This window comes from Ictidomys tridecemlineatus, chromosome 9, assembly GCF_052094955.1.
Source record: "Ictidomys tridecemlineatus isolate mIctTri1 chromosome 9, mIctTri1.hap1, whole genome shotgun sequence".
In the NCBI taxonomy this organism is placed as follows: Eukaryota; Metazoa; Chordata; class Mammalia; order Rodentia; family Sciuridae; genus Ictidomys; species Ictidomys tridecemlineatus.
In genome coordinates this window covers 46,826,808-47,115,165 of record NC_135485.1, presented here as the reverse complement: position 1 = coordinate 47,115,165, position 288,358 = coordinate 46,826,808, and positions in this window count along the sequence as shown.

The window sequence follows — 288,358 nt, the reverse complement described above, 5'->3', positions numbered from 1 at the left end:
TGCTAAGTGACATCTAAGCCAATTTCAAAACACCAAAGACCAAATGTTCTTAACAGATGCTAAAACACAAGAAGAGATGGAGGGAAGAACAGAAGTTCTTTGGATAGATGAAGCAGAATGAAGGCAAGGGATATGGGATGAGATTAGGACAGACAATAGAATGAATTGGACATAACTTTCCTATGTTTATATGTGAATACAATACCAGTGAAATGTCACATCATGTATAACCACAATAATGGGATCCTAATTAGAATAAGTTTTACTCCACGTATGCATAATGTTTCAAATTACCCTCTACTGTCATGTATAGCTAAAAAGAAGAACTTAAAAAAAATCTCATCCAAGCTTCCTTTATAAGTTCTAAAACAATAAGAATTTAAAAAAACAGTGTAAAGAAGTAAAGAAGTTTGATCAAAACATTTATGAACTCTGACCTTCCAGTTAAGAAATCTCATGAGCAAGATTATGGTTTTATTAAGAATCATGGAAGTGATTATTATTCCTAATTTTCTGGTTGTTACCTCTATGAATATGATTCTTTCCTATGTACTTTCAAATTATCTTTATTTTGTTGTGATAGAATTCTGTTCATCTTTCTTTACTATAGCTGCATGTTCTTTTTTAAATAGCTATTATTAATTTTTATTTTTTATTTTTTATTCATTTAAAAAATGACAGCAGAATGCATTACATTTCTTATTACACATATATACCACAATTTTCATATCTCTGTATGCTGCACTTTTTAAAAATCCATTTTTATTTTCAGTTTACTTTCAGTTGAGAAAATCAGCAATATTCTTGGATAGTCATGTCACAGGGTTGAACTGTATTCCCCGAGAAGCACCATTATGCTTCTCTCAGTGTCTATATAACAGCTTGAACTATCTTTCATTCAAAGGAGGTAATAACCCTCTTTGAAATATGGATGATTAAATGCTTTATTCATCCTCCAAGGAAGTTTAGTAGGAATATCACTTTAACTTCTTAAACATTGCTAAAAAAATATTGTGCCTCCAAAATTAAATATAAATTTTTAAAAATCTTTGATCTATGATGTGCTACATGGCATCTGTTATGTAAGCAGCTATCCACTGATTGTTTATGGGTCACTGAAAATATGTTCTGCCTACCACCAAGAAGGAAATACAGAGTTTGGGGAGTTATAGGATTTAGTTACCAGGAGGTAACCATTTCCCCTGTAATAGCCTTTCCTAAGTTAAGGTACTGAAACACAATCATGTTTCACACAATGTACCTTTAGATTTTTCCTTGTTTTCCACCATTCTAGGGCTTCCTGGTTTTTCTAAATTATTTCCTTTGTACACAAAATACTTAGATAAGCATTTGCACTATTCAGTCCAAAATAAAATGAGATAACAGACTGCAGCATACTACAGAATAATTTTTGAAGGCTATAGCTATGACTTCTTTATACTCCATGGGCAGTGTTTTTTTCTATACAGTTAGCAGAAACTTCTGGGAAATATTTTAGATTTGCTATTGCCTGATAGTCTCTAAACCTTACTTTAATTGATAACACACAACCTTCTTCTGTCAAATTGTTGACCTTTTATGATATAGAAGACTTCATCTTCTCATGTTACTTATGCAACAATTTCAGTTCTGCCACATTGATGCGAATTCCTGATGAAATAACACCTGGTAGGACTCACTATAAGCTGACTATTCTTCAACTCATCTGTATCAAATTAATGTTTTAAAAACAATATTTGACTATTTCATTTTGATTTTCTGTGTAAACTTGTCTAACTTCAAACAAAGGAAAAAAATACCACACTGGATATATTATTACTGAATTACAATGGATTTAAAACTTCATGGTCTCACAGACAATAAAACACACAATGGCACTGTTAATAACTCTTACTAGAACTTGTCAACTCTCTATATAGAGGGTAAGCATATATCAGAACAAATATGTTTTTAGAGATGTGCATATTTTTTGAAAAATAAAAACAAATAATATTTTTATTATTTTTTAAAATTTATTCTAATTTGTTTTATATGATAGCAGAATGTATTACAATTCACATTACACATATATAGCATGATTTTTCATATCTCTGGTTGTACACAAAGTAGAGTTACACCATTCATGTTTTAATACATGTAATTAGGGTAATGAAGTCCATCTCTTTCCGCCATCTTTCCTACCCAGTGCCCCAAGTTCCCTTCACACCCCTTTGCCCTATGTAGAGTCCATCTAATCCTCCCATGCTCCTCCTCAACCTCATTATGAATTAGCATCCTTATATCAGAGAAAACATTCAGCATTTGATTTTTTGGGATTGGGTAATTTTACTTAGCATTATATTCTCCAATGCCATCCATTTACCTGCAAATGCCATGATTTTATTCTCTTTTAATGCTAAATAGTATTCCATTGTGTATATATACCACATTTTTTTTATCCATTACTCTACTGAAGGGCATCTAGTTTGGTTCCACAGTTTAGTTATTGTGAATTGGGTTTCTATAAACATTGATGTGGCTGTGTCCCTGTAGTACGCTGTTTTTAAGTCCCTGCAGTATGCTGTTTTTAAGTGATGATTGATTCCATTCCCAGTTTTCCAAGGAATCTCCATACTGCTTTCCTTATTGACTGCACCATTTTGCAGTCCCACCAGCAATCTATGAGTGTGCCTTTCCCCCCACATGCTTACAAACACTTACTGTTGTTATTTTAATACTGATTATAGCCTTACTTCCTAAAAACTGAAATTCATATTTTAGAACTACTTCATGCTATGACCCTTACAAATGGAATAGTTATGATTAAAATAAGTGCATGTGCTAAGCAACACACTTTTAAAGCTAGAGGACATGCTTCTGTGCTAAACAGGTCACAGTGGCCAAAATCATTGTTTCATAAAGGATCCAAATTGATTTGCCACATAGCTTTAATTGGCATCTAATAAAAATCTTGAAAAATGGAATGAGTTTACTAGTGGTATTCAGAATATTCTGAAAACTAGGGTATTTAATATACCAGGATCACCAGAATATGATTCCTTCTGAAGATATCAAGTCACCTGAAACAGGATTTGGCAAAATGTTACATGCCATTGCAGAGCAGATTACTTGAAAATTAGCCTAAAGCATCACTGATGGGAAAATATGAAAAAAAATGTTTGAGGATGTTTCTAGTGCATTTCCTACAGGTGAAAATCATCAAAATACCGCAAACTATTACAGAATATGAAGTAGATTATGACACATTACTGTGTAAAATATATATTAATTTTTATTTTCTGTATACTTTAAAAAGCTGTATCCCTTATGAGGATCCATGATGTCCACATTATCTGAAACCTTTATGACTCACTGATCTTATCATCTACAACTTGCTCTTTTCTCTCCCTGAGCATTGTTTCCCGAGATAATCTACAAGATCTATATCTTCAGGACCTTCATATTTCTAAATAAAATCATTTAATAAATGAGACTTTCCTAAACCACACTCATAAAATATATACCTACCTCCAATAAAAACAATTCTACATAAATGCACAAATTTCCTTGAATATCTTTCAGTGTAAGCTTAATGTGAATTAATATTAAACATATTAGAAAAAGTGTTTGATAAGTTATTTTATACCAGGAGTATCATCAAAATAAGAAATATCTATCTACCTATTTATTTATTACAATTCCTAGAGTATTTCCACAAAAGGTCATGAAATTTGTATTTCTCAATTAGTGAATAAAAATAAGCAAACTTAAAGAGTGTTTTTTACCCAAGTATCTAGTGGAAAACATTTTTCAAATATTTTACAGAATACCTTATCTTCTTTTGGTAATTTTACTGCAAAAATTACAATCTTTAACAAAAAGTACTAGTACAGAACTAAATTTCTTAACTAATGACATTCACTTGTTAAAAATATACTTTTTTTAAAAAAAATTGTGCTTACATTTGTTGTTTTCCACAACAAATGTAAGCACAACTGTTGCTATAGTTTTACCTTTGTTAAAGAAAACCTTTACAATTTGTAGAGTTTAAATTAATCAGCATTCTCAAATCAGTATACTTCTATATTTAAAATATTTTTAAAAATAAGAAATGGACTAGAAAAAGAGGTTAAAAAAACATACTGAGTGGCATTCATTATTTAAATGACCCTTAAAACTACTCTAACAACAGAGAAAATCTAGAAAGATTAATAATTTGTCTTGTTCAGGATCCATTTATCCAATAGCCAACAAATTACTTTAATTGAGCTTTTTAAGGAAAAGAAGTCCATTATAAAAATGAAAATGGTATGTAAATGTCAAGTTCTCTGTTTCACACAGATATTTCTTAATCTCTTACTGTGACAACTTCCTACATTGTTGAATTGTTTTCAGAAAGAGAAGGAAGAAAAACTTCCCCCAAATACTTCATGATAATTAGAAGGTGTTTTTAATTAAACAGAATAGAAACTTAACTTTACTATTCCCCTATACTATTTTTTACATTCTTTTTGTTTCTTTGTTTCTGCCTTTGTAACAACAGTTTAGGGTCATTCCCTCATAGCATACTTACTAATAAGTTAAATTTCATACCTCTTGAATGCTAATTATTTTAATCAATTCTTTAAGGTTTCTTATTTGAAAAGATAACCTCTTCTGTAACATGTAATGTGTTATTTATTTCCTTACATAAGCTAATGTGAAAAATGATTTACTATGATTCATGTTTTTGGCTACTCAGAAACTAATATTTTGTTAATTATTAAGCCAATGTTATTTTAAGGTAACATATTTCCACTTTGATTACTTGTTTTTTATTTTCTTAAGTGTTTTGTAAATTTTGCCACTGTATATTCAATGCCTGTGCCTATAATATGGTAGGTATTCTGTGAATCCTTGTTGAATTTATTTACTTTGCAGTAGAATTATTTGCAGATTTTAATGTGATTTGTGGATGAAATTCCATGGATGAGCCATATTGCATACCATTAGAATTGGTATCCACATAGGACTTTTGCTTTGAACAAAGGATGAATGAAATGTTCTGGTTAATTGAAAGTAGTGTGTATCCTTTGAATGAAAAGAGGAGTGAAAAGAAATTATAGATTGCTTGAAATATCTGAGCCTTTGAACAATAAATTCTGTTAAGCATCTATTTATATTACCAATGATTTAACTCCTCTGCTCCATATCTCCTGTAACCTTTAGTAGAACGTCAGTTTAATTTTGTTATTTTGTGACTGTGTGTGTGTGTGTGTGTGTGTGTGTGTGTGTGTGTGTGTGTGTTTCTGGGAATACTTCACTAAATCTTGCTTAGAAATGAATACAGACTAAGAACATTTTATTCTCAATGGGAAAATCACATCTTCATTGTATTTATTACTAGTATAATACCAAGCTGGGTTGTTGATAAGATTTAACATAATTTAAAAATAGAATGAGTTTAAATAATACAGAATTGTCATAAACCAATAATCACATGGAGCTCCAAATTAAGGAAAAACAAGTATCATCTGTCAAAAGAGAATGTAAGCACTTGCAGTTGTTGCTTTTTAAATTTATTAGTAGTTTTATATTTGTTTCATTAGCACAACTTTAGGTTTAAGGACAAATAAATGGAAAGTCCAGTCACCCTATACCCTTTTCTAATGGTAAGAAATGACCCAAATTTCAGCTATAATTACACTAAAACCTCATTCTTCTTTCAGTCTCACTGATTGTACCTCCTTATGTCATATCTTCACTAAGAATTACCCCTCAAAATAGTTTTTGGCCATGTCTCTTCCCCACTAAAATCTTCAAATCAGATTGCTTTACACTGTTTGCATATTCTTACAGTGTGCTTCAGATTTACAATTGCAATAAGTTTTAATTTCCTGAGAATAAAGGTGGAATTTACCTATTTAGACATTTCTATCTATCTGAAATCTAGATAACAGCAATCTGCTTATATAACCATTGACTTCCTATATATGTGTAAGTATTTTCTAGCAGTTAAGAATTTGAATTCTGTGGTTCAATAAATTGGGTTTGAATCTGTATTTATTGATAATATTTGTTCAGGCAAGATTTTACTTTTTTAATCTTCCATTGGTGTATGATTTTTTATCTATAAAATGTAAGTAATAATATAGAAACTATGATTTTGTTAATATTTCAAAAACACATGGGCACATGCCTAGGGTATTTACTTCTGGGATGACTCTATATACAGTTCATATTTTTTGACATAGTTTTAATAGCTTATTCTTAGAATAATAACTCCAAAAACAGGTTTTGAATCATTGAATTGTAATTAAGAATATGATGAATCTGATTAAGGATGCATTAAAACACTCATAATCATAGTTATTTTCCTCCTTGAGGGTAAATTAACAGGGAAAATGAGTGAGCTTGAAAAATTGTATTATCTTGAAAATTATATGGCTATTTTCAAGTGGGATCATTTTACTCATTAGTTTTCTTCATGTTTTATTTTTTATCTTGTTCATTTTAAGGTTTGTATTGCTCTGTAGAATATTTGGATATATATTCAAGAGTCGTCACCTTATGTGGTTCATATGCCACAAATATTCTAATGTCTGAAACTAAACGTTAAACTTCAAATACTTTTGTGAGGATATTTCTAGAAGAATCTTAACATACACTTCTTTAAATACCTTACCTGTACAATATCCTAAAACAATGTTAACGGTACTGTCTTAGATTTAAACTGTAAAGTTTTCAATAATTTTGAACCTGTTTCTCTTACATTCCCTATCACTCACCTTCCCACTATTTGGCATTTTTGAAGTAGTTGTTAATATCATTATTCTTGGCTGGGGTTGTAGCTCAGTAGTGGAGTGCTCACCTGGCACTGGGTTTGATCCTCAGCACCACATAAAAATAAATAAATAAAATAAAAGTATTGTGTCCATCTACAACAACAAAAAAAAGTTTTAAAATATCATTCTTCTATTTCCAAAGAAACCTTTGCTTTTGGGCTTCAATGATTGCATTTGTTGGGTATGCAGTTCCCCAGTGAGTTTAATTCTCTTCATAAATTAAAGAAATTTAAGCAATTTTCATAGGCCTGAAAGCAAGATTAACAGCAACATAGCAGAATCACACAATTCTTAAATCATTCTGTTTTCTCTATGACGCACATGTTAGGTTAAAAATCTGAAATCAGTAAAGCACCCCACAAAAGTGATGGGTTAAGAAGCCAATTATATCAAACAGCTATTAAGAGTATGGTAGCAATGTTTTTGGTCAACAACTTTTCCAAAGTCATATGACAAGTTTGAATAGAAACATCATCCTTGGATAGGAAAATCTTTACTTTGGGGAGTTAATTGTCATGATCAAAATGAAGAATAAACTTCATTCTGATCGCAAACTCAAGCTTACCATATTTACAAATAGATCAATAGATGTGAATTATTTTTCCTATTCATCTTCTCCAGTAATTTTCTTTCTTTCACACATGATAAAAAAAGAAGCTTCAATTCTTTTTAAGGAAACAAATGAATTATAGATACTTTCATAATTACACAGATTTGAATACTGTAAACAACATCAAATTAATGTCTTGATCTAAGAATGTGCTCTCTCTTCTAAGAACACTGATAGTTTATTGAATAAGACTAATTATACCAACAAATTATTTTAAGCCCATAACTAATTTAACTTGCAATGGCTATATAAAAAACTAACATGTTCTTTGTATATAAAAAGATAGAAATTTCATGGAAATATATTTTTAAATATTCTAATATATTTTAGATATTTCCTTAGCCATGCCTTAGGTAGAGAGGACTTTATTATTAATGTGTATGCTTCTGCCTCCAGGGGAATAAGGTGATAGTCCCTAATTCATTTAGCAATATTTTGAAAGTATTCATTATGCAGCAGTAACTATCATGCATTTGTTACTGGGAGAAGAAAATGACAATATTTTCAAGGAGTACCGGTAACTTACCCTCCAGTAATTTGTCAAAATTAACATTTGGGTGATTCTTGCTAATTTATGGCTCCAGGTGCTTCTTTCCAGATGAGCTGATCCCTGATGAGACTCTCTACTACTTGCCTCTCTGGAGTTTAAGATTGTTTTCCCTGAAACGTCTGTTCTCAGAGTAACATGAGAGTTAATTTTCAGTTTGTTGAGCTTTTTCTTACAAGCATGAAAGTAACAATTTTCAACTTTTAACAAGACAGAGTTAAAAATTGAATTCTAGAAATATGTGTGTGTGTCTATGTACAGTTTTCATTCCTTTTGAAATATTTTCTCTCATATTCACTACCACTCACCTAGTTGGCATTTATTAACTTGTTAAATATTTTCTTTAATTTTTAAAGAAATCTTTGCTTTTGTGCCAAATTGATTGTATTTGTTGGTTGTTCAGTTTCCAAGGGAGATTGTTTTTCAATTGTCTAAACAATATCCTATTATCGTCATAATTTTTTTTGTACACGGAATTGTGAGGCACCTGATCACTGAACCACATGCCCAGCCATATTTTGTATTTTATTTAGAGACAGGCTCTTGCTGAGTTGCTTAGCACCTCCCTGTAACTGAGGCTGTCTTTGAACTCACCATCCTCCTGTCTCAGCCTTCCAAGCCATTGGGATTATAGGCATGTGCCACCATGCCCGTCCAGAATCTTCATAATTTTTCTAAAGAAGAATCTTCATATTTGGTAATACAAGTTCTTCAGTTTAGTCTCTTCTCATAATGATCATTTTGGCCACTTTGGTCACTTATATTACCAAATAAATATTGTAACTTTCATATCAGTGATGAAATTTTAGTGCAAATTGTTTTGATAATTTAGAGTAAGTTAGCTGTCACTAAAACTAAATTCAAGAGGCCTTTCCATGATCACACAGTGAATCAGAATGATGGGGAATTTGATGTAATTGTTAATTTTTTGCATATGGTTCAATAGCTGCACCCCATTTGTTATAGAATGACACAGCGAATCATACTATAAATCTAATTTGGAAATTTCAGCTGAACTACTGATAGCAAGGAAAACACTTGCCATAGGGATATTAAGACTTAAGTTTACCACAACAAATTAGAGACCTATTTCCTAAGTTTCTGTTTCTAGGAGTTCTAGAAAGAGCCATTTCTCCCACTAATTTTTATTCAAAGAAACAGCACTTTTCAAATGATATAGAATCAGATATGTATGTATATATAAAATTAGATGTAGCTCAATTTTTAGAATTGGAGAAAAATTGCCTTGGCCTGTTGTAGGTATGTTCATTAGCTACTGGGCATAAAGTCTCTGTTGACTGTCAGGATCAACAGTTAGGAAAAAAATCTGATTAGAAGTCACAAAAAGAAGAACAAAATGGAACACATGAGGAAAAAAATATGAAATCTTCTGCTCTTACTATGTCCAATTTCCAATAAAGTCCCCTGGAGGAGAAGGGGACAAGGTTCAGACTCCTAGCAGCACATAGACATGATCCTGTTATAAAACAGGATAAGTCAGCAGTTGAGTGACATAGTGCCTGGCCATAGATCTTGATACCTTAATCAGTATTCAGAGAAAAATAACCACAGCCTTACTTTTCTATCCTGAATCCCCCACAAATTAATCTGTTCCTAGCCATAAACCAGACACATAACGTCTATTCAGGGTAATGTAGCTCCCACTTCACTATATTGAAACAACACAACACACAAGCATTTTTTTTTTCAAAATTAATTCTCAGGTATTTGATGTCATTTGGAGGCTAGAGAAATTTTTATGTATTGTCTACTCTTTGGTTGCTGGTATATTGAAACACAAATAATTTTTATAATGACTTTTTTACACAAACCTTGCTGTATTCTCTTAACACATGGACCTAACTGTGCAGTCTTTGGATTTTCTGTGCATCTAATTACATCATCTAAAATTCTGTTTTGATCTTCTCACTTTTTTGAAAATATCTGTGTACTGTTAAATAGCAGTGTTGACAGAGGGCATCCTTATGTTGATACCAATATTTCAATAATTCTTCATTATGTGTCATGTTTGTGGTATGGATTGTTTTCATCAGGTTAAGAAAAATTCCTTCAATTCTCAAAAGTTTGAAAGATAAATGAGAGTTGCATTTGTTTATTTGTTCATATAGCTTTATGATACTCTTGAATGATCATAACACATCTCTCTTTTATTAATGTAGTGAATTGCATTAATTGAATTTCAAATATCATACTAAGCTTGAGGTTCTATAGTAAATGTCTCCTGATTATAATGTATTATCCTTTTATATAATCTCTGAATTATATTTGATAATACATTTATTATCTGCAATACATGTAGTACATTCGTTATATTGACAAACAGTAATTCTCATATCAAATTTTGCTTTCTTAATCAGTTGTTCTTTCTTTCATTCTTCTTTTTTTTTTTAAAGCAGGGATTGAACCCAGAGACACTTAACCACTGAGCCACATGCCCCCGCCCATTTTTGTATTTTATTTAGAGTCAGGGTCTCACTGAGTTGCAGTCAGGGTCTTGCTAAATTTCTGAGGCTGGCTTTCAACTTGAAATCCTTCTGACTCAGCCACCTGAACTGCTGGGATTAAAGATATTTACCATTGCAACCAGCTAGTTTTTATTTTCAACAGCATTCAAGTCTTTTAAAACAAAGTAAGGTTAAATTTCATAATATTTTTTCTTGACTACATAAATATTGCAAGTCAATGCCAATTTATTCTCATGTTTTCTAAATGCTTTTTTTGGTATATAAATAGATACTTGTACTTAACATACATTTCCTTGTTGTTATATAAATGGATACTTGTACTTAACATACTTTTCCTTGTTGTAATTTAACTAAGTTGAATTGTATGTGCATGATTAGCACTGGTGATTGAACCAGTACTTACACTGAGACAAGCACTTCACCACTGAGCTACATCTCTACCCTGATAAATTGGATTTTCATATAAAAATTTAAATTTGTTGATAAAATACTTGTTATATCCTCACTATTTTAAATTATTATTGGGATCTGTAGTTATGATCACCCTGTCACAAAAAAACTGCTTAATTTGTTTCTTTACATTTTTTGTTTTTACTTCTCTTAGGGTAATTTTGTGATTTATATTAACATATGTTTTCTTTGTTTGTTTCCAAAGAATCAAGGTTTAGTTTTGTCAATTTATTTTATCATTTTTTTAAAATAATATTAATTCCTGTTCTTTCTTATTTCTCTTTCTTTTTACATAGTTGAGCTAAATACTTAACAAAAAGCATAGATGGTCATTGTTTCCTTTTGAAATATATACCTTTATGGTGTTTACTTTTCCTGCAATCATTGATGTAGATATATCATAGATATATCCAATAAGATTTTATATTTATATTTCCCCTCATACTTCAGTTCAAATTGTATTCAGGTTTCTCATTGTTATTTTCTACTTGAATAATTGTAATTCTAATTTTAATCGTCCTTTAAAATTTGAGAATCTGTGTGATTTTTATGTATATTTTGATATCATAGCTGAATTCCATCTTAGTGTAGAACTAAATTTTTCAACATTATCTTAGTTAAGCCCTGATTTGCAGTACATTATAATATCAGTCTTGTTAAATTCTGTACTTAATGTATGTTTACTCATTAATGCATATACTGTTCATTATCTATCAGGTAATACTGGATAATAATACATCATTATCAATAACTATTTGCTAGTTTTTCCTTCAACTGTGTATTCTTATTTATCTCATTTTTATTTCTTTTGTATCAATCAAATGTATTTTATTTTTCATTTTTTTCTCAGCACAATTATCTAATCACAATTAATTCTTTTTCCCATCTTGTCTGTAACTATCTTAAATTTCAATAGACTTTTTTTTATATTTACATTATAATATTTTTTAGTATTTTGAATAATTTCCTAGGTTTTACTTTAATCTTAGAATGCATGTCTTCAAATATTCAAATCATAACATTTTTGTTCAATGAAAATTTTGAATTCATACATTACATAGGAATTGAGAACAAAAGGGAAATTACTTCTGGAAAAAATAATGTTTTTCTTACAGAAATAAATATTCAAGATTAGAAACGGACATGTTGTCCTTGAATATAAGTTGTCTGAAATAAGTCAAAAGTTTATTCATATCTCTTTGCACTACTAACATTGGGAAGTAAGAGGACATTTTATTTGTAAATTATGAGGGGACATATTTCAGCAGGGAGAGGGTAGGATACTGAAATGTGGAGGTGATGTTGATAATTGTCCTAGTAAGAAAAACTAAGACTGATTTTACTGAAACAAAGTAACAATATCTTTGCTGAATTGTGAGGAGGAAATATTGGAGATTTGTATATTAATATCTATTGAGAAAAATATTTACATCAACTTGGGTAGGAAAAGCACTGTACAAATGAAGGAACCATTCAGTGTTGTGTGGAGGATTTAAGGAGGCCTGGGATCTTGATAACAAAGTACCCATAGAGTTATAATATGGCTCCCTAAGGTAAGAATGGGAAGGCAACTGTAATAGAATATGTAAAGTGAAGCTGTAGTAAAGGAATAATAAGAAAAATTTTAACAACCCGACAGGGTCAAGCTAGGAAAATAAATAAGTTTCTCTTTTCTATAATCCTCCAATTTCTTTCTTCCTGCTGTTGGTACAGAGCAGCTAAAAGAGAGGAAGTAATGTAACCTTCTGATTCAGTCTGTTGATGCCCTCAGTAGCATGCATAATGAATGCTTCTGAATAGTAATGAAATAAAAAAACAATCTAGTCCAATTTTGAATCTCACACTTACCTTTAAAATTGTGCCATAGTTGCTGAACCTCTAAAATCCAATGTTAAATCTGAATAATCTATGACTTACACTTAATATGGTAGGTACAACAGGAAGAGATGATTAGTTTTCTGAGATGTACTAAGTTTCTCCTTATGTGGTAAAGGGGATGGTGTTAGGCTTTTGATGTCTCTTTCATGTTTAATTCCAGAAAATAAAAGGACAATTAAGCAAAGTGGTTAACCACGGCAATGAACCAAAATAGACTGATTTGAGATAATAATGATGTACCACATTTTAGCTCATGTACTGGAAGGTCTTCATTAGTTCCTTACTCTTTATGAAACTTTTGTTTCCAAATTGAAGATATCTTGACAAGTAATTCTTTAACTGACATGAAGAGATAGCAAGATACAATTTTGAGATAGTATGACATAGAATATTCACATGAATGGGTCTAAATGGGTTTCAGAGAATGCCACTATATAAAATCAATGTAACAGGCAGTAATCTTCCAAATGAAACTATTTGCAAAACACTGACAAAGATAGGAAGAAAGGGAGTAAATATATGTTAATATATGTTAGGTTAAAAAATATATTCATTCTGTACTCTTTTCCTATGTATAGAGCAATATATCCAATGTGTAAGGACCTAGCACCGTGGTGTCAGGGTCTCGTTCATTATTAACAGATCTTCCTTTCATAACTTTTCACTTAGATAAGAATGTTACCTCTTTCTGGTACTATACTTCCTCATAGATAATGCAGTGAGGAAATGAGGATACTTAAAATTTATGAATCTTTACCATAGCAGTCCCTTTGTAAATTGATGGTTAATGGTTATAGAACATATGTTCTCCAAGGTTGTTGGCAGTGTGAAATGATGACTGCTTTTACTTGTCACTGGCAACTTTGAAAATACTTGACAATTACAGGTTAAAAAGGGAATCATGAGAGAGGGGGCTGTGGCGCATGCCTGAAATCCCAGTGGCTTGTGAGGTTGAGGCCGGAGAATCATGAGTTCAAAGCCAGCCTCAAATGGCGAGGTGCTAAGCAACTCAGTAAGACCCTGTCTCTAAATAAAATACAAAATTGGGCTGGCTGTGTTGTTCAGTGGTTGAGTGTCCCTGAGTTCAATCTCCAGTACCAAAAAAAAAAAAAAAAAAAGAAAGAAAGAAAGTTGGGGGCAGGGGGGAGACAGATCATAATCTTCTCACCTAGCAAGGCACAGTGGCTTGGGAGATTGAGGCAGGAAGATCTCAAGTTCAAAGCCAGCTTCAGCAACTTAGTGAGCTTCTAAGCAACTTAATGAGACCCTATCTTAAAAAAATGTATGCAGCAAAATGTGTGTAATTTTTCTACAAGTAAAACTTACTTCCTTGGTTATCTTATAAGCAATTTACAAGCTTAAGGAATAACAGGAATACAAGGGCATCTTGAGAAAACAGCACATGATTTAAAAGACTCTCAGTATGTTTGTTTTGTATTCATTTTATATTTATCTTGTATGTCTTTCTGATGGTTCAGAATTTAGAAAATACTGTACTATCACCCTATAGAATCTATAAGGACCTATTATTTTCTGTACAGGTATTATTAGAGATAATAACCTTATGTATGAAATGAATTATGGAGAGTATCTGAGCTCATAGGAAAGAAAATATGTCAATAGTAAGCTTTGTAACTCGATTCTCTGTTAAAAACTTACATGAATATACTTGCTTTTTATTCTGTTATATGAAGTCAGGCAACTCAAAGTAACATAGGCACAGCTGAAGAATTGGGCTCAAAGCTAAGCTGGTAGATTTAGTATCAAAAATCTTGCCAAAAAAAATGAAAATCTTTCTCAGAACCAATGGGGCTTTTCTGTATGAGGAACTCGACTTTGCTACAAGCACTTATTGCTTATGGAACCATGGCTAATTCTCTGTCAAATATTAAATATTTACCTTCACCTTACCTTTATTTCAGGTTCATCATTTGCATTTTTGATACTGGTGTGTGGTGATGATGCTGTTTGAACATTTGCATGGTTTTGCTTTTAAATGATTTTGTTCTTGATAAACTCTGCCAGACTAAAGATGGAAATTGCAACATAAGAAATTCAGATTTATTATTACAAATATAGAAAAAATATCAAATTACAAAGTGGTTGTCAAAAAACTGTCCTACTGAGTTCTGTGGCAGTAGCTTCCATCCTGCTTTTACTAGAAATGTAGTCATTTTCATATAATAGGTGCTGTCTTTGTTGCATCTCATATCCAATTCAAAACTTTGTTCAAACTGTTGTTATTAACTTGCAAACATAGTACTTTTCCCTGTAATCTTCTCAATCTTTACAATGAGGATCTGGTCCTCCAAAATTATGAAGAATGCATAATCGAGTTCTTCTAAAATCTTTAGAATGTACAGCTTATAGTAAGATCAGAGAGTACTGCTTCCTATTTATCTTTAAGGTACTGTGTTTTCAAAGAAGAACAGATAATAAAAACAAACAAGAACATACTCTTGGTCTGTGTCTTTATTCCCTTCAGCATGATAAACATCTGTTGAATAAAATTTGACATTTCAGAAGAGACTTAAACAAAACCTAGAACTGTTTAAAATGACAAAATATTTAGCATAGAAAGAATTGTTTGTGCTATCTATGGCAAATAATAGTTTTACTGTTTTCAAGACCACTTTATCAATATAAAAATGAAAAGTAATAAAGTGGTCTCAAGAACAGGAAAACTATTATTAGCCATTTCAGATTCCAAACATTGTTTAATTTCTATTTAACGAGGAGTTGCATAAAACATGGTTGATATATGTAAATAAGAAACAGATGAATTCTACTTGTCTTATTTTATTTGAAATAGCAATTTTTTATAATTTAAAATGTTAGATATCAGTTATTAAGTTTACAGAGTTGTATCAAAGAGATAATGCATCTGCAAATCTGTAAACTTTAAAACATTAAAATGAACACTTGGGCTATCATTTTTGAACATTAAACTAAATAATCTAGTGCAAGCAAACTAGATCTAATTAGGAAAACATCCATGCCAGCTTTAGAGGAAAGAAATCACCTTCTACTTGCATTTTATTTTCATATTTCTAATTATTTTACAAAGTAAATAGTATGTTTGGTTTGAGTTTTATAACTAGTTCTTAAGCAAATGTTATCTAATATTAATTATACTGGCCCACATCAGCCTGCACAAGACCCAGACTAATAGTAGGCCTTGGTCCACCACTCCACCAGCAGGACAGCCACCCACCAGAGCCCATCTCTGGCATAGGACCGCCCCACCTGACCAGCAGACTACTGAGGGAGATCAGGCCCAAAGATGATCTTCCCTCAGTCACTTGCACAGGACCCTCTCCGGGGTAGGTCCAAGTTGCTCACCCCCACCTGGAAGCCCAAGCTTAACCCACTTCCATCTTGGGGCACTGCAGTCATCGCCATAGTCCTCCCCCACAGTAGCCCCTTTTTTTTTTTACCACAGACAGGACCTAGAAGCAGCTGCATCTCAGAGCAGGCATCCCAAAGAAAGTGTGAGGCCCACCCTTTCAGCCCCATCTCTGTGACACATTGCTTCCATCTTGGGGCACCTCCACTATCATCTCAAGTTACCTCGGCTATTGCCACCACCATCTTTAGTGGCAGTAGCATACATTGAAGGACACCAGCAGGGTCTGTAAGCCCAACATCAAATTAAGGTACAGACAATCTGCACAGTTAGTACCAGAGTATAAGGGAAGAAACTATAATATCTCAGATCCACACAGTAAGAAAGAAAGACACATAGACAACATGAATAAACAAGGGAGGAAAGTGCCCCAAACAGACCAGGATACTATAATAACAACCCATGGACAGTGAAGTTGATGAAATGTCAGAGAAGGAGTTCAGAAGGTTTATAATTAAAATGATCTGTGAATTAAAGCAAATATAGGCAAAAATTGATCACTTAAACAATGAGATAAGAGAGCAAATACAGATAGCAAAAGATTACTTCAAGAAAGAGAGACTCTAGGGGAAAAAAAACAGTCAGAAATTCTTGAAAAGAAGAATACAATAGACCAAATGAAAAAATAGAAAGCATAACCAACATCACATAATGAAGACAAAGTATACAATCTGGAAAATAAAGTTGCTCACAAAGTTAAGATAATAAGAAATCATGAACAGAACATCCAAGAATTATGGGACAGCATCAAAAGACCAAATTTAAGAGTTATTGGGATAGAGAAAGGCACAGAGTTTCAAACAAAAGAAGTGCACAATCTCTTCAATGAGATAATATTCATAAAATTTCCCAAGCATGAGAAACAAAATGGAAAACAAAATATAAAAGGCTTACAGAAAACCAAATGTATAAAATTATAACAGATCTACACCAAGACATATCATAATGAAAATGCCTAGCATGCAGAATAAGGATAGAATCTTAAAAGCCCCAAGAGAGAAAAATCATATCACATATAGGGGGAGACCAATTCATATCTTAGCATATTTTTCAACACAGACCCTCAAAGCCAGGAGATTGTGAAACAACATTTACCAAGGTCCAAAAGAAAATGGATGCCAGCCAAGAATCTTATATCCAGTAAATCTTATATCCAGAGGAGTGGGAGGGGAAAAAAGGAGTACTGGTGTTAGAAATGATGGTAGAATGAGATGGATATTATTATCCAAAGTACATGTATGAAGACATGAATTGGTGTGAATATACTTTGTATACAACCAGACACATTAAAAATGTGTAATATGAGTTGTAATGCATTACAACACATATATGTGTAATATGAGTTGTAGTGCATTGTGCTGTCATATATAAATAAAATAATAAATTGAAAATATTAATCATACTGATCAAAAGAGACAGTTAAATTTACAAAGCAAAACAAAAATTAAGTTTATTCTTTTAGGTTGTAAAACACAAAATGTAACTTTATTTCCTAGTGGTCTTAATGTAAAGAACAAAACAGTCACTTTGCAAATGAAGTTCCATGAATCAAATGGAGCCTTAGATATTCTTAAATTGGTGTCAATGCTGAGAAACATCTTGTATTAAATATCATATCATCTTTGAATGTCCCAATAGAAGTGCCTATCAGGCAACTAATTATCTGCAATGCATATTTAAATACCCAGAGTTTGATGAGGTCTTTATATTTCAACTTAAATATTACATTAGAAATTCATGAACACACAACTGGTATTTCTGTGGGGCTTAGGTAGCAGAGAAAAATATCCAACAATGATTTCAAATGTGGAAGAACCACACATAACTCTGTACTTTGAGGTCATTTTTACCATTTGAACAAAAATTATATGTATATTGAAATGAAAAGCATTGCCAATGAGCAGGAAAGGGATTTCGGAAACAGAGTGTAGGATGTAGAGAGAGAGAGGCCAAACACTGAAGCTTAACCAAATGGTTATCAATATAAAAAGAAACACATTTGTTGCTCCTAAATTGCTTACACACACACACACACACACACACACACACAAAGAAAAACTTATGGATAATAAAGACTTTCATAAAATCTAGGAAATGCACCCAAGTCATTTAATAAGCATTATCAATTTGAAGTGCTTGATTTTCATGACACTGGGCTCAACTGGCTCCCATAAGTAAAGATATATGAAAACCTATTTATTTTCAACAGTTGTTGTTTTTTTAAAATGCAGTCCTGAAAGACAAATTATGCCTCTCCTTCGAACTGCTTAAAAACTTTCTTGTACCTGAGAAAATTGCATTCACATAAAATATCATCATATTAAAAATATTATAAAGAGCCTAGTCAAGCAATTCTCAGTCTTCAATATAATTTTGTATTTCAGAATAATAAAAATAGCAAGAATAATACAAAATTTCAAGGTGTCTAATATTTTAAAATTTTGGAAATCATTATAGACTATGAAAAATGCTAATTTCAAACCTCAGTGTTATTTTGAAAATATTCAAGATTATTTAATTCAAAGAATATCTGACAATCTGTTAACAATTTGCCTCTTAATAGGTACATCTTTACAGTTTGTATCATTAACTACATCATGTTATCTTTCATAACAAAATATTCTAAATCAATAAATAAACATTATCTAAGGACATCTTGAGATTCCAATGGAGTATAATCATATTGATTATTCAAAAATATCAATTGGCTATTGTAAAATAAAATGACACTTATTTGTTACAACATGTCTAATATAGTGCAACCCAATTGAAAATAATTTATCATGATAAAAACTAGGTTTAAGCTGAATTTTGTACAGGTAGATGATATTTTAATATAATTAATAAGATGCATAATAAATTTTCTAAAGAAAGATTATGATTTCAACAAAATTATGAAAATATATCTTATAATCATATTAAAATTATTTCATACACATAATACATACACACACATCTTGACAAATAAAATATGTATTGAAAGGTAAAATATGCTAATTATTCTCTGCTATAGATACTCATAAGCATTCTGTTTTTTTAAGCTGAGAAATTTAAACATACAGAAATGTTGCAGAAACCTCACAACAAACTATTTTTGAGAGAACCTTATTGATATGATGTTAATTTATTTCTAAATACTATGGTGGTGTTAGCTACAAATTCCCATATTATAATAGTATAACCATAAAAATCAGAAAATTAACAATTTTATTCTAATACCATCATTTCTCAATACCCATTCAGCTGTTAACAATTAATACTGTCCTTTATAGCAAAATGATCTAATCCTGTATTACTCATGCTCTTGGTACTTATGTACTTAGTCTCCTTCAGTCTGGAGTATTTCTCAGTTTTTCCTTAATTTCTAAGTCTTTTATAATTCAAATATTATAGGCTAGTTAGTTTGGTACTTTGTCTCTCCTTTTGGGTGCATACAATATTTGCATTACTTTTATATTTAGGTTATATATTGCTGGCAAGAATATCACAGAAAAATTTTCTTCTTTTTTAACTCCATTCCATACGTAGTAACCAAGATAGATTTGTTCTACCACTCGTGATATTAGCTTTGGTGACTTAAATATGTTACTATTTGTATATTTGAAGTGTTTTTTATTTTTTATTTTTTCATTAGTAATATTTTGTGGGTCCATGCTTTAAATGTATAGACTTATTATTCATCATCCAAATATCAAATACTATCATTAACAACTGTTGATGTTCCTTGCTTGAATTAATCATGACAGTTACAAAATGATAACTTTTCTTTTTTCTTTTTGTTTTTTACTTACAAAATTATCAACTGGCAACATTCCATAAAATAGAACTCCTTCCGCTTCTCACTTATTCATGTATTTGTTCAGTTTGCTTATATCAGTAGGGACACATGAACTGGTATTTCACTGAAGAGGTTATTATCTGAGATTCAATATGGCAGATTAGAAATGCAACATTCCCAGGTGCTCTATTGTTCAGGATTCAAGCAGTTGAGATACCACTTCTCAATAAGGTACATGAAAGAGGGAATTACTAAAATTTAATATCAGATAGTCTGTGACTCTTAGAAACTTGGAAATTCAAGTGCATTGATCAAAAGACAAGGAAGGATACATTGAAGTCAAGCCAGTTGCTACAGTGGCAGCTTCAATGGTTCACCACAGAGGAGAAGAGTAACACAGAGAGAAACACAAAGGACACATTTGGCCTGCAAAAATCGAGGCTCTCCTGAGCTTGGGATTCTTTCTCTATGATGCAAACTCACAATATGAACAGGTAAACAACTGATGCTCATCTGTCAGCCTTTGGAAATTGGAGCATGGAAGACCAGGAGTAACTTAGTCCTGGTATTACTTTTACCATGAGTACTAAGCCATCTTTATCTTTGACTTGAGTTTTTGTATTTTTCTCTCGGTATGTGTATGTGAATGTGAAGCAAGGTGATTTAAATTTTAAGTAAGGTAAAAGCCTCAGACAGATCCTTTACAGCTTTGAATTAACTATCTTTGAGTTTACTACCATCTGTTATAAGAAGTATAATTTACTAAAATATGGCATCATATTTGAAAGAAGTATTTCTAAAAGTTGCAGGTTAAAGAAAAGATTTTTATAATTGCAATAGTAACTTAGTTGGGGTCACAGAAAGGTACAGGCAATATTTTTTTTTCTAAGTTTAGCCTGGGATTAATCCATGATATTGAACTGAACTACAGTCACTATTAAACAGATAAAATTGAGGTACTTTTCCTTAATCCATAACACATTTCAGCCCCTAATCAGTACCCCATATTTGCTTCTTTATTGCAATATAAATTAGGATAAGATAGATTATGTTAAAAAAAAATAAAACTACAAATTCTTCACATACAAAACAAATAAACAACAACAACAACAACCACAACAACAAAAATGCTAACCCAATAGCTTTTGCACTTATGATGATGATTCAGAACCACCAGGATTTTCCAGCCCGTTTTTCCACAAAACTGTTGTTTTTCTTAGTCTTCTGTATTCATCTAGCTGTGAGAAGAAGTGCTAGAATAACTTCATTGCACAGCTTCAAAATTCCTACCTGGGTCAAAGGAAATCTAATAAATACGCTACATGGTTAATCATCATAACCAAACATGTCTACATTATAAATAAATCTACTTTTTGGTGGAAATGTAACTACTTCAGTCACACATTAGTATGTGTTTGTCCTCTGGATACCAACTTTAAGCAACCAATCTCTTACCATAGCTAAGACTTTATATTAAAATTATCCCCATCACTTTGTTTTTCCTACTCATTCAAATCCATTCTTTTGTTTTCTAGAAGAGTGGTATTTTTAATATTCCAAATTAAACACATTATTTAACCTATAAATCAGGGACATCTATCACCTACACCATAAGTCTCCTTTTCCAAACATAGATTATTAGGGCTCATGATTAACTAACTCCTGTCTATGTTCTCAATGTCCACTTTGGAAACACAATTTAGTGATGTGAACTTTTACTTTCTCACACATTCATTTTTCCCACTGAATTATCCTTATAAAACCCAAGTTAGAAATTATAACATACATAAACTTCATTTATTTTCAGTGATTGGTTTATGCAAGGTAATTAGATGCATTATACAAAAACTATTTTTAGGTATATTGAACTCTTAAATTTTTAGCACCTAAATTGTATGTTTATAAAAATGCTAATAAGATATAACATAAAAATTGCTATATTTATTACATTGTGTTATCTGAAATGTCCACATAGCAATAATGGAAACTTGAAACAATAGTACCTCTTGTTATAGGAGACATGAAGAATGATTTTTAAACAATTTGAGGTAATTCTTTTGTTACTATAGAAACCTGTAGAGGATATTATCACATATCAGTCTTTTACTCTCTTCACCATTGATCTTCAATAGTATGCATGTAGAACATGATCATTAACTCCTCATTTTCTCCTGTGTTAGCAGAAGACCTAACTCAGTGTACAGTTTTTTTAAACTCTTCAAAATTTTATGTTTCCAGTAAAATACAATTATTGGAAATTCATTTAGGAAAAATAAATTAATTTTCTACCTTTATTAAAGATAAAAATTTAAAATACTAATAAAACAATTTCATAAAGCATTATATTTCATTGATGTGATGGTGGGAAAATAATAACTATAAAAACCACTTGCCATTCCTATGAGTTGCTGAAGCTTATCGTATTTCTTCTCTGTGATTCTAATTTATGAAATTATAGTTTGCATTCGTGTGCAAACCATTTTAATTTTTTTTAATTTTCTAAGAGATTCACAAAAGAGACCTAGATGTAAATAGAGAATTGCCTTTTTGCATTGTCTTTTAAAATCTCCTTACTTCTCACCCTTTCAAAATTATGCATAGTTTATTTTTAAACAACCTCTAGATTTCCATATTTTTATCAAATTTTATTTCCTAAATTCTTGTAATTTAAAAAAAATTTAAAATTATTTTGTTGTTTTTCACTTCTGTGAAATTTTGGAAGAAACTTTATATTCTGACTTTAATAGTCTTGCCAATTAAAACAATTTTTAATTTTCTGAAACCTTTTGAAATAAATTAACACCTCAATGTCTTTAGTACATATAATCATGGTTTTTTAAAAGATGGATAATTGATATTGTGATTTAAATATATTAGTAGTATGTATGTATAGTTTTTAAATTTCCCTCTGATATTTTGACTTCAAAATTGAATTATAGGTAGAGAGAAGTGATGGGAGGGTAGAGGTGGGAAGGGGGCAACAGAAGGACAGCAGAATAAAATAGACATTATTATTGCTGTGGGTATATACGTGACTGCATGACCAATGTGATTCTGCAACCTGTACACTCAGAAAAATGAGAAATTATATCCCATCTGATTCAAATGTATGATATGTCACGATCATTGTACTGTCATGTGTAACTAATTAAAACAAATAAAAATTGAATTACAACTTAATTGATAAGCTGGTAAATAAGAAAATCTTAATTAACTACAATTATAGTGTTGGTGGAATTGTATATACTATGTACATATTTAGTTCACAATGTTCTTTTGTTGATTTAAGGAAATATTAATTTGGTGATAATAAAAAGAAAAAAACCAAGTATGCATACACACATTCATTCATCCATCAAATAAGTTCTGACTGCCTACAATGTAAGACACATTAGTAGAAATAAAGCTCACACTTGGCAATTAAATAAGGTATTCCTCTTTTATGTTGTGAGAAGCTAAAGGAGACATTAAGCAAGAGTGTTTGCATAAAGAACAAATAATGTCAACAAATATCATACAGGTCTAATGGTCTGGACTAATGAGAAAAATCGATTCTTTTGGTGTCTTCCAGAATTGTAGGAGCTTCAGTCACTGTGGGATTCCAGTTTGTCAATCACAGGATACCAGCCCAGTGTTTCTTGGCCACAGTAAAGCTGGGCTCAGGGCCCCACCAACTGCATCAATAGCTAGAGCAGATATGGGCTTATGAATCATGCTATAACATTACCAGACAAAGATAAGATACTTACTCATTCAATGTGCAGTTATCAATACATGTATATGACTATCAAGTAATATAATAAAAATATTATGGCAATAAAAGAAAAAAAAATTTGCCAGGGAAGGAGATACAGTAACTGCCAAATAATATAAAATAGTTTAAGAAATATCAGTAGACTTCATTAAATTACTGTTCAGAACTTTGTATGAGAAATTTTACAGAGTAATTGAAATAGCAAAAATATCAGACAGAAATACTGGAGATGAAGATAGAGCACTAATCTCTAGGATAAATAAATAACTCAAAAAACTTAACACAAAAAAAACAAACAACTAAATCAGTAAATGGGCCAAGGAACTGAACAGACACTTCTCAGAAGATAATATACAATCAACAAATAAATGAAAAATTGTTCAACAACTTGAGCAAACAGAGAATTGTCAATCAAATCTACTCTAGGATTTAATCTCACTCCAGTCAGAATGGCAGCTATTAATACAAAAAATAAGTGTTGATGAGGATATGGAGAAAAAGGCATATTCATACATTGCTGACGGGACTGCAAAATGGTGCAGCCAATAAGGAAAGAGTATGGAGACTCTTTGGAATACTGAGAATGAAACCATCATTTGACTCAGATATCCCACTGTTTCATTTATACCCAAAGGACTTAAAAACAGCATGCTGCAGGGACACAGCCACATCAATGTTTAAAGCAGCACAATTCACAATAGCTAAACTGTGGAACCAACATAGATGCCCTTCAATAGATGAATGGATTAAAAAAATGGGACATTTACTCAGCAATGTAATAGTACTCAGCAATAAAAGAGAATAGAAACATGGCATTTGCAGATAAATGGATGGAGTTAGAGAAGATAATGCTAAGTGAAGTAAGCCAACCCATCAAACCAAATGCTGAATGTTTTCTCTGATATAATGATGCTGATTCATAATGGGGATGGAGTAGGAAGCATACGAGGAATAGACAAACTTTAGACATGGCTAAGGGGAAGAAAAGAAGGAAGGGGGCATGGGGCTAGAAAAGATTGTGGAATGAGATGGACATCATTACCCTAGGTATATGTATGAAGAAATGAATGGTGTAATTATGCTTTGTGTACATCCAGAGAAATGAAAATATGCACTCCATATGGGTAAAATGAATAGAAATTCATTCTCTGGTCTAATTCCTAGGTCCTTGACCAATTAGAGTTAAGTTTTATGCATTGTGAGAGATACAGGAGTAATTTCATTTTGCTGCATATTGATTTCCAGTTTTTCCAGCACCATGTGTTGAAGAGGCTGTCTTTTTTTTTCTAATGTATGTTTTTTGGGTTCTTTGCCTAATATGTATTTATGTGAGTTTGCCTCTGTGTCTTTTCTACTATACCATTGGTCTACAAGTCTATTTTGTGCCAATACCATGCTGTTTTTGTTACTATTGCTCAGTAGTACAGTTTAAGGTCTGGTATCGTGATGCCACCTGCTTCACTCTTCTTGCTAAGAATTGGTTTGGCTATTGTGGGTCACTTATTTTTCCAGATGAATTTCATGAGGTATTTTTCTATGGCTATGTGGAATGCTGTTGGGATTTTTTTGGAGTTGCATTAAATCTGTATAGTGCTTTTGGTAGTATGGTCATTTTGACAATATTAATTCTGCCTATGCAAGAGCAATTTAGATCTTTCCATCTTCTAAGGTCTTCTTTAATTTTTTTCTTTAGCATTCTGTAGTTTTTGATGTAGAGGTCTTTTACCTCTTTCATTATGTTGATTCCCAAGTATTTTATTTGATTTTATTTTGAGGGTATTATGAATGTGTAGTTTTCCCAGTTTCTCTTTCAGAGGATTTGTCACTGATATACAAAAATGTATTTGATTTGGGGGTGTTGATTTTATGTCATGCTAATTTGCAGAATTCATTATTGTTTCTAGAAGTTTCTAGTGGAATTTTTCAGGTTCTCTAAGTATAGAATCACTTCATAAGCAAATAGTGATAGTTTTTCTATCCACATCCCTTAATTTCTTTCATCATTCTAATTGCTCTGGTTAGAGTTTCAAGGACTATGTTGAATAGAGGTGGATAAAGAGGGCATCCCTGTCTTGTTCCAGTTTTTAGAGCGAATGCTTTTAATTTTTCTCCATTTACAATGAAGTTGGCCTTGGTCTTAGCCTAGGTAGCTTTTACAATGTTGAGATATATTTTCTATCATCCCTAGTTTTTCTAGTGTTTTTCACATGAATGGGTGCTGTATTTTGATGGATGATTTTTCTGCATCCATTGAGATAATTATATGATACATATCTTTAAGTCTATTGATGTGATGAAGTACATTCATAGCTTTCTATGTTGAACCCATTTGATCATTGTGCACCATCTTTTTATTATGATTTTGTATTTGATTTGCCAGAATTTTACTGAAAATTTTTGCATCTATGTTCATTAGAGATATTTGTCTAAAGTTTTCTTTCCTTGATATATCTTTGTCTGTTTTGGGAATCAGGGTGATATTGGTCTCATAATATGAGTTTGGAAGTGTTTCCTCTTTTTTATTACATGGAATAATTTGAGCAATATTGGTATTAGTTCTTCTGTGAATGTCTTGTGGAACTCAGCTGTGAATCCATCTGGTCCTGGGCTTTCCTTGACTAGTAGGCTTTTGATGGCATCTTCTCTTTCATTGTTTTGAATTTATCTGTTTAACTTGTGTATATCATCCTGATTCAGTTTGGGTAAATCATATGACTCCAGAAATTTGTTGATGTCTTCAATATTTCTATTTTATTGAAGTACAAAATATCAATTTTTTTCTAATTATATATTTCTGTGGTGTCTGTTGTGATATTTCCTTTTTCTTCATGGATTTTAGTAATTTGAGTTATCTCAATCCTTATCTTCATTAGCATAGCTAAGCGTTTATCAATTTCATTTATTTTTTCAAAGAACCAACTTTTTGTTTTGTCATTTTTTTCAATTATTTATTTTGTTTCAATTTCATTGATGTTAGCTCTGATTTTAATTATCTTCCATCTTCTACAGCCTTTGGGTTTGTTTTGTTCTTCTTTGTTGAGAGCCGTAACCGAGTTGGGATGGCGCCTGGCGTTTTGCCTGAGGAACTGGTTGAGAGGTGGTGCCAGCGAGCCATTAGGATGGTGATGGTTGAGTTCTTGCAGAGTTCCCGTTGAGTTCTGATTGAGTCCTCACAGAGTTCCTGGAGAGTTTGCATGGGTGGTGTTTGCATAGGTTGGGAAATAAAGTTTGTTCCTGCTTGAATCCTGCTGTATACTCACAAATCACTTCAGGTGCAGTTAGAGCATGGAAAACTTTACAGGGGCATGGAGATTTACAAGGTCAATTATCTAACATAATACAAGGAGCTAATGAACCTTATGCTGAATTTGTAGATAGGCTTATACAAACAGCAACCAGAATCTTTGGGGATGTAGAACAATTGATGCCATTAATAAAACAACTAGCCTACGAACAGGCAAATAGATGGTGCAGGGGGGCCATTAGACCATGGAAACATGGAGATTTAAACACATATATTAAATTATGCAGAGACATTAATGAACAAGGGCAAGTCTTGGCAGCTACAGTACAACAGACTTTAGGTGCCAGGCCAAAAACATGGTACAATTGTGAACAAACAGGACATTTTAAAAGGAGTTGCCCCATAGGAGGAAGGTTTAACAAAACTAGGTATCAAAGGGGTAGAATGCTGGGTATTTGCCCATGATGCCATAGAGGGAGAGATTGGGGTAATGAATGCTGTTCTCAAACCACTATAGAGGGTACTCCGTTATCAAAAAACGGACAAGGACCAGGTGTACCCACGATATCGTGGAGTAAAAACATTGGGCTCCATTGCCAAAAAACAGACAGGGGGGTCCCATGCTCTGGGGCCCATGACAATAAATACAGGGCACTGCAGGAACCGAGCAACACCATCAGGTTAGTGCCCAGACACATTATCAATTAGATCTCTCATCAGACAAACAAGAGGGAGTGCAGGGTTGGACATCTGCGCTTCTGCCAGAGCAGTACTAACTCCAGGGATGGGAGTTCAAATCATTCCCACAGGGGTAAAAGGTACCGTTTCCCCAAGAAACAGTAGGCTTATTATTAGGATGCAGTTCTTCTATTCTAAAAGGACTTATGATAAGTCCTGGGGTAATTGATCCTGATTATGAAGGTGAAATAAAAATTATAGCTAGTTCTCCAAGGGGTATATCAGTAATTTCACCAGGAGATAGAATAGCATAATTATTAATAATACCAAGCATGCATGATAAATTTTCCAGTCGTACTATAGAAAGAGGTTCCAGGGGATTAGGCTCCACAGGTGTAGATTGGACTATGCTGTCTTTAAATTTAGATTCTCACCCAATGCTAATACTAAATATTCAAGGACATGAATTCAATAGGCTACTGTATACAGGTGCAGACCTTAGTATTATCTCTGGTCAAGAATGGCCAAAACATTGGCCATTACAACAAGCCACTCAAACGCTTGGAGGACTAGGAGTGGCAACTAATCCCCATAGAAGTGCAATGGTCTTAGATTGGAAGGATCCTGAAGGATGTGAAGGAACTATACAGCCATATGTATTGGATCATCTTCCTATAAATTTATGGGGATGAGATGTCCTAAATCAATTAGGACTAACATTAACAAATAACATCAATTCAAATGCACCCACTATTATGGCTAGACAAGGTTTTAGGAAAGGAAAAGGATTAGAAGAAAAAGGACAAAGTATAGTGGCACCAATACAAATAGATCAAGAAATAGATAGACATGGATTGGGTTTTCAGGAGGGGTCACTGAGACAATAAAAATTATTTGGAAATCAGAAAGACCAGTATGGGTTCCTCAGTGGCCCCTGATTAAAGAAAAGATACAAGCAGCCCATAACCTGGTCAAACAAAAATTAGTGGAGGGACATATACAACCTTCTGTATCTCCCTATAATACTCCCATTTTTGTCATCAAAAAGAAATCTGGTAAATGGAGACTATTGCAAGATTTAAGAGCTATTAATAATGAAATGGTTATTATGGGACCTGCCTAATCGAGGATTCCTCAATTGTCTGCTTTGCCAAAAACCTGGTATGTTTTAGTTATAGATATTAAAGATTGTTTTTTTTTTCAATTCCAATTCATCCTGTGGATAGTTCACGTTTTGCATTTACAATCCCTGTGCTGAATCATAAAGGTCCCGATCAGAGATATGAATGGAAAGTACTCCCTCAAGGGATGGCTAACAGCCCAACTATGTGTCAAATTTATGTTAACAAAGCAATCCAGCCACTTAGAAATCAAAATCCTGAACTACAAATATTTCACTATATGGATGATGTATTATTAGCACACAAAGTTAAAAACACATTGCTAGGCTTTTATGCCACACTTACAAATTTATTAAAAAATTATAATCTAGAGAGAGCAATATATAAAGTACAATTAAATTTTTCAATTAATTATTTAGGAGTTCTATTATCTGCAACCATGGTCTGTCCACCAAAAATTCAAATATGAGTAGATCAATTCGAATCACTTAATGACTTTCAAGTTATTAGATAATAATATTGGATAAGGCTTTATCTAGGTATACCAACAGGAGAGTTGGAACCTTTATTTGATATCCTAAAAGGTCCATCAGATCCAAATTCATCCCACATTGTTGAGAGCCACAAGTCAAGATGGTGCCTGGCACTTTGCCAAGAGGAGTGGTTTGTAAAGTAACGCCAGCGAGCCATTAAGATGATAGAGATTACTTAATGACTGACTGCTGTGTGTAGATTATGTCAATTAAGTTAAGCTCTGTGTAATTATTAAGATGATGAGGATTCCTTAATGACCAATTGATATATCTGGATGTTAATTGAAACAAGCTGTGTATAATTAGTTAAGTGTATATATACCTCTACCGTCCGACAATAAAGGGGCTCCCACTCCTGCTGTATCAACCTTTACAAGTTGCTCGTCACCCCCTGGTTATTTTGCTGCAGCCAGACTGCAGCACTGCATATTAATGCCTGAAGCAAGGAAGACATTAAAAATCATAGAAACATATATGGAAAATATGCATTTGGATAGAATTGATATTAGTTTGCCTTTATTATTTATTGTACTACCAACAAAAAATATTCCTACAGGAGTATTTTAGCAAGAAGGTCCATTATTATGGATACATTTATCTTATTCTCCTAACACTATTCTTACTAAGTATCTTGAAGCTGTAGGACAATTAATACTCAAAGGAATAAAAACAGCAAAGGGAGTGTTTGGAATTTCTCCCAATAAAATTATTACTCCATATACAATGGATCAAATTGATGAGCTAGCTAATCAGTTAAATACTTGGGCAATAATCATGTGCAAATCTAATGTTTCATTTGATAACCACTTACCATCTAATCCTTTGTTGTCTTTTTGGTCTTCGCATCCTGTAGTTTTTCCAAAAATGACAAGAAAAACACCTATCGTGAATGCTCCAAATATATTTACTGATGGGTCAAATAATGGTACAGCAGCAATAGTTACCCCTGATCAAACTTTTACATTTTTAGTACCCAAACAATCAGCTCAAAAGGTAGACCTTAATGCAGTATTACAAGCTTTTGTGATGTTTAAATATTCTGTATTTAATTTATTTTCCGATAGTCAGTATACAGTTAATGCTATAACATCCCTTGAAGATGCTGGTAGGATTTCTCCTACCTCTACTGTTTTCTCTTTGTTTTCCACTATACAAAGTCTAATCTGGGACAAAAAAGATCCATTCTTTATAGGACATATCAGGGCACATACAGGATTGCCTGGAGCCCTTAATTTGGGCAATGATTTATCAGATAAAACTACACATGACATACATATTTTCTTTACACTAGAAGAAGCTACAAATTTTCATAAAAGGTTCCATGTCAATTCTAACACTTTACAAAAGCATTTAAAAATAACTAAGGAACAAGCTAGACAAATAATAAAACAATGTCAAAACTGTGTGACCTTTTTACCACAAGTTAATCTTGGAGTCAATCCTAGAGGACTGATACCTAACCATATTTGGCAGATGGATGTCACACACTTGCCAGAATTTGGAAAGTTAAAATATTTGCATGTTACAGTTGATACTTCTTCCGGATTTTTGATGGGCTCCCTTCACGCCAGAGAAAAAACTAGAGATATTATAGCTCATAGCTTACAAAATTTTGCCACTGTGGGCATTCCAAAACAGTTAAAAACAGATAATGACCCTGGCTATACTTCTACCTGTTTTAAACAATTTTGTTCATCATTTGGCATTACTCATATAATAGGAATCCCATACAATCCACAGGGACAAGGCATAGTTGAAAGAGCTCATCAAACTATTAAAATGTACTTATTAAAGCAAAAAGTGGGAATTGGGAAGGGGTGTAGATCCCCCAAAGAAAAACTTGTAATAACCCTTTTTACTCTAAACTTTTTAAATTTGGATTCATCAGGGCTTAGTGCTGCGGAAAGTCACTCTTGTCCAAAAAATGTACATAAGCCCAAGGTACTTTGGAAAGATATTATAACAGGACAATGGAAAGGTTCTGACCCAGTGATTGTCTGGAGTTGGGGGTCTGTTTGTATGTTTTCATAGGGAGAACAGCAGCCAATTTGGATTCCATAGAGACTAACTAAAGCGATTTCTACAGACCAAAAAGAAGATGATTTGGCTCAAATCTATAACAGCTGATATCCAGAACTCCAGTTTGGCTATCCTTACATATACAACAGTGGTTCTCCCACACCTGGAGGCTAATGAATAATGAACACCATTAAGGCCTATTTCAAATATAAGAAACCTTGGGGCTTGCTTGTGGGAAAACCTTCAGACCCATATGCAAGTTACAGAAAGAAGGATTCTATATCAAAAGAAGAGTCAAACCCAGGTGGTAACCAGGATGCTTTTTTCAGTATCTATTTTATTATTGCCCTTTCCCACATCATGAAGTTCTATTTTGTTTTTTGAGCTCATACAGTCCTAGGTTAATGTTTTTCTGATCAGTTCTATTTTTTGACTGTGGAGTTTTTGAGCATTGCAATGGGGATTTCACCTGTGAAAAGCTACAAGGCCTTTACTATTATTTTACATGTTGTATGTATTGTGTTATGTGTGCACACTTGTGTTATGTGTTGTATGTCTGTATGTGCATATGTCCATATATCATATATGAGGAGTGCTCATGAAAAAATGGATCCAAATATTTTTTTATTCACGTGATTTAAATGGTTTAATTTTAATTAGGTAAACAGCTGTTGAGGATTGTTTTAAAAGGTGGTTAACAGATCTGTTTGTTTACTTTCACCTTTTTTTTCATTATATCTAAGTCTATTCAGGATACTAAATTATTTAGAAAATTTCTTTATTATTCAGTGCCTGCTGGAATGTTACATACTTTTTTTTTTAGCCATCACTGCCAGAATTCCTATCTTCATCCCAGTGCCGGTTAAATCAAAGATACAACCAAACTTCAGCTTCTGTGATAGCTATCACAACAAACTGTATAAACTGATGCATCAATGAATAATGCAACTCAACAAGTGATATTCAATCAAGGAGTTGATTTACTTTGGGAGGAAATGAACATATTAATAGATTCCTCTGCTTTGAACTGCTTGCAGAACTTGCCTGGACTATGTATCACTTGTGCATTGTGAACTATCTGTTGGTACAGTGAATTGTGGTAGTACCTGGGTGTCTTTGCTGATGATGTCATCAGTGGTACAATTTTTCCAAAAGGGGCCCTCAATTGGCTTGGTGTCCTGGCATTTTGTATCCTCCCCTTTCTGCTTGTAGCAGGTTGTTTATGGTGTTTGTGTAAAAACCACTTTCCACAAGTGTGGCTAAATGCTGTGCCAGTTGTCAATGACAGGTAAGATCCAATTGCAATGGTACCAACCTAAGACAGGAGGCTGACGCCTTGAGGTCAGCTCATCTGATGACGGGTAAAAACCATATGTAGTATTGGACAACCTAAGACAGGCAGGGTCCCTAAGCCACATGCTTGTTGTTTAATTAAAGAGAAAGGGGGAGATGTTGAGAGCCACAGCCGAGTCTGGCGTTTTGCCAGGGGGAGTGGTTGAGAGGTGGCGCCAGCGAGCCAGGGAGCCATTAGGAAGGTGATGGTTGAGTTCTCGCGGAGTTCCCGTTGAGTTCTGGTTGAGCTCTTGCGGAGTTCCTAGAGAGTTCACGTGTGTTCGCGAAGTTCCTGTTGAGTTCCAGTGGAGCTCTCGCGGAGTTCCTGGAGAGTTTGCGTGGGTGGCATTCACATGGTTTCAGAAATAAAGTTCATTCCTGCTTGAATCTACAAGTGGCTCTTGACCTCCTGGTTATTTGTGCCCAGCCAGACTGCGGCACTTCTTTTTCTATGACTTTGTGATGTAATGTTAGATCATCTATTTGTTGAGTTTTTCTTCTTTTAAGGAATGATCTCCATGCAATGAACTTTGTATTTTAGTACTTCCTTTAGCATGTCCCAGAGATTTTGATAAGTTGTATCTGTGTTCTCATTACCTCTAAGAATTTCTTTAATCTCTTCTTTGATGTCTTCTGCAATCCATTTTCATTCAATAACATACTATTTAGTCTCCAAGTGTTGAAGTAGCTTCCATTCTTTATTTTATGATTGATTTCTAATTTCATTTCATTATGATTTGATAGAATGCAGTGTAGTATCTCTACTTTTTTGTATTTGCTAAGAGTTGTTTTTTTTTTAAAGAGAGAGTGAGAGAGGAGAGAGAGAGAGAGAGAGAGAGAGAGAGAGAGAGAGAGAGAGAGAGAGAGAATTTTTAATATTTATTTTTTAGTTCTCGGAGGACACAACATCTTTGTTGGTATGTGGTGCTGAGGATCGAACCCAGGCCGCACGCATGCCAGGCGAGCACGCTTGAGCCACATCCCCAGCCCCTAAGAGTTGTTTTGTGGCATAATATATGTTTTACTTTAAAGAAGGATCTATGTGCTACTGCAAAGAAAGTGTATTTACTCATTCATGGATGAAATATTTATATATGTCTGTTAAGGCTAAATTATTCATTGTATTGTTGAGTTTTATAATTTATTTGTTTAGCTTTTGGTTGGAAAAAGTGGTAAAAGATGTTTCTTAAAGTCACTCAGTATTATTTTGTTGTGGTCTATTTGACTCTTGAAGTTGAGAAGAATTTGATGAATGTAGATGCTTCATTGTTTGGGGTATATATATTATAATTACATGTACTGTTGAAGTATGACTTTCCTAAGCAGTATAAAATATCCCTTTTCCTCTCTTTTTGTTAACTTTGGCTTAAAGTCTACTTTTTTGATATGAGGATGGAAATATCTGCTTGTTTATGCAGTCCATGTGAATGGTATGTTTTTTTCCCAACCTTTCACCTTCAGTCTGTAGATGTATTTTTTTGTGAGAAAGGTCTCTTGAAGGAAGCATATTGTTGTTGTTTTTGTTTTTTTAACCAACCTACAAGTCTATATCTTTTGATTGATGAATTTAGGTCATTTGCATTCAGAGTTATTATTGAGACTAATTTGTATTCCCAGTTATTTTTGTTTATTTTTGGTTTTTAACTTGGTTTCTTCTTTGATTGGTTTTTCCTTTAGTTTAATACTTCTTTTTGATGATCTTCATTGTTGTTTTTCATTTTCTCTTATGGAATATTTTGCCAAGGATGTTTTGTAGTACAGGCTTTCTAGTTTTAAATTCTTTTAACTTTTGTTCATTATACACGGTTTTAATTTCATCATCAAACCTAAAGCCTAATATTGCTGAATATACAATTCTTGGTTGGCATCTATTTTCTTTCAGATCTTGGTATATGTAATTCCATGCTTTTCTAGCTTGAGGGTATGGGTTAAGAATCTGCAGTTATCCCTTACTGGTTTCTTCTAGTGTAATCTGATTCCTTTCTCTTGTGGCTTTTAAAATTATTGCCTTATTCTGTATACTATGCCTTGACATAAATCTGTTGTGATTTTATACATTTCTTGTCCTCTAAGCCTCTTGTATTTGATTTTCCAACTCATTCTTTATTTTTGGAAAAATTTCTGATATTATTTTATTGGATTGTTCATTCCTTTGGTTTATAACTCTATGTCTTTCTTTATCCAAATAATTCTTAAATTTGGCCTTCTCATGTTTTCCATAATTCTTGGACGTTCTGCTCATGGTTTCTTACCATCTTCACTGTGTCATTAACTTTATTTTCAAGATTATATATTTTATCTTCTTTGTATGAGGTTCTGTCTTCAAAGCGAGCTTAATCTGTTGGTAATGCTTTATATTAAGTTTTTAATTTGGTTTATTTTTTTCTTCATTTGAAGGATTTCTGTTTGTTTTTTTCAGAATCTCTATCTCCTTATTAAAGTAATCTTTTGCTTCCTGTAATTTCTTATGTAGCTCTTTATCAAAATGATCTTTTGCTGCCTGTATTTTCTCTCTTATATCATCCTTTAATTCACAGAACATTTTAAGTATGCACACCCTGAACTCATTCTCTGACATTTCTTCTGCTGTGCTGGCCATGGATTCTAATAATGTAGTATTTTGATTTGTTTGGGGAACTTTCTACCCTTGTTTTTTCATGTTGTTTGTTTGTCTTTTCTTTCAGCACTGAAGATTTGAGGTGTTACAGTTTTTACTCTATAGACTTATAGTGTTCCTGCAGGATTCTAATACCTCTCCTTTAAGGGGGAGGTCAATATTAACAAATCCCAATTCAAAAAATATATAGCCTTAAACCAAATAGTTACTATTAAGATGTTTACAATTTTTTCACAATATACATAAATGGTAAATTCAAGTATTATTTACAATATAAACAGTAGGTTTGCAAAAGGGTCTATAGTTTCTCATGGTGGGCAAAGAGACAACTGCTGGTGGAATGTAGGATAAGCTGTTAATGAGATAGGAGATAAGGATATAGAGTTATTAGATTGTAGGAAGCTTGAAAGAGACATCAAAAGAAGTTGGCTTATAATAGGAAAAAGAGAGAAAGTGATTTTCAGGAGAGAAGTAAATGGAAACACAATAGAGTACAAATAACAAACATAAAAATTAGGAAAAATAAAAAATGTAAAAATAGAAGATAAAAGAATATAGAACACAACTGTAATATACTTTAAAGACATCCCAGTACTCAGTAGCCTAATGCATGAGAAGTACTTGGTTTCCCAAACATTGGTGATTTAAAGGCAGAAAAAGAGAAGAATAAAATAAAACAGAGGAAAAAAAAACTTGAAGGGAAATTAAAGGATTGTTTCTGTGGAGTTCAGTATCTTCCCTGCTTATTTTCTCCTCCAGTAGGTGGGTTTGTCTGTTGTTTGCTGATACCTCCACCTTCAGAGTGGTGAATGTTAGAAGGGTGCAAGGGTTGGTCTTAGATGCAGAACTCCTGGAAGTGGGGTATAGCACTTGACAGTCCCCATTGGAAGACTACACCCCCAATGATCCTCTTTGGGGTTCACTCACATGATGTGGGAACCTGGTCTTATCTCCTTATATTTCTTATAGACATCACAATTCCTGATCTCTAATTTAGTCTTTAAACTGTTCCTCCTCCCTCCCCCAATTTCTACTAGCAGTAGACACAGGGATTTATAGGAGAAAAGAGGTCATCACCAATTTTATTCCAGGATAGGAAATTCTCTTGAAATGAGTAAAAATCTGAACTCTTTTGGAGCATAATTGTGAGTTGCAAGGAAGGATTTGGAAGGATAAGTTTTTTTCCAGTACATAGGGAAGAATGTTTATAATTTAACTATCATGATTACATAGACAACATGCAAAAACTCCTGAAAGAGTCAATTTGAAAACTTTACAAACATTATTAAGACTTAATTTAGTTTATAAGACTTCTTGGAATTCTATGGGAGTATTAGTTTTCTCTTGAGCTTCAGAATCTCCAGTTTTGAATAACTTAATTGTAATATTTTTATTCTGATTATAATAAGAATGTAAGAAATCGAACATGGAATAAACACTTTACACTAAAATAAACTCATGTTCTCTACATACATAACTTACTTTTTTTCTTTTTTATGTATATGGTGTGAATACCTAACTTACTTTTAATAAAATAAATTAGTTAATCTCTCCTATAGGTAAAGAACACTTGCTTCTATGGTTCAAAGGCAACATTTTGGAATCAGAGAGAGACACACAATTGAAACTGCTGCCATCTTCATTTTGACATGCCATTTTTTAACTGTAGTAAATAAATTTCTTTGTTTATAAATAGTTCAGTCTGAATTATTTTCCTATAGCTGCAAAAACGGATGCTGGATGCCAAGATTTATAATTTCTAAATGCCTCCAAATATTTCCTATGATAATGTCCCATGGTTCATTCAGCCAAGATTTATAATTTCTAAATGCCTCCAAATATTTCCTATGATAATGTCCCATGGTTCATTCATTAAAATATATGTTTATTCATTACAACATTCTTATTATAATACAAAAAAATAAAACATTTGTTTGTTACAGTTGTTCCAAAATTAGGTAGATTCTCCCCTGAAGTCATATCATTCTATTAACAATATTACCCAGTGATACCTAGTACCTAATTCAGGAGGTTAATTTCACTGAAGTAAATATAAATGAACTCTATTGCTCTTTAAAAGTCTGAAACTGACTTATTCTCAAAACAAATAGAGGGAGCTGTTGGTATTCAAACAGGGAACCTCTGTATTGAGTATAATAAGATTTAATCATTCATACAGACTTTAAAATATCTTCATGTAGCTAGTAGTGTGACATATAACACCTCATTGACTAAGGTCAATGAGGAAAATGCTCTTTTTTCCATTGCAAGCAGAAATTGCAATTTTCTTAGCAATGAACTCTTTACTAAGTTATTTCTGAAAAATTTTCTAAAGCAATTCAAAAGAAAACCTATTCTTAGAATATCAATCTTTTAAGTTAGAAACATTTGCAAGTATATTATCTTTATAATTATATGAAAGCCTTATTTTTGTTTGCATTTGTCCCTTACATCAGAGGATTTTGTTTCCTCTATAGAGGCATATGAATATTTATGATTTTTTGTGTGTATATTTGGGAAGGTGGTAGAATTAATGGATCATAGAAACTTTTTTTACAATGTAAGTAAAGTTTATAATGTAAACTCCCATCATATATCCTTAAATTCTATACTTGATTACAAATAATAAGAAAATATCTTTTTTTTTTCTGGTACCTGGGATGCAATCCAGGAATATTTTACCAATGATCTACACCCCCAGCTCTTTTTGTTTGTTTTATTTTGCTGAGGGCCTTGATAAGTTGTTGAGGCTGGCTTCAAATTTGTGATCTCTGTGCTTCAAACCTCCGGAGTTGCTGAGATTACAGGCATGTATCACTACAGCCAGCTAAATAATGCCTTTTTATGGACACTAATATATGAAGATTTATTTCTGGCTCTACTATCATGAAACCTACTACCATATCATGAAAGAACTCTTTCTCCAGAGGAACAACTTTTGTATTCTCTACAGGAGGTGTAATGAACCTTTTGAAGACTGGTAATATACATGTTGAGTCTCCCCAAATTCTTTTATATTTGGTTGGATAATGACATGTATGCATGGGTAGAAGGATGGATGCATAAATAAATGAATGAAAGCCATGGTGTACTGAAGCTTGCTTGTATAAACTCACAAGAGACTACCATTGAATATTCAGAGGGGGAATAAGAATAGGAAAGAGAGTAGAATGAATTGGACATAATGTTCCTAATGTTCATATATGAATACACCACCAGTGAAACTCCACATCATGTACAATCACAAGAATGAGATCCTAATTAGAATAAATTATACTCCATGTATCTATAATATGTCAAAACATACTGTCATGCATATCTGAAAAGAACAAATTTTTAAAAATCACAAATTCTTACATGTAAAATATATAATTAAAATTATATTAAAACAAAGATACTCAAAACTTAATTATTCATAATTATTTTACTAAATATTATTATTATCCATGTTGTTGAGATGATATCCCTCTTATATCTTTATATAATCCTGTATTTCTTCCTATTTAATGTCATCTCATTGTTAGCTCAAAATAATAACAATGAGAGTACTCCATGGAAAGCAAAAATATTGCCAGTTTTTTACTGACATTTTTGTTGATTATTGGATAATATCAAATGCAACTTTTCTTGAATAAACAGATGAACAGTAAGACCTTTGTTCATGTGCAATTATAGCTTTATGCTGATAATTTTTTATTAGAATCATAAGCATATTTTGTGCAAAATGCAACATTTCAAATTAGATAATTTTTATGATTTCAAGACTTTTACAAACAAAACTCCTTAGACTGAATAACTTCCTCAAAAATATAATCCTAGTTGTCAAATGTATATGTGAAAAGTATTTGATTCTTTTGTGTTAAATTCATAAGGATAATGTTTGCTAACATTTAACATATCATGATGAATCAATATTCAAAAACCTGTTTCTCAATTTGAAAGAGATTCTGGATACCTTCTTGTCATTTTGAAAACACTGAACAAATTATAATTTGGTTAACTCCTATGTGTTGGGAAAACATTACCTAATTAGAAAAAAATCAATGTGATCTTCTATATACAGAAAGTATTAAAAATGAATAAATTTGAGCTGCCTTAACAGAAATCAGGAAGTTAAAAAATTTAAAAAAAAACTTTGCTCACATGGAAAATGAAATTTAAGCTGAATTAAGAAGAAATAATTCCAGTATATATTGATTTTGTGTTACAGTTTCAACAATTATAATACCTAAGTATTACCACTACTTTGCTAAAGACAAAACAAACAATCAAAAGAAAACTTGAACATTTTTATTTTACTTAGAACAAAATTGAATCAATGATATTTGTACAATTTTCAGTCCAAAAAGCATAAAAATTATTTTTGTTGATCATTCTTCTGAGGTGAAAATTAATAAAGATAAGCTATTTAAATAATAATTTAAAATGGTGATATTTTTAGCTCAACAGTTAAAACAATTCAAACTTCATTACCAAATCAAGTTTAGATATGAGAATGTATGTTCCATTACATTTCTTTCCTTCAAAGAGGTCTGTTAAAGACTTTACCAACCAATATTCCAATCATAATTATAAAGAGAATGAGAAGGATTAACAGTGAGAGGAATAGTAACTATTGTAATTAAAATCTTGATTTCACTAGAGAGGATAAGTTTTATAATAAAACAACTCAAAAACACTTCCAGTGACTGAAGTAATAAGTTCAAGTTTGCCTTAAATAAGGTTGATAATTAATATAGTTAAGAGTTAAGAAAATACCTGTTTTTTTCTTTAAACCATAACTAACATACTTTTCTACATATCATGTAGCAAACTTACCACATAAGAATCAGTACTGAAAATGCAGAATTTCATAACAAATGAGTTTTAACATGTTTTCTCATGGGGCTTTGTTGTTGTTTGGTTGGATTTGTATTTTTATTTATTCACTTTTGTTTGCTCTGTTTTTTGTAGGGAACTTTAAAAAAAAGTTTATATGGACAAAGTTTTCCTAACACATGCACATGAGTACGTGAACACACACATACACACACACCATAATTTCATTGAAAAAAATATAAGTCAAAGAAAAGCATTTTTACATAATTCCCAAAGTTCTATGTTTACCTTCACTAATCAGAATGCTTTCTTCATTCTTGATAACAACATCTTGGCTTGTATATAAGCAACTGTAAGATGCAGAATACCTAATTTTCTGTTGCAAAAATTTATATAATCTGATTTATGACATCATTATTTTTTGTGTATTTGTTTCTATTAGACTTTGTATTCTACCTTTCTTGCTACCTGCATCTATAATTCTTTATTTTACTTTTGATTATTGTGTGATTTTCATGTTAATATTTCATGGTGATCCATCTGATTGCTGATAGATGGTAGGGCTGCATATATTATTTAAAGATTCTGACCACTTTTTAAATGTTTGATGTGAATATGTGCAAGTATTTTCTAAGCAAAAGTAAAATTTTAGTATCAGAATTATGCACTTTTTCATATTCCTAAAAGAATGGCTATAAGTTTTTTAAATTTTTTTAATCACTTCCACCTATCAATATGAGAGTTCCTTTCCTGAGAATACTCTCCAACATGTGAGGTCAGATTTCAATTGCAATGGCACCTTGTTGCTATTTAGCTTATGTTTACTTGAAATAGATTCCAAAATTGATAAACTAAATTGAAAAATTAGTACTTCAGATTATAATACAGATGAATCACTTAATCAATGAGGATATGGTCAGAAGAGAAGACACTTGGATCTATTTTAAAATGAGATTTATCAGACTTTACTAGAGATAATAAAACTATTGAGAAGTCAAGGGGAATTCAAATCATGAAAAAGTCAAAAATTGTTGATTCAAAGGTGATCACCAGTGAATCTTAACAATATTATTAAATACTGTCACCACAGATATTTTTAGTAACATTTTGTTAGCTTTTGTAAACATCAGCAATTAAATTGTGCATTGCTATCAATTTTTGCTGTATGATCTAGCAATGATATTGATTTCACAAAACTCTTCTCCACTGAAGTCTGCAACTTCCTATCCAGAAAAAGGTTTATCCTTCCCTTCTTTTTCCAATCATGTTGAGAACTTCTTGTAGTACTTTCTAATGCAAACCACATGGTGAACTGGATTCTGAGGAAGTTTCCAGCTCAGCTGTATTGCACATAACTTCATAGTGGTGATACTATGCAACTCTGGTCAACACAGTGTCCCTACAAACCCTGTAAACTTACTTTTGAACCTCCCAGTAGTGCTGGGGATATGGCTCAGTGGTAGCACACTTGCCTAGCATACAGGACAACCTGAGTTTGATTTCCAGAACTGAAAAAACAAAACAATAAAAACTCTCTGAGAGAAAACCATGCAAAACACATAATACGTCCATTGAATTCAGTGTGACTATTTTACATAAGAAAAACATACTTATGATTTCTCTTAAAAGAGGACATAAATCCCAAAAGTTACTGTGTATGCTTCTGAATAATAATCAATGTTATAGCTTGGTTCCTACCGAATTTTGATATAAGGTAAATATAGAATTATACGTTTAACATGGTCAGAAAAACAAAAAACTGAAATTTAAATATGTATATTTCATATGTATACATGAAAGTGGAAAAATGTAATTTTTGTAACTTTTTTTACTGTTATTGGTCTTTTAGCTATGTGCTATCTACTGAATATATATCTACTGTGTTGCCCCCAAATTTGTGTTTTGAAACACTACCTCAATGTAGTGGTATTAAGAAATAGGGCCTTGGCAGGTGATTAGGTCATAGGTCAGAACCCTCAAAAATGGGATTAATGCCCTGAGGAAAAGATCCTGAAAAACTACTTCACACCTATGCCACATGATAATGCAGGGATATGATGACCATAAGCAGGAAGAAGAGTCTCACTATGTGCCAGCACCTTCATCTAGGACTTCTCAGCTTCAAAACTCTGAGAAACTTTAGTTTTTATAAGCTGTTTCCTCTGTAGTATGTACAGCACCATGTATGGTATTATTCTGTTAAAATAACTGAAATGGACTAAGTTAATGATTTATGGCTTCCTCCCTCTACTCTCCAGTTTACATTCTCCTTTTTTAATTGAGCACTCAACCTTCTGTGTTATTTCATAAAACAATACACACAGATAAAAATATACAATGTCAATAATTTCAAGGAGCTTGGAAAAACATGTTCATTAGGTTCTTTTATATCTCAATCTATTATTATTTTCATTTTCAAAATGCATTATATTCAGGAGAGTTCTAATAATTCAACCACTATATTTAGACTTCATGTCAACTGATTGCTAGTATAAAGATGGTTGGCCACATAAAAGTTAAAATTTTTACATCATTGAATCCAGTGTTTATATAATAGGTTTAAATACATAAATAAATTCTTTTAAAAAATAGAATATCAACCTAAGAACATTAAAATATTACTGTAGGATAAAACACAACATAAGCACACACAAAGCAGTCCAAAATCAAGGTTCTGTCATTGTTATTGTTAACGGAAGTCCAGTTTTCTGGCTTATAGATATCCTGATCAATAAATATGAAAATTAAGTTTTAAATGTGACTCTCACTAACATTATTCATACATATTCTTATGGCTTGATTCTTGTTAATAATAATAAGAGATTAAATCTTACTCAGACAAACTCTGCTATATAATGTTTATAATTACAAAAACTCTTTAATATTAGAGACATAAAAATGGAAGTTTGTTATCAAAAATAATAACACTGGATTATTTATATTTTAAATAGATCAATTAAATTTAAAAATTGTAAATGTTTTCAAGTGTACATTCCTTTAATCTTGTACTTATTTCATTTTCTGCCCTTCCACAATATGTCACTCTCTTTCTATATTCGTGGATCTCTGAATACTTTTCTTATTGGCTATACTGATGAATATTATTATCAATGATCTTCCTAGAATGAATATACCAACAATAATGAGTAACCAAATCTATGGTATATAAATACTTTTTGAGTTAACTCTCATTCTAACTAAATATTATACAGTATTTGATTGTGATTATCATGTTTCATTTAATAGTCTTTATTTTGAAAACTTCTTTCACCAATACTGGTATTGTAACACTTCCTTTCTGTTTTGAATTTCTCATTACTTTTGACCTCTCACAGATATTGCATTTCAGGAGTAAATTTTCAGTACAGTAAATATCTGGGTGATTTTGTTTATTTATCGATTGCAGTTGGATTGTTTTTGTTACTCTTACAAAAGTCCTATAAACCTACTTCAATTCTGAACCTGCATATTTTACTTCATTCCTTTTATCTTAAGCTGTATTAATCTTTTATTCTCATGCTAATGAATTTTCTCTACTGTGCTTTTAGTATGTTTTTTTCCATCATGGTTTAGACAATCTAAGGTTAGTTTACTGATTCATAATTGCATTTGGAAAAACCATGTTAAAGCTTTTTCCCAATAATATATTAGAAACTACTTTAACTTTGAGTTCTAGAATATTATTATATTTTTCTTTATTCTGTTTTTCTCATTCCTTCTTGGTTGAAAATAAAGCTCACGTAAAATTGCCTTCTTTTCTGTGATCTGGATACAATATCTACTTTTGCTTGGAATTTTTGCTCCAAATTTTAGCCCACACTCAGTTTCTCATTTTAGAGGTTCCCCTAGATCAAGATATTTTGATTTTCACTTTCTTGAAAAAGATATATCCCTGTGCTAATTAAAATTTCAGATTAATTAAATATTTTCTCTCATCTCACTAGTAATAAACAAGTATTTATTAAATTTCAGGATTTGTCTAGTTTTCATTAAAATTAAGGTTAGTAATCATGTTTAATTCTATGGAGGAATTAACTAACATAAAAAGTGATATGTTACAGGAATGTGTCTTTTCAGAGTTTAAGTGTCTGTGAGGCTATTGTTTTTACATCTGACATAAACGCTGAATACCATAGTGCATTATGCATTGAAGGTGGCAGAGAGCAAGAACAGCCTGCAACCCAGAACTATAAGTTGTACTTATATGATAGAGTCAAATTTATTTAAGTATTTATCACCTCTGACCTTGGTGGCATGGTATCCTGAAGAAGCTAAGGTAGTGTGTCCTAGCACTACATACACAAAGCTGGTCCAGAATCCTGAGAAAATGAATGAGTATTTGGTGGATGGCAGAGTAACAGAGGCATAGCTGCTGCCTCATACGCCTGGGGAGAACTCAGATTATTGATAATATGTATAAGTTACTGAATGGCTACAGCTTCTCTTCTACTCTCCAGCTCCCACACAAGAATCTTCCTATGGTATACCCCATTCAGAAACATAAAAGAAAGAGAATTCTGGTGGTTAGTCAGTTGGGTTTTTTTTTTTTTGTCACTGTGACCAAAATATTTGACAAGAACAACATAGAGGAGGAAAAGTTTATTTTGAGCTCACATATATGTGCCTGATATGACCAAGAACAGTAATAATGAAAAGATCTAAATAAGAGATATTATTTTCCATGTGACATAACAAAACCTTATGGGGCACAACCCCGCCAGGAGAATAAATGCTAAGACTGCCTATGTAGCTACTGAAATATGATGAAAATCATTTTAATTGGTAGCAAGTAAGAGGGAGAAAATATTATTTCTTTGAAATACAGACTTAAACAATGTGGCGAAAGTGAAGAGAAGGTAAAACTCATTCTCATATAGTCTCAGAGAATAACCCTATTTGAAGGAAAAGAGACTCTTTTTAGACCAAAGACTTTGGATGATCATAAATTAAACATAATTTTAAACTCCAAGATAGTAATAATATTATATATGTATTATCTTATATTTTATTATTACATAATAAATATGAGTGTTGTATATATTTATTTTATGCAATTTCACTTGCTTTTGAGTTTAAAATAATGATTCTATCTTAATAATTTTCTCAAACCTTCAGTTATAATATAAATACTTGAAAATAGTCAACAGGCAATGTAAAGAACACTTGATTATCCCTTATTAGATTCACCAATATTGGCATTTTGCCAGGTTTGCATCTCTCTCCCTCTTTCTTTCTCTTTTGTACATATGTATATTCATTCATTATGAAGAAAGACTTGAAAATTACTTACAATGACCAATGAAACTTCACTATTAAATGCAATATCATGAAATTTGTCAAGAGTAATGCTATCATTTTTAAAGCACAATATCATAATATTAAGAAGATCAGTGATTAATAATCTTCTATTTTCTGTAATGCAAATTAACATTTCTCTCTTTGTGAAAATATCTTTTGGAAAATTTAATCAGATTTACAAATTTTCTCAATTTGTTGGATAGTTTGGGTGCCTCTAAATCAGAAACAATAAACAAAAACTGTTTTGTGTTTCTTTAACATAGATTTTTAAAAGGTAACCTAAATAATTAATTTCATTATTTTCTCATATTTTCATTTACTTTGTTGTAATATCAACTGTATAAAAGTGTCAGAAAATGGGCTTGGCATGTGGCTCAAGCAGTAGCGCACTCGCCTGGCATGTGTGTGGCCCAGGTTTGATCCTCAGCACCACATACAAAGATGTTGTGTCTGCCGAAAACTAAAAAATAAATATTAAAATTCTCTCTCTCTCTCTCTCTCTCTCAAAAAAAGTGTCAGAAAATGATTCGATTCAGACTAATCCTAGTCAGTTATGAATATTTCCTATTAGAAAACATAGTGATGGCAAATATTAATTTTAAGGAAAATAAAAGAGTTGATAAAGATGGTAACTGTCAACCTTCCCAGTACATAGATATATTTTTTTCTTATGATTAATTAAATAAAACACTTTTATTATCTTTACTTTATCACTCTATATTCAATGATTTTAGTATAAATTGATATCCTTACAAGAATTATTTATTGTATTAGGCATTGCAAAATGGTGATTTTCTAATTACATTATTTTTCTCATTAATAGATAGTGTTATTCTATAAACAATAATCTTTATTATTTCCCCTTCTCTTTTTGTATTCCTTTTAAGGAATTTTAGAAAAATAATTATTTGATAATGAATTTTGATCACTGTTTTTTTTCTTATATTCTAAATTTAGCCATTGAGAGCCCTTTATTAGTTAATCTATTCTTTTCAAATGAGGCTAGCAGTCTCAAGATCCTTCTAAAAATGCTATGTCCCATCTTGTATTTTCTCAATACCACAACTTGCAGAAAAATATATCTAAGAAGCCTTGAGTCTTGCTAGTGCACACAGGGAATGGTAAAATTAATCTAAACTCTGATCACTAGATGAGCAATTTGTATCTGTCATGAGATTGCCTGAAGGCTCTTCCAGTGAATTAATACAATCCCATGAAACTTTTATAAATTTGTTGTTACTATTTGTTTCATATTTGGTGTTACACAATTTTTCTTGGCCCTTTTTATTCTGTAATTTTGTCTCTTATAGTAAGAATCATATTTCTTATAATATCAATATGTTGCTCATAATGCTTTTTCTTATAAATTTTACAAAACAGCTTAAATTGCATTATCAATATTACTAGCAACATAAAATATATTATCATTTGGTATTTCTTTTATCATTTTGACATATTGTACATTCATTTTGTGGTTTTTGTGTTTAATTTCATGCCTGCTATCTTTTCCTATTTGCTTTAATTATACTGGTTTTAATGCAATAACGCTTATTTGAAATATAAAATATTGAAAAACATATGATCTGTGTATTTGCTCCAATCCATATATTCTTGAGCCTACTTTCTTTAGGAATCTATTTCCATTATTACTTCTACTCTTTTTTTCAATTCAGGTTTGCAAATATAAGTGTGTATTAGTATATGAGATTGTTTTCCACACCTATATATTAAAAATAAACCATTCTTATTTTTTCTTTCTTATTAATATGATACAAAAATTTAGGCATCAAATTAGACTTTACATTGATCATAGATTATTACCAAGTCCCAATGTGCATGTGATTCAAAGGTACAAGCAAGAATTTAACCAAGCATTCTTCCTTCCAATGTCTATTCTCCCCTGCATTGGGGCATATTCTGATTCCCATTTAGCAAGCAAAGATTAAGCACTGGACATAGAATGTTGCTATGGAAGAAGCATTTCAGCTGTGAAACAATTTTTATATTCTATTCATTACATAGCCATCTAGCCATGCATCATTAATTCATGTATTTCAGGTCTATTTTCTATAAACAAAATAAATAGGTAACATATTGCCTTCGAAAATTAATTCACAGATAAATATTCTCCATTATCCTTCTGCTATTAAGTGTCATTAGCATGCTTACCAGAAGGTTTAGTTGTTAGAACATTTGCAAGTAGAGGAGATAAGCTACTTTATTGTTTCTTCAGCTAACCTGTGAATGAAGATGACAAATTACAAGTGTGTGGCTTACTATATTTAACCTATTATACCAAAAAATATCAAGCATAATATAAATATATGTTTTAAAACTTGTTTGTTCTTTTAACAGTGCAATCTGTAAATCACTGTATGTCATTTTATACAATTATTAGTATTTCTTCATTCTTTTTTTGTTGTGTAATTTTAATTCCATAGATTAATAAGCTAATATCATATTGATATAATTGTGTTTGTTTTTTTCACTAATGAAAATGTGTGTGTAATTGCATTTAATTTACATACGTGTGTATATATGTAATATATAGATAGTGGACTGCAATATATTTAATTTGAAGTGGGATGGATGAATTAAAAAAAGCAAATGTGATACAAGTAAATATGATATATATGCATATACACAGAGACAAAAAATACAATATATAAGTTAATGATAATTTAATTTACAATTTTTTACTTTATAATGTGTGAAATAAATACATATTAAGTAGAAACACTACTCCAAATCTTGACTTTTGATCTTTTCCTGAGTGAGTGATATGTGGTACAATATTCTTCTGCGGTGTTGGGCAGCTCCCTGTCAGTCAAAGAGTACTGAAGATAAACAAACAGTACTGAATAGTATACTGTGTTGCTAAATTATAATGTTTGGTAGGTAAGGTGTGTTAAATAAACTTTGATTCACAATATTTTCAATTTATAATAGTTTTATCAGGACATAACCCCATAGTAAGTAATTAATACATAAATTGGTATATTAATATAAATGCATATATATGCAAAAATTATATAAACATAAGCAAAGTTTCCATTAATATGTGTATCATTTTGTTTTCCTATTTAAAATGTATGCATAATCTTGTTTTCCCAAGTTTGTCAAATATCTGTTGTCTATTTTCTAAATATTTTAAGATTTCTGACTTAAATATGGTTAATGTTAATATTTTATATGACTTATTCATATTCGATTATGTATATTACTTAGCTTGACTTCAGCATTTTTTGGAAAGAATCTACATATTGTAAAGCATCTAAACTTTGATATTCTAAGATTCTGAACATCAAACTAAATAAAGATTGATAATTTAAAAGTTTGTTCACCTCCATTCTGTGCCAATAGTTATAAATGCTTTTCACATGAAAGGATTACAATCCTTCATTAGTAATATAGGCCCAGAATGGCAATGATCTTTCATATGTGAATAATTCTAACCACCTGAATAATCAATGTAATATTGCTTCCAAGGACATATTCAACTTCATTCTAAATCATGAATAAAATACAAAGAGGAAACACTTTTACTGAATTTAACTTATGTAAATACTAAAGCATGGTAGGTCAAGATGTAAAATGTCATGTCAATGTAATATCTGTGATTTAATCTTTTGCACAAAATAAAATGCCACTGAGTTTCCACCTAACATTTATTTTAATAGAAATTTACTTGGTACATTCAGATCATTGATGTGTTTAATATATTTTAAATATTTTTCATAAGTGATTTTTTATGATGATGAAGTGCCTAAAAACATCTTTTACTTAGGCAAATGATATAGTATTAAAATCATTTATTCATGTATAACTTAATTTATTCTCCATTCAGATAAAATTTGAAGTGGCGTCTGTTGTGTATCTGTGTGAGAGGTACAAGTAAAAATTCTTAGGTGCAGAACTCTTACTATGTAATCAATAGACTTTTTTGATATTTTATAAATATGATATATTTTTAATGTTAAATACAGGTAAGAAAATGCATATTTACAAGTTCAAACATGTGTTTTAAGAAATAATATCTAATGTTTGTAAAATTTAGTATATCAAAATTCTTATACTCCTTTCTGCTATATTTGTTTCTTCATCTGGGTGAAAACTTTAGAATATGTCACCAAGCACTGTATGTGTGTATATATATATATATATATTTGGTACTGGGAATTGAAATCAGAGACTTGTGTATGCTATACAAGCACTGTATGAGTGAGTTATATGCCCAAACCTACTATTTGGCTTTGACAATAAAATTAAGTAAAATGACAAGATTGACATAATTTTTTCCCCAAGAGAATATACTGAATAATTACAGATTAAAGTGACTAAATAAATGGTATATATTTGTTCTGTTAATAATTAAGAAAAAATATTCAATGGAAAATGTTTAATATTATTTATAAAATGTAAATACCACTTCTTAATTTCATAAGCATCATTTATTTTTGTCTGTTTTTTTTTTTTTGGTGATGTATAGACAAGCACTGCCAGCCCTGTTTCTCTTGTTTGAGCCCCATTAAATTCATTTTATTTGATTAGGCTTATAGTAAGATATTTGAAAACCAATCATGCATAGTCAATAACATATATTCTATAAATATCACATTCAAAGAGCTGGAAAATATATGGGGAAGAAACTTCAAAATTTATATTGAAAGCTGAAGTCTATCACTCATACACACACACACACACACACACACACACACAACTAGATTCTGAAATCAGAAATAAATAGGGTGCAGGAAAGAGAGAAAATCTGCTTTGAATCAAAGAATAAAAGTCTTCACTCTTTCTCCCCCTCTCTCCAATGAAAAAGAGAAAAAGCAAAGTAAATCAGATCTAATTAAACATCAAGTTTAAACAAACATCTTTACACTGCATCCACTCCTGTCATTTAAAAATAAAGCACTTGTTTTTCCCTACAGTGTTAAGTTGGTAAAATATTCACCGTGCCAACAAAGATTTAATTTAGACATGGGTTACTGGAAGAAAGGACTAGTGCTTTCTCCATCTTGCCTTTTAACTTTTAGTCAAGTCAGCCTTATCAAATGTGAGCTAAATCTTCACACTGTAAATGTCTAAGGATGAGATCAGAATAATGATCAAGGCAGCAAAAAAGCATGTACTCTGAAATATTGTTGAGAAAAACTGATATGACACAAGGAAGGAAAGAGAACTCAGCAGTGTAACTGTTTGCACTACCAAATGGTTTGAGAACTGTAAGACATTCACCCAAGTCTGTGTAAAATTAATAGAGTTATTTCTACAAATCTTTGGAGGAACTTGGCTTTTCATAATCATATAAATAAATGTCAATAAGTTAAGTATTTGGTAGGTTAGAGAAACTATCTTAATTTTCCCTTGTTTTATTTTTTAATAACCTGAAGTTAAATTATTAATATAATCTCTTCCTATCTTAGATAGTATAAAAACTTACATGAATGTTTGTATCTATGTACGCACGCACACACTCACACACACATCTACATAAACACTGCTGAATTTTATGTATTTCATATTACTATTCCACAAATTGTGAATTGTTTAGTAAAAATATGAGTACAATTTTCAACATAGAATCTTTATATTGAGATATATTATGAGCCAGGCACAATGGTATTCACTTATAATTGCACCAACTCCAAAGGCTGAGGCAGGAGGATTTCAAATCTGAGGCCCTAAACAACTGAGGGAGATTCTGTCTCAAAATAAATAATTAAATAAATAAATAAATAAATAAACACACACACACACACACACACACACACACACACCAGGAATGTGGCTCAGTGCAAAAAAAAAAAACCTCTGGGTTCAATCCCCAGTGTCCAAAACAAACAAACAAAAAGAATGTACTACGAGTGAGTGCATGTGTGTTTTAAATGTAGATAAGACAGAGATGGTTCCCTGGCCTATAAAAGTTATAAAGAAAAAATAACCACTGATACTTTGTCTTTATAGGTTAATTATAGAGGGTCATACCAGATACATTGTCAATGTATTTGAGTGTGTATGACATCATAATTATATATGTATATAACAACAAATTTGATATTGTATATAATATCAAATATATACAACTTCAAAATTCCTAGTCTTTATTTCATTCTCCTTCATGCTTATAAATATATCTCTACTCCCATAGCCATCAACAATCTGCTAACTTCCACTAATAAACAGAATATCAAACTCTAAGCAAAAATAAAGGAAAAAAGAGCAACTGATTTACTTAAATAAGAAACTATTGATTAAATATTTTGTTTATAATATTTTTCAGTCTTCTATTCCCCATAAAATGTATTGTTATTAATTGAATAGATCATTGGATTTAAAGTCAAGGGTATTGAGCCAGGTGCTGTGGTACATGCCTATAATTCCAGGGACTTAAGAGGCTGAAGCAAAGGAAGTTTGCAAGTTCAAGGCCAGCCTCAACAACTTAGGGAGGCTCTAAGTAACTTAGCAAGACCCTGTGTCAAAATTAAAACCATAAAGAGCAAGTGATGTAACTCAGTGGTAAAATTACCCTGGATTCAATCTCCAGTACCTAAAAAAAAAAAAAAAAATCCTGATTCTATACATTCTATTCTCATAGTTTCAAATCACATTATTTCACAATAAGTTTTGGCTTGGCACATGTATCCATTCATATGCCTTAAAATAAATATATTAATGACTACCATTTTAATTCAGTTTTTTATAAACATTCACATTTTTAAAAATAAATGCATTTTTATTACAAGTGCAATATTATCAAAGTTGAAAGAAATGTTAATGAACAAAACATAGAGCTTCACAAATAAAAATAGTTTTATTAATCAAACTTAAATTTAAAGATTTTATCTTGCAAAAATATTTTTAGCTTGTTATTCAAGGCTCAGGATGAAATTTAATAAAATACATTTACTTTTTATCAAAATTTCTAATAAAATGCAAAACAACAGATACAGAGTCCAATAATTTTAATAGAAGTCAGTTATTTTTGAAATTATTCATTACTGTGTAACAAATACATACACCCACACTTTCTGTCATGTCATTTATACTATAAATGGAGTGTTTTTCTCTGACTACACTTGCCTTGGATTTGAACAATGATCAATTAATACAGTATAATGTATAACAAATAACCTTAAGTTATTTGTCATAGATATTAGATAGATATCTATATAGGATATATAATAAAATAAGTAAATTCTTTCTGTTGGCAAATCATTCAGTAGCCACAGAGATGACTCAAGGCAGACAATGATAGATGTGCACAATATATGGTAACTATGGTGAGGTGTTCTCAGTTTAAAACTGCATCCAACAGTTGTCACAGCCCTGGCTAAAGTAAAAAAAGATGGACTCAGAGAATGTACAATACATAAGAGGTGTCTGAGACAGTCCTTGCGCACAGAAATGTTTGTAATTTGCACTACATGAAATAAGCAATAAAGCCTACATTATGTGCTCTTATAAGAAAAACTCAACATAGAAAGGCAAATTTCCAGTTACATTCACTTAGTACAGCACTATGTCCCAAAGCATCAACTAATAATTTATCTTCTCCCTTCTTCTCTGTTTTAGATTCCCTTTCTTTTTGGCTAGATGACTGGCATTTTTTGTTGTTGTTGTTGTTGTTGTTTGTTTGTTATGTTTTGTTGCTGTTGTTTGTTTCTGTTTTTATTTTCTGTTATTTGTTTTGTCTTAAAACATTTGAAACATTATTAATTTTCCTTTTACAAGGGTAGGTTTACTAAAATCAGTTCATGATTACCACTGGACATGGAAGCAAAAAGGGACATTTTCATTTCAATCTCTTGTCTTTCACTTACTTGTTCTCCTTTCCATTTTGTAACAGCAAACCAATCTCCTCTTCATTATGAAGTTCAGTGCCCATATTAATATAGAAGTCATTTATTGGTCTTTGATCCACTACCATGAGAAGATCCAACAAATCAGAGTAAGCCATTGCTTCAGTTCATGTCAAATATTTATTATATCCCTTCATACAAGCACCACTGCTTGCTCCTGCCTTGAGATTCAGGGCTTCCTGTTCACAATCTAAGATAAGGGAATGGGAAGCACACACTCAACAAATTAGTTGCTGGGAGTGCTGGCAAAAGATACAATATTACTGGTTTCTAGACTTACATGTTCTAGTTATTTGTCACCATATATCAGCAATTGCTTCACTGCATTTGCTACATCTTGGAAGACAGAGCCTCAATTCCCCATTAGCTTGTTCCTCAGCAAGCACTTTATCTGAGAATTTATTGGACAAATTCTGTTATTTTATTAGACTCTCTACTTCTGATATTTCCTCAGTTTTCAGACCATTATTAATACACATATATTTTTCTCGTGTGTGTGTGGGGGGAGGGGGTATGTATTGTGTTTGGTAGTATAGGTCAAATCCATAGTTTCACACATGGTAGACAATCTCTCCGGTACTGAAATATATCACATCATTTTAATGCATCTCTTTTTGTAAAATGGATTCCTGGTTTTGTGTCAATGAAGGACCTCCTTCCTATCAATAAAGCAGGAGTATATTCTTATAACTTGACAGTATAGTCTTAGCCCATAGCAGTAGCTAAGTTTTAGCCATCCAGAGGCTGCCAGTTGATGAGAACATATCTATATTAGGCAAATGCCACCTCACATCACATCCAAATAAGATAAATGCCATGCTGTAACCAATGAAGCTTTTTCTGTGTTACTTTCTTTTGTTTATAAATCACAGCCTGTTCACATTAATGATTGAAGTTATCTGAACTTATTCTGGTTCTGAGATTTGTCTGATTCTAGAATCACAAATAAAGACAATTGAGTTATTCAAGTACTTTTGTTGTATTTTTTCAGTATAATATCACAAAATATAGATACAGTTTTTTCTGTTGCCTTTCTGAATAATCAATATACAGATGCTTCCTGATCTAACAACACTGTCACCTCCCAGAAAACCAAAGGTAAGTTAATATGCCATAATTTGAAATTCATGTAAGACACATAAGCTAGGAGACATTATAGTTTAGCTGTACAGTATGCTGTAGAGTATTGTTTATCTTTATGATCACATAACTAACTGAGAACTGGGCTTCACTGCACGGCACAGCATAGCAAGAGTATCATATTTCATATCAGTATTCTGGGAAGAGATCAGAATTCAAAATTTAAGCATAGTTTCTATTGAATGTGCATGATTTTTGCACCATCAATAAGAAAAAATAAATTAAAAAGTCATTGTAAATCAGAGGCTGTATTTTGCCAATTGAGAAATAATTTTGAACTTATTTTTTTTGGACATTTTATACCTCAAGAATATCATTAAGAGATAGAATACAGAAGTATTTCATCATTAATATCACCCCTGCCATCAAAATATTTAAAAAAGTTGTATTCCTAAATATTAAATTAAATTTTTCTCACTCATATTCTATGATGCATTGTGTTGTTAAAATTATAGTAAAAACCATTGTGTGGAACTTAAATTGTAAATAAACACACATGAATGTTAAAATGTCATATTTCTATTTCAAATCAAAATTTTCTCATTAATTTTAAATCATCAGTTTTACCAAAATAATTAATTATATTTAATTATACCATTGATATCTAAATGAAGACCATACATAAAATCCTTTTCTATGTTGTACTAAGAATATTAGTGTACTAAGAAGATTTCATATAAAGTACTTGTACAATAGCAATGCAGTTAGAAAGGGAGAGATTTGAAATGAAAAGTTTCAACAGTCTGTCTTCACTGTATCTGTACAGACAGAAAAGAAATAAAAATCACTATAATTTGTGACTTATATGATATTATAAACAAAAATTTTTTAGATATTACTAGCTAATGAGGAACACTTCTATTTTCTCTCAGACTTAATTTAAAAAAATATTGTTTTAAGATTCCAAATTGTTCTTTTTTTGAATTTAAATGATGGGTAAGTCTTCTTACATCACTGTCATGGTTTAAATGTTTGCCTTTTTTAAAACTTGTGCTAAAATTTAATTGCTATTATAATAATATTTGGAGGTTGGATCTTTAAGAAGTTATTAGGCCACAATATTGTCTTATTAAGTACTATTACCTATCTGCAAATATAATCGGGATTTTTGGTTTTCAAAAAACCAAAACCAAATTTTTTTCTTAATTATTTTGGAGAGGGCAGCCTACAGTCCACAGTAACTGGATGTAGTATTTTTCAAGAAATGGGAAAATTAATGTTTCAGCATATATTAACAATTAACAACTTCTGCATTCTCAAAGACATCACAAAAGATTCCATTTGGCAATATTAGCTATTCACTATTATGACAACTCATAGGAAGGTTTGGAAAATTCTTGCATTCTTCCAAAAGTACATAGCACTTCCTTAAGTGTTAAGAGTATGATTAGGGTAAAACTTAGCATGATCAATAGATAACAGTAGTTTTTCCATGAGGTAATGTTTAGGGTATTTCTTAGATGATGATGATGATGATGATGATGATGATGATGATGATGATTATATTAAACACATTCATAAAATTAACAAAAATATAACGTACAGTATTGCAGAAAAAATGTGCAGATGAATCATGTAGAAATATTTCAGTGCCCATTTGTCCTGACTTGTAGATCTCTTCCTTCTTGCTGTATCCTCACAGGTGGGAGGAAGCAAGCTCCAGTGTATATTTCTGTTCTTATAAGAATGATAATTCCATCATTGCAAGTCTATGCTCATGATCTCATTTAATAAAACCTAACTGCATCCCAGAGCCCCTCCTAATGTTCTCATTGAGACTATGACTGTTACATTGGGACACCATTTTGAGTTACAATATTTGAAGTTGGTACAAACACATTTGTTTCATCATAGGTAGTTTCTGCACAGGAAAGAAAAACTCAAATTACAAATACTGTCTGAAAGAACACACCCAAGGGAGCCAAACATTAAAACATAAGCAAGAGAAATATTTTTTAAGTTTAAGGAGAAATTTCAAGGTATTGGAAGCCAAATATTAGACATTTGCATCAACATATTTGGTCTAAAAAGCATTTTAAAATCAATGAATGATTATGTTATTTTAAATATTTTTTTCCTTATAGAAACAATCTGGCTATGACATATCATTCTAATGCATGTATTTCTTTAAAGGTAATAAACATGTTTTCTCCAGGTATGTTCTTACACTCCTAGCTAGAGACAAGTTAACAGAACTTTTAAAAATTGCAGTTAATTACCATGGTGTGTTAATGAATTATGTGTGTGTACATGTGTGTAATGTGAATAAGTATTTCTATTCCAAAATAAAATTCATTATACTTCAATTTTTGAAATAGGTCAATTGGTGCTTTGCCATAATCACTGTCATGGCACTTTTTATAATCATATATAAAATAATTAATGAGACTTTGAACAAATGCCAATCAACAAAAACTATTTTAAAAAGAATAGTGCTGTGTACAACCTTTGAAAACCCAATGGCTTATCAAGTGTACACAAATCATTCCTACATTCTCTATTAAATAATTAATATACAAGTAGAAGGACGTGAACTTAAAAAATCACTAAAAATTAAGGGAGAATAGAAAAACATATTTTACTTGCAATTAGGAGATCTGAAAATCTGTGTCAGTGAGGTAGCATTTCTACTAGGACATCTTAAAGTTTCATGTAAAGTTTTTCGATGAATAAAAGGGACAGCAAAAGGTAGTGCTGATGCTGTGGTTGCACATGCCTGTAATCCCAAAGGCTCTGGAGGCTGAGGCAGGAGGATTTGAAGTTCAAAGCCAGCCCCAGAAACTTAGCAAGACCCTAAGCAACTCAATGAGACCCTGTCTCTAAATAAAAATAGAAAAGAAGGTTGGAATTTGGCTCAGTAAAGCACCCTGGGTTCAATCCCTGGTACCAAAAAAATGATAGTGCTGGCAAGGAGAGACCATAAGTTCAGTAACTTTATACAGCATTAGGAATACTTCAGACATATATTATCTGTGATAAAACTGAATAATGGTAATATATTTTATTGCAAGAATAATATTATTTTAAAGAATAGTGTAAGTAAAAAGGATTTTTTTTCTGTAGGTAAACGAAGCTGTCCTATATGTATATGTGTGCACTCACTAGAAAGTGTAGTATATATCTGTGTGTGTGTGAGAGAGAGGATATGTTCAGAACATATATACCTATGAGTACTTCCAATTATTAGTAAATAAACATAATAGTGTCTTTTAGTTTTACTTATTGAGTTTCTGTAGGAAGAAATGAACAATCCCAGTCTATCTGCATGTTTACGGGATGAATTAATTTTTTTTTAGTGCAAAAACATGACTGAATGCACACTCCATGATTTTATTTCATTTTATTATAAAATGTATTTCATAATAAGTGAAATATAAGGATAGAATTATTTTTTTAAAAAAACACGGGGTACTGTATTTCATAATAAGTGAAATATAAGGATAGAATTATTTTTTAAAAAAAACACGGGGTACTATCCCTATAAGTATATTCTTAAAGGCAACTTGTTTTAATTTTTTCATTTTTGGTTCTACAAATACTTTAATCTTGTTATGTAATATACATTTTTCCCCACTTGTTGATTTATCTACTTTCCATAAAATCTATTCATTCCCATTATAGATGAGAGTTTAGCAAACTCCCATAGCTCAAACTAGTCTTTTCTTTCTTATCATATTTACTGGTTGCAGTATTAATTTTAAAATTTTTCTTTTAGACTCATCAGTGCTTTTAAAGTGTTTATAAAGCTATTTTAAATTAATTTTATTTAATATTTAAGTGACCCTTAAGAGGAGAATATTGCCTTTTTCCCCTTTTTATTGTTGCTCCTTCCCTCTTCTCTCACCTATAAAATTTGAATGTACAATTACTCACAGGTTTTAAAAGTCTTAATTATAATTTTTATGCTTTATGTACAATTTGATTAAAAATTTTGGAAAGCAGTAACATTTATTACATTATTTCTCTCTTAGTTCATTAAAGAGGTAAAATAAAATTGACAGTTTACTTATGTCAAATATCAGTTGTGTTTCTGTATTAAATACTACCTGTTTAGAGTGCATGGTGAAAAATAAAATCAATATATAATATTTTAATTAAAACTTACCATAGTTAGTCAATAATATTTAGATAAATATTTATTTTTCAGCTATTCAGTAGTATTGTATTCAGAGTTTTACTAAATTCAAAAAATTATTAGTAAGATTGAACTTAAAAAAAAATCCCATACAGGGCTGGTGTTGTAGCTCAAGGGTAGAGCACTTGCCTGGCAAGTGTGAGGCAATGGGTTCAATCCTAGTACCACATAAAAAAAATGAAGGCATTGAGTCCATATACAACTAAAATTTTTTTTTAAATCCCACACAATTTTTATAATGCACAAATCATCTACCCAAGTAGTTGTATTTGACCAATAACTTTCTGAATCTTGTAGGTTTTTAATATTGATGGGATAGGGACAATGGTTATATTTCTGATTATTATTTCAGTCTCATTTTTATTCTATATTTTATTTCATTTCTAGGAATATTTGATAGAATATACTTTTGTAGGAACTTTTATGCTTTATTTGGCCTTTAAGTATTAGAAGTGTGCAAATAGTATGTAATTTTCTCTTAAAATTATTCATCTCTTCTTTTTTTGTATCTATGATCATTTCTTTCTTTCAAATTTGTACATCCTCTGTTTGATCTTGGATCTTGTGAGCCAAGAATGCAAATTATTAGCTTCTTTAACTTTATTAATTATTTTTATTGATTTTTTTTCATTGTTATTTATTGAAAATTTTATAAAATCTTACTTTCTATCTCATTTGGATTTATTTGATTATTACATTTATTACCATTTAAGAATTGAAAGGTTAAAATATTTTCTAAATTTCAGATTTTATGATATATACAGTTTGATAGATATTTTCTAATTTTGGAAAGATGTAATAGAGAGATTTTTCTTTATTCCTACCAATCAATGCAACTAAAATCCCTGAACATTATCTAACACACACACACACACACACACACACACACACACACACACACAAATACACACACAAAAAAATAATGCTCTGAAAACTGAAGAGAAGGTTAATGAACTTAACTTTAGGACCCAAGGATTAATACAAAGTTGACTATCTTGATTTTTTATTTGAATAGTCCATCTAGGAGATGGAGAAGGCAGCAAACCAGAATCGAAAAAAGGCACTAATTTTTTAAAAATCACCAAAAAAAATTGTTTTCTTATTTTTGACTTGTATCTTACCATGGGTCTACTTTGGGTCATTTCCTTCCACCAAAAATCCTTTTACTGTTTTAATATTTATTTTTTAGTTGTAGTTGGATACAATACCTTTATTTTATTTATTTATTTTTATGTGCTCCTGAGGATGGAACCTTGCACATGCTAGGTGAGTGAGTGCTTTACTGCTGAGCCACAACACCAGTCCCCTTTGTTTTACTTTTATATTCCCTATACATGCCTCATGCTTTCTAAATTCACACATTATTATTTATTTCTATATTATATTGCAATAATTTACTGAAAGGAGACTTTTAACTTCAATAAATTCTGCCTTGTGTTTCCATAGCAACCTATTCAAAACATCAATGTCATCTTGTCTTACAGCTTCACTAAAGGTGTCAATATATTCCAATTGCAGATGAGATAAAGTTCATGTTCCTCAATTTAGCATTCAAAGTACTCTGTAATATGAAATAAACCATTCTTAAAGTCTAACCTTCTAAACTCAACTCATATTTTATTGTTTAACCAAATAATAAAAGTCATTATCACTGAAATACCACCTGCATTCTCTTGCCATTTTGTATTAACTTTTGATAATGTTTAGATCATTTGAAATATCTTGCCCTTCAATAATACATGTTTAAAGTCTTTCTAGATTTAAATACATCTACCTTGATTTCTATCTCTTTATAAAGGCTTTTTGAAATTCCCAAATCTCTAACCTAAATTTCACTGGAGATTAATTAAACCCTCTAACCATAATCCAACTGATGACTAGATTTCTTAACATAAGGACATAATGCATTCAAAGCCAAATGAATTTTGTTCTCTTTCTATGGCAGAACCTATAATAATAGTTCACCAAAACATTTCCCCTTCTTTCTGGTTATTCAGTTAAATTACATTTTCTAGGCTGTCTTTGCTAGTAGATGGGACCACTTGACTAAATTACAAACAATGGAAAGTAATGAGAAAAATAAGCCACTTTCTTGTAAGGTCCATGTTATTTATTTATTTACTTATTTTTTCTTTATTTTATGGCACTGAAGATTTAACTCAGAGGTACTTCTGCACTGAACTATATCCCTAGCGATTTTCTTTTTTTTCTTTCTTTCTTTCTTTCTTTTTTTTTTTTTTTTTGGAGACAGGATGAATTCCAAAGCTGATCTTGAATTTCCAATCTTTCTGCCTCAGCCTCCTGTCATCTGAGATTGCAGGAATGTGCTGCCACACCACTACAAGATCCATTTTTTTAAAAGACAATTTGAGTTTATAATGTGATTCTCCATGGATTATTTATCTCTGCTCTGTTTAATCTAGAAAAGGGCAGGTTTGGAGAACCAGTGAGCCTCATTCAAGACATAATTTTAGTTTTTTAATCAGTATATGAAACTATGTCTTTTAGTTAACATGATGCTTATTGGCCAATGATAAGAAAATAATATATATTAGGGTTTCACATTAGTTGTTAGCCCAAAATATAAACAAAAGCACCTTATTTCTCTTTATATTAATTTCAGCTACCCAAATCTAAGCCAAAATTATATCTAGTAGATCTTCCTGCTTCTACACTTGTAATTTAAATCTTCTTGTTTGCAGCAAGACATTTCTTTCAAAGTACAAATTTGATAATATCATAGTTCTAATTAGTATTACCCAATGTCTTCCCATTTCACTAAAGATGAAATCCAGCTTCCTAATCTGGCTTATAGGAACATTAATTTAAAAATAAGTCTTCAGGCAAAGGAGTTTGGGAAATGAAGTTTCTGTGTAAACCTTCCAATAATCCAGAATTTAACCCTTTCAGTTGGAGGAAAATAAATAAATATATATATATGATGCAAGTTAATTCCAACATATGTGCATAAAGATATACACACACGACCATAAATATTATGAACTATAGTGCAATAAAAGCAATTTCAGCTTCTTTAAATCTATCATACATTGTATAATAGATTACCAATAAATGTACAAGTAATGAAATTGAACAAATAAATGAAATGTATTACTCATATTTATTTTATGAAAAAATTAATATTGATTGCCTGTATCTATTGAACCTTTGTATTTAATTATATGTACCTGAGGTATTTGTTTACCTTCTCATACATGTATTTCTTGCACACATTAGATTGTAAACTCTCAGAGAGAAGTGATGGGAGGGGAGGGGAGGGGAAGGGGTGAATGGAAGGACAGCAGAATAAAATAGACATTATTATTGCCGTGTGTATATACATAACTGCATGACCAATGTGATTCTGCAACCTGTACACTCAGAAAAATGAGAAATTATATCCCATCTGATTCAAATGTATGATATGTCAAGATCATTGTCATGTGTAACTAATTAAAACAAATAAAAAAATTGTAAAAAAAATAGATTGTAAACTCTCAGTGATGAGTTTCTCTATTAAGATTTGTAATTGGTTATATAAAAATTCAGATGACTAATTTCAAAATAAGCTGAAATTTTTTAACATACATATGATGATGATGTGTAATAAGCCAGAACAGATGGACACCAGTAAGTTAACTCGACAGGATATGATTCATTGTTGAGTATTTAAGTTATCAAAAAATGTGCTTTCATGCTGCTGTCATTGATATTTAATATGTGTCACTAAAAATAGGCAAGCAGAGTGAAGATAAGTTGATATGACAACATTATAAAAAGAATAGAAAATTTGGTGCTGACGGAAATTAATTTGTTGCATCTCAGTTTCAGATCAAATATTATCTTTACTGAAAATGGTGCTATAAATCTTTAAAGTGATACTAACACAGGACCGATATTTTACATAATTTTTCCTCTCCAGAATCAACACCCTTAATTTGTTTTACATTGTTTTTCTTTCTAGTATAATTTGAAAGTTATTCAATCTTTAATCCACACTTATTTGATTCAGGGAACACTAATTTAGCTATGTATTAAGCACTATAAAAAGGAATTATTGTTTATTTATATTATAATATTACCCTAATTTCAAAATCAAGCAATATTTTTATCAACACAATTTTTATGAAGAAATGGAATTACTATACCAGAGGAGCTGTGCACAGTAAGGGTGCAATACAGTCTAGAAGATTACATAAGATCACATACAAATGTGAGGAGAAGTATGTTCACAAAGGTCTCTGGAGGAAGTGGTTCTTGAAGAGTCATAAAAAATTGGGGGTAAATATTTCTTGTATGGAGAGTTGTGACACTGTAGTCATTTATTATTTTATGTAGATGTAGGACACAGTTAAATGATGCTTTACTAAGAGAAAAATATAGTTATCAGTGGGGTTAAATAAGGTCATATGAAAATTTTCTAGGGAAAAGATGAAAAGCATTTACTCTTTCCTAGGACCAGTAGACAAATAGAGAAAGCAATAATAAAATCCTTAGTTGAAATGATATTACTGCTCCCTTTAGAGTGATGAATAAGATAGAAAACATCGCTGAATATTCTGTGTAAGTTAAAGGTATAGAAGTTTGTGTAGTTAAGCCATTTCTCTTCATGAATCAGTTTATCTGTTGAGTACTTAATACTCCTGTTTGAATTACCATGGAATTGAACAATAAAGGATATGATTTCTGAGACAAAGGAGAGAGCAAAGCTGCTGAAAAATCACAGAAAAAAGCACAACTTAGGAAAAGCTAGTCAAAACCTCATTTCAGATTATACAGAGAGTGACTCATTTAAAAGCCATTTGCTTTTAAAGCTAAATTAAAGTCATATAATGTCCTCCTCACACTTTTCTACTATATTTATTTCTGTAATAAACCCTCTCAATATCAAATCCATATCATCCAAAGCATTTCTTATAGTCCACTCTTAACCTAGGTGACTGATTCTTCTCCATGTGTATTGTCTTAGCCATGAAGGGGAGTCCAGAAATATTAGGGTGTTAATATTCCTTGACATAGCATACCTTGTCCTCAATCAGACCCCAAATGCCCCAAACTTCACATTTATAGATATTCATAAGTTCAATAGATATTATGTTTTCCAAATCTTTTATATTTCCAAGTAGTTGATCAGTTTCTCCCATTAATTTTATATGTAGTGCTTCACATATAATATATATTTGTGTGTATTATATTCTCTCTGCAAGTTATATATACATACAAGTATATACTCTATTTGTGTTATATACTACATTATATAGGCAATAATTGTTTGTACACATTAGTGCATGTACTTACAAATATTTGCAGTAGAATTCCACAAAATTAAATCTGCCATCATGAAATTACTATTTCATCTTTAAGACCTCTTTATTACTTAATATATTCCCCCCTTCTACTTTGCCTTTTTCTCCAGATCAAGTGATATATGGATATTACTCTAATAAATTCATTTTTGTTGTAAAGGATATACAAGAGGTTTTACTTCCTCATCTGTCTTTTCAGGATATTATCTACTTTCTGGTTCAAACTAGACAGGATTATTGAAAGATGAAAAAATGTGGACTTACTTCAAGAACTACATTGAATAGAAATGGGTAGAGTGGGCATCCTTAACTTGTTTGTGATTTCACAGAAACTGATTTCAGATTTCTATCATTCAGTCTGATGTTGGCTTTAGATTTTTCATATATAGTCTTTATAATGTTGAGGCAAGTTCATTCTATCCATAATTTTTTCAGTATTTTAACATGAATGCATTTTGAAATCTGTCAAAGACATTTGCTGCACTTATTGACATGGTCATATGATTCTTGTCCTTGATTATAACTATTTGGGGTACTTCAATTGGAAAGGTGGAAAGATTAATTTTATTACTCATAGATCTCAAGGGCCCAATGGGAATAAGAAAACTACCAGGAACACACATTGTCAAATAGTGGTGTGTGGAAAAATAGAAAGTGAGAGGCACCTACAAGTAGAATTCTTGTGTTACACAGGTGTTTCCCATGACAAGGTGAAACTCATAATTTGAAGGGAATATGAGGGTGAGTGAAGTAACTCAGGCAATTTACCTTACTACCAGGTTTCAAAAGAAATCAAGGTGTTAACCAAATTAGGTTATGGAGCCCACATTTAGAACACAAAAATGATTGAAGACTGCCTTAAAATATATAGGCAAAAGCTATAATCAAGGGACAGGACAACAAACACATATGCCAAGGCAACATTAATATAAATGAAAGTTTTGTCAGTATGTTTAGCAACAACCCTGCCCTATACTCACTAGATTTCATTTGCAATCCTACAAACAAGCAAACATGTCTCAACACATGAACAAGAGTGCCCTGCATATACCGAAACAAAGTCATCAGTACTTTAGAAATTGTGTTCTAAATTGAATGTTTAGAGAATTGTATTATCATTGCTAAAATAATAATAATAATAATAATAATAATAAATAATAATAGCAATAACAACAACAAAAGGTCCCACTTGAAATAGTAAATAGTAAAAATACTAATTTGAGTTTAATCATGATTAAAACAGTTGTTGGTATATAGAATTGGGAATTTACAGAGTAATACTAAACATGAAGCATTGACTTATGGGTAGAACTTGGTCAACATGGATATCATATGCTACAAATTAATGGGTTTTTTATTGTAACATAATGATTAAATTGTCTTCTTAATCTTTTGAAGACTGGACAATAGGTGCTATAAATTTAAGTAAAAAAATAATTTAGAGCTTAGTCTGTCATATATGTGTGTGTATATACATATGTTTGCCATGTTTCGTTTGAAAATAATTGTGACTATGATTCTATTGAAACATTTGTACTGTGCATTGGGAACAGATAATCTCTCTTATATATTATGTGATACTTCAAAATTAGGAGCCATATCTTGCCTGATGCAGAGGATTTGGTATCCTCCTAATACCCTAGAATGTGGGCTACACACTGTTTGTAGATGAGACACTGAGAATGAGAGAAGAATAGGAAAAAGGTGCATATGCAGTTTTGAGTGACCAAAGGCAATTGGATAGACAAGGCTATTTGAACCACAGTATCAATATTAATTTTGCTTTACCCTTCCTAAATAAAATTAAATTTCTCAGAATCTTTGAAAATTAGAAAGATAATAAAATCAAAAGAGAATGGATTCTTAACACTGTGGATCCCTTCCAGATGCAGTGATGCATATTTATAATCCTAGGAGTTTGGGGGGCTTATTCAGGAAGATCCCAAGGTCAAAGCCAGCCTCAGCAAATTAGTGAAGTCCTAAGCAAGTTGAAACTTATGAAGACCCTTTCTCAAATTTAAAATAAAAGTGTGGTGGGTGGGAACTTGGCTCCATAGTTAAGCAACCCTGGGTTTGATTCCTGCTACCCAGACCACCCCCCCCCAAAAAAAAAACAAAACTGTGAAGCCCTATACCAGCCTGGAGAACTCACCTTGAAGTTTAAATAACAAAAAATATAAATCATTATCTTCTTAAATTATTGTTATCTTGACCTTTTGTTGTTATTATGCCCATATTCTAATATAATCCTAATTAAGTAACATGCTATGTGATTACAAAAAGTTTTAAAAATAATAAACTCAGATGCATTAAACTACGTGTACTTTTAGAGAAAAAAGAAAACATCAGAATAAAGAAAATCCAGAGATTTTTTTAATCAATACAATAAAGTACATACTCTTGATATCTTTGTGAAAGAAATTAGATTCTAAAATTTCTGCTTCTACTTCAAAGCCAGGATTTCAAATTTTAACTGAAATTTACCTTCTCACTCTGACAAATTTGAGGGATAAAGTAACTTCAAGAAACATGGAAAATAAAGTTGTAAAGTTAAAAAGCAAAAAACCTGGTCAATAAAAGCATTTTTAATATCCATGCTGCAAAAATACTCTTTTATTTTCAAGAAAAGTAACATTCTTCTTTGTATTCAGCTCAAAATTTTTTTCCATGATGCTTATACAGATGATCTTATATACATTGACAATATTTTAATATAGCATTCTAATAAGCTAATTACTTTAATAAGATATGCTCTTATATAACTAGTCCTACATATAGACTCATTTAATCAATCTAATTAAAACTAAGTGACAATAATTCTATGGAAGTTAAGATGCGTGACCCATGTTGGCATGTTTTCTTTTGTGTTCTTTTTGTAGTATGTCAAAGTTCTAATATATTAAATTTAGTTCTAGTAACATGTTATTCAAAAAAAAATCAAGTGCCCATAAAGAATAAGTGAAGAAACAAACCCAGAAATAATTATCAATATCACTTGTTATAATGGATTGAACCCAGGGGCACTTAACCAGTGAGCCATATTTCCAGGCATTTTCTTTCTTTCTTTTTTTTTTTTTTTAAGAGAGGTGCTGAGGATCGAACCCAGCGCCCCACGCATGCCAGGCGAGTGTGCTATCGCTTGAGCCAAATCCCCAGCCCCAGGCATTTTTTAAAATATTTTATTTAGAGACAGGACCTCTCTGAGTTGCTCAGGGACTCTCTAAGTTTCAGAAGCTGGCTTTGAACTTGTGATCCTCCCACCACAGCCTCTTGAGTCACAGAGATCATAGGTGTGTGCCACCATGCCCAGCTTTTATTTAGCTTTAATTTCCTAGCAACTTCAAACTCATAATTCAGATGGTGTGGAGCTACAATAATTAAAATTTGTCTCTCTTTTAAAATATTAGAAAATGTATGTATGTATGTGTGTATAATATACACAAATATATATGTGTGTGTATATATATATATACGCATACCATTTGCATATATGTATATATGTGTCTATATATAAAATATTAAGAAGGGGAGAGTATTGTAATTAAAATTAAATATGTTAAAAATAAGGAATGACCCAATGAGCGGATACTTGTTGACTCATCTTGATGCTGTTAGAATATATGTAGCTTCTTTTAGTTGACTTTGAAGCATTGGCTTCTCTTATCAATCACCTTTTTACTTTTTAGAAATCCTTATATTTAAATATTTCCTTAGTTTTTTTTTTTAATTTACTGTCTCAGTAATAATATATAGGCTGAATTATAATAAAACAACTTCTATTAATGTTATTTAAAGGAAAAATCTAGTTTGTAAAATGAATTTTTCATAGTGCCTTTCTCAAACCACTGAATTAGAAAATCTACCTGCATAAGCCCTCATTATGGCAAGGACTGTCTTGTTCTCTGTGGTAGCTTAACAGCTAACATAGTGTATGACATTTAAACTAGCTCATATCTTAGAGGTAGTGAAATAAAAATTCACAAGTAAAAAATATTAGGGAAAAAATGATAAAGATCAAGTTTCCATGTTGAATTTACTCTTCATATTCCTACTTGAATGTTTAGAGAAGGGCTGTTTTGTTAGGCTAAAGGTAAATAGGCCACTTCTGCTTTACATTAACCTTTATCAGGTAACTTATTCCAAACTGCTATAGAGATTTGTACCTGTAAGAACATCAAATATTGAAAAGGAAAAATAGTCCATGTTAGAGATGGACTATTAAAAACTATTGAAAAGAAATCATGAAAAATTATACATTTGGGTGTTTTTCTTCTGCAATCTTATTTATATTTGTTAGTTTGTGCTGATTAAGTAACATTATCAATTCTTGCTTCAGGTACTTTGTTTTTTAACATAGAAAGATAGCTGCCTTGACAGTTGTGCCCCAAATCATAAAGACTCTACTTAAAAAAGAGAAACAGACCAGACGTTTATATGACAAAATGACCAACATGCCCTTAGATGTCCTAAAAAAACAATGGAAAAGTAAGCATATTTTTTTCTTTTTCTTTTTTTTTTTTTTTTTTTTTTGATCATGTGGCTCAACTTCCCTCTATAGCAGTTGGCCTTTTAGCTAAATGTTAGTAGATCTCTCCTGTCCTGTTCCTAGTCAGAGGAGTTTTCAGTATGCAGCGGAGACAATGATGAGCTGAGTTTGCTTATGGGATACTCTGTGATAGATAAAGCATCAGCCTTGAAAAACAGCAGATGGCACAAGCAGGCGTTGTGCCAGATCATTATTACAACCTGCTAGGCCTAGGGGAACCGTCCTGTGCATCTCAAAACAGGAACTAAATGGATCTATGCTTTTCTCTATTACTCTCTTTATTATTCGGTATGGTTTCTAATATGACCATAACAGGACATGATGTGTGTGTGTGTGTGGGGGTATGTTTTCAGTTTTCAATGGGTTGAGCAGCAACAACAGTAAAAGAAATAAAGAAATAGTTTGGCCATTTATAAAGAACAATAAATGATTTTTTTGCCTATGAATTTTAAATTTCTTGTCTTTGATAAAGTATATTCCTATTCAGACTACCCTTGTATTTTTAACCATCAGCTACGGGGTTAACTTAAGAAGTAGAAAGTCATGATATTTATTATTTTCAGATTTTTTTCACATATGAACACTGATAATCATCAGCAGCTCTAAGGAAGCACAGCTGGTCTGTAATAGAACTCAGTGTGAGCAACAGAATCTCTATTCAAAGAGCAGCACAGGTTGCTGCTGACAATCTGTAAATAGGTGTAAAGGTAATGAGGAAGACAGCATTTCCACTTATGCTTTTATTGGATTCTAGCCTTAGGGCTATATCTTCCCATGAATTCTGCAGCACAAAGGTGAGATAAACAGCTGCATTAAGGTGTTGTGAATTTAACGAGGTACCATAGCTTTCCCCCAATTTTCAAAGAAGTAAAGAGACATTTGTCAGAGATTACAAGAGAGGATTGGCTGCAAGATATTTTCTTTACACCATTCACTTATTTGGATTCTGATATTATCTATCAATCAAATTGTTGTGGCAAATTATTATAGGATTCACCAGTTATGTCATGCTTCCTTGTATCCATATCCTTCTATCTCCTCTACCATATTGAGTCAGGGCTTGGCCAATGGAACAGAAGCACAGAGAATGCAAGCAGAGATTTGAATAACTTTCTCATATTGAAGTTTTCTCTTCTGCAATTTGTAACATTGTAACCATCAATATGTGAAAAGAAGCCCAAGCAGTATGCTGGTGGAGGACAGCCCACATACTGAGAGCCTCAGTCAGGTTGGCTGTGTCAGACAAACTATCACAAACCAGCCAAATTGAGACAACCGACCAGCTAATTGGACAGTGTAAGTAAGTCCAGCCAGATTGTCACTGTTCAGGTGAGCTAGATGCTCACAAAATGATAAAGGTGATTGCTTCTGATCACTGAATTTTGGAGTGGAAGACATGTACTTTAGAAAACTGATTTATTTCTGAAGAAACAGAATGTACATTAAGCATTTTGATTTCAGTATAAATTAAATCAAAAATCAATCACCTTTTTGAAGTTGTCTAGCATACACTCTTCATACACATGACCTATAGTAACAGTGTGACTCACCAGATATGACAAGGAACCTGAAATCATATATTTCTAACACACATCTGGTGAATATGGCTACACTTCAACATACTGCTATGATTTGATATGGCTTGTCCTCCCAAGTTTCATGTATTAGAAGTTTGGTCACCAAAGAAACACTAGTGAAAAGTGGTGGGAACTTTAAGGGGCAGGGCTAGTGTTAGGAAATTAGGTTGTAATGACTCTTGCAAAGAGATTAATGCAGACCTTCAGGAATGTTTTAGATCCATGAGAGTAGTATTATAAAAGAGCAGGCACTTCTCCTTCCCTCTCCTGCTTCCTGTCTCATAATGTGACCTCCAATGTCTAATGCCTTCCACTATGCTGTGACACAGTCATGGATTCTTCAAATGATGCTGGTACCATGCTGTTTGAACTTTCTAGCTATCAAAATCTTGAGAACCTGTTTTGAATCAGAACCTGTTTTGTTTATACTTTACATAGTGTCAGGTTTTTTCATAGCAATACAAACTGACTAAGATAGGAAATTTGTACTGAGTGGAAAATTTTGACAATGCTTAAACATGTAGAGGTGATTTTGGAATTTGGTAATGGATAGAGATTAAAAAGTTTGGAAGAATAGGCTAGGGAAAATGTAGTACTGTAGATGGAAGATCGTGAGTGACTCAGTGAGGGTGCAGAAGACAAGGGGACTAGGAAGGAGCTGCAACTTTTTAGAGATTATTTAAATGGCTGTGAGTAGAATGTGGATAGTAAAAGCCACGCAGAGGAGATTTTTAGATGGAAATGAGGTATAGTCTATTGAAAATGGGGGTTGGGGGACCATCCTTGTTAAACCACCACACACACACACACAAAAAAAAAAAAAAAAAACCATGGCAGGATTGTGCCTACACATCCCTACCTTCCTGCTTCAGCACTTTTGAAATAAAAAAGAGATTCTGGAAAATATTGAAAAATAGTTCTTTGAGTCCTTGAAAGTATTAACACATGTAGATTGTTTTATTTTTATTCTACTATGAATAAATAATACCTATTTTATTTATAAAAATTGTTTAAAAATTTAGTGAGGTTTAATGAAACTAATATAAATATTGCTGAAACATGACAAAAATGGAAAACTTAATTGCCATTTTTTAAATTAGGCATTAAGATGAAAATTATAAATTATTTGCTTAAATATGTTATACTTTAAAATCATCAGAAGTAACATTAATATTAATTAATCAGCTTAATTTTATATATATGTATATGTATGTATACATATATATAGAGAGAGATAATTTTTGAATCTGTATCTACAAAATAAAATAAAGTATTAATATACTGATTGATTTTTTGCCAAACTAAAACCTTCATTTAAAGTTCCTCAAATGTATTACAGTATGAAACAATACTTATATACATTTAAATTACAAAATAGAAACTTGAGAGTGAGTTAAAATATAACATCAATAAAGATTAACATACAAATAATAAAGCTTATAAGAAGTGTCTTCACTAAGCTGAGGCAATATTGGTGAGTTGGAAGTTCAAGTTGAAAATTTTTTCTTTTTGCAAAAGAAAAAAGTAGAACTCAAATTCAAATCATTATTTTTGATCAGACTTTAAATTTAATTATCCTTTTATTCTTTCTCAATTCAGTTAATAAATCTGGAGTAATATGGCTAAGTAATATAAAACAATTGTAGTAAATACATACTGGATTGATATTGTGAATATCAATATCAAATTGTTTAATATTGTTAAGAGTTCTTAAAATTATAATGTGTATTTTGAGTTTGATCATAAGACACATACATTTTTCAGATTACTTAAAAATAAGTATTTCTTATTTCTGAATATACAGTATTCTCCCTCACTCTTTACCTCTCTCCCTTTCATTCTTTAAAAGCATCTTTAGAAATCAGAGATCCTCTTAAAGCAAGATAGAATGATTCAATTACTTACTGAAATACTTACTGGCTATCCTGTTGTTTTTATTGAAAAAAATGTCATTTATCAAATGAAATTTTGATGTTGTTTTCTTTGTTTTAAAATCAATAACTTATATAGACAATAATAATTTCCTCTTTACATAGAAAAATAATATTGCCAAAATGAAAGCCAAATAATAATGAAATGACAACAAAAAGCTTAGTAAATCTTTATGTGATTTTTTTTTTTGAGAGGGTGATGAGACCTTGGTGGGCAGTTCTCACTTTGTCACTGAGCCAAATTCCCAATTCCTCATATGAATATTTGATGTGAATATTTGTACAGGAGAAATAATATAACTATAGATGTTCAAATCATAATTCAATAATTGCTTAGAAGTAGTGCAAAGAATATGTTTGAGATCTACTTAAAACATCTACCTATGAAATATATCACAATTATTTTTGTTACATTTATTAGGAAATTGGACATACAAAATGTATGATAATGACTCACACAACAAAATTAACACTGATATAATAAATAATCAGTTAAGCAAACATATTTCTCTGCTTGATTTAGACCAAAATCTTCTAATTTTCTAAGACAAGAGATATGAAGTTCTTGGCTACATACCCTATGTATTTGAAGAATGATATAATTTCAACTGTTCCCTGAAAAACTTATGGATTCATAATTCTAAATATTTATAATTATGTATTGATGATCATTAAATATTTATACATTTAGATGGTAAATTAGAACGATAAAGTTGTGTAAAGAACAATTGTTCAAATTTATTTCCAGGAGTTTTAAATGGAAATGGTAAATTTATCTACTCCACCTCAGATAAAATACAATAAAAGCAAACTAATATTAAACATTTGACAAACAACTCAAAATGTTAAGAAAATGCTATATGAAAAGTGTACTGATTAACATTCTGAGAAGGAGTATATGCAATCTCCTGCTGAATAGGTGCCTGGTCATTAATGAGCAGCCATAAAATATGACCTAGTATTTTTGAGAAATGGAATTCTTATTCTTTTATCATTGAATAAAACATAACATCCCTCTAAAAAAGCAATAATTTCAGGAAAAAAATCATGAGGTACTTAAAATACTAGGTAAATAAACAATGACACATTTCATTTTCATTTTGTAGTTTTAATATGGCATTTTAGAAAAATCAATTCATTTAAAAAATGTTGTTTGAATATTTCAGCCAACTGATGAAATGAAAGCAGATGAAAAATACAAAAGAGATCTGCATAAAGTTCAACATTATCCTAAATAATTTTCTCCACCTACATTTTGCCTGAGATAAAGGTTAAAATGATAATGAAAAATGTTTTCCACTGAAATAAAATATACCAAAGGCAGAATTGTTATCATTCCTTATTCCCATTTTGTGCTTCATGTATTACTGTACAATTTCAGTATCTTTTTTCTAAGATCACCTGGAGGTTTGTTTTTAGAAGTATTTTTCAAGAAATATCAGTTTTACATATTCTTTATTTTGCAGCAATATCTATAAAGAATATAGATTATGATATTTATTTGATATCTTGGAATCTTACTGATGTAAAACAAAAGCTTTAGGTTCTTATAATAAAATTATGTTTCCTTTTATTCTACACAAAAGTGAAGAATAAAATGATTTTATTCTTCACCTTTGTGTAAGAATTTTAAAAATTCATTGAACCGAAAAATAATAGAAGAATGACCAGATCAGATGAAAAATTATTACATTGATAAATAACGATGCCAGTTGTTAGGATAAGGGTTTGATGTGGAAGTTCCTCAGTGCAAAGCAATTATTCACAAACATGACTCAAAATTAAAATAAGATGTAAAACTTAATCAAATTAGCAATTTGAAACAAATTAAAATGCATAATGTTGGTAAATAGACTTTGTATTGGGGACTCACACTCTGCAATAAAAAAAGAAATCCAGTTACCATTTTGAAATTCAAATTTGCAAAATACATTTAAAAATGATTTAATCCAGACATCACTCTTAGGAAAAAAAATTGAATATAGAATTATGAAAAAACAACATTCAAACAACAAAATAAAATGTGACTGTAGTAAAATGTACATATCATTCATGTAAATATCTATCATCCATCTATCTTTCTAATATTAAAAATAATGCCAGAAGGAGCTTCTCTCTGGATGGGGATAGTTTGAATGATGGGTAATTTTTTCATTGAGTTATCATGTATAGGACTATCAGTACAGTTTTATTTGTGAATGTGCAATCATATATGTGTGTGTATATGTGTTTATATACATATTATATCAAAGTATATGTTATATAATGTCTCATCAGTACTATTTTCTCATTGTTTTTGAAGTAGCATATTAGTCTATAAAATAGATATACTAAAGAATATTAATGCAACCCAGAATTACTTATAAGTCCTTTAGGCAGTTTTCAAAGATTTAACTATTACTAACAATGTTCTAATTACTTGCTTGCCTATGCCTAGTTATTCCAGAATAATATTTATATAGGAAAGTTTTCTTTTTCAGACATTATGTATGTTTTACATTTCAAGAAATAATGCCATTTTACAACCTTTTTGATTTTTTCAATTTTTTATATGTTCATGTAATCATTTGTTAATTATGCTGCTAATATTTTCTCACTCTTTGGAAATAGTCATTTACTTTTCATGGTATTATGCTACTATTGAAATTTAGAAAAAATATAGTAGAAATAAGTAGTGGGTTTTAAAAACTGTGGCCTGCTTCTGAAGGCCCCTATGAGAAATAGAAAAATATGAAAAGTATATTTTAGAGCCAGTGATGCCTATGGGAAAGAAGAGTTAATAAGAGAATATAAAACTTACAAGACAGGAAAATTTATAAGGTACTGTCATAGCAATAGAGAGTCTACAAGCAAGCAACAAAATAATTCATATAAACTGACCTAAATGACAAATGAGCTATAATAATCTAACTACATGCACGTTATAAATAAATAATGACTTTGAAAATACATGGATTTCAGAGTCCTTTTATGGGAAGGCAAATCAAAAATTACTCTGGGCCTTTGTCTAGTATGAAGGTGTAATGTATGGGGTAGCTGAAACATCCCTAGAAAAAATTGATTCTTACTCAAAGTGCTGCACTAATAATTTTTTAAAGGTAAGTCCCCCTATCTTTCTGAAGAATGAAGCCATAGCAGATTTTTCAAGTTAAAAATATGAATTATATATAGTTAGAAGAAATATGTTTTTCATGGTTAGTTCCTGTTTTTTTAAAAATATCCTAAAAACATCAACTGTTGATGAAAGTTTCTTGAGAAATGCCCCTCAGAAATAACTTCTTGTGTCTTACAATAGATCTATTCATATATGCAGGAATCTCTGTACTACCCTAAACCTTCACCCTCTAAAAAATTATAGTGAACAAATAATATTTTAGAATAAAATAGAATAGCTGGTAGACTTCTTAGTTGGAAACTTCATGGAGGTTTTTTTTTTTTTTATTAAGCCTCAATTTTCTTCTCTTTAATTTAGACATAGCAACTACAATTTCATGACTTTTTCTGTAATTAAATTAGATGTTAGCTATGTAATAAATAGTTTCTGAGTATGAGGAATTGCACAAGATACTGAAGCTAAAAGTAAAAATAAAATATGGGCTATGTCCCCAAAACTCCAGTGGGTGCTCAAACCCATTGAATCCTATGCATATGAATCCTATACATATGTACAAATTGATTGGTAGTGTATACATGGTGAATGATATGCTGGGCAAAGGGATAATTTCAGTATAGGAAAGACAAAGTGAGAAAATGCAAGAAGTCATCACACTACTCAGAATGGCACACAATTCAAAATGTATGAACTATTTATTTCTGCAATTTTTCATTTAATATTTTTGGACTATGATTTCTGTAGGTAACTGATACCAAAAAAATAAAAATAAAAATAAAACAAGATAGGAGGGACTGCTGTAATTTATATTGAATGAACGGATGAATGAATGAAGTACATTAGACCTAATTTCAAGAGACTCACAGTTAATGCTCATACCACAGCACTACCATATCATATGGGCATCTCATTTTAAGTTGCTTTTATTCCTCCTCATTAATTATATCACAAGGAAGTAATGGAAGGGCAGTAATTTTGTTTTCCTTCATGTTTTCTCTTTTTCAACTCAATGCTAATTAGTCCTCTTAAGAATTCTAAGGATTTTAAAAATCCTCTCCTAGTTAATTGTGAATTTGTTTCCTTTTCTTCCAATTTCCTCTTCAGTAAGAAAGAAATGAATGAACTTAAGCATAACTAATAACATTGTGCATTAGGATGAAAAAAATAAGAAAGCAATTTTAAGTAGGTAATAAACATAAATGTAGAAATAATTCATTTTGAATTCAGGTGATTGACCCTAAGATATTTCTTTTATGTTATATATAAATTTGATTGAATTACCAAATTTTATAAAACGATTGATAGTCCAATCTAATTATATAGATTCTATATATCTGAATTTTAAACATATTAATTTTGCTTTCACTCTATAAAGATTAACAGGAATAAAACATCTGATAGATGAAAACACTTCAATCCATACAAAATCAGACTTCCAAATGTTAGATGTTACTCTGTGGCAGGTTTTAAAATATTCACACCACAAAATGAAAACATGATGTGCTAAAATATTTGTGTGTGACTGAATTCTAATTTATCTAAAATAAGATACAGTTTTCCTTAAACACAAAGTAACAAGATTCTTCATATAAACTGATTTTCTCTTTACAAAGATAGGAAAAAAGATACGAAAAAGGTGTTAGAAACACCTGAAAATAAGGTAAACAAGAATACTAGAAAAACTCTGAACAATTCCCAAAGAATAAAGTGATTCTTCTTAGTACGGGGGATTGAATTCAGGGGCACTTGATCTCTGAGCCACATCTCTAGCCCTATTTGGGGTTTTATTTAGAGACAGGGTCTCATTGAATTGCTTAGCACCTCCCATTCGCTGAGACTGGACATTGAACTCATGAACCTCCTGCCTCAGGCTCCCAAACCGCTGGGATTACAGGCATGCACCACTATGCCCACTAGAGATTCTTGAAAGAGAAAAAGATCCATATAGTTTACTTGGTTAAAATTTTTTTTTTCAGATAACATGACTACAAGGATAATAGTTATTTTTTGCATAGATGTTAAGTAATGTATGATTTCATAAGTATTAGGGGACACAAATGTAAATGACAAATATAACTTTAAGTGACAGTAAGTCATAACCTCTCTTGGGGTATTAAATAATGTAAGAGGCAAATTGTGCATTTCTAAGTGAAATGTCTAATGAGAATTTTAATAAAAATCAATGGTAATTGTTCAATGCTTGTTAAAATAAATGTAACAATTGAGCTCAAAAAATAAAACATAAAATATTGAAGAAATAGCTTATCAGCACAAAGAAAATGTATTACATATTCCATAACATATGTGTGTGCGAGTATACATGTGTGTCTATCTCTTTTTCTTCTTAGAAGTAACCTCAGAATAATCGAGGATACATTCAGGAATGAAGAAATGTAAGGTAAAATATTATATAGAATCTTAAAGTGTCTATTATGAAATTTAGATCACTTATTTTGGCAGTGAATAAAATATTATATTCACCATCATACATCTTTTTTTAACCTAACATAAATATCATGTAACATTACTGTGATCATTACACAATAAGGAAGACCATGTATTTTATTTTATAAAGTAGTGATATAATTTATGATTCATTAAGCCCATACAACATCCAATTTTTTTACTGATTTTTTCATATTTGATACCAATTTCCTCATATATTCTGTTTGTGTGTGTATAAATGTATTTATGTGTTTAGAAGAGCATATCTGGAAAACTATTCATATTTGATTTAGATAAAGAACCCCTTACATTTATACCATAAAGTCATAATATAAAATATAATATAAACTTGTAAGATAGAGAGAGATTTAGGGATAAAAGTGAGACACTACTAACTTCATTCTTGCATGACTGGCATAAAAGTGCCCTATTCTAGATACACAACACAAATAGTGACTGGAGTCAATAAATGACACACATGACATAGACTTATCTATCACCAAAACATTTTACATTAACTTGACAACAGGACTTGATTCTGAAGGAAAACTGCAAATAAAAACAAATGAAAAATGTTTTACAGTAAAAGATATGATTAACTTTCATTATGATACCCACTCACATGGCTACATTAGATAAGAAGCACAGTCTATATTAATTACTAAAACTCTAATATTGTCAAACATAATCTGTATTCCTATAATTAAATAGCCAAATTTAAGAATTTTTAAAGAACAGTTCTAAAATAAGCTCAATAACCTATACTTTAACATAATTCCTTGAAGAAGGAAACAAATGTTGGGGATTATACATGAGATTACCATTCTTGGCTGGGACAAAATATTCAGTCTCTCCAATCATCCAGCAAGTGGGGTACATGGTGATGAGATGTGATCTCTAAAGGGCTTAGACAGTCCCTCTGTTGTGGTCCTTCTGGTTGAAGCCCTTAGGTCTTTTCTCTTAGGCTGACTATCTCTAAATTCAGAAACTTTCCTTAGCAGACATTCTATATTAATATCTGCTCTAAATTCCTGAAGATTCCATTCCAGCTTTGGTCATCCTTATAGAAATCAAGCATTGGCTTATCAGGGGCTGCTTGCAGGGGTTCTGTCTGGTTCAGTTTTACACACTTGCAGCTTCCATGAGTGGGCCCTTGCTGATTTCTATGATGTCCTCCAGGAATCTTTCCTATTGTCTCTGTGAAAAGCACTTAGCTTCTCTTCAGTAGTGGTGATCTCTTCAACAACCATAGCTTCCTTGGTCCCGATTTTGTAGATACTTTCCTGGCAAAACTTCAAGTTTTTAAAATTCATCTCTGAAAAAAAATAAATAAAATAAAATTCATCTCTTATTTCTATACCTGGTTAACATAGTACACTTGGCTAAAAGCTGCCAATAATATTGATGCTACCACCTGAGTGCTGTACTGCATTGAAATTTCCTCTGTTAAATTAAATAATTCATTACCTTTAAATGCAGCCTCACAAACCATTTCAGGACATGGACAGAATATAGACAAAGCCCTCATCAGAATGTACCAAGAAGGGCCTATAATCCAATTTCCAACAAAGTTTTCATTATCCACTGAAACCTCATGAACAGTCTTTACTGTACACATTCTTATTTACATTCTGGTCTTCTGAGCTCTCACCAGAATCAGCCAGTAGGCTCTATTTACAACATTCTAACACTTCTTTATTTAGCATCTCAAAACTTTTCAACCCCCCCCCCCAAAAAAAAAAAAAAAAAAACTGTTCCAAAGGCTTTTGAATCACATAAGCAAGTTAGTCACAGCAAAAACTCACTTCTTAGTATCAGTTTCTATACCTGGTCATGTTTCTATAGCTGACATTCTGCATTCCCTCTGCAGATTTAAACAGCTATTTTTTGATCTTTTGTTTGGCAACATTCGCATTGATTTTTGCATTTTGTTCAAAATTGTTACACAATTTCTAGAATTATAAGTATAGTCAAAAAATATGTATCACAGTTTTGTTATTTACAAAATTTTTATTGGAATATATTTCCTTACATAAGTAGAAACTACCTTAGTATATCTTTTGTTATTTAAAATAAAGTGCACAATTGGTGAATTAAAGTCCTAAACACTGGGGTATGGCCTGATGCATTGTGTTTTTCTGTGAAAATTTTGTTGTTGTCATAGATTTAAACGTAAAATTGTGTAATAAATTCATGATGACATGTTAATTTTTTTCCCTCTTTCTACACTGTCACACATAAATCCATATATATACTCTGTTTGTATTTGAAAATTTATAACCCAGGCTTAAAACTAGGCATTTTTAGATTAAACACACACACACACACACACACACATACACACACACACACACAACAGTGTAATTCCTATAGTGTAAAATTTAACATATATAAGTAGGGAAAGTGTTGCATGTGGATGGGATGATGCACTGGTGTCTTCATAAACCTGATTATGTGGTCATCATACTCAGTGAATGATGCAGGAAACATTTCATCTTTGGTGTGTGAAAGTTATGATTGTTTTTCAAATCTTCTATTTAATTGGAAATTATTGCCGTTTCCCCCATTCATGCACAGGTTACACAAAAAAGGACTAAATAAAATGCAGTTATTACCACCTGTGGGTAGACCAAGCTCTATGAGAGTTCAATTTATTTAGGTGAAAATGAAAATAATATATTGAACATATATTGTAGAAACAGTTATTTGAGAGGAAAGTAAAGTTAAATCTAAGCTAAACTAACCAAAAAGACTAAAAACTTGAGGCATTACAAATATCTGAAAAACAAGGTGACATTTTATATTAGTTCAATGAAAATAGAGCACATAAGTAGAATAGCCATTTCATGGGACACACTATTAAAATAATCTTCAATTGTCCTCACCTCCTTACATCCACAGTATTAGGTAAACTTCTCTGATATTGACTATCATAGTGATTTACTTTGGTCAATAAAACAATACAAACAAGGTGCATACAAGAAAATTAAAAGCACTTATTTGGGAGGTTTTGCCTTCTGATGTTGTACTTGGCAACTTGTATCACTAAGGTATTTTGAAAGATAACATGGCTCTCCTCAAGCCATCCCTTTTGTACATTTAGGCTAGAAATAAGAATAAAAATATATCACCATCTGGTACAATGAGTAGGCAGAATTGAATTTGAGAGCATTAGACTTGAGTGAGAACATCTTGAAACCATAAAAGGAAGGGCTGGGGACATAGCTCAGTCGGTAGATTACTTGCCTTGCATGCACAAGGCCCTGGGTTCAATCCATAGCATCACCAAAAAGAAAAAAAAAATAGTTTAAAACCATAAAAGGAGAGTTATTTGAAGTGAGAACTTTCATGATCAAAGATTTGCTCACAAATAACATTTAGAAATATACATATTATAATGCTATTATGATCTCAAAGAACTTTAATACACACACACACACACACACATATACACACAAGTGATTTATAGTAAATGAGATAGAGTCTTAGAGACTCCTTCATAGACAGAGGTCTCAAGACCCAGACAGGTAAGAATTTTACAGAATATCTGCATATGGAAGTCATGAAAAACCATCACTTTCTTAGTGTTTCAGGTAGTATCAAAGAATACTTCCTTGAGAGATGCGGACAGGGTCCAGGTTCTACTATCCTGACAATCTGCCATCTGTGAGCTTAGATTCTGCATGTATCCAACCAGAACCAATTCAAAATAGCAAAATTATTTGACACTGTAATGTGGAGAAAATTCACCCAACCTTGGAGTGGTACAATCTGACTATTCACATTTGCAAAAACAAAATAACTCAGACAAGTGAAATAAACCCCATGTGCAGCACTAATACTTACACATGGGTTCCTTGACTCACATCACTAACAGCATATATTACAATAAGATCAATCAGTGATTGCATATTAGGAATCAAAGTGAATCAAACTTCCCATTTGGACACCACTATGATAAGAGAAGCCTCTAATTAATATTCTAAGCTTCCACTGACAAAACCTGAAAAAGAATAACATATGCCTACATATGAAGAATTTTTTTTTAAAAGCGTAGATCTGAACAGAAATGAGTAAAATAGAAAATTTACAGAGGAAGTCAATCTTAACAATTTAGGTTTGTGAAACATCAAGAAAATTGGAAAACTTTGTTCTAAATAAACAATAATAAGGCAGAGACACTCAGTAATGTAAGACCAACTTTTCTGAAATTAAATGAGGGAATTTTTTAACTTTATTACATCTATAAATTTAACAATTTATATGATATGAACACTTTTTTTAGAAAGACACAAAAAAGAGAATCAATAATTATTTTAAAGTGGAGAAACATGAATAATACAAATATTACCATACAAATGGTTTCCAGAGTTGATTGATTTGTTCAACATCTGAAAACTATTTCTACAATAAACCACATTAATAGTTAAAGGAGAATAAATATATGATTGTATAAAGAGATATAAAAAATTGAAAAATAATCCAACATGTGTTTACCATAAACTCCTTCATTAACTAAGAATATAATGGATATGTATAAAACTCACTGCTTTGATTTGTTGTTGTTGTCATTGTTGTTACTGGCCATTAAACAAAAGGATGCTTTACCACTGAGTTATATACCACATCCCTGCCCCTTTTTATTTCATTTTTTCATTTTGAGATAGGAGCTCAATAAGTGGCTGAGGGTCTTCCTAAATTGCCAATTCTGGGCTCAAATTTTCAGTTCTCTTAACTCGGCCTACCAGGTCTCTGGAATTATGTATGTGCACCACCATGTGCAATGTTTTCATTATTCTTAAGGGTGAAATATGGTGGGCCTCTCCAAATATTGAAGAGATGGCGAGGATATTTTCTTTTGTCACTTATATTCCTTGTACTTCCTGTTATTTTAGCTAGTATGATAATACAGTAGCAACAAAATAATCTAAATATATCATTTTTTAAAAGTAATACTGAATTCACAGAATAGTACTGTATGTCAAAAATTACAAAGAATTACCAAAAAACATGATATAGACAAGTTTATCAAATAATAGTATACAAGTTCTAAATATAAATGTAAAATATATCTTTATGCATTAGCTATAAATAGTCAAAAGTTGAATTAAGGAAAATATATCGTTTGGCTTAGCATTTAAATAATACTCATTAAAAAACCAACAGAAAAAACACAAGTGTAGTACATTAACATTTTAAAATATTGATGAGAAATACTGAAGACCTAAATAAAAGAAAGACTTTGGTTTTCAATGATTGGAAAGATATCACTATAGTAGTTAAACCCAAATTAATGTATAAATTCAAAACATTAATATGCTCAAAATTTTAAAAACTCACATTACTAAAAAAAACCTATAATGTCAAAATTTCAACTTTATAGAAAGGTGAAAAATAATACTGTCCTAACACTAATAATGACAGAAAATGCTATAATCTAGAAAATAGTAACTTTCCTTGAGTGGTTGTAAATTTACCAGTCAATTGAATTAGAAAGCATGATAATCCCATTTGATTTGAGGAAGAACACAGATTTTTTTTTAAACTTTATGTTTGGCAGATCTTTGATGCAAAATAGTTACTATAAATGTAAGTAGGTACAGATGCAATTTTAATATATTTTAGATGTTATATGTAAACTACTGATGTGGTTTAACATCCATAAGGACCCCAGATACAAGAAAGGTGGAATAATGAGCAAGTGTGTCTACAGGGATGAGGCACATGGAAAAAAAAAAAGCACTGTCTGATTCCCAAATACTTCTTTCTTTTATAGGAAATAAAATATTTTAGCAGTTGAGAGAAAGTCAAGGTACCCTTCTGCCATCAAAGGCCAGGAAAAGGTCTACTGCTCTGGAGAGAAGCAAAAGCCATTATCCATAGAGAAGGAAATTAAACAAAAAGAATACCCCTGACCTAGGTAACTAAAAATATAGTAGAGCAAAGAGCGTTTGGTCTTTACAGAGTTACAGGAATTCACTCCTGACTTCATGAAAATGGTACAGGAAGTTCTCTCAGCTGTTGTGTGTCCTAAACAAAGGTACATTGCAATTTAGAAATAATTTCTGAAAATTTCCAAGAAAGTTTGTCTTTTCCTAAGGCAGGAAATAGTCTATATATTCTCTTAAAATGTGTATAATTTTGCTATATATTTAGATTTCAGTTGAATCTCATGTACAATTATGTGTATAGTGTGAGGAAGATTCTAGAATCACTTTATTAAGGATGACTGTCCAATGGACCCAACACCATTTGTTTAAAATATTTACAATTTGAACTAGATTACATTGTCATCTTTGTTAAAAACCAAGTTATTACAAAAAAGGAAGAAAAATAAAATATTGGTATTTAATATGCATAAGGTTTCAGTTATGCAGGACAAATAAGGTCTGGGGATCTTTAGTACAACATTGAACCCCATAGTTAAAAAAATAGTATTATACAATTAAAATATATTAAAGAGGTAGATCTTTTGTTAAAATGTTGTTACTGAAATTTAAAAAAAAAATTAAACTAACATAATTGTGGCTGTATTCTGAGACTATTAATTTCATTGATGTATATGTTGACACAGGGAACAGTGTAAAACTGCTTAGTTAACAGTAACAGAATGTGTCATGAAATCTGGAAATACTAAGTGCTTTCTCAAGATATCTTCTTTCAAGAGTTTTGAATATTCCAGATTCTCTAAATATTCATTTAAAGTTACAATTAAGCTGCTGAATTTTACATTAAAGGTGATTAAAATTATAATTTGATTATAAACAAATATAATATGATTTGTTTTCCTTTTACTTTTTGGACAGAATTTCTCAGATGTTTTTTTCATTTGACCTCAAACATTTGACTTCTTCAGGATTGTGGAATATAAGGGTAAGTTAGGAGTTACTCTTCCACATGTAATGCTTAAAACTCTCACAGAACGAACGTGGTTGTACCTTTTTCTCTCACATTGAAATGACTGGAACCAAGTACTTTAAAGTAGATCTAAGGACCTTCAGTAAATTTCTAAAAGAGAGGTTCCCCAGAGCCAATAGTTTGTAACAATGCTGATAAAATGGCAATGAAATTTAACTTTGTAAATCAAGTGAGACATCTTATTGCAGCAACTGAACAAATGAAAAAAATAAAGCTAAAAATAAGTATCTAAAAACTATTCTGAATGTTAACAAATAAAAATAGAATAATCACAAATAATATAAATTGAAACAGATAAAATATATTAAAGCAATTATGCATAATTTAGGAAATATGCATGAACCAGAACCACAAAAACAATAGCTAGTTACTTGTAAAGATGAAGAAAGAAAATAAAAAAGAAGGGTGTAAAAGGAAGGGAGTGAGAAAGGGAGGGAAGGAAGCAATGAGTATTTAGCTTTAGATTAAAATAATAGAAACCAAAATTGAAATGGAGTTTATTTGTAAGATAAGCCAAGAATTTACAACAGATTTCAATAAATGTGAAAATTTTAATGATGTAGTTGTTTTATTATAAGTAATTGAAATAGACAATATTGACTAATTATACACATAATTTATAAATCAATTATCAATTTAATTTAATAAATAAATATTCAAGTTTTCTCTTCCAAAGACATTAGACCATATTTTTCTAAGTGAGTTTTATCAAACCAAAAATAAAAAGATAATTCTTAGTTAAGTCAAAAGTTCCAAGAATACTTTCAAAAAAATAGGCAGGTGTTTTGGCATATGCCCATAATCCCAGTGAGAAAGGGAGGCTGAGGCAAAAGGATCTCCAGTTAGATACTAACTTCAGTAACTTAGTGGGGCCCTGAGCAACTAAGAAAGACTCTGTCTCAAAATTTAAAAAATAATAATCATAAAAGGGCTTGGGATGTGGCTCTTTGGTTAAGTACGCCTAGGTTCAATCAGTGGTACCAATTTTTTTTTTTTGAAGAATGATATAGTTTATTCTGTAAGCATTGTCAAACTTTGATAACAAAACATTTAAAGGATAAAAATAAGAAAATATATGTATGGGTCGTTAACCTTGGTATACAACATATAAACAAAATACTTAAAAATTAATAATTCATTTAAAAGAAAGGATAAAACTTACTACAATGCTAAAATAATCAATATTGCAGTAGTGGTAAAGAATAGAAATATAGAACAATGGCATACAAGAGAACAGAGGCAAATTCCCCTACATTTATGGTCAATTAATTTTTGACAAGAGTCAAGACAACTAAATGAGGTACAAATAGTCTTTTCAATAAGTAATGGTGGTCAAACTGTGTATTCAACATGCCAATGGCTAATACTGGACTCCTGCCTCATACCAAATACAAAAATAAACTAAAAATTAATTTATGTAAGAGAAAATCATTAAAATCAGAATAAAACATGTGAGCAAATTTTCATGAATTTGGGCTAAGCAATCATTTCTTAAATGTGTATGTAACAAAAAATTGACTATTAAAGAAAAAAGTACACAAATTGGATTTTAAAATTAAGAAACTCAGAGATGTTGGTATATGCCTATAATCTTGGCAACTCAGAGGGCTGAGGCTAAACAACAGCAAGTTTGAGGCCAGCCTCAGAAAGTTAGCAAAATTCTCAGCAACTTAGCAAGAGCCTATCTAAAAAGAACATTTCAAAAGGTCTGGGGAAGTAGTCAATGGATGACTAAAGACTTAGGTCTTTGAATTTTCCTTAGAAATAAGAAATATTCTTGAGTTCCATAAGCTAAGATTTCCTGGTTCACATAAATGGGAAACAGTAACAGAATATTAATATTATTAACTTATCTGTGAAATACACAGTGCTAAACGTGAATACTAAATATGAATTGATTCACTTACAGGTTTGTCTCCTATATCTTACTATGAAGTTAAGGTGTGTTTATAGACAATCAGATAAAATGTAAATAGATACGTTTTTCAAGAAATGACCAGGGAACAAATTGTTTAGTAGGCAAATGCCTTAACATCTGCAGTTTTCTCTTTGGAAGGTAAATTAGCTTGGAAAGATTTTTCTCAAATTATTTTTGGGGATATTATTTTGAGGTGTCTCCCACTAATATATTGGGAGAGGTAGGAATGCATGATCACATTAAGTTGGCCAGTCTTTAGAGTACTCCTTTAACTTGGTTAGTAAGTTCTCTTTTTTAACTACTATACCTGAGGTAACCAAGGCTTAACTGAAGATTACTTAGTTCATTAAAAAAAAAAAAAAACAGAATGAGTTAGTGATAACTGAGATAAAGTATTCTAAATCTGAAATACTCATAAAGACTATCTTTTTGTGTAAAATTAAAGGGTCTTAGAGGAAATAAGTTAATATGCCTTTTCTCGCCCAGAGTGGCAAATTCTTATAGTACTTGCTAGATTTAATAATTAAACAAAAATGGAAATTTTAAGGGGAGGAACACAAGATGCTTTTGGACTAAGGATCATGGCTGAAAAGAGGGGACTTCCAATAAAATAATAATAAAATCATTGCTATTTTTCATTCAATAAAGAGAATTTATTTTTAGCAAATCATTAGTGAGAAATGCCAATTAATAAAATTGTTATGTTTATTTGACAACTTTATTATATTATGAATATTTTAAGACAATAAATATTTTACTTATATAACATTTCTTCCTAGAAATATCAGGGTCCTAAAATAATTTTATGAATTCTTAAAAAAATGTTTTACATCTCTAGGAAAAATTATTATATTAAAATATATTAAAAACACATAAAAAAGTAGATAGAAGAAGTCTCCAAACAACATTCCATTGCTCACTATATGTATATTGAAGAAAATTGGTAGTTTTACACATAAATTTGTTGGGTTTCATATGACACCAAAGTCAAAAATCTAGAATAGTGTTTACAGAAAAATGCCATACTATCATAATAGTAATACATGGTAGTAGACATAATATGGAATTCCAATGTTTTCAAAAATGAATGAATTTCTGAATTGAAGTTTCACATTTCTAACTTTTTATTAAGAACAAATATTCAGAATATCTTCCCATAAAAATATTCCTATATAAATATCTTCCTAAATAAAATATTTATATACAGAGTTATATACGCACACGCACACACACACACACACACACACACACACACACACACACAGAGGGATTTGTAATAAATAAATGATATGATTGCGGGGAATGACATTTCAAAAATATATGGGTAACTGCCTGGAAAGCAAGAGTGCAATTGATGCCACAATGTTAAAGCAGAATTTCTTCTGAATTTTTGCATTTTGCTCTTAAGATCTTTCAACTGATTAAATGATGGCCACCCACATTGCCAAGGGTAATCTTTACTTGAGACATCTAATTATAGATGTTAAGTATTTCTACAAAATATCTTCACAGAAACAACCAGGTTAGTGCTAGATTAAATAGCGAAGTACTATAGCCATAGCTAAATGGACACATAAAACTAATCATTACACTTTATTACAGAAGTTTTAAGAAATCTGTTACAACACTACAGATCTCTGTATATAAATTAATTTCTATAATCAATGATAAAAGTATCATATGTACATAAATATTTAACATAGCAATAAGTGTGCTGAATAAAAGGAAATATAGTTAATTAAATGTACTTTCTTCTTTATCTCCACTGGTTCTGTGTTTGATACATTAAGTTGTTATACTTGGCAGTGAAACAATTGTATTTTAGAATCACTGTATATGCAACCATTAAATTGTTTTCTTCTATTCATTGCTGAATAATTCTGAATACTTTTAGGCATTTAGTAGGTTCTGTTATTGTTTTTACATGAATGTTTCTAAATGTAAAAAAAAATAATTATAAAACTAAATATTGACAGAGTCACTTAGGGTCATACTATAATTAGTCTGAATATTCTTGAGTGAAAAATCTAGTAGTGCTAGAGTGAATATTTAACCCAAAGACAAAAGACCATATTCTGTAGTAATATTGATAGCTACTGTATTCTAACGACAATATTTCTGCATACAATTTTAACTTAGCTTTTATTCTTCATTTATTTGAAATATGGAGTTAGACTCTCCATATTTTATTTATTAGTTTACTTATTATCTCCAAAATTTATTTTAAGTCCTGATCTGTTCATGTGAAACCTTTTTTTAAAAAATGTTAGCATCATTCTTCTCTACTTTCCAGTTAACACTATTATAATACCAAATGTGACATATAGCACCATCTATCTGAGAAAAGTGGATCAAGTCTCTCCTGCTTATAAAATATCTAACTGAAAAGATCTCAAAGAGTAAATAATTAAATATTAAAAATCTCTGTGTGAAATGCTCCACTTTCCATTAAATCTATAGTCTTTCAAAATCATCCAGTCAGTGAAAGAGTAGGAAATTTTCTATATACTTAATATCTAAGGCAGTCAATACTTGTTTGTAAGTATCATCAGAAAACATAAAAAGATATATGACTACAATTTAACAGAAAATAAAGCTGATGAATAATCCAATTTGAAAACCTCTCAGGCTAGTTGTAAATCTCCTGATCAAAATTAAATGGTCCAAATAGCAAAATATTATAACTCTTTTCTTTTATAGTATATTTCGCATAGATATTAACAGAAATGTGCTATAAAAAATTTCAAAGCATATTCAAACTATTTTACTGACAAAAGAAGGTAACATAATTTCAATAAAATGTCATGTTTGAATTCTAAATTATATTTTAATATAGATTTTTAAAATATGGAGTTTGATGTTTTTGAAAACTAATGGGTAACATCTTCAAAGTTGAATTACAAAATATTTTTTAATATTTTATCTGTGATAGAAAATAATAAAAATTCAGAAGGAAATACATGAACAAAACTTCGCTAGAGAGTGTTCAAAAGTCTATCAACTTTTTATGAAGTACTTAGAAATGTTTCATATTAAAATAGTGTAAATTTCTAAGGCAATGCTTTGACCTGAAAATATTCTGTAAGAATATAAATTGTACAAAAGAATATATAGTTCATGATAGTCCATGAAGTCACAAATTTAGGTATTTGAAGTTTATCACAATTTTCTACATAGTTATCATTTAGTTAATATTTTTAATGCAATTGAATAAAATGATACAACACTCATTTTTATTACACACTATAGAAAGCATACGGCATTCTAAAATTATGTTTATTGACCATTATAATAATTTTATATTATTTTATTTATGTTGTAAACTTTTTTTCAAATGTACATTTTTCCATATTTTTATTGGTGCATTATAATTGTACCTAATGGTGGATTTTGTTGTTACATAAATCGTAAGATTTGTTGTTACATATGCTACCATCTTAATTTAGAATGTTCAAGTTATTTATATCCACTGAACTTATTTATTTCTTTTATTGGAGGTAGGAATTGACCCAGGGTACCATCTATGATAAACAGGTACTCCATCACTACACCCCAGGTCCAATACTAAAATTTAAAAATTACTCATAAAACATGACAAGTTTAACTGGAACAGTTTTCTTGGAATGATGATAAATTTCATGATCCAAGAGTGGAGTCAAAGCAAAACCAGTTATCTGGGTATAATCATTTAGTTTTGAACGAAATTGCCAAAAAGTACTTATTTCCCTAGTTTTGATTCTATTATATCTTTTTTTTACTGAGAATATATTTTGTGTGTATGAATACTGTTAATCAAATGATTATTATCAGCCATATCTAATACTCCTTCAGTTTTGCCAACCATGAAATACGCATATAGCATGTATTCTAGGCCAGATGACCTTTCTAGCCTGTGATGAAGAATGAGAAAATGCACTGACTTGGACACTGAATTAGACTGGTTCTTTCATATTTTTTCTCCTGCTAAATAATAAATAATCATACAAAGCATTTACAGTGTTCTAAGGTACTGATGGGTGGACATATGGTCTTTCTCTTTGTGCATGGAAATGTGCTCTAGTTACTGTTGTCTTTGCATTCACAGAGTAGAATTTGTTAGTACTGTACAAACGTGAGTTATAAGCTTACTTATTGCTATAGCAGTCGCCATTTCAGCTAACTTAAAAAAAGTTTATGCTAAGATATAAAACAATTATTTTTCTACTCAGTTAGTTAATTCATTAAGCCTTAAAGTTAACATTACTAATCTTAAAATTATATTTATACCAATCTCAGGGCAACATCCCCTTAACTGTGTTCAAAATAAAGTGTCAGAATTTTTCCTTCCCTAGGAATCTAAAGATGTTTCTTATGAGCAGGTGTAAAGATAATTACTCTCAAATGGTTTAATAATTTGAAATAAATTATTAGCATATTTCCCCCAATTTTTTATTTATATTACATTTTTAAAATCTCAATATATAAAAATTATGCATAAGAAATTTGATTACATAGAATATTTATTGACTTTTTGCTATAATGTTATGGTAGAGAATATTTTAGAATTATTCTAAGCATAACTTTACTTTTTAAATAGTTTTTCTAGTTTAGAACAGTTTTACAGAAAATTTTAAAAGGTAGTGTAGAGTTCCCATATATTTATCAGTTTTTCTTATTATAAGCATCTTATTTTATTATTATATATTTGTTACATTTAATGAACCAAAATTATTTTGAGTATATTCACATAACAAGTAAAGTTTAGAGATTATGTAAATTTCCTAAGTTTTTAACCTATTGTCACTTTTTTTTTCTTCCATGGTCACAAGTAGGATATATTACATTTATCTTTCTATTGCCTTCTCATGTAAAAGTTTTTAGATTTTTATTTTTTAATGCCTCTACAGATCCACATGCTCATTGCTTCTGGGAATCATTTCTCTCTTAATACTTTTCAGGTGACAGAACAAACATGTATATTTATGTTTGAACTATTCCATGTATATGTATATACCTATATTTCTATGCATTTTCATCTATATCTTTATTAAGCTAAACATGAGACCATACTGATGTCTCTAATTTTAATTCCTCATTATATGAGTCATTCTGTTTTCCTCATCTTGCTTATCTGCCAACTCTCAATCCCACAGTGACAAACCTGGCTCCTCCCATCTGCCATTCTTTTCCATAATTAGTCCAATTCAATATAAATGTATAAGACTTATAATTATTAATCTGTGCCTCTTTAACTTTTTATCACCTGGAATATAGTGCATGTGTATGATTATTTACCCATCAATCTTACAGATTTCTCTCATTCCCAGAGTTACTTAGGTCATCATCCAGATCCCCATAACAGTGAGGTTTACTCATACATCTGTAATACAACTAGATTTTCTAATCTCAGAATGCTTACTTTTTTCATCTCCCAATCATATAAGACAATTTTTGCTTATGAGTATACATTACGAATATTTTTGTTCTGTAAAGTTCTACTGATTTTAATAAGTATACAATGTCATGAGACCTCAATTACAGCATTCTATTGAAGTAAACTACACTAAAAATCACCTTTTTTCACCTATTCATCCATATCAACACTAACCATTTTAGTGTGTCAAAAATATTTTACCTTTTTTGGGGAGATTTACTTTTATAATCAGTGAATAAGGACAATGTTAATGAAGATTAAAACTGAACAAATGGTTCTGAAAATAGAAAATGTAAGACTTATCAAAATGTTCTCTTGAGACTTTTATGAGAGCTAACAGTCTATCGAAGTTAACACAGTCTTAGTCTCATCTTAGAATGTTTATTATGGTCTTGCTTCCAAGACTCTGAATAAATATATATATATATATATATATATAGATATATATATATATTCACATATATACATATATATCTTTACATATATATGAAGAAAGTTGTACTCCAATTGAGATATAAATTTAGTTTTATAAAATGCTTTTAAATGTACTCTTGAGTATGTGAGCCATGCTATATTGCACATTTTTCAAGGTTCACAGAACACCAATTACTTAAATAACCTTCAGTTTTTTAAATGTGCAGGAAAGATAAATAAGTAATCTTATCACAGGCAGCATTTTTATAGTCTTCCCAGTGTTTGACAGCTGGACCTCTTTAATATCCAAACCATAACTGATTGGCTAATGCCACCTGTTCAGCAAGAAATTCAAAAGCCATTCATTTTTATAAAATAAACCAGCACATAAAATGAGCATACTCTTTGCAAAACATATGAAAAATATACTCTAATGAGAAGTATGAATGGAAAACCAAAGAAGAGAAAGATATGACTATAATATATAATTTTGTAAAGCATTCGATAAAGCATATAAAATACAAAGTTAAGTCTTTATGTCAGCTTCTTTTTCTCAGTACACCACAGTTTCAAAATGAAAGGTGTTTAGCATGATCTCTCACTTACCAGGTGTGCTATGAAAATGTGTTTATTCTCCCAAGTATCCATTCTGCATCACTTAAACAACATTTAATTCATGTTCCTTCAAACAGAAAATAATGATATTAATAATACATTTTAAACATGATATTTTTAAAAATGTTAATTTTTAGAGTAAAATTTATGTTACACTAATACCTTTTATACATAAAAATACTAACTTCTTGCCATACCATAAATATATATTTTCATCATCATGAATGCTTTGTAATTTTCTTTGAGCAGAATTTGATTAATCTTAACAATTCATAGAATCATTATAAATACTATCAGTATTAAAATGCAGTTTTCAAATTGCTATATTGAGAACCAAATGATCCCCTTTTAGCAGTCTGAACAGCAATCTACTGTGCTCTTGGATTCTGAGCTTCAAGAATCTGGGCAGGACTCTACTGGACAGTTATCACTTGGGATGCCTTCTGTTGTTCAGTTACATATCTCCTGGAGCTGCAATTATCTGAAAACTATAGTGGGTTGGACATCCATAGCGGTGTTCTCACATGACTGATGAATGACACTTTCTGTGAGCCAGAAATTGCTCCAGCATGGCAGTCTCATAGCATGTGGATTTCATAAGCAATCTTTGGGATCTTCCATCAAAAGATAACTAAGTAGAAGCTGTGTTTTTTTTCTCCTAGTTTTAAAAACACTAAAGACCATAGTGTAGTCACAAACCTCGCCAGAAACAGATAAGGTAATTTAGATGACCAGTTCTTTATAGGATGAAAGTTCACATTCTAGAGGAATAAGTGGAATCTAGGTATGATATCACATCCCTGTGATCCTGGCTACCTGGGAGTTTGAGGCTTAAAGATTGTGAATTGGAGCCCAGTCTGGGCAATAAAGCATTTCAAAAAAGATAGTGTGTGAGCTAAATTAGAAATGAATCAGTTCTGTCTTTGAGATTATCTTTCAGGGAAGTTATACGTTAGTTCTGTTTTTTGACATGCTTGAAAAAGTTAGAAGTCTCCAGATAAGACTTGCCAGTGATTATTTTGTCACTTGTACTAGTAATTTGAGGACTAACTACATGGAATAAAAAAGTGAAGTGTAGGGCATTTGCAGTAAAGCAGGTATAGAAGATCGCTTTCCTAACAAGGCTGTCACTAAAAACTATTAATAAATGGTTTAAATGGATAAAGTATAAGAATATTAAAGGAACATGTATCCAAAATATTATTCAATTTTCCAAAAGAAGTGAGAGAAAAGAAAATTAAAAAACAGTGTTTAAAGCAATCAGTTAACAGAATAAATAGCAAAATAATGTGAAAAGGGAAAATATTTTTAAATGCTTTTGAAAATTAGCAGAAAATGCATGAATTGTTCAAATAAAATGTTGATGTGAATTACTTCTGTGACTTTATTTTCATATTTTAAGAGTTCATTGCTTCAAAAGTATACTATAATTTTGTATAAAAAGGGGAAATCTTAGATGTATAGTTTTTTTTAATTTTAAAACACTTATTTTGCAAGATACATTGTTTCAAACTATAAAATGCTTTTTACTACTTAGTAGTGTCTCTATAATGGTCACAAGAAACAGGTAATTTCATTGCATTCTATCACCTTAAACAAATTCAATAACATAGACTCTTATGTGTAATCATGAATCTACAAAGGCTCATCCCAAAACATATGCAAATATAATTTGTAATTCAGAATGTTTTTGAATTTTAGAATAGTATGTAAATGTACCTGATGTTTTATATTATGTTTTTCAGCATCTTGGCAAACATCCTTATAGTCTTTCTCTGCTTTCTTCTCTCTCTGTCAATCTCTCTCTCTCTCTCTCTCTCTCTCTCTCTCTCCCTCTCTCTCTCTCTCTCTCTCTCTCAGTATATCTATATTTATATCTACACAAACATATTCATATGTATACTTTTGTTGTTTTGATATTTATACATATTTATTCTTAAATAACATGTATAAATACACACATTCATATACACACACACACAAATGTTGGGTCAAAGATGGACTATATGTATTACTGTGGTCTCATAAGATTATGTAACCTAGAGATGGTACAACCATGTTAGTTTGTGTCAGTGCTCTCTGATATTTGTACAGTGATGAAACTGCCTAATGACATATTTCTCATGACATATCCTTGTCATTAAATAATACATGAATATATGCTAATGAAAGAGAAAAACAAAATTATAAGTATCTATACTTCAGAAATAATGTTAACATAACAAATTATTAGTGAATTCAATCCTAAACAAATTTGAGTTTTTCTCATATTGGTAATATATCATAGGCTGATAAATCCCCAGATAAACTTGAGCAACCCAGCTCTTGTCTCTCCAATTTGCAATTCTCCGAATTCTTATAATTTCTAGGATACCCACAGAAGTTACCCAGAATATACCATCCGAAGCAATGAGGAATTGTTTGATGCATCGCGGGGAATGTCCTCTTTCCTCCTAAAACAGGATATTCTGGAGCACTTGAAGCCAGTAAGCCAATGGCTTTCAAGTGTTCCTCAGCTGGGATAATATGTGGGGCATGAGCATAAAGAAGTCCATCCACCATGGTCAGTTATCCTGAGGGCTTTTTGACCATCACACTATGAATCCTAGACTAGTACTACGAGTAATAAAGTTGGCTTGCTCAACTTATGTGAACATCCTATCTCACTAGACTCATGCAAATTTTGAGAACCTTTGCATAGGTACACTAGTTTGGGTATCAGAATTTAATTAAGTTATGCTTCAATTTAATTTGGACAGTTCAGGCAAATTATTAAATCTCTCTTGGTTTCTTTAAAATGATTATTTTGATTATAAAATGAGAATGTGGACTATCTGGCCTCTTCATTCCTTTTGGTCTAAATTTGTTTAAGAAGCTTGACATCACTATTTTTCTTGAACACATTACCTTAATCATGTTTAATAAAATATTCACTACCAAGAATAAATCTGGACCAAGATAAGGAAATTTTAATTAGAAATATATTGAAATATGGGATAATAATCCAAAGTCAAGAACTGCAAGCATCTCAACTCAAACACAAGGAGGCATTTCATTTACAGGAAGGATGAGAAAGGTGTATGAGGAAGTCAATCAAACAAGCAGAAATGATCAGTGCTTAAAACAGAAAAGTATTCCTCTGTAGTTAGTCTATTCTGATAAGAGAGCCCTCTTCTCAGAGCTCTTTCTTTTCTTAATGCATGTTCAGGCTTCAGGCAAGCAGAAAGCAGAAAAGTCTGGAAAGGAGAGTACCCTTTCCAAAATTCCATCAATGTACAGTGGAGGGTGAGAAATGGTTGATCATAAAAACTCAATAGCCACTCTTCCTCATGTAGATGAATCTCCTTCTTTTGAGTATCAAAGCTCCTTAAAACTTTCTTTTTAGGGATCACAGAAGCTCTAGGTTATGCACACACACATACACACACCTATGTACATATACATATACACATGTGTATATAAATATATATGCATACATATATTTATATACACATGTGTATGAATATACATATATATGTACATATAAATATTTTACTTTTAAATGCACTTTATTTCTTAGAACAGTTCACAGCAAACTTAAACAGAAGATGCAGAGAAATATAATATACTCACTCCCTGCACGTACACACCACCTCTCCCATTTTAAACATCCTATGATAGAGTAGCCATTTGTTTAATTGATGTACTTACACTGACATATCATTACCACTAAGGTTCATATATTACAGCAGATATAGCTAGATAATGGAATATTATTCATCACTAAAGAGAAGTAAACCAATAAGTCTTGAAAAAATGGAGGAATCTAAAAATCTCTGTTATTTTGATGATCAATTTTTGTATAAACAATATAGGAATAAATCTTTTATATTTCAGAAAATTAGAATTTTTTATTATCCTCATTCCTTTGATACAGTATTATTGGGAAGTTGTTGACAGGAAAGATAGAATTATAATAACTATAGATGCCAGTAAAGGGACATTGTAATTAGTCATGCACTGTATAACAATATTTTGGTTAATGATAACAGAATTTGTTTATCAGCTCCAGAAAGTCTTCTGGTAATACTTTTTGGGACTTCTAAATAAAGGATTACATCATCTACAAACAAGGATAATTTAACTTCTTCCTTTCTTATTTTTATCCCTTTTATTTATTATTATTGCCTGATTACTGTGGCTAAATTTCAAGAAGGAATTGTAAAAGTTGACAATTTTGTTTCTGATTTTAGTGAAAATGCTTATAGATTTTCTCTGTTTAATATGACCTTAGCTTCATGTTTGTCCTATGAGCCTTAAATAATATTGAGGTAAGATTTTTTTTTTCATACTTAGATTCATAAGGGCTTTTGTAGTAAATTTTATTAGAGGCACTTTCTGCACCTATTTAGATGATGTTATTTTTGTCTTACATTCTATTTATGTATTGTATGACATTCATTGATTTGTATATAAACAATCCATATGTTCTCTGAATGAAACTGCCTTCATCATGGTGTATGATTTTTTTGTGTGTGTGTATGCCAGGGATTGAACTCAGGGGCACACGACTGACCACTGATCAATATCCCCAGCCATATTTTGTATTTTCTTTAAAAACTCATTGAGTTGCTTAGGGCCTCACTAAGTTGGTGTTGCTCTGGCTAGCTTTGAACTAGCTATCCTCCTGTCTCAGCCTTCTGACCCCCTGGGATTACAGTTGTGTGCCACCACACCCAGATGTGTATGATCTTTTTAATGTGTACTTGCATTTAAATTGTTAATATTTTATGGAAGCTTTATTCATTTATGTTTATTGAGGAGACTAATCTGTTTTTTTTTATTTCTTTAATTATCTGTATCCTGTTTGGTATCAGTATAATACAGGATTTATAGAATTAGTTTAGAAGTGTTCTTTCACTTTTGATTTCATGGAATAAATTGTGGGTATTGGAATTAGTTCTTCTTAAATATGTGGTAAAATTCAGCTGTGAATTCATCATACCAGCCATCTCTTTCTTGGAGGTATTTGATCAATGCTTGTTGTGGTTGGGATATGAGGTGTCACCCCAAATTTTCTATTAATGGAGGAATATTCAGTGGTGAAATTACTGGATTATGGGAATTGTAAAGTAATTGGTTTATTTTAGTTGGAATAGACTGGTGAGACTTGTCAGCATGTGGGAAGTAGATAAAGGAAGCCGGTCAGTGGGGATATGGCCTGAAATGAAAGTTATGCTCCCTTCCCCGATTTCCCCCCTCACTCTCTTCTTCGTGATCCTGCCAGGTACTGAGAAGTTTTCCTCTGCTGGGTCCTTCCTCCATGATATGTTGCCATGTCTTGGATCCAGAGCAATGTAGTCAGTCATCTATGGATTGAGCCCTCTAAAACCATGAGTCCCAGATAAACTTTCCCTCTTCGAATTCATTCTTGTTGGGTATTTTTGTCCCAGTGATGAAAAGTTAACTAAAACAATCCTTCAATCTCATTGTATGTAATTGATCTGCTTGGGTGTTCTGTCTCCTATTCAGTTTTGGTAGGTCATATGTGCATAAAAATTTGTTTATTTCTTATAGACTTTCTAATTTATTCAATATATTAATTTTCAAAATGTTCCCTAATGATCCACTGGATTTCACTTGCATCTTATTATACCCTCATTTTTCACCTCTAATTTTATTAATTCGGGTCTTCAACCTCATTTATTTATTTACTTATTTATTAGTTAGTTAGTTTGGCAGATTTTATCTTTTCTTTTCCCCAAAGAACAAACTCTTTGTTTTGTCCTTTATATTGTTATTTTGGTTTCTAATTTATTATTTCATGTCTAGTCTTCATTATTACCTTATCTTACTTGCTTAGGATAGGCTTGTTTTTGTTTTTATAAGACCTAAAGGTGAATAATTGGGTCATTTGTTTGGTACCTTTCTTTTATTAAATATAGTCACTCATAGCTGTAAACTCCTCTCTTTGATTTTCCTGCATCACAGAGATTTTGGTATATTATGTTTCCACATTCAATTTATTCTAGATAGCTTTCAATTTTTCTTTTCATTTATTCAATAATTCAGTCATCCTTTGAAATTCTTTTAATCAATCTTCATATATTTGTATATATTTGAGGATACTACTCTGTTGTTTTATTTCTTTAATTGTCTATATCCTGTTTGGTATCAGTATAATACAGGATTTATAGAATTAGTTTAGAAGTGTTCTTTCACTTTTGATGTCATGGAATAAATTGTGCTTCTATAGTTTTTCATTTTGCTGATTTCTGATTCCATCCCATTATGACCTGGAAAAAATGTAAGAGTGTTTTCTGTTTGTTTGTTGTTTTTTGCTGTGAATTGCTTTATAACCTAATACATAATGATTTTTGGATAAAATTCCATGAGCAGCTGTAAAAAAATTGGTATTCAGTTGTCAAATAAAATATCTTATAAATACCTATTAAGCCTACTTGATCTAGATTTAAATCTGATGTGTCTTGTTGAATTTCTATTTGGATGACCTGTCTTTTAGTGACCAGGTATATTGAAACATCTCACTATTATTGCAAGGGAGTCTATCAGACACCTTATATCAAATATTATTTGTTTTATGAAATTGGGTGTCCTGACATTCAGAGCATAAATATTTATAATCTGATAACTTGGGGATTTTCTCCTTTACCAATGTTTAATGATCATCTTTACCTTTTCTAACTAATTTTTGCTTGGAGTATGCTTTCCCTGATATCACTGTGGTTATTCCTCCTTGCTTTTTATTACATTTGCATGGAATATCATTTTCCATCTTTCCACTTTCAGCCCGTGGATGTCTTTATCTCTGAGATGTGTTTCGGAGACAACATAAAATTGGGCATTCTTCTTTAAATGCATCAGCATGTCTGTGTCTTTTAGTTGGAGAATTTAGATGTGTTACTTCCTGTCATTTTATTTTAATGTCTGATTCATTACTAATTCTCATTTTTTAAATTTGTTTCTCCAGTGTTGTTTATTCTTCTCCATGTTCTCTTTTGCAATTCTGGCTTAATAGTTATGAATTAATGAGTTTAGCTTATTTTTGTGTTTTTTTTAATCTATTCTTCGTTTTTTAAAGGTAATTTTGTTGGGTCTGGGTTGAGGACCATTTTTTTCCCCCCAACGGCTTGAAATACATCATTCTATGCCACACAGGGTTTTAGAGTGTCTGCTGAGAAATCTATTGTTCTGATGGATTCTTCGCCATAAGTTATTTGGTACATTTTTTATGAAGTCTTTAAAATGTTTTGTTTTGGGGGCAGGAATAGGGGAGTTGGCTTCTTAAGTATACTGTATTGTGAAGAAGTGCTTTTCTGTTCTTATTTGAATTTCAAAATACCGGTTGTACTATATGCCCTTATCCTTACCAGGATTAGGGAATTCTTCTGTTATTTTAATGAATATGCATTCTATGCCATTTGTCTGTGTCTCTTTTTCTTCCTCAAGGTCTATGATTCTTTAGTTCATCTGCTTAATTTTGTCCCAGAGCCTTTTTATCTTCTGTTCATACATACTTTATTTTTTTTCTTTACTTTTTGAATTTTTAATTCCCATACCTTATTTTCCAGTCCTAGTATTATTTCTTTTCCTTGAAATAGTTTCCTAGTGATATTCTCCACTGAATTTTTAATGACTAAATTGAGCTTTTTATTTTCCATATTTTTATCTGATTCTTTTCCAGAATCTCTGTCACTTTATTGAAGTTCTCTTCCATATCCTGCATTTTCTCTTTAAATGCATTCCTTAGATCTTCTTTTAATTCATTGATTATTTCTAACAATCAACTTTTTAATTCAGTGTTCCACTTCAATGGCTTCAGATATGGTTTTTAGAGAGTTTTGAATTTCTGGAGATATTTTATTGCCATTGTTTTCTCACAATGTCTTTTGAAATTTACTCTTATTTTAGGATGGATATATCCAGCTTTGTTATGAGGTTTTTCTAGTCAATTATTTTTTTCTTTATGATGTACCCTAGAATGAGGTTTATGTAAGTCTCAACATAACCCACTTAACATTGTCAAAATGCTATGTTTAAATCTCAGTTCTGCTTTGAGAAGAGAAAATAACCATTTGTAACAGCTACTGCTTAAAAGTATATTACAGGTCAGTATATGATAAAATATTATTGAAGATCATCTCTGTCATTCCCTTAAAAAATACATAGTGATTATATAAAATAGACTGAAAAATCAGATATTAGAAAAATTAAAATTAATATTAAACTATTAGAAAATAGAGGGAAACAGGAAAGGAGAAAAGAGAAAAAAGGAAATCAGAAAAAAAAGAAAAAGAAAAGTATGGTTAAGGAAAGATGGAAAGAAGAAAAACAAGAAAAGAGAAAAAATTAGAACAAATACAAATGGGAAAGCAGGAAAGAGACAGAAAATGTAATTAACAATTAAAAATATTTAAAATTATAGAAAATATAAACTAACAAGTAATAATGGAAAAGAAAAGAAACCAATATAGATTGAAAACAGGAAAATTTATGAAACACACATATTAAAAAAATAATATTCTCCTTGTCAAGGTGTTTAACATGTGGAGACTTCTTTCAATAATTTCCAGTTTTGAAATCAGCCAGATATAAGAGGTGTGGCCATTTTCCAAGCCATTGCTATGTATTCTCTGTGTGGTTCTGATTATGAAGACAGAGTTTGAAACATTTGATTGAGGGCTAGGATGGGAGCATGTGTATTTATTTTTTCCAACATTTAGAAAACTTTCTTGCTTTTAAAAAGCTGTGTAAAGTTCAGTCTCTATGAACTCTATATATCCCTTATCTCCCTTATCCTCGATTGGCAATTTGTGGGTATTCTACTACAGATCTATGAAACAACATGACACCTAGGGATTGTGTAATTTCCAGTCTAGTAGCTGAAGGCCTCTTTTGGAGAATTTCTTGGTACTAGATTTTCTTGGTGCTAGGATTTTCTTGGTGCTAGAGGAGAAACCCTGTGGGCCAGGATTAATTACAAAGGCTTGGCCTTGCTTTCATCCTCTAGTTCAGACCTAGAGGCTCTGAAAATTCCACAGATAGCATGGGAACTGGTGACCTCTTAGGTTTGCAGAGGGGCTTATGCTCAGAAATGCCCTGTCTAGATAACGAAATCCTCTTTGGCACTGGTAGGGCACTTTTTGTTTTCCCAAGAGCTCAGTTTGTGGAGAGAGACAATGTATCCAAGTGGTCCAGTGGGCTCTGCTGCATTTCTTCTACATGCCAGTAGGTTTTGATAAATAAAACTTTGCCATTGGTACAGAGATGGGGCCTTTTGGAAAACTGAGGGAGCACAAAGACACCCTCACCCCTCTGCCTTTCAAATCATGATTCTTGCAATATAGTTAGAAAATTTCCACGTGTTGCTCAGAGTAAAAGGCATGAGTTTATTGAAGAGGTAGAAAAAGGGAAAAGGGACACTCTCAAGGGAGAGAGTAGATACTCCCAGAGAGGAGAGGGATAATATGCCTCTCCTACACTCTGATTTTATTTGGAACTCCAGAGAAGTTTACAAAGAGACCCACCCAGGCTCAAGTCTTGACTTTTGATTGACAGCAGGATAACATTGGACTTTTAAGCCTTCACTGTCATGAAAACTCTAGGTCACCTTAGCCCATGCTGATTAGTTCTATTGGATTCTTAAACATAGTTCTTAAGATTTTATGATTAGGAGGAATTATATTTTTCTCCCTGAGTTTCGGGATCTGGTCTATGAAAATGTACAGAAAAATGTCCCCCTTCAGAGTAACTTGGGTTCCTCTTATTGACATATCTCCTTATCTGCATTTCTCCTGCAGATAACTGGTAGTCTTCTGAGGATTGTGATATAGCCTGACACCACTTAAGCCAAGCAGGACTGCAGGTAAACTGCTTCTTGGGGTGGGGGGAACATGTGGGGGTCACTATAGTAGACCTGTTAGTCCCATATCGCCATGATCTCATTGAATATATTATTCCTATGGTTTGCTACCAGGTAATTCCTCCATGGTAATATTTGATGCACTCTTCAGTGGAAGTGAAGATACATGGGATTATATTTCCCTAAAGTAAGGGTTTACCTTTTGGGAGTTCCAACAAGATAGAGTGCTGCCTCAGTTCTTCTCCTATAAATTGAGAAAAATGAAGTACTTCCCATCAGTTGCAAATTGTGCTGTTTTGTGTTCACCTAAATTTAGAATGAATATCTCTTCTGCCACTGTCTTTGTTTTAATTTTGCCAGATATGTCTCTCTTTCTCTCTATTTGTTTAATCACTCCTCTGATTTGCCCTGTTAGTGACCAGTACAAATTCAAACTTTACTAAATGTTTTCAATTTCTATTCCAGAAACAAGAATCTCTGAGACTTTCTAATCTCTGGCTGCTCCATACTGAACTTTAGTACATTCCCTCACTGGATAATTGTTCTCCAAGCATTTCAATTTTGACCTGGACAGGAACTGCAAGGTACAACCTGCTTCTACATCACACCTTTCCAAGACGGTCATCATTCTGATTTTAACAATGGGTAAAAGATATAAAGAGAAAGGTGAAATTACATGTTCACTACAGGAAAAAAAATATGTTTAAGTGAATCATAAATGTTCTGCTCATATACTGAATAAGCATATTTCAAAATTTCCAACTATTAACTTTATTTTTCCATATATTTTAATGAACAATGAGTTCCATGCAAATAAAAGGCATCTGAATCTGTGAACTTCTTAATTTAAAAACATTTGAATCTTCCATTTATTAATACATGTGCATTATTCAAATGTTACCTTTTCTATGTTTGTATTTCCTTAATATTATTCATTTTTTATATTTTTATTTTAAAGATTAAATTACTTAATAACATTATATTATATATTATATTATTATAGTATCTACTGGAAATTATACTTATTTAAAATCAACTTGACAACTTTAGTTACATCAAGATTTATTACTGTAAGTATCTAAAGTGAAAGGGTATTGCAGTGAGCCATGTATCAAAACTTAGTCTTAATTTTAAGAAACTAGCAATATAATTGTTGTTTGATTTTATTTTCACTTTTTATTAGAGACAAGACAATAGTTGTAGTTTTCTAGCTTCTAGAAGAATAAAAGTAATTCAAAATTATATGAGGAATAAACTTTCTTACTCTTGCTATCTCTTTTCTGTTTTGATTTTTCTAATACAATTTTGAATACCAACTTTATCATTATATTTAATTAAATGTTTTTAGATATTTTAAATATTATTTTCCACTAATTTATAGTCTTTAGGGTAAAGTCTATTTTATATTATTTCATTAACTATGGAAAGTATTTATATCATTTCATTAACTACAGAAAGTAGGGTACATATTAAACCTGCAAAGTTGAGCTTATATTTTGTTCTTACAATATTTATGATTTATTTTGCAATGATTTTCAAACTTTTACTGGTTCAGTTATTTAAAACATACAATTATTATGCATACTTAATTATTTTAGGAGACTATGAAACTGCAGAAAATAAACTGACATTCATTACCCTAAATATTTCTCTAAATATTTTATCTCAGAATTCAGTAACAACTTTGGAAAAAAAAAAACTTTCTGAACATAAGTTGAAATATATTAAAATAGCTTTTATGTTATTGCTTATTGAAATTTGCTTTCTCTTTATAAAGTAATTTTCTTACTGAATATATTATCAAGACTGGCTATTTGTATATTCATTAATTGACATAGATTTAGGGATTTATAATATCTAGAGCTGAAAAGTAAGTTATTCTGGGAATACGTATCATTCATTAGGCACTTAATTCATCTGTTATACTATGATGAAGAATTTATACATGTAATATATATTTCTAATGTCAATTTTACAAATGATATAATTTATATTTAAAATTGAGGTATTATAGATTACATAATTTTCGAAAAGTTAATAAATAAGAGTATAAGTACCAGTATATTTAAACATCAGGTTGATTTTTTTCAGTCCTAAATGACACGATAGTTATTCAATAGATATGAGATAATCAAGAAGACCAACTAAATATGTCATTATCTATATTCATAACTGAGAAATTAAAAAAATCTCTTTGAAGATTCTTAAAAGATAAATATTGAAATATCCACAATATGCATACTGTTTAACTGTCTTAAAATTATTTTACAAATGTTTGACCTGTGGTATTTTTCAATATGCTATTAGAAATTGAACTTTAATCACTTTACTATCAGTTTGTTAAACAAAATTTAAATCCAACTTTGCTCATTTGCTTTATGGTTTACATTCAAAATTTAAGCAAAACGTTTTTATTCATCGATGGTTATTAAAATAGGAACTATCAAATATGAAAGTTGATATAAAGCTATATAATTAGAAAATATAAAAATATTATGAACCTTTGGTTAATAGTTTACAATATCTTCAATTATTGATTCAATCATATACTCCAAAATGTAATTTGTATCCTCAGTTTGCATGACCACGTACAGAAAGTTACAACCCATTCAAAAATAGACTTTGTTTTGAATATTATCAATTTTACTATTGAGAAAATGTTTACTTAGGGAAATTAGGTGATTTGTATAAGGTGACGAATATTTTAATTGGATTATGTATTAAAACTGTTAGGTTAAAAAGAAAACTGTATGGGCTAGGAATATAGTTCAGTTGGTAGAGTGCTTGCTTCACATGCACAGGGCTTTAGGTTCAATCTCCAGCACCACAAAAAGAAAAAAAAAAACTGATATTTTTAAATCTTGAAATAGCAACTTGGACACTTGTAATAAATTATTGATTCAACTTCATTATATAATAGATATATGAGACAGTTCTCTTTTCTTATCTTTAATTTGCCTGTGTGTACTTAATTTACTTCAACATCACCCAGTTAAAGTATCATTTACTTTCTATTTGAGCACTACTTAGGTACATATTTTGCTTATAAACTTATTAACTTTTATGTGCATCATTGCTTGGATAGTCTCAAAATCAAAAAAGCCACATGCATTTGGAGACAACTTGATTCCTCTTCACAGCATACTCTATTTCCTCCTATGATATATAACATGAAAGTATATTTTTTATTACAACTTTTATTGTATATTTAATTAGGTAGTATTAATATTTCATTCATAAGACTCAAGAAACAAACTTTCTACAGGAAAGAGAAGACCCTAAAATGTTTTTATTTATTATGGATGAAGTAAAATGGATAAATTTTCTGTATGTTTGTAATTATAATTATAAACACTATTGGAATCTTTAATATTTATATGTTACTAGGCCTCTTATATGTTGTTTCATGTTTTTCCTAAATTAAATTGCATAAGTCATACAACAGAAGGCTCCTGAAATATTTGGAAAGGAAAGAGAAATTGTAACAGTATCAAAATTACATGTTTCTTTAAGTAATGGGAAAAAATGATGAAGCAGCAAAAAGGAGTACTAAAAGGAAATACAAGGAAAGAAAAGATACAGAATATTAAGTTTAAAAAAGGAAACAATGATTAGAAAAAAAACAAGTAAAGACATTTTAGAAAAGTCAGTATACAGAATCACTTAAATTGTGACTATTTGTAAAGGTCAATAAATTTAATGATTGAAGAAAAAGGAAAATAAACCAAGAAAAAATATTAGGTACATTAATATGAGAGCATATAAAGTTTACTGAAGTACTAAAGCCCAACTGAGAGCAGTGTCCGCATCAACTTAGGTAGTGAAAAGTTACTACATTTGTAATTTTGACCAGACCCTATATTATTGGATATTATTGCCTTTGATAAAGTTAGGGAAAAAGTGATAAGAAAAAGTAAATAAACTAATTCAAAAACATGCTCAATGGAGAAGCAGATATTTCTGTTTAAGTATATCAAAATATAATGAAAAGAGTCAGATAATGATATAAACTCTTAAGGAGGAAGAGAGAGAGAGAGAGAGAGAGAGAGAGAGAAAAGTGAGGTCGAAGAGAATGCATTGGCCCATCTCACATCCAACATTCACTGAATATCTTCCTCCCACTCAGACCCTGGAAGATCAGGGAAGGATAAAGGGATATAAAACTACATTAGATAATAAATTGTAACAATAAAAAAATAAAGTTTACTTACTTACAAATGCAGTTAACAAAAAAGATAAAATGACTAGAAGTAAATATGAAAATATGATATATAAATCACAGCAAATATATCAAGTACATAGGCATTGATACCAAGAAGGAATTGTGGATTTTTTTTTTAATAAATTGCTTGGGGAAAAAAACAGGTAAATACATTAGATATTTAGCTTAAAGAGCAACATCAGGAAGATACTGTTTCTGTTAGGACAGCAGCAATTCCCAGATTATATAACTACATCCCAACAGATTCTGTCTAGCACTGGACTGAAATGGAGTGCTGAGAGAAAATTGCTTCTGACCTGCAGTTTTCCTCTTCCTCAATAATATATGAGCCCCACTGGAATAACACAAATCATTGACATTTAGAAGACTGAGATCACACTTTATCTAAATTCTAAGTAGTATGTAACAGAAGTGTTGAGCCTATTTCAAACTCAAAAGAACAACAAATAAGGTAATTCACATTTCAGATATTTTTTAATGAGGCACTAGAGTATGTAGAATTTTAAAAAGAGCACAAAAGAACTGCCCCTCTGCTATATTTTTCCATATCCTTCAGTTTGGATAGGTCAATCAATATGATGGAATGATATTTCCATAAATGATTATATAGCAAATATAAAGGAGATTTATAGATGTATTTAAGACAATCTCTGATTTTGGTTAATGGTAAGGGACAATAGCCTGGGTGGGCCTGACCTGATCAGTTGAATCTTTAAAAACTATTGAAAAGAATAGCAGATACTCTTCCTAAGGGTCTTGAAAAATCAAGGTGCTATATTATATGAAGAAGAGGCCATATAGTAAGGTTCCAGGAGCATCTGATAGGGTTTTTCAGCTAACAGAAAAAAAAAAAAACTTCTTTCAGACAACTCACAGAAGTTTCTCCAGGAATTGAAGTGAGCTTATATTCTCAAGGAAAATAAACTCATCCAAGTACATGAATAAGCTTAGAAATAGAAACTATTAATCAAGTCTTCTATGAGTCATTGAACTCTGCCCAGTAGTCTGGACTACTAAAATTTTGAGAAAATAAATTGCTAATTTTTTAATGTTACTTATGTGGATAATTTATAGATGAGCAATCAGTAATTAATGAGACATATATCAAATGTTAAATATATTTATTATTAGATGGTATTTTAAAAATATGTCATCATAAGCTACCCTCTTGATTTACTTCTTGATAAAAGTCAGAAAAATCTAGTAATTAATTTATACATCTACTGTATATAAGCCATAAATATGATTCCCAAGGTACCACAATACTTGTGACTTTGTAAAAGATATAGATATTGGATTTACATATGGAAATTAAGGATTTATCACAACAAAACACACCAGGAGATAGGTCTGAAAATAATAAATGCTAGTCCTTATTTGAGAAGTACACTTACTAGGATTGAATATCAATGAGACATAATTGCTAGATGCTTTCATATTTCAGCATAGCAAAATAAAGCTGCCTAATTTTTGAAATGTTGAAAATGTCAATGTATGCAAATTTGAGGAAGGGTTGGAAATCATAGGGTGACAGAAGGGAGGAAAGAAAGGAGATGGAATCCTACAATTAGATTTTCCTGATATGAATATAAAATGCAAATGCACATTAAGAAAAACAGTGGCAATTCCTCTATTGTCAATGTCACTATGTTCTGTTTTATGACAAGTGGCAATTCTATGTTAAGACTAATGATCTCAGAATTTTTACTCTGTAAGTAAGATTCTCAGGTTAATAAAAGTGCGGGTGCCTTTAAGATATTATCACATATTATCACTAATGCCACATTCCATATAAAATGTTGTAGTTCTTTTACAAATCTATTACAGGTGTGACGATTCTTTATAATAGATCAAGTTATCAGCTTCCTGCTTTAACAATATACAGGAATATATAGCCCATTAAATAGTTATTGCAGCTTACTTGCTTTTTTTCTTTCTCTTGGATTTATATATTTTATTAAATCTATTTTAATAACCACTATATTCAAGATATATGTAAACATAATTGATTATGGTCAAGTAGACACATTATTTTAAATTATATATTTAAAATTTTTAAATAAATATTATAGCCACAAGGAAAAGCTCAAAAAGAAAAATGATGTCCTGTAAAAAGTAAGCCTCTGTAACCATTTGTTCATCTCTTCTGTTTACACACAGTTGTTTTATTATCCATATCTCATATATTAGTATACACATAGTTTATATGTATACAAATAGGTATGTGTGTGTGTATGTATTTTAGTGCATATTTGTATGTATTGAAAGCACCTTCCCTTTACTAGTTGTAGTCTTACTCTGATGAGGCAAATTTTTCAAATTCTTAACTTTCTATTTTTGATGGTACATTCCATTTCCTTAAATAATACATGAATATTTCCAGATCTTTCTTTATTTATGAAAATATAAGAGGTGGGAAATGGTGGATTGGGGGAAGGATGTACTTGCTATCATTTTCTTAGCTCCAGACTTAGAAATGGGAAGACTACTCATCAGTGAGATTGGTAACTGAGGAAACTCACTGAAATTCAATTCTGTACAATTATATATATATATATAATATATATATATATATATATATATATAGAGAGAGAGAGAGAGATTGATTCTGTACAATTATATATATATATATATATATATATATATATATATAGAGAGAGAGAGAGAGAGAGAGAGAGAGAGAGAGAGACAGAAAGTCAGAAACTCTGCTCTGAACATAATGTAGCAAATAATATGTTGAGATGCTCCATCTTGATTAGCCAATCAATGCAGCAGCAGCCATAGCTGCGGAGGGGTGGAAGTACAGAGACAGAGAAAAATTGGGGGGGGGGCTTAGGAGATTTTAGAAATAGAGAGAAAGGATGATCCTAATATATCCAAAGTAGTTAAGGGAGATTGTTGAGTGAACAGCCAACAAAATTGCTTGGCTTAGTTCTGCAGAAACAGGGGTCACTAGGATGGGATGTATTTAGAAGCATCCACAGCTGACAGCAGAAGCAGGACAAAGGGAACTCATAAAGGAGATTGACAACTTGACCTAGCAGTTGCCTATTTTGTTCCCTGGAGTGTGCCTGGGCCAGTGTAATTAAAATAGGCACAAACAGAATTGTTCTTAGGGCATCCAGGCTCCAGATACTGTGAATACAGAGCCCCCATTATTGTTGGCATTTCATAAGTGCAATTGGGAATTCCAGTAAGGACCAGAGAGGAGCTTCTGTATTGTGGTTCTGATGGAAGGTAATTTGTGTCCACGGAGGTGAATGTGAAACCTGTGAAGATTTGGGCTCTTTTCCTTGAAATAATTGGTATGACCCAACCCTGAGACCCAAACATCCAACCTAGATCTGTCTTTCCCCAGCAACAGGGCATGTGGATCAAACACAAATACCCACCAAACAGAGTTCCAAATGTCAGCCAAGACTAAATTCCAACTACTGCAACTTCCAATTTAGAACTCTGCCCCACAACACTATAAGAGTACACAATTTATGAGCATTCCAATATCTATCCAAACTTATACAGGGAGACAGGAAGCTGAGAGCTACTACAGCAGGCTTCAGTTCCTAGCCACAATGATTGAAAGCTAGGCAAGAAACACAAAGGGGTTGAACCCTTGATCCAAGGATTGCAGAGCCCCAAAATATATACAAAGATTGAAAATCCATCTTTATCAATAGTTTGGACCAGATCAGTCAAAATAAGTCCAATATATCTCATTTTTTTAAATCTTTTTTTTTCTTCATTATTCACCTCCATTTTTCATTCTTTTTATTTTAAAAATTTTTTTGAATTTTATTTAATTTTTTAAAAATTTGTTTCCATTTTGTGTGGTTGTGGGCTATATGTGTGTTCTTACTACATGAAGAAGTCTGAAATACTTTGTAATTTTTTTAATTGTAGTTGGAGAGAATACTTTTATTTATATATTTTTATGTGGTGCTGAGGATCAAAACCAGTGCCTCACACATGCTAGGCAAGTGCTCTAACACTAAGCCACAACCCCAGTCTGTGACATACTTGTTAATAATATTTTAGTAAATTATTTTCTTCTTTACCCATTTTTCTTAATTCACTTTGGTTTAACTTAGGTGGGGGAAAATTATATGTGTGTTTGAATTGTTTTGATATTATATTTGTTATATCTTGGTTTTTGTCCCTTCTATTTCCCATTATTTACTCTCTCCCCCCACTAATAGCCATATTTTTCTATTTCTTTTTTTATTATTTTATTACCATTAGTAAGGTTTTTTTTACTCCTTCTTTAGAGCCTTCATCTGCTACCTGTCTCTTGCCTTATCTCTGTTTATTTTTAAATATTTCAAACTTTCTCTTGCCTTCCAACCCTGTTTTCTCTTTATTTAAGAAACTGTAATCCCACTATCTGAGAGAGTTATACAGTTTATATTAGTCTTACCCCATCTGTGTTGTGATCACTAATAAAGTGGACAACTTAGTAGACATCTGATATTTAAAGCTCAGTCTAGATCATGGTTATTTATTGCTGGTGCTCATGTGAAATGTTGAATCATCCATTTCTACACAGGTGGCACTTAGTGCTATAATTGTCTAAGTAGCAGATATTTATCATAAGGTTGTAGATCTGTTGGTAACATTAGTCCTGTTCCCGGATTCCCTTCCTCTAAGAGGGAAGAGAAAATGATTCAGAAATTTCAAAATTAATGAGTAGTGATTCAGCTGCCAATCAGATCTCACAACTCAGTCAAATAACAGTGTATCTCACCCATACCAAATCTACTCTCACCTGAACCTCATCAATATTTTAGTATATAAAATAGGGAAGAAGAATCCCCAAACCAACAAGAAGACTTTAAGGAGGAACAACTAGAGGGGTCCCTCAGATTCTGCCAGCAGAAACAGAAAGAAGTCTCAGAACAAAAAAGATAACTACACACAACAAGACACAAACATAAAGGAAGAAAAGTAATATATCACAATTGATGCACAAGTTACAGACCTCTGAAAAAAATGAGGAAATGCGCAAATGATTCTCCTCCCAAAACTTACAATACCCCAACAAAGAATTCAACAGATACAGAAGTAGATGAAATTTTAGAGAAAGACTATAAAATGTGATTGTCAAAATGTTCAATGAACTAAAAGAAGAGCTAAAGAATAAATTAGAAAATACAGAAAATGAAAGACCTTTATTACAAAAAAACAGAGGTAATAAAAAGAAACCTATAAGTACTCTTGAACATGAGACACAATGAATCAAATTAAAACTTCTCTTGTAAGCATCACGAAACTATTAGATTGTAGAAAAAATAGAAATTCAGGCCATGAAGACAGGATATATGAACTTGAATACTCAATGCAACAAAGAAGGAAAAAGACACCAGAATATATAAGAAATCTGGGACATCAATGGGACAAACCTGAACATCATTGGTATAAAAGATAACATGGAGATAGAGTCTAAAGACATAAGATAATATAAATAATAAGGAAAGAATATTAAAAGCTGTGACAGAAAAACATCAGGTTACATTTAGAGGCTGTAATGGTTAATTTGAATTGTCAACATGATTGAATTAGAGATGCCCAGGCATATGGATGTGTCAATGAGAGTGTGTCTAAAGAATGATTTGCATGTGTGATAGCCACCTGAAATGGAGACCCTCCCTAAGTGTGTGCAGCAGCACCATCCAATAGGACGATGGCTTGGTTGGTATAAAAGTTGGAAGAACAAGGAAGCAGCAACAAATGCAAACTTGATTTTTTTTTAACAGTTTCTTGATTGCTGCTGCAATCCTCTGAGGATATCGGACTCTTGCTTCTTTACTCTTCCAAAGTGGACTCTGCCAGTGATTCTCCAGAAGCCTTCCATCTCACACTAGGGTCTCACACTAGGCACTGTTTATCCCTCTTATTCTGAGGCTTTAGCCTCTTGGACTATGCAGCTACTGGTTCTTCCAGCTCTCCAGCCTACAGATGACCACTGTGGACTATCCAGCTTCTGGTCACATAAGCCAACCTCATAAATCACCTTTTAAATAATTATACTTTCTGTTGATTCTGTTGCTCTATAGACCCCTGACTAATAACCCGAAAAGTCTCATTTCTGACTTCTCAATTCAAACCCTAAAATAAAGGAAAGCTGGGAATAAGATATTCCAAGGTCTAAAAGAAGACAATTGCTTTTCAAGCATGCTGTACCCAGCAAAGCTGTCTTTCAAAATTGATGTTGAAACAAAACTTTCTTCAGCAATGTCATACTGAAAGAATTCATGATCACTAAGCCAGAACTAAAAAGAATGCTTAAGGATATACTATATGCAGAGTAACTTAAAAACAAATCCAAAAATTCTCAAATAGATGAAGATCACTAGAAGAGCAACTAATTAAGTGAAAATCAAGACAGAATTAAATATAACAAACTAAATGAAATGGCATGAAATAACAAACACCTATCCAAAATAACATTGAATGTAAATGGTTTCTGAACTCCCCAATTAAAAAAAATATTGATTAGCAGAATTAATTAAAAAATAACATCCAACTATGTGTTTTTGCAAGAGATTCATCTCATAGACAAAGACACCAGAAGCTGAAAGTGAAATAATAGAAAAAACACAAAAAGTATTTCATGCAAATTGAATCTAAAAACAAGCAGGATAACTATTCTATATCTGACAAAACAGATTTTAATCAAAATTTAATCAAAAGAGACAAAGAAGGTCACTAGACAATAGTAAAGAAAACAATTCAATGAAAAGATACAGTGATAGTAAATATTTATGCCAAATGTCAGGGCACCTAATTATTAAAAAAAAAAAAAAAAAAAAAAACTTCTTAGAATTAAATCAGATAGACACCAGTGCAAAAATAATGGGTGATTTCAGCATACTCTTCTCATCATTAGACATATCATCCAAACAAAATCAATAAGTATATTTCTTATCTAAATAATACCACAAATCAATGGATCTGATTCTTAGCATTTCATGGAATGTTTTCCAAAATAGTCCATGTTCAAGGTTACAACAAAACTCTTAACATATACAAAAATTGGTATAATCCAGTGCATTCTATCAAATCATAATAAAGTGAAGATAGAAATAAACAGCAAGAAAAAATATAGAAACCACATGAGCAACATGGAGATTGAACAATTCTCATTTAAATGAAGAGTGAATCATAGAAGAAATTAAAGAAATCAAGAAATTGTTAGCAATAAATGAGAACAGAGATACAACAAATCGCCGGGAGCAATGGGGCACACCTGTAATCCCAGCTGCTCAGGAGGCTATGGCAGGAGGATTGTGAGTTCAAAGCCAGCCTATAAGCGGGAAACTCCAATTTATTTATTTATTTATTTATTTTAAATGTCCATTTCAGGAAAAAAACTTTAAGTTAGAAATTTTTTTTTATTGTTGGTTGTTCAAAACATTACATAGTTCTTGACATATCATATTTCACACTTTGATTCAAGTGGGTTATGAACTCCCATTTTTACCCCATATACAGATTGCAGATCACATCAGTTATACTTCCATTGATTTACATATTGCCATACTAGTGTCTGTTGTATTCTGCTGCCTTTCCTATCCTCTACTATCCTCCTCCCCTTCCCTCCCCTCCCCTCTACTCTCTCTACCCCCTCTACTGTAATTCATTTCTCTCCCTTGTATTATTTTTCCCTTTCCCCTCACTTCCTCTTGTATGTAATTTTGTATAACCCTGAGGGTCTCCTTCCATTTCCATGCAATTTCCCTTCTCTCTCACTTTCCCTCCCACCTCTCATCCCTGTTTAATGTTAATCTTCTTCTCATGCTCTTCGTCCCAACTCTGTTCTTAGTTACTCTCCTTATATCAAAGAAGATATTTGGCATTTGTTTTTTAGGGATTGGCTAGCTTCACTTAGCATAATCTGCTCTAATGCCATCCATTTTCCTCCAAATTCTATGATTTTGTCATTTTTTAATGCAAAGTAATATTCCATTGTGTATAAATGCCACATTTTTTTATCCATTCATCTATTGAAGGGCATCTAGGTTGGTTCCACAGTCTTGCTATTGTGAATTGTGCTGCTATGAACATCGATGTAGCAGTGTCCCTGTAGCATGCTCTTTTTAGGTCTTTAGGGAATAGACCGAGAAGGGGAATAGCTGGGTCAAATGGTGGTTCCATTCCCAGCTTTCCAAGAAATCTCCATACTGCTTTCCAAATTGGCTGCACCAATTTGAAGTCCCACCAACAATGAACAAGTATACCCTTTTCCTCACATCCTCACCAGCACTTGTTGCTGTTTGACTTCAGAATGGTTGCCAATCTTACTGGAGTGAGATGGTATCTTAGGGTGGTTTAGATTTGCATTTCTCTGACTGCTAGCAAAGTTGAGCATTTTTTCATGTATTTGTTGATTGATTGTATGTCCTCCTCTGAGAAGTGTCTGTTCAGGTCCTTGGCCCATTTGTTGATTGGGTTATTTGTTATCTTATTTTCTAATTTTTTGAGTTCTTTGTATACTCTGGATAATAGGGCTCTATCTGAAGTGTGAGGAGTAAAGATTTGTTCCCAGGATGTAGGCTACCTATTTACCTCTCTTATTGTTTCTTTTGCTGAGAAAAAAACTTTTTAGTTTGAGTAAGTCCCATTTGTTGATTCTAGTTATTAACTCTTGTGCTATGGGTGTCCTATTGAGGAATTTGGAGCCCGACCCCACAGTATGTAGATCATAGCCAACTTTTTCTTCTATCAGACGCCGTGTCTCTGATTTGATATCAAGCTCCTTGATCCATTTTGAGTTAACTTTTGTGCATGGCGAGAGAAAGGGGTTCAGTTTCATTTTGATGCCTATGGATTTCCAGTTTTCCCAGCACCATTTGTTGAAGATGCTATCCTTCCTCCATTGCATGCTTTTGGCCCCTTTATCAAATATAAGATAGTTGTAGTTAATGTGGATTGGTTTCTGTATCCTCTATTCTGTACCATTGGTCCACCCGCCTGTTTTGGTACCAGTACCATGCTGTTTTTGTTACTATTGCTCTGTAGTATAGTTTCAAGTCTGGTATCGCTATACCACCTGATTCACACTTCCTGCTTAGCATTGTTTATGCTATTCTGGGTCTTTTATTTTTCCATATGAATTTCATGATTGCTTTCCTCTATTTCTACAAGAAATGCCATTGGGATTTTGATTGGCATTGCATTAAATCTATAGAGAACTTTTGGTAATATCGCCATTTTGATGATGTTAGTTCTGCCTATCCATGAACAGGATATATTTTTCCATCTTCAAAGATCTTCTTCTATTTCTCTCTTTAGGGTTCTGTAGTTTGCATTGTATTAGTCTTTCACCTCTTTTGTTAGGTTGATTCCCAAGTATTTTTTTTTTTTGAGGATATTGTGAATGGAGTGTTTTTCCTCATTTCCATTTCAGAGGATTTGTCGCTGATATACAGGAATGCCTTTGATTTATGCATGTTGATTTTATATCTTGCCACTTTGCTAAATTCATTTATTAGCTCTAATAGTTTATTTGTAGACCCTTTTGGGTCTGCTAGGTATAGAATCATGTCATCTGCAAATAGTGATAATTTAAGTTCTTCTTTTCCTATTTTTATGCCTTTAATTTCTTTCATCTGTCTAATTGCTGTGGCCAGTGTTTCAAGAACTATGTTGAACAGAAGTGGTGAGAGAGGGCATCCCTGTCTTGTTCCAGATTTTAGAGGGAATGCCTTCAATTTTTCTCCATTCAGAATGATGCTAGCCTGAGGCTTAGCATAGATTGCTTTTACAATGTTGAGGTATGTTCCTATTATCCCTAGTTTTTCTAGAGTTTTGAACATAAAGGGATGCTGTACTTTGTCGAATGCTTTTTCTGCATCTATCGAGATGATCATATGGTTCTTATTTTTAAGTCTATTGATGTGGTGAATAACATTTATTGATTTCCGTATATTGAACCAGCCTTGCATCCCAGGGATGAATCCTACTTGATCATGGTGCATAATTTTTTTGATATGTTTTTGAATCCAATTCGCCAGAATTTTATTGAGGATTTTTGCATCTAGGTTCATTAGAGATATTGGTCTGTAGTTTTCTTTCTTTGAAGTGTCTTTGTCTGGTTTAGGAATCAGGGTGATGTTGGCCTCATAGAATGAATTTGGAAGTTCTCCCTCTTTTTATATTTCCTGAAATAGCTTGAAAGTATTGGTATTAGTTCCTCTTTAAAGGTTTTGTGAAACTCTGCTGTATACCCATCTGGTCCTGGGCTTTTCTTAGTTGGTAGTCTTTTGATGGTTCCTTCTATTTCCTCAATTGATATTGGTCTGTTTAGGTTGTCTATATCCTCCTGACTCAATCTGGGTAGATCATATGACTTAAGAAACTTATCAATGCCTTCACTATCTTCTATTTTATTGGAGTATAAGGATTCAAAATAATTTCTGAGTATATTCTGTATTTCTGAAGTGTCTGTTGTGATGTTGCCTTTTTCATCCTGTATGCTAGTAATTTGAGTTCTCTCTCTTCTTCTCTTTGTTAGCATGGCTAAGGGTCTGTCGATTTTATTTATTTTTTCAAAGAAGCAACTTTTAGTTTTGTTAATTTTTCAATTGTTTCTTTTGTTTCGATTTCATTAATTTCAGCTCTGATTTTAATTATTTCTTGCCTTCTACTTCTTTTGCTGTTGTTTTGCTCTTCTTTTTCTAGGATTTTGAGATGAAATATGAGATCATTTATTTGTTGTTTTTTTCTTTTTTTAAGGAATGCACTCGAAGCAATGAATTTTCCTCTTAGAACTGCTTTCAATGTGTCCCATAGATTCTGATATATTTTGTCTGTGTTTTCATTTATCTCTAAGAATTTTTTAATTTCCTCCTTGATGTCTTCTATAACCCATTGATCATTCAGTAACCTATTGTTTATTCTCCATGTGATATAAGATTTTCCCTTCCTTCTTTTATCGTTGATTTTCAGTTTCATTCCATTATGATCAGATAAGATGCATGGTATTATCTCTACTCCTTTATATTGTCTAAGAGTTGCCCTGTGACATAATATATGATCTATTTTTGAGAAGGATCCATGTGCTGCTGAGAAAAAAGTGTAACTGCTTGCTGTTGGGTGATATATTCTATATATGTCAATTAAGTCTAGGTTATTAATTGTGTTATTGAGTTCTATAGTTTCCTTATTCAACTTTTGTTTGGAAGATCTGTCCAGTGGTGAGAGAGGTGTGTTGAAGTCTCCCATGATTATTGTATGGTGGTCTATTAGACTTTTAAATTTGAGAAGAATTTGCTTGATGAACATAGCTGCACCGTTGTTTGGGGCATATATATTTATGTTATGTCTTGTTGGTGTGTGGTTCCCTTGAGCAGTGTGTAGTGTCCCTCTTTATCCCTTTTGATTAACTTTGGCTTGAAATCTATTTTATTTGATATGAGTATGGACACTCCTGCTTGTTTCCGAAGTCCATATGAGTGATATGATTTATCCCAACCTTTCACCTTCAGTCTATGTATATCTTTTCCTATCAAATGCATCTCCTGTAGGCAGCATATTGTTGGGTCTTGTTTTGTGATCCATTCTACTAGCCTGTGTCTCTTAATTGGTGAGTTTAAGCCATTAACATTTAGGGTTATTATTGAGATATGGTTTGTTCTTCCAGCCATATTTGTTTATGTATGTTACTAAACATGGTTTGTTTTCCTCTTTGATTATTTTCCCCCCTTTACTGTCCTACCTCCCACTGTTGGTTTTCATTGTTATTTTCCATTTCCTCTTCCTGAAATGTTTTGCCAAGGATGTTTTGAAGAGATGTTTTTCTAGCTGCAAATTCTTTTAACTTTTGTTTATCGTAGAAAGTTTTAATTTCATCTTCCATCCTGAAGCTTAATTTCACTGGATACATGATTCTTGGTCGGAACCCATTTTCTTTCAGTGTTTGAAATATGTTATTCCAGGATCTTCTAGCTTTCAGAGTCTGTGTTGAAAGATCAGCTGTTCTCCTGATTGGTTTACCCCTAAATGTAATCTGCTTCCTTTCTCTTGTGGCTTTTAAAATTCTCTCCTTATTCTGTATGCTGGGCATCTTCATTATAATGTGCCCAGGTGTGGCTCTCTTATGATTTTGCACATTCGGCGTCCTGTAGGCTTCTAGGATTTGGGATTCTGACTCATTCTTCAAGTCTGGGAAGTTTTCTCATATTATTTCATTGAATAGATTGCTCATTCCTTTGGTTTGGACCTCTATACCTTCCTGTATCCCAATGACTCTTAAGTTCGGTTTCTTTATGCTATCCCATATTTCTTGTATGTTCTGCTCATGGTTCCTTAACAGGCTTGCTGAGCTGTCTATGTTCTTTTCAAGTTGAAATACTTTGTCTTCATTGTCTTATGTTCTATCTTCTAAGTGTTTTACTCTGCTGGTAGTATTCTTAATTGAGTTTTTAAGTTGGTTTATTGCTTCCTGCATTTCTAGGATTTCTGTTTGTTTGTTTTTTATTACCTCTATCTCCCTGTATAGTCGATCTTTTGTTTCTTGGATTTGTTTATGTAATTCATTGTCGAAGTGATCTTTCATTGTCTGATTTTGCTGTCAAATGTCTTCCTTGAGACTCCAGATCATCTGAAGCATGTATATCCTGAATTCTTTATCTGACATTCCATTTGCTGCAGCTGTTACCTCTTCTAAAGTTGAGTTGACCTGCATTGCTTGTGGTCCTTCCTTTCCTTGTTGTTTCATACTGCTCGCGTTTCTTTCTGCTTGGTGAAACTGTTGTGTTTTTGAAATTTTCCCCCTATATATTTATATTGCTCTTGTATAGTTGAAAAGTCTCCCTTGCAGGGCGGGCAGTAGCTGTGCTCCTCCTCCAATTAGGGTAATCTGTCTACCTCGCTGGCGGGCCGCTGGGTCTGTTCTGCTGGTCGGTCGCAGGTCTGCCTACCTTGTGGGCATGGGCAGCGGCTCTGCTCTGCCCTTAGTCCAAATAGGGCGATGTGTCTGCCGTGCCGGCAGGCCGCTGGGTCTGTTCCGCAGGTCGGTCACAGGCCTGCCTACCTTGCAGGCACGGGTGGTGGCTCTGTTCTACCCCTACTCCACTTGGGTGACGTGACTACCACGCCGTCGGGCCTCTGAGCCTGTCCCAGGCGCGGGCAGCGGTTCTGCTCTGCCCCTACTCCAATTGGTGTGACGTGTCTACCACACCAGCAGGCCACTGTGCCTGTCCCGTCGGTCAGTCTCAGGTCTGCCTACCTTGCGGGCTTGAGCGGTGGCTCTGCTGGGCCCCTACTGTAGTTGGGGTGAAGTGATACCACGCCGGCAGGTCGCTAGGCCTGTTCCGGGCTCAGGCGGTGGCTCTGCTCTGCCCCTACTCCAATTGGTGTGACGTGTCTACCAGGCCAGCAGGCCGCTAGGCCTGCTCCACTGATCGGTCGCTGGTCTGCCTACCTTGCGGGCTCGGGCGGCGGCTCTGCTGAGCCCCTACTGCAGTTGGGGTGAAGTGATACCACGCCGGCGGATCTTGGGGCTGTTGTGGGCGCTGGCAGCGGCTCTGCTCTGCCCCTCTGGCCTCCACAGTATTCAGTAGGATGGGACCAAGAAGCAGTTTCCGTGGAATTTTTAGCCCTGGGCCTTAGCAGTTCTGGGAGCCAGAATTCGGCCGCTCCGGGCTAAGTGTATGTTCTGCTAGGAGCAGGCTCCAAGACGCAGTTTCCACGGGTTCTTTAGCACTGAGCCTGAGTAATTTGTCTGCGAGACGCAGGTGAATGGCAGTCTGAAATTACCTGTTCTATAGTTGAATCCCAATTTATTTTTATTTATTTATTTATTGATACCAGGATTGAACCCAGCGACACTTGGCCACTGAGCCCCATACCCAGTCCTATTTTGTATTTTATTTAGACAGGGTCTCACTTAATTGCTTAGCATCTTGCTGTTGCTGAGGCTGGTTTTGAACTTGTGATCCTCCTGTCTCAACCTTCCAAGCCACTGGGATTATAGGCGTGCACCACCAGGCCCAGCAGGAAATCCTATTTTAAACTCTGTAAATATATACAAAGTATGGGGACTTCATAGAAAGTGTAAACTAGACCATTAAATTTAACTTATTTGTATACATACATATATGCACTAAAATATATAAAGCCAAAATGAAAATGATAAACATGTCATTTAAAGGTAGTAGTGACCTCTAAGTGTGAAGGAGGTTACATATAAAAGCTATGACACTGTGCAGTGATTACAAAAGGCTAAACCACATTGTCCCATTGTGATTTCATGAACTATATATTTTATGTTTTATATTTTTATGTTATATACATTTTGTGTGTTTGATGTATTTCATTGATTCTTTGATTTTAATTCAATTCATTCACTTCTTTCACTCATTACATTAGGAATATCCAGGTATGCAGAAATATAACATTTGGACAATTTGCATTTTTTGCATAAAATCTTTATTTCAGTGGTCATCACAAGAGTTAATACATAATATTAACTCAATATATTTTGTTGAATAGTTATTTTAGGACGTTAAATCATAAAACAGCATTCATAATCATATCTTCATCTTTATTAATGTAAAAAGTTAACTAGTATTGTGAAGATAACCACAGTCAATGATTAAAAGTTATAATCTAATACTGCTTTCATATACATGTAATTTTGATAGTAGAAAATTCTATGACAAATATAATCATGAAATATGATTCATATTGTTTAAAAGGTAGCAAATATCAAGTCACATTTAGTGAATGAGAAAATGGCAATGCATAAAAGGAAATGGAAGGATTTTTCTTCTATGCCTTCAAATCTGTGTTATGATTTAATAAAATAAATGGTACTCAATGATTCCCACAGCAGCAATCATTTCCAGCCTTTAATCTCATATTAGCAACAACAATAACAAGAAATCTCACTGTTTTGGAGGCTTGTTTGGACTAATTATATTATGCATTCAGAAGCTGTGTAAACCAAGCAATACACATTATTGAATAGTGATTTAAGAAGTTAGATATAGATTAGGAGAATTAAGAAGATTTTAATTCAAGAGAAGCAATTATTCAGTTCAACAATATCAGCTACTTTTTAAGCTCACAGTCAAATGACTGAAGAGGAGTGAAATTGATTCCATCAGCAGTTTAATAAGTGGCAATGTTTATTTGTGTTTCTTTTTGCTGGCATCTTTGGTTGTCTGCTTCCCTTCTTGGAAACTTGTACTCAAATTTCATACAAATACTGAGTATTAGGAATTAGAATCACTTTTTGATGAAGATGAATGAAACTTATATAACATTCATGTATAGATTTTCATATGCAAAGTAGGCTCCTAATCACTACTTTATCCCATTCTAACATGGGCTACAAATTTTACTATTTTCCCAAGTCCAGTAAGACAGAACTCTAACACAGCAAGTTGGGCAAAACATCCTTAGAACTCAGACAATGAAACCTAGGATACCTAGTGATCCAGACTCCCAGGACTCAGAAAAGATAGCCAGGGTGACTGAAATCTCATTTGTGCATGCTCCATATCACACCACAGCTGAAGGACCCAAACGTCTATCTGCCTCAGGGTTTGAACCCTAAGGATAAAAGGACACAACTGTACACACAAAAATACTTTATCTTCTGGGAGGGACAGGAACAAAACTTGCCTTTTTCAAAATATTTCATTCTCAGCACATTCTATACTCATTCTGAAAACCTCAAGAAAGAGGGAGGAAGAATTGAGTTACTGAAGTCATCCAGGGATTTTTTCTGTACTGTGGGCATTTCTTTTAAATCACATAGGCAACGTAAAATACCTAGGAATTCAATTGCATAATCTTAAAAAAATTTTTGCTCTGAAGAAACTGCCAAATTGCCTTCCTAATGGCTGTACCATTTTACATTATCACCAGCAAGGTTTCAGAGCTGCTGATCTTTACATCTTCACCACCACTTGATATTATTGGGGTTTTGGATTTTTTGCTATTTTTATATGTGTTTCATGGTATGTCATTATATTTTGAACACTGAATTCCCTAATGACAGGTAATATTGAGCCTATTTTGCATATTTATTTACCCTTGTTATGTCTTTTTGGTAGGTATCTATTGAGATACACAGCAGTATTTATTCAAATTCTTAATTTTGTTATTGTTCTAAAACTTCTTTGTATCTTCCTTCAAATACACCTGAGTTACATCTCAAAAAACTTACTATAAGTCAAAATTATTATAAGAATAAATGCATTTAATTGTTTAATAAATAATAAAATACAAAAATTATAAGTGGAACTATCATAAGTCCAGATGCTCCTTCACTTACAATGAGGTTACTTTCCCATAAACCCATTGCAAAATCCAACAGTGATAAGTCAAATCATCATTATAAGTCAGGGACTGTCTATATTTTGATACAACCTCTTTATCAAATATGTATTTTGTAAATACATATTTGATATGTATTTGAAAAATACAAATCAAATTTTTGTGCTTTTTCCTTTCATTCTCTTAAGGGTAGTTTTTACAAAGAAGGAATTTTTAATTTTATAAAATATATTTTATAATTTTAATTTTATAAAATTTAGTTTGTCATGGGTTGTGCTTTTGTTTTTATCTCTGACACAACATCGCATAATCTAAAGTCACAGATATTTTTAATTTTTGTTCTAGAAGTTTGGAAGTTCGTATTTTAGTCTCAGGTTTATAATCAGTTTTGAGAGTTTTTGAGAAAAGTATAATGTATGCCTCCATATAAATTTTTCTTTATATAATGGCATTTGATTATAACAGACTAATTTGTTAAAAGAACTATAAAATTGCCTTTGATTTTTTTTTTTTTTTTTTTTTTTTTGCCAAAGAGCAGCTAACTATTATCTTCCTGAGTCTTAATTCTGAAAAGTAATTACTTCTGCTCTGGTGGCCTATATCTCTACCTTCTGAAAAAAAAAAAAAAAACATGCTATTTTGAATATTGTCTCCTAAAATTAGAAAATATGAGTTCTTCAAATCAAGATATGGAATAGTTTATTTTGGAAAGAACTATTATAAATGATGCTTTATTTAAATTTTACATGCCAATTATTCTTTGTTGGTATAGAGAAATATAATTGACTTTTATATAAAACACTTTTATCTCACGACCATGATATAGTTGCTTACTGGTTCTAGGAATTTTATTTTCATTTATTCCTTGGAATTTTCTATTTAGATAATTATGACATCTGCAAATAAAGACATTTTAAATTTTTTTCCTCTTAATCTATATTCTAGAAATTTGGATATTGATCCAGATTCATATACCTGGAATAAATTACACTGAGTTGGGGTATATAATTCTCTTAATACATTAGTATGTTCTTATAGTGTCTTAAGTTTGTCTTTTTTTTATTAGTTGCTCATGACAATACAATGATCTTGACATATCATACATTTGATTCAAATTGGTTTTTAATACTAAAGTAATCCTGGAATTGAAAGTTTCCCTGCTACCATATTCTGAAGGAGATGGGAAAATTTGTATATTTTTGTTCTTAAATGGTTATTAGAATTTACTACTTGAATTTTGTAACTTCTATTGGCTCTTTAATGGGGGTTATCCATTACTTATTTTTAGTATAAGCATAAGCCTATTCAGATCACTTACAGATTATCTATTCCTGTTTCTTTTTCCTTACTCTATGTCTTTTAAGGAATTGGTCGATAATATCAAAATTATTAAGGTTTGGGACATGTAACTATTCATAATTTTTCCATATTATCCATTTATTATTCATGTAATAGTAACTTATTACATCTTTCATTTCTAATTAGGTCCTTTTATGTTTTATATATTTATTTTTAATCTGAATATGTTTAATTTATTTGCCTTTCAAAATAATTTTTTTAGTATCTGTGCTTTCAGGCTCACTGATTTATGTATCGTTTGTAAAAATTGAGGTTTTTTTACTTGCTCTAGTCTTAGCTTACTAGATTTTAAATTGCTTCTTGTGCTTCAAGTTTAGAATATGTATTTTAGAGTTTTCTTTTCTATAAAAGCATTTAATTCTATAAATTTCTCTCTGAACACTATTTTTTTCCTTTCTGCTTTGTTTGCAGCCCACAAATTTTGATGTGACCTTTCCTATTTTTATTTTGTAAATGTACATATAAATTTTTTGTACACACACACACACACACACACACACACACACACACCTGTGGAGAGCAGTAACAGTGATTGGGAAACCAATGTCTGAAATAGGGATCCCTGATGACTTCATGGCTGTCATGCATGGTGACTGGGAAAGTTTCTATGCAAATATGTAGGATACCTGGTTGCTATGGCATTGCTCTCCATGGAAAGAGGCTGTTTGGAGAGTCTTATCAGCTTTGACCTTATTGTCAACACACAGCTCCTGGGAATGAAAGAACCTCCTTGCTAAAATAACCACAATGTTTCACCAGTTCAGTTGCTCCTAAATCTGCCAGTGGTGATTTAGTAACTTTAAACAATGGACTTTCTTGAGAGCTGCACAATGCATTCTAACATTGCACATTGAAACTGTAGAATGTAACTGAGGAAATAGCTGGATACTATTGTTAACTCTGTAACTTTCATGAATACAAAGAATAATGTTTGCATATTCTTTAATCTGATTAATGAAACATATATAATAAAGACTGATGATGTAATTCTTTAGACCTGCTTCTCCATCAGAAAGTAATGCTCCACCAGATCACAGCTGTTTTATCTTGAAGATCTGCATGTGTGACTCTTTATTTCTTCCAATCTTCCATTGCCCCTCACCAGAACCTGTTAGTTTGGTCATGCTGGAGCATATGCCGTGTGTGTGTGTGTGTGTGTGTGTGTGTGTGTGTGTGTGTGTGTGTGTGAAGCCTTCCATGAAATACTTGAGGATCTTCTCTCAGCATGAAGCCAGGGAGATTTAGGTTTGGTCTTAGGAACTGTTTGAAGCTCTCTTATGGCAATAGATTGCCCAATGCATGTCAGCTCTATCTCAGCTCTGCTAAGAAGATCCATCAAAGTAGGTCTGGAGATGGGCGTAAACAGTTGGGAACTGGACAGTCCAACTTTAACCTTGTTTGGTGAAAAACATTCTGTGGAAGGCCTTTGATGTTTCTCCATATAAATAAAGCAGGTGCAGGCTTCATTTTGCTATAATATAGAAACTCAATCCATCTGATCATCTTGCCTGTCCTTCTGCAGTTTTCGAAACTACTTTCTGTGTCTTGGGATTTTTTCGACATTCTGATTTTCCTAGCTTTTATTTCTCAGCCAGCCCATTCTACCAAGGGAAACCCCATTTCCACCATCCACATGGTGGATTTTTTTTTTCTATTGGTAATAGAACTACTCAGGGACACTCAACCACTGAGCTACATCCTCAGCCCTTTTTGTATTTTGTTTAGAGACAAGGTCTCACTGAGTTGCTAAGTGCCTTGCTGTTGCTGAGCCTGGCTTTGAACTTACTTTCCTCCTGCCTCAGCCTCTTGAGCTGGTGGGATTACAGACATGCATCATCACATCCAGCCATATATACATATTTTTCTTGAGACTTCTTTTTGATATCTTTTGTTATACATAATTTTTTATGTTTAAATTTATTTAGGTATTGGGTATTGAATCCAAGGGTACTAAATCACTGAACTATATCCTCAGCTTTCTTTTATTATTTAGTTTAAGGCTTGCTCTTAGTAAATTACAAAGGTTTGCCTCAAACTTTCAATTATCCTCCCCAGCCTCTCAAATGGCTATGACCATAGGTAAGCACCACTGCTTTCAGCTTGACCAATGTTTTATATAGAAATGCTTTGCTTAATCTTCAAATGTTTAAGAATTTTCTACTATTGATTTCTAGTTTATTTCTAATGTCATTTAAGAACATACTTTGTGTCATTTATATTCTCTTAGATTGGTTAATATGTATCTTATGCTCTTTTAAATTTGCTAATATGTTTCTTAATATCAAAAGAATGTAGTCATAATCAATGGTCTTATGTGAGACTGAAGAAAATGCTCATTTTTCTAATGCTGGAAGGGATGTGCTACAAATTTCAATTAGGTTAAGTTGATTGATAGTCCTATCCCTGTTAATTTTGACTTTACTGACTTATCCATATATTTATCATCAATTATCCTTAACAATTCTTAAATATCAATTACTAAAAAAGAAGTATTGACATCTCTAAAATAATGAAATAAACATTTCTTATTTTAGTTCTTTCAGGTTTATTTTCACATTTTTTACTCTATTTTTACGTATGTACATGTTAAGGAGTATTATGTCTTCTTTGATATTTAATTCCTTCATCATTTAATTGTCTCTTTTTCTCACTGATAATTTTCCTTTCTTTGAAGTCAGCCTTATCGCAAATGTATTTATTTAGGTTTGGGGGATAGAACTCCTCTAGGTTTATCTTTGTTAGTAATTAGTGTTATGAATCTTATGCCATTGTTTTACTTGTATTCTGATTATATTAAATTGGATTTCATAGCTGAGTCTTATTTTTATCCACTATATTAATCTCAATCACTTAATTAGTTCATTTAATGCATTCATAAAGTAATTATAAATATAATTATATTAATGTTTACTATATTTAGTTACTTTCTATTTATTGCATTCCCCTATTTCCTGTTTGCTTTAAATTAATATTTTCTATGGTTCTATTTTTCCTATTTTTTCTTATACTTCTTTTAAAAATATTGGTGATTTCCATGTGGAAAATGTACCTATTGTCACTAAACTAAGTTCACTTTGAAATAATACTATACCATTAGTACAAATAAAACAAACATACCCTCATTACTTCCTCTCCTCTTTTAGGTCATTGCTGCCATTTATCTGAGTTCTTATAAGCATATTTATATGAGACAGAGTTATTATCAGTATTTTAACAGTTATATTGTAGATATATCAATAATAAGTAGAAAAATAAGTTATTTAATTTTAATTCTCTCCAGTATTCTTACTTTCATTCTTATCTAATATCCTGAACTTTTTATTTTTTTTCTCTTGGAAAATTTTAGATTTCTTTCAAAGCAAAATTTTTTAGCAATGAATTTGTTCAATTTTGTTTAGCACAGAAATTCTTTTTTATTCACATAAATAAAATTTCTCTGGATAAAGAATTCTAGATCAGTGCTTTGTTCAAATAGTGAAATGCCTTCTTCTTATGGTTTCTGATGAGAAGTCTGCTGATAGTCTTACAATTGTTTTTCTGTATGTAGTATGATTCTGTATCTCTTCTATATTTTTTGTTTTTATTTTCTGCAGTCTAAATATGATATCATTCAAATTTTTATTTTATATCCTACTTGTTGTTCTCAGAATATATTGCATCTGTTTTCATGCCAGTCTTTAAACTTGAAAAATTCTTGGCCATTTTTACTTCATATGTTGCATGACTTCCCTTCTCTCATTTTTCCTTCATTTCAACAAAGTGTATATTACTAGCTTTTAGGTTTTTCCCTGTTTGTATTTTCTGTTTAATTTGTTGTTCGTTTTGTTTTTAGCATTTACAGTTTCAGAAATGACACTACCCTATTCACACTATCCATTTCTTTCTCTGGGTTATTTTTGTTCCATTATTGCTCTTAGCACAGTAAGGTTATTTATTTTAAACTTCTGATTTGACAATTCTAAAATATCTGCTGTTTCTAAATTTCATCCCGATTCTTGCTTTGCTCCTTCAGACTTTGAATTTTCTTGCTTTATAGTGTACTTCATGTTTTGCTGAAAGTCAGATATAGTTATTGGATAATAAGAAATGAGATAAACTTTTCATCTGAGATTTTATTACTGTGGTTGAAATTGTGTTTTGTTAAGAAAGATTGCTATAGTTTTGGTATGCCAGAGGCTTCAAATTCTTCTAGTGTCCTTATTTTGCTTTCCCTGTTTCCTTTGGGATTCCCTATGTACTCTGTAAATAATGTGTAGCTTATAAATTTTTCAATTGTAACTACATATTTTAGGGAGGCATTTTCTGTTTCTCTACACTTACATTTCAGAGTAGTGTGTTCTGATGCCAGTCACAAATAGTAAAACTTTTAATATCTGTTTCTTCAGGAAGCTATCGGTGATATAAATGAGGATCTTCTCTTGGAATGGTAGCCAGGGGGAGATTCCATGGCAATAGGTCGCCCAAGGCATGTGACCTTTCCCTCTGCTCTGCTAGGAAGGTTCCTCATAGTAGCTCTAGAGATGGGTGTAACCCCTTAGAAACTGAACAGCCCACCTTTAACCTTTTTTGGAGAAGAACATTTTATAGAATCTCTTTGATGTTTTCCAATATAAATAAAGCACACACGAGCTCTATTTGTCTAAACCTCAATCCATCTGATCAGCTTGCCCGTCCTACCTCTGGTTTTGAAACTATTTTCTATGTTCTGTGGTTTTATTTGCTGTTTTATTTCCCTTTGCTTTTATTTCTCAGCCGACCCATTCAACCTAGGGGAACCCCAATCCTACCTTCTACAGGACACCTGGGCAGAATGTTTCTACTCACATCTCTCATAGAAGGTGCATTATATAAGTGATTGATGTGATAGGTCATATTTGCTTATTTAAAATTTTATATCTTTTCAGAAATACTGATTTTAGCACTTGGATTCTGATTGATCTTATAGTGGAATCCCTATTCATGTTTTCTTTTACTTTCCTTGCTTGAAATAAGTTTTGATTACTTTCTATGTACCTTTTCTGTTTTTAAGTGTGACTCTCAGATACAACACATAGTTCTCTTTTGTGAGTCAAACTGAAGTTATTCTTAAATACATGAGTTAAGCTCATTCTGAATTAGTGTTATGAATGCTATTGTTATGAATAATATTCATGATTATCTCTCAATTCTATACTATTCTATAATTTTGAGTATTTTATTTGCTAAATTTAATTTTCTAAAAGATGTGATTTTTTCCCTTTAATTCATTATCTAATTTGCTTCTCTGCTCACTATATTTGGAGAGCTTCGTTTTGTTTTTCACTTCCTTATTTTTAACTTATAGTGTTCTATGTACTTAGGCTTCTATCTATTTAGTTTATCAGTTTTTGTGGTATCTTTTAACACATTCATGAAAAAATAAATAATTTAAGGAGGGTCTGCATACTTCTATGGGGCCTGTAACATATGGGTGATGGAATAAGTTATACCCTTTTAATTAAAAATTCTCAAGTTCAAGTATATGAAAACTTTATGTCTGCTATGTTCCTTGTAGATGTCACTAGTAATACAAAACGTGGAGACTGTTTATTATTCCTGCATATCTCAATTCTTACCCAGAATGTATAATATACAATGAGCAATGACCAATCAACAGCCTATGCTGGTTTTGTCAATTACTGCAATTGTAATTGGTTTGGCTTGCTATTCCATCCTTCTTTCTCTTCCTCTTTCCTTTTCTTTGCCCTTCCTCCCTCTCTTCCTTAATCCCTCTCTCTCTCTCCCTTTCTCCCTTTCAAAAGTTCTCTCTTTCTTTCTTTCCTTTTGGAACTATTAAGCCAGAAGCCTTTAATGTCATTTCAGTGTACTTACTCTAGGAATCTAAAATACATGATTTCTGAGTGGCAATCCCCCATTCTCACTTTAACTTAAGTAAATTCTTTGTTCTCACATTCAATGTGGCTCAACTTACCTTTCAGGTTGACACATATTTGTCTATATAAACATAAGGAGTTTTTTTTTCATTTTATTTTTCTGTTCTATTCACTTTTACACATTTACAATGATTGCCAGCTTTTTTACTTATAAATTGGTTGAATGACACTTACCCCTGTAGCAAGTCTTCAAGTAGGGTTAAAAACCAAAAAATTTCTGTTTCAATTTGAGGAAAACTATTTTTCTTTCTTAAAGTCTTGACATATGAGATTAATGAACTAGTTATGACATCTATGGATTTTTGGTTCCCATTTTCTAATATTTTCTTAATGCCCCATCAAAACTTGGTTTTGCATTCTGAATTTTAAAATCTGATATGATTTTGTTACTTATGATTTTCTAAATTTTTTTTAATTTTTATTTTTTTCCTAGATTCCTTGATGTTTTCTCTCTCCCTACTTTCAAACACTGTTAATAATGTCACTGTTTCTATTTCTATAAGGTTTTCTGAAATACAGTTTTTTTTTCCCTCTTAATTCTCTAAATGCTTTATTTTCATAATCAGGAACTTTGATAATTAAAATATTTTTGCTTCTTTACCAGTTTTACATTTTTCCTAAATGTTTTTTACCTTTTTCTTTCAGTCTCTTGTTTGTTTTTTTCCAACTACACTTCCTTAATGTCTCTTATTTAATTTTCATATGAAAATTTGGGGGGATTTTAAAATTTTATTCTTATTTCTAAGATTTTTATTTTTTATCTTTTTCTTCTATTTCTTTTCTGATGTCAATAAATTTCTTTATACATATGCTTTTTGTGTCCATATTTTGTATATAGATTTGAATTTTTGATTCAACTTTTTTTATTTATTCAATGCTTTTTTGAGTTTGTATAACTATTTATAATTTTAACATTTATTTTTCTGCTTCATAATTGTATTTCAATGGATAATTTTCTCTTTTCATATATTTGAAATTTTGTTTCCTAATGTTCTGCAAAAGCTGTGTAAGGACTTTTCTATTCTATTATGGATTTTTATGTTAAGTGTTTCAAAAGATTATTAGTTTAATGGTGCCCTCTTCTGTCAGGAGTGCAAAGTCCAGATACTTTAGCATATTGAGAAAAGCATTTTGTTTCAGGGCATGGGCATGGGACTTTCTTTGTTTTGTTTTTTTGTTTTTTTTAAGAACCTCAAACATGTAGTTTTATTTTGTCTTTTGTTATTTTGAAATATTCTCTTTTCATTCCCCACATGATGAAAGGCAATTTTCCTTCCTTTTTGTCCTGTTTATTTTGTTTTGTTTTTTCCCCCAGTGCATCTATATGCTAACCAATTGGCCTTTAAGGCATTCAATTTTTTAAAATTGAGCTGGCCTGCTTAAGTAGGATGTATACCTTCAAATTACCTCAAATTATCCTTTTTGAATTGGTTGGTATGTTGAAATCCTTTCCCTGCACAACACAATTTAATCTGCTTTTTGTTTAGAGTAAATTTTATCTTCTTGGTGGTTCCTAAGACTCCTGCTGAGGTGCCTTCAGTAATCTTCCTCTTCTGTCTTTCTGCAGATTTTCTGTTGCTTTTTGATCTTCACAAAGGCTTGCATCTGGACTGAGGAAAGGTAGTAACCCAAGGTGCTCCACACAAAAAATTGTTGATATGTCACATTTGCACATTGCTATATTTCAGTTTAGCATTACCTTTTTCATATTATGTTACTAGTACAAATTCAAAAAGGAAATTAATTTTATCATTTTTTTTCATGTAAGTATATTTAAAGACATATTTTCTTTATGCATACAACATTACTTTTCTCCACATATTATAATATTTTAAGAGTGTCAATTAAAAGAAGGTTTAGAAAATAAAATAAAGTAAGTAGTAGTCTTGAATATTTTTGTTTCTAGGGTAAAAATAGTATAGCTAAATAAAATGATTTAAATATGTAAACATGCTGAATTCACCACATATATAACCAGTAAAATCTTTCTTGAAGTAACCACTTGAGAAACATGCTATGGAAGGAAATGTTATAATTCAAAATATACATGAGCTAAATTTTTCCTAGTAACATATACAACTCTAAAAATCTATATTTTAAATTATCAGGTATCTGGTAGTCACATTATTTTTTTATAATTCTAATTTACTTTCATACAATATATTAGTGTACTGTTTTGTTTCTTTCAATTATCTCACAATATCCAATATGATTTTTCCTATTACTTAGCTCACCACTCCCTTATGTTTAATTCTCTACAAGTATTTTGAATGAATTTCATTATTATTTAAATAGAGCTTGATTAATATTTAAACGTAATGTGAAAAATATGTGAATGTTATTTCTCTTTTTCTTAAAACCAAATAAGAATTTTCAAAATACTATGACATTGTGAAATACAATTTCTTTCTTTAGGATGAAACCTATAATTACAAATGATATTTGTCTGACATGAACATGAATTTTTTTTAAAGTGATTCATTAACACTTTGTTTTTTTGTTTTCTTTCTTTCTTTTTTTTTTTTGTCTTGAATTCTAAATTCTAAAAGGCCACACCTAAACAATTAAGATATTTTCCACTTGGGTCAGCTATACTAGTAAAAAGAAACAACAAAAATGTAGGTCATAAGTTACAGTAGTCATTAAGTTTTCTTTAGATTTACAAAACCTGGAACATTTGATGACTATCAGATAATATCAGAATGTATGTGAAAGAAATAGATAACTGCAGAATTAATGATTACTCTGGCTGGATACAGCTACTTGAGACTAAAAACATGTTCTTCTACCTTTCTTATACAACTCTTTGTTCATGGTTGTTAGCTAAGATGGCTTTTTAGGATAATAACCTTCCATCTTCTTATCAGCTAGATCATTATAACAAGTTATTTCCATCCTATATTCTTGCTTCACAACTAATTGACTTTCATTCTGTGGCAGGAAAAAGGAGCATCTTTCCTGTTTGCAAATTTGGTAAGCAAGTGATGAGCAGAGGCTCTGTCAATGGCTAGCCAACCTCAGCCAATCTCCTAAGCTTTAGCAATGGAGAAAGCCTTTTGCCATGGGGAACTGTCCTTCCACTTTTCCCATTTGATGCCAAATGCCTCCAAACCTCACTTACAGTAAAATAGAGAAACAACTATGTGGTAGTCAGCTTTTCATGGCTGTGACCAAAACACTCAGCAAGAACAACTTTAAGGAGAAAAAATGTATTTTGGCTCATGGTTTCAGAGGAAATCAGTTCATGTTTGGCTGGCCTAGAGGCAGAAAGGACACAGCAGAAAGGTGTGGTAGAGGAAACTTGTCTGCTCAAGGCTGCTGGGAAGTAGAGAGAGAGATAGAACAAGAGAGAGAGAAAGAGAGAGAGAGAGAGAGAACTCAAGGAGAGATATAGTCCTCAAGGTCATGTTCCCAGTGACCTACTTCATCTAATCATGTCCCACCTATTAGAGATACTACCAGTAATCTATTCAACTTGTTTAATCATCAAATGGATTAATCCACTGATTAGCTAAGAACCCTCATAGCACAATGTTTTCATCTCTGAATATTGCTGCATTGTTGAATTCATGAGGTACTGGGATGTATTCTTAACCCAAATTATAACATTCTACTCCTAGCCTCCAAGAGCCCATGCCAATTTATAATGCAGTGTATATTCACTTGATCTCCAAGAGTCCCTATAGTCTTAAAAGTTTCTGCATTGCTCAAAATTCAAGTCCAAAGTTTCTTCTCACTCTCAAGGGAAAATCTTAGCTGTGAGTTACTACAAAAATTAAAAAAATAAAAAAACAAGTTCCATATTATTCATATACAATGACACAGAGTAAACATTCCCATTCTAAAAGGAAGGAATAGAGACACAAAAAGTAGAAATGTAACAAAACCAAGACCCAAGACCAACTGGCATCCAGGTCATGTGGTCATGAGATGTGAGTCCTAAAACCCATAGGCAACCACACCCCTATGGCCTTGCTGGTTGTATCCTCATGATCTCTCTCTTAGGTTGGTGATGTTTGCAGCCTGAAGTTTACTTAGAAAGATGGTTCACATTCCTGGCCTCACTTAACTCCTAGAGTCTCCACTGAAGCTTTGGCTTCATTCACACAGCTTTACTCATCACTATTTCAGAAAATATGACCCTGTTACACTTTTTCTGGATTCCCAAGCCAGGACAATTATAATTCTCCAAGTTATTTAGAAATGACTATTCAAATTTTAATCCATCAAATGGATTAACACACTCATGAAGTTATAACCCTCATGACCCAATCATTGCTTAAAAGTCCCACTTGTGAACCATAATGGGTACCATGCTTTCAACATATGAGCTTTTGGGAAAACATAACACATTCAAAGTATAACTAACTGCCTCTGTGCCAAAATAGGAAGTGAGTTGTCTTCAAGTGACAGCAGATATGAGTAAATGGTATTCTTTGGAATCAGAAAAGACATGAATCAGAAAAGACTTTCCAGGGACATGTATGTGCTAGAAAAGTGCTCTACCATGAGCTAACATCCTCTATTCTTCATAGTAAGAAAATAAATGAATTGAAAAAATGAGTCCTAGAGAGAGCAGGGAATGATTTAAGATAAAGTGCCCCCAGAATTCCCAGGAATACGTTTGATCAGGATACCTGAAGCAACTCTCTCCCCAATTTATTTTAGCTGAGATTTCTCCTTCACTTTTTAATATTATCGAGCTCATAACAACATCTTTTATATCTTTTTTTTCAGTGTATTCATTTTCTATTCTATGTGCCCAGTTTAATATTTTTGCTTGATTACCATGACTAATTTAAACATACTGAAAAATCAAACTGCTATGTGAACTGCTTAACATGAAAAATTCTGATCCATAGCTATTCAATTTGGCTTACAGATAAATGAACACACTCACAAATTAAGATTGTCCAATTAGAAGATGAATTTAATACACATATGAGTCAACTTAAAATTTTTGGTCAAATAAAAGTACAGATGTCTTCAAAATCATTAGCAGTGTGCCTGAGTTTCTGGTCAATCAAGAATCTACTTATTAGGGGGAATAGTAGAGGATAGGAAAGGAAGCAGAATACAATAGACACTAGTATGGCAATATGTAAATCAATGGAAGTGTAACTGATGTGATTCTGCAATCTGTATACAGGGTAAAAATGGGAGTTCATAACCCACTTGAATCAAAGTGTGAAATATGATATATCAAGAACTATGTAATGTTTTGAACAACCAACAATAAAAAAAAGAATCTACTTACTTCTGTTCATTAAGATCATAAAAATATAAGTTGGACCTAATAAAAAACTTTTAAATAAGAATAATTTTCTATGCTTATTCATGTTATTTAAAATTTTCAGGTATGATATAAATGAAACTTCAAAGTTATTTCTAAGTATTATAAAACTGTAACATTAATTGTGAAATATAAATTTAAGTACTTTTGAAATCTTAAAGACTATAAGAAAGAAAATGTGTACATTTGCATCTATTAATGAATGTGATTTTGTGTATTATTGGTATATAGAATAAAAGTTTAAGATTGATTTCTTCATGGGTCTTTAGTAAAAATAACATTATTATACAGACAAAAAACAATACCTACATTTAGAAATTTTGTAATAATTGTCTCAAATGTAAATTTAGAAAGAAAATAGTCAGAAATGAACCAATAAGTAGGAGAATGAGAGGTAAATTTATAAGTGCAGGGAAATGCTTTGGGTAAAAAGAAAGGTTAAAGAGAGAAGCAAAATGAAATGTGGAGTAAATGACAAACATTTCTGTCACAATCAGGGAATCCAATTTGGTCAGGTATCCTCCTCTGGTGCAGGACAATTATAATCTTCCTTTTTTTTTTTTTAGGCTCACTGCAAGTGAATTCATTGTTCTCATCCTGTTGTAGTTAGTCAATCCTATTTTAATGGCAAGAAAGGAAGGGTCTCCTAAATGGTGGAAAGAAATTAATGTTCTGGTGAGGACTGAAGTGACCTGGAGCCTTAAGGCCTTCATCCACACTTTCCTACAGGAGACTCAGGTACAACTAAGGAAACAAATTAAATAATGGGGAACAAATTAAATCAACCTTGATCACTGAGGTCTCTAGACAGATCCAGGATTATTCATTTCTGCAGTGATTGCAGCATCAACCAAGTAACTTAATTCTAAAGCAGCTTTCTGTATATTTGGAATGTCACATCCTACTCCTGAACTAAGACCTTCTCTGAACAAGTGAGTTGTTCTCTAGGACAGTTTGATATATGAATTCTTCCAAAATAGTCCCCGAGTTTCCAGATGATTCTCCTGGGAGTGCAGGAGAGAAGATCAGAACTGCTATCATCTAAACTAAACAAAAAAGACAGATTCAGTGTGTGAGAAAATGGAACGATGGTAAGAATAAGAAATAACCAACCTATACAAATAAAGCAATATCTGACAGAACAGGAAGCACTGAATTGTATAGAGCCTATTTTCAAAAGAATCTAGGAAACAAGATCAATTAAATCCTGTCAGTACCCATACAATATTCTTATTATCATTTTTTTAAAAGAGCCAGATTCTAATAAATATCATTTTGTTTAAGATCTACATGTCATAAATGATGTGGTTCAGGATACCTGGAGTATCTAGCCTTTATGCTATATTGACTAATATACTAGAAAAATATGGATTATTCTTAATATTGGATATGGATGGTGCATTTTTTTTGCATACCATTAACTGAGTAATTCTAACTTTCTTCTTTTTTTTCTTTTCTTCTTCTTATTTTTTTTTTTGCTTTTGAATGGTGTGATCCAGACAGTCAAATGATTCAACCAAATTGTTGAACTATACTTATTCCAGGTTTCAAAAACCCTCCCACTTTATTTAGGGAAGAACTGGGCAGAGACTTCAGTCAGTTAAAACTAAAGGAAAGGTTGTTATCATGATATGTAGGTGATTTACTAATAACAAGACTCACTTATAATTAATAACTAATGAACATTATTGAGTGACTAAAAGTTACCTAATCTGTGGAAAAAACAACTTGACCCTACTATGAGCAAAGCAGCCTCAGCTGGGTATCCAACATAGAGGTCACTGGCCTACCAAAGACTGGTAAATATATTTAGCTCAAATATCAGGAGCATATAAAAATCACCATTATTTATTGATGTTTGTGTATATTTCTTTGGATGGGTGACTTACCCTTCAAGAAGGCAAGGGGATCAAAGGTAGTCCAGTATTTGATGAAAGAAATAACACCAGAGTGAAAAGAAACCTTTTTAAATTCTTCAAGTAATTCAGCCTAAAGACCTCAGTAAATAAGGAAAAGAGAAAAGATAAACCATAGTTTAGAAAAAACATCCTTTCCAAGATGTGTCAGGAGACGCATTTGACCAGGATAAACGGATGCCCATTGCCCTACTACAGATACTGGTGGCTCCCTGAAGCACATGTAAGTTAAACTTCTTTCAAAATCTATGCAGAGATTATTTTGAAGTATGATAGAAAAAGTGAAAATAAGTAGAAAGGAGACACTCAGGAAGAAAAAGGAGATTTAATTTTGAGAATTTTCATACCTTTCTAGGCCTATTACTCCTCAAATTTCTCTCTCCTCTCTCTTTCTCTCTCTCTCTCTCTCTCTCTCTCTCTCTCTCTCTCTCTCTCTCTCTCTCTCTCTCTCTCTCTCTCTCTCTTCCCTCAGGCCTGTCACACCCAAGGGTTTGGAAAAATCTATAAACTTTGAAGTTGAGCATAAACTCACTTGCTTATGACTTTAATTAACTTTTAATTAACCCTCTAATAAATATGTTAAGCATAGATAGATATTTTAGAAACATACATTTTAGGGCAGTTTCCAAAGTTATCTACCAATAAAATAATGGAAATTACTTCATCTTAGGATTTTGAGGATGATCAAAGCATCTGTTTTTATGAGCTTTCTCAATAATATGACAAAAAATACCTGACAAGAACAATTTTAGAGGAGGAAAACTTTATTTTGGAAATAACAGTTTCAGAGGTCTCAGTCTACAGATGGCAAATTGAATTCCTTGGGCCCAAGGTGAATCAGCACATCATGGCAGAAATGTGTGGCTGATGAAGCAGCTGGGAATATGGCACCCAGAAAACAGAGAGAGAGAGACATCTACAAAGACAAAATATATACCTCAAAGTCATACCCCCAGGGACCCTGCTCCTTCAATCTCACTCTATCTGCAAATGGTTGCCAGTTAATCTCTATCAGCAGATTAATTCACTGATTAGGTTAAGGTTCTCATAACCTAATCACTTCTTATAAACTTTCTTGCATTATCTCGCACATGAGCTTTTTGGGAACACCTCACATCTAAATCGTAGCACCATAATTTGTCTTGAGATCACCAGACTGATGTCATCCCTATATGCCATCTCATTCCCACATCTCACCAAGTTTACTTAAAAAAAGAGGTAGGAACCTCCAAACACATCTCTCACTATCAAGATAGACAGTATTCTCCCCTGAATGTGTATTTCTTTCCTAAGTGAATTTTTATGCCTCTACTGAAAGGTGCAGAATTTTTTTTCTGTCACATATCAAAGACCTCACTGGTCCAGAATGTAGTCTCTCTCTCTCAAATCCTTGTGACATTCCTCCAGATATATCTCTTTTCTCATGTCAACTTCATATGTCTTTTCTCAAAACAGAGAAGACCTAAAAAATATGGAAATATTTAACTAATATTAAACTATGTTAAATATGTTAAATTCCTATGTTCAATTCTGATGCTCTTCCAACATACTGTGAGTGGACCAAGTTTATTCCTAGGAGGATGCTGAGCATTTGATCTAAATAAATAAACACAATAAAATGATGATTTGCATACAAGATGTCCTTTAATAAGTTCATGTTATAGACAATAAATAGCTATATTGAGTTGTACTGATTAGATTATGAGAAGTATAACCTAATCAGTGGATTAATCTGTTTGATGGGTTAATAATTTAAAAGGCATACTGTAACTGCACAAGGTGAGAATAGAAGGAGGAAGTAGTCACAGGGTTCATGACCTTGGGAATTATACACATCCCCTATGATACTCATTCTTTTTCTCCTTACCAGCACACATGAAGTGAAAAACTTTTTCTCCATCATGATGTTCTGCTTCAATTCATTAGCACAGAAATGTAGTGGGCCAACCATGGACTGAGCCTTTGAAACTGAGTTCCTAATCAACATTTCCTTCTCTAAATTGTTCTGGTTGGGTATTTTTGTCATGATAAGAAAAACATTGCTAACAAAACTGTAAAATAAATCTGAAAATCAAGATTCCTCCAAAGTTATCTGCTTTCTGCACACCCAACAATAGGGAAACGTTTTCTTTGTAACTCCATTATTTATATTTAAACCATATTGGAAAGGAAACATAATTAATTGCTGGAAAGAAAACAATTGATTTCAATCTCCATGACCTAAATCTCAATTTTTATCTCAGAAAAGAAGAATGAGGAATATAACCGCACCTGGTTGGACTTCCTTTCCAATGTAGTGTCCTCCTTGACCTAATTCAAATTCAAAAAACAAACTATTTTACAAACTAATTTCACTCTCCAACAAAATTAATATATCACAATAATCATTCACAATCCCTCAAAATTGCCTACATTTCCCTCTCTCTAATTTCTCAATAGAAAAAGAAAGGTATGTAAGCTTCTGAATCACTTAGCTACTAATTAATTATATTATGTAATTACCACTGTACACATAATTAATTTGTGTGTTTTTTCTCCAATTAATCTATCTTTGCCAGTTTATTTCTGTGAGACTTCAGGGCTCAGAGGGGGAATTTTACTTTTCCCTTCAATATGCATATATACACATTAAAAATAGCATGGCATCAATAAATATTAAACTACATCAGATTAAGTTTTCTTTCAACCTCATCCTTTTTTAAGATGACAATGTTTTTCAATTTATAACTTAAAGTACACAAAATACATTATACAATTTTACATCTAAGAAAATACCTTAGCAATACCCAGAAAGAAATATGTATTAAAGCAAAATTCAATGAGTTCCCAACAAAATTATTCCTTATTTATGGCAGAACTAATAGCAAATAATTTTCTTTTTAAATTGCTATGAGTTTACAAAGCTTTATTTTAGAATAACAGCTGAAATGTGATATTAAAAAAAAATTGTAGACTTTCCTAAAGTTGATTCTTCAAAGGTAATTTCTTTTGTTCCTTTATTTTAGTTGGTTGGTTTATATACATTTTGCATTTTCAGTTAATAATATGAGGAAAATTTGAAAAGTGAATGAATAAACAACCAAGTCGGATTCACCTTCTATCTACTATTATATTGTTAAATTAAGTATTGCTAAAGAAAGTATTGTGCTAGAATTTCTTAAAGCAAGCAAAAAATGGACAATTTTTCTTTCCACAAAGAAAATAGACATAGGCTTTGAGGGGATTACAAGACAAGACATTGGAGGCTTATCTCATAAGGGCTACTTACAAAAAGTGTGCAACTAGTACTATTTTGTCTGACCCAATATTCTCCTGTTAGGTGAGCTTCTTGGTTGTATGTCAAACTTAATAGACCATTCATAGCAAAACAAAAAGTAGACCCTTGGCCTGACCAGTCTTCTTATGAAGATACATTAAGATACCATCTCAGTCCAGTGGTTGAAATTTCCCTCTTTGCCTAAACCTACCCTTGAAATGTCCTCACCTATGTATTTACTGAATGTATTTACCTACAATTATTATTGTCCTCTCTATATAAAAGCTGTTACAATTGATTTTCCTTCAGAACAACCTTTTAGAGAGACTATAGCATGTCTTCTTGTCATCAGAAGAGGTCCATGGAGTTCCTAAAGAGGAGGACCTCAACTCAGGATGAGTGGAGTTGTTGACTAAAACAATAGGTGGAGGCTTGAAGTGGTGGAGCAGAGACAGGCAAGGGAGAATGTGGTCATTCTGAGATTGAAAGACACTTTTATATTCTCAGATTGATCACACATGCTAGGCAAATGCTTTGTCAGTGAGCTATATTCTCAATCCAGATATGAATTTATTATGTTCAGGTACTTTCCTGACAATATATTGAAAGTTTTTGTTTGTTTTATCATGATAGGATGTAGAATTCTGTCAAGTGCTTTCCCTGCATCTATTATAATGTGCATATGGTTTTGATCCTGTTGACATGACATGTTATTGATTTGCATATGTTAAACTATTCTTTTATTCCTGGGATGCAACCCAATTGATCATAGTAAAAGTACTTTTCAATGTACCGATGAATTCTGTTTAGCCTGCAGTGTTCTTTTTTGTGAGAGTTCTTATTTGCTTTGGGTAAAAAGAGTAATTCTCGGTACTTGTATGAGAAATTTGGAAGAATATCTTTCTCTTCAACTCTTTTTTTAAAAATAATTTGGAGAGAACTGTTTGTTAAGTTTTCTTTAAATATTTTGTAGAACTCAGTAGTGACACCATTCACTCCTGGACTTTTCTTTGTTGGAAGGATTTATTTAACTCATTCAACCTCACTGTAAATTATACATGTTCAGGAATTTATCTATTTCTTCTAGGTTTTCAGATTTTTTTTGGTTTGTAAATTTTTACTATACACTTATGATCATTAGTATTTGTATAATATTAGTTGTAATACTTCCCTTTAAATTTGCATTTATTTAAATCTTGCTTTTCTTCTTAGTCTAAATGAAGGTGTACCAGTTTTATTTTTTCAGAAGGTCAACTCTTTGTCTTTTATATTTTTAAAATCTTTTTAGTCTAACATAAAATTTGCCAGTTTTGTTTGTCTTTTCAAAAACTCAACTTTTTGGTTTGTGTCACTTATTATTGGTTTTTTAGTTTCATTTTGTTTGTTTCTTCACTTTAAATCTTTCTTTCTTTCCTTCTACTTGTTTGAGTTCAGTGTGGTCTTGTTTTCTTGTTCCTGAGGGGCAAGGTCAGTTTATTTACTCAAGCTTTTTCTACTTTTTGGATACAATTGTTTAATGCTTTATAAATTTCCCTCTGAGTATTACTTTTTCTGTGTTTTATCAATTTTGGTATGTTGTATTCCCATTTCTAGATGTCTCAAGAAATTTTGTAACATCTATTTCAATTTCTTCACTGACCCATTTTTTTTTTCCAGGAGCGTTCTATTTAGTGTTTGTGTACTCTTATGGTTTCTATCATTCCCTCATTATTGATTTCCAAATTTATTCCACTGTAGTCAGAAATATTTACTTGATATTGTTTTTATTTTACGTACTAACACCTACATATGGCCTATACCGAAGAATACTTCATGTGCTCTTTTGAAGAATATGTATTCTTCAGCTGTTAGATGGTAACAAAAGATTCTTTGTTGATTTTCTGCCTGAGAAATCTTTCCATTGATGAAAGTAGAGTGTTGAGGTCAGCTATGATAAGATATTCTCATCTCTCTCTTTTCCTTCAGGTCTTTTAGTATTTATTTTATGTTGAGCACAAATATATTCATAATTGTTATAAGTTTGGCTGTGTTGATCATGTTACCATTATATAATTTCCTTCTTTTTTACAATTTTGGGTTAAACTCTATTTTATTCGATGTAAAAAGGTCTTTTTTTTGCTTGTAATACTTTTTTTTCTATCCTGTCCTTTTTTAGACTACATGTATGTATTTATAGATGTTGTGAGTTTCTTGTAGGCAGCATATAGTCAAATCTTGTGGTTTTTTTTGTTATTTTTCATTAAATGACCCTCTTAATTGGAAAATCCAATCACTAACATTGAAGGCAATTAAAGATAAGTGGGTGCTTTACTATGCAATTTTGTTCATTGTTTTCTAGTTGGTTTGCAGGTTGTTTCTTCCTTTCTTCATCTTCTAGCACATTCCAGGGTAGTTAAGTGATTTTTCTCCAGTAGTATTCTGATTTCTTGCTTTTTATTTTTATTGTATCTATAAGTTTTTCTTTTGGTTACCAGGAGGCTTACAAAACATACTTACAACAAGCTATTTTAAATATGAAGCAACTTAACTTTGATCACACACACACAAAAAAGAAACAAACACAAATAAAGAACCTTGTTTATTTAAGTTTTTTCTACTTTTTGTAGGTTGATATTTAACTCTATTACACCTTACCTCCAGTCCATGCCTGTATTTTAAATTTGTTGACATAAACCATTTTCATTTTCCCCACTCCAACTTTATGAATACAGTCCTTATTCTTAAATAACTTGCTGGTCCTGGAGAAATAGAAACTTGCCTTCCAATAAATCAGGTGATGCTTGCTTTGACAATCTCAAGGGCTTACTCCACCCCTAAGCTGAAGCCATAATTTTGCCTATAAAAAGTAACTCTTAAAAGAAAGTTGTTATTCTCTCTGAGAGAGAGAGAGCTTGTCAGGTTTCTGACAATATATCTGCTTTTGTCTTTGTCCTTGGTGTGTCTGCATGATCAGTCCTGTGCCAATTTTATTTCAGTGTTATTGGTTAATTACTCTTTGTGTGTGTGTCTTGTTTTATTCTCTTCAGCAATCTGAATAACCATCTCATTGCCTCCTCCCTGGAAGATCTTCTTTAAGAAGTTTACTGCTAGGCATAGCAAATGAACTTTCTATAATATTTGTTTCTTTCTCTTTGCTGCTTGTACAAACTTCTCTTTGTCCTTTACGTTTGAGAATTTGATTGCAATATGTCAATATCTAACATTCCTTTATATGCATATTTATATTTTTCTTCAGGTTTAGAAAAATTTTGGCTGTTATTTCATTTAATAGACTTTTAAATTGCAATTTTAAATTACCTCATAAACTGCAATCATTCTTAAAGTTATTATTTTAATATTTCACCATATGTTCTAAAAGTATATTCATTTTTCTTTCTCCTTTTCTCTTCTGGACTTGTATTTTCAACTAGGGTATCTTCAAGTTTAATTAATTAATTAATTATTTTTTTTACTTGATCTAATATGCTTTTGAGGCTCTCCACTTCACTTCTAATTTTACTCATTGCAGTTTTCAGCTCAAGATTTTCTGTTTGATTTTTTTAATTATATCTGTTCCACACTCCATTTTTCTAACACATTTTTACATTGCTTTTCTAGTTATCTATAGATTACCTTAGTGTTTTTGAAACAGCTTTGAATTATTGGTCTCTAAACCTCTCCTCTCCACATAATGAGAATTAATCACTGATGTTTTATTCATTCCCTTTGGTGAGCTCAGGGTTCACTGCAGATTACAAGATTTTCTTAACCTGGAGTCATTGCTTCATAGGGTTATTTCTTCCTTTTGACACTAGATGGTGGCCTAAGCTGAGATTTGCAATAAGTATGACCAAAAAAAAAAAAAAAAAAAAGGTGAATTTGGCAAAATTTCCAAGTTAAATGGTCCAAGAGTAGGACCTAAGGGTGCACCCAGACTGTTGGCAGGCCAACCTAGAACCCCCTTCCAGAAGAAGAGCGGAGTCATCCTGCATCATGGCTTCTTGTTATAAAGTCTCTCAGATTTGGCATTTCTCCTGACCAAAATGGAAAGTCATCGGATAATTTTTTTTTTCCAGAAGTAACTAGTCCCACACCCATTTTTTTTTTCATTAACTAGCTTCTGAAACTTTATTCCTACACATATTGCCATTGCTCCCACAAAACTGGTATGTACATATTTCCTGCTAAGAAACCCAAGACCATGGTAAAACATGCCACATACACTGACTAAAGTTCTTCCATTCTTGAAGCTATAATATTGGTAGAATGAGAGAGACTTCTCCATATGGATCCATCACCTTCGTGGTTTGATCATGGTTATAAGTATGCATTTTGCTTAATATCTATTTATATATTGTCAGTGCTCTGCACTTGGAGGAATCATTAGAGTCTCTGTATTCTAGGTGTTAATTTTGCCACTGGATATTTGTAATTTAGTATCTGGTTTTTTGGGTTATTTCTTTGAGGGGGAAGAGTAAAGATTTATTGCTTCTATTCTGCCATTTTGGTGGTGAGTCCTGTTTATAGACATAATTTTCTTTTGATATACATCAAGAAGAGACATTGCTAAATTATATAGTAGCTCTATATTTAATTTCTGAAAATACTTCAAAAATATGTTTTCAATAAGTCCATATCTATTAACATTTCTACCAACTGTATATCACAGTTCACTTTTCCCTACATCTTTGTTAAAATAACTTTTATCTTTTATGTATGTTTTAGAGCATATTAAATTTAATTTAAATATTATAATGTATAGTCTTGAGTAAAATTCACAGAAATTTGTATGAAATATTTTCTTGATGTACAATATGATACTCTTCCATCAATTGTAAGATTAGTCTCCATGATATGTGTTTCACTGCTATTTAAAAGAATTATTACTAAATTTCAGGACTTTAAGACTATCATGACAATGTACTTTTACATAAGATTAAAAATTAGTGTACTAAACATATAACAGTTATTCAAATAACTTACACTTATATCTTGGAGCCTATTTCTGAAATGATTATCAGTAAACTAGATAAACATAAAAACAACTTTTTAAAAGAAAACATTCCATTTACTGACAGCATACAAACTTTTAATAAACCCACTGTTAGCTAAGCAATCTTAAACTTCATTCTTACTATAAAATTGCCTTCACGTTAAATAACTATTTTATACAAGTTATGTTTAATTTGCAAAGATCATTCCATCTCAATTTTTGACTATGTTTCCTGAGAATGACTTTCTCATTTTAATATGGTGCACATGTAAATAAATATGAACTGTATTCATAAGAAAAAATATAATATATATGCAAAGTTAACATTGGAAAAATATCGACATAAGCAGTTTTATTCAATATTTTAAAATCCATTTGTAATGCAATTTTTGCATTTTTTTAAAGAAAATCTAAATTGATAAATCATTTGAAAATACATTCAAAGTATGTATAATAATGCTTAGAAGTAATTTCACTAGTGGTGTATTTAAAAAGGCATCATGCATGTGTCTAAATGTAGATGATCTAATTCATTCAAGAGAGATTTGGTATTATATATATTTTGCTGAAATTATTTTCTAGCAGTGAATTTGTAATACATAATGCATTTTAAAGTTTTAAAAGGAAAATGAATACTAATGCATTATCCCTCTCAGAAAATTGTGACCTTGAATTTAATAGTTGGTTATCAAAATTTTTTTTCTTTTTAATAGCATCATATAATTTTGTAGATTTAAAAATATTCACTGCATATAAAATCTTTATCTTTCTGTGCATCATTCTAAGGATTATTTGCTATTAAAGTCCTGTTAAATCTAAATAAATTAAATTTAAACATTTATAATATTTTAAAGACCAACTGATTTCTCCCATGTTATTTAAGAAGACAGAGAAATTGATTTTCTAAACTCCAAAAATATTTTAACTATTTTTCATAAAAATCATTTTATTTTGAGATAAAAAATAATTATAAGAAATAATTAAATTCTCTTTTGAATTGAAGATAAATGGAAATGAGTTATTTTATGGATAATTTTACTAACATGCAAATTATATATTAAACAATATTTAGTAAAACCTATTATTGGGGTTACAAGAAGTCTTAGATACCACCTACTACAGCTGTCTTTTTGAATTGTTCTTTAATAATTTCATAACATCTCTCACAGAACGGAATTCAAATCTTCATCCATTAAGTTAGAGAAGATTTTTTTTGGCGGGGGGAGATTTTATCAAATATAAGATCGTTGTTCCATGGAAATTATTATTTGTGATGAAACATTTTTTATAGATGTTCTCATCATTGTACCCCATGATATCATTTATAAAACATTATGGCAAGTATCTGAAGAGAGTTTTCTTATTTTTCTTTTGTAACATGAATTTATCCATCAGTTTAATTTTTATGTTGATGAGGTCTCCCTTGTCCTTATTATGAACAATACAGCTGTTGATGTCCCTATTAGTGTTTGAGATTTATAACTCAAGGCAAATCAAGTTGTGATTTGACATTCCATGTATTTATGCAGCTACAAATCACAATAGAAAGAGCCAATAATCTGACTGCAAATTATTCACACTAGCAGCTTCTCAAAGTCATACTAATTAAGATATCTTGTTTTGAGATACTTGCCTTCTTGCACTGATGATTCACAGACCTGCTTTGTTGTTAATCCTCAGGCATATTCCTAGCATCATTCAGAGTTAATTTAGTGTCTATATGATGAACTTTGCCTAATACTGTTATTATATTTATTTTAAAAATAATTTCCTATGACTAATTTTATCTCCTCTCACTCATCAACTGCAAAGCCACAGGCTCTTATTAGCATCGTCTACTGTTACTCCATCTTCCAATCAAATCCAAACTCCCTTTTTCAGCAACAACATATTCTTGTATAATTATCCCCACAATAGCCACCATTCAATTAATAAATATATAAATTAATATGCTTCTGTATTTTGTCAGCAATTTTTTTTCAATTTTATTCTTATTTTATATTTGCATGTTTCTCTTCCCCAAGGCTGGCCCCAGCATTGCTGAGGATAGAACTTATATCCTCATGATTGCTAGGCAAGTGTTCACCTGTTGAACTTCACATATAGCTCATAGTCATAAAAACATGTTGTACTATGATTCTGCCTTAGAAATGGAAAAAAATGATTTGATAAATCTAAAAAACAAAAAAAGAGTCATAATTTCAGTTATTCAGCATCAAAATGATCATTTTTTTTCTAATTCTAATTTTTTTTTTCGTAGCAGGAATTGAATCCACAATTGAAAGAAGGGGAAGGTAAACTCATTCAGAAAAGAAGTGCAAAATTAAAGACTGACACCAATACTGCAAGCAGGAGTAGGGGAGCTATACTGCCCAGACTGTGGGAACTGTGATAGCAGAAGACTGAGACTTTAAAACAAAGACAGAGCCATAGCCTCAGCCCTTGTTCTCAACTGATCAAGGAATCTTCGAAAGACAAATGCTAGGAAAGAGAGACAGTAGAGGAACTAGAGCTTGCAAAGGTATCTTGTATGAGACACAGCAGAAACAGAAACATGAGCATTTTAATAAATAGGCATGCTCTGGTAAACCACCCTCTACTTAATAGACATGTTTTCTTTACAGGTCTGCTGGCTGAAATGTACTCAGAATAGGAGTAGACATAACAACATATCACAAACTCAGTCCATGTGCAGACATGATTAATATGAACCCCTGCATTAAAGTCCTACAGAAGGAAAAGCAAACTGATTTTCAGGCATAAAACCTATTTTCTTCAGATGTTAGTGTCCTCCACAAATTGTGTGCTTGTCAACAAACGATTTACTGGTGATCATTGAGGATGAGGGACCATTGACATAAAAAAGATCATATATAATAAATATGACAAATATAGATATAAAGCAAAGAATATATTATGAATTTTTTTAATCTTTGCAATGTGGAAAATACTAATGTCTTTTGGGGAAAAAAATGAACAATCTGATCATTGATATAAACTTAAGAAAAATATTTTATTTTTTATAGGTCAAAGTTGAAGTAGGACACCTATGTATAAGTGACTTGAAGATATAGGAATAAAGGATTACCAGGATCTGATATGTGAAGTTATGAATTCTGAAATGATAAGAATTTGATTTGGTTGCATTAAGTTTCACCTTGTTTTCCATTCTCAACAACAGCAAACCTGCAGAGATTTTGAAACCTCAAACAATTGTACTGAGATTGGAAAAAAAATATGACAGTACTTTTAGATAAATTCCATACATTATTGTTTTGAATTGCTTCTCCTTTTGCAAGTGGGTAATGATGTACACCATGCAAAGTTCTTCCCTGATGGGAGGAATTTCCATCATTGATATCTTTTGGGATATTTCTAAGGGGACTGCATGAGCTACAATCCACTTTTTAAAAATTATGAGCACCATTGTTCCTAGACACATCTACTAAAAATTTTTTTTCTCAAAAATTCATGAGGGACACCCCATCCATGTAATCTTAAGTCAGATCAGAAAGATAGAATCCAGAGAAATTGGGGGAGAAATAAGATGATGTTCTAAGCCACCATAAACCTTACATTTGCCCCACCCATCTTTTTTGTCATCTGGTAGGTATATGGTTCAAATTTTTCATCCTAACTGTAGCCTCCAGAACTTAAAGAGGCTTGACAGACATGATGACTACTTTCTAGTGGTAAAAGGAATGAGGTACAATAATTTGCCCTTTATATTTTGGGAAATATCTCTGTTAACCCAGAATAAATAAACCCATACAGTCTTCATTGATAGAGTGGAATCTTTAAACTTCATAGGAACTATTTTGCACTATGTGTATTGTATTTGAAATACTAATGGGTCCAAACTATTGCCATTTATGATTATCTGGTCTTATTGACACGAGGACATAGATATGATACAGGTAATGGTCTACAGGGTGCTGAGATGACAATTATTTTTGAATATAGCAGAAATCAGTGTCAAGTTAACCTAGCACTATAGCAATATTGCAAATATAAATGGTTTCCAATAGATATAGTATGAACTGCTTATTATTCACTTTCCTGAATAATAATGCATTTTCCAGATTAATAAATGCATTTTATTGAACTGAGGCTATGGTAGGTGCTTCATCACAGAAAACCTGGCAGAGCTGCTTTAATTAGGAAACAATGAAAATTTGTGTGTATGTGCGGTTGTTTCTAATCATCTTCAAGGATCTGTCAGGTTTTTATGGGAAAGAGGGTGGTGAATTAAGTGGGATACCATAGAGTATCACCATCATTATATGTTTCAGGTTGTTAAAAATGTCACCAATCTTTAATATTCTCCTGAGGAAGCACATTGGTTTTGATTTGTTATCTTAGTTGTGGAGAAGGGGGCAATCTCTAAGCCTACTACTTATCACTCCTTCCTCATGGATTTTTAGTATACAGAGAAGCCAAGGTGAGTTTTCTGACAACTACCACGTATATTCAACCTGGAGAGTTCTGATAAAATGAAAAATTTACAGCCATGTTTAATTTCTATAATAGTTATTTTGGTTTTTATTTATTTTTATTTGTTGTATTTAGTTATACATAACATTAGGATTAATTTTGACATAATTATAAAAAGGATTATAACTTGTTCTAATTCAGTCCCTAGTATTTCGCCTTTCCCCCCGTCCTTCCTTCCCCCGTTTCCTCTGCTCTAATTATCTTTCAGCTATTTACTTATGGATTTTTTATTAGTGTCTTATGGGTATACATGATGGTGGGATTCACCAGGCCATGCTCATATATATACATATGAAAGTTAGTTCAGATTCAGTTCACTGTCTCCTTATCCCATCCTTTTTCCCTTCCGTTCCTTCTTCTTTGTTACTCACTAATCTTCTATTTTTTTTTAATCCCCTGCCCCTTATTTTGAATTAGCTTCCACATATCAGAGAAAACATTTGACATTTGACTTTTTGGGACCGAATTCCCAAGTGGTGATGACAGAATCAAGAATTTTGTACATGACCACAGTAGAATCCAAAAGTATTTGACCTAAAAATGATGGATATTTCATGCAGTGCAACTTAATGAGGCTTGTAAGATGTATGTATCTTAAGTTAGGAGTCAGATAAAGAAAATAACTATGCATTAATCCCCTAATAAAAGAAGAGACAAACTGCGGGGTTTGTATCCAAAAATTATCTCCAAGACCTGAATATCTATAAGCCTCCAAGGAAGTTAAGATATCCAGAAAAGCATTAGTGATTTTTAAGTAGTTTTACTTTTACTTCCTCAAGAACTTATATTATCAACGTTATGAAAGGGTTGTGGTATTAGAAGTCAGTAAATCATGTGACACACCAGTACTTATTAGTTTCTTTACTACAAGGGTTATGTTGAATAATGCAATGTTTTCTACTCTTGAATTTTCTTCATGTTACTCTGAAAGTTTTTATTTAGATCTCTTAATATTTTGTCTCTCATAAATTTTGATGATTCTGCTTCATTGACAATAATAGTTGAAATTCATTTTTATGATAGCTTTTTTAAATTAATGTTTTCTAATTTTCCAAGCATTTATTTTTGCTTTTTAGTGTTGCTTTATTTGTTTTTGTTGTTTTACTGATAAAGTTTTTTTTACAAAGGTAACAGTAATAAACATATATTTTTATAATATTAGTATTTTTAATACAAACCAAACATGTTTTTTCCATGTGTATGAGGTCTTCTGGATTAATTATAATATACTATCCATTGTTTGAAATGAATTTTAAGGATTTCAATATTTCTAATCCCTAAGTTATTCTGAAATTTTAATGCTTTCACAAGGTAAGTTGACATAATTTATCATTCAATTATAGCCATTTTACTACTATGAATATTAATTAACATACTTCAATTATATAAACTTTTCCTTTATATGTGTTTATTTTAGAAGAACACTTCTAGCTTGAATTTTAGTTGGCAAATCATTGAGTAAAATAGGCTTATGTTATTATTTTGTAAAGTGTGTCTACTTTCGCTACTATTCCATTGATAATGCCCAGGTAAAAGGACTTAAAGTTTTAGGGAATTTTTGTTTTGTTGGCACCAATTATTTATATCATATTTTAAAAAAAGTAAATATGAGTGAAAATTGTTATGTGCCTTATCCATGTATCGACATTTGGTCAGAGAAATGGAATCAATGTAAATGATACAAGTGATGTATTAACAAGTATACTGATATAAAATAAGTGAATTATTGTAAATTCTACACTTCACTGATTTTAAGGGACTAATGGAGGAACCTCCATAAGATGTTTCATCTACTATTAGTATTGGACCAATGTCTTTTTTCATTAATAGTAATATTCTAACTTTGATAACAGTGGTATTTTTTGTATAGTAAACTGACAATTAATAAGAAAAAAGGGGTGAAACTAGGACAAATTAGTTCATATCTTTGAAATTAAAATATTATAAGTTGCTAGACTTTGACCAAAACTATAAAAAGAGTCATTTATTTACTTTTGTTTTTACTTTTGACATATTAGCCTTTATATTCTGCGTTTATTTTTTAAATTATTTAATCTTAATCCTTGCTACTCAATACTGGAAACAGATCATGCTTTATTTAATATGGGTGAATCATATGTAATATTTGACTTTCAGATAACTTTGGAAAAAAGTATACATGAAAATAGAGCCAATTAAAATTGATATACTTGTTAAATTATGTTGTATTGTTATTTGATGAGTAAAGTTTACTAGTTAAAATGAAAAATAAGCTTATAAATCACTCAAAATAAGCAATAGTGAAAATTGTCTCTTAATTTGCCTAATTTGATGGCAGCAATAGAACAAAGAGAAAATACAATTGCAGATATTTTACAAATAGCTGAAGGGAGAGTATGACTCATTTTGGAAGACAAATTAGTGAAAATAAAGTAAAAACACAGTGGGATACTTATCTTCTTAGCTCTAATAATTTTTTTCATCTATAATGAAATACTTAACCTCAGTTTCCAATGGTTTGTTTTCTCTTTAAAATTTGGTGAGAAAGTAAACTAAGAACTTTACACAGCATGGTGTAAACATGGGGATAATAACATATGCTGACTAGATTATTATTCATATAAGTGTGTTACAGAGAGTATCATTTGATGAAATTTGATTTTCATCAACTCTTTTTCTTGCATTATAACAAGGATATTTAAGCTAAGGGTACCAGGGATTGAAATCAGGGCCATTTGACCACTGAGCCACATCCCCAGCCCTATTTTGTATATTACTTAGAGACAGGGTCTCACTGAGCTGCTTAGCATCTTGCTTTTGCTGAAGCTGGCTTTGAACTCTAAATCCCTGTGCCTCAGTCTCCTGAGCGGCTAGGATTATAGGTGTGCGGCCACTGTGCCTGAGTGAGCTATTTTTGAATTTTGTAAGTTTTCACTTACAAATGAAATGTTTGAAATTTGACAGTGTTGAAGAGGTTAGAAACTTTCAGATCAATATAAAGATATGTGATATCAGATTATGAAATATATGTTGTGATACAGGAATTCACTAATAGGAGACAAAAATAAAATGAGGTTAGAGTAATGGTAGAAAGTATAAGATTACAATGAATATCATTCTTCAATATTAACTTATTTGATAAGAATCTATTTAGTTTCTACTAGATACCTTGCTATGTGGAGGACAAAATCTATACTTTTAAGGAACCCAGAAAGATGAAAAACAATTTTAAGTCCAAATATTAAATGCTACAAAATATTAATCCCAGTGTGTTTTGATTCAAACAACAGAGACAAAACATCATGTTGTCTATGTATTAAGGTGATGAGCTTTAGAAGGCTTGCAGGAGGTGACATCTAAACTGTGATATGAATAACATGTAATTGTGTTGAAGCACAAAGTGATTAAATGCAACCCCAAACCTCTTCATGCTTGTTTTCTTTGCTACTTAACTGTTCTTAGGATAAAGTTTACCAATATATACATCGATTATGAAGTTCTGCACATTTGATCAACTACTTGAATCTCCAGCCAAACCATAACTCTTTCCCTTCCCTAAGGTGCACTCATTTTCTATTATTTCCTCTGTGCTTAATGTCTATTTTCTATTATTTCCTCTGTACCTAATGTGCAATAATGATATAGCTATTTCTACCCTGCTCCACATTCTTGGAGTTAGGATTATGCAATATTTCCTAGATCCCTCACAACCTTACTTGCTCATAGACAAAGCTTAAAGAAGTGTGGAATTCTTTCAACATTTATATTTATACATTTATATAAATATATATATATTTATAATTAGGGTTCAATGTGCAGGTAGTTGCCAGCATCAAATACATAAACTACACATCTTCTGTGAATCTTATCTTATTCTCATTTATTTTAAATTATTTAATTTATGTAAGTTTAATTTTAGATTTATTTAACTTACTTAAATTTATTTTAAATTTCTATATTAGAAAAGAAATAAAATTTGAAGGATTAGTATAAATACTAAAGAATTTAAACAAGAAATCATTTGGTCTGTACCTGTTTGGCAGATATAGTCTTTCATGGAAATAATCAGTATGGATGTTGCCTCAAAAAATTCTTATTTTTATTTGCTGGAGGAGAAAATATTTAAATAACATTTTTATCTAGAGAACATAACATGTGCTGTCTTACTAAATTGCTTTTATCATCATAACTAATTCATTCCTCAATTTAACTACATCAATATTGAGAAGTTCAAAATCTCACAGGACATCATTCTGATCCAATGTATTGATGAGATTCTTTTGATAAAATATGTAGACACCTTAGATTCTTTGTAAAGCAATAAATTTATTAAAGTATTCAATACTATTGTGATTAATATGCACCTTATTCTGAAAGTGCAATGTTATAGGATAGATATATTTAACTGAATATAAAAAGGTAGGAAAAGTCTCTGCTGTTTATTTCTTAGACCAAAAATTGTACTGGAAAAAATTAAAAAGAGAAGGAAAACTTAGTCAAGTTTATTGATTTGGGGAAGTATGTTTGAACTTAACTCTGCAGGAAAAACAAATAAAACTAAGAGTTTTTGTTGTTGTTTTGTACCAGGAATTGAACTCTGGGGTGCTTAACAACTGAGCCACATCCCAGCCCCTCTTTAATATTTTATTTAGAGATAGGGTGTCCCTGCTTAGGGCCTTGATAAGTTGCTAAGGCTGGCTTTGAACTTGCTGTATTCCTGCCTCAGCCTCCTGATCCACTGGGATTATGGTGTGAGCCACCGTACCCAACTTGAGAAGATTTTTTTAGAGCTCTGGTATACTAATATAAAAATATTAGAGGACATTAGAATAAAATTTGGTCATTGAGATGTGTGGAACACACTTAGTTTAACTGGGTTTGCAAATATTATTTTCTATGATTAGTCTACCTGTATTTGCTAATTGCTCCCCACTGAAGTTAGGTTCCTGCTATTGTTTAATGTGATATGTACCCCCACAAATTCACACAGGAATTTAATCTTCAAAACCTTATGTTATTGGTAATAAGAATGTGAAACTTTAATCTACTATAGTGTTAAGAGGTGTAACCTTTGAGAAATGGTTAGATTAGATAATTAGAATGGAGCCCTACTGATTTAATCCTGGTGGCCTTATGGAGAGAGGTAGAGAGAGATAACACATAAAGAAATGTCCACACACTCCCATCATGTTGTGAGGGAGGAAAGAGGGACCATGTTATGTGGACCTTCAATTTTCAGAATCTGAGCCAAGCTAAACCACTTTTATTTATAGTGTTAGCCTGCTTCTGGTATTTTATTATAATAGTGAAAAGCTGACTAATATAGCTATTATCGTCTCACACATACTGAGAGATAGGTCATTGTCCTCCCTCAGGATTTTATTTCAAAGGGATGGTTCTCAAGTACTCCAGGAAAGCATTCTTGAATTGTAAAATTGGGAAGAAGAGCTTTTTTTTTTTTTTTTTTTTTTTCCAGATTTACATTTCAGTGGAACGTAGAAAGACTTTACAATTCCAAGTTTTCTAAAGTAAATGTACTAAGAAGTGAGAGTCAGGAAGGAACACATCTAAAGTTTGGTTAAGCTTTGATAAATATTAAATGCATCTAGGTCGTTTTCTTTTGCTTTTGCAGATAATGTGATTTATTTGGTTTTTTGAATCTTTTACAGGATGACCTAACCTAACTAATTGAATGTCAATTTAATGGTAAGTAAATCAAGGCAGCTACTTTAGCTCATCTGATTGCACTGGCAATTTTTTTTTTCATTTACGATACAGGAAATGCAATAGTGCCAGACTGGTCTGTAACCATGGGAATAATACATTTGTACCACGACATTTTTGTTGGAAGTACAGCATAGTTCCCAAAGCAACTGAAACAAATTATGTTTACTTTAGAAATTAATTTCTCTTTATCTTCTCCTTCTTCCTTCTTGCTTCCTCTTCTCCTCCTTTTCCACTGTCTTCTCCTCTCCCTCCTTTCTTTTCTTTTCCTTTTCTTCCTCTTTCATCTCAGTTCTTTCTTTCTCCTTCTTTTTCTAATACTCCAACCCTTCCTCCTCCTCTTTTCAGAGGGTCTTCTGCTTGTTACTAGACTCTCATAGAACAAAAATACTTGCCATAGGCTATCAGGACATACTGTTATATAAGCTCCTTATTACAGACTGGATTTTATCTCATTAAAATAAAATGGTATCTTTACAGTGAGTTAAAAATATTTCCTGAAAACATAAATAAACTTCTTGATCTCTGTGTATGCATACCAAGTGTGCACATTTTTTTTCAAAGATAGTCATTGACTACCCTCATTGTCATATATGAGAATTTCTTCATGTTTTCTTTGCTGAATAAATAAAAAGAAGATACTACATTTTTGGCTTTATAGTATCAAATAAAAGCAGCCCTAAAAGGGAAAACATTTGAGTGGATAGATTTGAAAGAGTTTAGTTTGTCTAGACTTTGTTTAGAATCCAGCTTAAACCAGTCCCATTTGATTTGTGAAAATGAAAAGCTAATATCCAAGTTTGGATTTGTACAATAGTTTATATGTGTGACTTTTTACTATTGAACTTTTTTATTTTGAGACTAACTTTATGTTCACATACAGTTCTGAGAAATTAGAGAAACAGATATTTAAATCTTTATCCACTTTTCCCAATGATAACATCCTATAAAACTATAGTATAATGCCATAACCATACACTGACATTGATAAGGCCAAATACAGATCGTTTCATCACCAAAAATATCTCTTATCTTGTCCTCTAAACCTCACCCTCTTCTCTTCCATCCACACCACTCCCTCAACCACTGGTAATGATTATTGTGCTATTTGTGTCTAAAATTGAGTCATTTCAAGATCTTATATCATTTGAACTATATTGTGTATAATCTTTTAGAGTTGGGTTTTTCATTTAGTATGGTTTCCTGGAATCATATAGCAAATGTTCAGACTTGTCAGCACGAGGTAGGGATTAGAGAAAAGGCCTGGTATGGTAGCACATGCTGCCTGTAATCCCAGCAGCTCAGGAGGCTGAGGCAGGAGGATCTCTAGTTCAAAGCCAACCTCAGCAAAAGTGAGGTGCTAAGCAACTCAGAGTAATCCTCTCTCTAAATAAAATACAAAATAGGGGTGGGGTTGTGGCTCAGTGTATGAGTATGCCTGAGTTCAATCCCTGGTATCAAAAAAAAATGATTAGAGAGAAGCACATTTGTTGTATGGGTGTCAAAGAATTTTTGAGAAATAGTGAGTAAAATTAAATCACAAAAAGGGCCCAAGGGAAATTAACACTCAATGTAAATATTAGAGACAATATATTTATAATCAGGAGTTCAGGAAGGTCCACTCACTGAATACCAGTTGAATACTTTCCTTATCTACCTTAGAGTTGACATGATGAAATCATAAATACTAAACAAAATGATAAATAAATAAAGTTTTAAAAGCCCTAAAAAGTAACCATGGCAATGAAAATCATGTTTTAAGGATGTTGAGTAGTTAATTTATCAATAAGTACAATTACATTTGAGTATCTTATATAATATGGAATCATCCAGAAGTTTGGATGAAAGTTACTTGTATTAGAACTTATGTATAGTACAGGAGTTTATTCCTTCTTAGAAATAGTGATGTAGAAGAAAAATTACTATCTAAATTAGGATTTGAACAATGGACTATTTATGCTTCTGCTTTATTTTTATTAACTTTTAATTTTCAGATAACTGTTGATTCACATGCAGTTGTGATAACTCCTATATAACTGTTATACAGTATCAAAAACGGATAGTGACATTGATATGGTTAAATACAGAATAATTCCTCTGGAATGACCTTAATTTCCTTCCCAAACTCAAACTTGATTTGAAGTTTTCCCAAATTTGAAATATATGCAATATTTTTCAAATAGCATTTCTATTCAGATACATGATCAAGAATTATTTTTATTATTTGCAACCCAATAGTATAAACATTATCATGTTTACTTGCAAACAGAAAAGATAATACATTCCAGATGTATTAAGAAAGAAAATGTAAAAACCAAACTGACACATCACAGTTTAGAGCTAAAATAAAAATTAATATTAAAGATTTAATTGGCCACTGGATAGAAGATTATTTCACTCACTAATGTTATGAATATGAGGGTGAGCACAGAAATAATGGAGATGCTATAGATAATGATGCAGCTACTTTTTAATATGTCAATAGTAGTTAAAGAATAATAATTCACATTAATTGAATATTATATGCCAGGCACTGCTCTTAGTACTCAAGATAGATTAGTTCAATTTCTTCAAAGTCATATCTGATAGCAATGTTTTTTTTTTCTTTTACACTTAAGGAAATAGAGATACCAAGATTTTCAATTTCATATATAAAGTTATATAAGTAAAATAAGTAGTAGAGCAGGGATAAAACCAATTTTATTTCAAGCCCACACTAATAAGCTGAGTTTTATTTTAACATACTGAGATTTGGGTAGCTACTTTACATTTCCTAGACAATTGTTTTATGGGTCTGAAACTCAATAAATAGCTCTAGGGTAGAAATATGTTTTGGAAGTTTGTCAAAATATGAATGATGGTTGAGTGAAAGAGTAAGCATTATAGTTAAGAGTTAAGGTTCAGAGTTAAGACTGAATTCAAATAGTGATAAATACTGTTCTTTTTTTTTTACTAAACTCAAGACATGATTTAAATGAAACATTCTATATTCAGTGGCTGTTGAACAAATAAGTAACACTTTGGAGGAGATATTTTCCTTCAAGTGTACTGTAAAAATTCAAAATGGTTAACTGTTTCTATCACACATAAAATGCAAAGAGAAAAAATATTTTTATTATATTTATCAAGCAAATGAAGACCCACTATTTAAATTGGTATTTGAATAATGAACTATGCATGCTTCTGCTTTCTTTTTTCTTTTCATTTTATTTTAAAATAATTGTAGATTCATATGCAGATTTGAGAAAATACAGAGAAATTGTGCATATATTTACTCAGTTTCCCCAGTGATAACTCTTTACATAATTGTTGTATAATAACATGACATAGGTAGTTAAATGTAGAACATTTCTATCCTCACAAGTATCTCTCATCTTGCCCTCTAAACCATATCCTCTTCACTCCCAATTCCATCTACTTCAATTCTTGGCAATAATTAATATGTTATTTACAGCTGTAATTGTGTTACTTTAAGAATATTATGTAGGGGCTGGGGCTGGGGCTCAGTGGGAGCGCTCTTGCTTGACATATGTGAGACATTGGGTTTGATTCTCAGCACCGCATGTAAATAAAGGTCTATCAACAACTAAACAATAAAACTAAAAATATAAAGAATATTATGTAGATGAAATTATGCAGTATATAACTTTTTGACTTTTTTTTCTTTTTTCACTCACAATGATTCTTTTTCTGTGTCTTTGCTATTGGGTGTATTAATAGTTTGATTATTTTTAATTGCAGAGTACTCTTCCTGATATGAATGGATCACCTATGGAAGGAAAAATGTGCTGTTTCCAATGTTGGACTACTTCCAATAAAGCTGCTATAAAAGTCATGTATAGCTTTTTGTATGAACTTATATCATAATTTCTGTGGGATGAGTGCCCCAGAATGTAATTGCTTGGTTGTATGATAACTGCAGCTTTAGTGTTTTATTGGTTCGTTTGTTTGTAAGAAACTGCTGAACTCCTTTCCAAGGTAGCTACATCACTTTACATTCCCAGAAGCAATGTACATATCCTTTCATGTTCCTACACCCTTGCTAACATTTGGAAGGGCCACTGTGTATTTTTCTTTTTAGCAATTCTGAAAATTTAATAATTTGGATTTTCCTAGTTACTAATGGTATTGAACATCTTTTTTGCCATTAATAAATTATCTAGGCATCTCTGGCATCTTTGGTGAAACCTATATGTCTTCATGTCTTTTGATTATTTCCTAGTTGTTTTAATTGGTTTTTCCTTTGCTTTTTCTTTGCAAGGGCTTTACATTTTCCAGACACTACTCCTTTGTCAGGTAATGTAGCATACAATATTTTTCCTACTCTGTAAATTTTATTTTCATCATCTTTTCATGAACTTTTACAGAGGAAAATTTAGAACACTAAATATTTTATTATTGTCCCAAAGGTCCTTGAGGCACTGTTACATTTTTCTGGTCTATTTTCAATCTGTGTTCAGACTAGTAAATTGTATTGTTCTTTTTTCTAGTTCACTGATTCCCTACTCTATCTTCTCTGTTCTGCTGTTGATAACATGCAAGGCACTTTATATTTTAGTTATTATATCATTCATTTCTAAAAGCCCACTTTGGTTCTTCTTTATAGCTTCTCTTTCTTTGTTGGGATGTTCCATTTCTTTTTTGAGACCTCATCTTTGTTTCACTTGTGGTAACCATGTTTGTAATTGTTCATTGCAGCTTTCTTATCACAGCTACCTGAAAATCTTGGATAGATAATTTAAAAAATCTTTATCAGCTCAGTGTTAGCATTGGTGATGGTCTCTTCTCATTCAGGGTGACATCGTTTTTTGTCTTTGGCATGATAGGTGATTTGTTTCTTATTGAAACCTTGAAATTCTCATCTTATGAAAACTGAATATTGTAATCTTGCTTTTACCAACATTGCTTCAGGAAGAGAAGGGGAATCACTAATTTTTAATTACCAAATGGAAGCAGAAGTCCAGGTTCCTCACAGGTTTCCATTCTGCAGAGTAGGAATAGGAGTTTCCAGACACTATTTGGTTTCCATTGACAGTAGAGTGGAAGTGGTCACCTCACTCTAAGACAATTGAAAAACAACGACTCTCCACAAAAATCTCTTTAATCACCCCATTACCTTATTGATGGTAAAGGTAATCAGGCTCCCCATGTGATAGACATGGTTTGAAGAGGGATAACACTATATTACTCTCTAGCAGTGATGAAAATCCTGGTACCTTGCTTGCCTTCTCTGACAGCATTTCAATGGAGTGCTGGGCAATCACTTTACAGCACTCTAAGGGGATATCTTGGATCTCTATTCAGTGTTTATTTGTGTGGATGAGGCTAGGGCCTGGTTTCCATGTGGCTTTAGGCTGGAGTAGAACAATTAATTTTTCTTAAGTTTTCTATCTTTTCTTGTTCCTTTGTTTAAAGAGTAAGTATTAATTATGGTTCTTATTGTTCATGTCCACTGACACTTAAAAATCTTAGGAAAGGAAGTAAAAAGAAACCTCAGGGAACTTATCACCATGTGATTCCTGAGCTCCTGATTTCTCTAATAGAAATGCCACCTTCTCTCACCTTTTCAGTCTTCTTAAATTTATTTTATATATAATGTCAATGACTTTTAGTGGTACTTAGTGGGTGAAATAGGGAAATGTACATCTATTTCATCTTCCCAGAAGCAATAGGCAACAACAATGGTTATGATAATCTATGTAAAAGTTGGTGACCTACACTTTAAAGATGACAAATAGAGAAAAAGAGAGAAAATACAAGAATATGAAGGATGCCCACAGTGAGAAACCCTTAAAAGAAATTGAGGTAATTCTTACTGAGTGTCTAAAAACCTTTATAGGTTTTTTGTTTTGTTTTGTTTTGTTTTTTTGGTCTTAGGGATTGAACCCAGTGGTACTCTCACATTAAGCTACATCAGATTAAGTTACATCCCAGCTTTTTTTAGTGTTTGTATTAAGACAGGGTCCCATTAAGTTTCCAATGCTAGCCTCAAATTTGCTATCCTCCTGCAACAGCCCCCTATCCTATCCACTTGAATTAAGGCATACATCACCATGACTGGCAAGGACACTTTTTTTTTTTTAATAAACCTTTCACTTCTTAAAACTTTCCTTTTCTTTTAGTTACACAATTTTTATAGACACTTTTAGCAGAGAAAAGTATAGCCTGAATTTTTGAATTTTTACATACATTATCAGTTTAAACCTTACTGAAAGTCTGAAATTAGATTTAAGAGCACTATGTCTTTCCAGAATGCTGTCTGAGGTTCCACAGCTTTTGTGTAGTAAATATGGACTTTGTACTAATTGGTGGCGAACAACAAAGGTTTGCTTGTGCTTCAAGACAAAAAAAATAAATAAAAAATATTTTAAAAGCCCATGAAATCTTACTATTTATTAATTAACAAATATCAGTTAAATATTTATAAAGGAGAGAGAAAGAAATAAAATAGAAAGAATATGGAAGGAAATAACTTTACTAACACTAAAAAAGAAACATTTTTCTTAACACATATTTTTAATAAGAAATTTAAAATCAAATTTAAAATTGTTCTATGTAGTAATTTACTTTTTTGAACCCAATGCTTTATTTAACTACATAGTTACGTGTATAATATGTTAGTTCTGACAATCAGTACAAAATTCAAAATAACGTTAAAATGACAGAAGTCTTTCTCTCTCTCTCTCTCTCTCTCTCTCTCTCTCTCTCTCTCTCTCTGTCTCTCTCTTTCAAACATTTAGAGGTAGACAATGCACAAAAAAATGCAGAGTCCTTCTGTCTCTGGCTTCATATTCAAAGATTTTATTCATAGAAGTGGTATGTTTATATCTAGAATGTCACCCAAGGGCCTATATGTTAAAGGCTTGGTCCCTACTTCATAGCATTATGGGGAAGTGATGGAATCTTTGAGACATAGGGCTTTGGGGGAAGAAGTTAGGTCATTGGGATGTGCTAATATCAATATCAAACTTTTCTACAGATTTCACACTTGCCATTCTCACTATCATGTAAGCCAATTCCTTCAAATGGATAAAATTATAAATGTAATGCTAATTCTGTTTGGATGAATGACTTTGATACAATATCATAAAATTATCTGTCACTGGATAAATTTGATATGATATTATATAAAATTTTCTATTTGTTTCATTTTAAAACTATTATAAATATTATGTATTTATACAATACTTAGATAATATGGTATAATGAGAAAAACACAAATGTCACTGCTTATTTATCTTTAAGCCATGGTGTACCTAATTCTGAAAAATATCTTGTATATTTGATCAGAAGCATCACAATAAATTAATCATAATATATTAGCTTTTAGATCTCATCCATAGGTTGACATAGATAGTTCAAGGGTGAACAGAAATATTCAGTACTGGTCAGTGGTATACATTGACCAATAGGCAATAATTAATATTCTAGTTTGTATAATATTTTCCTAATATATTTTAGAAGATTTTATGTTTCACTTTTTCTATGGTATTTCTTAGAATAGAACACTGCCTAATTTATTTTTATAGGAAAAAAAACAAAGGAAAAACAAGAAAAGCTGTTAGCTTTATTCTTTACTTAAGTTATTGTAATATATAAATAGGGCTGGATAAATTTTTAAATCAAGTCTAATAAATTACATAAAATAGGAACTTTTATTATAAGCCACAAATTGTATCAGGTAGGATTCTTCAAAGAAATAGAATCAATTAGATAAATATATAAGAGGAAACATTCTGAGAATTGGATCTCATGATTATGGAAGCAAAGAAGTCCCTTAATATGTTTTTTTGTAAGCTGGAAAACAAGGCAACTCAAAATTTCATTCCTGAAGTGAGCATTTGTAGTTCTTCTTGGATTGAATATTATAAGTTTCTGTTGACCATAATTGGAGAGCATGGTAAAACTAAGGGATTTCCTGTATTCTGTACATTTTCTTTGTTATATTCTTTGTGGATAGGAGCCATGTTACTACTTTGTACCACAAAGCAATCACCCAAACCACTGTGCAGCTCCTTTCTTAAGTTTCTTTTAGATAGACACAATACCTTTATTTTATTTATTTATTTATTTTATGTGGTGCTGAAGATTGAACCTAGTACTTCCCACCTGTGAGGCAAGCACTTTACCACTCAGCTACCACCCCAGATCCTTTGTTGGTTTCTTGATTTAAGAGATGTAAGAAATCTAACATAGTCAAATGGCAGTCTTAACTTCCAATTCAATAAAAGCATTGTCTTTTCTTTTGCTGAAAGAAATTTTCTCTCTGGAATTAAAACATTTAAGACAAAACAGACCAAAAAAATGGTAAAGGGGAAATAAAAAACAATTATTTTCTATTAGATCAATAAGGAAAGTTGTGAGTAGTGCCACTCCTATTTCTACCCCTTGATTCCACGATCCATCTCTATTCTAGTAAGAACAGAAGTCTACTCTATCTTGATGGATAGGGCCAAAGAAATCACTCTGCCTCCAGATACCTGGCTGACCACTCTGGGGAGTGATGTTATACTAAGAACTCAGTGTCAGGATCTGCTGCAAATATATTGAGCATTCAGTGATGACCATAACCAGATTGACCTTGGTGGATTAAGTCTATGTTCCTGAGTACACAGATTATTTACATCCTTTTCACAAGAACCTCATGTTTTCCCCCAGTACATTGAATGATAAGAGGATGACTAGGGGAAAGAAACCAACTGGTTTCCATGCAATAGGTCATCCTGTCTACCTACTTGATTATTAAAATCTTACTCCATGGAGGTCACTCTTTGGTAAGTATTAACAGGATACAAATACCTTTATGTTTTTGCCCATTCAGAAAACTTTGACCATTTCCCTTTCTTCTAAATTTCATTGTTAACCAATTTGTAATCATGTTTCTCACAAGTCCCTGAACATTCAGCCAAATCACTGGTAGTCTATGAATAAGTGTATAATTGCATACGTGGCCATTTCTTTTTCCAAGAAATGTGCAATAATAGGTGTATTCTTCCAAAGTTCTTTCCCCTGGGAAGATTTCTAAAGTGTTGCAGATATCTTCTCTTGATTGTTGCTCATACACTGTATAAACTTATTTGTAAATCAGACCCCAGTCTTTGTCTCTTTTAAGCAGTTGTAGGAAATTCTTCATTCAGCTACAGGTGCAAGCTAGAAAAGAGATGGCTACAGCAGGTGTGAGAATGATGGGCAATTGGACCACTTCTTTATGTTATTTACTTTGTCTACAGGCCCTCCTTGGGCCTTATCACATATATACAATTCCCATTGATGATATAGAGACATACATGCCAAATTTTATGGCTTGGTGGGTACTCAGTTTATAATGGGAAGCTCATGTCCAGGCATTCAGTTTGTCCAATAGCAAGCAAAATTTATCTTTCAAAAGGCTATTAATTATCTCTGATGATGGCTGGGGGGTACTCCAGAGTCCTAAAACTTGCATTGCTGTTTATCTGTGAGAGTGTACCAAAGTCTCCAAACAATATCTATATCTACTATTAACAAGTTAAGAACATTAGGCCCACTAGATTATAAAGCCTGAGTAGCAGAGCAGCTTTAACACACTGTATTGTAGAGCTAGAGCTCTTTCTTTCTCTGGTCCTCATTGAAAATAAACACATTTTTATTTATACAGCAGATGGGCCTGAGCAACATACCCAAATGAGTAATATGTTGCCTCTAAAATACAAATAGGATTACTAGAAGTTGTGACTCTTTCTGGGAGGTAGGAAGGGCCAGATACAACAACTTATATTTCACCTTAAAAGGGTTACTTTAGTATGACACATCTCGATGAACCTCTAGAATTTCACTGAAGTAGAAGGCTCCTGAATTGTCATCAGGTTTATGTCTCACCCTTTTTTACTTAAATGTCTTAACTATAAGTCTAGAAAGGTTATTACTTCTTGATCATAACACAAAATCAAAATGATTTAATCAATTTAATAAAACTGTGGTATCTTGGAGCAGGAAAGTTTGATCAAGCTTCCTGTAAATTAAATTTTGACAGAGGTCTAGGTAGTTGACATGCCCCTGAAGTACAACAATGAAGATGTGTTATATTCTTGCTTGCTGGGAGCAAACTGTATTTGGTAGGCCTTATGAACAAATATAGATGATAAAGCTTTCACCAGATCAATGACTACATACCAGTTACTTGATAATGTGTTAGTTTGACCAAGCAATGAAACCACATCTGAAATAACAGCTACAAGTGGAGTGGCAAATTGATGAAATAATGATGATCCACGTTCATCCTACACAGACCAAGTTGTAGAGTTAAATAAGAAGTTGGTCAAAACAATCTCTGTATCTTTCAAGTTCTTAATAATGGTGTTAAGCTCTGCAATCCTTCCAAGAATGTGGTATTGCTTTTGATTTGCTATTTTTATATGGAATAAAAATCATATGACAACTTTCATTATAATCCAATCTAACATATTAAAATATGATTTACAAATCATTAGAATTTATTGTTATAATAGATTTATAAGCCTAGAAATTAAAGTCAACAGTAATAAACAATTATGGCATTCATTTTTAACATTATTTATATTTTGATTCTAATTAATATAGAAGGTTATCAAATATAGGCACTTTCCATCTAAATGTACATAGAATTTTTATAAATAAAAGAGAATATAGAAACTTAGTGTGGTGACTCACACCTGTAATCACAGGTACGTGGGAAACTGAGGAAGGATAATTATAAGTTCAAGGCCATTTGGGCCAATTTAGACACAGTCTTAAAATAAAATATAAAGGGCTAGAGATATAGCTCAGTGGTAGAGTGCTTGTCCAGCATTCAACAGGCCCTAAGTGCAATCCCTAGCATTAGTTTTTTTTAAAAAAAAGTAAAGCATATGAGAAAATAATGTTGGTAATTTTATCATTCAGACCACATTGGTATTTCTTGGAATAATAATTACCAGCATTCACATAGCAACTTTTAGTCTTGATGTTATCTATAAATATGCAATCACTTTCAATTTGCACCACTGAGAGGAAATTTTAGCTCTGTTTTATAAATGAAATAATTTGATTGACTGTGGGAATAAGCTTTCAATGGGTTTTCTGAAAATCGAAAACCTACTGGGCACTTTACATGCATAATCTCATTTCATCCTTTCAACATCCCTCTAACTGTATATTAGCAATGCACATTTCGCAGAAAAGAAATTATGAAGTCAAAAATTTGCTAAATGTCTCTTATCTACACAATCATGTGGTTAGTATGTAAACCAAATTTAATGACTCTTATCTTCATGCTTATTTCTAGTCACATTGAAGAATTGAAGCAAGACAGAACTTCAGAAGTTCATCTACTCCAGGACTACATGAAGTAAGTCAATGGTAAGGACATGATCCCTAGTCTAATGAAACATTCATAAATTCTTATAAATTTTTGTAGCAATTATAAGAGTGTCCCAGTGAACTGAGGTCTTTATTTAACGAGAAGCTGGAAACTACAGTCAAATGATCAAGTCTCTGTTCATTTGAATTTACTTCATTTTTACCAAGATTAGACTGAAACGAGACTGGTTCCCAGGAGGGGGAAAAAATGGAACATATGGGAGAAAATTATCATTTTTATCATCATTTATTACATGCCAAATTTCAAATTCTCATTTCCAAAATAATTATTTTATAGTAAATGCCTTATATCCAGTGAATGAACAACAGTTGACAATTAAATAATTTATAACTAACTAAATATGATACAAAAGGAATCATAAGATGCCATTCTTTGATATGTTTTCAAATGTAGAAAACTGTTTCATTTTGGATTGAATCCATAATTCATTGTGTATTTTAAAGAAAAAAAAAATCTGTCCATTTTAGGGGAAAAACGTATGGCAGCACTTTGAAAATATTACTGGGCTAAATTTTGTAAAAGTTCACAAAAGGAGCCCTGAGTGACATGGAAATTATATCTGCTCAAGGACTTAGAGTTTAAAAGCAACTCAGCTGGTGCTGAAAAGAATGATGCTCAGGGGAATAAAAAGAATTCTAATAAAAATGGAAATGACAATCTACTACATTCTTGTGCTTCTTCAGGGTGCTGATCATCCTGCCTTTGTATGCACCTTCACTATACTATTTATCATTGTAGGGTAGACTAGAGTTCATTTTTACCGCAGACTAACAACTCTTGATACTGAGAAAGTTATGACATATTTGCAAGCCTTTTCTCTCATTTGCAAAGGAAACTGCATTTATCCATGAGGCAGACATATAAGCAATATCCTGTGAAGCAGTTTTATTCTCTTACAAAATTATATGTAATTTGCCAGAATCTAAAACAATGTGTACATTTTAGCTTCCTTGACTTTCTTAAAAATAAAGAAAAACTTAGTTTGATTAGAACAATGATAATAAATTCTTTATTAATGAAGGTGGTTTTGCTGGCAATTCTTTGAAAATTAATAAGAACAATGAACTGCATAATTCAGGAAGAACATTTAAAATGATTTTTACAAGATTATGTAGCAATACTTTAGAGTGTCTGATTTTCAGTTCTGCAAATTTAAGTAAGATTTTAAAATTATGTCCCTTATTTTTTCATTAGTATTAGAACATTTTTAATAAAATTTGAGCAAAATCATTGATTTTGAGTTAAGTTATGTAAGAATATCTTGGTTACTAGTTGTTTTTTTGCCATCAATCACATAAGCCTTTAATTGAATAAAAAATGATGCAATATAAACTGCACTTTAATAACAGATATCTTATTTAAAATAATATTTTTATTTAAAATTCTATCAAAAATGTTTACACTCTTGCCTGATCTTAGTTGGCCATACTGTTGTTAATGGCAAAGCACTAACAAACAACCAAAAGTGCAATAACTTTTTCCAGATTTTATATGAACATCATCTTTCTATCATTGAAAAAAATTGCAGAAAACAATATGGGAAGTTTTTAGTTCTGTTTCTTGGAAAAAAATATAGATGTTATTTGAAATATGACTTTCAGCTAAATTTGTGTTTTCTTTTTGGATTACAAAATTTTCTATCTTGAGTCATTTTGAATGCAAAAATTATTTCTTTAAGTTTATTTTAAGACGTCTATAGTGTTCATTATGAAATAGTGAAATCCCTACGCTGAAGAGATGTAATGTCTTCTGAAGTCTGTCTATGTGAAGTGTATGTGTATACGTGTGTGAGTGTAGATCTTTTGGGGGAAAACAATGATGTTCCAAATCAGCCAGAGCAAAGAGCACCTTGTGACAGCAACTTTCCTTTCAAAATAAAAAGTATACCACAGACTGTATGCAGGACAAGAGTATCATAGTAAGACCTGGCATGATATATTATATAACCAGATGTTCTAATTCAAATGATCTGACTCTTAAATACTTGATGTTGAAGACAATAGAGACCTATCCAGATATCACTTCAACTTTCCTTTCAGATCATTTTTTCTCGTGATATTTTTTTGTTCAGCTATTGCTCCCCACACTTGTCATCATGACCCATGTCACTCTATAATCCTTCCTGGTTGCCTCTTCCCATCCTGAGTTAACAAAAAAGCTTGATTTTAATCACTAAAGATGTTTGCTCTTTCTAGAAATTTATGTATACTAAATGAAGTTTTTCAGATACCTTTTCACTCTGTTATTTTTTAATGCATGCATGTTGTTGAGGTTAACAGTTTGTTCCTTTTTATTGCTAAGTGTTATTTTATTGTATGAATAAAATACATTTATTGATTTATTGTTCCATTTACCATTTGATGGACACTTGATTGATTCCAGTTTGAAACTCTTATTTTAAAAAGCTACATAAATATTGATTTTCCATTCTTTCTGTGCATGTATGTTCTTGTGGGGGAGGATGCAAATATTAAGAATGAAATGGCTGGGCTGGATACATGGCAAACTATGTCTTTAAATTTTTATGAATCTGCTAAACTGCTTTCCAAAGTAGTTACACCACTTTACCTTCTCGCTAGCAATATATAAGAATTCAAATTCCTCTATATGTGCATAAATAGTATGGTCATGTTTTATAATTTAAGTCTTCCTAAAAGGAATGTGTGTACTTGTGTTTGGGTTCTGCATAACCTTAATAACTATTGATGTTGACTATGTTCCTGTATGCTATCTGCCTCTTGTATATCTTTGAGAATATGTTTGTTTAAATATTTTTAAAATATTGTATTTTTTTCTTATTATTGAGCTTTAAGAATTCTTTCTTCATTCAGGTTCTAAGATCTTTATTGGATACATGATTTACATGATTTTCTCCTGGACTGTGACTTTTCATTCACTGTTAGTACTTGTGAATACTAGAAGTCTTAATTTTGATGAAGTTGGAATTCATCAATTTGCACATTTCAATTTTTTAATGTTGTTTTCCTTTCATTCTCTATTAAATTCTTTCTAATTTCCCTCAATTTTCCTCTTAACCTCTGGAAAACAATGCGTTTGTTAGGTACTTACAGTGTTTTATTTAGTTTTTGTGTATTTATGTACTTCAACTTCATTTCCATATACCTGGGGAATTTCCAGAAATATTTCTGGTCGTTTATAATGTTATTTATGTTTTAATCACATTGTGCTCAGAGAATATATTTTATGATTGGAATCATTTAAAATGTTTGAGACTTATAGGATAATATATGAATATGATAAATATTCTGCATTGCATACACTTGGAAATAATTTGTATTGTACTGTTTAGTGGTACCTTCTATAAAACAATTAGACCAAATTGTTTGATAGTATTACTCAAATTTCTGTAACTGTATTGATTTTTTATTTATATGTATTATTGAGACACAGCTACTGAAATATCCAACTGTATTACAGATTTATTGACTTTACTCTGTAGTTTTATAACATTTTGCTTCATAAATTTTTAACCTTTGTTAATAGGGGCATAAACATTAGGATTACTTACATTGTATAGTTACTGTTGTGTTTAAACAATTAATTGTATCTTAAGGAGATTTAAGTCACCAGGGGGAAATATATAAAGTTTGTTTATACTTATTTTGTTTATTGGAAACTTACTGTTTCCAAAGCTCTTTATTCTTTGTGTAGCTACATATTTCCAGTTGTATCATTTTTTCTTGTGCCTGAAGAAATTCCTATGCCCTTTTTTTGAAATGTAAGGTAAGTTGGAGACCAAATACCAGTGATTTCTATGTGAACAATGAAAAATCATCCCTGGAAATTAGATCATTGATTTTAAACACACACATAGTATTTTAGTGAAATTTCATTGAAATGAAACATACATAATTGAAACAAAACAGAGATGCATAGCTTTATAAATTTCCACAGTGTAAATATGTCCAGTAATCATTACACACATATAACAAGTAATTCAGAGAGTTCTACATATCTCTATTAATCACTAAATAGTACAAGATTAACCAATATCCAGATATATAACATTATATTTTATCTCTGGGTTTTTCATAAAGAATACTTAAGTGAAGTCAGGCAATCAATGCACATCTATGTTCGTTACTCTTTATAATAGTGCTACAAGAACTTTATTTTTCATATCTTTGTGTTCACATATGAACACATTTTTATTTAGCATATCCCCAAAATTCCTGGGATATAGATTGATCTATATCACCAACTAGCTGGGCTGGCAACCTGAGCTGGGTTTACAAGAGCTGGCTACATCAATAACTGAGGAAACAGGAAAAGAAGCACACAACACACAGAAATACATTTTCAAAAACTGGGATGGCTCTCAACGTTAGGGGTCCATTGGAAAGAGAGAGAGCGAGCATCTGGATTCTTGACTTTTATTGAGGGGGGAGTGGGGTAGCACACAAAGGGATGTTCTTTCCAAATAAGGCAACAGATCAGGATTCAAGGAGTTGAGTCTAGCTTCATGATGTCTTGCGACCGGTAGATTGATTGACATCTTGGCAAATCACACCCATCTCAGGTGCTGTGTGGAACACAGGCAGAGAGGGGAAAGTGCACAAATGTGCTGCACAACACAAAGAGTGTACAACATCAGGCCAGTTCTCCCATATGCTCAAATTCACATAGCTCACACACACAACCCATGGATGTCACAACAGATCTATATAGACAGATATCTCTATATTAGTCAGATGAATGGATCTATAATTCCAGGAATTTCTATATTTATCTACCTCTCTATATATAAACCATAATCCAAATGACACAACTCTATTCCTGGTATCCTTAAGGTTGTAAATCTTATCCTAAACAAAGTAAAACCCCTCTCTGAAAGAAAATACTATCAATGAGAGTCTCTACAATTGCATACCTTTCATTTAAACAAAAATTAATAGCTATAATAAAGGTTAAAAATAAGACTTAAAAAGAAAGAAAAACATCTTTAAAAAGACTACAGGCAATATTGGGAAAACATTATATAAGTTTCTCTCGCTTGACAAGCTTAGAAGGATGAAGTATCCAGCACAAAGCCAGCATCCTACCTTTAATTATCTTTCATTAGTTTAAGTATTAAACAACGCTTCAGGTGAAAAAAATAAATCCAGTAAGGAATCATATTTGTGAAACCAATATAGAAAACATCCAAATATCCAAACCACTAAATAGCCTATAAATGTATAAGAACTAATAATAATAAATAAGATAAACTGCAAAATTATTGAGCAACTTCTTTATAAAGAGAGGATATATTATTTGTCTTCTCACTTCCACTAGTTCTCTTTCAGAAGTCTTTTGTTTTGGTACCAGGAATTGAACTTCAGGGGCACTACACCACTGAGCCACATCACCAGTCCTATTTTGTGTTTTATTTAGAGCAGGGTCTCACTGATTTGCTTAGCAACTCACTTTTGCTGTGGCTTCCTTTGAATTTGAGATCCTCCTGCCCTCAGCCTCCCGAGCTGCTGGGATTATAGGCATGTTATCACCATGTTCTGGTCACTTTCAGAAATCTTTTGCCTTCACTCTTTAGCTTCTATCACTATTATCTTCAGATTCGGATACATTTATTTAGGCAAAATGGGCTATGAATTTCATATCTGTCTAATCATCAATTTCTTTACTTGGATACTACAAGACAACCAAAAGTTCCCTCAGTTTTACTGTCTGGCACCAAGAGCTTTGTACCAGGCAAAGAACAAAACTTGAGCTTCTTACATTTCCCCTGATTTGGTTAATGTCCTTAGGAACAAAAAATAGCTAAAGAAGTTTAGCAAACTTTTTTTGGCTTTCCATGATGCAAACTCTTTGCTTTTCTGGTTCTCACTTCTTCCATAGCTCTCTTACATTATTAAAAAGAAGACTTTTACGTTTTATGTAATTTTCTTATTGTTCCTAGCAATAACACTGCAATGTCATAGGCTATAACCACTTAACACACATTTTGTTGCTGAAATGCACTGACACATTGCATTTGAACAATAGGTATAAAATTTACCTGTTTGTTAGCATCATTTAATAGTGTAAACTTCCACTCATCATCTCCAGCACAAGTGTTACTTTCTTTTTTTTGGGGGGGGGGTCATTTTTGCCAATGATATAGTTTAGAAAGAATTTTATGTGTCCCAGACTGGCTTGTATTGTGTTGGATTCAATTGATTTATAATTTTATAATAAAAGCTGGTTATTAGCCAAGGTTCAAATGAAGATTGTATGAAATAGTTTTACAGTGTAATACATATATATTAGACTGAAATAGAAACCATCAGCTTAGTTTCAACAGTATGTTTTTGAAATCCATAACTGCTGCACCCCTCCCCTGACTCAGGCAATGGCAAGGCCCTACTGAGGTGGAGGAGCGCAGTATGTTTCTGGGAATGGGCTGCTTTGTTTTTGTATTCCTTTAATAAGTATAGTTGCAATTTCTCATATGACCATTAAGTATGAAGGAAAAATCATGACTTTCCCAAATAATGCAACTACTTCTAAAGCATAGATCTGTTTGCTCTAAATGCAATGATTCAGCTGTGGAGTGTAAATTGTTAATGTCTAATGAAAAACTCCCTGTATTCCTGTCAAGGAAGTTTTTGAGAAATTAAATTAAAATCTAGAGAAGAAAAATTAATGTTAAGAAGACAGATTAGTGCTTAGTACTGGGCAACTTGTTCTTGTTCCTGTGCACAATGGTTTGTGCTCTTACTCCTATTTGATTAAAATTAATAACAAGTCAACTACTTGCCATAACCATGGCACCGGTTCCAGTCAGTAAGTCAAGAAAGAATAGTCAAGGTATAGGCCAATAGTTTGGGACATTTCTAACTATTATTAAAAGTTAACTAAGCAAAAACAGCTCAAAGCAAAACGCGAACTGAAAGTACAAATGCTTGCTTATGCCTAAGCCAAGATACATTCTTCTATTCTAATTGTAGCTACGTAATATTTTGTTTCTTTGAATAATGATTCCTGTTTTGTAACCACAAAGTACTGTGAGCCTGCCAAAATGAAAAGTCTATAAGATCAACTTCACAAGTAAAGATTGGGATCAACACCTTCACTTTGGTGTCTGTGTTGTTTCTCCACCTCTCTTTCGCCGATTCCTCACCATCCGTTCATCTCCTGAGACCCCCTGTTGGGGCTGGTCTCCGACACATAACTATTAATGTTGGAGTCGATATTTTGATCAGTGAATAGGTAACAATAATTTTAGTGTTTGGGAAAACTTCACATGTTTGAAACTTTTGAAAAACTTGATGCAGGGGCTGGGGTTGTGGCTCAGGGGTACAGCACTCGCCTAGTACACACAGAGCTCTGGGTTTAATCCTCAACACCACATAAGAATAAAATAAATTTTAAAAAATGCAGTTTTAATTAATACCAATCTGGCTTTAGCGTATTAGTGTCAGATGTTTTTCAAAAAAACTTTGCATTAATGAAATATAGCTTGTTTTTCAAAGTACTTCTTATCCCCCACATCAATTTTCTTTAAAAAAAAATGTGAGTATTACATATATATATGCTGAACTTTTCTGTCTAAATATGTATTTATTTGTAGTATCGTTGGTCCTATATTAAAACATTATTTTGGTTTTGGGGTTTAATCCAAAATGTTTCTCAATAATGTTAAATTTTGTTTGTTGATGCTGAGATATGAATAGAAGCAATTGTAGATTATATTTTATTGTTATCTTCAATTGACCCAAAATAACACATATTCTGAAAAGTGTAAAAGTCCTGAACATTAAAACATTTTTGCTTGCTGCTTATAGATTTTACACTGTTATAAGCAATTTTTTCATTAAATCTGGAGAGTCCATGTGACCAAAGTTGCTGATCTTTTATTGAGTTCTTTTTAAATCTGTTTTCTGCTCAATGTGACTTTGCTTTTGGTTTAAGAGTGATCTTTCTGTGTCATGTAGAGAAATTTTTATACTTTCTTTCTTCTTAAGACTGACAAGTTAGTAGAAAAGTTATGGCTCCCAAGCAAAAATATTACTGTGTTTACTCTCAAGAGTACATTTTCTTTGGTCTTTGATGCACCACAATTTATTTCTGGTCCACACTTAAGAATTTTCTCATTTGATCTTTTTATTTTGGAGGATGTTTTTAGACAGTACTTCAACTGTTCATTTCCATTACTGCTATCATAAGTACACCACGGTTTTTAGAGGGTTCCCATTCATTTTCAATCTTACTAAAGACATTTGTTGTCCATGTACAAACAAAAATTATACATTAAGCTGTAAATTATCCTATTTTAATGCTACTAACAATCTAGATATTACAATTTTTACACCAGATATTACATGTTTGCAATTATATTGTCTATTTAACCACATAGATTTTATTCAAACTGAATTATATGAATTATCTATTATTCAAATTGTTATATAATATCCCTTAAGTGACTCACTAAACTTATACATAGTGAGATTAATTTGGTTAGATGACTAGGGAAATTAAAGTCTTGACTTGTCTGACCTCAATTAAAATATGGTTCAGTCTCATGGACAACACAGATTGATTGATTTAATGTAATACATTTTCCTAAAATGCTTGGTTTTAATAATTGCTTTTTTAAATCTCATATTTTATAGAGAATTATGATTATAATTCTAGATGCAGGTACAGTTTGTACTAAATGGTATTAGATACAAATATTTAAATGTTCTTTATTTTTAAAGAATATATGCCACAAAGACTTTGATTTTCCAACTAAATATACACTTAATATGATAAAAGAGCCTGGCATAGTGGTGCACATCTTTATTCTGGATACTGGGGAGGCTGAGGCAGGAGGATTGTCAGTTTCAAGTGTAGTATTGGCAACTGAGTGAGATAGTGTTTCTAAATAAAATAAATGGGGTACAGATGTATGGAGCTCAATGGTACAGCACTTGCCTAGCAAGTATGAGGCTCTGGGTTCAATTTCCAATACAAAAAAAAAAAAGATAAAACATAAAAAATATGTATGTGATATAAGAAATTCTGTACATGCAAGTTTATTTTTCAAATATTAATAAGATATGACTTATATTTCTTTGCTATGCATTTTTTAATTTTGTCATATTGGAGATTGAACTCAGGGGCATTTTACCACTGAGCTACACCCTCATCCTCAGTCCTTTTTATTTTTTATTTTTATTTTTTCAGTTTGAGACAAAGTATTTTTAAGTTGCTGAGGCCTTGAACTTGTGATGCTCCTGCCTCAATTTCTCAAGTAGCCGGGATTATAGGCATGTGCCCAAACACCAGGCTATCAGCTTATTCTTAAGAATAAGGTCTTAGCACAAGAATGGGATCCTAATTGGAACAGGTTGCACTCTGTGTATGTGTAATGTCAAAACACATCCTACTATCATGTACATCTAAAAATAAAAATAGAAAGATGTAGTCTTAGTACTTTCTCAGGCTGGCCTCTAACTCCTTGAAATTCAGCATTATGAATTGAAAACTACATAACCTTGATCAAGTAATTTGTTCATTGTTATCTTCAATATCATCATCTGGGAAATCCTTATGATAATATTCACTGTTACATTGATCACACAAAAATGAAATGAAATTAAATAATATTTGCATAAAGAGTTTGAACACAAAGTTAGCAGTCAAATGCTATCTATCATTATATTATTATTACATTCTACCAAATGAATATGATCATTTGATGATATAAATTTGCATGTCTTCCAAAATCATAATTATACACTATATGCTTTATGATGAAGGGAAATAGTAGAATATGTTCACCTGTACATTATTTTTACCTAAGAGTTTATTACTATTATTTGAGAGAGGCTTTAAGAAGAGTATCATATAGTTTCAATAGAATTTACAAGGTTTCAGCCAGATAAAAATATGTTTTTAGTAGTGGAAATGATCCTAGAGCTAGCGATTTTAGGGCTCTATGTCTGAGTTTAAAAATAAAATCTAAAGGCTTCAAGATAGCAGGACAAAGGGAGGCGCACTCTGTGTAGATCCATGATCTGTGTCTCAACTAGTGGGAATACTGTGTCTCTGAGAATGATAGAGGACTCCTCCACAGCTGTTCCCATGCAGGAATTATGGCTGCTGTGCCCACACAGGGTTCTGGGCTCAGCATTAGAGCAGGACTCTTGACTACTGACTACTCGCCCACGCAGGTCTCAGAGGTGACTTATCAGGACCACCAGCATCAGCAATGATGCAGAATTCCCAGACACTGCTCCTATGCAAGACACTCAGCTGCTACCCATGCACAGAGACTCTAGCCACCACTCCCATGTGGACCCTCATCTACCAACGTGGGGCTCCCCCAGTCATCTCCATCTTGGTACTTGGTAGTTACTGCTATTGTCCCCTATGCACAGTAGCCTTCCTGTACCTGGGGACATTGTAATGCTCTGAAGACAGCTGACAGCTACAACACTGACACAGAACTCATCTCTGAACACATCACACAATGTCATCACCCAGCTCTCCCACCAGACCTGACATCCCATTGCTGAAAGCAGCCAGCTCTATCTTGAGTAACTTCCATCACCATCTTTAGTTTGTAACACCAGAACTCAAGGGAAAATATTGTAACCCTTCAGGAGCCCTATAAACCTATACAGTAAAACAGTAACACCTCAGATCTGCAGTGCTAGAAGGGAAGACACATGAACAACATAAAAAGACAAGGAAAGAAAGTGCCCCAAAGAAATCAAGATACTGCACTATTAAAATCTATGGCCAGGACAGCATGATAAATGAGAGAGAAGGAGTTTAGGATGTACATAATTAAAATGTTCTGTGAATTAAAGAATGATATTAGACAAAAAATACATGCAGCAAAATATTATTTTGATAAAGAACTACATTAGAAAATACAGGAAGCAAAAGATTATTTCAATAGGAAGATAGAGGTTCTAAAAAAAAAACAGAAATCCTTGAAATCAAAGAAACAATAAACCAAATTAAAAGTTCAATTGAAAGCATCACTGACAGATTAGACTGTGTGGAAGACAGGCCCTAAGACAATGAAGACAAAATATATAATCTTGAAAAGGATGTAGACCACACAGTGAAAAGGTAAGAAACAAAAAGCAGAACATTCAAGAAATATAAAATAGCATAAAAAGACCAAATTTAAGAGTTATTGGGATATAGGAAGGCATAGAGATTCAAACCAAAGGAATGAGCAACCTATTCAATGAAACAGTATCAGAAAATTTTCCAAAAATAAAGAATGAATTGAAAAACTGAGTACAAGAGCATTACAGGAGGCAAAATGTACAAAATCACAAACATATTCACACAAGACATATTATAATGAAAATTCCTACCATACAGAATAAGGAAACAATATTTAAAAGCCAAAAGATAAAGAAATCAGATTTTATAGAGGGGGAAACAAATTAAATTATGTAAAGATTTTTTTCAACCCAGACCCTGAAAGCAGAAGATCCTGAAACAACATATATCAAGCTCTGAAATAAAATGGATGTCAACCAAGAACCTTATATCCAGGAATATTAATCTTTAGATTTGATGATGAAATAAAAACCTACCATGATAAACAAAAGTTAAAAGAATTTACAACTAGCAAGTCCACACTACTAAACACCCTAGGCAAAATATTCTATGGAGAGTAAATGAAAACAACAGTGCAAATCAGCAGAGGGAGGTATAACACTAAAGGAAAAATTAATCAAAGGAGAAAACAAGTCAAGTTAAATACTAAAAATAAACAAAAATGACTGGGAACACAAAACATGTCTCAATAATAATCCTGAATGTTAACAGCCTAATCTCACCAATAAAAAGACTTAGACTAGTGAAGCCAGAATTAGACAGGCAATAAATATGAATAGGTAAGTTCTATTTATATAAACACCTCACTTCTCTGAATACCAGGATACCAGCTATGGTCCCCTTTGCCCTGCTGGGAGAAGTCTATGTTACCCTCTTTTAAATAAACCCTGCTTTATATGCTTGCCTCAGGATGTTTCTCTAATGGTCAAACTTCAACATGTGAGGAAGTAGAACTCATCACTGATAATCAGTGGTATCATTAGCATATTGAATAATAAAAAAATACCAAACAATATGCGGCCTTCAAGAGACTCATCTCATAGGAAGAGACAGCCACAGACTGAAGGTGAAAGGTTGGGAAAAATCATAACACTCACATGGACAAGCAAGCAGGGGTTTCCATTCTCATACAAAATAAAGTAGATTTCAAACTATACTTAATAAAAAAGGGCAAAGAAGGTCATTTCATACTGCTCAAGAGAACCATACACCAAGAAGACATACCAATTATAAATATATATAGCCCCAAACAATGAAGCATCTACGATTATCAAACAAACACTTCACAAGTTCAAGAGTCAAATAGATGACAACACAATAATCCTGGGTGATATTAACACATTTCTTTCACCACTAGATAGATCTTCCAAACAAAAGTTGAACAAAGAAATGATAGAACTCAATAATATAATCAATAACTTAGACTTAACTGACATATATAGAATATTTCATATAGAATGTTTTATCCTTCAGTGAGCAAATACACTTTCTTCTCAGAAGCACATGGATCCTTCTCTAAAATAGACCATATAATATGCCACAAAGCAACTCTTAGGAAATACAAAAAAGTAGAGATACAGATCAAATGGAATGAAATCATAAATTAATGATAAAATAAGAAATAAAAGTTACTCCAACACCTGGAGACTAAATAATATGCTACTGAATAAACAAGAGGTTGTAAAAGATATCAAAGAGGAGATTAAAAAATTCTTAGAGGTAAATGATAACACTGATGAACATATTGAAATCTCTGGAACACTATAAAGGCAGTACTAAGAGGAAAGTTTATTTCATGGAGTTCATTCCTTAAAAGAAGAAAAAGTCAACAAATAAGTGACCTAACATTACACCTCAAAGCCCTAGAAAAATAAGAACAAACCAATACCCAAAGCAGAATATAGTAAATAATAAAAACAGAGCTGAAATTGATGAAGTTGAAACAAAAAATAAACAAGTGAAAGAATTGACAAAACAAAAAGTTGGTTCTTTTAAAAATAAATATCATTGACAAACACTTAGTCATGCTAATATAGTAGAAAGGAGAGAGAAAACTCAAACCACTAACATATGTGATGAAAAAGGAAATATCACAACAGACACTACAAAAATACGGAAGATAATTAGAAATTGTTTTGAAAACTTGTACTACAATAAAATAGAAAATATCAAAGGCATCAACAAATTTCTAGAGTCATATGATTTGCCCAAATTGAATCAGGATGATATACACAATTTAAACAGATCAATTCCAAGCAATGGAATAGAAGACACCATCAGAAGCCTACCAACCAAGAAAAGCCCAGGACCTGATGGATACAAAGGCAAGCTCTACAAAAACTTTAAAGAAGAACTAATACCAATACTCTTCAATTTATTTCAGGAAATAGAAAAAGAGGAGCACTTTCAAACTCATTCCATGAGGCCAATATCACCCTGATTCCAAAACCAGACAAAGACACATCAAAGAAAGAAAAATTCAGATCAATATATCTAATGAATGTAGATGCAAAAATACTCAATAATATTCCAGCAAATCAAATACAAAAACATATCAAAAAGATCATGAACCACAATTAAGTGGGATTCATCCTAGGGATGCAAGGTTGGTTCAACATATGCAAATAATAAATGTAATTCATCACATCAATAAATTTAAAGATAAGAATCATATGATCATCTCAATAGACTAAGAAAGAGTACTTGACAAAGTAAAGCACCCCTTCATGTTCAAAACACTAGAAAAACTAGGGATAACAGGAACATATCTCAACATTGTAAAAGCTATCAATGCTAAGCCCAGGCCAACACCATTTTAAATGGAGAAAATTGAAAGCAATTCCTTTAAAAACTGGAACAAGACAGGAATGCCCTCTTTTACCACTTCTATTTAACATAGTTCTTGAAACACTGGGCAGAGTAATAAGACAGACAAAAGAAATTAAAGGATGCAGATAGGAAAAGAAGAACTCAAATTAGCACTCTTTGCTGATGATATGATTCTATTCCTAGAAGACCTAAAAATTTCCACCAGAAAATTTTCTATAACTAGTAAATGAATTCAGCAAAAGTAGCAGAATATAAAATCAATACCCATAAATCAGAGGTATTTCTGTATATCAGTGACAAATCCTCTGAAAATGAAATGAGGAAAACTACCCCATTTACAATAGCCTCAAAAACAAACAAACAAACAAACAAAAAAAAAAACCCTTGGGAATCAACATAATAAAAGAGGTAAAAGACTTCAACAATGAAAACTAGAGAACATTAAAGAACGAAATAAAAAAAAAACCTCAGAAGCTGGAAAAATCTACCTGCTCTTGGATAGAGAGAGTTAATATTTTCAAAATGACCATGTCACCAAAATTACAATACAGATTTAATGCAATACTAATCAAAATCCCAATGACATTTCTCAAATAAATAGTAAAAAGAAGTCATGAAATTTATCTGGAAAAATAAGAGACCCAGAATACCTTAAGCAATTCTCAGCAAGAAGAGTGTAGCAGGTAGCATTACTATATCAGAACTTAAACTATACTATAGAGCAATAGTATCAAAAAAGGCATGGTATTGTCACCAAAATGAACTGGTAGATTAATGGTACAGAATAGAGGACACAGAGACAAACCCACATAATTACATTTATCTTATATTAGACAAAGGTGCCAAAACCGTACATTGGAGAAAAGACAGCCGCTTCAACAAATGGTGCTGAGAAAACTGGGAATCCATACACAATAAAATGAAATTAAATCTCTGTCTCTCACTGTGGACAAAACTCAACTCAAAGTGTATTAAGAAACTAGAAATTAACCAGAGACACTGTACCTAATAGGAGAAAAAGTAGGCCCAAATCTCCATCATTTCAGATTAGGCCCTACTTCCTTAATAAGACTCTAATAGTGCAAGAATTAAAATCAAGAATCAATAAATGGGATGGATTCAAACTAAAAAAGCTTCTTCTGAGCAAAAAGAACAATCAGTGAGGTGAATAAAGAGCCCACCTATTAGGAGTAAACTTTTACCACATGCATATCAGATAGAGACCTAATATCTAGAATATATAAAGAACTCAAAAATTTTAACACCAAAAATAAATAATAAATAAATAAATAAATAAAATAACCCAATCGATAAATGGGCCAAGGAACTTAACAGACAGTTCTTATAAGATGCTATACAATCAATTAACAAATATATTTAAAAAAATGTTCAACATCTTAAAAGTAGAGAAATGCAAATCAAAACTACTCTAAGATTTCATCTCACTTCAGTTAGAATGGCAGTTATTAAGAATACAAACAACAATAAGTGTTGGTGAGGATGTGAGAAAAAAGGCACACTTATACATTGCTGGTGGGACTGCAAACTGGTGAAGCCATTATGGAAAGCAGTAAGGAGATTCCTTGGAAAACTTGGAATGGAACCACCATTTGACTCAGCTATCCCACTTCTCAGTCTATACCCAAAGGACTTAAAAACAACTTACTACAGTGATACAGCCACATCAATATTTATAGCAGCACAATTCAAAATAGCTAAACTGTGGAAGCAATTTAGATTCCATTCAGTAAACAAATTGATAAAGAAACTGTGGTATATATACACAATGGAATATTATTCAGCATTAAAAGAGAATAAAACCATGGCATTTACAGGTAAATAGATGGAGTTGGAGAGTATAACCCTAATTAGCCAATTCCCCTCCACCAAAAAAAATGAGAAATGTTTTCTCTGATATATGGTTGTTAATTTATGATGGGGTTGGGGGTGGAATATTGGAGGATTAAACAAACCCTAGATAGGGCAAAGCAGTGGTAGGGGCAGTGAGGGGGCATGGGGTAGAAGATGGTAGAATGAGATGGACCTCATTACTCTAAGTACATGTATGAAGACAAGTACATACATGTACTCTAAGTACCTGTAAAAAGTACATGTAAGAGATATAAAAAAATTGTTCTCTATTTGTATAATATGAATTGTAATGTATTTTGCTTTCATATATAACAAATAAGAATACATAAAAATAAAATAATAAAATAAAAAATAAAATCTTTATGGCCTCTTTCATATCTGCAAATTAATTTAATGCTTAGGTATAAGCATTTATAATATTTGTGATGTCTATAATGAAGTTTGTCTGTCTATGATGATAAGTTGGCAATAAAAAGATGTAGGATTTGTCAAATTAAGCCAAGAGTCAACAAGTTATCTGTTTAACCCTCCCTCTAAATTAAATCATGTAGTAAAATCATGTTTTTCACCTTTGCTTACTGGTTTGATGTGTGTGATCTTTTAAGGACTGTGTATGATTTTAATTTTTTGTTGATTTATTGACATAAACTGCCCTGATCTGAATGGATTTCAATCAGAGATGAATGCTTTCAGATTAAATTTGATGTATTAGTCAGCTTTTTCACAATAAAAATCTTTTTTGCACTTATGTGTAGAAAAGCTGCCCACTCAATATATAGTTCCTATATAATTTTATTTTACAAAATTGTTTGATATGTTTTACATTTGACTAAAGTACATGTAATACTCATTTTGTTTTACCTTATTTTTTCTTCACATTTATCGTTCAAGGGACAGAGTGCTATTTCTACCATCTAGAGTTTCTGGAAAAACCAGTATATTTCCATTCTATGCATCCACAAAATGAAATGTGTTCAATTTTAATAAATACATAGTCAATGTATATAATTCTAGTTTTGACTTGGCTATAATGTGTTTCCTTTACTAGTATATTTATATTCATTTTTTATAAAGTTCAGTTAGCTTAAACATATTTGTAGAATTATCTTAATGTAAAGAAGTCCTCCCTAACATCTCCACAAATCAATAAAATATTTTCTACAACAGTAAAATAAAGAATCGGTTCATATGTAAAAGAAAAATAACATTTTCATAATTTCTATTTCAGTTATTATCTGCAGTAACATTGTAAATACTACAAAGACAGTTGCTACTTTCTAATTAAGGCAAAATAAACATGTTCATAGTCTTAATACTAAATAATTTTTAACAAAAGAATAGGGCTCTTAATATTTCTTACCATGTCTCAGATTAAAAAGACAGCACTTTGACTTTATCATTGGAGAATGAGAAGCTGAAAGAATAATATTAATGGCTTAAAAAAATTACAAGGCTGAGCATGGTGTTACATGCCCATAATATCAGCAAGGTGGGAGGTTGAGTCAGGAGGATCACAAATTCAAAACCAGTCTCAGCAATTTAGCAAGGCCCCCAGCAACTTAACAAACCCTATCTCAAAATAAAAAGTAAAAAGGACTTGGGATGTGGCTCAGTGTTCAAGCAATCCTGGGTTCAATCTCTAGTAGTAAAACAAACAAACAAACAAACATGACCATAACACAAGCCAGTTTAGAGAGTAACAGAAAACTTTTTTTTTCAATGCCATAGTAACAAAGATAAAAACAGAAATAAATAGCAGAACCACAGTAATTTTTAAATTATTTCAATAAGTTCCTAAATTAACTTCTGGTATGTGTATTTTATATTATGACTTTGGTCTTCTCAAATAATAGGTTTTCTTCACAAAACCTCAGAATCAAAGGAAAACCTTTGACAATTGTAAAGATAAGTGTATAAAATAAGTTGATATTTCTAACACATTTCTATTTCTAAAATAGATAACTATCTCAAAGTCCCTCTTGCACACTAAATATTTTAGAGTGGACTCAAATGTCACAAAGGAGAAAAAACAAATAGAAGGAAAAATTACATCCTGAATTACAAAAGCACACAACAAATGTGGATATCCATAAAAGAACCCCAAATTCAGTCTTTCTGAAGACAAAATCATATTTCAAGCATCCCAGAACAATAAATAGGATTTACAGACATTAGTACATTTGAGGGAATGATTGATAGTAATGACCTCTATGCCATCTACCTCCTGCATTTTTCTGACACATGACTGAATCCTGTGGAGACTCATCAAAACCTCTACTAGGATCCATTTATAAACATCCCAGGAAAGCAGAGATCATGTTTTTTAAATACATTCATGTCATAGATAGAAAACTGAAAAATCTGATGTATTAGTCAGCTTTTTCTATGCTGTGACTTAAGGACCTGACCAAAATAAGTGTAGGAAAGAAAAAGTTTACATAAGGGCTCATGGTTTCAGAGGTCTCAGTACATAGACAGTAGGTTTTATTCCTTGGGGCTGTAGATGAGACTGAAAAACATGGCAGAACAGAGTTGAGGAGGGAAGTGGCTCATATGATGATCAGAAGCAGAAAGAGAGATACTCATTTGCCAAATACAAATATATAGACCAAATTCACACCACCCCCATAAACCATTTCCTTCTGCTATACCCCATCTGCCTTGAGCTACCATTAAATTAATCCTGTCAGAGACATTAATTCAATGATTTGGTTTGAGGCTGTCATAATCCAGTCCTGTTTCCTCTAAACTTTCTTGTTTTTGTCATACATATGAGCTTTGGGGGGAAAGCTCACATCCAAATCCTAACATTTTATTGCTGGTATCCAAAAGCTCATGACCATCTCATAATGCAAAATACATTTAGTCCATCTCCAAGAGTCCCCATATAGTCTCAAGAGTTCAAGGATTGCCCAAATATTGAAGTCCAAAATCTCTAAGACCAGGGCAAACTTGCATTGTGAGTTCCTGTAAAAATCAAAATCTGTTTACAATCATTCAGTATATAAAAATACAGAATAAACATTTCCAATCACAAAAATAGGGGCATAGAAGAAAAGAATGGCACCAAAGCAAGACTGAAATCCAACTAGGCAAACAAGTCCTGTAGCTCCAAGTCTGACATCTGGGGCAACTGGCAGCATGATGTTCTTTCCAAAAGGCTTTTGTCTTCTTGGTTACAGCCCAGGTGGCTTTTCTGTTGACTTTTCACTGCTCAATTTATTCAGCCTTTCTCAGTGGACATTCCACATTACTGGCATTTATCATCTTGGGTGTCTCTACTGCAGTTTTGGCTTCATCCTCACACCTCCATTCTTTGCTTCCTCTGAGGTTTCCCACAGGGACTCTGACCCTGTTGCACTTTGTCTGATCTCCTAGACCGTCCTTTGAAATGATCCCTTAACCCCACCATACTGAATTCCTGAAGAAGCAGCACCATATGGTTGATGCCAAGGTCTGCCATCATCTCAAGCAGCAGCTGAGTCTCCAAGGGATACTTGGCTGCATCAGGCTCCAAATGCCTGGGTGGCTGAGCACATTGAAAAAACTTCCTAGGCCCTTGTGCAAGAAGGGTGTCCCACTGGTCTCTTTTCAAGAGAATTTTTACTTTTACTTCCTTGAGTCTGAGATAGGTAAAGGTCTTACCAATTCTTGAGATGCCCTCAAGCCATCTTTCTTAGAGTCTCTGGGCAAACTCTTTAGTGTTTCTTTAATGATGCTAGTGTCTTTAACAAATGCAACTTCCCTTAACCCCAGACTGGGGCGAAGTTTTTCCCACATTTTAAGCCCAAGTTTTTCAAAACTTTCTGCTCTGCTTTCTGCTCCTGGTTTTCACAATAAATTTGGCTAAAATCTGCAAAATACCCAAACCACTGCCTGAATACTGTCTAAAAATTTCCTCCACCAGATGAAGAAGTCTGTTGCTTTTAAAATCAGCCTCACAGACTATCTCAAGACATGGGGAAAATGCAAATAATTTCTCATCAAAAACATAACACAATGGTCTCTAGTCAAATTACCAATAGTATCCTACTTTTCCTCTAACCCCTCTGGAGCCCTGTCTGTACTGTCCATGATCTTATTGGCATTATGGTCTTCTGAGCTCCCACCAGAAACAGCCATTAAGCTCCATTTACAAAAACCTCAAACATTTCTAACTTGCACAGCTAAACATCTTAAAATTCCTCTCACCAATTCCAAAAAGCTCCAAATACTTCTGGATCACATGGTCAGATTAGTCACAGCCATGAATCCAATTCTCAGTGCCAACTTCTATCTTATTCAGCTTTTTCACTGCTGTGGCTAAAGGACCTGATCAGAACAAGTGTATATGAGGAAAAGTTTGAGGGCTCACCATTTCAGAGGTCACAGTCTATAGACAGAAGACTTCATTCTTTGGGGCTCAAGGTAAGGCTGAACAGCATGGCAAAAGACGGTGGTTGAGAGAGAGAGAGAGATCTCCATTTGCCAAATACAAATATATACCACAAATCCACACCACCTCCATGACCCAATTTCTCCATCCACACCCACCTGCCATCAGTTACCACCCAATAATCCCGCCAGGGATTAACTTTCTTGCGCTGTCTAACACATAAGTTTTGGGGTACTACTCATGTCCAATGCATAACATTTGAGGATACATAAACTCTGTTCATCTCTTACAATATTTTTATGTAAATTTTTAAAATTTATATATTATAGCAGAATGCATTACACTTCTTATTACATATAGAGAGGAAAATTTTTCATGTCTCTGGTTGTATACATAGTATATTTGCACCAGTTAATGTTTTCAAATATGTACTTTGGATTATAATAATCATCACAGTCCACTATCATTAATTACCCCATTTCATCTCCCTTCCCCTCTAACTCCTCTGCCCTAGTTAGAGTTCATCTATTCCTTCCATGCTCTTGCTCCCTATCCCACTATGAATCACACTATGAATCAGCCTCCTTATATCAAAAAAAAACAATTCAGCATTCGATTTTTTGGGATTGGCTAACTTCATTTAGCATTATCTTCTCTAACACCATCATTTACCTGCAAATTTCATGATTTTATTCTCTTTTATTGTTGAGTAATATTCCATTGTGTATATATGCCACATTTTTTTAATCCATTCATCTATTGAAGGGCATCTAGGTTGGTTCCACAGTTTAGCTATTGTGACTACAGTCAGAATGGCAGCTATTATGCATACAAACAATAAGTGTTGCTGAGGATGTGGGGAAAAAGGTACACTCATACACTGCTGGTGGGACTGCAAATTGGTGCAGCCAATATGGAAAGCAGTATGGATATTTCTTGGAAAATTGGAAATGGAACCATCATTTGACCCAGCTGTCCCTCTCCTCGATCTATACCCAAAGGATTTAAAAACAGCACATCACAGGGACATCTCTTACAATATTTAAAGGTTATGATTTTGAAAAACAAACAACATTTTAGCCAATAGTTATAATGAAGAGAAACTGATATTCAGGATTAAGATAATGGTATACACAGGACTTTTGTTAAAAGCTATTGTCACTGACTTAATATAAGAACTTGAAAAACTATTTGACAATCACTTTTCAGACATTTTTATATTCAATTAGAAAATTAGATTACTTGATTTCTAAAGTTTTTAATAACAAAAACCTATGGTATTAAAGGTGATGTTCAAAATGGTAATTTTTATATATAATTTAAATGTCTTAATTATATAAAAATGTTATAAAATATGTCTTCATTTTAAGAGTAAATCTTAAATATAAAATAGAATTTTGAAGATGGGCACACACCTGTAATTCCACTGGCTTAGGAGGCTGAGGCAGGAGGATCATGAGTTCAAAGCCAGCCTCAGCAATACTGAGGTGCTAATCAACTCAGTGATACCCTGTCTCTAAATAAAATACAAAGTAGGTCTGAGATGTGGCTCAGCGGTTGAGTGCCTCTCAATTTAATCCTCAGTATCACCCCACCAAAAAACACTAAAATACAATGTTCCATGTATAAAAATATTGATGGATATTTTTAGTTTTAAAACTATGGTATAATTTTACAATGAAAGTAAGACTTTAAATTTATCTTTTATGTATGATAGTTTTCTAGAGATCAAAATTATCATGAATATGCCTGATTCCATTTACTTTATTTAATGCCACATGGCCGATTAACACTAATTATAACGTATTTGTGATAACAACATGATTTATTTGCATTTTATATGTCATTTTGTTTTAGAAATTAAAATGATGCCCACTGTAAAATGTTTACTTACAAAAATATTTTCTGTTTCTCTATTGTCTTTTCCAAAAAGATTTATTTATTCTCATCTAAATATGTTAACCCTTTTTACTGAAACATTTCCATTTGTGGATAACAAGTATTTAGAATATGAATTGTAATTTAGAAAATTATTAGACATTCTAAAATATTTATCATGTGAGAACACAAAAAATATATAGTTTTATAGAAAAAATTCTTATGTTTGATATTTTTACTTTTTTCAAATCATTTGTCAAAGGGGTTCAATTTTTCATAATAAAACATCCTATAATTTAAAAGTGGAAAATATAGACTTCAGTAAATCTCCAAATCAGATAATTTTATTTAAAAATATTTTCATGTTAGAAGACACATTTGAGAGTGAAAATATTCACTATAGCATTTATAATAAAATGCATGTGTGTAACATTTTTAAAAACAGATAACTATCACATAATAATTTTAATTTTATGACTAATACACTTATTGAGGCAGGAGAAAGAGCTGGAATAGGCAGACAGGAAACTTGAGCCGCTCTAAGGTCAGGTTTCTGTATAACAGGACTGAGAGACCAAAGACACAAGACAGGCCTTTTCCAAGTCAGCCGGATTCCTGTTGTTGTGAGCACAGAAACTGATAGACACTTGTTGCCTAGTGCCCAGACCCTTTCCAAAAATAAATGCAGAATAACCTGATTGGACCTCCGTGTACATGAAGAGCTCATACACACTGAGTGCCTTACACAGGATTGGGGGCTAACTTCCTTAATCCTTTAGATTCATATAAACCCTTACAACACAATAACCACTTACTGGAAACTCTCTTGAAACTCCTCCGCCTTTGGGAGTTCAACTTTCTTTCTATTACTTTAATAATTCCTGTTATTTTTGCTCTCATACTCTGTGTCCATGGATTTCATTCTTCAAATTCACAAGACAAAGAACCCACCCAACCTCATGTTCCATGATACATCATTATTGGCAAAAATATTGATTTATGTAACATGGTTATATATTTAAGGACTATACTTTGATATGTAAAACATTCTTTGATACTATCTATGATTTACTTTAAAAACAAATTCACAAATGGGAATAGGGGTCTCATTTTTACAAGTGGTACAATACAATGATAAAGTTATTTTCTGAAGTTACATATCAAAATAGACGCATGTCCGGGAGATGCAAGGATACTGCTAATCTTAAAACTTGTACAGTTCTTTGCTTTTGCATATTCATCTTCTGCACTACCAAAAGGAAAAAGAAACTAATTTTATTGCCATGGTGAAGATATTTTCTTTCCTAAGAGGTTGCCTCAATTCACTGACAACTTTACATTTAGAAAGAAAAAAAAAATGGACTTGTGAGAAGTCATAAACTACAAGAAACTTCCATAGTAAGAAGGAACAATTAGCTTTCACTGTGACATTAGGCTTGCACTGTAAAAATAGAAATGCTCCTGGGATAATTAATGCTATTTACTCCAGTAACATATGGTTCCTAGTGTTTTCAGTGCTGTTGGATAAATCTGCTTTTACTTGTCTTCTTTTTTACTTTTACCTCACACAATACCTTTTGTGGCAACAGACAGATGGACTTGTGTTGAAATTCTGGACACCTGTCACAAGCTCAAATGTTAGCTTGTCAAAAACTTAGAGGGATTTCAGGACGAACATTCTGCGATATAACACTGGTTTGACTTCTTTTCATTGAAACCTCCTTGAAAATGTGCCAAAACAAAAACAAAAACTTTTCACAAAAAACAACAACAACAAAGGCTGAATTACTCTATACTATGGGAATAATTGCCACATCATACAATGTTATTACAACAGGCAAAACAATACAGAGGAGGGATATATTTCCTGCATTCAGTATTAGTAAGGAGGAAAAATACAGCAAGAAAGTTGAAAGACACTCCACATCCATTTCTTTGATGCTGAGTTTGGAAATGCAAAGCCTACTTGAAGCCAGTCCTATTACTTTGTGAGAACAGATCTTTGACTCAGCAGAATAACCTCTTATAGCCTAGGGTCTTCCTTTCAGATATGTATTTAAAAATACAAATTTTAATCTCTAAAATGTCAGTGACTAAAAGAAAATATATAAGGGCATTTTATAACAAGAAATGGAGGCTTAAACTCCCTGGGGCTGTACGTATTAGATAACTGTTGTGCTACATCAGGTCCACCATGAGAACCTACAAGTCACCTCAGATACTTTATGGCCTACGTGTACTTGGCAAATTCTGATTAAAAAAAAAAGTTATGGGGCAATAGGTGCTCCCACATTGCCCAAGTGTAAGACTACAATAGATTCACCACTGCTAGATTTCTTCTATGAGCTCTACCTCAAAATCTGAGATCCAGTTTTAGACAAAAGAGGACATTCTCTCAGAGAAGGCATGAAGAGGACAAAGGGCAATCAATTCATGAACAGGAAAAACTTCATCTTTTTTCTCAGGTAATAATCAGGAAGAGAAAAATAAAATGTTACACCAGAAACCATTTTTGTGTCACAAAAACATAAAAAAAAAACAGGAAGTGAATGATAATCTTAAAACTTGTAAAGAAAGACTTTCTCTTAGTTTTCTACCAGAAGTCAGTCAAAGCTTTATAAAGTTGTCTTATTTTTAATCTCTTTAAAATAATACCATGAGGCTCTAAAAATAAGAATTTATTGTAATGTATAAAACATTGAAAAGACAAAAAAAAAAGCCCAAGAAGTGAGAAAAATAAGAAAAATAGCAGATTCCCTAGAACTTTAGCAGAAGTATTGAATACTATATTAAAAGTCAACAGAAATCAAATGTGAGACCAGAGGAAATGAAATCTGTATTATAAAGTTCAAGCATAAGCTGTTTCTTGACAATGGAAAATGGCAAATAGGATGAATTATGAGTGATGATGATTGATATGGATATACAACGTAGGAAGTAACTCTCAAGGAAGAGTCATTCATGAATAATCATCTTGAAAAATAATGGGAATAATCAAAACTAATTAGACAGAAAAAATAAAGTACCTGAGCTGAAAAGTCAAACATAATGCAAGAAAAATTATTCAAAACAGAAATCACAAATTAAAAAAATAATAATCTAAATTATTCTAATCCATGTGTTAATGCAACCAGTGAAATTTTCCTAAGAATATCAAAGCAAAGGAAAAATTTTAAAAATACAATTTGTTTTTTATTAGTAACACTGTGGACTTACTGAAGCTCAATGACAAAATCCACTTCTTCAGGATCCCAATTAAGAAAGAATACACTGAACTTGGTTGTGTTCAATGATATTTCACAAAGTGAAGGAAGCATTTAGGAAAAGCACAAGAGAAAGTAAAGAATTCTGGAGTGAATAAATACAAAGATTTTACCATTCATAGTTTTAAATGGCAATCTAAAAGATAAGAGAGTGTTTACTTCATGGGATATGAAGTCATACCTTGAAGATATTGTGGGTTGATTCTAGACAACAGCAATTACAGAAGTTGCCTAATATTTTTGATTTCTTAGTGCACATGAAATCTATATTTGCATTTTATTGAAGTGGCATTGTGTTTAAAACTACATATCTTAACTTAAAAATGCTTCATTGGTAAAAATCCTAATGGTTATCTGAGTCTTTAGAAGTGATACTCTTCTTTGATGCTGATGGGTCTTGTCTCCAATTGATGGCTATTGATTCATCAGAGTGGTGGTTGTTGAAGGTCATTCTGGGTGTGGCAATTTCTTAAAATAGCAATGAAGCCTGCCACATTAATTGATTCCTCATTTCATCAGATTTGTCTGCAGCGTGTTATTTTGTTCAACAGCATTTTACCTACAGTAGAATGTCTTTCAACATTGGAACCAATCTTTTAAAATTTGCCACTATTTTATTAACAACTAAGTTCACGTAAAGTTTTTTTGATCATTTTAACAGTATGAGTAATGTGGACTACCTATAAGAAGTTTTGGGTAAGGTGCTCTGGCACTTGAGCATATGATTCAGCAGATCTGATGGTGTGTGGGGTACCTATGACAAAGGAATGCTTTAGAAAGAGCTGTACGGTAAATTTTGCACAGAATATAAGGACTTTAGAGAAAATGTAAGCAATTGATATACAAATTTATTCTTCTGTGAAAAAATAGTTCTGGAGTAATACTGGAGTTGGGTAAAACTGAGGCCATTAGAGTGAACTTCTAAATTTTATGTAATCTAACTATCTTAAATCTGAATATTTAAGCTATAAAGCCATATATCTAAGTACATTGGCAGCACTTCATTGTCAAATGAGAATAGTACATAAAGGAATATAAGATAACAGATTTTAAAGTCAAAGTAAGTTGCATAAAGGCACTCATGGAATATATTTCTACTTTGCATTTACACCTTCACCCCATGCACTTCAGGGAGTATTTCCTATGGTTGTGTAGAGGAGCAAAAGAAATTAGTTCTAGTTACAAATAATGGCAATAAACATACTACCATGTGAAAGTGGACAGTGGCAAAAAAAAAAAATTCAAAACTTCATGTGGGAAAATTTAACAGTTCTTGCTTAGATACTGATATATGTGTGTACTCTTATAACAGTTTTACAATGTCATGATTATTGTAGTTTGCTAGATACTAAGTTCTGCAATAAAGAACTGCGAGTTCTACAATTTAGTTCTTTTTTCTTTGCAAGATTGATTTGGCTATTTTGAATCCCTTTAATTTCCATAAAAATGTTCAGATTATGTTTTCAATTTTTAAAATAGAGAAAAGAAAAATGTCACCTAAGATTTTTATAGCAATTACATTAAATCTGTAGACCAATTTGCAAAATGTGGTAATTGTAACAATATTAAGTTCTATAACACATGAACATGGATATTTCAAATTTTTAGACATCTAAATATTTTACAATATACATTTATAATACACCTTGCCTTGACTACTTATATAAAGCTTTTCCTCCTAAGGTGTGTAAAATATATATATATATATATTGTGCAGATATATCATTATATATATATATAGTGCAGATTTATCATTTGATATACAAATTTGATATACAAATTTATTCTCTGCCACACCTGATTATGTAAATTTTGCCCTGAGTTGGCATAAGCTACTAATTAATCAGAATTTAAGCTTAAGTCTACCAGCCAATTAGATTTTACTCTTTGTCATTAGCTAAGTACATTAGTTGGAAGCTACCATCATAAATTAGGAAATAGGTTACATTCTTTCACAACTCAACACTCTTCAGCAATAGATTTGAACTTTGGAGGTTTCCTCTCTGAGTACATTTTAGGGTATATCTTTTCATATGTGTAGTTTTCTAGACACCTGGGGATGACTATGATTTTAGGGAACTTAACTTCTAAAAAGTTTTCTTTGGGATAAAATAGTTTATTTGTATTATCCATGTTGGGTCACATTGTATTTTAGCTTCTAAGTAATAACATTTAAGCACTGTGTTTATGTGTGGAATTGTGTCTTGGAGAATGCTTTCAAGTTTGCTCCCTGTCCTGATCTGGTGATTACTGTTGAGGGTATGCTGCCTAATAAATGTGCATAGCCATATTGATCCCCAATACTGAATATGATTCCAGGAAGAATTTCCACAGTTCTCTCTTTCCATGGTTCCCTATATTAAATTTCTGTATTACTCTGCAACTTGGCTTGTACTGTGGAGCTAGTAGAACACTAGCATTTATGAGTTTTCGAAAGCATTGTTAAGCATGGTATTCTCCATTTTCTGTTCCAAATAAAATCAATCTCCCAGTCAAAGTTCTGGAACTCTTCATTCTTATGTCCTGACTTTCTATATTACAGAATGACTGTTTCACTGAACCTGGAGTAAAGCCATAGATGGGAAACTTTCACCACAGGAAAAAAAACCTGTATTTTGGAAAGCACATGCACAGAATAAGGCTTCTCTAATAAAAATTAATGGGAAAGACAGTGTAATACATCTGACATAACTTTTCTATGCACATATATGAATGCACCTCAGCTGTTATGGTTTGGATTGAGGTGTTTTTCAAAAACTCATGTGTGGGACAATACAAGAAGATTTAGAGGAGAAATGATTGGGTTATGAGAGCCCTCACACAATCAGTGAATTAATCCCCTGATAGAATTAACTGAGTGGTAATGTGGTAAGATGGGTAGGGTATAGCTGGACGAGGTTGGTCAGTGGGGTGTGACTTTGGGATATGAGTTAGTATTTGACAAGTGGAGGTCTCTCTTCCCTTTCTGATCATCATATAAGCCACTTCCACTGCCACACTCTTCTGCCATTCAGCCTCATCTTGAGCCCTGAGAAATGGAGCTGGCTATCTACAGACTGAGACCTCTGAAACTGTGATCCCTCAAATATACTCTTCCTCCTCTATAATTGTTCTGGTCATGTCCTTTAGTCATAGCAGCAAAAAAAGCTGACTAAAACAACAATGAATCTCAACATCATGCACAAGACTGGGATCCTAATTAGAATAATATCGATTCCATTCTTATATAAATATATAAAAATAGATTCTATTGTCATGTATAACTAAAAATTTAAAAACCTATTTTTAATAAAAAAACATTAGTAGGAAGGGAAGGTTGTGTTGAGATAGTATATTGTACTACCAATGACACAGATTTTCACTGTTCTTACAAAATTCAGTACATTTTTCTATTTTTTGTAGGCCTGTATGATAATGTTCAGAGACTTTAAATCATGATGCTCTTAAAATGTTCTGTAGTAAATTGTGATCTTGATATAATATGGTTCATATGGAATTATTCCTCAGCCATTCTGAAAATCATATCTTAAAATTCTTTGGTATATTTTCTTCTTCTTTACTTTCAGTGTTTCAGCCAAGTCTATTATCTATATATTCACAAAATGTTATTTGTTGTCATGGTTTTCCACACAGTATTATGGAACAATAAAATATGTTCATTATAACTAAATGCAACACATTATAATTTCAGGTAATAGTACTTAGATTACAGAATTCATTGATCTTACTCTTTGAACATAGCAGATGGCCAGAGAAAACAGGGGAATAACATTTTTCATACTTGGGTATAGTTCTGGAAAGTAGTATGTATGAAGTAACATCAAATGAATATAATATTTTTCCCACAGTCAAAAAAAAAAACGAGGCATTGACACAGATGTGTCTGTTTACTTCTTAATTATTCACGAGAAAACTTGCTATGCAAATATAATCATTACTTTCCCTGTATATGTGTGTATGTGCATGAGTGTGAAATGACATACAAAATACATGAAACCAATAATTTTCATGTTAATTCTACCTTACTATCTTGAAGTAGGTAATGATTTATTATCTTAGAGGTATTTACTTCATTATTAACAAAAAAGGACAGGTCATTGAAAATAAGAATGATCTCTAGGATGAATAAATGTCAATGAATATAAGTAACATATAGGATAATATGACTGCCTTTCATGGGAGAGGTAAGCATGATTTCAGTGTTATGGAGATAGTATCATAAGGTTAGGTGAAATTACAATGTTTTTATTGTTATATAAGCACCCCAAGTCTATGAGAAGGTGAACTATACTGTACTTTCTGGTATTGCCCACCTCTTGCAGGAGCGAGAGAACATGTTTCCCCTTGGTGGAATGCACTGGCTGAGAAATAAAAGCTAAGAAAAATAGTATGAAAAAATAAACACAGAACACAGAAAGTATTTTCAAAAGGGGGGCAAAGATGGGCAAAGTGGATGAGTCGGGTCCAGCTTCTTACAAAGAAAGGAGCCTGCATATGCAATATTTATATCAGAAGACATCAAATAAATTCTATGGAAAGTTCTTCACCAAAACAGTTAGAACTGGGGGCAAGTAGGCTACTCAGTTCCTAAGGGGTTAATCCCATTTCTGGTGCTGCACATGACCTAGCAGAGCGGAGGGGAAGTTCACATGCATTGAGTGGTCTATCTGGTGGGACTGCCATGGAAGTTCCCAGGGCCAGATTTATCCCCTCCCTGGATACAATGCTGAAAAGATCCTCATAAATTTCACATTTGGCTTCCCACAATCTGGTCTGCTCTGTATTACCCCAAGCTGCTTTTCTGCTATTCAGAGAAGCCTGGCAGAGTTTTCCTAAATCGTTATCTGTGACGTTTGGGTTAGAGTTTGCCAGTGAAGGAGGTTCACAAGATATTTAGAATATAGATGGAAAACAGAAAGGGGAGACAGAATCATAAATCATCATTTATGATAGTTTTTTGTGGTCAGGCAGCATAGCCTTGTAAATTTCTGTGACCTCATGATTCTCAATAATGGTATCTAGGTATGTTAAGTTAGCTGTTCTGACTTCTGGGCTTATATTTTGGGCTAGACTAGTGGTTCCATAGACCATTCCACTCATGCCTGTTTCACAGTGGAAGCCATACGCTATGTTCATCAGATATTTCAGTAATGTCAGTTTTTCATATATTTCACTTGCAGTCTTCCATATCTCCTTTCCTACAGCTCCATCATTGTACAAGTAAGCTCTTATTCCTATATATAATTTTTTTTAATCAATGTAACAAATCACCTGGGATAAACAACTTAAAATGAGGAAAAGTTTATTTTACTCATGGTTTCCAAAGTTTCAGTCCAAGGTTGCTTGGCCCTGCTGCTTTCGAACATGTGGTGAGGAAGTACATGCTGGCAGGAATAAATGGGTCACCTCATGACCATCAAAAAGCAAAGAGAGGGGGCAATGCTTCATTCTAGGGCATCTCTCTAATGAACCAAAACTTTCTCCCCCTAGGTCCTTCCTGATAAATGTTCCACTATTTGCTAATAATGTCACAACCAAGTTTTGAACACATACATCTTTTGGATGCCTTTCAGACCCAAACTGTAGCATCTCCTTTATTACCATAATACATCCCACAATTTCTCCAAACAGAGACAAATGAAAATAAAAATGTAAACAAGCAAAAACACTGCACATGTCCAAGTAATGAAAATAGCCAAATATTAAAGATACTATATATAGCTTAATCTACTCTTATTCCCTCTACACCCCTGAACTGAAAAAGAATGAGGAAACAGAGTGACGGAATGGGTATTTAAACCTGTTTAATAAAACATATACTTTTAATTTGAGAATAATATTTAATATTACAAATTTTTTATATTAGGTACAAACATTGATATATGAAGAAACAATGAATAAGGGTAGAGAGGTGTGTGGGACTTCAAATTTTGAAATTTTTTTGTTATGTTTCTTCACTCTGATAACTGATCACTGAAGGAGATTCCATTTCTTCCAAATAAAGGCAAAGTACTGGAACAATGTCAACTCACATATTGCGGAATAACTGTAAAATAAGAGCAAAATTATTTTCATCACTTAAAGTGACAAGGACGAGAGGACAATAGGTCTTAACCAATGCCTGCTTGAAGGCATTCTGTCATCCAGCTTATCTCTGAACACTGTTCAATTGTTAACAAATGCAGGCCTCTCAGTTCTTTATTTTCCATGATAGCACTGGCACTACTTAATAAACTTTATTTGATAAAAGTATATTATATTGGGTACTTTTAATATGATCCAGTATAAATCCTTTGCAAATGTCTAGCAAGCATCATAAGACAAGGAGGAGGATGCATTCAGGTACACTCCAGTCAACCTTTTTAGGTGCTCATATAAATGTTTGCTCACCAAGGCTGGAAGTAGACCAGCTTTAATTAGGTAGCCGGGGAGCCTGCTTTAGTCAGAATGGTTTCCAAACACACTAAATATATACACTTTTTCATGTCCATATTCTTGACTTTAAGGGAATGTACTTTGAAATCAATTGTTTGTTAGTTGTCAATAGCAAATATTTCATGTAGAATTCTTGAATGAATTTACCCAATGTACTATTAGACCAACATGATTCAGCAGCCCCTTTTTACTAGTTATATAAAAATAAAGGAAAATGAAAGCTTGAAGACATTAGAGCTGACTTAAAAAATCCCTATGTCTGATGATGTTGCTGATGAACAATCTTTATCATATGTGATTTTTCCCAGGAAAATTAAATCATAAATCAATATTGAGCTTCTAAGAGAACTATCTGAACCACCCTTACTAGTATAACCTCATGTTTATTTTCAAACTCCATCTCCTTAAGAACTCACCAAAGAATTAAAGTCGATGGAGCACTCATTCTCCTTAGGCAAACTTACCTTCTCACCTGAGAGAAACTTCCCAATTTTCTAGCATAGAAAATTCAAAATGATTTCGTATGTGCTGATGAGACATTGTTTCGAATGTTTTCCAGTATAATCACTATGTAAGTAATAGTTGGGCTTGTTCTTATTGAGTCCTATTTATTTCCTGAAGAGACATTTTAGAAAAAAAGACCACAACTCATTTATTAATTGGTTATCTTTTTAAAATTTCAATAGTAACCAATATACTTTTACCTACTGCAGTCATGAATAATATGTTCATTATATATAATTTTTACATTGAGAAAGCAGCCACTTTTCTACTTCCAAACCAGTTCATTAACCTGTTCTATTTCCTTTCACTTCAGTCTATTCTTCAAAAAGTAACATGATTAATGTTGTTTAAATAAAATGTAAAACTGCTAATGTCAACTTTACAGGATTTCTGTCTCACTTGGGTTATTACCTGGATGTTGAATAAGCATCTCGCACTTAACATGTCCAAAACTAAGTTCTTATCATTCCACCACAACACCCCTATGAAATGTTACTTTCACAGTTTCAGCCTATTCATTTAATAGTACCAGTAGTTTTATCTAAACATTTTATAATTTTTGTCTTCTTTTAAAAACATGTTCTATTTAATTTTTCAGCAAATTTTGTTGGTGTAGTTTCCATTACTGGTATTGCAACCATCTGCTCCAAGTCACCATTATGAGCACTGTTATCAAAATACTCATAAGGACTCTTAAATGGTCTTACTTTGGTTTTTGACAGTGTTCATTTTCATTATAGCATCAACAGAGCTTTAGTGATCACGTCAAAATATAAGACCTTCTCTTATGCTAATCCCGAAAAGCTCATCATTTCACTTAGAGAAAAGTCCCATTCAGGCCATCTTACTTTTCCCCACTATCTTGTTACCTATTGACTTCATTCTCATTCCTTTAACACTGTGATTCATTTTAGTATCTTTGCTGTTTTAGAGACATGCTAGAAAATTTACTTTCTTAGAGACTTGGTCCTTAGAATATTCTATCTAAAATTTTTCTTTTTTAGAATTATAACTGGTAGTGCATATTAATTGTACAAAGCAATGAGTTTCATTGTCAACTATCTATACATGTATATAATGTGCTTTGGTCATATCCATACTCCATATTACCCTCTTGCACCCTTCCCCCTTCTCATTGGCCCCCTTCCCTTTCCCTAATAGTCCCTCCACCACTTTCATGTCATCTTTTTTCTTAGATTCCACATAGGATTATGAATCTGGCTTATTTCACTTAAAATGATGATCTATTAATTTTTATGCAAATGATATGAATTTGTTCTTTTTGGCTGAAAATTATTCCACCATGTATACATATTATAGTTTATTTATTCATTAATGGTCATTCCCATCTCAAATAGTGCTGTGACAAACATGGGTATGCGGGTATCTCTTTTTCTACTGACTTTTATTCCTTCAGATATTTACCCAGGAGTGGATAACTGGCTCAAAAAGTAGCTTCAGCTTTAGTTTTGTGAGGAAACTCCATATTGATTTTGACAGTGACTGAACTAATTTATAATCCTACCAACAGTGTATAAGGGTTTCTTTTTCCCTGAATCCTTGCCAGCATTTGTTATTATTGTTTTCTTGATAATAGCCATTCTACTGAGTTGAGATGGAATCTCAATGTAGTTTTGACTTGCATGTCCACGATGGCAAAAGATGCTCAATATTTTTTCATATTATCATTTTTTTCATTGTAATGACATGTTCCCTCACCTCCATCCAGCTTTATTCAAATTTTACATTTTTCAGTGACAACTTCTGTATTCTCCATATTTAATATTAAACACTCCCCACTGCTGGAATTTCTTATCAAATTTACCAAACTTTCAACCTTGATTTTCTCCAGTGCACTTTTTTTTTTATTGTTGGTCGTTCAAAACATTACATAGTTCTTAATACATCATATTTCACAGTTTGATTCAAGCGGGTTATGAACTCCCAACTTTACCCCGTATACAGATTCCAGTGCACTTCTTATAATGCAACCCAATACCTATTTTTCTAATGTTGTTGTTATCTCTCCTACTAGGATATAAGTTTCACAGGAGATTATATCTTTTTGTTTGTTTGTTTATTGCTGCACTCCTGGGATCTAGAAGAGTATCTGGCATAAAATCTTGTTAAATGAAAGCCCATCGATGAATATATTGGGGAAATACATTTTAAAAATCTTCACTCAAAGCAACTAAAATGAATTTATTTAATATATGGAAAATTAAAAGATATTAAAATGTATATTATCCAACTATCAGCATTTACAGAAATTATACTTACTTTTATTTAACTATTATATTAACAAAAGCTGCCTACTGAGCAGTTCAACAACAGGCCAGATGAAAAACCCTAAAGAAGCTTCAGTGTTATTCACAGATTTGTCTACTAAAAGTTATCTCAAACTGTTAGTATCTGGGGTTTTAAAACCACTCAAAATATTCCTGTTTGTCCCCTTGGCAAAACTTTGATAATTGCATTATTTTTGAGCTATGAAATTGCCCATGAATTCATATTCAAATTAGTTTATACATAATTTGCATAAAAGACAGGCTTTCAGATGAATACTATGACCAGCCATTGAAATGTTGATATTTAATTTAGGCTTGTATCATTAAGTAGAATAAAAGGCCATTCATTCTACTGGCACAAAATTTAAGAAAGAAAATTATACTGGGTCTAACCAGCAGTTTGGAAATTTTCCCAAGCTTTAGGGAAAGATAAAATACTGGCACTTGCACACAACAGAAAAGCTTTCTGTAGATCACAGATACAACTAGAAGACTTTGAGTATATTTTAACAGTCTTAATATTTAAAAGCAATAATAGGAGTTCAGGGTGTCCTAACTACAAGCTTGGATTTGAATTAAAGGTCTTACTGGTTTATAGAGCTGCCTGAGGAGAATCACACTGCCAACAGAAAGATAGCTTAAAACAGAGAAGAAAAACAACTTGTTTACTTAAATTTACTGATTTAATTTTACTTTGAAAAAGAGTGTCTTGAAGTTGGCTTTGGGGATGCTTAAATGTTGCCTCTGATAAACAACTACTGGCCAGCACTTGACCAGTATCTTCACCAGCTTTGCATAGTTCAGCTTCTAATTTCTGCCTTGAAATAAATCATGCATTCTTCCTTCTCTTCTTGTCTCTGTCTTTTTATCTTAAAATGAGATAGAAATCAGCAGATTTTAACTCAATATCAAGAAAAGATTCTATTTCAATCTTGATTGTACTATATTACTTTGCCTTCAAATGAGTGAATAAACGTAATATAACAACTCTAAAAACCTTTACATTAAATAATTTTAAAATTATAAAATAGAGCTTCAAAGAACATTTAAGGATTTCATTTTTTTGTAAAATCTTTATAAAAATAATGACATTTTTGAGACAAAACAAAATTTCTTATAGAAAATATTCTTCTTTATATTATAAACTAGCAGTCTCAAATTTGTCCATACTTTTATTAACTTAAAATAAGTAGTCTTTGGGGATTCTAAATCCCTTCCTTAATAATAAAAATATTTAGTAAATTACTATTCTACAGAGAAATTCATCTTTATTTATTTATATCTGGTCTGAGATAGTTCCATAAAAATTCAACAAAAATAACAGAAAATTTCGAATAATGAGGGGTTTTTGATAATTTAATATATATACATATTTTTTTTTCTTTTAATGTACTGGGGATTGACCTCAGGGTCACTCTAATCACCGAGTTATATCCCCAGACCCTTTTTTTTGTTGGTTATTTTTTTTTTATTTTGGAGACAGGGTCTTGATAAGTGCCCAGGTTGGCCTAAAACTTGCAATCATTCTTCATCAGGCCCCCCAGGCCCCAGTCACTGGGATTACAGGCATGCATTACCATGTCTGGCAGTAATTTAATATTTTAAGTGAGAACTACTGAAGTTACATGCCTTGCTTTACTTTGCCCAAATTACTCTTTTCAATAGCATTGATATATAAATGTCATAAATGTTGATATTTAAATACACAAACACACACAAATGTATGATTTTTAAATTATTCTTAAGAAAGAATAAGATACATATTAAAATAAAATCTTACTAATGTTATTTTTGTGCAAAAGTTCTTAGTTACCAATATCTTGTGTTTCTTACAATCTTAGAGCAAAACTGTAGCTAAATTTTAGAACCAGGAAATAGAAAACCATCAATATGTGATAATATACATTGTACTTTTTCTTGTCTATACATTTCTCTGAAAATATGACTATAAATATTGAAGATTGATTTTTCTGCTGTAACTCACTTATATAATAGGATGATTGTCCACTTTTTATAAATTTGTGTAATATAAGCCTAATCCTATTCAAAGACTGAATGAAAACTGTGGATCAAAATTCTGAATTTCAGAGAAAGAGGATATTATTGTTCTACTGGATAATATCTATAGCGTAGTTGGTTTGCTGCACAGAGGAAAATTTTATAAAATATACACATGTCTGACAAGGGCCTATATCCACAGTCCTGAGGCCACATCTCAGAGTATGGCAATTTGATAACTGAGCTTGGGAATCACGTAACTATAATTAAATAACAAATCAATTTCATCATTTGGATATTGTAATGGTGAAGGTAAAATTTTCCTTCTGTTTGCTCAATGTTCTCTTGAAAATACTGGCAAAGATTAAATAGGAGAAAAGAATTCCAATGTGTTAACATGTAAAAAGAGGAACCACACCATGGGGAAAATTCACAGGAGTGTGATTACCTATTTATTGTTCAGTAATTTCTACTGAATATGCCCTTGTCTATAGGAGAGGGAAGAATACTGAATGAAAGGACCTAGAGAAATATCTGCCTGTAAAAGAACTCTCTTTGGTAAGGGAATTCCTTTTGGGTGTCCTTATATTCTTATTCTATATTCTTCAGTTTTCTTTTCTGAGATAGGTAATGGGATGCCAGGGGTTGGAAAGATTCTACTGTCTTTTGTAGTATAGTTTTAATACAGTTAAGGAAATTATAGATAAGTATTTTATACCATGTCCAAAAAAAGCTTTAATAATTCTTTTAAGGTCTTTTAATATCAAATTGCTCATCAACTAAAGCAAAACACCTTATTTGTATCATACTCTGAATCTCATTATTAAAATGCAGTGATTCAGAACTGGATACATAAACAAAGATGGATTTGTCATGTTAAATTTTATATATTCTTGTGTTCTTGAGTAAGTAGCAAATATTTTCATTTACAGATTGATTAATCATATACAGATTTAAAACACTGACATCAAGATTTACAACTTTAATAGAAAGCAACCACCCCAAAATGCAGATAGGCCTTAAGACTTATATGCTCTCCTGGTGTAGATTGTAACCAAGTCGTGATATCAGTCTTGAAAAATTAGAAATGGGTCCTTCTTGTTCAATGTTGAACATTAAGCACCTTAGAAATGCCCAGGCAAGAGAAGGAAGTAATTTTTTTTAAGGGATAGAACAGACAAACACAGAGAAAGAGAGAAAGAGAGAAGGACAGACACACTACTCCAGAGAGGAGCCAGGACTCAGAGATGGTGCTGGAGGCAGATGGGGTATCTTGCTCCTTGTCTATGCATGACTCCCAATCACCTCATGCATTCCTTTATGATGAGAATATTATTGCCGTTACTAATACTATAACTACTAAAATTACAACCAGGTAGTTAGTTTTCTTTATTCTTCTTGTTAGGAAAATATCCCCTTTTCATATATTTTTGTGGACCAATAACACCAACTTGACTAAAATATCTATTTTAACCAGAAAGAAAACAGAATTTAAAAAGAATTTATATATGCTGAGATAATTCTGTTTAAAGTTAATGTGAAAGAAACATTTAAATTACGAGGTATAATACAGGTATTTATGTTGTTTATATCTTGGCTTATACACTTAATGTATGTGAAGATAATTTTTTGAACATATGGCTGCCATAACAAATTTCCAAAGGATTTGAAATTAAACACAACATACATCAATATGCATATATAAATATATATATTCACTTTGCACATACATATAAATATGTATGCATATTTTATTTAATATTTTATAACATTGGATAATTTACATAGAGAGTTAGAAACAAAGAATATTTGCTCTTTTAAATGCACAAGATTTGTGACTTTGACAATCTTCTGAAAACTTATCTTTACTGAGAACTTCAGATAAGCCAGGAAGTATGCTTGAATGGCAACAGGACCCCCATGATAAATATAGAAAGTCTCCTTGATTTGAGATTACTAATAATTAGCCAAAAAGATATAATAGAGTTTGCTTATTATAATTGAGCACGTTTCATGCTAAAATAAATACCAACTTAAAAGCTAGAGGCACAGGCTCAAAAAAATTTTAACAAAGGAATTTAAGAATTATTTAACATCAAGTTGTACCTTAAAGCTTAGCATTTAGCATAAATAAGTTTCTAATAGGATCTAAAAAATAAGAAAGAAAGAAAAAGAAAAGCCATCCTTGCATTGCATTTAGATATTATAAAAATTTATCATGCATTTTATTTTAGAAACTGAAAAATATAAGTGCAAAAGTGTTTGTGTATGAGAATCAGGGCTGGATCCTTTCCCCTCACCCCATATTGAAGATTGAACACATGAGAAATGCCAAGGCAAGCATAGAAAGCAAGTGTTAAAGGATAGAACAGATAGACTTCTCCAAAGAAAAGGGGTCCCAGAGCTGGGCATCTGAGAAAGTAGGAGTGTCCTGTCTTTTTTATACATTTTAGATTTCCTTTGTTCTCATTGTTTTCATCTTCCCCTTATCCTGCCTATGTGACCCAAAAAGTAGAGTGATCCAAAGACAGGAACAAAGCTGACCAAGGGTACAGGCAGGCAGGGAGTCACCCAGGGCTAGTCACTGAACCCTTGCTGGGAGATACAATTCCCTGAAGCAGGTAACCTTGGCAATGGGTGAAGGAGAAGAAAGTGGTCTGTAGTTATTAACATTTCCTTTCGTTTCCATCCAGCCCCGGTGTTCTTGATCTGATCCTATTATTCATTACCTACACTGACCATCCTTTTGCCCCCTCGTCTCATTGCTATATAAATTAATATAAATATGTAATAATGCATAAAGCATTATTTCTATGTCTAAATGAGCTCAGCATCTAAAAAGGGAAATTCATTATACAAAGATTATTAAATGTATTGGGTATATTATTAATGATATTATTAGTATATATCTTCTCTAGTTCACTGGAACTTGAGAGACAAAGAATATGAAAAGGGCCCTGTAAAATTCCATTTAATTTAATTGATCAAATAGCAATATAATAAATCTTATAGTAGCATGAAAGATGGTGTAAATTATTCAGGAATTCAGAAAGTTTTGTTAGGCAAATGCCAGGAATTTGTTACTGTTGGACTTAGTAAAGTAAGAAACCATTAAATTTTCTTGGTAGAAAATTTTCAATGTGTGTATACTCCCAGGACTTTATTCAAGCAGAACCTTTGAAATATTGAAGGCAGGTAATCTAGTAAGTGCTAAATAGAGCAAAATCTGTTAAATGGTTTGGCTAAATATTTAGCAACATTTTTTCCTCCTGTTCACTGCCCTGCTTTATTTTATGTGGGTCACTAAAATAGCATTTTATGGAAGCAGTAGTGCTATTTATTATGTGTGATAGTTTGAATTCAATTGACTATTTGTGAACTCTTTTTCTTCTTTTCTTTTCAGAAACTTTGACTTATATCTTCTCATATACATCAATGCCCATTTTAAACTTGCAGGAATGTGTAATAAAGGAAACTCTGCTTCTGATGAAGTTATGTATTGGTATGGGGTATAAACTTAAATTCTTTCTGATGTTGGTAACTTTCTCAAAATCAACAAAAATATAATCACATGAATGATCACTTGGTAATGTAAATAAATGAAACAATGACTTTATATTTACAATGCAAGAGACAAATTGGCATAAAATAACAACTATGTCTACAAATGTTAAAAAAAGAGAAACATTAGATAAGCTATACTCATGAGTACAGATGATAAGAAGTGATAGAGAAGTTTGGAAAACTGTGGAATTATTAACATGGTAGACATTAAATTAAGTTTGAACAAAATATTTATAGATGGTCGATGGGCAAACACCATGAAAGTGGAATAAGAAAATACAGCATGTTTGCTTATATAAGTAATGTTTTTTAAAAAAATTAAGCTAATTATAGATTATGAACGTTAAGTCATTAATGGAATTATTTATATTATTTTGTCACATTCATGGTAACAATTTCAATGCTATTTTAGAAATATAATATCTCCTAAATTTCAATCCAGAAAAAGTATTAGTATTTTTTAATTGAACTCCCTTATCTTCCATTTTATCATGAACTTAACATATTCATGCTCCTATAATATATATTTTAAAACTTTATGGGGATATTGTAATTTTATTTTTTGTTGGAAGAAAATTTCCACTTATTTTATTCTTTAATGATCCTCTAATTGCTTTGTTTTTATTTGTTCTTATTAGATATACTTGACAGTAGAATGCACTATAATACATTATATATAAATGGAATATAATTTCTCATCCTTCTGGTTGTATGTTATATAGAATTCCACCTGTCATGTAATCATATATGTACACAGGATAATAATATCTGATTAATGCTACCATCCTTCCTACTCCTATACCCTATCCCTTCCCTCTATTTCCCTCTACCTAAAGTAACTCTCTATTCTTCCCTAGCCCCACCCTCACTATTATTATGAGTTAGCATCTGCATATCTGAGAAAATATTTGGTCTTTGTTTTTTTTTTAGGATTGGCTTATTTCACTTAGCATGATATTTTCCAACTCCATCCTTTTACCTGTAAATGCCATAATTCCATCCTTCTTTAAGGCTGAGTAATATTCCATTGTGTATATTTACCACATTTTTTAATCCATTCATCTGTTGAAGGGCATCTAGGTTGGTTCCATATTTTAGCTATTGTGAATTAAATGCTCTAAACATTGATGTGGCTGCATCAATGTAATATGCTGATTTTAAGTCCTTTGGATATAAACCAAGGAGTGGGATAGCTGGATCAAATGGTTGTTCCATTCCAAATTTCTGAGGAATTTCCATACCACTTACATAATGTTTGCACCTATTTGCAGTGGCAATAGAATGTGTAAGTGTACCTTTTTCCTCGAATCCTTGACAACATTTATTGTTGCTTATATTCTTGGTTACTGACATTCTGACTGGAGTGAGATGAAATGAATTTTGCATTTCTTTAATTGATAGAGATGTTGGACATGTTCTCATATATTTGTTGATTAATTGTATTTTTTCTTCTGTGAAATGTCTGGTCAGTTCCTTAGCCCATTTATTGATTGGGCTATTTGTGATTTTGGTTTAAATATTTTTAGCTCTTTATATATTCTGGAGATTAATATTCTATTTGAGGTGTGTGTGGTAAAGATTTTCTCCCATTCTGTAGGCTCACTTTTCAAGTTCTTAATTGTCTTCTTTGCTGAGAAGAAGCTTTTTAAGTTTTAATACATATCATTTATTGATTCTTGATTTTACTTCTTTCACTTTAGGACTTATTAAGGAGTCAGATCCTAGGCCAACTTGGTGAAGCTCTGGGCCTATTTTTTTTTCTTTATTAGGCATGGGTTCTCTGTTAAGTGCCTAAATCTTTGATCCTTTCTGAGTTTAATTCATACAAGGTGAGAGAGAAAGGTTTAATTTCATTGTGTTATATGTTAATTTCCTATTTTCCTAGAACCATTTGTTAGTAGGTTATCTTTTCTCCAGTGAATGATTTTGGTGCATTGTTCTAGTATGAGATAAATGTATTTTTGTGGGTTTGTTTCTGTGTCTTCTATTCTGTACCATTGGCCTACATGTCTATTTTGGTGCCAATATTATACTGATTTCATTACTATGGCTCTATAGTATAGTTTAAGTTCTGGTATTATGATGCCTCCTACTTCAGTCTTCTTGCTAAGGATTACTTAAGGTCATGAAAGAAAAAAAATCAAATTAAGTATACAGGGATGTCTCAACCTTGACTCTCAAAGCTAAGAGGTCCTGAAATAATAAATTTCCAGTTCTGGAAGAAAATGGATGCCAACCAAGAATTTTATATCCATCATAATTAAGCTTCAGATTTGAAAATGAAATAAAAACCTTCCATAATAAACAAATTAAAATAATTCACAACTAGAAACCCTGTACTAGAGAGCATTTCCAAAAAAAAATTCAGTGAGGATAAAATGAAAAAAATTAAAAACCACCAAAGGAGAAACTACACCAAAGGAATAGTCAATCCAAGGAGAAATTAGGTTAAATTAAAAACCAGAATAGACCAACATGAACAGAAATATAGATAATACCTTAATAATAACCTCAAGTGTTAACAGCTTAAACTCATCAATTAAAAGACAAAGACTGGCAGATTGATTTAATAAACAAGATCCAACAATATGTTATCTCCAAGAGACTCACCTTATAAGCAAATTCATCTACAGACTGAAGGTAAAAGGATGGGAAAAAATACATCATTCATATGAATCCTTTAAACAAGGAGTGGTTTCCTCCTCATATCAGATAACATGGACTCTAAACCAAAGTTAATCAGAAGGGACAAAGGACATTTTGTACAGCTGAAGGGAATTATACATCAATGAAACATAAAAATTATAAATAATTTTGTCCAAACAATGGATCATCTATGTGCATCAAACACACCCTTCTCGATTTCAAGAATCAAACAGACCACAACACAGTAATACTGGGTGATTTTAACATGCCTCTCTCACTATTGGACAGATCTTTCAAATAAAAACTAAATAAACTATAGAACTAAATAATGCAATCAATAACTTAAAAAATATTTATATATATACATATATATAATATTGAATCCATCAATTAGTGAATATATTTTTTAAGTAGCATATACATCCTTCTCTAAAATAGATTATCTCTTATGCCACAAAACAACTCTTAGCAAATACAAACAAATGGAGATTGTATCCTGCATTGTATCAGATCATAATGCAATGAAATTAGAGATCAATGATAAAATAAGAAAATAGAAGCTATTCTAACACCTGGAGACTAAATAATACATTATTGAATGATGAATGGATAGTAAAGAAATGAAGGATGAGATAAAAAAAACAATACTTAGAGGTAAATGAGAATAACAATACAACATATAAAAATCTCTGTGACATTACAAAGGCAGTACTAAGAGGAAAGTTTATTGCATTGCATTCATTTATTAAAAAGAATAAAAACTCAACAAATAAATGATGTAACATTACATGTCAAAGCCCTATAAAAAGAAGAACAAATCAACACCAAAAATAGAAGACAGGAAAAAATTAAAATCAGAACTTAAATTTAAAAAGTTGAAACAAAAGAAAGAATTCAAAAAATTGACAAAACAAAATGTTGATTCTTTGAAAAACAATCAATAAAATTTTAAAACCTATCCATGCTAACAAATGTATTAAAATTCACTTGATACCTATAAATAATATTTCTAACATCAGGTGTGAGGTTTTTAAGATACACAGAGAAAATTTATATTACTAAAAACCCTGATGGAATAAGAAACATCACAAGAGACATGACTGAAATACAGAAGATAATTAGAAACTATTTTGAAAATTTATTTTCAAAATAAAATTTATTAAGGACGTACATGATTTAAACAGATGAATTTCAAGTAACGAAATAGAAAATGTCATAAAAAAGCCCAGGACCAGATGAATTCTCTGCTGATTTCTAGAAGACCTTCAAAGAAGAATTGACACCCATATTCTTCAAAGTAGTCCATAAAATAGAAAAAGGGAACCCTTCCAAACTCATTCTATGAGGCCAATATTATCCTGACACCAAAAGTAGACAAAGACGTATTAAGAAAAAAAAAAAAAAAACTTCAGACCAATAACCCTGGTGCACACAGAATCAGAAATTCTCAATAAAATTCTGGCGAATTGCATACAAAAAAACTATTAAAAAGATAGTGTGCCACAATCAAGTGGGGTTCATTCCAGGAATGTAGGGTTGGTTCAACAAATTTGGTGAATTTCTGAAAAGGTCAAAATGACAAAAAGCACAATTTATACTTGCACGTTGTGCCTTCTCCACAGGGTGTGTAAACTTGTTGCAAATTTGAACCGTCTACTGAGAAAAAAAAAAAGGACAAGGAAGTTATCTTTGTATAGTTTTCTTTGTCTGGTTTTATACTTGTCCCAATTTTATACTGACTTCTGTACCAGCCTCTCTGGTAAAACTTTATATATGCACTCATTGTTGAGGAAGTTGGAAGTATAGAGAAACAGAATAGATGAAAGCTCACCTTTGAGTAACAGTTTGCATTTCATGGGCAATTAGAAAAGAGATATCTGGGAAGGCACAAAAGTAGTCTTTTCATTGTGCTATTTGTAAACCTAATACCTAGGCTACCATATAATACATACTCTTCTGATTGGAGCATGTTTTGCTGCTCTAATAGCACCAGTTCTCTTAGATGAATGTTTAGAAGCAGAACATTGAGCTATAGGAGCCACTGTCCTATGTTCTGTTTGAAAGGGAATATAGGGTAAGAAAATTAAAAAAGAAATGTATCAAAATTAACTTAATACCTATAAATAAAATTTCTAACATCAGGTATGAGGTTTTTAATATACATACAGAAAAGACAAGAGGGATAAATAAACCCACAACAGTGTGATATATGACTTATTGGTTCCATGCTCTTGCCAAAGTGTGATATTGCCATGTTTTTGATCCTAGAAAAACTGGACATTCCCATGCAAATAAAATGAATCCAGACTAAGACCTTACCCCCTTAACAAAAATTAACTTAAAATGCATGATATATATAGATGTAAAATGCAAAACTATGAATCTTCTAGAAGACAGAGAGGTCTAAGTGACCTTAGATTTGGTAATGACTTTTTAAGAAAAATATCAAAACACCACCAATGAAATAAAGTATTAATATTGAAAACACCACCTTTGAAATAAAGTATTAATAACTTGAACTCTGTTCGGATGAAAAACTTCTGCTCTTCAAAAGACAGTGAAAAACAAGCCAAAGTTCTCTTACACAAAACACATACTAGAAACACTCAATACTTAAAAGACAAACAACGAAATTAAAAAATTGGCAAAATGGGGCTGAGGATATTGTTGTACTTTCCACTCAATTACTCTATAAATCTAAAAATTTTAAAAACATATTAACTGAAAAGCACTCATTGCAATAGTAATGACAACAAAGGAAAACGAAGCCTACTGTTTCTCTGCTGCATGGCTTACATGCTTTTATCTAAACCTAAAGTCCAGTTGTTTTGCTGCTACAAGAAATTCCCTATCCAACTTCTGTCCTCCTACATTTACACATCTCATATTCCCATAAATGGCTTTCTAAATATTACTGTTGTCAAAAAATCTCAATGCCCCACAAGCCCTTTGACTCTCTCTATTTCACATTTATATATTTCCATGTGTGTTTGTAACTTGTGTGTATATATTCTGTGTATTTTCTATTTTCTATATTATTTTAGATCTATATCATCTACATTTGTATTACTGCAAACATGGTATTTCCAAAGTACCCATTAGAAGTCATCTGATATGGTTATCTTCTTTTTTTCTTTAGAATTGTACATCTAACATTGGGTATGTTCAATAAGAATGTGTTGCCAAGTCTTAAAATTCTTCTTTTTGTCTCCCTCCCTAACTTTTTTTCTTATCTTCTTTCTTTCTTACTTTTGCAGTGCTGAGTATAGAATCGTAGGCCTTGCACATGCTAGGCAAGTAATCTGCCATCTAACAACACCTAAAGTCCCTTAAAATCCTATTAATCTTATGGTTGCATGACTTTAATATCACTTAGACTGTTTGCCATAATCACACCAGAATCTTCTCTTGTTTACTAGAATATCACACAGTAAAGCAACAGGAATAAAGACTGATATTTAGTGATAAAGACATCCAAAATATATTGTTGTTAACACTTTATGTCTCAGAATTATATATCCTTACAAACAGTGTTCTCTTCAAAACCAAAATAATACATGCACATGTGTTCTAGAAAATCTATTAAAACAAACAGAAAGGATTGCTTATCATTCAGTTTAATGAGTAGTTAAGATATTTTGGTATTATAGGTTTTTGGAGTTTCATATCCAAAATAATGTCACTTCCATCAAAATTCTGTACCAGCAAAATAGATATACTAGATAGTTGTTGTCCCTTGGTATATAACATAGTATCCCATTATTCAATGTTCATATTTTCCTGTTTTGAAACTAATCTTTATTTTATAACATTTTAGAATAATACAATAATCTTTGTCTAATTAAACAAAATATTTGGAATTAAAAATTCTAAGAACTTCAGTATTTTATCCAGAAATTAAAATTATAAGCACAGCAGCATCTATTGAACTCTCCCACAGGACAAGATTAATTTCAATAATGCTTCTGCTTTGAACATCATCAGTATGTGTAAGATTAATCATGTTTTAGCTAGATGTATTGTTGGAATGTTTGATGCATATTAATGTCCTAACAGTTATGGTTATTTATCTTCATATTCAAAAGTTGTCACAATCTTAGCATTTTTAATGCAAAAATTCTTAGCTCTGCAAAGTATCCCATTATGCACAATGGAACCATTTTTTAAATAATGACAAGCATCTTAAACTTATCTTTTTAACTCCTATGTAGCTGTTTTAAAATATTTCACAAAAATAAGAATTTTTTAAAAATCTGATTTTTTTAATCTGTCATAGTAGAACTTCAAGAAAGTTCTCATTAGTAGTACTAATTTGCTAAACAAAATCAGTTAATTTGTTCATGAAGAAAATAAAATACACTAAAGTTTTCAATAACTAAAATTACTTTTAAAAACTAAAGTATAAAAGCCTTATCTTACCTAACCACATATACATAAAAAATAGGTTTACTTTAATTTCTCTACCTTTTTGATCTCTTCCATTCCTTCTATTTTATTTATCATCTAATACTTAAATCTTCACACTTAGATTTCCAAACCAGACAATAATTTTGAACCTAAAAATCTATGTTTTTCTTACCTACTTGAAATATCCAGATGAATCTCTAATTGAAGGTCATGAGTATCTCAAACAAATATGCCCAAGTAAGAACTTACCCTCCCTCAACTATCACTTCTTTCTTTTAATATTTCTGATGCTAGTCAATGTCATAAGTCCACAGTATTTTTATTCAGATTATAAATCTAAGGATTTATTCCAATGACTTTATCTCCTATAAACATCATGTAAATTACAAATTCACTATTTGTCTCGCTAATTGCTAACATCCTAATGAGATTGAATCTTTCTTTGCCTGTGCCAAAGAAATATTCTCCCACAAGTTCACCCATACCAATTCTTAGTTTTATCCTTTCCCTCAGAGAAATGTTTCAAAAACTATATCACTAGTCTTTCAACCTCAATATTTAAGTTTAAATAGTGCATGCCCTTTTGCTTTTAGAGAATATTTCAAAAGCACTGGGAAAGATACAGACCAAATTACACTGCTATATTGTGTGCATATGCAAATCGCAACAATGAATCCCATTATTTTTTTAATCCCGTTATTATGTATAATGATAATGCACCAATAAAACCATGGATTAAAAAAAATTAAAAAGAAAATATCCCAAATCTTTATGTACCCTACAGAAATGTGAGTGAAATTGTAAGGTCCTTGTTCAACTTTACAGCCATTCCTATGCTTTGCTTTTATTTTCATTTATTTATTTATTATCCTTCTCTCAGTCCTTAATCCTGAACTGGGCACAATAATTTAGCAGCTCTTTTATAATATTTTCACTTCCCTGTTTCTCAAATTAATGCAAGCTAAAACACCCTGTTTCATATGATTCTAATTTCGTCCCCCTCAAACTCCCTTCTCCCTATCAATATTTCAGCCATCTTCCACATTACTAAAGCCATTTATTTTTGCTCTATTCTTCCACTTCAATGTTCATATCAAATCAGTCACAAAGATTCGTTTTTATTTCATCAAGTCTTAATTCAAAATATCATTAATATCTTGCAACTCATTTCACTCTCAGGGTTATAATTTTCATCAAAATTCCCATCACATTCCCATCACAATCATGTTATCATCCTCTGTCATTTCTCAATATTCCATTAATGTATGACATTCCAGATGCTAGTAATTCAGTAGTGAATAACATAGACCTAGAGTTCATAGTCAAAATAAAGAGATGAACAAGTAGATGAATAACTAAATAGAAAATGGTAGACAAAACAAAAGAAATGGACTATTACATGCCATTCTCACACACATCAAAATGGTAATTCATAGACAATCCTATGTAATTTCTCACCATGTTAAATATTTTTAGCTCCCTTAGTGCTCTCTCTATATCCATCTATTCCCTATGCAAATGGTTTACCTGCATTACCTTATTGAATCATTTTCTGGAACATTATTTGGTGGTTATTGACTTAATTTTGTAGATGAGAAAAACAAAATTTAAGAGATAGATGATTTTCAAATATTCTAAAGCAAGTGATATTTGGAAGATCTTTGTAGGTAAAGATTTAGATTATTTCATTGGCCTACAACAGCAAGAAGTCTTCGAATTCCTAGTTAATATCATTGCTTGTCTGTATTTATTTTATATTTTATTCAAGTATGAATAATATTAAAATTATGAACCATTTAAATTCATGCTTGATTTGTGTTTCCAAGAGTTATTCACTATTGTTTAGATGGGAGTGGGGGTTAAGAGAGAAGACAGAAAGAAAAATACAGAGATTTAGGCACTAGTTTCTCTTTACACTAGTTTACTACTACCCATAATGCAAGATGGAGATGAGAAGAATAAAAGGACTCAAAATTATAATTTTTTTGATCTGAAAATATTAAAGATAGCTTACAAAGTAATTTTTGCTGTAATTTTCTTATGAAGATGTTTATGCTAAGGCATTCTAAAAGTATTTTTGAAAATGAAACAATGTAGTATGAGAAAAACTACGAAGTGGACTAAATAATGTAATTTTAAAAATAAGTATAAGAATATGAGCAGGTATTGAGAAATTGTGCTTTATATGTATGATAAGAATTGTAATGCATTCCACTGTTTTTTATATATATACAAAAAATTACAGGGAAAGAAAGTACAACTACCAATCAATAACTCATCACAAGTCATGCAATAGAATGTGTTCCCCTCTCTCAGCCTCCACTCAGAAATGCACTCTCAGGTTTTCATTATGGGTCCAGGAATGCCAAGAATTGTTTGATAAAGTGTAAGAAAGATCCTGAGTACATGTTTCTTTTAGTTAACATGGTTTGGGTTTCAATTTTTCATCACATTTCTGAAATAGCTCTTCAAAAGAAGATTTATGTTAAATGAGGAAACTTATTAACTACCATTTTTATTCCTGAATGAAAATTATAAAAAAAAACTTTTGTATTAATTTATACATCAAAATACAGCCCATAAGAAATGTGGAAGACTTTTTAAACAAATAAAAGGATCAACATGTTAGAAAAAAATAAAATGCATAAACTGGATTTTAGAAAACATTGAGAAATGTTAGAAATACATACTCATTTATCTTTAAAACTGAAGAAAAAGAATGTTTAACAAAAAATTTTAATTTAAATTATTGATTTTAATTATAACCATACCTTGAAAATTATACTTTTCAAAAGTTTATTCTTAAATTTTTCATATAGGCTACTTTTATATCAGATATCATTCTTATGGTTATTTAATTTTGTTATTAAAACAGAACATATGACTCAATCTCTCTCACTCAATCTCTTCCTATGTCCTTTTTGCTTTCAAGACATGTAGAATTGAACATTTGAAGCTGTTTCCTTCATCTGATTTTTCAATCTATCCTAACAGTATACATTTGTTTTTAGGCCACTGTTGTTTTCCCTAGATAAGGCTCCTTCCTCGGTTATGCAGTGCATGTTAGTTATATGTGTGGTACAAAAGCACACTATGTCCCACCCCTTTTTTTCATTATTTTTCTGTCTTGATATAAGAAATTTAATCTATCCACAATTTTTATTTCAGATACCATTAGAAAACTTTTTACAATGCCTGTAATTAAAAAGAAATCTGAAAATTAGCATGAAAAAAGAAAAAAAGATCCAAGAAACAATATTTAGAAAAGAGTAATTGGCATTTTGGATTATATAGACCATTATCGTCTTGCTACATTTTTAAAAGAAGATATGTGGACATATCTTAACATTGTTAATTCTATTTTTAAAATTATGACAATTTAATTTTCAAAAGAAATAGAAGAGTGAATTGTCACATATCTCTGCTTAAAATTACTAAATTTAGTAGTTGACACAACATTAATTCATTTTTGGAAAAGTAATGAATGATAAAAAATTGCTCAGAATTATATAGAATATGGCTTTGAGTATGTGTTCTGAAATGCACCCAAATTATTGGACATAGATGTAACTTTGTCATAAAAATGTATTCTCTCCAGAATAATCTATCTAAGTTTGAGTGCATCACTGATAATCATCCTTAATAATGGTAATAAATCATTTTTGAATGTTGTTTCTCTGCCAAGCATCAAGTTAAGTGCCTTATAGTTATTATCTCAACAAACTCATTAACTAAATTTGTTATTTGGATTTTGTTATTATTCACATTTTTAAGATGAACGATAAAAACTCTTTACTAACCTAAAGTTGTGCAACATCTAATATATACAGAAAGTATTTAAAATCTGCTGTTACTAAAATTTATGTGTTCAGTACACTATTAAATTCTATTAAAGAAGTCACTTTTGACTTTCAGAACTATTGTAAATATTATAACTGAAATTAAATTGTGAACAGTTAATGAGTAGATAATTAGTTATGGAGTAGGTAGAAAATTAAAGGAACACGATTAACGATAAAACAATGTAACTATTTAAAATATAAGAATTTTCCTCTAATGACATCATGCATTTTAAAAATGTCAGTATGCCTTAAAACATGTTGATGCAGATTGTGAAATTCAATAGAGTATTTTTCTAGAATACTATGGTTAGAAATTAGATATTAAAATAAATTCAGGCTATATTTTATCATTCTATATAAAATTTGTTTTGACTTATATTAAGTCTCAGAGAGTCCCATGACTAGCATCACAATATTATGACATCATCTTTTTCAGTTACAGTACTACCATTATCAATATGACTCCAAAATTGAGTAAACAGACTCAAAAAACTAATGTGAAATAAGAAAGAGTATTCTGCCGAGAAAGAAAAGTGCCCGCGCTACAACCTTGAGGAAACATTCCAAAAATAACCACATTGAGGATGAGGTACTGACCAAGGTTCATTGCTACTAAGAGTCAAAGTTTATAACAAAGTGTGTATTACTCTGAAATCCCAAATTCAAGATGTCTTACTCTATTAAAGTACACTTTGGAAGGCTTTAAAAAATTCTGTGTTTTGACTGTAATGAAAACAATGGACATTTGAAAAAAAAATTATGCAGGAAGCAATTTCCTTGAGTACTATGGAAACTATCATTACCTAATTTTATTAATTCTGCATTAAAATAATTCACAATATTATGCATCAATCATTTTGGTTAAAAATGTTGATTAATGAAGCTGGACACAGGGGCATGCACCTGTAATGCCAGTAGCTCTGGAGATTGTTGCAGAAGGATCAAGAGTTCAAAGCCAGTTTCAGTAAAAGCAAGGTGATAAGCAACTCAATGAGACCCTGTCTCTAAACCAAAGTACAAAATAGGACTGGGGATGTGGCTCAGTGGTCAAGTTCAATCCCCAGTAACCACTCCAAACAAGAAAAAAATGTTGATTAACAAGAAGTCAGAATATTTTAAGTATCTCTACAAAACACATAGTTAGTGCTTCTTTGCCAAGCATATTTTCGTTAATTATTCAGTCCTAAGGATGAAATAATCCTAAATAACATGACAGTTATTAATATCTGTTTCAGTCATATTTGATCTATAGATTTTAAAGAGGTTGCTTTTCTTTTAAACCAAGGATATTTGAAAACATATATTAATTAAATTTTAATTGATTTCCATGTCCACACTTGTCATTCTTTTTATTGGTGAATTATAAATATATATTACAATGGGACTCATTATGTCATATGTATACATGCACTAATATTATTTTATTAATTTTATGCCCCTACTCCTGATATACTTGCTCTGCTTCACTGATGTTCCTTCAATTATTATTTTATTATTATTTTACTTACTGTATTATAATACCCAAGTAAAAATATATTACGTGAACTTTGTTGCAATATACATTATAAAACAAGATGATAATACTGTTGATGAAAGGTGACAATACTCACCTTTTCATAGGCTGTGTTTTGACTTACTGATTTTTCAGTTTTCCTTGCTTACATTCTTTTCGGTAGCATATCAAAAGAAAATTCAGTAATCAAGATATAAAATACTAAGAAGATTATACACAAACATATATATTTTACATTTATATAATATGCTATACAATCTTGCTGACATGTATAATTTTTTTTGTGTGGATATATATATATATATATATATATATATATATATATATATATACATACATACATATGTTTGTTTATATCCTCTTTTTATAGACATAAATGCTGCTCAATTTAAGATGGCATTATATATTCATAATCATTTTGTAACTGGACAATATCAGAGCTTGAAAAACACATTTAATGCAAAGATCCTGCCAACATCATAGTTTGAAGACACAGTGCACTTTAGTGCATTGATCATTTACCTTCATAATCACATGGTTGGCTTAGAGCTATGGTTTCCAGAGCTCAGCATTGTGAGAGAATATTATATTGAATATCAATAGATCAGCAAAACAATCAAGTTCAAAATTTGAAATATGATTTCTACTGAATGTGTATCACTTCTGCAATATCATAAAGTGGAAAACTTGTAAGTCAAACAGTCATACATGCATTCAAGTGTAAATATATATGTACAAATGCATGTATAAATAATGTACAAATATGCAATTTGTTCTAATAAATAAATATATGTTAATTACTTACATTACTTTACAAATAATTATGTCAAGAATTAATTTAAAATTTATATGGAACCAAATTATTTTTGAGTATGTTTAACATAATTTTAGTTTCATGAATGCTTGCTCTATTTAATTTAGTTGAAGTAAATGAACATTGATATAAGTGATACTGTGTTGTATATATCTATCTATTTTTTAACAGTTATAGCAATTGGTTGAAAGTTTATGTTAATACAAAAGATGTTTGAATCACTATGAAATGCTTTATAATTTCTGTTATTTAAGCAAGATCTAAGCCAGTTTTTTTTCCTTTTCTAAAGCATATTTGGTACATTTGTCAATAGTTATTATAACTTACATTTCGATAATTTTACTTGTAATTCCAGTTTGTTTTTAATTCAGATAAGTAATTTTGATAAGTAACTTATCATGCACATTTTATATTGCCATATTGTTACATTTATCTTTAAAGTAGCTTTTGTCCATCTAATATTGGTTTGATGGAAGCAATATAAAGTGTCACATCATATTTTGTGTGGTGTCACAGTGTATGCACATATAAACCCATGAAAATTATCAGATGTCTAGTTATAAAATAATCACATGACCAAGTTTCAGAAGATAGAAACCCAGAGGAAAAATCTAGTCTATTTTTCCCAGGAAACATTTGCTAATTATGGATGAGCCAGATGAAAGATTAAAAATGGATATAATATTATAATGTATAAACCATGTAAAGTGGAGAATATAAAATTGTAAAAGTGGAGTATAGATTAGGGTCAAATCAGACTTCAGCATAGCTTTGAATCATCTTAGTACAAGAAAAAAGGATAACATAATTTTAGATTAATGTTTCCCATGGAACTTGACAAAGGAAGATATTCATAGTGCCCAAATATTTGTACAAACAATAGAATATAAAGATAAGGATATTGATATGGGATATGTAAAAATAATCTGCAGAAAAATATAACAAATAGGCCCTACAAATATTAGTATTAACAGGTAGATTTCATAATACCAATGCTTACTACTTCAAGGATATTAAATTCATGTTGATAAGATTAGCAGAGACCTATATATAAAAATATACACATAGAGGTACAAAACAAATAAAATACCATAATTGATAGAATAAATAAATCAATACAAAGTTTTAGTAACAGTTGAGACATAACTTCCCCAAATTAAGCTGTACTGATTATACAGTAATTCTCCTTTCTCCCACTTTCCAGTAACAATCATTGTACATTCTGTCCCTATGACTTGGACAAGTTCTCATGTAAATTGAATTATACAATACTTGTTGTTTTGCAAATGGCTTATTTCACTTAGCACAAGGTCACTTAGCACAAGTTCAATTTTGTTGTGCCATGCGCCATGTGTCAAAAGGTCTTTCCTCTTTGAAGTTGAATGATGTTTTCATTGCATGCCTATTGAACATTTTGTTTTTCCACTTATCTATCACTACACACTTTATTCACTTCCACCTTTTGTCTACTGTGATTAATGCTGCTGCACCTGAGAGTATAAATACCTGAGTCCCTGTTTTCATTTTATAAATGGAAGATTTTATATTCTGTGAAATTCACACTAACAGACAATAACTGCATATATAATTCAAATTGGTAAATGAAAAAATAGCAAATAATGTTGGCTTGAAGAAACTATTTTTATTCTTAAGACCAGATAGGTTTAAAGACTTTCTTATAATTATTAATGTTTAAATCCACTCACAAAATAATATTTCCATTGCTTTGAAATGATTTCTTCATTTTACTTTATGAGCACGCCTTATTAACATATCCATCTTAACATTGCTTAACATAATAATTAACTAAGAAACATGCAATTCAAAAACAGTGTTCTTGACTGTTCTTCCATATTAGCTTATTTAGATTTTAGATATCACCTTGTTCAGGAACAAGTTGTTCCCCGTGTGTGAGAAGAAACTTTAAAGGAGAAATGTATAAATTGACTAATACAAAGTGACTTTATCCAAGTCAGAAAGTACCTGGTTTATCTTAAACTAACATCACAGTAATGCACTTTCTTGCACAACAGTCTTGATTGTAAAGCTCCACATACCATTATAATTGGCCATTTATATTATACGGGGAAATTAACCAGGGTTACAATGGAATAATCATGGCAATTAGAACTCAGGATGGTTGCAGTTATATCAGACTGAATCTATACATAGCTCAGAATACCATTATGTCCACAAGTACATCTGAACTAATTGCTTCAGATGTGAAAGAAATATCTAGTTTCGGACTGAGATTGAGATGTTTTTCACTCTACACCAACTTAGATAATAGATAAAATAAATGAGACATAATTTCTTAGCCAGCTCCTTCTGGCTATGGCATATTTAAACACTTTTTTGTGAAAAGAGCTCTTATGGTCTGTAGAAAAATCGTACTCAACATCATGTTAAAAATATAAAGAAAATACATTGTTTTCACATAAACTATAATAACAACATTTTCTTAGTACTTGCTATGGAGTTCAATTCTATTTCATATACTTGCAAAAATAAATTACATTCATTTATGATCATTTCCATGTAAAGTTTGAAAATATAAATTAACACATGATCTTTGTTAGGATTACATTGAATTTATAAATCCATTTGAGGAAATTGAAATTCTTTACACAGAAGTTCCAAATTAGAAGAGAACTTGACTCTGGAAGAATATCTGTTAATGACTAGAACATATTGGATTATCACAACTGGGCCATACTACTGGCATCTAGAGGGATGCAGGACAAGAGTTCCATCAAACATCTTCCTATCTACAAAACAGCTCCCCTACCCAACAAAAAATATTCAACTGAAATATCCATACTCTCCAGGGTTCAGAAATCCTGCTCTACATTGTTTAGTTTTCAATTTATGAACATCTCATATTTATACATTTATATAGAGCATTTCTCATTTTCTAAGCAGTGCTTGTATCTTCCATTATGAAGTCTGTGCACATTTTTTGTTACATATATTCCTAGGAATCTGATAACATTTTAAAGATCATTGTAAAGTATGCTTTTATTTCATTTTTCAGTTGTACTTTTCAAGTATAGATGTACTTGAATTTGTTCAAAAATTTCATTACTGTGGTTTTACTAACTCCAAAATGTTCAGATTCCAGAAATAAAAGATTCACAAGTTTTATATTGCACACTGTTCTGAGCAGCATGATGGAATCCTGCACCATCTCTGACTCCTGCCAGAATGCAAATCACCCCTCTGCCCAGTGCATCCATGCTCAATCTACAGCCATCCCTGAGCCTCTTACCAGCCTTCCTTGTTGTCAGATCCTCTGTTGCTCTATCACAATACTTGTGTTCAAGCTACATGCATTTTAATTAATAATAACCCCAAATATCAAAACCAGTGATGCTGATGACTTTCTTAGCATTCATGGTTATAATTATTAATTTTTATTTGCTTATTGCTTTTAATCTCTTACTATGAATTGTAAACTAAAGTATCCTAGGTGTGTTTGCTTAGGGAAAAAATATGTAGTGTATATAAGATTCAGAAATATTTGTAATTTCAAATATCCACTGGAATTTTAAAAATATATCCCTCAAGGATAAGAAGGAGGAAAAGGATAAGAGAGGACTACTCTTTATATAAATAAAACTGATTTATTTATATTAATTTCTTATCCATTATCTTGATAGGCTCATTTATTATTTTATATTGTGTTTTTGTAGGTTGTTTTGAATTTTCTCCATACATGATCATATCATCTGTGACTGGTGACATATTTATTTTTCTCTTTTTGAATACTTATACCCATTCTTTCCTATAGTTCCTTTCATTCTAGTTTTTGGATGGTTACAGTGATCTTCCCTATTTCTGATTTTATGTATAAAATTGTCTATAATTCAATATGTGTAAGATGTCTGCTCTAGAGCTTTGCTGATGTTCTTAACATATTAATAACATTATATCTTACTTTTAAATATTTTATTATCATAATTTTATAAAATTCTGTATATGATTCTTATAACATTATTTTCTTTGACTTGGTGGCAAAATAAAGTTGAAAGTTAGAAATAAAAACAAAAATATTCACTCCTGAAATACTCTTTATTTTATTGGAATTTTATACTTTATCTGATTCATGATATTAAAAATGATCTATAAAATTCTTTGCTTTTAATGTCCCTGTTATGCTTTAATATCAAGATCATTTTGCTCATATGTCTTCAGGAATTCTTCCTCTTTTTTTTTTTTTTGTTTGAAGAAGTTTATATGAGATACCCTTTACTTCATATTTATTAAGACTGGGATTGGGGGCATAGAGTTATGGTTAAGTGCAAAGTTTAAAATGGAAGAGTTACTATACATGGTTTACTTAAGTAAAACTTGATGTTTGATGAACATCTAAAAATAATCTGGATTGAAAACATAATTTTACATACATTTTTCTTATTTTCTATAAAAGAGCAATCTTAATATTATATAACATACATTTATATATTTTTTGTAAAATTCCAATTCGACTTCTTATAGCAGTAAAGATTTCATCATAAATATTTTTCAATCATTGTTACTAGTTAGAGCTATAATAGTCACAGTTATATTTAGATTTTCTAAAGGATTGAATTGAGGGAGATGATCACATGTTCTACTTAGTCTGTGACCTGACTGTCTCAATTTGGAACAATGTAGTTAATGCTATGAGGTGTTCCCACAAAGCTCCTGTTAATGCAAAAATATTCAGAGGTGAAATGATGAGATTATGAGAGCTGTAACCTAATCAGTACAACCTAGTTTGAATGGACAGACTAGGTGGGAACTGTATATATGTGGGGCAGGGCAGGACAAGGTGAGTTACTTAGAGCATCTTCTCTGTGCTTTGTTTCCATCCCACCCTCTGCTTCCTGACTCTGCCTGAGGTGAACAGCTTTCCTCTGAAGTGCTGTCTCATCTTGGGGCCAGAGCAATGGGGAAGAATGTCTATTGTCTTAGATCTCTGAAAGAATGAGTCTTCAAAGAACTTCGTTCTTTTCAGTTGTTTTGGTTACAGCAGTGAAAAAGCAAACTAAAACAACCAGATTATTAAAATAGTTTAATAAGGAGATTTTTTCTATTATATTGAATAAAAATATGATTAGATCACTTTGTCCCATAACTGATAAATTTTACACTTATAATTTTCTTCCAAGTCATTGTATTAATTTATTCTTATGTTTAGGGGAGAAAACGTATAATGAATGGTCAATTTTCTTTGTAAGCTATGCCTTCCTTTATATATCAATTTAAATCTGAAAGTAAAATTTTAGGTATTTTTTTCCATTCTTAGAAAAAATTAAAAAAATTAAAAGAAGAAAACTGTAGGAGACTCAGGATGAATGTTAAATATAAACATTTCACATAGTTTTTTAATACATTTTTGCCTCAAATTGTATGAAGATGTGCAATATCTTTATTGTCACACAAATGGACCATTTTCTTACATGGAGCAAAATCATAGCATTGATTTATTGTTAGTATAAATAACAACTTATCTTGATTACTGCATACCTCTCGATGTAGTACAACTTATCTTTTCATGTTTCCTTGTTTGAAGTGTAAGTTGTAACGTTTTTATCGGAGTGGGTATGTCTCAGATAAAAGTAAAGTGTAGTTTTGCTTTTTGTCATGACCTCGTCATTTGAGAAAGCATTACATTTTAATGACATATAATTTTAAATGCCTGTAGGAGTGAGTTGAATTCACTAAGATATTTTTAAGAGTAATTACTTACCAGAGGTTGTCAGAGCACTTATACAGTATCAGCCTTCTTCAGGGCAGATATTTGAGACTACTTGAAATGAATTAACACTTCCACCATTAATGTTTGATAGGAGTCCATAGTGAAAAAGATGGATGCTTATATAATTGACATCCTTAACATTTAGAGCTGAATACTTAAATGCCAGAAACATAATTCTGAATAAAATGTCAGGACCTAACTCAATAATATTTTATGATGTAATAGGACAGGAATGAACAGAAGTCAGTTTACATTATTAATGAAATTATTTAAAATAGGCTTAATTGCCTCAATATATCATTAAGAAGATTTTATATATATTTTTGTTTCTGACAAACACTGGTCTTAGTTTTTCAACTTCTGCCATTCCTGAGGTGCCAAATATCCTTTACCTTATTACAAAGTACATTTATGGAAATGTAATTTGTAAATGTACTTCATCAGCTAAACCTTTTAATTCATTATAATTGATACAGTATCAGATTTTCTTTTATTCTTGATATTTTCAGTCTGGATAAAAAATATTTTCTAAGTAAATTATATGCTTAATAATGTTAACTTACATTAGTAGATCTGGAAGAGGTATACAACAATGAACAGATATTGTGAAATAGCATCCACTTAAAATTATTAACAAAACCATTAATTAGCATAGTAGAGAAATAACTGAAAGATTGATTGTTGATTTTATTTATCCATATGACTGAATAACTTTTGCTAATGATTCTATAAAATTGAGGACTAAAATTTCCAAGAATAATTAACCTCATCTTTAGTGTTAAAGTGATGCTTTGGGAATTCTGCAAATCTCTATTGAAGGAGGTTACTGCAGAAGATATTTTTATTAAGTCTGTATTCATCATGCAGTCAGAATTGTGTAATACTTGAGGCAGATTAAGGTTCAGTTAGTTAGTTTACAAAGCCATAAATTCTGACACTATCACCATTACTATCTCTATAGAAAGAAAATAAGCTGTGGAATGGTTCAAACCTGTGTTTAGCCTTGTCTATCCAAGTAGGGAAGATTCTTGAAAAGGGTTTCTTAAAAAAGATAATGAATCATGCCTTGCTTCAGACAATAGGGGAAAGGTTTATCAATATCAAGCATGAAAATCTGAGAATATAGTTTAAGAAACTAGAGGTTTCTGAGAATATATATAAGAAATAAGATATCAACTGGCATTTCCTTGTTCTAAATATAGCTGTTTTTTTCCTGACAGTTGACCAATCAACTCAGAGTCAGTGTTACCTTTCATTGGATTGTTATATTTTATGGTAATAACTCTGTGGCAATTTATTAGGAACTTACAGGGGCTCCAGAGATCAAGACTCTTGTCATAACTCTTTTTTACTCACATTCCCTTTTAAACCTATAGTGTAGTTTTATTGAGGCTAGAAGATAAATGATACTGCAATAGCTTGAATGTAGAAGGGCAAATATGGTTCTTAATGATACCAGTAAGCAAGCTATTAAAGATGTTTGCTGAAATGTAAAATTGCCGCAGTCTGGCTGGGCACAAAATCACGAGCCACTCACAGCCTTGTAGAGTCAAACAGCAATTCTTTATTCCTGAACTCTCACCGGCACTCTACACGCAAGTTCTGGGAAAAATCCACCGCAGGCTGCATCCCAAATACTCTCTGAATCCTGCGAGAACTCAAGGGGAACTCAAGGAGCGGGCGGGTGCCTGAGGCAGCAGGATACACCCTATTCCCAGCAGGATACACCCTAAACCTGGACCCATCCTAATCCAGCAGGATCCTCCCTAAACTCTGATCCACCCTGGACCTTGAGCAGGGTTACCTTACTCAAACAAGCCCATTTCCACATTGGAGAGTCCTCCCTCTAAGCAACATGGGGTAGGCTGACAAGGAAATTGCCATGCCTCATTCTTACTTAGCTATGCCTCTCAGCATAAAATAATGTTATTTTTACATTTTAATATTTTCTGTTTTCACTATTTTCTGGTTGTGTATAACATTCACTATTTTCTAGTTGCATATACTTCTAAAATCAGTTATAATTACATGTAGCAGTTATTAAGATATGTTATTATATAATGTTTTGTTATTTTAAGTGAATTAGTAAGTGGCATTTGATTAGTTTCAGACTTATTTTTTAATATTATGAATTTTAAAAGATTTAACAACTAAAAGTAATAGTTCTTTAGGCTCTTAATAATTTCTAAGACTGTAAAGCATTATTGAAAGCAAATAGTTTGAGAACCACCCCTGCATCTTTGGAGAACTAGCCTCCCCCTCCCACTGTAGGATCTTCAGATAATAACATTATACGATGGATAACTTGAGTTTCTAAATCTTTTACATTTCTACAGAAAACCTACTCTGCAAATGACTTATGTAATTCATGGTAAATTATTGATCTTAATTCCAATTATTCACCATAATTAATTATATAAGCTACTCTATTGCAGTGCTTACAGATGGCTACTACTATGAACTGAATTTTGTCCTCCCAAATTCATATATTGAAGTCCTAATACAAATGTGAATATATTTGGAGATTTGGTCTATAAGAGCATTATTTAGGTCAAGTGGGTCAAAAGGGTAGAATTCAGATCTGAAAGGATAAGTTTCCATATAAAGTGAGACTCCAAAGTTCTCTGCTCTCTCCACCACGTGGGGACACAGAGAAAAAGCCATTCACAATTCAGTCAGGAAGAACTCACCAGAAACAAAACTCCTTTGGAAATTTTATCTTGGACTTTCTGGCTTTCAGAATGGTGAGATAATACATTCTGTTAATTAAGCCACCCAGTTTATACTATTTGTTATGATATTCTAACCAAATTAATAGTTTACCATAACCTCACAATACAACACAATTAAGATGCTCTTTTATCTTTTGTACCCAAATTTAAGAAAGAGAAGTGTTGTTCTATTTTTTTTGTGCGTGTCCCTAACACATACTATACATGTTCTGGAACAATGTAACCATTCAAGTGTTTGATTCAGTAATAAGTGGCACTTAGGTCAGAAGTACATGTATCATGAGTCATCAGTTGTCCTAACTTGTTAACTTCACACTGGCAGGTCAACCACACTGCCCCACTCTTAAAAGACATATCTGTCCATTTTATTTAGGTCTAATAGTCATCTACACGTAGAAATATTTTTTGTACCTTTTAAATAGAGAAGAAAGACATTACATTCAAAGCATTTTTTATGTGACTAAAATTTAATCCTCAAAAATGCAAATTTTTTCAGTCTGTTGAGTCATACATATCATTTATTTGCCTGATAAGAGTAATATGCTCACAAAAAATATTAATAACTCTGAAAATGCCTATTATTTATAGAAACCATAATGAAATACAGTTATTGTATCCAATATGATGTTTTATTTAAGTTGCCCAAGTAAATTTCATAATACAAAGGTCTTTTTTGATCCTTTCAGATACCTTTGATAAAGTCTTAGCCATTAATTTAAACAAGCTAATCACTTCTCTTGGTTCTAAACACATAGCATTAGTGAATTTTATAATCATATGTCATAGTCAAATGTTATATCTTTGCATGATATATTTTATTCCTCTCTCTATCTTATGTTTTAGCTGTTTTATTTATTTGTTTGTTTATTTATTTATTTTTATTTAGTACCAGGGATTGAACCCAGGGACACTTAACCACTGAGCCACAATCTTGAACTTTTTTATATTATATTTTGAGACAGAGTCTCACCAAGTTGCTCAGGGTCTCACCATATTGCTAAACTTGACTTTGACTTTGTGATCCTCCTTCCTCATTCTCCTGTTCTGCTGAGATTACAGGCCTGTGCCACCATGCCCAGCTTTTAAGCTGACTTTTGATATCAGAATGGAACTAGTAAAGAATGTAAAGGAAAAACCATACTTTACTCCTGGTAATGATTTTTCCATTCAGTGCAATGCTCACTCTAATTTTTTTGCCTTGTATCTAAATCAAGTAAAATTATCTAGTATCGAGTTCTTAATTTAAATTTATGCATCTTTTCAATCATTTTCTGATTAGAATAGTTTCCTGCTTATATGTCTGCTTTACATTAATTTTTTTAATTTGGAGAAAATCATTCACAGTTATTCATCATGAAGTATTTAAAAATATTTGAAATGACATGTTCTTACATTTTGTGGGAGTTAAGTTCTTACATTTTAACACTATCAATAAGTATAATTTCAAGTTTCTTATTTATTTTTTTTTGTATAATTTATTGTAGGAAGGCACCCTAAATTAGACTAGAACATGTAATTTTATTGAAAGAATTGGTTTTCTTACCTCTTTACCTAGTTTTTCTTTGATGCATTTCAAAATATTTTGGGGGGGATGGGGAGGGGAGGTAGTACTGGGGATTGAACTCAGAGATACTCAGCCACATCCCCAGCCCTATCTTGTATTTCATTTATAGACAAGGTTTCACTGAGTTGTTTAGTGCCTCAATGTTGCTGAGGCTGGTTTTGAACCCACAATCCTCCTGTCTCAGCCTCCCAAGCTGCAGGGATTACAGGTGTGTGACACTGTGCCCCACTGCAATATATTTTTAATATATTTTTCTATATCCATAGAGATAGAACTTGATATTTATTTCTAAGCCATTTAGTAAATTATTAATTCAAATATACAATTTATTTCTCATATTAATCTTCCTAGATAATAATGTTTACTATTCATAACATTATGGTACACATTATTTATAATTTACTATGATCACTTATGTTTTATGAGAAAAATGCATTTATTATACAGTATTTACTCTTTTGATCTCTGTGGAATGGGAGAAATATACCACAACTAATTGTCATGAAAATTGATTTATGTATTGTTATATCATAGCTTTGAGATAAAAATATGATGTACCAATAATATTCCCATTTCTATTCATCTAATATGGAAAATTTTAATAAAGAAAGAAACCCAAGTATAGCTAATTATTTACTTGGAATATATATTTTTGTTTGTTTTTTGCTGCTACAAAATAATTTTGTCCACAATATACCAAATCATTGATTGGTACCATCGTAAATTATATTCCTGTAGTAAAACAGAAGCTTCCACAGCAGTAAAGATCATCTCAAAAGTAAAAGGAAACACACACACACACACACACACACACACTCACACAAACTGCTAAATTCACAGAAACCTAAGAAAATCCCAAATTAAACTTATTATCATGTAAATGTCTCCTTAGGTATTTATGGTACATCTAAGAAAATGTGTATTATTTGGAAAAATTATTTTTCTATATTGAACTACTAAATAGTTTTTGATATGCTTGACAATATATTTGTTTTACTCATAATTTCTAATGTATATTCATATAAAGCACTCCTATGATTCTTCCTTGAAAAATTGTAAATGGTTACTATCTAGTAACAAACTTTATTTTGGCATATTTTAAAAAAAATATTTCAATTATCTACAAAGTATGCAAAGGGGGGGAGGGGTCAATTATATTCATTAAGGCTAAATATTGAAACAAGAACACATCTAACGTTCCAAAATTTTCCTTACTGGAAAATGGGAGTTCATAACCCAATTGAGTCAAATGTATGAAAGATGATATATCATGAGCTTTGTAATGTTTTGAACAACCAATAAAAAAAAGAAGTGGCAATTATCTTAAAAATATGAAAATGTAAATAAAGGCCCATATTTTGTACTTTCTTGATATATGGGGCTTATACAAACTTTATACCCTATAAGAAGAAAATAATTTTCTGAATAGAAAATAATTAGAAGAGAATTTGGGGAAAAAAATATAACCAATGTAAGACAGGACCAAAAGTCCAACACTGAGCTGAGAAATTGAAACAACTATTCTTAATGACATTCCAGATATTGACAACTTTAAATTTGAAATTTAGCTCATATTTTTATGATTGAAATTTACTCAATTGTCTGATGATTTTGTATATGTTATCCTAAAGCAACATAATTGTTAGAGCTATTAGATATATTAGGAAATATGATTCAATTTAATGACAGAGGTGCAAAGAAAATGAGTATAAATGTCATTAGATATTGGTCTGTGTTATGCCCACTTCGTTTCACATACTTTTTGCCATATAAAAGGAAGAAACAGGGTTTTCAAAAATAATAAAAGTTTAAGGGTACAGAAGTATATGTAATTTTAAAATATTGTATAACTTATAAGCAAACCACATTAAATAATATTAAGAAGCACATATCAGAATTTACAAATAACTTGTTAAATATACAAATCACTTTCTACGTTTTTTGCTTAAAATTGACATTTTAACATGCATAGATTCATCTTATATGTAGTATTTTCCTTTAAATATGCGATTTGTTTTCTCTTTTTATCAATAAAAAATAAAAAAAGGTTTTCAGTTTCTCGTGACAGTATCTCAAGTCAATATTATACTATCAAATTGAAATACCAGGATACTTGAACTCTTTCTTATGCCATTTGAAAATTAAAAAAAAAAAACAGTTTAATATGAAAATAATTGCAAAATCATGTATTTCTAATATACTATATAAAATACATGGAGAAGATCATGAAAGGAGAAATTTTTGACTAGAAATAAAGAAGTACACAGGAAAGAAATGACCTTAATTTTGAAAGATTATTACAATATTTACAGGCCAAACTGATAAGAAAGTGAATATCAGCAAAACTTTGAAATCTAAGGAGGAATTTCAAGCAGCATTATTTGTTTGAAAAATTATATTAAATGTGTATGTATGTATGTGTGTGTGTGTGTGTGTGTGTGTGTGTGTGTATATATATATATGCAATTGAGTTAAAATAGTGTAATAGTAATTTTTGCTATCTTAAAATAATGTAAACTTGGAAGAGTTTTTTTCTCCTCCAAAATTCATTTTTTCTATTGATTAAATCAAGATATATAGAAATACTCCATTATCTATTTTGAATCTGCCTTAGAAACTTCTGATAAAGTTTCAAGCAAACGTAAATGGTGTGCATAAATTTGTTTTTATTTTTACTACTATTTTATTTTCTCAGTTCTGCCAGTTATACTATTACCATTCAGTAAATTATTGTCTGCATATATTCTATATGCTCCAATTAGAAATCTTCTGTATTTCATGTTCCCACTTCCTGATAAAAACATAAATTTTGAATTCTTCATATAATATGCTGCCATCAGCTCACTGAAGAAGGAAGTGGTCTGAACATGATCATGGAAGATTTCTATTATAGAGCTTGTAATTGGAATATATAACTTACATCCACATTGAAATGTCCTGGACTCAGTCACATGGCCCTGCTTCAGAATACTAAAATATAGAAATCTCTTTTTTTATATGGTCAGGGGAGAAAGAAAATGCTTTGTCGAACACATGACATTGTTTCTGTGAGAAAAAGTATTCCAATAAAGTTGACATTTTAGAAAAATTTTGGACACCCATGTAAGATATAATTTCGTGGGATAAAAGGCTTTGTTAAAGATACAACAAATTATTTTACTGTTAGTCACGTCAGATTTACACTGTTGGTTACTGGTGATGAGTTCTGCTTCCATTAGAGAAGCATGCCAAGGCATATAAAGCAGGGTTTATTTAGAAAATGGTAATACAGACTTCTCCTGAGAGGGAGAAGGGTGCCATAGCTGGTATCCTGGTGTCCTAGGAAGTGAAGGTGTTCTGCCTTTGTATATGTCCTGGGCTTCCTTTGTTCTCCTTCTTTTCCCCCATTACACATTCTTCTTGTGTAGGTGACTAGGCCCAGTAAATACTCAGTGGGATGGCCAGAAGGTGAAAAATAGGTAGACTGGAGGAGCCAAGGTGGAGTGATCAGGGCAGAAAAGGGGTATAATTACCAATTAACTCCCTGTATGGAGGGACAAATCCTGGGACAGGTTACCTTAGCATCTGATTGGAGCAGGGGCAGGTTAGCTTGATGAGGGTGGAGGAAGGGCTTTTAAGGCATTATCATTTCACTCCCTCCATTCTCCTTGCCTACCTGCCTATCTAATTCTGGATTCAAGATTTAGAAGGACACAGACATCATTTTTCTTCTACAGGTAATTTTTTTTTCTTCCCCTCACAGTTACACTTTACTGATTTCCCTTCTTCCGTTTTGTTGTTGTTGTTGTTGTTGTTATTGTTGTTGAGTAAAGGATAATTGTAATTTTTAAGTCCTAGGAAAAGCTGGATCAGTTCTGATTAATACTTGTGAAAGATTAGGTATTCAATTATCATTAAACTGCCTTATCAATAGCCAGTAAATGGCTTAATCCAATAAGGTTTTGTAATTTAAATTTATTTCAGAAAATAATATAGATTGATATAGAAGCAAAGTGATATGTCACCTCTCCAGTTACAATGCAAAAGGTTAACACAAATGAGCAGTAAAATTGTTAGCTAGTGTATCTTAACTTCCAGAAGCAAGTCTTAAAGAATGTGAGATGCTGTGGATGAGCATGAAATTGTGTAATGATGCTTTCATTGGGTTATAAGGGATATTAGGTTAGTTTCCAAATATTAACATTTTATATGTGTTACATAAGAGCTGATTTTACTTGGATGTTTTTGCACATTAGGATATTTACATATTAGAATATTTTTTGTTTCCTCCTAGAACTGCCATATGTTAAATAAATATACCTGTTTTTCTCTCTCTTTTTTCTAATTGTGTGTTGACATTTGTCCCTTCTCAACTTTTCTCACATGACTCTGATCATCTTCCTATATCATTCATTTTGGTATAGTTTCTCTCTTTGTGAGAAAGCAGCTGGTCTTTCTCCTTTACATTCACACTAAGGGGTTGCTGATCAACACATTTAATGATGCATTTGACTTTATTTTCACAGCACAGTTTTTATGTGATTACTTTGGAGAGTGTTGACATCAGTGTAAGTAGCTAAAAAACTGAAAATAAATTAATCTGCTCTGTTAATTATTTGGAATACTTTAGAGCTCTGATAAAACATTCAATGCCAGACTTTACTAGGATAAAAAATTTAGAAATATTCCTTTTATAAAAACAGAGAAAATCTGAACAAAGTTATCATTGGATATTTGATGTAACATTCTCATGATCACTAATACTCCATTATGTATTTTGAATCTATGAAAGGCACATTATTTTTCTTTAAAGAACAACTTTGTACATAGGTCTTCTGTATTCTAGAACTGTAAATGCAAATATTAAAGACTCTATTTAACTAGGTATAAATGTATCTTAATGATATAAATCTAGATTTAAAAATTACTCATAAGAAATTATTTCAAACCTATATTCTTTTAGATAAATAATTATTTGATAGGATGAGCAAATGAATACAGATAAGGAAAGTCATATTGTTAGATTATAGAGTCATATACAGATAAAAAAGTTGAGAAGTTCAAGTGAGATTATTTTTATATTTGTTTTTATTTTCTATGCATTTGTTTATTATGGATTGAAAGTTTGTTTTCTAAGTCTTCCTGTTAAACAAGAACAAAGGTCAGGGGGCTGAAGTTGGGGAAGATGAAAGCTGATTCAAAGCAAATGAAATGTTACTATTTCCAGGACACACCACCCCCCTCACTTGGAGCCAAAGTCACCTCCCTCTGTGATATTTAAACACTAATACTCCCAGAACCCTTCCCCTGGCTGCAACCTGTGGTCCAGGTGACCTGCTTCCAGGGAATTGTTCCTCTTAAGAACTTGTTAATGAATGCCTCCTGGACTCCTCCCTATCTGCCTGGATCTCTGGGCAGCTTCATTCCCACCCTTGGCCCACCTTTTGGTCTTGAGTCAGTAGCAGGATGGGGGAAGAGAGGTCAGGAGAACAAAGAAATTCTAAAATGTATAAAAGGGACAGGGCACCTCCTCTTCCTCAGATACCAGTTTTGAATACCAACCCCAGGTTCTCCTCTTCTTCCTGGTGTTGTATGTACTGATCAATATAATCAATAAGTCATAGATATAGGTTATAGGTATAAGGCAATACAGAATAGATAATCAATAAGCAATAGACATAGATTAAAGACTATAGGAATAAGGTAAGATAAAAGATAAGCGATAGGAGGACATAAGTTCATCAGGAATAAGGCTTAGTAGAAAAATCATGTAACTGTAAAACATAAGATAAGTCATTGTATCAGTATAGTTATGTAAGGATCCGGCGAAGCATTGGAGGAAGAGACCACAAGAGACTGGCTTCATGCAATAAGCAGGAGGGAGTTTATTGAGGATCCAATTCAGCGCGCTGAGGCCCCAGGCAGGCTCGCTCAAAAAGCGAGAGCAGCCCCGAGCCCCTCCCCCTGCCCCCAGCAGAGGTCAAGCAGTGCTTAAGTACACTTTTTGGGGAGGGCGGGGGCTTTGCATACATCAGAACAAATCATCATGAGGTGCGGGAAAATTGAACAACAACTCTGAGACATGATTAGTACATTCATTGGTGGGAACAGATTGGGTGGGGGTGATTGGTCACTCCTAAGTGGGGTACACATTTAAACTGATTGGTTTAGGTCCTAAATAACTATGTGACAAACTACACAGAGTCCCAGGTTATTATACAACCAGGGAGTCAGTGGGAATATTTACTGGGCAGTTCCAGTATTGTCCTAACAGCTACAAGAATTTCAGGTTTTGGGGGTAGCAGAGGAATTTTAACAATACCTGGTCTTTTACTTTTTAACTCAGGCCTTGCATCTTAGAAACTTTATAATGCCTGGTCTTTTACACTTTAACTCAGGCTTTGCAGTTTAGAAACAGCTTAGAAATTTTACCCTTACAGTTATAGATAAATATAAACAAGTAGGTTAATATAGATATAGATAATGTTAGATTAACATAGCAACTTGAACTTGTAGCCTTGCATAGAATAAAGGACATAGGGTTTTTATATATTAATAAAATGATAGATGAAAATCTGTGTGTAGGCCATAAGATAACTGTAGTTTTAAATAGGTACCAAATAAGTTACTAGTACTGAGTGTGTAAAGCAGTTGCTCTGGTAGATACTCATCCCTCACTGGGATTACAAGAAGAGGGTCACTACAGTCATTTGAGTAAAAAGATATGTGGATAGAAACTCCATCTTAGTTTCTTTGCTACAGTCCCTGTGAAGAGAGAAATGGATGATCCATTTCTAGGAAATAGAAACTAAAGCTGTTTTCTTATAAAAAGTTGTCTTTCTGTATTTTGTACCCCACAAATTGTACCCTACTCAGGATGCAGCTTCATCCTGGGTATAAATCCCCTTGTGGGTCTACATGACTTTGCCCTGCCCAAATTCCTGATATGACCTGTTTGCACCCAGGGTTGTGGGCAACTGAACTGCAAAGCTAATGCTCTTTTTAGCTTCTGTTTATTGCTTGCTTGCTGACTGGAAAACTCCTGTCCTTCCTAGAGCCCACAGGCCCCACATATTAATGTTTTAATTTCTGTGATTGGCTAGCTTACATGACGATAAGCAAGTCACGAGTTGTGCTTTTCGTCCTTATATTTTCCTGGAAGCTGCTATTTTCCCACACAGATAGAATCTCTACAATGGGTGACAGTTCCTGGCCAGGTATATAAAGTTCTCTTTTGATTTGAAATTCAGACTTAGAGAGCTTTCTGGAGCGGCTCTCCAAAACACCAGAGTAGTGTGTTTCCATCTTTTACATAAAACTTGCTTTCTCGCTTGCCTTAGCATTTTTCAGGTGTTCAATCTTCACAACTGGAGAAACAAAACTCAGCCCTCATTGATTCTCATCAGCAGCAGCAGCATGGGTTGCCTAAACAGTTTTCCTCTGCTGTGTTCTTCTGCCATCTTGTACTGTATCATCTCAGGCCCAGGCTATGAACTAACTGCAAGACTTTAAATAAGAGCCAAAATATACTTGCTTCTTAAACATTGTTTTTGTCAGGTCCTTTTGTCACAATAGTGCCAAATTGACTAAAACAGCTCTCATTAAAAAATACCTTCAACTTCTAGTCTATCTCCTAAACGTTATGCAAATGCCTTTTATTGTTAAAATCACAATTATAACTGCCTTCAAAACATCTTGAAGACTGTGGTTTTCAGATTTTCCTCTTTCTCTAGAGCAGAGAGAACATAAAGAGGAATTCTCCAGTTGAAAAACAATAATATAATCTAATAAACTTGTTTACTGGTATCCATAAGCTCCTTTCAATCTGGAGCTGACATATAAATTACAGTAATACAAAAATGCATGTGCCTAGAAGGTTATAGATGAGCTTTATGTACAAATGAATGTAATTACTCCCTCCTCTGAAATGAATGACACCAATCCACAGTAATCAAACTTCCAGAAGAAGGTCAATGTTGGCATGTTGTTCACCCTTTAGTTAGCAAAACAGTCCTGTACTAAGAGGTAGCAATCTAACTCATAAAGTAGCTTATTCATGCTTTGTTTTAATAATTATTAAATGAAGTTCAACTGCACATACCTTTCTCATTCCTTTTTAGATAGAATTTCTTTCAATGCCAGCTATATGTTTTTTTCTTGTACATGAAATACAAATTCTTCATTTCTAATGAAACACCAATTCATTGTTCTCAAGTGCTGAATAGGGCCATAATGCCATCACACGGGGCTAAAATTCCAAACTTTCATTCTCTACATAATTATTTTTCCCACATTTGTTTGGTTATATATTAATTCTCACTGACAAACTGAATTTGAACAGAAGAGTACTTGATTGGCCTATATTACCTGTACTTTCAGAATCTAGTATATAGGCCTGGTCACAATAACCACACATACATATTTATATCAATCAAGCAATGCTATATTGTTTGTTCTTTTTTTGATATAATTTTGCTTGTAATTGAGAGCCTATTAGGTATCTTACTGAGCAGATCATGGGAAGGGGTCAGTGTTGAAGAAAGATTACATTCCCCTTAAAACTCAGATTCCATTTGGAGAAATAACTATTAACAAATAATCACACAAATAATTAGTACTCTGTTTTAGTAGTACCACTAGTACTCTGTTTTAGTCAGCTTTTTCACTGCTTTGACTAAAAGATCTGAGCAAAACAATTATAAAGAAGGAAAAGTTTGAGTGCTCACAGTTTCAGAGGTCTTAGTCCATAGAAGGCCTGTTCCTTTCCCTAGGGCTCATGGTGAGGCAGAACATCATGGTGGAAGAGTATGGCAGAGGGAAGCAGCTCACATGGTAATCAAGAAGCAGAGAGTCAGACTCTGATTGCCAAATACAAATATATATCCCAAAGCCATGCCCCCAATTAACAACTTCCTCCAGCCATACCCCACCTGCCTCCAGTTACCACTCATTGAATCCCATAAGGAATTAATTCACTGATTAGGTTAACGTTATAGCCCAATCATTTCTCTTCTGAATCTTCTTGCATTGTCTCATGTATGAAATTTTGGGGGATACCACATATAAACCATAAGAAACTCTGAAAAGTTTTCCAAAAGAAAATAAAAAGTGTAAAGTATATATTGCATTTGGCGATAAAAATTGGCAACACCGGTAATTATTGATTGAATTATCATTCAATCCCAAAGTGTATGTAGGGGTTAAGAAAAAAACAGTAGGAGGATCAGGGAGTATTCTAGATGGAGACAATGATATGAGTCATAATTTTATATAGCAAAGTTTTTGGTATACTTTATGGACTCAGTAGCTGCAGAGTACATGGAGCACACAGAAGGGTAGAAGAATAACACTTGAGGCTGAATTTTGACCTTGTCCTGATACTTTCTGTGAAGCTCAACTTAAAGGTGATGGACTTTTTAGTCTGGCAGAAGTTTCTAGGCAGCATAGTATCCAGGCAGTGGCATGGGTATTACTGGTGACATTTAGCCAAGTTCATTGTGATAATCAGGAGCAGAAAGCAAAGCAGAAATCTCTTAGTGAAGTTGGAACTGAGGAATGTGTGATTGTTAAAGACATTACCACCACTAAAGAAACACTAAGAGACCATAAGAAAGATGGCTTGAGGCTATCTCAGGTATTGGCAAGACCACACCCATCTCAGGCTCCAGGATTTAAAAGTAAAAATTCCCCCAAGAAGACATCATTTGGGCACCCTGTCTGCAAAGGGGCCCTGGAAAGTTGTTTTATTGCGCTCAGCCACTCTGGCACTCAGAGGCTTCATCCGTTTTCCTTGGAGGCTTGGCTGCTGCTCCAGAAGGTAGCAGATCTTGGTGTCAAGCACATGGTGCTGTTTCTGCAGGAATGCAGGATGCTGGGGTTATGCTGACATGAAGACCACTGAGATTTTAAAGGAAGACCTGGAAGGCCAGTCAAGGTACACCATCTTCAGAGTCCCAGTGGACAACACCGAGAGGCTATGCATGGAGATGTTACAAGGAAGCTAAAGCTTCAGTGGAGACCCCAAAGATTAAGAAATGCCAGTACAATGGAATGGCTGCTGAGGAAAGCTGAAGGAATTGAGTGCAGACTAGTCAACAGAGAGGTCATGTGGGCTGCAACACAGCAAGGGCTCTGGGGTAGAGCTACTCAAGCCTTTTGATCCAATCCTTTTTTTTTTGCTTCAATAATTTCTTTTGGTGCCTCTGTTTCTCCCATATGGAATGGAAATATTATGCTATACCTTTATACATCAGATACACATGAATTGCTTTTGATACATATGAATTGCTTTTGATTTCTACAAGAGTTCAAACTGAGAGTTTGCCTTTGGAATTGAACTTTTGAGTAGTACTAAAATTTGTTGAGACTATGATAACTCTTGGAAATTAATTAAATATATTTTGCATTGTGAGATGAGCATAAGCTTTTGGGGACCAGATGTGGAATGTTATGATTTAGATTTGAGATATTCCCCAAAAGATTATGTGTGTGACAATGCAAGAGGGCTTAGATGTGAAGTGATTGAGTTATGAGAGTCTTATACTAATCAGTGTGTTAATTCACTGATAGGGATTAACTGGGTACTAATTGTAGGCAGGTAGAATGTGGCTGAACTAAATAGGTCATTGGGGACATCCCTTGTCATATATATATATATATATATATATATATATATATATATATATATATATATATATATATATAAAGTATTTATTTTTTAGTAGTAGTTGGACAAATATATTTATTTATTTTTATGTGGTGCTGAGGATCAAACCCAGGGCCTCTTACACGCTAGGTGCTCTACAGCTGAGCCACAACCCCAGCCCCCTTGTCATCTATATTTTGTTAATGATGAGTAGAGTCTCTTTCTCTCTGTTTTTTGGTGCAATGTCCACCACTGTCTTCTACCATGATGTTCTGCCTCACCTTGAGCCCCAAAGAATGGAGCTGGCTGGCTGTGCACTGAGACTTCTAAAACTATGATCCCTCAGATAAACTTTTCCTCCTCTAATTGACCTTGTCAGGTCCTTAAGTCACAGCAATGAAAAAGCTGACAAAAATAAAACCTAAATTCCATATATGATATAAATGTTGTAAATGGAGACAACTCATTGTGAAGAACTGATTAGATCAGGGATTAGAGGATTCAAGGACCTGTGGAGGCATGAAGAGGAAGGGCTGAAATAGGTAAATCCATGTAAGAAAAAATGTAAGATGTAAAAATTTATCTAAAGGGGCTGTAATTAGCACAAAGTGGTGACTAATCCACCCTACCTCAAAAAACTTTGAGTATACAATTTAAGCCAGTTAGTGTAGTTAGAGGTAAATTGGGTCAACTGAAGCCAGTTAGTGTAGTTAGAGGTAAATTGGGTCAATTGAAGCCAGTTAGTGTAGTTAGGTAAATGTGGAGTACAGGAAACCAGAACAACCCCTGGGGAAATTGAAATGTTAATGTCCCCAAGGCCTGAAACCAACCTAAAGAACTGTTAACCAAGTAGCTCCCAGCAAATAGGGAGGTGCTAACCAAACCACCCCAGGCCCTTCCTGCCCAGATTACTCCTCCCTGCCCCATCAATCCACCAATCTCCTACCTTTTGGCCTTCTCACCTCCATTCTATCACTGCAGGATAGAGGGAAACAAAAGAGAGGAATGTGGGAGGACTAAAAGAAGACCTTAGGTATACAAAAGGGAAGACCTTCCCTTTCCATGGATTTTGCCTTTTGGGTCCCCTTCTTCCTTCTGGGAGAAGTCTTTTCTGCTATCCTTTAATAAAGCCTTCCACCTTCCACTCTACACTTGCCTCGGTGTGCTTCCCTGGTGTTATACTTCAGCATTCAGAGAAGCAAGAACTTATCACTGGTAAACAGCAGTAACACAATCATAAAGGAATTCTTCCAGAATCTGTAAAACTAAAAGCCAAAAGACAGTAGGATATTCATTTATAAATTTCTTGAATTAGTTTATTAAATATATGTTGCTTTGAGTTCTTCTAGAGTCCTCTTTTAGATCAGCTCCCCCCTTCCCCCCTCCCCCATGCTGCTTTGACACTTTCCTCAGTGGAAGACAACTTAAACAGAGCTTATTAAGTGATGGTGCTCCTAATTCTTTAATTAATTTTTATAATATGTGCATGGTATGTATAATGAGAGAGTTGTCTCTTATTTTATTTAAAATCATTCAAGTGGTAGAAATTTGGTTCATTCAATATTATCCAAAACAACTGAATTACATAAGAATCACTTATTTTCTCCAACATGGAAAATCATTTCCCAATGGAACAATTTTTTAAAATGTCTTTTAAAATAGTATGTTATAAAAGTAAAATTCTCAAAGCAGGAGACGATGTTCTGCCTAAAAGAATGCCATTATTGAGTCTGTTTATGTATATATACACTCATATGTATATAGGATTATAAAAATGGGATCTCTTAGATTGGCTTATAGCATCAGAATCTGAATAGTCCCACATGGCTATCTATAAATTGGAGAGAAGGAGGAAGCAGAAGCTGCTCAGTCCCAGAAGGTGGAGCCTCAGAAGAAGGACCAACCATGCAGCCTCAGTACAGAACTGATGGCCTGGGAAGTTTCCAGAGAATCATTGGTCAGTCTGTTTTGGAAGAAGAAAGAAGACATTGTTTTGTCTAATGTCCTCAGGCAATCACAGCAAGAATCCAAGCCCTTATGCCTGAAGAATGAAGGCTGTATTTTCATAGATTTCCTCCTTCTTTCACTTTCGTTATATGCAGGCTTACAGTCTATAATACGGAGCCACCCGAATTTAAGGGCTGTCTGCAATTTTAGTTTGCTGTGCCACAAGACAATTATTTCTGGAAATACCATCATGGACACACCCAGAAGTCCCTTAATCTTTGAGATCTCTTAACCCAATCAAGTTGACAAATGCAAGTTAGTCATCATGTATATTAACTGATTTAATCCTTAAAATTCTGTGAGATAATAATTTACTCCATTATTCACAGAGGGAATTGAGGAATAGAAAAGTTAACTGTTAATATGTAAGCAAGTAAAATGTGGAACCACGACTTAAGTGAGCCCAGATTTATTTTTTGAGAAGAAAAATATCTTAGGGCATTATTTTCATCAAGGTTTTTACCATATGTTCCCACTAAAGGGTTAGGAAAATTTTTATACTCTTGTTGGTATTTGACCAAATTATACATTTGGAGTACTTAAACATGCTGAATCTATTATTAAATATTTCCTTAGTTAAACACTCCCTATTCAACACTAACCATAAATATAATATGTATATTTATTTATATTTCATTACATACAGTATATATATTCTAACATATACACACATACTTAGCCTATGTTGATCATATCTATGTGTATGTGTACATTTTTCTAATGAATAAAATAATATATTATTTTCTGTTACAAATATAGCCATTTGTGGTATGGATTCCCTGATTTATTTCAAATAGTTTCTATTTATTTAAATTTTGGGTTTTTTTTTGCCAAATGTGTAAAATAAATAAAGTTATTCCTAAAGAAACATCTATGCATGGCTCTGTTAATAGTATGAAAAAATTGTAAATATCATTTAAGGACATATTGTATAATATAAAGTCACTATAATACTATAAACTTGGAGTTATAGTATGAAAACATAGTTAGAAGTAGAGATTTTAGGAGAGATGGAAGAAAAAAATGCCCTGTGAAAACAGAACTGAAGAATTAGCTGTGTTGCTTTACATGTGAAAATGAATGCACAGATTTCTCCCCAAGAATTTCCTACCATCTCAAACTTAAATGAAAGTGAAATATACTTTGTGCAAGAATTTGTGATTCAAATTAGCATCAGTATTATTTTTTGTCAATTTTGTTTTCCGGAATGGCTATTGCTGATGTCTGTTATGGGACAACTCTGCATAGAAACCTGGAGAGTCAACTTTTTTGACTTTGTCTGTTCTCTGTCTATGTGTGTGCTTATGATCTGCCATACCACAGAATAATACACGCATACACTCAGGGGTATAAATATTTTGAATTGATGAAGAATCTATTAGATGAAAGTATTTAAGGACTCATAAATTCCTTGGTTAATATTTACCATAAATAATAAAAAACTAATAAATTCTGAAAGTTAACTGTGGGTTTTAGAAAACCAAAGTTGTGCCTACAAAAGATCAGCTATATCTACCTAATAAGGCATCAATTCAATATATGTCACAAAATGAGAAAGTTGCTATAATTTCAATTGTTTTGTTCTTGCCTTTTTCCCCAACTCTTGTTAAAAAGGAGTTGAAACCAATTCTCATTCATTTGCAATAAACTCTAACATTTATTCATTGTATTGACTACACAAAATTAATTTCTCCTTCTGATTACCACAATCTGATGAGAACACATATAGATTGGACACTGAGTGAAAGTAATGCTGTTATATTAATCATATAATGGTTGACATCTTAAATGGTAAAACCCTTGGCATCAATTAAATAAAGGCTATCAACTAAATAAAGGTTGCAATCAGGAGTAGTAATGCAATTCCAGAGACTCTTGAGGCAGAGACAGGTGAATCACAAGGTCAAGGCCAACCTCAGAAACTCAGTGAAACCCTGTCTCAAACAAAACAAAACAAAACAAAACAACTAAATTAAATTAAAAAGGGATGAAGCTGTAGCTCAGTGTAAAATACCCCTGGGTTTAATTCCCAGTACCACCCCGCTCTCTAAGAAAATAGGGCCCAAACATCCAAAAATAAGTTATTGTCTCTGGAGTTACAAATCAATTAAGAAGTACACAGATTGATCTTGTTTTTAATTTCTTTATGCCACATTTTGAAATATTAGCCCTTCACAAAGTTAACAGGAAAACAGTTGAACTGTACTTTTTTCCAAGATCAAATTTTGAAAGTTTAGAAAACATATGGCATAATTCAACATTTACATTTACCACATGAATATGACTTTGGAAGAGTCTAAAAGTTATGGACCATGATGTCTAGGTATCAGGCAGAAGCTTGTTACTGTCATCCAGACCACTGGCATTTTATACAAGTTTACTATTGCAAATTCAAAGTATATATTACTTAAAAGCAAATTTTAGCTCATTATTGGAATTTAGTTTCAATTTCTTTTATTAAAGATGGATTTAAAAAATGTCTTAAACCCTGAAATAAGCATTGCATCAAGATGTCTACTGTTAGTCATTGACCTTTCATAATATTGTCTTACTATATAGAAAGCATTTTAGGAAGAGGGATTAGAAAGTAATAGTGTAGAAAGAGAAACTAATATTAGTTTGGGATGACTTGGTAGTATATATACATGAATCTTATAGCCCCAATATCTGCTAAGGATTCTTATGAAAAGCTCTTAAACTAAAACATATTTTTGGGTGACTACAACCCATATGATATTGTTCTGGAGAATTCAACATATTAGAGCCAAATAGCACACTCAATCTCTAAGTATGAAATAAGAATTCTGTGGATATAAAATGTTTGGGGAATAAACTTAAATTGAAAAAAAATGTCCTATCTATATGAACCCTATGAAAAGACTAAATTATGGAAGTCCTTCGATGAGCTAAGTTTGCCTTTACTAAAAAGATACATATTCAGGAAAAAAGTTTTAATGGCCACTGTTGGCAACTTAAAGCAGAATTTATTTCAAAAGGAAAGAAAAGAATGAGACTAGTTACATTGCTTTAGAAAATGAATAGCATGAACTCAATGGATAATTACCTATCATGCTAGAAGTAAAGATGGGAAAATGGAGACACTAAACCAAGAGGAACTAAGTATGTTTCCTCAGATGAAAGGAGACAGTGTTCAAGGACAATGGCCTGGATCATACTGTCAAACGTCAAAACAATAAAGGAATAGGAGATTTATGGTACCTCTAGTCTGTTGAAATTCCTAATATAAAGAATATAATTTGTATAATTCTGTCTTTGCTGCTAACTCCTCACATATAGATACTCTATGTATCTAATACTGTAGTTAGTATTGAAAGCCTATTAAAATTAAATAGAAAATCATCTGTAAGGTGAATGCCTAGATATTGATTAAATATAGGACTCCTCATGAAACCTTTAAGTGCAGCCATGTAATTCAAAATATGTCATATAGCTTTGTCCCATAAAGTACTTGAAATCCAGAACTAACTAAAATTTACTCTTGACTTATACCACAATCCATGATGATATTTGATATATATGCAAGAACAACTTTTGTTAGGAAGCTCAACAAAAATATTACTGCATTTGAAAATTACTTTTAAAGTAATTTTCATTTAGTAATACAACTATTCTTTAATTTAAATATAAATTTTTTTTGGTAAGAATAAATTGATCGATTTACTCATACCATATTTGATGATGCAAGAATAATTACCATTTAATAGCTGTTATTTTGAATATTCTTCTACAAATGTCACAAAATATAAATAAGAATAAATGATCAGAACAATTCATAATTAAAAATGTTGATCAAATGTCAGCTAGACTTTGAGGATATGGTTAATTTACAACAAAACTGATAACTGTATCTTTATCTCTGATGATGCTAGGATGTATGGTTTCAACTCTTAGACAAGATTAGACTAGTAGAATCTACATTGTATTATTTAAAGTGCAATTTCTCAGGATTTTCAAAAACATAACAGATTAGGTAGGCTCACTTGTATAAGAAAATTAAAGTATGGCTGGAAATATCTGCCTTGAACTCTCCTAGAGTTAACATTCATAACACAGATGATGATTTACAATGGAGAAAAAATAACTCTATGTGTGCACAAGGACTATGGAATTCTTATTCTTCCTTGCCAATGTTTATAATTATTTGTATTATTGATAATTGTCATTCTGACTGGAGGGAGATGAAATGTAAGTGTAATTTTTTTAAAAGAGAGAGAGAGATAATTTTTTAATATCTATTTTTTAGATTTCGGTGGACATAACATCTTTATTTTAATGTGATGCTGAGGATCGAACCCAGTGCCCCCCCCACCCCTGTGCATGCCAGTGGAGCACGTTACTGTTTGAGCCACATCCACAACCCTCTAAGTGTAATTTTAATTTTCATTTTTCTAAACGCTAGTGACATTGAACATTTTTTCATAGATTTGTTGTCTACTCACATTTCTTCTTCTTCTGTGAAATGTCTATTCAGTTTCTTTGCCCATTTATTGATTCTTTTTTGTATTATTTAAAGTGCAATTTGTTGGTTGGTGTTAAGTTTTTTGAGTTCTTTATATAGCCTAAAGATTAATGCTCTGAGGTGCAAGTGACAAAATTTTCTCCCATTCTATAGAATCTGTCTTTATGTTCTTGGTTCTTTCCTTTGCTGTGAAGAAACTTTGTAGTTTGAACCCATCCCATTTATTCATTCTTGATTTTACTTCTTGTGATTTAGGTATCTTGTTTGGTAAATTGGTTCCTAAGCCAAGTGATGAAGATTTGTGCCTACTTTTTTTGTGTGTAGTAGGTAGAGGGTCTCTGGTTTAATACCTAGGTCATTGATTTACTTTGAGTTGACTTTTGTGGAGGGTGAGAATTAGGGGTCTAATTTCATTTTGTTACATATAGGTTTAATGTCTGTTTTTGTGACAATACATGCTGTTCTTGTTATTATATCTCTGTAGTATAATTTGAGATCAGGTATTGTGATGGTACCATCATCACTTTCATTGCTTAGTATTACTTTGGCTATTCTGGGTATTTTATTCTTCCATATGAACTTTGGGACTGTTTATATTTGTGAATAATGTCATTGACATTTTGATGGAGATCACATTGACTCTGTATATAATTTTTGGTAATATGGGCATTTTGATGATATTAATTCTGCTTATCCAAATACTTGGGAAGTCTTTTACTCTCTTGAGGTCTTTTTTGATTTCTTTCTTTAATGGTTTATATTTTTATTGTAGAAGTATTTCATCTCCCTGGTGATTATTCCCAAGTATTTTATTTTTTGAAGCTATTATAAATGGAATTCTTTTTCTGATTTCTTTCTCAGTAAATCATTGTTAGAATGTGTTAAAACTATTTGTTTTTCTTTGTTTACCTTGCTTCTTGCTACTTTACTGACCTTATCAGCGTTAAAAGTCATCTGGGTCTTCTAAAATAACATCATATCATCAGCAAACAGATAATTTAACTTCTTATTTTCCTTTTTGTATGCTTTTAATTTCCACTACTTGCCTAATTGCTTTGCTAGTATTTCAAGAACTTTTTGAATGAGAGTGGTGAGCGTGAACATCCTTGTCTCATTACTGATTTTAGATGAAATGCTCTCAGTTTTTCTACATTCATCCTGATGCTGACTTTGAGGTTGTCATACATAGTATTTATACTGTTAAGGTAAATCCCTTCTATCCATAGTCTCTTTAACATTTTTAATGTGAATGGGTACTGGATTTCTTTAAGGCCCTTTCTGCATATATTGAGATGATCATGCAATTTTGTTCTTAATTCTATTTATGTGATTCTTTGCAATTGTTGTTCATGTATGCTGAACCTTGTATCCTTGGGGTGATAATGGTATGTAATGTTCTTAATTTATTTTTGCACTTCTATTTTCTTCAGAATTTTTTGCATCTATGTTCATAAGTGACATTTGTCTGTAGTTTTCTCTCCTTGATTTGTCTTTAATGGTTATTTTAATTTTTTTTTATTTTTGGTATCAGCATGACACAGCCTTCATAGAATAAATTTGAGAGTATTAACTATTTATGAATTTACTGTAAATATTTTTATATTTTTATTTTCTTTTAGAAATGAATTAATGTACTCTACTAAGAACCCTCCTCCTTATATCTGACATGTATACACTTAACTATTTGAAATATCTAAAAACGAATCTTAAAAAATGTCTTGATCAAATTTTCAATAGGGTTGTGTAGACCTCTATTATTTAGAGATGCTGTAGTCAGCTGTTTATGTGGTTCATTAATATGATTGTGTGGAATGAAGTGCAAATCAGATAAGTACTTCATTTGTATATCATTAGACACATGATACTAGAATTCAGATAGAAGGAAATCAAAAATGTATTAAGCTTAATTGGGGCAAAAAAATGTAGAATCAATAATTAACAAAGAGGTAGACTGTTCCACAGATAATCCTAGTGCCTATCATCTAATGTGCTGATTTAATCAAAGGATGCTCTACTCATTATGAGATAATGACATCTCAAAGTGTTACCTGTTAATCCCAATAAAGTGATAAATTTTGGTGGTCTAAGATAAATTCTTGTGGCTATTGGAGAATAATTAAGAAATAATTATATGCTCACATACACTCCTGAAATGATTTCAAACTTTATTTGATTAGATTATTGAAAAAATAACAGATAATATACATTTAAAAGAGAAATGTGAGTCTCTCTTGTGTGTACACATTAAATTATAATTATATTAAAAATTCTGTGATTTCTTGAAATATTAGGAGCTTGTATTTTAAGATTGTCTTCAGAGAAATATTATAAGAATTACAAAAATGTTTTGTATTTACTAATTATAATTTTAAATCAAAATTTAGAATGGACATTTTAACCTACTATTTAATAAGTGTCTATGGGTTGAAATAACTTTTCGTTATTTTCAAAACCAAAAACAAAGTCAACTTATATCTGTTTATCCAGAAACAGAAAAAAAGTTAATAATCTCTAGAGTACCTTCACTCATTAAACATCATGTGAATAAAGCATAACAGAAATATTAATTACTTAAGCATGATACTGTATCTAGTATTTTATTATGAGTGGACACAACTCTTGAATTTACATAAAAATCAGAAATTTGAAGACTGGTGAGAAAAGAAAATTGAGAATCTTTATTCAAATTCAACCTCTAATTAGTGCATGTCCAAGATTTACCCATATCTTAATTCTAAAGCTCATCATTAAGTAGCTGATGACATTATTAATTATAAAGAGTTTTTAAAACAAGTCAGACTTTGATTGCAAGATAAGTTCTTAGTATCTCTATGATAATTCATGTGCCAAATTATCTGTTTTCTTCTTTTAAAATGGTAATGATAATAAAGGCCATAAGGATTAATTGGGAGAACAAAATAGAATATAAAATATTAATATAATATTTTATAATAATATAATTTATTTCCTAATACATTAGTAGAATGAAATAATTTCATTGGTATGTAAAATTTTAAGAGCATGATTTAGAGAATCAACACTGTATACAGTTGTTTTAAAATGCAAAAGAGTGAAAATACGTTTTATTAAACTAATTGATATAGAGAATTTTCCTGATGTTAAAAGAATTTTATTAGTGTTCCTGAAAGTTTGTTAAAAGAAGAACTTAAAGTTAAATTAAGAAATTTACGTTCTAGAAGATAGGCCACAAAAAGTTGCATTTGTACAAAATATTAACTCTAGCTAGGTTATTCTCAACCTGTGTGGAAAGAATCTAGACACTTTGTCTTTGTTTAAGGAGCTTTTGCTTCTATTTTTTAAATGTCATGAACTTAACAGTCTGACTTTTATGGCTAATTCCTCTTACATATTTTTCTACATACTTGTTTTTCTCTGCAAAATCATACATTGGCTCCCTAAGTACTTTATGAATATCATGAAGATGGCAATGAGGATAATGATGTTGATGTTAAGATATTTTGGCATTTTGTTGCAATGATAATTACAGGTTAGGTGTTATGCAAAGCTCATTACATAAAATTTCCTAGATTTCATAGAACAATTCTAGGAGGCAGTAGATATGAATATCAACTCCAGTTTTGAGATGTTTAATAGCAACCTAGAAAGGACAATTTACTTAGCTAAGTTTACTGAAATAAAAAAATAAGGGGGAAGGGAGGGGACATGGGATTAATTAATGATGGTGGAATGTGATGATCATTATTATTGAAAGTACAGGTATGAAGACAGGAATTGGTGGGAATATACTATGTATACAACCAGAGATACGAAAAATTATGCTCTATATATGTAATAGGGATTGTAATGCATTCTGCTGTCATAAATAAATAAATAAATAAATAAAACAAAAAAGGTTAATGAACAAATAAAGATGCTGGAGTTCACACGCAAATAGACTAGTTAAAAAACTTGGCATCTTAACCAATATGCTGTTCTGTTTCCCAACTGCAGATGATACTCTACTAATTATATCTATATATTCCAAATTTAATAATCATACAATGACTCTATAGTGAAATGTGTGTAAAAAAATCCAAATATATAATTTTTTTCAAAAAGTTGTTGACTTCTTCATTTACAAGTAAAATTGTATATATTTATAGTGTACAAAATAATTTCTTGATGTATATATACATGTTGTGAAATAGCTAAATAATACTATTTAACATGTACACTATCTCAAATCTTTGTCTCTTTTGTGGTAAGAACATAACTTATTTTATAACAATTTTTAATTACCTAATGCGTTGTTATTTACTGTATTCCTACAATATATGACATATCTCTTGAACTTTAAATGAATTAGTATTCTTTAGCCAACATCCCTCTAATACCTCTCCCTAATAACTGACAACCAACCTTTCATTTTCTGTTTCTATGAGTGTGACATTTTACATTCCACATATAAATGAGATCATGTTAACATTTACCTCTGTGCCTTGTTTATTTCTTATAACATAATGTCCTGCATATTCATCCATGTGATCAGAAATGACAGGAATTTTTTCTTCTTAAGTTTGAATAGTATACCGCATTTTAAAAATTTTTTTTCAGTTGATAAAAAATTTTATCTTGATTCTTGGCAATTGTGAGATAATGCTGCAAAGAAGAGGAAAATACTGATGTCTTTTTGGAATAATAAGTTTGTATGCTTACGAAATATACCAGTGGTGGGGTTGCTATTTCTTCTTCTCCTTCTCCTTCTCCTTTCTTCTTCTTCTCCTCTTCTTCCTCCTCCTCCTCCTTCTCATCCTCATCCTCATCCTCCTCATCCTCCTCATCCTCTACATCCTCCTCATCCTCCTCCTTCTTCTTTCTCTGACTTCCATATTGTTTTCCATTATGTTTGTATAATTAAATTAATGCAAAAAATTTACAAGTTTTTTCCCTCCACTTCCTCTCTGAGATTTATCTTTCATCTTATTCACTAATATCCACAATAAAACATGTGAGGTGGTATCTCATTATGATTTTAATATCACTTTCTTTAAAAAAAAACATTTGTAGATGTAGATGGACAAAATGCCTTTATTTATTCATTTATTTTTATTGGTGCTGAGGATTGAACCCAGTGCCTCACATGTGCTAGGCAAGTGCCCTACCCCTGAGCTACAATCCCAGCCCTTAATTTCACAATATTAATGATTAATGATGACAAGTATTTTCTTTCTTTTTCTTTTTTTTTATTGGTTTTTCAAAACCTTACAAAGCTCTTGACATATCATATTTCAAACATTAGTTTCAAGTGAGTTATGAACTCCCATTTTTACCCCACATACAGATTGCAGAATCACATAGGTTACACATTCACATTTTTACATAATGCCATACTAGTGACTGTTGTATTCTGCTACCTTTCCTATCCTCTACTATCCCCCTCCCCCCATCTTCTCTTTCTATCCCATGTACTGTAATTCATTTCTCTTCTTATTTTTTCTTCCAATTCCCCTCACAACCTCTTTTATGTAGTTTTTTATAACAATGAGGGTCTCTTTCCATTTCCATGCAATTTCCCTTTTCTCTCTCTTTCCCTCCCATCTCGTGCCTCTGTTTAATGTCAATCTTTTCTTCCTGCTCTTCCTCCCTGCTCTATTCTTAGTTGCTCTCATTATATCAAAGAAGACATTTGGTATTTGTTTTTTAGGGATTGGCTAGCTTCACTAAGCAAAATCTGCTCTAGTGCCATCCATTTCCCTGCAAATTCCATGATTTTGTCATTTTTTAATGCTGCGTAATACTCCAGAGTGTATAAATGCCACATTTTTTTAATCCATTCATCCATTGAAGGGCATCTGGGTTGGTTCCACAGTCTAGCTATTGTGAATTGTGCTGCTGTGAACATCGTTGTGGCAGTATCCCTGTAGTACGCTCTTTTAAGGTCTTCAGGGAATAGACCAAGAAGGACAATAATTGGGTCAAATGGTGGTTCCATTCCCAGCTTTCCCAGGAATCTCCATACTGCTTTCCAAATTGGCCGAACCAATTTGCAGTCCCACCAGCAATGTACAAGAGTACCCTTTTCCCCACATCCTCTCCAGCACTTGTTATTGTTTGACTTCGTAATGGCTGCCAATCTTACTGGAGTGAGATGGTATCTTAGGGTAGTTTTGATTTGCATTTCTCTGACTGCTAGAGATGGTGAGCATTTTTTCATGTATTTGTTGATTGATTGTATGTCCTCCTCTGAGAAGTGTCTGTTCAGGTCCTTGGCCCATTTGTTGATTGGGTTATTTGTTGTCTTATTGTCTAATTTTTTGAGTTCTTTGTAAACTCTGGATATTACTTCTCTATCTGAAGTGTGAGGGGTAAAAATTTGTTCCCATGATGTAGGCTCCCGATTTACTTCTCTTATTGTTTCTCTTGCTGTGAAAAAACTTTTTAGTTTAAGTAAGTCCCATTTGTTGATTCTTGCTATTAACTCTTGTGCTATGGGTGTCCTGTTAAGGAATTTGGAGCCTGATCCCACAATATGTAGATCGTAGCCAACTTTTTCTTCTATCATACACAGAGTCTCTGACTTGATATCAAGGTCCTTGATCCATTTTGAGCTAATTTTTGTGCATGGTGAGAGGAGGGGATTCAGTTTCATTTTGTTGCATATGGATTTCCAGTTTTTCCAACACCATTTGTTGAAAATGCTATCCTTCCTCCATTGCATGCTTTTAGCCCCTTTATCGAATATAAGATAGTTGTAACTTTGTGGATTAGTCGCTGTATCCTCTATTCTGTACCATTGGTCCACTCGCCTGTTTTGGTACCAGTACCATGCTGTTTTTGGTACTATTGCTCTGTAGTATAGTTTGAAATCTGGTATTGCTATACCACCTGATTCACACTTCCTGCTTAGAATTGCTTTTGCTAATCTGGGTCTTTTATTTTTCCATATGAATTTCATGATTGCTTTATCTATTTCTACAAGCAATGCCATTGGAATTTTGATTGGCATTGCATTAAACCTATAGAGAACTTTTGGTAATATCGCCATTTTGATGATGTTAGTTCTGCCTATCCATGAACAGGGTATATCTTTCCATCTTCTAAGATCTTCTTCTACTTCTCTTTTTAGGGTTCTGTAGTTTTCATTGTATAAATCTTTCACCTCTTTTGTTAGGTTGATTCCCAAGTATTTTATTTTTTTTGAGGATATTGTGAATGGAGTGGTTTTCCTTATTTCCATTTCAGAGGTTTTGTTGCTGATATACAGAAATGCCTTTGATTTGTGCGTGTTGATTTTATATCCTGCCACTTTGCTGAATTCATTTATTAGTTCTAGTAGTTTTTTTGTAGACCCTTTTGGGTCTTCTAGGTATAGAATCATGTCATCTGCAAATAGTGATAATTTAAGTTCTTCCTTTCCAATTCTTATGCCTTTAATTTCTTTCGTTTGTCTAATTGCTCTGGCCAGTGTTTCGAGAACTATATTGAATAGAAGTGGTGATAGAGGGCATCCCTGTCTTGTTCCTGATTTTAAGGGGAATGCCTTCAATTTTTCTCCGTTCAGAATGATGCTAGCCTGGGGCTTAGCGTAAATAGTTTTTACAATATCAAGGTAAGTTCCTGTTATCCCTAGTTTTTCTAATGTTTTGAACATACAGGGATGCTGTACTTTGTCGAATGCTTTTTCTGCGTCTATCGAGATGATCATATGGTTCTTATCTTTAAGTCTATTGATATGGTGAATAACATTTATTGATTTCCGTATATTGAACCATCCCTGCATCCCAGGGATGAATCCTACTTGATCATGGTGCACAATTTTTTTGATGTGTCTTTGTATCCGATTCGCCAGAATTTTATTGAGGATTTTTGCATCTAGGTTCATCAGAGATATTGGTCTGTAGTTTTCTTTCTTTGATGTGTCTTTGACTAGTTTCAGAATCAATGTGATGTTGGCCTCATAGAATGAATTTGGAAGGACTCTCTCTTTTTCTATTTCCTGGAATAACTTGAAAAGTATTGGTATTAATTCTTCTTTAAAGGTTTTGTAAAACTCCACTGTATACCCATCCGGTCCTGGGCTTTTCTTGGTTGGTAGTCTTTTGATTACTTCTTCAATTTCATCCATTGATATTGGTCTGTTCAAATAGTGTGTGTCCTCCTGACTCAGTCTGGGCAAATCATATGTCTTAAGAAATTTATCGATGTCTTCACTATCTTCTATTTTATTGGAATATAGGTTTTCAAAATAATTTTTAATTGTCTTCTGTATTTCTGTGGCGTCTGTTGTGATATTGCCTTTTTCATTCCTTATGGTAGTAATTTGAGTTCTCTCTCTTCTTCTCTTCGTTAGCATGGCTAAAGGTTTGTCAATCTTGTTTATTTTTTCAAAGAACCAACTTTTAGTTTTGTTAATTTTTTCAATAGTTTCTTTTGTTTCAATTTCATTGATTTCCGCTCTGATTTTAATTATTTCTTGCTTTCTGCTGCATTTGCTATTGTTTTGCTCTTCCTTTTCTAGGGCTTTGAGATGAAATGTGAGCTCATTTATTTGTTGGTTTTTCCTTTTTTTGAGGAATGACCTCCAGGCGATGAATTTCCCTCTTAAAACTGCTTTCATTGTGTCCCATAGATTCCGATAGGTTGTGTCTGCATTTTCATTTATCTCTAAGAATTTTTTGATTTCCTCCTTTATGTCTTCTGTAACCCTTTGATCATTCAGTAACATATTGTTCATTTTCCATGTGATGTAGGATTTTACCTTCCTTCTTTTATCATTAATTTCCAGTTTCAATCCATTATGATCAGATAAAATGCATGGTATAATTTCCACCCCTTTATATTTATTGAGGGTTACCCTATGGCTTAATATATGGTCTATTTTTGAGAAGGATCCATGTGCTGCTGAGAAAAAAGTATATCCATTTGATGATGGTTGGTATATTCTATATATGTCAGTTAAGTCTAGGTTATTGATTGTAGTATTGAGGTCCATAGTTTCTTTATTCAACTTTTGCTTGGAGGATCTGTCCAATGGTGAGAGAGGTGTGTTGAAGTCACCCATAATTATTGTGTTGTGGTCTATTTGATTCTTGAACTTGAGGAGAATTTGTTTTATAAACTTCGAAGCGCCATTATTTGGTGCATAAATATTGATAATTGTTATGTCTTGTTGTTTAATGGTTCCTTTTAACAGTGTATAATGTCCTTCCTTATCCCTTTGGATTAACTTAGTCTTGAAGTCGATTTTATTCTATATGAGGATGGCCACCCCTGCTTGCTTGCGAGGACTGTGTGCGTGGTATATTTTTTCCCAACCTTTCACCTTCAGCCTGTGTATGTCTTTTCCAGTCAGGTGAGTCTCCTGGAGGCAGCATATTGTTGGATTTGTTTTTTTGATCCATGTTACCAGCCTATGTCGCTTTATTGGAGTGTTTAAACCATTAATGTTTAGAGTTACTATTGGTATATGGTTTGTACTTCCAGCTATGTTTGATTATTTATCTCGTTTTTTTTTTTTTAATTGCGTTTGTTTCACCATGAGTAGTTTCCCCCCCTCCGTCTGTCTTTACTGAGGTACTTCCCACTGTTGGCTTTGGTTATTGTTTTCCGTTTCTTCCTCATGAAGTGTTTTGCTCAAGATGCTTTGCAACGCTGGTTTTCTGGCTGCAAATTCTTTTAGTTTTTGTTTATTGTGAAAGATTTTTATTTCATTGTCGTATCTGAAGCTTAATTTTGCTGGGTACAGAATTCTTGGTTGGCATCCATTGTCTTTCAGTGTTTGAAATACGTTGTTCTAGGATCTTCTCGCTTTCAGCGTCTGAGTTGAGAAGTCCGTTGTTAACCTTATTGGTTTACCCCTGAATGTAATCTTTCTCTTTTCTCTTGTAGCTTTTAATATTTTCTCTTTGTTCTGTATATTGGATATCTTCATAACAATGTGTCTTGGCGTTGGTCTACTGTGATTTTGTATGCTTGGTGTCCTGTATGCATCTACAATTTGTATATCTGTTTCCTTTTTTATTTCTGGAAAGTTTTCTGTAATTATTTCATCTAGTAGATTACTCATTCCCCTTGTTTGAATCTCTATCCCTTCCTCTATCCCAATGACTCTTAAATTTGGTTTTTTTTATATTATCACATATCTCTTGTATGTTTCTCTCATGATTTTTAACCAGCCTATCTGGGTTGGCTAGACTCTTTTTCAGATGATATATTTTGTCTTCATTATCTGACGTTCTGGCTTCTACTTGCTCCACTCTATTAATGATACTCTCATTTGAGTTTTTAATTTGGTTTATAGTTTCCTTCATTTCTAAGATTATGGTTTGATTCTTTTTTATAATCTCTATCCCCTGATAAAGGTGCTTAACTTCTTCTTTTATCTGTTTGTGTAATACATTCTCAATGTGTTCTTTCGCTGCTTGAATTTGCTGTCTTGTATCCTCTTTAAGGTTCCATTCCATCTGTCTCAGGTGTTCCATGAGTTCTTTATATGATCATTTTTCTGGTGACTCTATATCCTCCTGAATATTTAGGCTGCCCTGCATTGTTTGTACTCCTTTTCTTCCTTGATTTTTCATGCTGTTCATATTGTTTCTTATTCTGTTTGACTGCTGAGTTACTGTTTACTCCTATAAATATATTTGATGCTTGGGAGGAAAGGTATTAGAAGGTATGGGAAGAAGTCACTAAAGAGAGTGAGAGTAAGCAGGTAGAATTCAAGGAAGGGGGAATAAGAAAATTGAAAAGAAATGTAAAGACAGGAGAAAAGAAGGATAGAAAAAAATAGAAGATTAAAAGGAATTTAAAGAAAAATAATAATAGTAGAAATCAAAAATGAAATTAAAAAATAGAATAAAATAAAATAAGATGGATTAAAAAAACATTTAAAAAGACAGCAAAAAAAAATTTATAAATGCAGTCCTAGAGTTCGATTAATTGCTCTTCCAGTAGATGGAGCTATACCCACCGGGCCAAGTTTCTCCTCTCAGTAGGTGGGAGTCAATCACTGTGCAGCAGTTCTTCCTCCAGGATTGGGCGGGTCTCCATTCCTGCTGTTCACCGTGTGGGCGGGGCCTTTTGCAGAGCTGGTCAGGGGTCGTTTGCAGCACTGTGTTGGCAGGTGGAGGGTGGTCGTCTGCAGCTCCAAACCGCCAGAGGAGGTTCACAGAGTTGGGCCGGCGGGGCCGGGCAGGCAGCGCCTGCTCCCCCACTCACTGCAAGGGTGTAGGCAGCGGCTGCTTGGCGGTAGCCAGTGGCGGTTCACAGAGCCCAAGCAGGCAGCGCCGGCTCCCAAGTTCACTGCACCGTGTGAGCGGCGACCGGCTGGGGTTCACAGAGCCAGCCCGGGGAGGGGGCCCAGGCAGGCAGCAACTGCTCCCAAGTTCGCTGCTACGTGTGGGCGGTAGCCAGTGGCGGTTCACAGAGCCGGGCTGCGGGGGCCCAGGCAGGCAGCACCCGCTCCTAAACTCGCTGCAACGTGTAGGCGGCGGCCGGCTGCGGTTCACATAGCCAGCTCGCGGGGGCCCAGTCAGGGAGCAACCGCTCCCAAGTTCACTGCACCGTGTGAGCAGAGGCCGGCAGCGGTTCACAGAGCCAGCCCGGGGGGGCCCAGGCAGGCAGCAACCAAGTTCGCTGCAATGTGTGGGTGGTACCCGGGCGGTGTGGGCCCAGGCAGGCAGCTCCCGCTCCTAAACTCGCTGCAGCGTGTGGGTGGCGGTCGGCTGCGGTTCACAGAGCCGGCCCGCGGGGACCAGGCGGTCAGTGTCCGCTCCTATGTTCACTGCGATGTGTAGGCAGCGGCCATTTGGCAGCCCCGGCGGGACTGTGCCCCTGCTCTGGGTTGCCGAGATTCAGTATTCTGTGACAATCTGACACCTCCAATTAAACTTACTAGTTCCAGGAAGGTCTCCTTTCAGTGGGAATTTTGCTTGAAGTTTCTCAGCAGGACGCATGTGGGTGTATTAATGAGTCTCTCTGATCCCCTTACCACGGAAGCATTGTATGTGCTGCCTCTTCGCTGGCAGCCATGTTCGAAATCCCGCAAGTATTTTCTTATAATACATTTCAGCAATTTCTGTTTTCAAATTCTACGTATTCAAGTTCATTACCCATTGCTTTAGTTAGCTTTTGCATAACTGTAAACAAAATACCTGACAAGAATAACTTAAAAGAGGGAAAGCTTATTTGGTCTCATGATTTTTGAGGTCTCAGTCCATATGGCTGACTTTGTTTCTCTGGGCTCAAAATAAGATAACACATCATAGGGGAAGGACTCATCAGAGGAAAATGGCTCAGCTAATGGTAGGGTCAGAAAGTGGAAAAGAACAAAGAAAGATGCTACATGGAAAGATGAACCCTTGTAGAACCTGATACCAGTCAGTGATCTACCTACTCCAGGCATACCCCACCTGCCTACAGTTACCACCCAGTTAGTACTTTGAAACCAGAAAAGACTGATTAGGGTATAGCTCTCACAATCCAATCATTTTTACCTCTGAACATTTCTGCATTTATATAGGAGCTTTGAGGGGACACTCATGTCCAAATCATAATACAAAACCTTTTTTAATTTGGGTCATTTTTATATTTGTTCAGTTGTTTGCATTCCTTGTGTATTTTGCTCACCTTATCAGTTGTCTTATTAACAAACATATTCTCCTTTTATACTGAATATGTCTCCACTCTGTTGGCATATAATTGATTGTTATAGTCTCTTATGACCTTTAGTAGTTCTGTGTTATCAATTTTAATCTTTTCTTTCATTTTTGGCTGTAAAATCTCATTTGCCTGTTTTCATTTTGTTGCCATGCGTTTAGGTCCATATACGGAAAAAAAAAATGCATTGCTTAGTCTAATGTTATGGAGTGTCTCCTCTGTATTTTCTTCTAATACTTTTATAGTTTTAGGTTTTATTTCATTCTTTAATACATTTCACTCCATTTTTAAATATAATGTGAGATAAGGATCTAATGTTATTCTGCTGCATGTTATTTGTTCTTTTTGGACGTATCATGAATGACATTTGTTTTTCAGGGTTTTTTTTTTTTCAGATAGTTTATTTTTGATGTATAAAAATCTAACTGATTTTATGTATGGACTCATATTATGCAGCTATACTGAATCTGTTCATTAATCTAAAAGTTTTTGTAGAATACTAACCATTTTATATATAAGATAATATCATCTGCCAACAGAAATAATTGAATTTCTTTGCTTCTGATTTTGATGCCTTTTATTTCTTTCTCGCCTAATTTCTCTGACAAGAACTTTCAGTACTACGCTGAAAAGTGCCAAGAATCTGTATACTTGTCTGTTTTTCTGAATTTAGGAATAAAAAGCTTTCAACTTTTCACTGTTGCATATAATGTTTGATATGGGTTTGTCATTTATGGAATTTATTATGTTTAAGGACATTACTTGCATAACATTTTGTTGAGAGATTTTACCAAGAAAGTTGTTGAATTTTATCTATGTCCTTTGCTGCATTGAAATGATCATAAAATTTGTGTTCTTCGTTCTGTTAATACAGGGTATCACATTTATAGATCTGTAGATTTTTAACCATCTTTGTTTCCAAAGGATAAATCGTAATTTATCATTGCATATGATTCTTTTAATATACTGTAGCATTGCTAATATTTTGTTATGGGTTTTTGCATCTATGTTTATCATGATCTTGGTCTACAATGTTCTTTTTTTTTTTTTTTTTCTTTTTCTCTTGGTGTGTCTTTCAATGTTCTTTCCTTGTATCATCCTTGTCTGGCTTTAGTATTAGAGTAATGTGGTCCTCCTAAAATATATTTGAAAGTATTCTCTTCCTTTCAAGTCTTTGGAAAACTTAAAGAAAGATTGGTATTCTTTTACTGTTTGATAGACTTGAGCAAGGGAATCATAGTTAGGTCTTGGGTTTTTCTTGAATGGAAGATGTTTTATTAATAGTTTAATCTTCTTAATCATTATTTGCATGTAGAAGCTTCACATTTCTTTATGGTTTATCCTTAGTCATTTGGATGTGTCCAGATATTATGTCATTTGGAAGCCAAAAGTAGACAGGCAGTCAGTATAGATAGGTAAATTGAGTCAGGTTGCATCAAGGAGACCAATTTTGAGTTGGGGAAGTTGGAGACTGTCCCCTGAGGGATTGAAATGTTAATTCCTTAGGAACCCTTCCTCCACCATAATCAAGAATCTCCTCTTGTTCCAACTTGTCGCTAAGGTAACCTGTTGCAGAAATTGCCCCTCCCTACCAGAAGCCACAAAGTTGTTAATTAATGTGTCCTTGGATCCTCCAGCCTGCCCTTCCCCCTCCAGCCCACCTGTGTCCCACATTTTGGCCATCCACATACTACACAGGAAGGAGAAAGGTAAGAAGAAGAGGGCAGGAGAACAAAGAGAGCCTCAGACATATAAATAGGGCAGAATACCTCACTTTTTGGGATACCAGGATACCAGCTATGGTCCTCTTCTCCCTCCTGGGAGAAGGTCTATGTTACACCTTTCTAAATAAACCCTGCTTTATATGCTTTCCTTGGCGTGCTTCTCCAATGTTGAGATTTCAACATGTGGGGGAGCAGCACTCATCACCAATAACTTGCGGTATCAATTTTTTCTACTTTATCAAAATTGATGGTTTATAATTGCTCATAGTCACTAATGATTCTTTGTAGTTCTATGGTATCAGCTGTAACTTTTCTGATTTTATTTTACTAGATCATCTTTTTTTATTAGTATAGCTAAATGTTTGTTGATTTAACTTTTTAAAACATATTTTCAGGCCATTTATCTTTTCCATTGGTTTTCCAGATGAACATTCCATTTGTTTTATTGATTTTGACTGATTCTTATTATTTTTTTTTCCTTGTACTAACTTTGCGCCTACCTCTTTATTATAGTTTCTTGAAGATTAATGTTAGGTTATGTAAAGGTCCTTGCTTAGCACTTGGATGGCCATCTTAAGTGACAGCCACCATTTTAAGAAGAATTTTGCTTTCCTACCCAAGAGCCTTTCTGAGACGGGCTAATCACTCCCTCATACCAACCCACTCTTAAGACTCTTAACTACCTGCATTAGGACCTGCGGTGGGCTCTAATGCCCGAAACTCCCCCATAAAAGTCTCAAACCCCAAGCTTGTGTTGCTTCTCTTCTCTAGAGAGATGACCTTTATTTTTCAGCTCTAACAAATAAACTCTTTGTGTATCTCTGCCTGGTCTCCGTCTTTCGTTTCTCGCTCACCTGGTTCCTTGCTTTCCTTTCAGGTTGTTGAAAATATTTCTTCTTTTTTGATTTAGGCACTTACTGCCAAAAACTTTCTTCTTAGAATAACAAGCATGCCATAAATGTTAGGATGTTGTGTTTCAACTTTAATTAGTCTCAAAATATTTAAGTGTCCTTTATTTTCCTCTTTGACCTATCATTTTTTAAAAGTATTATTATAGTTTAGATATTAAGTGTGCCCCCAAAATTCAAGTGTGAGACAATGCAAGAAAGCTTAGCTGTGAAAGAATTTGGTTATAAGAGTTAAAGCCTAATCAGTGCATTAATATTTTGATAGGGACTAACTGATTGGTGACATAAGACAAGTATGGTGTGGCTACAAGAGGTGGGTTTTTGGAGGTGTGCTTTTGGGGTAGGTATTTTGTCCCTGGAGTGTGGGGCTATCTCTCTTTTCCTCCTGGTACCATGTCCTAAACTTCTTTTCTCTACCTCACTCTTGTGCCATGCTGTTCTGCCTCCCCTCCAGTCCAGAGCAATGTAGTTGGCCATTATAGACTGAAGCCTCTGAAACAATGAGCCCCAAATAAACTTTTCCTCCTGTAATTGTTGTTAAGTCTTTGGTCACAACAGTGAAAAGGTTGACTAAAACAAATATGTCGTTTAATTTTTAGGTATTTGTGAATTTTCTCAACTTCTTCTGATTACTGGTTCCCAGTTTTATACTGTTGTGATGGGAAAAGACACCTGATATTTCACAACGTAGTAAAAAAGATATGCATTTTAAACAATCTCCAAAATACCTTAACATTTAATTTAAATTTATATTACTTTCTTTACCACTAATCAAATTAAAAAATACCCCAATCTTGTTTTCTTAATTCATATATCTGTGTTTTGTGAACTTTATTTTGATTAATTCTCTGTCTTACTCTAAGCTTATTCAAATCACTTTAAATATTTCTAGTATTGACATTATACTAAACATCCTCGAAAGATCCTAACATAACAAGTTGAAAATATTATCTTAGACTTCAGGCGCTTTCAGAAAATCTTTGTAATTATATAGATAATATTTTCTGGTATCATTTCTATTTTTAACATTTGTTTAACACATTTTTATAGTCTTCATATTTGCCCATACCAACTAAACTATCTTTGATTTGGTGACTCAATCTATATCTGTTCTTCATCATCAAATCTCACCTGTTCTTAAAACTCATTTTGAGTAGCTTATACAATCTCTAATGTCCTAAGGATCATGATAATCTAGAATGTAGATTTTGGCAGCATTTTAAAAACTTAATGCCAGCTGGCAAAACAATTAATACAGTTGTTTCATATTACCCCTTTAGAATAAAGAATATTTTAAAAATCCAAAATAATTATAAAAGAACACTAGATTTCTTTTTGAAATATTGGTTCTTAAGTGAAAGGCAGATTCTTTTACAAAGCTAGGGTTACTGCAAGTACTCTCTATTAATGCATAGCTTCTTTATAGAAATAAACAGAAGACAGGAGATGAATATCACAATTAAGATTAATGTGAGAGAAGTATCTGTAATAACTCATACCTAATTGCTTTTACCCTTATTTGGATGAGATGTTCAGGTTTCAGCTTTCAACCTTATAAATTAAAATTGTAATGAATTTTAAGTTCTTACTTAAAACTTCTTTTCTCCCCAACCAATTATGGTTAATTTAACCCCATAACCCCACTGAAATCATTTTGCTATTTTCTTAAGTAACCTTCTTATTGTCAAACAGTCATTTCTCAGACTTAATTTTATTCTACCATTCAGTAGTAGTTGATTTTACTTGCCACTTCTTTAACTTTGTGGAAAGTTGTTTTTTTTTTTTTTTTTTCTCTTCTCTCACTGGATTCTTTGTTTATCTGATACTTTTCTTATCTTTTCATTCTCTCCGTGTTGTTAGGTTTCCCCTGCCTTTTGATATGTTCACTGGGTCATTAGATGATAACATATAGTCACACAAATTTCAATATTATCTCTTTTCTTTCTTCAGAAATTCAGACTACTTTAATCTACTTAATATGTATTCTTTGATAAGTAGTTCATGTCAAAAATAACAAGGTAAAAAGTCCTCATTTTTCTCAAATCCTTCTAAGCTATTGTTTTTTTGTTGTTTTTGTTGATGTTTGTTTGTTTGTTTTTTGGCGGGGGAGGTAGTTTGTTTTGGTTTTGGCTCAGTAGAAATTTACTTCTAAAGGTTCTAGAGGCTGAAAGACCAAGATTAAGGTGCCAAAGGTAAGTCATTTCTGAGGCCTCTTTTTAGACAGTTATCTTCTTCCTGTATCTTTACCTGGCCTTTTCTATGTAGTGACTGTGTGCTAATCTCCTAATTCTTATAAAAACATCATGTGGCATCCCCTAATGACCTCATTTTAATTTAATTGCCTTTTTGAAGATTCTCTCTTCAGTTGTAGCTACATTCTGAGTACTGGGCATTAGGACTCCAACATAGAAATTTTAGGGCAACACACATCATTCCTTAACAGATGCTGATTGTTAAATAAGTCTTCCAGCCCTGGATGTCACCTAATGATTAAAAACAAAAATTATGTGAGAAGACACATTAATAGTCTTACAAAAAGTCAAAACTGACTTAATTATTTCCTCTTCTATACTTCAACCTTAAAATAAGAATAGATGAACCTAGTTTTATCTTTTCAATTTTTCCCCTTTTGAAATATCTTATATTTCATGAAAAAAATCAAGATTACTAAAAATACATCAAATCAGTATTCTTCAACTTGGTACATGTCCATTCTTGCTGACTATCTTCACACATGCCATATGTAATCCATTTGAGATCTTGAGCTTTTTTCACTACTTCTACCACAACCTTCTTAGTATAAACAACTTCACTATAACATTTGTGAGGTCCAGAGCAAGAACAAAAATGCAGTCCATATGTAAACAAAGTTTTACTCACAGACAGATTTACTTCTATGGAATAGAACACAACTTCCCTTTTCTCAAGGATGTTTTTATTTTAATCAATTACAAGTAAAACAAAGGATCTCCTTTCTCCTGCTGTCCAAGTTCATTGCCTGTGAACCAGAGTGATAGCAAGGACAAGCCAGGGATGAGCCACAATTTCAAAGCTGCAGTTGGGTTCTAGGACTCCTGGTGCTTGACTCAACAATCTTAAACGCGATTTAGAGATTGATGAGGTCTGACAAGGTAAAATTCACTGGAGAACCAGGACATGCTTGTTCCCCTCACATTCTGTCCTTAACACCATTGACAAAATACTACCCCCAACAAGGGGAAAGAAGAAGAATTATTAATCTGAAGACCTTAGGTTATACACATGGGGGGAGAAAAGAAGAAGAGAAATTCATTGGGTTAAACAAAGGGGAAGAAGAGAAAGGAGGGGAATGGGAATTGGAAAGGCAGTAGAATAAATCAGAACCAGACGTAACTTTCCTATGTTCACATGTGAATAAACAATCCAGTGTAAGTCCACATCATGTTTAACCATAAGAGTAGGATCCGAATTAGAGTAAGTTATTCTCCATATATATATAATATATCAAAATACACTGAACTGTCAAGTATTTCTAAAAAGAACAACAACAACAAAAAAGAGCTGGGTTGCATAGGCTTTCTGGGTGACCTGAGTTCTTTCCCCCTCACCTACTTAGATTGGCAGTCTCACTGAATCTTAAGGCTTGTTCTGGCAAAGTGCTCTCTGTCTTTCTGTCTCTCTGTCTCTCTGTCTCTCTCTCTCTGTCTCACTCTCTGTCTCTCTCTCTCTCTCCACACACACACACATACACACACACTCTATTTTCATTTTTATATACAATCATTGTTCATTTGCATATATAAATATATGGAGAACTAAAATAAAATGTATTTATGTTTGTGTTTCAGTGTATAGGTAGAGTGCAATATTTGTGGAGCCCTCCAACGTGTGGCCCAGGTAGAACCCCTACCTTGCTCAAAGTGTCCTGGTATTTGTGGTAGTCATCATTATCTGGCTTTTGTGCTATTTTATTACCTCTGAGAACAATTAGTGCATAATTATATCCCTAATAACTTCATAAGATATAATTTAATCTATATTATTTATCTAGTTTTTAATAGAAAATATCAACTTTGTGAAGAAATATATATATATATTCTATTTCTATCCAAGAAAAATAGCTCTTAAACTCATACTATTTCCAAAAGATCACAGGGAAAAAGAAGATTCACTAACTTGATACGAATTTACCAACTTGTTTAAAAATGTAGTATGTCATTATTTGGAGATTTTCCTGAAGGTGCACTTCTAGAAATGGAAACTATCTCAAAACTTGCAAATTGTAGCCTCTGCAAATAAAGAATGATCTCTTCACCAAGTGTTGATTTTTTTCATTTTCAGTTTTTACCCTGATTTTTGAGAACAGTGATTTTCAGATGTTTTAGCTAAAGTACTGTGTTACATAGAAGCATGTAAGGTTATATGCCAGTCACGCTACATCACAAAAGTAGAAAAGTTGTCTTAAAGTTGGGCTTAAAAGGTACTGCTATTTTCGAATGCAGTACAGCAACAAAATCTTTAAAGATTCTTTTTGTTGTTGTTGTTGTTGTTTAGTGCCTCAGGAGACGCTTTCACCTCTAACACAAAAGAAATAAAAATGGTTTGTAATGGAAAAACTATTATTGAAGACCCAGAAATTTGTGATTATTGAAAGTACATAAAAATTCAATTCTAGTTTCATCTTTGTCAATGTTTTAAAGGGAATTTAAAAAACTAACAACAGGTACTCTTTGTTTTCTGACCTAATATTTGAATTTGCCATTTTGAGAGTTTCACTGTGCTAACAAAAACTTGGTGGAGTGTAAATAAGCACTTGCCTTAAGAAATATGACTAGACTTAAACTACCAAGAACTTAAGATTAAATGTTCTTGGACTTATCCACTATTTATTCATTTGAGTAAAGCTGTTCCATGAATCTGTCACTTCTCATAGTTATATTGCAACTATATTAATTAAATAAATTGCAAGTTGCATGCAATGGCCCATGCCTGTAATCCCAATGGCTCAGAAGGCTGAATCAGGAGGATCACAGGATTGAAGCCAGCCTCGGCAGTTTAGTAAGGCTATAAGCAACCTAATAAGACCCTCAAAATAAAATAAAAAATAAAAATGGCTGGGGATGTGGTTCAGTGGCTAAATGCCTCTGGGTTCAATCCCTATTATAAAAAAAAAATGAAAGTTCATACATCTACTGATTTATTCAAAAAAGTAAAATATCTCATGTAACAGTACAGAACATTTCTAGTACTCAGAGGAAAATAGAAGTTTTCAATTTGAATATCATCTTAATTCCTTTTTGTTAAAATATATTACTAATAGTATAATATCCATTAATACATTCCAAGAAAAACTGGAAAGCATACATTTTTCATGTATGCTTAATAAGTTATACATCCATATATTTTCAAATGCAGAATTTGTAAAATATAGATACAACAAAAAATAAGTATTTAAATATTAAAATGAAATTTAAAGAGAAAAATATCACCATATGGCTCTTATGATTTTTATAATCATTCAGACTATTATGATTATGGACTTTTTCCCCTTTTTTTATATCAAAGTGTTAAATTTGTGACCTTACAGAGATACACTCCATTTGTCAAGCAATTTGGGGAATTTTCTCAAAATTCTTGGCAATGAAACTAAATGCATTACTCACCAGATTCACATTTCAGGCTACATTAACTAAAAATGAATCCACACTAAAATAATGATTATATAGGCAGACCTATCTGAAAAGAGCCTCACTAATTCACACTTAATGAATAGCAAAGTAGGGTCATTAAAAAAGGACTTATCCTGATACTTTTGGAGGCACCATATTCATTTACTTCTCAAGAACATTCACTTTTTTCCCCTGTAATGGTCATTTCCAAGAAGTTAGTCCATCTACCATTCCTTCATGTGTTATGTTTCTCATTTATAAAATGCTTAAGAACTTTACATAAAACTTCTCACTTAATCCTCAGTTACTTAAAGAAATCAGGACTGCTGAGAGCCAGACCGCAGCACAGGACTACTATGAGCAGTTTATAGACAGTACAATAAAGGCATAGAGATCAATTTATGGTCACGTGTCTAGAAAGAGATAATCCCAGACCAAGAATGTAGTACAATTCTGTCATTTTCACCTTCCTTAGCCTTAATACCATGATTATTTTGACTCTATATAATTTTCTAAATGGATGAATCTAGTTACTTGAGTCCAAACTAGATTTAGTATGACATTATTTATTGCCAACCTGGCCCGTGGGGGCAGCTGAAAGTAAGGTACCCTAGCGTGAATTTCCAGGGACACTAAATAAAACACAGACACACACTTTACCTTTAAACAAGCTTCAGGGTGGCTCCTCCACTCTTGGCCTTAAGCTCCCCATGTCTGAAGATGTGTCCTCAAACTTCCGAGTGGGGGCAATGTCCAAGTCACTATGAGATGTAGTGACAGTCAAAGCCTCTTGGCTCCAAGGGAAGATGTGACTCATTCAGACTGTCTCCCCACAATTTATGCATTTGAATAAGTCAAATAAAATTGCACTAATTATCTCTAAATTTGAAAATGTAAATGACTGCTTTTTTGAATATAAAAATGCATCTTTCATATTAAAATTTATATTAAGAAAATTATTTTATGAGAATCAATACAGTTGCAAAAGTATTAGTTAGCTACAGACATTTTTAATTAGAGTAGAAGTTGAATTTGTATCACAGGCACTTTTAGGTATTTACCACAAATTAAATTTCAGTAATACAGAAATATAACCAGAATTATCATGTTTGCCAAAATTATCTTGTTTGTATTTATATATTCAAAAAAGCAACTGAAAAATAATTTCTGGTTCTTTGTCTTATATTTGTCATGTCTATTGATATTTTTAACTATATGATACTTTTAGTTTGTTATATAATGTACAGTGGAAATATTAAAAATATTAGATTAATATTGCAATGATCTGCATGGTAAGTGAACAGTTCTCCAAACATTGGCAGTAGGCAGAATGAGAAATAAGAAATTATTTGAAATAAAAACAAAGACTCAATTATAGGTCAGAAGTGGGACTTGGTGGGTGAATCAGCACTAGTGGGGCCTGATCCAACAATGAATGAAGAGTCACGTATACATTATAAAGTCTTTAAACATCAAAGGGTTTCACTGTGAAGAGGCTTCTTGAGGTAAACAGGAGGAGGTTGTGAGCAAAACAGTTTAGTTGAGGCTTATCAGTTCACACCCATCTCTTCTACCTCTGGGCAGCTGGGATTTGAATTCAAGGCTTTTGAACTACTAAATTTCATGACAAGCATGGGATACTCCCTATCAACAGAAGTCGTTTGCAAATGGACATTGCTTTCAACACCCTCTCACTGGACAGATTCCCAGGAGAGACATCTCACTGTCCAGGGTTACATAGTTTAAGGTAATGATTCATTCACAGCTCCCAACAGATAAATTAAAAATATATTATTCCTTATAGACATTTTATGTGACAAGAATCAGTTCAGCTCTAAGTCATTTCAAATCTCTTTTCTTTACATTATGCTTCTTTAGCATTTAAAAATCTTATTTATTTATATAAATCTACATTGAACTTCCATTTTAAAAGGTAACAATTAATCACCAATTATTGAGCATGTGAAATCTGACTAGTTTGAATTGAAAAATGTTGTGAGTATAACTCTAGAATTTGAAGATGTGGTATAAAAAAATTCCTTAATCATCTTTCATTGATTACATGTAGAAATAGTACTTGGGTGGATAGACTGGTTTTAAGGGAATACTTAAAAAATTATGGTTGCTCTTTTTTAATGTGGCTACTAGAAAGTTTAAATTTCATATAGACTTACACTGATGATTCACATTATATTTTAATGGGGTAGCATTTATCTATTAAAATCTGTGTCTATACACATAAATGTTAGTGCACATATGGGTTAATGTACACAATGAAAAAACTTACATGATTTCATTATTCACTACACAGACTTTACAAAATGGATCTTTTCATTATCTTTACTGAAAGGCATATGAATTCAATGTTAAAGTCAAGATTTCATGCTATAAGAAAATAATAATTATTTTCTACAACCACTTTTTTTTTAAAATACCAATTGCTCTACAGTATATTCCTTTGGAATAGAGACTTTTGCAAAGGTTAGAATGTACTATTCTTAACCTTTGAAGTCTGATTATTCTTTGTGTAACATATCATCTGACATTTACTCATTTGCTCATCATAAATAAGATTTATGAAAGAAGTAACCACATACATGTTGTTCAGTGCTATGTGCCCAAAACCTACCTTAGTCTGTAGCACATAGGAGATATGCTATCATAAAAATTATATAAATGAATAAAGGTATCATAATATATTATGCAGATTAATTTAATGTCTGCATTGTATCCTATGTTGCAATTTATTTAGTAATTACTAAACATTTAAAAATATCTACATTTGCATATATATATTTGACATTTATACTAAGATATTTGAATATTTATAAACTCTTTAGGGTGAATTTGTATTCATTTAATTGAGTACATAGTAGCACACAAAAATAAATATTGCTAGTTATTTTCCAGAACTATTTCTGAACTTAGAGAGAAGTTACATTGCTAGTACTGTCCCAGAGTCTTACATATTCAACAAAAATAGATTATAAATATTGAAGTGGTTAGAGAGAGAAATTGCTACAACTTTGAGCATTCCATTAAAAAATTTATGTGTTCATATTTTTATTATATAAAAGTTAAACACATTTAAACCTGATTTTTGTATCTTAGGAATAACAGAAAAAGTATATATATATATATATATATATATATATATATATATATATATATATAGAGAGAGAGAGAGAGAGAGAGAGAGAGAGAGAGAGAGTCAGTATAATAGACAATTCCAACTCAATGTGATTTTATAAAAGCCATCTTCTTTTTAACAAACTTGGATTTTTCTGGACTGTTGTAATTTTAAAAATGTATTCTCAGGTTATCATAAAACAGTTGTACATGTTTGAAATTAAATTTTTTATTTCCATAATAATTTTAAAAACATTAGAAAAATATATTTAAATAAAATAATAGTCTAGTAACCTTAACAAGTATTTCTCTGGAGTATAATCTTGTAGACAAGACTAACTTTTAGCTTTCCTCTTAATATCTACATTCAAGTTAGAATAACTCTTCTGTCAAGTATATATTTGTAATACCATATATTAACATTCTTTGTTAATTTGACATTACTTATCTCATTTTAGATAAGTTCCCTAAATGGAGGTTTGTTTTTTCTTATGCCTTAAGTAAGTAGAATATTACCTGGCAAATGCCTCCTGAAATCTGTAAGATCATGGATGATTATATTTATGAATATGAACAAAATATCCCAATTTTATTGATATGTTACAGTTAAAATTTTGTAGATTAATTTTATTTAAGCATGTAATTAATTAAAATATTAAAGTAATTTGTCATAAAATTGTATAGCAATTTATATTTTATTTGTCTTATGGACTAAACTGTAATAATACAAAGTGTTTGACTGTAATAATACAAAGTGTTTGTTATAATTAAATGTACTGTATGAAAAATTACTTTGAGGTGGTTTGAAAAGAGGAATATGTTAGGAAAATTAAATCTTTGTATAATATACTGTCATAAAGATGTATGATCACCACCAAAAGGACATTTAAGTGCATGTATACAGTTTAATATGCTGTCAAGTAAGTAGTAAGTACGCTATGAAGTTTTTCTTAAAAGCATATTGCTTTTATTTTTTCAAGATCATACTCCCAAAGTAATATCAGGCTACTGGTCCCCCAGAGGTATGGGGAGAAGACAAGTTCACAGAGTGCTAGACACCTCCAGTATTATCCAGCAAGAAGTAAATGGTGCCTGTCCAAAGACGCCTTTGTGCTGGCTGGATTGGGGGCTGGAGGGGCTTCCAGCAGGGTGTTGAGAGTGAACACAGAGCTGGTGAACTGTATCTGAGGGGGGCTTAAATCCTTGTGATCCTGTGTAGACAGGGTTATGGGAAATCAAATGGGGGTAGCTGATAACCCTAAAAGTTTCAGCTTTTCTGGAGAAATTCTTTGTTGAATCTTAAGGGATATACATGTGCAAACCAGATGAATATTGGTTTTCTTTCATTTTTTAATTTTATTGTTTTATTTATTTTATTTACTATTATTTACTTTATTCACTTTATTTACTATTACCTGGGCATTGAACTTGTGTTTGAATTAATTACATCCTTCACAGTTCCAGTTCAGCACATGCAAATGTATATAAAATAATTAATGATAAGCCTCTTATTTTTATTACCTTCATTCTGCTGTTCCTTGTTTATCAGTCTTTGCTCTTCTAAAATAAGTTCACCTTAAAATTATCCTAAGGTATACAAATCTTCAGAAACATCCTTTGACAACACACTTCTGTTACTTCACCACTGGCATCAAAAAAACTCAAAATTTTATTAAAGTATTAAAACATTATTCTTAGTACATACTTTAAATGTAATGTTATTACAATTAAATTATAATAGAAATTTGCTCATGTACACATAAAATATTTTTGCTAAAATTTAAGGTAACAGTGATGTTATCCTAACTGGAGAAAATAACTTTTATTTCTATCTTAAATTTGAAGTGAAGAATTACGCAAATCACCAGAAACAAAAATATTTTATTTAATTTGTATATTCTGTTTAATTGTGCCAAATTATTCAAAGGAAATATACCAAAATGAAGTATTAGAAACTATATGTTATATATATTATAATATATGTTATATATATAATATATAGATAGACAGATATTACAAATTGTGAACCCTAAATATGAATAACTTTCTGAAAAGTGAGTGCTTTCAAAACTTCAATTATTACTGCAAAAACAATGGTTTAATTAACTTTTAGATTACCAGAGAATTTTTTAATAAATTAGAGCAAAAGCCAAATATTTAATAAGAAAACCAGACAACAGAAGAATAGTTACCCTGTACAAAACTGCTTTCTAAATGACATGCATTTGCTAGGTAAAATTTTTGTGGAATTTTCAATCGAAATCTTAAACAATTTTATAAAATCTGATAATACACATACATGAGCATTTATTAAGTATAGCATCACATCTTAAACATCAATATGTTTAATAAAAAGTGAAAACACAAGATAGTGTCAATTTATTAGTGCTAACAAAAGGTTTAACTCCTGTGTTTTGTTTGTCCAGTATTGATATTCTATGCCTCCATGGAAGTCTTATCTACCTGAGGCAGAAGATGGAACAGTCAATTTCTTACTAAATAAGGAAAAATGGCATTACAGGGGAACAGTATGAGGAACAAAGTAAGATAGAATATATGGAAGACAAAGAGGTAGTCACTATTTTTAATGAAATGACATTTCTGGTGTTTCAATGAAATTGCTTGATATAACTGGTGAATTATTGAAGGAAAAAATAACCAACTCTATAAGCAAAATGTCTACACAAAAATCTTTGCACTTTTCTTTATTATTAGATCTTCTGTGCTAAGGGTATTTTTTTGTGATACAGTTATAACAGATGCAAATATATTTATAAATATACATATTTCTAAAGCTAAAAATTACTCAAATCATTTTTCTATTCACAGTTTTTGTCATATATCAAATCTTAGCTGACAATTTGTATAAAACCCATGTGTTAATTAATTATTTCTACCTGAGTGGCTTGTCTTTAACAATATTGGCTAAAGCTAGATAATAATTCTACTGCAGTTGTGGGAGTAATTTGCTTGATGTTGACATTAAAATTTTCAGTAGAGTGCATTGATTAATTACAACAAAATTAAAGGGTTTAGATCACAAATACTTTAACAGAAATACATGCTAGTAGATACAATACAAAATTACAGAAATAAATTGAATTGTCTATTTCTTGTACTTAGAGAATGAAAAGGAAAAACTCAAATCTAAAGATCTAGGAAAGTTTACTCTCTTGTTCCATGGCTTTTCTAACATATCCAATAAACTAGAAATAAAATAATGCAGTAATAGCCCAAGTGATATGACTTTAAGTTATTTTGTTTATTTGAAGTTCAAAGACTTCCTGCATTACTCATTTAATCATGGACATTTCCCTACAAATATTAACTAAGCAACTGTTTTATTCTGGATATTTTGTTGGACCAGAGGATATAATGTTGGGAAAGTATATTCTCCACTCTTTGGAAGCAGGGGAAGAACATAATAGTTGGAGGGTAGGTGCACTTTTAGGTGGTAAGCGGTGTGATGTGTATGTACAGACAACCTAGAAACCCATCAGTAAAGTCAGGAAGTCATCTCCTTACTACAAGTTTCCTGTGAAATGATGGAAAAGTTGAGTCAGTGAGACCCAAGTGGGAAAGCGTATGGCTATGTTTCAAAAGGAGAGAAAAGATCCTAGAAAGAGAAAGGACCCATTATGTCTCACAAAAAAGTTGAGAAAGTATCAGTTTATTAGGGGAAATTTAAAGGATCTAATATATAGAGATCTCAAGAAAAAAAATATGATTTGATAATGAATGTAAATAAGCTATTTATCAAGAAGGATGGCCTTTCCTTAACTATCAGATTTGACATTATGTAAGGCTTTAATGGTTGTGCTATGGATGTAGTAGTTGATACACTTTTAACAATGTTAAAGAGCATGTGCTAAGCTAAGTTTTTCTATATGGGAAGAAAAAATATTATTTATTATCAAATAAATATTTTCTTTCTTATTTTCTTGTTATTAATAATTTACCAAATATTCATTTATTCCTTAATTTTTAATGTTTCACAAAATAGCCTCCATTAGATTTTGTATAGTGCTTTACTTAATACTATATATAGATAAGTATATCTGAAGCTTCTTTGTTTTTTTAACATCATGAGGTCACTGCAAAGTGAAAGTTTATTGGATTCTGTTGTATGTTTGTATTGAATTCCCGTTATTCATCCTATAGAGATATACTGTTCATCCCAATTTAATGCAAAGAGATATACACAATTAGCAATAGAGGACTTCAATTCATGTATTTGAATCTAATTTTTTTTTATTAATGAAGAACAGCACATTATCTAACTAGACATTATCTAATTAGACCTAAACAATTATCTTAATCCAAGATGCAGAGACAAGTATTTTAAATACCTAAGCTTTTAACAAATGAGAAGAGGAACACTACCCTGCTAGCTATATTTCCAACTAAGTTCCTAACTGAAAAACGCATAACATTATATATAAGTTTGTATTTTTAAAATGATAAAAGTTTAAAGTAAGGTGAAAGGAAATTATTGTTCTTATATTGTAATAATTTAATTTTATATTTAGTTTCAGGTAACTAAAATGTTTTTAGATGAAAGTCTTAAATACATGATGAACACTTTTAACTGCTTTATCAAATAAGCTCGGAATAGTAACTAAGAAGTAAGGGAACTCTGAGACTCGAAAGTGTGTTATACTGAACAAAGAGTTTACAATTATCTATGCCTTTTTACAAATTAATGACTAGCTCTGATTTCCCACTGTGCCCTAAGAAGTCTCTCATTTTCTCAACAAATTTTACTTGTTACTAGATGACTTACTTTAAAATAGTTTTGTCTTGGTAATCATTTTTCACTCTGCATGGAATGCATGATATTTTCATAATCTATGAATCTAAAATGAATATTTTAAAACAGAGCACAGATTATATTTAATTTGAATACCAGCTACTTAGCATCCAAACCTATTTGTATAATAAACATCAAATATATGAAAGAAATTATCTGTCATTTTCACGCTAAAGAAAGAGTATTCGCCTCCTGAAACAGCAAAATCATGGTGCAAGTCAAGGGTAAGATACCTTTTCTCAAATGATAAATAAGTAAATAAATCATATAAAGATACTTATAATAGAACTTTCTATATTAAATTCATAAGGGAAATATAAGTTTGTTTTACTTATTTCTGATAACTTGTCATTTTGAATTGTTTTTCAATATCTTGATTGAATTAGCAGTTCAAGAAATTCAAAATAAAATTTCTAAGGAAAATTATGTAAAAGCGGAAAAATCTTTTTTTCCTTTGCTTTCTACAATTTCTAGATTGATTCTAGGATCCCAAATTTTGGATACAGTGTTTAGTCATATTGTGATGTATTAGATATCATGGCAAATTGTATTTATGAAAAAATAACCAGAGGATTTAACCGTCACATTTCTATCAAAGGTATCAACAGAATTAAATAATTACCTTTTCTACTACATGTAGCCCAGTAGTGATTACACTTACATATGTATAGACAACCTGAATTATGTCAGTCATATATGGTCTATTAATCTTAAATTTATGAGTATTTTCTATTTTATCAATTTCCAAATCCAAAAAATTCCTCAAGAGTCAGCAGAAAGCTTGCCTTTGTGAGAAAAACAGAAGGATTTTTGAGTTTTGGTTTTTATGTTATTGATTATTCCTGTTTGAAAACTATCAGTTAACAAATACACTCTCAATCTTTCCGAAGAATTTTAGACTTTATATATAACTTAACCAATCTTAAAAGTCCTAAGGCAAGATTCAAAGTTATGTCAAAATATTCCTACAGTTAAATATTCCTCTAAGTAAATTAATTCTTTGTTACATAGTGTTAACTAGTTTTCAAAAAAAAATGCCTTTAAATAATTAAATTCTTGCCTAATCAGTCCTACATTCTAGTCCTCTCTACCAAGGATTAGGATTAAGATTATGATGAGGTCAGTGAGGTTCTCAGGGCATAAAATTTAAAGAAACACTCATATCAGGGTCTTGAAAATATTAACAAATTATTTAGATATATCAGGAATACACTGGCATATATCTATATGTATAACTGACATATATTATCAATTGTCCACAGTGACATTGAAAATTATAAGGAATACTTATGATTATATACATATATATATTTATTTATACATATGTGTAAAACATGTGATAATCTATTATTTTAATTCAAAAACTCAACATTAAAAATAGTATGAGTAATTCCAATGGATAATATCTAGTAATATATATTCAAGTAAATAGTTTTCTGATTATAAAAGGATCAACAAGATAATAGTAAGATAATTATAGTTGTTTTTTTTTTGCTGTTAAATACTGAATTTCTTTCTTTTTTTAAAGAGAGAGAAAGAGAAAGAGAGAAAGAGAGAGAGAGAATTTTTTAATATTTATTTTTCAGTTCTTGGAGGACACAACATCTTTGTTTGTATGTGGTGCTGCGGATCAAACCCAGGCCGCACGCATGCCATGCGAGTGTACTACCGCTTGAGCCACATCCCCAGCCCTTGAATTTCTTTATTAATTTTTTTTTTTTTACCAGCACGATTATAAATCAACAAAACAAAAATTTCATTTTCTGCTTTTCTTTTCTGGACATTATTGATATATACTCTGCATTAATTATTTATTGTTGTATAACAATATTATCACAAACTTCAGGCTTTGACAAGATTTCGATCAAAGTGTCAGCCAAGGTAGAAACAAAAGGATCTATTTCCAGGCTCAAGTGGCTGTTGGCAGAATGCAGTGACTCGGGGTGTTAGACTGAGGGCCTCAGCCCCTTGTTAATGTCAGCCAATGACCACCCTCACCTCCTTGCCTCATGGGCCTTTCCAACAGCGTTCTCTAACTTTTTTTTTTTTTTTTTTTTTAGCTACACATGACATTAAATGATATTGGCAATTCATACATTTGAATCAATCAGGGTATAATTTCTCATTTTTCTGATTGTACAGATTGCAGAATCACACTGGTCATACAGTCACTTATATACATACAGCAATCATAATGTCTGTTCTATTCTGCAGCCCTTCCTATCCCCCCTTCCACTCCCCTCCCCTCCCATCATTTCTCTCTATCCAATCTAATGTGACACACTTTTTTTTCTTTTTCTCCTCACAACATTATACATGTATTATGTATAATGATGAGGGTCTCCTTCTATCTTCCATGCAACTCCCTTTCTCCCTCCTTTTCCCTCCTACCTCTCTTCCTTATTTAGTGGTAATCTTCTTCTCATGCTCTTCCTCCCTATCCCATTTTTAGTCACCCCCTTATATCAAAGAAGACATTTGGCATTTGTTTTTTAGGGATTGGCTAACTTCACTTAGCATAATCTGCTCTAATGCCCTTCATTTCCCTGCAAATGCCATGATCTTGTTATTTTTTGGTGCTGAGTTATATTCCATTGTGTATAAATGCCACATTTTTTTAATCCATTTGTCTATTGAAAGACATCTAGGTTGATTCCTCAGTCTAGATATCGTGAATTGTGCTGCTATAAACATTGACTTGGCTGTGTCCCTGTAGTATGCTCTTTTTAGGTCTTTTGGGTATAGTCTGAGAATGGGAATAGCTGGGTCAAATGGTGGTTCCATTCCCAGCTTTCCACGAAATCTCCATCCTGCTTTCCAAATTGGCTGCACCAATTTGCAGTCCCACCAGCAACGTATGAGTGTACATTTTCCCCTACATCCTCGATAGCACTTATTGTTGTTTGACTTCATAATGGCTGCCATTCTTATTGGAGTGAGATGGTATGTTAGAGTAGTTTTAATTTGCATTTCTCTGATTGCTAGAGATGGTGAGCATTTTTTCATGTATTTGTTGATTGATTGTATATCCTCTTCTGAGAAGTGTCTGTTCAAGTCCTTGACCCATTTGTTGATTAGGTTATTTGTTTTTTTGTTGTTTAACTTTTTGAGTTCTTTGTATACTCTAGATATTAGAGCTCTATCTGATGTTTGAGGGGTAAAAATTTGTTCCCAGGATGTAGACTCCCTATTCACCTCACATATTATTTCTCTTGCTGAGAAAAAAACTTTTTAGTTTGAATTCGTCCCATTTGTTGATTCTTGGTTTTAACTCTTATGCTATAGATGTCTTATTAAGGAATTTTGGGCCTGCCCCCACGTGATAAAGATTAGGGCCAACTTTATCTTCTATTAGACGCAGTGTCTCTGGTTTAATTCCTAGCCTCTTGATCCATTTTGAGTTGACTTTTGTGCCTGGTGAGAGAAAGGGATTCAATTTCATTTTGTTGCATATGGATTTCCAGTTCTCTCAGCACCATTTGTTGAAGATGCTATCCTTTCTCCATTGCACGTTTTTAGTACCTTTGTCTAATAGAAGTTAGTTGTAATTTAGTGGATTTGTCTCTGTGTCCTCTATTTTGTACCATTGGTCTACCAGCCTGTGTTGGTACCATACTGTTTTTGTTACTATTGCTCTATAGTATAAAAATCTGGAATCGTGATACCACCAGTTTCACTCTTCCTGCTTAGAATTATTTTAGCTGTTCTGGGTCTCTTAATTTTTCCAGATGAATTTCATGATTGCTTTCTCTATTTCTGCAAGGAATGCCATTGGGATTTTGATATGAATTGCATTAAATCTGTAAAGTGCTTTTGGTATATGGCCATTTTAATAATATTAATTCTATCTATCCATGAGAAAGGTAAATCCTTCCATCATCTAAGATCTTCTTCTATTTCTTTCTTTAGGGTTCTGTAGTTTTCATTTTATAGATCTTTCACCTCTTTTGTTAGGTTGATTCCCAGGTATTTTATTTTATTTTTATTTTTTGAGGATATTGTGAATGAGGTAGTTGTCCTCATTTCCATTTCAGAGAATTTATCACTGATATACAGGAATGCCTTTGATTTATGAGTATTGATATTATATCCTTCCACTTTTCTGAATTTATTTACTAGTTCTAGAAGTTTCTTGTTTGAACTTTTTGGGTCTGCTAAGTATAGGATCATGTCATCATCAAATAGTGCTAATTTAAATTCTTCTTTTTCTATCTTCATGCCTTTAATTTCTTTCATCTCTCTAATTGCTCTGGCTAGTGTTTCAAGAACTATGTTGAATAGAAGTGGTGAGAGAGGGCATCCCTGTCTTGTTCCAGATTTTAAAGGGAATGCCTTCAATTTTTCTCCATTTAGAATGATGCTAGCCTGAGGCTTAGAGTATATAGCTTTTACCATGTTGAGGAAATTTCCTGTTATCCCTAATTTTTCTAGTGTTTTCAACATAAACACTCTTTGTTATTTTGTCGAATGCTTTTTCTGCATCTATCAATATGATCATATGGTTCTTATCTTTAAGTCTATTGATGTGGTGAATTACATTTATTGATTTCCCTATATTGAACCAGCCTTGCCTCCCGGGGATGAATCCCACTTGGTCATGGTGCATGATCTTTTTGATATGTTTTTGTATCCAATTTGCCAGAATTTTATTGAGGATTTTTGCATCTATATTCATTAGGGATATTGGTCTGAAGTTTTCTTTCTTTGAAGTGTCTTTATCTGGTTTTGGAATCAGAGTGATGTTGGCCTCATAGAATAAATTTGGAAGTACTCCCTCTTTCTCTATCTCCTGAAATAGATTGAAGAGTATTGGTATTAGTTCTTCTTTAAAGTTCCTGTAAAACTCTGCTGTATATCCATCGGGTCCTGGGCTTTTCTTGGTTGGTAATCTTTCAATGGCTTTTTCTATTTCATCACTTGATATTGGTCTGTTTAGGTTGTTTATATCATCCTGACTCAATCTGGGTAGCTCATATGCCTTAAAGAATTTATCGATGCCTTCACTATCCTCTATTTTATTAGAGTACAGGGTTTCAAAATAATTTCTAATTATCTTCTATATTTCTGAAGTGTCTGTTGTGATGTTGCCTTTTTCATCCCGTAAGCTAGTAATTTGGGTTCTCTCTCTTCTCTTTGTTATCATGGCTAGTGGTCTATCAATCTTTTTTACTTTTTCAAAGAACCAACTTTTAGTTTTGTCAATATTTTCGATTGTTTCTTTTGTTTTGATTTCATCTCTGATTTTAATTATTTCTTGCCTTCTACTGTATTTGCTGCTGATTTGTTCTTCTTTCTCTAGGGCTTCAAGATGTAGTGTGAGGTCATTTATTTGTTGGCTTTCCTTCTTTTAAGGAATGAACTCCATGAAATGAATTTTCCTCTTAGAATTGCTTTCATAGTGTCCCAGAGATTTTGATATGTTGTGTATGAGTTTTCATTTACCTCTAATAATTTTTTAAATTTCCTCTTTGATGTCTTATGTAACCCTTTGTTCATTCAGTAGTTTATTCTCCATGTGATGTAGGAATTTTTCTTTTTTATTTTATCATTGATTTCCAATTTCATTTCATTATGATCAGATAAAATGCATGGTAGTATCTCTACTCCTTTGTATTTGCTAAGATTTGCCCTGTGACATAACATATTTTTGAAAAAGAAACATGTGGGCTGGGGATGTGGCTCAAGTGGTAGTGCACTCGCCTGGCATGCATGCTGCCCGGGTTCGATCCTCAGCACCACATACCAACAAAGATGTTGTGTCCACCGAGAACTAAAAAAATAAATATTAAAAAAATCTCTCTCTCTCTCTCTCTCTCTCTCTCTCTCTGTCTGTCTCTCTCTCTTTAAAAAAAAAGAAAAGAAAGAAAAAGAAACATGTGCTGCTGAGAAAAAAGTCTGTCTGCTTGATGTTGGGTGCTATAGTCTGTATATGTCAATTATGTCTAAGTTATTAATTGTATTATTGAGCTATATAATTTCTTTATTCAACTTTTGTTTGGAAGATCTGTCCAGTGGTGAGAAAGGTGTGTTAAAATCTCCCATGATTATTGTGTTGTGGTCTATTTGACTCTTGAACTTGAGAAGAGTTTGTTTGATGATCATAGCTGCACTATTATTTGGGGCATATATATTAATGATAGTTAAGTCTTGTTGGTGTATGGTTCCTTGAGCAGTATGTAGTGTCCTTCTTTATCCCTTTTTGATTTGTCCACTGAAACTGGTAAAAATTAAAAACAATAAGTATTAAAGCTTTTTGATATTGTCTTAGAGGTAAAGAGCAAATGAAGAAACATCTAAAGCAATTTATGAAAATTAAATAAAGAAAATACTATTTGGCAAAGAGAAGCTTGGCATTTTTCTCTTCACAAATCAAAAATTCTTTCTAAGATTTTTGCCTAAGAGGGGAAAAATGGGCCCTAAAATGAATAACTCCTAATAGTTTCCCAAAGACATGACCCCATTTGTAAGAGAGCTTGGAAAATTTTAACCTAAGGACTATTTAAAGAACAGTGAGAGTCGTAGTAAAGGCAATTGTAAAATATCCACATATATAAGGAAGATAAAGCCTAGAATGGGAGCCAACTAGTTAAGGAGAGTACCAGAGAATATGATCTCTATACAGACATGTACATCTAACATAAGAAGAACAAAATAGAGGAAGAAAAAAGCATTGATAGAAATAAGGAACAAATATACAATTCAACGACAATAATTGGAGATTTCAATATCCTATTTTCAGTAATGGATAAAACAATTACATCATTAACAAAGAACTACAGGACTTGAAAAACTCTATAAACCATCTAGACCTAAAGGATATCTCTTAACATTCCATCTGACAACAACAGAATATAGATCTCAGGTACACAAACAATATTCTATATGGTACACTATATACTTAGCAGCCATAAAACAAACACTGATGAAATTAAAAGAACTGAAATCATAGAAAGAATGTTTTCCAATCATGATTGAATGAAGCTAGAAATTGATAGAAATTATTTAGGAGACTCAAGAAATATTTAGTAATTAAATTCTCACTAAGAACCATTTCTTTAAAGGAAAGAAGAAGAAGAAGAAATATAAAATGTTATGAGATTAATGAAAATGAATAAAAAACCACACCAAACTTAAGGGGTACTATTAAAGTAATAATTGAAGGTGAAAAAATTGTTATAAATGACTGTTAAGAAATCATAAGATCCCGCTATGAATGGTAGCTCACACCTATAATCCCAGAGGCCTGGGAGGCTGAGACAGAAGGATCATGAGTTCAAAACCAGCCTCAGCAATTTAGCAAGGCACTGAGCAACTGAGCCAGATCCTGTCTCTAAACAAAATACAAAAAAGGTCTGGAGTGTGGCTTAGTGGTTTAGTGCCACGGATTTCAATCACCAGTACCAAAGACAAGAAAAAAAAAAAAAAGAAAGAATAAAAGATATCAAATAAAAAAACCCAGCCTCTCCCATAAGACACTAGAAAACATAAGAGAAAAATTAAACCCAAAACAAAGAAAGATAATAATAAATACGAGAATATCAATTAATAAAATAAAAATATAAAACAATAGATGAAATGAATAAAATGGTTATTATGCTGAAATATGGTTAATTGAAGAAAACCTACACAATTGTCAAAACCTTAGTTTGATGATAAAAAAAGAGAAGAACTCAAATTTGTATCAAATAAAGAAAGGACATTACTACTGACTTTACAAGAATAAAAACAATTATAAAGTGATACTATGAAAAATTATATGTAAACAAATTATGTTACTTATATGAAATAAAAATTTCTGAAAGCAAACTAACAAAACTAACACAAACACAAACTAACAAAATTGGCTAAAGAAGAAACAGAAAATTTAAATAATTTTATAGCAAATAAGTAGAATAATTTAATAATTAAAAACTATCCCCAACTAACAGCTCATCACAAAAGAGTTTACTATTGAATTCTACCAAACATTTAAAAAGAATTTATTTTTAAATCATTTTATAAAATATGAAAGATAATGGAATACTTCCCAGCTAATTGTATCAACTCTATGACCCTGATTTCAAAACCAAACATAGATATCAAAAGAAAACTAAAAATCAACATATAAACATGGGTAAAAACTTCAAGAAAATATTAGAAAAATGAATCAAGAAATTTATAAAAATAATTATGTGCTACAATCAAATGTGATTTATTCTGGAGATGCAATGTTTAATAGCTAAATATCAATTAATGTAAAACTTCTTACCAACAGAATAAAAATACAATTACATGGTAGTCTTAATAGAAATAAAAGAAGCATTTAATAAAAATAAAAAACTTTTCATGATAAATTATCTCAACAACCTATAAGTAGAAGGGGGTTTCTTCAGTCTGATAAAGAATATCTATGAAGAATCTATAGCTAACATCATATTAATGATTTAAGAGTAGAAGCTTTGGCTTTAAGATAAAGAGCAAGAAAGAATTATCTGTCCTCTCCACTTTCATCTTAACTTTGTAATACAGATATTATCCAGGACAATTTGACAAGAAAAAGAAATAAAAGGAGGCTAGGTAAAAGAGGAAAACATAAAAGTATGTCTATTCACAGATGACTTCAATTAGTTCATGGATGATCCTAGGAAATCTGGAATCTATTATAGTGAATAATTGCATTCAAAGAAGCTTCAGGATAAATGATCAATATACAAAAAGTTAATTTTATTTTTATATACTTATAATAGAAAATTTAAAAAGAAGTCAAGAAAATTATTCCTTTACAGTATCATGAAAAATATTGAAATACTAAAGAATAAACTTAGTAACAAATTATAAAACAGAGCAGGAAAAATATTGTTCAAAAATTTAAAGATATAAATAAATGCAAAATATCCAAAGTTCACTATTTAAAAGGCTTATTGCAATAATGGTGATTCTCCAAACTTATATACATAGTTAATGCATTTTTTAATCATAATTTCCAGTTGACTTTTGTAGAAGCTAGAGACCTGATTCCAAAATTCATATAGAACTTCAAAACACAGTACAGAGTAACTAGGAAAGTTCATTGCTAGCATCAGGATAGACATATAGATCAGTGGCATAAAGTTGAGTATTTACAAAAGAACTGATATATCATAGATCAAATGATTTTTGACAAGGATGTCAAGACCATTCAATGAGGGAAATCATAGTATTTTCAACAAATGGTGCTGATCAAAAAGAAAAATTGGTTCCTTACCTCACTAGAACTCCATGTTCTAAAGTGGACTTAGAATATAGACCTAAACATAAAAATTAAATACTATAAACTTCTTAGAAGAAAACATGAGGATCTATCTTCATAATATAGGATTTGACAGAGGATTCTAAAATATTATGACAAAAGCACAAATAAAAAATAAAAGGTAAATTATAACACATCAAAATTAGAAACTTGTGCTATCAAGGCTACCAGGGAAAGTGAAATGACAACCCACATAATGGATTTTTTTCTATTTCTTTTTTTTTTTTGAGTTGTATTAACCTTGTAGTCTATAACAGCAAGTTGCAAGCCCATTTTTTCTTTTTTTCTTTCTTTGTTTTTTTGAACAAAATTTGTGTGTTATTCTCAATACCTCTCATTTTCTCTTCCCTTAATTCTAATATATCAAAGAGTCAGTTATCACTAGTTTCAGAGTACAATGGTCTAGGTAGGCCAAGTTTTTATCACTTTCACTGTTAGTATCTTGATCCAAGTCACCATCATCTCTCATAATCATTATTATAATCACTTCCCTGTTTATCTCTAATTCTACCCTGTACATTTTGCCATTTATTTTTAAGCAAAGCAAATCAGAAGAGCTGTAAAAAGGACCTGCTAAAGAGTTTTGTATTATACTCGAAGGTAAAGAAAAGTCATCTAAGCTGTATAATCTATTAAGGCTTAAAGGCATTGCTCCATCATGAAGAAAATAGTATTTTAAAAAGAAACATGGGAAGGATTCTATGGATACTTCCATCATTAGGTGAGACATTATTATGCCTTGGAGTAGTTTATATAGAGAAAAAAATCAAAAGAATTAAATGGATTATAATTTAAAAGTAAACAAGATGTACTAATGAATCATTCATGTATAATAAGGGAATAGGAACAATCAAAACTAGATTAAATCTTGAGTAGATAATGGAACTTTCTGAAGAGACAATGAAACTCCTAGAAACAGAGCAGGGTGGTTCTCCGAAGTTGGTGAGAGCAGCTGGGAGGGAGGATGAGAAAGGCTGATCAGTGGGTACTAAGTGAAAGCTACACAGAAGTGGGTTCTGGTGTTCTACTGTAAAAAACACTGTAGATAATGGAAATAAACTATGTATATAAAAACTCTAGAAGAAAGAATTTTAAATGTTTTCTCCACAAAAAAATATAAAGCATTTGAGGTGTAGATGTTTATCCTGTTTTGAAGAGTACACGATTTATACATAGATGAAAATATCACTTAGTACCCCATAAATAAATGGAAAAACAATGGATAAAGAAATTCTACCTTTAAATTCTATTAGTAAGACACTGAAATATATCAACTAGGTAGGTAGAGATGGCAGAGCTTATCTAATAGAGTGATTAATCTGAAACTGTAAATTTATATGAAAACATTTCTAACCAGGTTTTAAAGAATAGTGTCTTGGGGCTAGGGCTGGGGCTCAGTGGTAGAGCGCTCGTCTAGCACGTTCGAGGCCCTGGGTTCGATCCTCAGCACCATATAAAAATAAGTAAATAAAATAAAGGCATTGTGTCCAAGGACACCAAAAAAAAAATATTAACAAAAAAAAGAATGGTATTTTGGAAGGGAATCAATAAATATGACTTCTTTCCTTCCAGGGTCCTAAGTAATTTGAGAAATACAATTTAACTTCATTGTATTAATTGGCATTTAAATCTTTCTTTACAAAAAAAAAATGTGAAGGCTAAATGAAAACAAGATGTCAGGAGAAATATTACAAAAGTGCTTTTACTAGTGTTAATTCTTCTTATTATTATTATTATTATTTTGATATCAGGGATTGAACCCAAGGGTATTTAACCATTGAGCCAAATTCCCAGCCATTACCCTTTTTATTTTGAGACAGTGCCATGCTAAGTTGCTTAGGGCCTCACTAAATTGCTGAGGTTGGCTTTGAACTTGCAAACCTTCTACCTCAGCTGCCAAGTCACGTCACTGGGATTTTGGGCAAGTGTGATTCCACCAGGTTCATCAGTTTTAATTATTGTTCTATATCTTTGTGCTCAAGTCTTCCCTCTTTTTACACTCTTGTTTCTCGTAAAATGTTACATTAATTTTTTGAATGTTTTAAACAACATTTTTGAAAGTAAAATTTCTTTTTTTTTTCTTTTTTTGAGGGGGGAAGAGTACCAGAGATTCAGGGGCACTAGACCACTGAGCCACATCCCCAGCACTATTTTGTGTTTTATTTAGAGACAGGGTCTCACTGTTGCTGAGGCTGCCTTTGTACTCGTGATCCTCCTGTCAGCCTCCCAAGCCACTGGGATTACAGGCATGTGTCACTGTGCCTAGCTGCAAAATTTCTTCTAAATGCATGAAATGTTTGTAAATGCCTAGCTTTAACTGATAATCACACTGAATTCAAACTAAAGAAACTGTTAAAATTTAGCTCATTTTTAATAAGACTTAATTTGTACATTTTCAATTAGATGTAGATACATTTAATATAATAATAAACTAGGAATGGTAAT